Genomic DNA, 288,358 nt, shown 5'->3' with positions numbered 1-288,358 from the left:
CAGATGAGGAGCTATTAGTTCCTAAGGATGAGCTTCAGGACGTGGATCAGCCACAGGACGAGGTTCACGGAGTGGAAGAGACCACTCATGCAGCGCCAACCATCAGAGGGCGAAAGCGCTTGACAGAAGCTGAGCGACTGGCTCAAGATGCAGAGAAAGTTGTAGGACCACCTACAGCCCAACGCAGGCAGAGACAGTCACCTGATCGGTACGCTGGATACATGGCTCTTATGAGCAAGTGTGTTGTGACTGAGCCATCCTCTTTCGAGGAAGCTGTGGAGGATCCCGCATGGGTAGACGCCATGGTGGAAGAGTATGATTCTATTGTCAGAAACAGTGCATGGGAGGTTGTTCCTAGACCGGAAGGGAAATCAGTGGTGGGTTCGAGATGGATCTACAAAGTTAAGCAGGCAGCTGACGGGAGTGTGGAGAAGTACAAGGCAAGATTTGTTGCCCGAGGCTTTTCACAGATTGAGGGGATCGATTATGAGGAGACCTTTGCACCTGTCGCAAGGTATTCTTCCATACGGACGATTCTTGCTCTCTCAGCGCAGATGGGATGGCACATTCATCAGATGGATGTGAAGACTGCATTCCTCAACGGAGTCATTGAGGAGGAGGTGTACATTGAGCAACCCGAAGGCTTTGAAGTCTTCAGGAGCGAGTCGCATGTGTCCAGGCTCAAGAGAGCGCTGTATGGGTTGAAGCAAGAACCACGTGCTTGGTACACACGGATAGACAGCTATTTCACAGGACTTGGATTCTCCAAGAGCGAGGCGGATCCGAACCTATACCAGATTGTGGTGGAGGGTAAGTTGCTTATCATTGTACTGTATGTTGATGATTTGATTCTAACGGGTGATGAGCTGTTGATACTGTCATGCAAGAAGGATCTTGCTACAGAGTTTGAGATGAATGATTTGGGCCTCCTTCACTATTTCCTAGGATTGGAAATATGGCAGCGCAGTGGTGGACTGTTTGTTTCTCAGGGCAAGTATGCTCGGGAGATACTGGAGAAGTTCAACATGCATGGCTGCAAGCATGTTGATACTCCTCTTCCTGGAGGTTGGAGGAAGGAGGATGCCACTTCGGGAGAAGAAGTGGATGCCACTGTTTATCGACAGTTGGTGGGGTCGCTGATGTATTTGGTCAATACACAACCTGATATATGCTATGCAGTTAACCAGCTTTCACAAGCTATGGTTAAGCCTACCAAGCTCTTCTGGAAGGCGGGCAAGCATGTATTGCGCTACTTGAGAGGCACATCGGGATATGGTTTGTGGTACAGACAGGAGGATGAGGTGAAGCTATGTGGCTTCACGGATGCAGATTGGGCAGGGAGCCCAACGGACAGAAAGAGCACATCAGGAGGGGTCTTCAGTATCGGATCGACAGTAGTTTCTTGGTACAGCAGGAAGCAGAGATCTGTGTGGATGAGGATGATCCTGGTCGGGTTTTTCGGGTCCAAGCACATCAGGTACCATCATATCAGAGATTGTGTGCAGCGGAGGATCATGTTAATTTCGTACATTCCAACGGAGGATCAGGATGCTGATATTCTGACGAAGGCTCTCACCAGGAGCAAATTCGAGTACCACCGAGGCAGAATAGGGGTTGCTGATAATCCATATCTTGTCGAGAGGGAGTGTTGAGATTGCAACAAGATGATGGAGCTTAGTGAAAAGAGTCGCCTTCACTAAGTGGGCCCGCAGGCTATTTTTGGCGCAAGTCTATTTTTAGACTATGTCTATTTTTAGACATATGGATCATGTCTATGTTTATGGATGATTGATCAAGTTGGGAAAAATAGATGGACTTCTATTTTTGATGAAAGTGTGAGTGATCAAAGTCTATTTTTAGACTGGCTGTCAAAAATAGAAAAGTCAAATATTATTATCTCACAATAATATTTGGACTATAAACTTAATCTTATTCTCTTGGAGCACTTCAGTTTGAGCTACAGAAGTGGCACATGCAGCTGTCAGAAGGAAATACGCTTTTCTTATGAGTCAGTTGAGTTGTTGCATGCATGACTTCAGGTAGAACTCAATCAGTTGAGTTTGGTGGAGTTGATTGTGGAGTTGATGGAGTTGTGTTCAGTTTAGCTTTGTTAAACTGGTTGTATTTAGTCTAACTGGCAAATAGACTAGAGATGAGTTGAGTGAATTAGTTATTAATTAATTCACAAGTTATTAACTCATAATACAACTAATGAATACATCAGTTAACTCAGTTGCATGTCAGTGCATGTTCAGTTCAACAGGGACAGGTGGTAGAGAATCAGATTGCTATCAGTTGTGACTATAGTTGTGCATCAGATCTTGCACAATCAAGGGATTGAGTATGCCAATGAGTTTGCTCACGTATTTGGCCCACATTTTAGCCTTTGCTCACGTCCACAAAGAGTGAGTGACTATTTTGCAGGTGAAAAACGAGTTTGGGAAGCTATTCTCATCAGTTCTTGAGCAGGTATTGAGCAGTGGAGGCAGGCAAGCAGTGGAAGAGATTTGGAGATTAGATCTGAGCTGTATTGTGTGTAACAGAGGTGGAGATACTTGTGAGAAGTATTATGCTGTGTAATGTTACATGACTCAATCATTAATATACAGATAGTTGGGGTTTTTAGCAAGATGCTTTCCTCGGGATACATACTGTGTTAATGTGTGAATGCTATTGATGTTTTATTGTTATTGATGCTGCTATATTGATGATCAACGTAGAGGAGCTTATGTATTGTGTATGTTTTCCGCACTAGTACATGATCAGGATAATCTCCATTGAATATGTATTAAATTATTCAAAATTTCTACAGCTAACTTGTAGAGGTATGTGTATTGGCCCAAGATGCAAGAAGAAGTAGCTAGGTCCATAAGAGGATGCATGCTTTGTTGTACCAACAAGCCTAGCACCAAGAAACGGGGTTTTTATCATCCCTTACCTGTACCTACTCGTCCTTGGGAAATCATTTCCATGGAATTTGTGGGAGGTTTACCGACAACTAGGAAGGGACATGACTACATGTTTGTGGTAGTTGATAGGTTCAGCAAGATATGTGTTCTGATGCCATGTAAAAAGACCATCAGTGGACAAGAAGCAACAAACTTGTTCTTTGGACATGTCTGGGTACACTTTGGGATACCAAGGATGGTGGCCTAGGTGCAGATGATATAGACAACCTTCCAAATCCGGCTACAATTTCTTCTAACTCTGGCTGAATTCCTCCTTCTGCTTCAATTGGTGTATCAGTCATCTATTGTTAGACTGACTGCTTATGAATTTCCCTTTTTCTGGTTACTATCACCACTCCTTTCCTATTAATCGCCCCAACTCTTGTTATCGGGAACAATTTACAAACAGAGCCTCTTTTCCACTATCGGAACTGTAATTCCATAGGAATTACGAATTACACTATCGACAGTGCTTTTGAATGGAATTAATGCAACCATGTATGAAATACACTATCGGCAGCTTCAAATGGCTATAATGCGATTATTACATGGAAATACACCATCAGCGGAGTTTTATTCCAAAGGAAGCATTAATACACAAATACACTATCGGCGGGTTCTATTCCATAAGAATGGAATAACACTATCGGTGGTCGCTATCGGCGGTTCCAAGGAACCAGACATAATACAACGGCCCTTCCGATGTGATAGCACGTGGGGCTATCGCAAATTCGCAATTGGCGATTCCACAGTCCCTTGCCAAGCTCTTCCGTTGGAGACTTGCGATCCGACAAGCCCGCAGACCCGACAGGTTATTAAAACCTTCCTATTATGGTTTCGGATTCGAAACTCCACTTCGGACTTCAGTGCTTCTAAAGGCTAGTCTCTCCCCGCTCCAACACTGCGATGCGATATGGGTATCAGCCAAACTTGAATAGGATTTCAAGTCCGGAACTCGATTCCGACTAAGTTTTTCACAGTTTTACAGTGTAAACCCGAGTTTCCGCCTGCAGAACTCAACGATGCTTATAAGGAAAACAGGACATGCCAATACGCAGGAAAACACTCAACCAGACTTTAATCAAAGTATTAATTGGAAAACAAAGGCTGAACCACTGTTATAAGAACTTAGGAGATAACACTGCATAAAGCCAAAATTACACATAAAATACCAGATTAACAAAGAACCGTAAGTTCAGATGCACAGAGAGGGTTTCGAAGATCACAATGTCTCCAGGATCAACCAATACAGAGATGTCCTATTCTTTCCTTCAGAAAATAAGAGATAAAGCCCACTCGGTCCCAATCCCTTTACAATAGCATGCCAATTACATATCTACTGGTTCATTTTAGCAACCAGTTCCTAAAACAGAAACTTAGTTATTATGACTAACAGTTCTGTGAGACATCCTCCTCGAGAACCTCCACTACAGCTTATCCATACAACAATTATTACAACATGATCTTATTCCTAGATTCTATCCCTATGCTAAACTAGAAAAGCATGGAAATTGATGGCTAAAGGACCCCACTCCTTTGCCTATAGATTTTTTTGGATTTTTGGAATAAGTTTGAAGATTTTTCCCTCCAAGTCACATGCTCCTGCATCAGACTCCTAAGGACAAAATTCTTCATGGGCTCCTGTCCATGAGCTCATCTATAGAACTACCCAGTTTCTGTAGCATGTTTTCTGTAACCCAAGTAGCTTCAGCGGTTGGCTGATCCTTCCATTTTACCAAATACTAGAAGTACTCTTGTCCCCTTGTTTTCTTAAACACCTTCTTGTCCAAAATTCTTTCTGGCTGCAATTCCTTTGTTGTGGGTAACTGTTTTACCCAGTCAATCTCTTGGGTCTCTTGATCCTTTTTTGTATCATTTGCAGTTTCACCTTCATACTTGTACAGGTCAACAACATTGAAAATTGGTGATATTCCAACATCAGGGGGTAATTCAATCTCATAGGCATTTGCAGAAAATTTCCTCAATACTCTGCACGGTCCAATTTTCTTGAACTTCAATTTGTTATACTCCCTCTTTGGAAACCTTTCCTTTTTGAGGTGTGCTAAAACCAAATCTCCAACTTCAAAGTTCACCTCTCTTCTTCTCATGTCTGCTCTAGTTTTGTACTTGATGTTGCTATCCTACAACTGCTGTTTCACTTGTTCATGTATTGCTTGCATTTCTGAAGCAAAATCTTCTCCTTCTGCACTTCTCATCTCATCTTTTCCCAAGTTTCTTAACTCAGATACTCCTCTTGGATGCATTCCATAAACAATATGGAATGGACTCTGTCCTGTACTCCTGTTAGGTGAGTCATTATATGCATATTCAGCTTGTGCCAACACTTGATCCCATTTCTTTGGTTTTTCTACAGTAAGACTCCTTAAAAGATTGCCCAAACTCCTATTCACAACTTCAGTTTGTCCATCATTTTATGGATGATAGACAGAGCTGAAACTTAGTTTAGTTCCCAACTTCTTTCATAATGTCCTCCAGAAATGTCCAACAAATTTGGAATCCCTGTCTGAGACAATACTCTTAGGCAACCCATGCAATATTACAACCTCCTTAAAAAACAAATTAGCAATGTGAGAAGCATCACTAGTTTTATAACATGGAATAAAGTGTGCCATTTTTGAAAATCTGTCCACTACAACAAAAATTGAATCATTACCTCTTTGAGTCTTTGGTAAGCCCAAAACAAAATCCATAATTACCATATCCCAATGCCTCTCTAGAATTGGTAATGGAACATACAAACCTATGTTTTGGCTTCTTCCCTTTGCATATTGACAGACTTTGCAAGTTTTCACATACTTCTCCACTTCAGATTTCATTTTCGGCCAGAAATAAAATCTGTTTAACTGCTCATAAGTCTTCTCTACACCAAAATGTCCTGCAAGTCCTCCACTATGTTTCTCTTTGATTAAGTTCTCCCTCATAGAACAGTTTGGTATGCACAGCTGATTTCTCTTAAACAACAGTCCATCTTGTAAGAAGTAATCCAACCATTTACTCCTATCCACCAAAACATGACTTTTACAAGCTTCAAATGCCTCTTTAAAATTTGGATCTGTTTCATACAATTCTTTAAGAAAATCAAAACCCAATACTTGGATTTGACTCTCTTGAAATAATACACTTCTCCTACTTAAGGCGTCTACAACTTTGTTTGATTGGCCATTTATATGCTTCAAGACAAAATGGAAACCTTAAAGATACTCTATGCATTTGGCATGTTTTTTATTAAGCTTTGGCTGCTGCATAATATACTGTAGTGCATGGTTATTTGAATAAAGTATGAACTCCTTTGACATTAGATAATGCCTCCATTTCTTCAATGACTGCACAACTGCATAGAACTCCTTATCATAAGAAGAATACTTCTTCTTTGAATCATTCAACTTTTCACTAAAATAAGCTATAGGTCTGTCTTCCTGACTTAATACACCTCCAATAGCTTCTCCGCTGGCATCACACTTCACTTGGAAAGGTTTACTAAAATCAGGTAGAACCAAAATAGGCTTTTCAGTGATCTTCTTCTTCAATAGCTGGAAATTATTTTCTGCTTCAGCAGTCCATCTAAATGGTTGTTTATCTTTCTTTATGGTCTCAATAATAGGAGCATTGATCTTACTAAAATTCTTTATAAATTTCCTATAAAAACTATCAAGACCATGAAAACTTCTTACCTCAAAAACATTTTTATGTGAAGGACACTCCATGATTGCCTTGATCTTCTCTGGATCCATCTTCAGTCCTTCAGCAGAAATAACAAAACCCAAGTACACTAGCTCTTCTTTCATGAATGAACACTTCTTCAAATTCAGCAATAATTTCTCTTGTTGTAGCCTTTGTAAGACATAATTCAGATGTCTTATGTGCTCCTCCTTAGACTTGTTGTAAACTAATATATCGTCCAAATATACTATTACAAATTTACCAATAAACTCTTTAAGAACTTCATTCATGAGTCTCATAAACGTACTTGGTTCATTTGACAACCCAAAAGGCATTACTCTCCACTCATAAAATCCTTCATTTGTCTTAAAGGCAGTTTTCCGCTCATCCCCTTCTCTTATCCTTATCTGATGATACCCACTTTTAAGATATAGTTTTGAAAAATACTTTGCTCCACTCAAGCAATCCATTAAATCTTCAATTCTCGGTAAAGGAAATCTGTACCTGATTGTGATTTTATTGATGGTTCTTGAATTTGCACACATTCTCCAGCCTCCATCTTTCTTTGGACTCGACACTGTTGGTACTGCACAAGGACTCAAGCTTTCTCTGATCAACCCTTTGTCAAGCAATTCTTGCGCCTGCTTCCTAGCCTCTTCATTTTCTGTAGGAATCATTCTGTAAGCTGCTTTGTTAGGTAGACTTGCTCCAGGAATCAAATCTATATGATGGTTAATTCTTCTAATGGGTGGTAACTCATTAGGAAAATCATCAACAATAATATCACAATAGTTCTCCAACATTTCTTGAATTTCAATGGGTAAATCAGAAACTTTAGTAGAAGTCATTATTACCTTGGGCTTGCAAATTACAACAAAATTTACTTCATTCTCTTCAATATGCTCCAAGTATTCCTTTCCTCCTAGTAACAGTGTTTTTGGATCAGTCTTCTTTCCTGATGCATATTATTCTTTCAAAGGTGTATGATTGACACCATCCTTTCCAAACTTGTAGGTGTTTCTTTTCCCATCATGCATAGCTCCTCTGTCATATTGCCAAGGTCTTCCAAGCAATATGTGACACGCATCCATTGGCATCGCATCACATACAATTATATCTTTATGCTTGCCCAACTGAAACTCCACTTCACACTGTTCATTTACTAACAGTTGATGTCCCTTTTGTAACCATGACACCTTGTAAGGTGTTGGATGTTTCATTGTCTTCAGCTTCAATTTCTCCACCACTTCTGTAGAGAACAAATTATCAGTGCTACCACTATCAATGATCATCTGACAACATTTCCCTTGAACCTTACACACTGTTCTGAATAAAGTCTTTCTTTGTGATGGTTCAACTATCTCCTTTGCTGGCTTGAGAAAAACTTTATTAACTACCAAAGATTCTCCTCTCTCTAGTATATTTTCTTCTTTTGTCACTGTTGTTGTTGTTGCTTCTCCCTCAGCTTGAGCAACAATTGCATTCCTTTGACTTGTTTCTGCTTTCTCTGGGCACTCAAAAGCTCTGTGTCCCAGTTTGTTACATCTGTAACATCTTACTTCTCTTCCTCTTCCTCTGCCTCCTCTTCCTCTAGAAAAACTCCCTCTGCCTCTTGCATCACCTCCTGTGGGTGCATGCTGGGTTGAGCTGCTGCTAGCTCCATCTTTAGGTGTTGTAGATCTTCCTCTACCACCTTGACTTCCCCTTCCTCGGAAAGTACCTCTCCCTCTGGCAGACTGCTTCCTCATGAGTTTTTCTTCAGCTCTCAGTGCCATCTGATAAGCTTCTTCTACTGTTTTAGGAGACAATATACTTATCTCATCTTGAATGTCCATCCTAAGACCATTCACATATCTAGCCACCTTCTCATCTGTATCCTGAGTTTGTCTAGCTCTTATGCTTACCTTATAGAATTCCTTTGTGTATTCTTTCACTGTCATAGACCTCTGTCTAATATTTTGCAACTGTCTGAACAAGGTTTGTTGATAATTACTTGGTAGGAACTTACCTCTTAGCTTTGCTACCATCTTGCTTCAGTTTTTGATAGGTTGCTTGCGAAGCCTCTTTCTTTATGCCTGCACTCCATCCCACCAAAGTGCTGCATGGCCTTTTAGCTTGGTGACAACAAACTTTACTTTCTTCTCATCTTCTGTTTCTTCATAGTCAAAGAATTTCTCCATGCCATTAATCTAGTCTATCAATTATTCTGGGTTCAATCCTCCTTCATATATTGAAGCCTTAGTCCTTGGCCTAGCTGTGGATCTCAACGCTGACTCGAAGAATCTCATCTCAGGAGTAACTACTACAGCTTCCTCCTTTGTAGCTTCAACCTCAGGCTCACTAACATCTCCATCATCTATATTTCTCCCTATTATTAATGCATCCAATCTAGCTTGCATTTGTTACACAGCTTCCATCACTTCAGCATTTGCAACTGGCCGTCCTCTTCCACCACGTCCTCGTCCTCTTCTAACTCTGAAAACCATATTAACTTTCCTTCTCCTGCTTCTTAGATTCAATTCAGTGTCAACAGGTGGCTCTGATACCACTAATGGTGGCCTGGGTGCAAGCGATATAGACAACCTTCCAAATCCAACTACAATTTCTTCTAACTCTGGCTAAATTCCTCCTTTTGCTTCAATTGGTGTATCAGTCATCTATTGTTAGACTGACTGCTTATGAATTTCCCTTTTTCTGGTTACTATCAACACTCCTTTCCTATTAATCGTCCCAACTCTTATTATCGGGAACAATTTACAAAGAGATCCTCTTTTCCACTATCGGAACTGTAATTCCATAGGAATTACGAATTACACTATTGACAGTGCTTTTGAATAGAATTAATGCAACCGTGTATGGAATACACTATCGGCAGCTTCAAATGGCTATAATGCGATTATTACATGGAAATACACCATCGGTGGAGTTTTATTCCAAGGGAAGCATCAATACACAAATACACTATCGACAGGTTCTATTCCATAAGAATGGAATAACATATCAGCAGTCGCTATCGGCGGTTCCAAGGAACCGGACATAATACAATGACCCTTCCGATGTGATAGCACGTGGGGCTATCGCAAATTCGCAATCAGCGATTCCACAGTCCCTCGCCAAGCTCTTCCATTGGAGACTTGTGATCTGACAAGCCCACAGACCCGACAAGTTATTAAAACCTTCCTATTATGGTTTCGGATCCGAAACTCCACTTCGGACTTCGGCGCTTCCAAAGGCTAGTCTCTCCCCGCTCCAACACTACGATGTGATATGGTTGCAGACCTGATATGGGTATCAGCCAAACTTGAATAGGATTTCAAGTCCGGAACTCGATTCTGACTAAGTTTTCACAGTTTTACAGTGTAAACCCGAGTTTCCACCTGTGGAACTCAACAATGCTTATAAGGAAAACAGGACACGCCGATACGCAGGAAAACACTCAACCAGACTTTAATCAAAGTATTAATTGGAAAACAAAGGTCGAACCACTGTTATAAGAACTTAGGAGATAACACTGCATAAAGCCAAAATTACACATAAAATACCAGATTAACAGAGAACCGTAAGTTCAGATGCACAGAGAGGGTTTTGAAGATCACAATGTCTCCGGGATCAACCAATAGAGAGATATCCTATTCTTTCCTTCAGAAAATAAGAGATAAAGCCCACTCGGTCCCAATCCCCTCAATCCCCTTACAATAGCATGCCAATTACATATCTATTGGTTCATTTTAGCAACCAGTTCCTAAAACAGAAACTTAGTTATTATGACTAATAGCTCTGTGAGACATCCTCCTCGAGAACATCCACTACAGCTTGTCCATATAACAGTTATTACAACATGATCTTATTCCTAGATTCTATCCCTATGCTAAACTAGAAAAGCATGGAAATTGCTGGCTAAAGGACCCCACTCCTTTGCCTGTAGATTTTTTTGGATTTTTTGGAATAAGTTTGAAGATTTTTCCCTCCAAGTCACATGCTCTTGCATCAAAGGAGCATCATTTTAGACATGGATACAATATTTCTCAGTGCATTTTGGACTGCATTGTGGGAGAAGATGGACACAAAGTTGAAGATATCTACAACATTCCATCCACAGACTGATGGGCAGACATAAGTAGTCCATAGGACTTTGGTGCAGCTTCTGAGGGGTTACAACCAGAAGAATCTGAAGACCTTGGATGAAAATCTAGTATATATACAAAATTCTTATAATAGAGCAGTCCACACTTCTATAGGAAAGTCCCCATTTGAGACTTGTTTTGGATATTTTCCACCTTCACCTTTGGATATTGCATATGGACAACAAGGAGGAGTGAGGGAAGATATTACAGGATATGCTTTGATGACTGAAAAAATTATAGAGAAGATCAGACATATCCATTTACAGGTACATGAAACACTGCAAAAGTCGTAGGAGAAGTATAAGGCCAGACATGATCAGCACAGAACAGAGAAATCATTCAAGGTGGGAGACAGAGTATGGCTACAGTTGAACAAGGAAAGGCTGCAGGGGCTTGGTAAGAAAATCAAGGCTCTAAGGTATGTTCCCTTTGAGATACTGGAAAAGGTGGGTGATAATGCCTATTGACTCTGTTTATCACCATATATGCACATTTACTTAGTTGTAAATGTAGAGAATTTGAAACTCTATGAGCCTTCCACACTAGATCAGGAAGAGGAACATGTCCTACCTTCTATGGAGGATTTGGCACCAAACGCTCAGGCATAGTTGACATAAGATACAATTTTGCAGAAGAGATCCAGAACTACAAGACAAGGGAAACAAAAACTTTGGCAGATTGGGATGAAGGGACAACTTCCAGGCAAAGCTAAATGGTACACCAGAGACAAGGTGGAGGAAAATTTTCCTCGCCTCATTTAGTAAAAGATTTTGGGGATCAAAAGACTCCCAAAATTTGGAGGTGTGATCCGAATTGGATCATTATATTTTTTTTCATCCATCTCTATGCATTTGGAGTTGAAAAGGTGGAGGAATCAATTCACGGGACCATTTTTAGCGAGAGGACCTAGTTTGGCAAAACTAGGTCTGAAACCTTCCAAGAGTGTTTTGAGGCATCAAACGACGTTTTTTGTGGGTAAAAATTTGCCGCCTGTTGACCTCTACTGGTCAACTACCCATGCTGTACCCCCCCCCTTTTCTTGGCAAAAAGGGGCAGCACCTGATCAGCATGTCCGTGCCATCCTGCCATCATCAGCAACTTGATCATTTTGATTGTAAACCCAGTCTGCATGTATGAATTGTAAATAATCTTAGCAGACTAGAGTCATGTATGTAAAATTGCCTAGGTGGACCTAACTTTCGAGTGGTAATCTACGTCCCAGAAGGTTTTTCGTCTCACCGATCCACGGATCGGCAGAGTTTTCCTTCAAACCTGACCCCAAAGCCGGGATGGATTTTGTCATTAGAACTTTAGGAGAATCCTAGAGTGTTAATCTGCTAGATTATAGTTGTGTCGCAGAACTGGGTGTTTTGTGAGGGTCTGTATTAAGTGGGTTTGTCCCCTTGAGATGTAAATTGTAAAAAGTCATCATGAAATGTGTCTTGAGGGTTGAAAACGGTTTAAATCCCCTCGTGAGTCCTAAGTCCTAGGTCCTAGGTGATGTTTCCAAAGGCTTAGTTTGATGATCCATTTAAAAAATGAAATAAATAAAAAATAATAAAAAATTTAAAAAAATAATAATAAAAAATTTAAAAATTTAAAAAAAAATAAAAAAAAAAATTTATAAATTTAAAAAATAATAATAAAAAATTTAAAAATTTAAAAAAATAATAAAATAAAATAATAAATAATAAAAATTTAAAAAATTTAAAAATTTAACAAATAATAATAAAATAATAAAATAAATAAAAATTAAGAAATTTAAAAAATTTAAAAAAATAATAAAATAAAATAATAAATAATAAAAAATTTAAAAAATAATAATAAAAAATTTAAAAAATTTAAAAAATAAAATAAAATAATAAATAATAAAAAATTAAAAAATTTAAGGGAATAAATCGACGGATGAGATCAAGAGATGTCTTGATCCTCATCAACGGTCGAGATCATTTCTACATGGATCATTCGAACTAGCCGTTGGAGTCATTTCCTTTAAATAGGGTGCTAGGAGTCATTGTCGATTCATTCGATCTGTGAGTCTGATACTGAAGAAGCTCTCTTGTAGTTCATTTTTTTTGTGCAATAAAGAAGACTTTGGGGTTAAAAATCTTGCTGGTGTTACTCTTCTGAAAATGTTGTAAGATTGTTCTATTTGTTCTGCATAATTTTATTTTCAGCCATTAATGATAGCTTAATGAAGATTGATCTAGGCACAGGTATCTTGTCTGATCTTTGGGGTTTGAATGATAGTTTAGATTCTGAAATATATTGGCAGGTATCTCCATTTGATCAGGGTTTCACTATTGTTTTCTCCTTCTACGTTGATGGTTGCTTTTAAGCTGTGCAGGAAATCCTTTTTTCAGATTACCGGGCGTTAGGGGAAGTTCTCGGCTGAACCAGCCAACTCCCGGGTTGTGTTTTCTGAAAGAGCCCAGCCAGTTCTTGATCCCGGGCTTATCATTCGAATTTATTTTTTTTCTGATCTGCATGAGAAAACTCCTAAAGTTTTTCACAGTGACAATCTGAAATTTCTTTTCTTTAAAATTTCCTGTTCTTATTGTTGAGTCTGGCTGTTAAGGGGCTAAATCTGTAAATTATTAGGCTGACCTAGGGTTCCAAATTTTTGTTTTATTCAGTTTTCATTAGGGTTTTCAGTTTCTTGGTTTTAGGCATATTTTTTCTTTGGGTGATCTTTTCCTTTCATGGTTTGCAGGATTATTAAATTTTCAAGCCGAGATGTGAAGTTGATATCTGGTTAATGGTTTATGATTCGTGGTGGTTCAAAACATTTCATCTGTTAAAATTTTCAGTTGCTGGATATCGTTTTGGTCGTTTTAAGAGCATTGTGATTTAGCTGATGATAGATGATTGCTGTTCATGGTCCATATTTTTTATATCATTTAACAAGTAATCGTTTTAACCGCAATCTCTTAAGGCACTGGTCTGCTAAATTAATCAAATCCATCGAGTGCTTTTTTTATATCGTATCTCGTGTCTCCCAACCAACTGGTCGACAGTTGGTCTCATCATCTCACAGGGACTACCCCCCTTAGCTGCGGGAGACAGGCTTAAACGGAGGGATCGGGGATCAGAGTGACAGCCCCCGGTCTGAGCGTTGTCGTGTCAATCTGCGCGACAACATTTTTGGGCGCCGTTGCCGGGGAAAGAGTTTTTCTGGCCCTGGCATTTCAACGACATTCATCATCATTTCATCATTCATCGTTCATCTACCTATCATTCGTTTGAGCCGGCAACGACAACATTTTTTGGCGCCGTTGCCGGGGACATTGTTTTCTCGGCGTTTCAACGACAATCTTCCTTCTCATTTTTATCTTTTCATCTGACCCGGCAACGCCAACATCTTTTGGCGCCGTTACCGGGGACTTTGTTTTCTCGGCATTTCATCATCTTTTCATCGTTCATCGTTCATCTGTCTATCATTCGTTTGAGCCGGCAACGCCAACATTTTTTGGCGCCGTTGCCGGGGATAGAGTTTTTCTGTCCTTGGTGTTTCAAACGACAAATCATTTTTCTCTTTTCTTATCTCTTCATCTGGCCCAGCAACGCCAACATTTTTTGGCGCCGTTGCCGGGGATAGAGTTTTTCTATTCCTGGAAGTTTCATCGACCTTCATCTTCTCATCTCTCATCTCTCAGTTGAAATGGCAGATTCAATATTTTTGGCATCTTTTCATCCCATATCAGCAGCATCTCTTCGGTTTTGTCTCTTGTTTGGGTGGCGACTCCATTTTCTCATTTTTCCCAGACAAGAAGCTTTCCTCATATCTGCTTGTGGTTACTTTTTGGATCCTAGAATCAGATTCGTTGTTCAAGTGGCGACTCCACTTCTTTCATCTTTTGATTTTCTTGAGCAGAGATCTAGTTCTATCATCCATTTGATCTCCTATTATTTATCATGGATTATTCATTTAAACCATGTCGTTTTATTCACCATCTCCATGATTTTCCAGAAGAGGCCATTTCTAAATTACCTATCTTTTCAGGTGGTGATCCAATCGCTGTTAGAAGGCATCTAGGCTTGTTTGATCGCATCATGATCATATATTGCAGATCCCCTCAATTTAATCATGAAGATATCAAAATGCGTCTATTTGTCCTTTCTTTAGAAGATGATGCTTTGAATTGGTTTAACAGTTTTCCTAAGGAATCTTTCACTTCTTTAGAAGACATTATTGATGCTTTTAAAGATAAATATGGTTATCCAAACAGCTTGCCTTCTACCTCTAAAATTGTGCAACATAATGAAAATAATTTGATAAGAGGTCCAACTGATGGTGAAAGATCCCAAGACGATTCATCATGTCAGAATGTGTCATCCACCGGAAATATTGCAGATCAAGTTCATGATAGTGAAAAATCAGGGACAAATGACAATGAAAAAGAAGAGCAAAAGCAAATTATTCGAGACCTAATGATGCTGGTGAGAAATATGGAAATCAATCAAACTAATTATGTCAATGATGTGAAAACTTTATGCACCCATCTGGAAAAACGTAATAGGGAGATTGAGGTCACGCAAAGTCACCATGCTAAAGAAATTGAGGCCATAAAAACTAATTATGAAACAGAAATTAGAATCATGCAAAGCAGGTTGTCAGTCTTAGAGGAAAGTATGGTGACCATGAAAGCTGATCACGATAAGGAAATTGACTCTATGCGAAACAAGTTATTAACTATGGATGAGGAAATGACTGTCATGACGTTCAATCATAATAATCAAGTGGCTGACATGCAAGTGAATCATAAAGAAGAAATAAATTTTATGCAGCATTGCTTGATGGACATAAAGGAAAAGAATGTTAAAGTAATAAAAGACATGCAAGAACACCATGCCAGACAAATCAATGCTACAAAGGTTGAACACTCTAGTCAGATGGATGCCATTAAAATACAAGTTCAAAGGTTTCAGCAACTGGCAGAGGATAAGAGAAACCAGCAAACATCAACAGATCAGGAGTCTTCTCATTTGCTACAACAAGATTCATCTTATTATTGGGAGGTTATTGATTCGATTGAAAGATGGTTGATTGAAGGTGATCCAGACAGACTTAAGAATGATAAAGATCAGATGCTGGCTAAAGAAAGAAATATCATGCATACTTCATCTGATAGTTTTGAAACAGAAAGTTCCAGGTCATCAGTAGTTAAACCAGCCAGAAAGAAAAAGCGCAAGAGAAAGAAAATGAGAAGAAGATTTGACGCATCAGACGGCCGCGAGCAGTTTGATTTTCGGATAGGAAAGAGTCCTACCATATGCAGAATTGGACATGGCACATCCGACAAGCAGCCAACAGATTTGCCTGAAAGCAGGCAAATGCTCAGTATGCACTATATTGAACACATCTGATGTCGTAGGGCATCTTTTGTATCGTATTTCTAACCCTACTCCTTGTCATTTCAGCATTTTCTTTTCGGTTTTAGGATTAGATTTGTTTCTGCTTTAGATAGTTAATAAATGAAGAGCTTTTATCTTTATTGTGCTTAACGTATATGCTGATTTTTGGATGGACGCTACTTATTTTTTGTGTTGTATGGATGCAGATTCTGGATTCTCACATTCCTGCAAGCAGCAACGTGTCCCCAAGTGGAGCCAGATGTTGACCTCTACTGGTCAACCACCCATGTTGTACCCCCCCCCCTTTTCTTGGCAAAAAGGGGCAGCACCTGATCAGCATGTCCGTGCCATCCTGCCATCATCAGCAACTTGATCATTTTGATTGTAAACCCAGTCTGCATGTATGAATTGTAAATAATCTTAGCAAACTAGAGTCATGTATGTAAAATTGCCTAGGTGGACCTAACTTTCGAGTGGTAATCTACGTCCCGGAAGGTTTTTCGTCTCACCGATCCACGGATCGGCAGAGTTTTCCTTCAAACCTGACCCCAAAGCCGGGATGGATTTTGTCATTAGAACTTTAGGAGAATCCTAGAGTGTTAATCTGCTAGATTATAGTTGTGTCGCAGAACTGGGTGTTTTGTGAGGGTCTGTATTAAGTGGGTTTGTCCCCTTGAGATGTAAATTGTAAAAAGTCATCATGAAATGTGTCTTGAGGGTTGAAAATGGTTTAAATCCCCTCGTGAGTCCTAAGTCCTAGGTCCTAGGTGATGTTTCCAAAGGCTTAGTTTGATGATCCATTTAAAAAATGAAATAAATAAAAAATAATAAAAAATTTAAAAATTTAAAAAAAAAAATAATAATAATAAAAAATTTAAAAATTTAAAAAAAAATAAAAAAAAAATTTAAAAATTTAAAAAATAATAATAAAAAATTTAAAAAAATAATAAAATAAAATAATAAATAATAAAAATTTAAAAAATAATAATAAAAAATTTAAAAATTTAACAAATAATAATAAAATAATAAAATAAATAAAAATTAAGAAATTTAAAAAATTTAAAAAAATAATAAAATAAAATAATAAATAATAAAAAATTTAAAAAATAATAATAAAAAATTTAAAAAATTTAAAAATTTAAAAAATAAAATAAAATAATACATAATAAAAAATTAAAAAATTTAAGGGAATAAATCGACGGATGAGATCAAGAGATGTCTTGATCCTCATCAACGGTCGAGATCATTTCTACATGGATCATTCGAACTAGCCTTTGGAGTCATTTCCTTTAAATAGGGTGCTAGGAGTCATTGTCGATTCATTCGATCTGTGAGTCTGATACTGAAGAAGCTCTCTTGTAGTTCATTTTTTTTGTGCAATAAAGAAGACTTTGGGGTTAAAAATCTTGCTGGTGTTACTCTTCTGAAAATGCTGTAAGATTGTTCTATTTGTTCTGCATAATTTTATTTTCAGCCATTAATGATAGCTTAATGAAGATTGATCTAGGCACAGGTATCTTGTCTGATCTTTGGGGTTTGAATGATAGTTTAGATTCTGAAATATATTGGCAGGTATCTCCATTTGATCAGGGTTTCACTATTGTTTTCTCCTTCTACGTTGATGGTTGATTTTAAGCTGTGCAGGAAATCCTTTTTTCAGATTACCGGGCGTTAGGGGAAGTTCTCGGCTGAACCAGCCAACTCCCGGGTTGTGTTTTCTGAAAGAGCCCAGCCAGTTCTTAATCCCGGGCTTATCATTCGAATTTATTTTTTTTCTGATCTGCATGAGAAAACTCCTGAAGTTTTTCACAGTGACAATCTGAAATTTCTTTTCTTTAAAATTTCCTGTTCTTATTGTTGAGTCTGGCTGTTAAGGGGCTAAATCTGTAAATTATTAGGCTGACCTAGGGTTCCAAATTTTTGTTTTATTCAGTTTTCATTAGGGTTTTCAGTTTCTTGGTTTTAGGCATATTTTTTCTTTGGGTGATCTTTTCCTTTCATGGTTTGCAGGATTATTAAATTTTCAAGCCGAGATGCGAAGTTGATATCTGGTTAATGGTTTATGATTCGTGGTGGTTCAAAACATTTCATCTGTTAAAATTTTCAGTTGCTGGATATTGTTTTGGTCGTTTTAAGAGCATTGTGATTTAGCTGATGATAGATGATTGCTGTTCATGGTCCATATTTTTTATATCATTTAACAAGTAATCGTTTTAACCGCAATCTCTTAAGGCACTGGTCTGCTAAATTAATCAAATCCATCGAGTGCTTTTTTTATATCGTATCTCGTGTCTCCCAACCAACTGGTCGACAGTTGGTCTCATCATCTCACAGGGACTACCCCCCTTAGCCGCGGGAGACAGGCTTAAACGGAGGGATCGGGGATCAGAGTGACAGCCCCCGGTCTGAGCGTTGTCGTGTCAATCTGCGCGACAACACCGCCTAAATGAAACATTTTTTCATTCTATACTATACACATAAATCTTTCCAACGGTGCAAGAATCGCGTCAATCGAAGTTCGTATGCAAAATTTATGCCACTCAGAAGTTGACCTTCCTGTTTTCACACCTATAGTTCGGGAGGATGTCGTGTCAGCCCCCATTATTCATGGAAAAGGGGCTAGCCATGTGTTTTTGATGTAGAAGACTTTATAATATTCTATTTTGTAACTCTAGTTAAGAGTTGATGTAGTCAAACTTAACCACTAGTAGGCTATCGAGCTGTGTTATAACCGAGCCACTAGGAGGTAGAGGCATTCCATTCTTTCGAGACAATTTTGTTCCATAGTTGAGCAAAGATAGCCAAGAGAGATAGGAGGTAGAGCACACACAGAGGATCTGTGTAGTGTAGCAGCCCACAACCCACAAACATTACTTCTTTGTATTTGCAGCCATATTTCCAGCCAAAGAAAGAGAGCGAAGCGACCTCACCTTCCAGTTGGGTTTTCTCCCAAAAGGTTTTGCTAGAGAGCATATATTTTGTATTATGTGTGTGTGAGATTATTTTGTCATTCTATACTTTTATGCTTGATTTAATTTTACATGCATGCACTAATTACAGTTAATTTTACAGATCTAGAAATTAAATAAAACTGTAATAGTGTAGAATTGCAGATTTTAATATAATATTGTTAGATATGTTGTGATGAACTATCTAGTGGAATATCCATGACAGTTTATGAATCATATAGTGTGATGGGGTTCTCATGTTTTGGTTGAGCTGTATTGTTGGATGTATTCGAAGCTAAGTGAGGTGGATCTATGAAAGAAAAAACACATGGCACAGTAACCCTTGAACTAGACTGTGGGTTGTGGTAAAGCCAAATTTTGTGTTGCCTTGGTGGGCCTAGGAATCCTCAATCGGTGAATGGCAGGATATACAGTAAAGCCTAGAGGCTGGTGCTCTCCATCAAGCCTAGTAATCCCAAGATGGGATATGTGGTAAAGCCTAGAGAGTAGGAATCAGTTTAGAGCCTAGTGATTTGGTGTGGATTGTGGTAAAGCCTGGGAGACTAGGAGATAGGAAAATTCCTCACGGTGTAGGTGGAGAAATCCAGTGGCATCCATGCTTTTGTTGGCCTAGTGATCTGGTGGAGATCATGGTAAATCACGTTATTACATGTTTATTGTTTGGCCTAGTGATCTGGGATGGATTACGGTAAATCCCGGTTTCTATTGATGAGGGTGAGGTGGTTTATCCTCGGGATTCCCTGGTTGGTTCTTTTGGTTTGAGTCCCACATTCATTCTTAGAATATGGCACGTGGGTGAATGAATAAAGAGAGAATTGGCTCAACCATTCTATGGTTGGGTGGAACGTGGTAGTCCATGTTAACGCTCGAATCTGCCTCAGGCTGAGGAAGGCAAAAACTCAAGGCAACATCAAACCAAGCTCAGCCTCGTAGCTAGCCCTACGAGGACAGGAGAGGGCTCTCTCCGGGTCTATCTCGGCAAAAGGTCTTCAAAGGGGCTGAGATGACCAATAAAGAATACTGATTTTAGGCTATTAAATTGATAGGGAAAGTTTGATTTCAAATTTTTAGGGTTTTGTTGGACAACAGGGCAAGGCAATTTTGGGTGCGGGGACGAGACACAGTTTTTGCAGAGGTCTTTTTGGGGCAAGGTAGGTGATTGTTTTGATGCCTTTAAAGGAATTGAATGGAAAGGTATGACTGGTGAGGAGCTAAGGAGAGCAAGAAACTTTCAGGAGTTCTCCTTAAACAGATGAAAACATAGATATTAAGCAAACTTAAAGGCAGAGCATAGAAAACCATGAATTCTACCTTAACACTTCATTTGCTTAATTTGCAAAAGAGAATAGTAGGAAAATGATACACATAACAAACTTACAAGTACATGAGAGTAACACACCATCAACACAAATAACCACAGGAATCCCAAATAGTGCTGCAAAACCCTGGTCTTTCCTTTGCCAAAATTGCAGAGATACAAAGTGTAATACAGTCTAAGCTTATCCCTCCAGAGTCCAACCATGAAAATGACTTAGAAATTACATAATATAGGCAAGCCAACCTCTTCCCTTGCCTCTAGGGGTCGAGCTCATCATTTTAGGAGCTGTTTCAATCAATTCTAAACAAAGCACTACAATCTAGGCAGTCAAAACAACTTGCCTCTATAAGCTAGGAAACCAATTCATTCATTAATTTTTTGCCATTTTATGAATGAATCTTCTAGAATAGGTAAAAAAGTGTCATTTCAACATGAAAACACATTAATTACAGCAAAGAGGGTGAAAAATCCCATGAAAAGTCAAAACTGGTCAAATAGCTGCGTTGTCCTGTACTGTAGATGAAAAACTGGAAAATTTCCCTGATGCATAGCGCGCCAAATCTCTACGCGTAACGCGCCTTTCAGCCCACTTTTGGGGCACTTCCCGGCATCCAAATGAGGCTCAAGTGGGCTTGTTGGAAAGGTATGGATGTCTACTTTCCAACCCAAGTGGAATTTCTCAATTTGGTGCCCATTTGCCCCTCCAAAAATGAATTCTCCCAAGACTGCTTCATGTGTGTCCAAAAAGGGGCAGAAGGTCATTTTTTGCATGTTTTTTGACCTTTTGGGGACCCAAACTTTGATGAAATGCTTTGGCAGTGGCTGAGCAGGTGTATTTCATCATGACAAATCCAAAAATGCAAACCTTTCGTGATTTGAACCTCCCAATCTTCAGGGTAGCGCGCGGCGCGCTACACGTTGAGCCCAAAAACCTGTTTTTTACATAAAAATTTCAAAATTGACAAAATTTTCCCCAAATTTCTTGAAATTTGGGCTGGGGGTCCCCAATCAAGTACTATGCTCAATCAAAGAGGCTTCAGCCAAAATCCTAAGACGATCAAGCTCCTTTTGTTGTTTTTGCTTCTTGACCCTTTTCCTCAATTTTGCCTTAAGACTCCTAATTCGCGCCTTGCAAACCAGGTTCCAGACCTTGTAATGCATAACGATGTGTTTCAATAATGCATGATCTCTATTGGCCCTTTTCAGCCGTTCCTCCCCTACATTTGGTATCCCAGTGGCCTGAGCAATAGTCTCGGGTGACAAGGTGAAATTCACTCTGGCAAGGTTTACATGACCATCCTGTAAATGTAGAAAAAACAAGCGAGCTAATTCACGATGATGATGAATTTGTGAAATCCGCTCACAGTATTCAAAACATGATTGATACCGAAAACAGTCCATTGCAAGTGGACAAGCTTGCAATTGAGCCAAAGAAGTAGGCTCCTCCCTGACATGCCGACCACCTTTGCCACCTTTGTGATACCTCCTTGGCACACTTACCTCTGGTGTAGAATCACTATCATAATCCTGCTCATAATCTGACTCGGTCTCTGACATGTTCTTTAAAAACAAGGTGGCTCGAATATATATATGCTGATATACAGCTGTGTGCAAAATTGACTGTAGGCTTTTTCTTTTTCTCAAAACGCTGTGACCAAGGGGACACAAATATACAAGGGAACTATTAGGAAAGGGGAAACATTAGGGAAATGGGGACAATGGAAATAAAACAAGGAATTTAGGGAAGGGAAGGGACATGAAAATTTTCAAATTTTAGGGTTTAGGATGAGGTAGGGTAGGAAAAATATGTTTGTAGTAGAAGGGAGGGGTTTAGGATTGGAGGGAGAATAATATAGGGTTTTAGGAGGAATTATTGGGGAAAATGTTGGTGAATATGGGAGGGGTAGGAAACACAAAAGTGGGAAAACCTTGGCAGCGTGTAATTTTGAAACCCTAGCAAACTAGGCCTTTGAATCCACATAGCAAATTTAGGGTTTTTACATTTAATTTTCATGGCACATCTATCATAATTTTTTCTCATTAATCTTGCAAAACCAAGAACCAGCCATGAAAATGAAGCCTATCTGTGGTTTGCTTGAGTTAGGAGAGGAGTTGAATACTTGCTGGCGAATTTCTGGGCAGAATTCCCAACGCGTAGCGCGCCTCACCCAACGCGTAGCGCGCCCCTGGTGCGTAGCGCACGAGTAAATTTACACTGAGAAAAGTGTGCTGATGCGTAGCGCGCCCACCCTGATGCGTAGCGCGCACCCAGCTACATAGTGCATTTTGCAGGAGGCTTTTGGAGGCCTTCCCGGTGTCGAAATTGGGCGCAGGATAGCTCGTTGGAAAGGTCTTTGAGTCTACTTTCCAACACAACTGGAATTTTTCAATTTGGAGTTCATTTTCCTTGTCAAAAATTAAATCTCCCAAGACTGGTCAAAATGTGCCAAATGAGGCTGCCTCAAGGCAAAGTGCTGTTGCAGTCAACTTTTGAATGCCTTCCTCAACTCCAAATTGTGATCATGATAGCTCATTGGAAAGATATTTATGTCTAGTTATCATTTGACTCATCAAGAAATTCATTTGACCAACCAATCTAGGAGAAATTTTGATTTTTCCAAGGTCACTCCAGAGGTGCATCAATTCTCCCGCGGCGATTGTATTTTTGACATTTCTCTAAAACCATGACACCTGTGTAAAAAGTGAGGGCGATTTTTCTTCTTTGGCATGTTGTGGAAAAAAGCCTCTCTCAGTTTTCCCAAATTCATCTTTGATTGCTCAGAAACATCATTTGAGTAAAACCTACCCCGATGTGTGGAACAAGAGATTTTGTCGAAATGAAGCGAAATGAAGGGGATAAGGGGCTTCTAAATTCTTGGGGAAATTTTTGGAAGTAGGGAGGGATGTTAGGAAGCAGGGGAAAGTGGAATCTCAGAGATCGAGTGAGGGGAAGGGGTCCAAAAGGGCAAAACACAGGCCCAACCTAGAAAATTGCCAGGTTGTAGCAAGAAACTAGGGTTTGTGCAAAAATGAGGAATTTGGGGGATCTCAGTGATGGGAAGCATTTGATAAGGTACTTTAAGGATAGGGGAAGGTGTATGAACATCAGGATACAAGTTTTGCCGATGATTTGACCATCCAAGAGAAATTGCCTTCAAAACCCTAGGAGAGGGAAATGACCTTACCTAGGCGCAACTGAAGCATGAACAAGGTGTAAAATGACTCATTAGACACTGACATGATAATGAAAACCCTATGAATGATGATAGACTCAGCTGAATGATGACATGGACCGACATTTGGACAACTTTAGAAGGAGTGAAAGCAAACCCTAGACCTAATGCCTAGTGGCCAAATTTTGCTTGAAAACTTTTTGAAATGACAAAATTTGACCTGGACACTCTGAGACCACTTTGTAAGAGTATATTTGATCACTGGAGGAAAGCTGGAAAGACTGACACTAATAGTCCCATCCTAGGTTGGTTTTTGCATTCAATAGTAAGAGGTTATTTCCTTGATATCTTATGTGTAAAGGCACTGTTTTATATGTGGATTATATGGTTGATGTATCCTTGATATTTTTGTTGTTAATATGTTGGTTATAAGCATGTATTATGAAAATGATGATGTATGACTCTCCTTATGTTTTGATTTGTAAATGAATGGATAATGTATCTATGACTTAATAGATGACAATGAAACTAATGATATAAGGGAACAATGCTTCTTAGCAATTCTCAGATAAGTATGAGACCCCTATGCTCAAAGTTGTTGTTTAAACTTGTATATTACATATTTGTGATGTGTTTGATGAAATTCTTGTCATGGCTACTAGGGTTCAAGTCTAGAACTTGTCATCGTTTTTGCAAATGCATCATCGTTATTAATCAGGTGCTCAAAATTAGGCTCAAAACTCAAAATCTCTATAGAATTAGCTTCATATTGAAGAACTCGTTATTATGATTCCAACGGTGCAAACAACACTCGAATCCGAGCTCGTATGAAGAAGTTAGAGCAAGTCAAAGTTTAGGTTTGAATTGGACAAATGGCAGGAAAAGATGACATGGCAAGGCCCTTCAGCAAATGGGGAAGCGCTAAGTGGCAGGCCGCCATTGGCCCCCACAATTTTGAAAATTGCATATTGCAGGTGGGTCGTGTTAAAGAAATCGGCCCCCAACGTACCCAGGTTGCGATGCGATAATAGCAATCACAGATCGCAATCACACACCACAGAAGGTAGAGTCTCGCATTATGTTACCACCCAGTTCTTGACTGATTGCAATTAGTGAAAGGATCTCGTATGCGAGGCGACTATGGGTTACAGTTAATAGTTCTATCAGGTCAGCCATATCGCAATCGCACATCGCCTTGCCGCATTCACAGACCATAAGACCGTCGGTTTTCCGCCGATTGCAATTTGCGAAGGGACAGTCGGTGCCGACAGATTATGGACCGCGACGCGGTGATATTTTCACTCGGTTTGCGATTTTTGGAGCTAATTTGTAGGATCATGCCAGATTTGGAGCAATTTGTGGAGCGAATAGTGAGAAAACTAGGAGAGGTCATAACTTGTTCAGTTTTCCACCAAACTGGATGCAAAAGAGGTTAGATGGCCATTTTTTTGACATTTTGGACTCATTGGAGCAGGTTTCAAAAGCATTTGAGCATTGTAAACACATATTTTTATACTTTTGAGCATAATAGAGAGCCCCAAGCCATTGGAAGCTGGACCAAGGAGACATAGCCCAAGAGGGGTGAACTCCTTTATCATGTCAATGTTGTAATGTGTTTTTGATGATGTTTTGTACATGTTTATGCTATTGTTCAGTCTCTTATTTATGTTTAATTGATCATAAAATTAACATAAAAACTTATCATTTCAATTGCAAAAATTCATGAATCCTTAAGCACAATGAAATCATTTTGTTTCTAATCTAAGGAGGATATTAGCACAATAATCTAATATTCTAAATTAGATCATTTGGTATCAGAGCTCTAGGTTTTCTTTGTGAAAGAAGGATTTAACTGTTTGCAATATTATGTCATGCTTACGAGGTTAAAACTCAAAAGAGGAGAAGAGAAGCTGGTTGGAAGCCCAAAAGTTGGGTCAAGGGGAAGGAGAGGAAGGTTGCCACAATCTCCAACACCACTTTAGCCTCAAGCTGTAATTAACACTCCAGAGATCATATCTCGTGAAGGAGAACCTACAATCATGATAGAAGATGAGAAGACCTTCAGAAAGGCTTTCTTTGACATGACAGAATTGGTGAAGGTCCTCTATGAAGAGAGGAATACCAAGTTGCAAGGGGAAAGTTCCAAACCTCCCAAAGGAGAAGACTCTTCAGAAGGACATAATGGAAAATGAGGTAATGGAAATGGAGACAAACCTCCACCCTGTCCACCATCTTCTTCATCTTCTTCTTCATAATCATCTTCACCCTCTTCCACTAACACAACCCTTACTCATACTCATCATCATACTTCAAAAGGAACTGGTAAATCACCTTTTTAAAAACTTGATGTTAAATTTGAGCTACCCATGTATAATGGTGAAGTGAATGCAGAGAAGCTTGATAATTGGATTCGTCAGTTGGAGGTCTATTGTAGGATTCAAAACCTTCAAGAGGATGACATAAAGATTCAGTTAGCTTCCTTGAGAATGGAGGGTGCAACACTAGTATGGTGGGAATCAAAGACCCAAGAGGAGATTAAAAAACATGGTAAGATCTCAATTTCTTGGAATGATTTCATTGTTGCAATCAAAAGACAATTCTACCCTCTATATTATATGCAAAAAGCCATCATGAATTGGCAAAACTTTAGACAGCTTAAAGGTCAAAATGTGCAATATTACACCCAAGAATTCAGAAAAAGGTATTTGATGTTAGGTGTAGATTTGCAATCACAAGACACATTGCTGAAGTACATAGGAGGTTTACATATTTACCTTAGGCATACTATCTTAATGTTTAATCCCAATAATCTAGATGATGTGTGTGTGCAAGCCACTCATCTTGAGGCAAGAGGGAAAAACACCACAGAAGAAGGTAGTAAAAAACCATTTAAGAGTAAAGGAAAAGAAAAGGCTTTCAAAGGGAAGGCAAAGAAAAATGCGTCTATCAAAAAACAAGGAGAGAAAATTACATGCAAACATTTTTCGAGAGAGGGTCACAATGAAGCTCATTGTTGGAAGCTTCATCCTGAAATGAGACCAAAGAAAAAAAAACAAGGGGAAACAAAAGGCAACTGCAACCACTCAACAGGATTTGGGATCTGATTCAAGGGATGAAACTAAAATCACAACCATGGGGTTAAAAGGAAAAGAATCCATTTCTAGCACTAGTTCTTCAAACTCACAAAATGAAACTCCAAACGAAAAGAGGAGAATATAACTTTTTCACATAAGGGTGATATCAAAACACAACAAGATTGATATGCTTTTTTATAGTGGGTCTCAAGCCAATCTTATCTCTGAAAACATTGTCAAAAGTTTAAACTTTGAAATTGTTCCACTTCATGAACCATATCCACTTGGATGGGTGTCTGAAAATGCGCAATTGCAAGTTACTAGAAAGTGTAAACTGAGATTCGGTATTACTGCAAATTTCATAGATGAAGTGGAGCTTGACGTTGTGTCGTTAGATATCTGTGGCATAGTTTTGGGCAGCCCGTACCTTTATGACAAAAAAGCTATCTTCCATAGACATGAAAACAAATATCATTTATTCAAAGGTGGAGTAGAATATATTGTGAGAGCTCATAGCAAGAAAATAAATCTTTCGCTTGTAAATGCAGGGTAGATGAAAAGACTAGTGAATTCGAGCAAAAATTTTGTGCTTCTAATGATCAAACCCAAGGATGATGTTGATAATGAAGCTTTTAAAGTTTGTGATTCAAATTTGAAATCTGAATTGGTTGACGTAGTTAACCAATATGACGAGATGTTTCAAGAACCAAAGAGGTTACTTCCCAAGAGAGGAATCCAACATGAGATACAGTTGCAGTAAGATTGTCCTCTTCCTAACATTGGCATGTACAAGATGTCAGTGATGGAAAGCATAGAAATTAAGAAGAAAATTCAAGAGTTGTTGAACAAAGGGATCATCAGACCATCTTCCTCGCCATGTGGTTCACCTATTGTCTTGGTGCCAAAGAAGGATGGAACATGGCGCATGTGTGTGGAATTTCGTGCATTGAACAAAAATACGATAAAGAATCATTACCCACTACCCAAAATAGATTATTTACTTGATCAATTGAAAGATGCAAATTATTTTACGAAGTTAGACTTAAGAAGTGGCTACCATCAAATTAGAATAGTTGAAGGAGACATTTGGAAGACAACATTCAAAACAAAACAGGGTTTGTTTGAATGGCTAGTTATGTCGTTTGGTTTATGTAATGCTCCCGCTACATTCATGTGTGTGATGAATGATGTGTTGAGGCCATTTTTTGATGAGTTTGTCATAGTCTACTTAGATGATACTTAGTTTTTAGTAAATCTCGTGATCCAGGTGGATATTAGTGGCCACCCTCCAATTCCACTTGGACCCCCACCATTGTTTCTTTCAGTTTTTCAGATTCCTTATTTGTAGCATAATTTACTATTTTTGGCAGTTTTTTGGGCCCTGAACTTCTGGAGCCATTTTGAGGCCCTAAATGACGTTTTTTGGGAAAACTGGGAGCAACATGGGTCAATGGACTAAACATTCTCTTCCCAAAGTTGTAATTCTTGGATATATCTTTCTAACGAGGTATTGCGTGCATCAAACAGAGATCATATGCCAAAGTTACGACCCTGGGAAGTTGATGTACCAATTTACCGAAAATGGGGCCCATAGTTTGGCGCTTCATCTCCTAGGGTTAAGGTTTTGGATGTTTGGGTTTTCCATTGTTTCTCAACAATAAATATGTCTTCAAGCCTCATTGTAAGATATTTTAGAGGCACGTAGTCGCCACATCTCTCCTCAAAGATAAGCCACCATCGCCCGAGCTAGTTTATTTCCATTTCTGTTTGTAAGCATATTTTAGTATTTTACATTAATGAAATGAAGTATTATTTCTGTTGTATCTCTGTATTTATGGTTATCTCTGTAATTTGTTGCGTTCTTGTTTAAATCCGGATTAGTGGCATCAGAGTGGTCTGCTCTTTCTCTATTTTTCTTTGCATGACCCCAACGAGGTCGGGATATAAAGAGTTAGGGCTTGAATTGGTCGAACCTTTGCAAGACCAGCCTCGCAAATCCCGACGACCTCCATGGCGGATGAAAAGAAAGACGAGGGGGAAGGAGATCCTATCAAAATATTGCTCAAAGAGGCCCTCGAGCGACAAAGGAACACGATGATGGACAACTTTGCCCAGATCCTTCAGCGGCTACCCAGGGGCGACACATCTACTTCCAACAGCTACTTTGGAAGTGCCACACCCTTTAAGTTACAAGTTAACTTTGACATTCCCATATTTTAGGATCAGATAGATGCAGACGTTGTAGATAAATGGTTAAATCTGCTACAAGGGTATTTTTCTGTTCATGATTTTTTTCGGCCGGGAAAAGATTACTTTCGCTCTTCTCAAAGCCACCCCCCACGTCAAGGACTGGTGGGAAACCTATTGCAAGCAAAAGGATGAAAGTACGACCTCACATTTTTCAGCCACTCCCACTTGGAATTCATTCCAGAATGCCATCAAGGAGCAGTACTCCTCTGTCAAAATCTATGAGGATAAATACATAAAGTGGACCACGTTGCAGCAGGGAAGGGACCAAGACGTGCCAGAGTTTACCAATATTTTTCATACCCTTCGCACAAAGTTGGGTATCAAGGATTTTGAGCTACATTTGGTACTCAAATACCGCGGTTGCCTACACAGGTACATCCAGGACGAGATGGAGTTCCTGGACATCTCCTCACTCAGCACGGCGTACCGATATGCTGTCAAGATTGAGAAAAAGTTTAAACAGAAGAAGTGAGACTTTGGATATGCAAATCCGAAGCAAGGGAAAGGTGCCCCCAAACAGTTGAATAAAGGACAAAGGAAAAGGGGGATGGCCCAGAACAACCTGCCAAAGCCGCAAGCAAAGAATAACACTGTGAAGCCGAAGAAGGACATGGGAAAGTGGTGTGAGTTCCATAAGAGCTCCACTCACAACACAAGTGAGCATTGGGCCAAGCAATCACTGGTGGCTGAGCTAAAGTATTCAGAATCAGATGCATGTTCAGACTCTAAGTCAAAACACGATAAGGGGAATGACAAAGGGAAGCAGATTATCGATGCGGAGTCCAACGCCACCATTGCCACTACAAATATCCAGAAGGAGGAACCCGAAGATCTAGAGGAGGAGGAGCGCCTCTTCCACTCCCAGATGTGGGTAAAGGGCTCCCCGCTATAGTTCATTGTCGACAGTGGGAGCCAAAAGAAACTCATTGCGGCAGAGGTCGTGAAGCGGCTGGGCTTACCGACCACAGCACATCCACAACTGTATACCATCGAGTGGCTTCACCAAGGATGGGATCTTGCGTGAGCCAGCATTGTTGCCTTCCATACAACATAAAACCCTTCACGGATGAGGTATTGTGTGACATTTCTCCCCTTGATGTTTGTGATGTATTATTAGGCCAACCATACTTGTGGAAGCAACATGTTGTCTATGAGTCAAGGCCTCATGCCATTATTGTTACTTTGGGAAATAAGTTGTACAGGATATCGGAGGTAGCACCGCCTACTTCCATCTCTTTGCTTACTGCAAAACAATGCAATAATCTCATTTCCAGAACCGAGAAATTTGTTTTCCTGATGATACGCCCTCAAGGAAAGAAGAAGACGATGGCCACGACCTCCCAACAAGGCCCCTCCACATGACAACTACAAATGGACAAGGTCGTGGAGGAGTACGAGGACATCTTCACCTCCCCCCAGGGGTTCCTCTGCAATGTCAGGTCAAGCACTCCATCGATCTGACCCCAGGTGCATGACTGCCCAATGGACCAATCTATCGACGCTCCGTTCTAGAGAACGATGAAATCAAGGGGCAGATTCAGGAGCTGCTGCAGAAAGGTCACATCCGACCTAGTTCATCACCCCGTGGGAGCCTGATCGTGTTGGTACAGAAGAAGAATGGAATTTGTCGACTCTGTATTGACTATCAGGCGTTGAACAAGATCACTGTTCGGAATAGGTACCCGATCCCACGGATTGATGACCTTTTAGACCAACTGAAGGGGGAAAAATATTTCAGTAAGATCGATTTGAAGTCAGGATATCACTAGGTACCAATCGAACCCTCCGATGTGTGGAAGACTACCTTCAAAGCCAAGGAGGGCCTTTTCGAATGGTTGGTTATGCCTTTTGAGTTGACGAATTCTCCTACAACCTTCATGAGGCTAATGGATGACATCTTGTGGCCATTCAACAACTCATTTGTAGTGGTATAATTGGATGACATCATGATCTTCAGCCAAAGCTAGGAAGAGCACCTCCACCACATCTGATAGGTTCTCCAAACACTGCAGCAACACAAGTTATGTGCCAATTTGGAGAAATGCTCTTTTGGCATGACCCAAGTTCAGTATCTGGGATACATTATTGATGAACAGGGGTGCATGTGGTCCAGCCAAGATCAAAGTCATTTGGGATTGGCCATCTCCAACCACTCTGATAAAGCTTTGCAGCTTTTTGGGTCTTGCCAACTTCTACCGCAGGTTCGTGTTGTGATTTTCTCATATCACATTGCCCTTGAGTCAAGTCACCAAGGGAGGAGCGAAAGCAAAATTCCTTTGGTCTGAATCTCAATAGAAGGCATTCACAGAGTTGAAACATCGCCTCTGCTCAGCACCAGTGCTTGCATTACCAGACATGCAACAACCATTTGAGATCGAGACAGATGCCTCTGACTATGCTATTGGGGCAATCTTTACTCAACACGGGCATCTAGTGGCATATCATAGTGAGACACTTTCAGACACAGTCCGAAAGTATCCCACTTTATGACAAAGAGATGTCTTCCATTGTGCAGGCCTGCTGACAATGGAAACATTACATTTTGGGGAAGGAAACAGTCATCCACACAGACCACTGGCCCCTGCAATTCATACAGACGCAAGGGAAGTTGCAGAATGATCACCATCAAAAGTGGTCCACATACCTGCAACAGTTCCATTTCAATATCAAGTATAAGAAGGGCAACACCAATAATGTCGCAGATTGCCTCAGTTGACCACCGATCATGACGTTAACCACCGTGTTCAACTCTTGTGGGCATGAGACTTTTGATTGGACACTTCTCTGCAAAAGCAACCCAGAATTCAGCCACACATACCAGACACTCTTGGAGGGTCAGCATGTTCTAGATTTTCACCTCCAGGATGCCCTGTTATGCCACCTGGGTCACCTATGTGTTCCTTCAAGCGAGCATGCCAAGATGATTTGGAAAGCACACTATAGTTGGGTTGTTGGGCATTTCGGGGTCGAGAAAACAGTGGTAGTACTGCAGAAGTATTTATATTGGTCGAATCTTTGACAAGATGTCGAAAAGTACATCAGATCCTACACTGCCTGCGCCATTGCCAAACCAACCACAAAGAAGCAAGGCCTCTATACTTCGTTGCCTACCCCTAGTCGACCTTGGGAATTCAACTCCATGGATTACATGTTGGGCCTTCCTTCTACTAAGCATGGAAATGACTGTGTTTTTGTGGTCGTCAACAGGTTCTCAAAGATGGCCATTATGGCGGCCTGCAAGAAGAATATCATAGCAGAAGCCACTGCTAAACTATTCTTCGAATGAGTGTGGGTACACTTTGGGATCCCACAGTCTATCATCTCAGATTAGGACAACATGTTCCTCAGTACATTTTGCTCCAGTTTCTGGTCGATGCTGGACACCAAACTCACTAAGTCCACAGCCTTCCATCCCCAAACTGATGGCCAGACAGAGGTTGTCAACAGGATGATCGTACACATTCTGCGCATGTACAACTCAAAGCATCCACGCACATGGAATGAGAGCCTCCTCTATGTTCAACACAACTATAACTAGGCTCTCCACAACTCAATTGGCCACAAACCTTTTCAGGTGGGTTTGGGATTCCAACCACTATGTACCATTGATGTGACCATGCCATTTGCAGCTACTCAGGCATATTTGGCTCATGTCCCGTCCGAAATACATAAGGAAAACAACTTCATTGAGCACATCCAACATATCTGCCAGCAGGTCCATGACATTTTTGAGAAATCAAATGCCAAGTACAAGCAAAGACATGATCAACATCAGGTGCCACATAAGTTTCATGTGGGTGACAAAGTCTAGTTGCATTTGCAAATGGAACGCCTTACCGGAGCCTATCGGAAACTTAGACCACTCTAATATGGTCCTTACACCATTACCAAGGTTGTGGGAGACAATGCATTTGAACTAAACACTCCCCCATTCCTTGGCCTGCACCCAGTGTTCAATGTGGACCGCCTTCGGCCATACTTTCCACCATTACTAGACACATCCAACATTGCAGAACAGCTCACACTGACAAAGTTAAATCCAGATTGTATGGAACAAGCTACAACTGATCGGATCATGGACACGCATATCAAGCACACTCGCTAGCAGAAGATCCAACTGTATCGAGCTGTCAAAGCAGGCCAACTCCTTCACTAGGGCAAGTGGTTCACAAGGGACCAAGTTCAGTAGAAGTTTCCTCATCTCATGGTCAACGCAATGGGGACCATTGCTTCCTAAGGGGGGAGGAATGATCCAGGTGGATATTGGTGGCCACCTGCCAATTCCACTTGGAATCCCACCATTGCTTCTTTTAGTTTTTTAGTTTCCTTATTTGTAGCACAATTTACTATTTTTGGCAGTGATCTGATGATAAGATCTTAGACAATTATTAAGGTATTATAGACTCATGTGCATGGATTTGCCTATGTTACTTTGTGCAATGGATCGATAATATTGCAAAATACATAAACAATGAAGTAATTAAAGAATATAATAGACAAACACACATAAACACAGCAAGTTTAATATGGAGTTCACCCAAAACTCCTGGGCTACATCTCCTGGTCCAACTTTCAGTGGTAATCTATTATGTCTTCAGAAGTAGATTTTTTACAAAAGTGAGCTCAATTTGAGTCTCACACAACAGATACAAAACAACAAGGCTTCAGTTGGATCCCCCGAGTCTTTCTGAGTACACAGACTCTCCTCACTGACTCTCTGTCTCTGTTTGCACTCTGTCTCAGCACTGCTTTCTCTGTTTTCTATCAATCTGTGGCTTTAAAGCCAATCGGCAATGTTTGTTCATTTCTCCTTCTCAGGCTCTTTGGCTTCCCGGCCTTTGTCCTCTCAGATCCCCCTCTGAGCGTTAGCAATCATTACTAAACGCTTTCAGGGATGGTGGCCACCTTTTCTATAATGGAATGGGTCATCGAGCCTTTGAAATCCCCAACAACAACGTTCTCTGTGTTCACGGAGAAATACACTAAAAACACAGGAAATTCACCAAACTGTCGTTTATCAGATTTGAAACATTATAAATTCCGCCTTATAACTCCTATCGGGTCTGCCTGTATATCGACATCGCATCTCCACTGTTGATCTGGAAGATCTAGATCCAACGACTGTGGTTCATTTCAGGCGGCCCATGCGTACGGGAGTTAACCGCCCGAAAAGAGTGGTTTTCTCTTTCTAGGGCCTGGACACATGGCAGCCAATGTATGGGCTCGGGCAGAGCCCGGCTAAAACCTCTTACCATCTTCGATCCTCCCGAAATCCCACTTGTATCGTGATTTCCCTTTGTATTTAAAAATACATTAAAACATTGAAAATCCCACAAAAATGGCTTTAGACGGACTTGAAATATTATATATTTGCATTCACAAACCCTTTCAGGTCTGGTTTCATCGCATCGACGCTTTTTCCTTTGTATTTCGTTTATTTAACGAAAACGCGAAATACAAAGGAAAACCATGTTTTCCAGATCTCAAAATATATATAATACCATCTATATTTCCATCAGGTCCGACTATCGTGAGTTATGTTTATATTGACCCCGCTCCATTGTAATGCTCCGATGCGATGTTGTGATGCGATTGATCGCAATCGCATATCGCACATACCCCGGGCCGTTTGTAATCGCTCCTCTGTAATCGCCGATTGCGATATCGCGATTCAACTTGGGCCATCGATCTACGCGCTTGATCGACGGTCCTTGTTGACTACGTTGATCGCTATCACAATATCTATGTGGTAGCCTCCGCCGATTGTGATATGCCGATCGAATCTAGACCGTTGATCGGCCAGATTCGACGACTCTCGTGCAAAATTGTTTTAAACCTTCGATACTCTGTTTTTCCACTATTTCTTCATGTTTTTCACTCCTAATAGTGTTATCCGCCTTTTTTTTAAAGTTTTCTTTATGCATTAGTTTTGATCTTTAGAAGACTTAGAGACTTTTTAGGATCCATTTGGATCAGACAGTTTTTCGGGTCTTGAATTTCTGGAGCCATTTTGAGGCCCTAAACAACGTTTTTTGGGAAAACTGGGAGCAATATGGGTCCATGGATTGATGTTTCTCTTCCTAAAAGTTGTGGTCATTGGATAAATATTTCTAATGAGGTATTGTGTGCGTCAAACGGAGATCGTATGCCAAAATTACGACCCCGGGAAGTTGATGTACCAATTTACCCAAAACGGGGCCCATAGTTTGGCGCTTCATCTCCTAGGGTTAGGGTTTTTGATGTTTAGGGCTTTCCATTGTTTCTCAACAATAAATAGACTTTCGAGCCTCATTGTAAAATAGTTCAGAGGCATGTAGCCACCACATCTCTCCTCAGAGATGAGTTACCATCACCCGAACTAGTTTATTTCCATTTATGTTTGTAAGCATATTTCAATATTTTACATTAATGAAATGAAGTATTATTTCTGCTGTATATCTGTATTTATGGTTATAACAATGTAAACTTTGAAATGGGAACTGGGACTATTACCCGTTTCGTAGAGATAGCAAAAAAGTGACCTGATTTTGAAAAGGGGTGATGCAGAACACACATGTTTTTTTAGAGCATAGTTTTTAGCACTTTAATTTTTTTATGTACATTGTGTTTTAGAATGGTAGTGATTTTCATGCTGATTTAAAAAAGTGGTAATTCAGCATCAAACCCTTTTTTTAAAAGACCTACTTTTTTACTTTAAATTTTCTAATGTATGAAATGTAAATAATTATTTTGTAATTTAATAATTTTTTAAGTGGTCGTTTTCTTCATATTTTCTTGTTTTTATTTTAATTTTAATTTTTTTGTAGTGAGGTTTTTATTGTTTTGCATTTTTAAATTAAAAGGTCGATATTTTGAATTTTCGATATTCTACATATTTATACATCCTTAATTAATTTTTCAATCCACATGAAATAATTGTTTCTAAAAAACAATATTTTTTAACAATGGACATAAAAATAGCCATTTTTAACATAAATATAACTAAAAAACTACACGTTTTGATAAATTTTTGTTAGAATTGATATGTCAAAATCACAATTTTTATATGAAAATTTTAACTAAAAATAGTTAAATAATAGTAGTTTGTTTGTTTGTTTGTTTGTTTTTTCTTTTTTTAATGAATTTCATGTCAAAAAAATAATAATAATCACTTTTTTTATTTTTATTTTTTTTCAAAAAATAACGATTAACTTAAAAATTAATGCGAAAATCACATATTACAAATATTGAACGCATAACAGTATCAGTTCCCGTAATTGGAATTGAATAACCACCACCTCACTGCCCATGGGGGTGACTATCCGATTCTCAGAATCGGATAGCCATCGCCTGGCCACCCCCACGGGCGGCTGAGTAGTGTCCATTTGATTTTGAGAATCAGATAGCCACTGCCCGGCCACCCTCAAGGGTGGCTGGGTGGTGGCTATCCGATTCCAAGAATCGGATAACCACCCCCATGGGCAACCAGGCAATGGCTATTTGATTTCAAGAATTGGATAGCCACCCCCACGGGCATCCGGACGATGGCTATTCGATTCCGAGAATCAGATAGCCACCCTCATGGGTGGTCGAGCAATGGCTATTCGATTCTGAGAATCAGATAACCACCCCTACCGGTGGTCAGGTGGTGGCTATCCGATTCTCGGAATCGGATAACCACCCCCTGACCGCCCTTGAGGTGGATATCCGATTCTCAAAATCGGATAGCCACCACACGGGCGGCCGAGCGGTGGCTATCCGATTATGAGAATCAAATAACCACCACCCGGCCACCCCCACAAGCGGCTGAGTGGTGGCTATCCAATTCAGATAATCGGATAGCCACCGCCCAACTGCCCGTGGGGGTGTGGCGGGAAGTGGCTATTCGATTCCGAAATCGAATAGCCACCACCCGGGTGCCCATGGGGGCGGTGGCCGATAAAATTGTTTTTTTTTTTAAATAAAAAATAAATTTTGTTAAATATGTTTATTGTATTTAATATATATATATATATATTTTTAATATATATATATATATATATATATATATATATATAGGTAAAATATATATTTTTTAAATGTTATTTTAAAAAATGTCAAAAATATATTTAGCTTTTTTTATTTTTAATGTTTTTTTGAAAATGATATTTAATTTGAAAATATGTATTTTTTTTTCCTAAATTTTAATTGTTTTTCGGGTTTTTATTTTATTTTTAATTTCAACATATTTTTGGTTTTTTAGGGTTTTTTTTAAATGTTTTTAATCTTAATTTTTGTAGTTTTTTTTGTTTGTTATTTTTATATTTTTTTAATCTAGTTTGTTTTTAATTTTATTTTATTTTTTTAGTTTTTCTTAATAATTTTTTAAAATTTCCTATTTTTACTTAATTTTATAGTTTATTTTATTTTATTCCAATTTTTTTATGGTTTACCACATTAAAAAAATGTTATTTTTTTGAAAATATGTTTTTCTTATTATTTATTTCTTTAATTTTTTAATTCTTATATTTTATACGCTAATTTTATTATTATTTTTTTATGATTGATTTTTTTTTTTAATATATATATTTTTATTTACGTTTTGGTATTTTTTTGTGTTTTTTTCATTGTTTTTATTTTTAATTTTATGTTTTCATTATTTTTTTGAAATTTTAATTTTTTTGGAGTTATAATAAAATCTCTTACACCATTATTTCAAAATGTTGAAAATTTACCTAAAAAAAAGGTATTATTCGAGCATCAACACTTTTCGTTTTGAGGGTGTTTTTTGCACAATTTTTGTATATAAAAATTCGGTTTTAATAACATTTTTTTTTAAATGTTGAAAGTTAACCCTAAAAAAAAAATCCATTGTTCCATTATTAGCACTTTTCATTTTTAGGCTGATTTTTGCATAAAAAATTCGTTCTCACTGTCATTTTTAAAACATGTTCAAAATTGACCCTAAAAAAAAAAACCATCATTCTAGTATACACACTTTTCGTTTTTAGCACTGTTTTTCGGATTTTTTTGGGCAGAGTTCTTGTTTTGAGTTTATAGTTCCCGTTTCAAAGTTTACATTGTTTTATCTCTATAATTTGTTGCGTCCCTGTTTAAATCCAGATCATCTCGTGATGAACATGTCATGCATGTAAGAAAAGTACTTATGTCTTAAAAAAAGAACAATTGTATCTTAAGATGTCAAAGTGTGAGTTTGGAAAAACTTCTTTAGTTTACTTGGGTCATATTGTTGGAGGAGGTGAGTTGAAAATAGATCCCTCCAAGGTTGATGTCATTGTGAATTGGCCAAGGCCCAAGACAGTTATGGAGGTAAGAATTTTTTTGGGAGCAACCCAATATTGGAGGAAATTCATTGCTAATTTTTCTCTTATAGCAGCTCCTTTGCATGCGTTGATAAGCGTGGAAAAGGTTTTTCTGTGGGGAGGCAAACAACAAAATGCCTTTGATGCATTAAAGGAAAAGATCAGTACAACTCTAGTTTTGCACTTCCAGACTTGAGACAATCGTTTGAGATTTAGATTGATGCTAGTGACTATGCTATGGGCGCAGTCCTCATGCAACATGGTAAGCCTATCTGTTTTCATTCGGAAACTTTTAATAGTTGAATTGAGGCCAGCAATCAAGGCGCTTCCGATGGATGGGTTTTCTTCAACTATTACACTTGGTAATCAGGTATAAGAAAGTTATTTACAATAAAGTTGCTGATATGCTTTCTAGGTCTATTGCTAGTGGAGCTACTTTACTCAAGCATAATTCTGTTTTACATGAAATTTATATTGAGCAATATGCATCAGATAATGACTTTCAAGATGTTTATTGAAGCTTGAATCAAGGTAACTAAGTAGAGGAATTGGATTATCATTTGCATGATAACTTGTTGTACCATCTTGGCAAGCTTTGTATTCCACGGGGAGAAAGAGTTAACATCATAAGAGAGGCGCATACTTCTCTTATTGTTGGTCATTTTGGTGTAAGTAAGATGGTGGCACATCTATAGACGTATTGTTATTGGCCTCGTATGCTTGAAAGTGTGTCTCGTTTTATTAAGGGATGTTCATTATGTGCAATCAGTAAGCCTAGCAATAGAAAGTTAGTATTGTACACGCCACTTCTAGTTCCTACACAACCGTGGGAGGGTGTTTTTATGGATTTCGTAGGAGGTCTTCCGTTGTCAAAAAGAGGTAATGATTATTTGTATGTAGTTGTGGATAGGTTCAACAAAATGTGTGCTTTGATGCCATGTAAAAAGCAAATTACAGCGGAACAAACTACTCAATTATTCTTTCAGAATGTTTGGGTGCATTTTGGATTGCCCACATCCATTATTAGTGATCGAGATTCTCGCCTTGTTGGGAATTTTTGGTCAAGCTTGTGGGGATTCATGGACACCAAATTGAAAAAGAGTACAACTTTTCATCCACAAACAAATGGTCAAATAGAAGTGGTGAACAGAACAGTGATACATCTTCTTCATGGGTATTGCAACAAGCATCATGATCATTTTGATGTTTTTGTAAAGAATGGATATAGAAAATACCAAGGAATCAAAGCTTTCAAAAAAACGGAGAATCCTAAAAACAAACAACTAATGGATGATAGTGCATGCAAGGTTTGCCTACCCTACATTCTAGGCACCACTGATAAGATTTCACACATTTTAAAAAAGAATAATATAAAAACCACTTTCAAACCCTTGAATACAATCGACAGATGCCTGAAATCGGTAAAAGATCCCATTGATCCTAAACACCACAAAGGGGTTTATTTAGTTCCGTGTTCATGTGGCAAATCCTACATTGGTGAAACATGTCGTTCTATATTGACTAGGATTCAAGAACATGCCGCTGACATCAAACATAACCGTTTCAAAACCTCAGCTTTGGCCGAACACTCTAGTAAAACTAATCATCACATTTGCATAGAAAATTCTTGTGTTGTGGCCAAAATCAACCATTATCACCATAGAAAACTTAGAGATGCTATCGAAATAGGAAAACACCCCAATAACCTTAACCGCGATGACGATCGAAAAATAAGTGATAATTGGATTCCTACACTAACTGGAGTTTCTACTGTCTCCTAGGTTCTCCCGACCCCACTATCTCGTGGTCCTCCTCATGGTTCAACCTATCCCTAATATCATTTTATTAACATTTGAATAAATAACATTAATCAAGAACCCTACCTTGCTTTCAATCCCTAAAAGAACTTTTAGTAAGGTTAAATTCCAATAATTTTTATTTAAACCTCAGTTAGCATTAAAATTTAGGAAAATCCTGAACAATTTATCTTAAAAATTATTAATTAATAAAAATTCAATTAGTAATATTTAGAAGACCTATTTAGTTTTATTATTATATTACATGTTTTAATTATTTTGCAATATTTATAACATTAATGTTAATACATAATAAATTTAACATTAATAATCCTAATGTTAGCAAAATTAATTAATACAAAAACTTTTATTAATGGACAAATAACATTATATCATTTGAAACATTATAATACTATAATGTCACATTATATCATATTAGAATAATAACATTAGGTATTAATTAATGTTATCAAAAATAAAAATAACTAATACTAAAACTTTTAATTAATAACATGTTAATATTATAATATTACATGGTATTTGATTAAAAAAAGTAGATATTTAATTAATTAAACTAAATTTATTTCTTAACAATATCAAACCTGTCGGCTCCTTACATTACCAACCCAATTTTTCTTCTATTTATTGCCCCAACATTATCTGACTTTTTCACACATCTGATCCTAATGATGAACCATAGAGGTTGGTTCGAAACATCGATACAATAAAACATGAATGTGATGACTCCGGAAGACATCGATACACACAATGCAGATCACAGGAGCCTAAAATCTATAGTCATTACCATCATTTGTTTAATTAGGCTAGTTAATCACGTATTGATAATGTAAGTGTCAATGCCATACAATGAAGCAACATCATTAAAATGACATAATATGCAAACACATCAATTAACACTGATATACCCTAGAAAACCTAAAGGGAAAAACCAACAAACGTTTATTTTATTAAACATTTCATAAGGGTGTTCACCCCTCACTCAATGGTTGTAAGGTAGTCCATTCCTTGACTAGTGTTAAAAATATTACAAAGAAATGTCGTCTTTAATTCAACATAACTAGTTAGAAGCTATTACATTAATTATGATATCATTTACCCCATAGTTCCTCGAACATTGTGTCTTTGTGGCCTAGTCGTACCATGCAATAGATCATCCCGCGTTGATAATCCCTCAATCTACATGGACCATTAATTTATTGCTTGCCATAATGTTAAGCATAATCCAACTGTCGTATAAGTCACAATTACTGTCGTCAGCAAACTTTGACATCATGACTACAAAATATTTATCAAACCCAAACAATAAATCTTTGCTAGTTATGCTTCAAACATCTTTTCATGTGCGTAAGTAAAATATATACAAAGTATCAAGACATGCATTTTTTAATGACACTAACACATACATAATTAAAAGCACATAACTACTAAAACATGTCTATTTATCTGTACATGTGTATGGTTATGACACATGTCTGTTCATCCAAATCTCACATGCATAAGGTAAAATAGAAAAAGATTACCAAGACATGCTCACTTGTCCCTACTTCACATGTCTCATTCAAGAAAGGGAAACAATTACTTTCTACTTCTACCCACAAGAACATGGTAATATTTAAAGAATCTTCATGGTTATCACCATCTGTTTGCATAAGAAGAGGGGAATCTTTCAATGATAAACACCACATTTACTATTATTTCCTTTGCACAAGAACACATTATTTTTCAATGAAAACCACCTCAACTATCCATATTCATTGAAAAGAAAGTAGCACATTAGCTATGATCTTTATGTATGTAATTACATAAACCTTATCCCAAGGAAACTAGCCCCTCTGCTATTATCTTGTGCATGCAATTACATATTCTTTTCCAAAAGAACCTAACACAATAACTATTATTCTTACACACAAATACATAATATTTTCCAATAGAAGCTAACACAATAAATAATATTCTTGTACATGCAATATTATTATTGTGCATGCAAATGCATATTCTTTTCCAAAAAAAATCTAGTCCAACAACTATTTATCTTTGTGCATATAAGCACATGCTATTTCCTCAAGAAAAACTATCATAATAGTTGTTATTTATGGGCTGAAATGTTAGTGAAACTACATGCCCATTGTAAAGAATAATAAACTAAACATATTTACCATCAGGTTCAAAACACAATATGCTCAAAATGCAATATAAATAATGAAATATGCATATATTAAAGGCTGAGAATATTCTACCAATCTATGGACCTCAATCTAATTTCTTGAAGAAAGTGTTCATCAAAAGACATGTGTCTTTTTCCATGAACAAATTAAGTGAGAGCATCGTAATTCAATGTCCATAATTGTAATATTGCACTCGTTTTGTGCAAATTATAATTATAAAAGAATTAAAAGAAAACTACCACAACTTATTTCTCTACGCATGAGAATCCATGGGAGTCTTCCAAGAAGTTCACCACCAATAATAAAAATAACAAGCTCTAACTTAGGCCATATAGTAACAACCGCAAACATAAAGAAAAACAAGGAAGATAGAGTTTAATCCACTTAGTTGCATGCCCCATATTTAAGCATGATGATTGCAGATGAGTAAGAAACTTACTTGGTAGATCAAAGAAAACACAAATTGGTGGAACAAACCTTTGATATACAACGAGGTTCCCACTCATCAGCCGAATGCTCATCCAAATTGATTCTCATTGCAACTTTTCCCTCAACTGTCCTCGAGAGCATCTAGATGGTCCTTGCAAAGAATGGTCGAGACTTTTCACTCTCCATAATTAGTTGTCAGACAAATTCCATAATTGAGATTTGCCTTATGAAGGATGAGTACAGAGACTTGTTTCACTCGACTGCTTCTCATTATTTTAATGATTGGTGGATCCATTCATCCATTTGTCTATGGTAGATTACATCCATTGAATGAACATGATGAATAACATAAGAAGACAAACTCATTATGGATGACAACACGCACCAAAAAAATCAATATAATGAAAGTATATATAGTAACGTGAGTCAATCAACATCCCTTTTTATTAGTAGTCAACCCTCCTTTCAAAGCGTAGATTTTATGACAGATAAAGAATGAAATAAGTTTACCAAGAATTCGTTTTACTTCTAACTGAGCCTTGATGGAAACGATTAAATATATATTAAACTAATAATATTTCACTCATGTAAATACATGAGTTTTACGGGTAGGGATATTACAAGTTAAGAGGGATCAAATCTCTTTTCACTCTAAAAGATGTTTTCACTTCAAGAGATTTGATCCCTCTCTGTTTGGTAGATCCAGAATTAAGATGGATCTAAGCTAGTTTAATATATATATATATATATATATATAATTTCACAAAGTCAAAATGTTTTAATTAATAATAATAATAATAATAATTTTAATTTAATTTAATTTTAATTTTTATGTTTTACAAAATCAAAATTTGTACGTCACATAATAGGATGAGGCACATTAGGATAAAACATGATAGGACAACATCTCTTCCATAGCGCACTGACATGACAACATCTCGTCCATAGTGGGTTGGAAAGGGCCTCTCGACACAATTAATTACCTTAGTATGGATTATTTTCAAGGATTTTATTTTTGAATAGTTTTTTTACCAAGTTAAAAAAAAAATCACTGCATAGATATGAAATATGAAAACTAAAATTTAATTGTAAATTCAAAGAATTAATTATTTTAAAATAAAAGTAATTTTTTTTTTCCTTTCGTGGAAAATCAGGGTAGGTCCACCCAAAGGGACCACACCCCTCGTACTAAATTAATCCGAGCTTAACATCCCTTTTTATCAGTAGTCCGCCCTCCTCCTTTTAGAGAGCTAGGTTTTATGGCAAATAAAGAATGAAAGAAGGTTACCAAGATATCATTTTACTTCTTGATGAAAACAATTAAATATATATTAGGCTAATAATATTTTAGCTACACTTCAAGAGATTTGATCCCTCTCTTTGTTTAGCAGATCAAGAATTAAGAATTAAGATGAATGCTAGTTTGATTATTAATTATAATTATATTTTTTTTTAATTTTTATGTAATTTGACAAAGTCAAAATGTCTTAATTAATAATTATTTTATATTGTTTAATTTAATCTAATTTAAATTTAAATTTGTGTTTTACCAAATCAAATTTTTTATGTCACATAATAGGACAAGGCTTTTTTTACCAAGTTTAAAAATAAAAAATTACTACATATATGAAATATGAAAGTAAAAATTTAATTATAAATTCAAATAATTAATTATTTTAAAATAAAAGTATTTTTTTTTCTTTTTGTGGAAAATTAGGGCAGGTCCAGCAGAAGGGACCACATCCCTCGGCCAAACTAATTTGAGCTTAACCTAAGGGCATTCCTCGGCCAAATTAATTTGAGCTTAACCTAAGGGCATTCCTCGGCCAGGGACCACATCCCTCGGCCAAACTAATTTGAGCTTAACCTAAGGGCATTCCTCGGCCAAATTAATTTGAGCTTAACCTAAGGGTATTCCTCGGCCAAACTAATTTGAGCTTAACCTAAGGGCGTCAAGGAGAAATGAACTAATGACCTCCCAAACTAATTTGAACTTAACCTAAGGGCGTCGAGGAAAAATGAACCAATAACCTCCTAATGACAATGATTTTTTAAATAATAATTATTAATTAATTTATATTTTATATTTTATATTTATTTAATAATAATAATAATTATTTTTAATAATAAATAAATTAAATAACTTTTACCATTTAAAACAATAATAAAGAAAGTAATGGAAAAAAGAAAATAAAAGAAAATATCTTATAAATAGATTTTACCAACATAATCAAATGTACAAATCTATATGTTTTTTTTAAAGAGTGAGAAACCTATCATAATTCATTTGTCAAGCTAGCCTTGGGATAATTATCACTAACTATTATTCGCAAACGCAATTGGCTTATCATTGTTATTCAAGGAAAACTATGCTACATGCTAGTGGTCCATACCTCGGTCTTGGGCGATTAATCTATTGCTTTACTTTAAATTCCTAGCTAAGTAAAAGTTATCACTAGCTATTATTCGCAAACAGAGTTGGCTTATCATTGTTATTCAAGGAAAACTACGCCACATGCTAGTGGTCCATACCTCGGTCTTGGATGATTAATCTATTGCTTTACTTTAAATTCCTAGCTAAGTAAAAACACTTTTAAGATATACCCTAGGTCCAATTTCTTTTACAATATTTAATCATTACTTTAAATTATTTAATTGGTTTAGCAAAAATAAAAATGTTAGATTTTAGGTTTTTGTGATTGATAATGTAGTAAGCATGTCTTTCGAATTAAGCACATCAATATTATTTAAATCAATTAACAAAATTTAAAAATGGAGATTTCCAAAATTATGTCTTTTAGAAATACTCTGTGTAAGAGTCTTCTTTATTCCATATTTTGAGTGGACATTCTACCCATCATTAAAAATATCAATAAAAAAATGCTTATAAAGATAAATAGTAAAAAAAAATACTGACCAAACTCATAAATAATAACCAATTGGAAAATAAAATACCCATGTTAAAATAAATAACCGTCATGTAAATATTAAAATAAAGTAATTAACGGCGAAGAGATATGAGATGGATGACGATAGGAGGTGAAAATATAACCTAGCAATTGTCCCAAAAGGTACAAATAGAGGCCGATAGGATTATTAAATTGGAATTGTTGAATTTTTTTAGAAGAGATATTGGTTCAATCAGCCTGGTTTCCTACACTGCCACAACTCTTCCCGGTAAACCCTGACAACGATTATGCTTTTGTGAAAAATTGAAATTTGCACCAGTAAACGTCACACATATACCTATACAGCTGGATTGTTGATTGATATCTTTGGACGTTGAATAATTCAAGGTAAATCTATTCGCTATTACGCATTTGTGAAAAAATGAAAATTTGCACCAGTGAGCATCACAAATATATACAGTTGGATTGTTGATTCATACCTTTGGACATGCTCGATTAATGAATAATTTAGGGTATAATCTATTACGTAAACAAAGGATCAAAGGGGGAAGGGGTGGGGTTTGTGTACTGGATCAAGCCTTTGAGATTCATGGGAGAAACGAAGGAAGAATCCCCGCCCAAAACCTCCTCTGCAATCATCCACTGTACCCTCTCAGTTGGATGAAATTTGTCCCAGTAAACATATTCCTTGGGATCCTTGCAGATTGAGCACCCTGGATCCAACCCACAACCTACATGGCCATTGTATGGACCATCTCCACAGAAAACCTGTTGACCCACCCCGTACCTCCTAGTCTTCGTCATCCAAAATGAGGTCTAGTCTGCAGCACCCTAGGCCGATGGCCTAGGCTGCCCTGGTTCGAGTCCTCCTGCCGACAGAGCCCTCATCGCTCTCTTTTTCACATCCCCCCTCAAGTGAGAAAGGATTCATAATCCTATATAATCTTATTAATGAATATTATTATATATAATATTATATTAATATTAAGGTTTAATCCTATTCATATTACCAAAAATAATTTAAGAGAGTCATAAACTAAGCAATATGGGGATTAACAAAAAAAAGTAATTAATTAATCTATAAATAAATAAAAATAATTTTTTAGGAAGAAAACGCAAGAATCTAGCATCTGTTGATACTCCAGCCATCATCTCTATTTAAATTAACAAGTCTTTTTTTTTTCAATTTCTAAGGCCTCTCTAAATTTACGATAATGAAAATGGTCAATCCTCGCAATGACTTTAGCCTCTTCAATGGAGATGTGATGATTGGTTTTTTCTGCATGCTCTACCAAAGCGGAGGAGCGAGACCTTCCATGCTTGATGTCGGCAGCATGTTCACAAATCCTTTGGTTAATGGATTGACCGGTCTCACCAATATAAGGAACTCGACAAGAACAGGGAATGATATAAACACCCTTCTAATCCTTGGGGTTAATCGGGTCCTTAACAAAATGAAGAGAACTTCATATAGTGTTAAGAGGTCTAAAAGAAGAATGAATCTCATGCTTCCTCAAGATCCTAGCAATTTTATCCGTGGTCCCTTGAATAAAGGGAAGATGAACACCGGAAGACCAATCCTTGGGGTCAATCTTACTCTTAGGACCCTTTTCAGCATTTTGAAAAGCCTTAAGACCTTGAGACCTACTATAACCATTCTTATTAAAAACTTCCAGGAGGTAAGTTTTCTCATCTTCAAGGTGATTTTCGTCATAAACTTGCAACGCCCGCCGAAGTAGCTAAGGTGTTGAGAACGCCTATCTTTTGAGCAGGAAAATGATGGGAGCTAGCATGGAATTAAATTGAATTTAATTATTTTAGAGAGATGTTACAATGTTTAACATTTTGACTTAGTCAAATTAAAATAAAAATATAAAATATAAAATTTTCCAACCCATGGTTTTTCCTTATCATATTTTTAATCTATGGTTTTTTCCCATGGTATTTTTCTCTAATGTGAGTTATTTAAAGGTTAATATTTAAACTAATCTAAATTCATTTTAACTCTACATCTACCAAATGCCAAAAAAATCAAATCTCTTTTCACTCTTAAAAAATCAAAGTGTCAAAAAAAATCCCTCTTAACACATAATAAACTTACAACTAAAAATAAATCTAAACTAATTTTTAAATTTAAAATTTAAAATCTATATTTCAATTAAATTATAAAAATAAATTAATAATACATTGCATTTAAAAATTAAAAATCCTCAAAAATCTCTGCTTTTCTGAGCTTTTTTCTTTTCGATTTTTGATTTTTATGATCTTTTTCGTGCTTTCTTGATTTTTTTTGCATAGAATCTTTTTTGAGCTTTTGTGCTTTCTTGACTTTCCGTGCTTTCTTGATTTTCCATTGTTTTGTTTTCTGGTTCAAATCAACGGTTGAAAGTGTTTCATCTGATCTAACGGATCAAAGTAAAAGTGTTGACGAAAAATTGATGCATAGGAAAGGCCTATCCACTTAAAAATGCAAAAACGATCTGCAAACTTCAAAATTTTATTGGGTTAAAATGATTCAAACAATTAACAAGTTTTTAAGGCGGGTAATACCTCCCACAGAGATCAACCGAACTTACTCTATCAACTTGATCTCATTGTAAATGAAGCCACGTAGGACAACATCCGAGCATATCGTAACGTCTATGGCCAAGGTCGAGATCGATGCGCCACGTCACGGGATCGATGTGGACATCATCGTAAAAAAGCGCCACGTCATGGAGCGTGTGTTGATGGCCATGGCGGTGGCACAGTGAAGTTTATCAGTGGTGGTTGTGGCCGTAAATGGCCTGCAATGGGAATATGCTGGGGCTATTAGGTGTCCGCAAATCCACAGGTTTAGTTTCATCGCTCGTTTTCCCTTCAAGTCTTAAGGTTGGAAAAGGGTTCTGCTCATTGGTCGCTCAGGCTTTCCCGGCTAGGGTTAAATTCAGGAGAAGTTTTTGTGCTTCACTGGCCGAGGTTAAACCCGCAGTTTCCACAATGGCGTCTGCCCAGAAAAAGGTAACTGGATGGCTTTTCGGGTGCTTTTTAAGTGAAATGGTGACGTGGGACTCTAGCTTGTATTTATCACTGTATCGTATCAAAGGATTGCTATGAAAGGGAAAATCTTTAAAAAATTAGCCAAAATTTGAACAGGTAAAAATAATAAATTCCACTATATTCACCAATATTCAGATTGTTCAGACTTATCATATTCCAGGAAAATATTTAATTTCTTAAGCCCTTAATTCGTGACTAAATTTATTGTTGTCATAGTCTGCTCTGAAAATCCGTCTCCTTTCTGGTATTCGAAATTTGGTAGGAATATTTTAGTTTAGGGCGGCTTTAAAGAGAGACAGCCTCTGGGGCTTCTTTCCCGGGATTGATAAATTCGAAGGATGGAGTAAAACTTTACGATTCTCAGGGCTGCTTCGCGTTAACTGATAAACGACGTTGAGTAAAGGAAAACTGATCAGATATGATTGCAGCTTTACCCTGTATGATGCCGAAGACTTCCATTAAATGCCGCTTCATGCAGGCCGTTACAACACATAAATGGCCACTTTGAATTGAGACACGTCTCGGAAAAATTACTTTAGATGTTTTCAGTTAGATAACAATACAGGAATGGACTGTAAATCTTTGAAGTGGATCATTGGCTACTCAAGAAAAATGCTTGCCCTTCCTCTGGTCGAGCGAGCGGTTCAGTTCGGTTCCCTCGCCCTGGCCCTCCTGATGGTGTTTAGAGTGGCTCGGAATCTCGAGTGGTGAGATGGTTCTCTAGATAGAATTCCTTTACCTGTCTTCGAGAGTAATCGAGATATAATTCCTTTCCCTGTCATCGAGAGTAATCAAGATAGAATTCCTTTACCTGTCTTCGAGAGTAATCACAGCGGCTAATTGCTTGCCTAGATAAAGATAGAAGAGGTTTGTCAGGACTTTCCTCTTCCTTGCCTTGCCTTGAGCGGCTCTTTGGGTCAACTTCGTGATAATAAAATTTTAGCAATGTCCAACAAAGGACCAAGAACGACAAAAAAGAGGAGGTCAATGGGAATCGGGACTAGGAGGTCGAATCGGTGATAATGAGTTGTAAGGGTGCACTATGCTACTCCCAGTGCATAAAATAAACGAAGTATTAATGAAAATTAGGCCATAGATACAAAGAGAGTGAAAGAAAAATGTCAAGATCTCAATAGATGAAGACGAGGGAGTAGCTAGTGAGGAGGAAGTATCTGGTGCTACATCAGTCACGGAGAAAGCACCAATGCACCGTTTGACGATGTTGTGTGGAGAATGCCCAATGCTCAGAGAACCTAGCTGGGTGATCCTGTGAGAAAAACAATTGCTGCAAGAAGAGACACTCCTAGAAAATATTTCTTTTAGTTGAATTAAATGACGGATCTAGTGTGAAGTAAGAGGTAGGGTAAATCTTGTGCGGCAGAATATTTTAAATTAGAATTGCTATAGGAGACTGATATCATTATTTACCTTCATAAGCTGCACAATTCAGATCAATTTAAAGCAATTAAAAAGGCCAAAATCTCATAAAGTAGGTCGCCAAATACTTTAGGAAAAAGAGGAAGCACGGATCAACACGATCACATATGGGAACATCTTCAAAGCTGCAAATGAATCATTGAAACATACATCAATTAGACGTTAGAATATGGATCAGTTTGAAGTGGTAAGTGGCCAATTTTAGTTTGAAGCTTTAACAGAAATTTTAACAATGTCATACACAATTTGGATAGATTCTACCTTTATCCCATCCAGTAAAGTGGCCCTGGTCCCCTAAATCAAATTTAGTCTAAATTTTATTAAACTGTGTATTTCCCACATTTCCTTGATTTTGCAAGTCACATGGATATTGCTTCTAGAATCCAGACTTATTCGCAGCAGGGAGTTTTACTTAACTGCAGGGGTCATAGCAGCAATAATAAGAATTTACAGTCTTATGATCTGCAGACATTTTTTCAGTGTCTAACTACAAATCATTTTAGGGTATGCTGAATTAAAGAGGAATAGTAGAAGATGATGGACTTCTATAGATAAGATAATTTTGTTATTGGCCACGAATGACCAAGGAAATGTCAATGGGACTGTAAAGTACAATCAGCCTCCATGGACTATGGGAGTGTTAGGGACATTTATAAAAGGAGCAAAGAAAAGCTAAAGTGAAAGAGATACAAATTCTAACACCAGAAAAAAAGAGCCTGTCTAATTAGGACATAAGCTATGTCACATGGTTTGAGTTCGACAATGATTAAGTTCGATTCGAATTCGAATTTTCCGATCAGGTTCGAATGAGGTTTGGCATTAGGTTCGACTATACATATTTTTCAATATATATATATATATATATATATATATGACAAAATAATAGAAAATTCAAAATCGATCCATAAACACATGAATACAAATTCTTATTAGTAAACATACATGAATAATGTAATCATTCTAACATCTAGTTAAATGTAAACATACACAATAGCAGTTTGCAAAAAGAAATGACATAATTTTCACTCTTCAAAATTTAAATGGATGTCAAATACTAGTAATCTTTTAAAAAATTCACATAATCAAAACATTGTCAAAATTTAAACATACACATTCCAAATTCCAATACAACTATATTAAGAACTCATTGTAGGTCATCTTCAAATTTCAAAATTTTAAATATCATCAAAGTCATAATATCATCAAAGTCATCAACACATGGAATTCCATCATTTGGCTCATCTAGTGAGTCACCATCAATGCTAATATAATAAGGAAGTCATAAGGACCATTGCCAAGTAGTTATAATCATAGTTTTAAAATTCGGCCGATTCGAAATGGAAACGGCCGAGTTGATCCGTTTCATTGCCCAGAAATGTGACTCGGTGGAAGAAACGGTTCAGTAGGCCGAGTCAGCCATGACTCGGCCGAGTCATGGCTGACTCGGCCAACTCGGCCGTTTCCGTATTGACTCGGCCGAGTCATAACCAGTTGCCTGTAATCCCATCAAAATAGCAATTTGACATTTTTTTAATGAAATTTTGAAGTGTTTGCTGATTGGTTTGGACTCCAATGTGTTTTATGAATTAGTTAAATGTTATTTGGGGTCCATTTCCCCCTCCCAAACCTATTTAACACACTCAAATGCTCTCTACTATTGATATGCTATTGAAATTTCATGGTAATGTTAAATTCTTAAAGTAAAAGTGACATTTTCTTTAATCTTCATTTTCATTCTTTTACTTAAATTTTTAACATTACCATGAAATGACTCAGGATGTTTGAGAGTGGTTTCGGCCTCATTGGATTTCATATGGAGAAAGTAGAATTTTAGATTTCATTCAAAATCCAGCAGACTTATCAGTTTTTCAGGATTTCAGGATTGGAGGATTGCAATGCTTCCATCGAATTTTGTCATGTATTAGGGTATCGAACTCGTATTTAATCAAGAGCACCAATCCCTCTATGCACCTTGATGTTAGTGACATTGATTGTCGAACTCCTCTGGGATTCGCTCCCAAACCAGGAGCTTCTGAAAATGTCACTCCCGCTCCCGTTTTCGCTCTCGCTCACCACTTTCGCTCCTGCTCCCAAGTAACACTGAACCAGATGATGTTGGCAACTCTAGCAATAGCCAGGGCCCAGTAGTACTGGTCACAGACTTTTGTTGTAGAGGCCATTTATCCTTGGTTATGTGTTTTGTTTTGATCTCTATATCATCATCGTGTATGTATTGGACAATGCACTGGGTGCCATTTTGATATAATGGATATATTCATGAGCCTACTTTGATCATATGTTGTCTTCTATCTATATTCTAATGTTGTGTGTTTGGAAACATGAATGAAAATCTTTAAAATTATGTGTTTTTATAAAAAATAAATATTTAATGTATTTTTTACAACGACCGAGTCATTGAAATTGAGCCGGCCGAGTCGATACCGAGTCGGAGTCGACCCTCGGCCGAGTCGGAGTCGGAGTCGGAGTTTTAAAACATTAGTTATAATCCATAAAATTGTTCTAGGAAATTCAAAAAACATAGATAATCTATACTTAATCAGAATGTTGTGAACATATAATTAATTGTGTGCAAAGATAATCACGTGCCTAATAAAAATAGGCTTGAAACTGTAAATTTGGAGTGTAGTTGAAGGCTTTAACGAAACTTTAGGCTGACAAGGGTCTTTTAACGAAACTTTAGGCTGACAACTCCAAGATCAACCAATTTTGAGATTAATTCCTTTAGGAATCTAACATGAGTGGGACTTGAAATCAACTATATATGCACATAAACAGAATATCCTACAATCTTTTGTACATTATTCAGGTAAATTAAAATTCATGAATTACATAAAAACTTTATATGGATGATCATGGTCACAACTTCTGTACAATATGTTTTTAGCAGTGCAGTTATAAAAATTCCTCATAAGAAACACATATTTACAACAAAATTTGAACGCTCTGCATATCTTGAGCAAAAAAAAGCTTGTTTGTAGCCAGTCTGGTCAATGGATCCATTGACTGACGTGACTGTGTTTCTGTTACTTTTATATGGTTATAAATGGCACCAGCAAGTAAAACAACTGTTTTTTTTGCAAATATGGTTTACAAATGGTGGCTATAAACTGCCTACTGCTGTATAAAAGGATTAAGACTGGCAAAAGATTACTCAGTACAATTGAAAGGGAAGCCATGAAATGTTGAATACACGACGAACCCTAAATCGAACCTTAAAAAATCCGTTTAAATTCGCGTTCAGGTTCGTTGAAGTTCGTTCAGGTTCGACTTTAGGTTTGAATTTCAGGTTTGGCGAACCTGAACGAATTTCAGATTTTTTTCCAGGTTCGCTGAATTTCGAACCTGAACCTTCAGGTTTGCCGAACCCTGTGACATAGGACATAAGTACAAGTCCTAAAATGCATGAAGCCCTAACTCAACTCAACGATGAAGCAGAAGTGGAAAGAGAGGTGGAAGAGGCATCCCTTTTATCCTTTTTATGCAAAGCCTGACGATGCCCTCTTGGGAGGATTTGGGGCTGAGGGGGCTTAGCTGGGTGATCTTGGGAGGAGTTTTGTAGAGCAATTATAAAGATCATAATAGCACCAAAAACTTGGAATATTTATGAGTCATAATCAACTCGGTAAGGGAACTTGGCAAGGAAATGAACCAAACTAGAAACATGCCAAAAGCTCGCTTTGACTGAAATCAAAGTTTAAAAATTTGCAAGAACTCATGGATTTTGAAATCTCCCAAAAACTTGCCAAAATTCAGCTGCAAAATCAAATGTTCCCTAGAGGTCAAAATCAGCTCTTTTCATCATCTTATCAGTTGTTTTCCGCATTGTAGCTTGTAAAAGTCCAGCAAAACACTTCCAAGCAAGTTAGAGGCTCTCAATCAAGGCATTTTTCATGCCAAAATCAAGATCTAGCCCAAAATTTCATGCTAAAAAGTGTGATTTCTGATGGAAATTTCTGTGGGGACTAAATTTCAGCAATTTTATTTGCAGAAATTTCACTTGAGCAGCAGTAACCTTGGCAATCCTTAATCCGAGGTGTTACTTTGGAGGCTTACGGGAATGAATTTTCAAAATTCCCACCCTTATATGTATTATGCAGAAGACAAAGCTATCTATTGATCTTGATTTGATCAACCAAACATTAGATTTGGTTGTCAAGACTGAAGAGGTGGCATTTCCAATGATTTCATCTGTTTAGATGGAGACCATGGGGTTCCATTGACATCGGGAGATTTATTGGAGGCAGGATGTTTGGTTTCTGGTTCCCGTACATTATTCTAGAGTCTAGAGTTTATAGTTCGACAATGTACAATGGTCCATTTTTTTTAAGGCTCTTCCTTTGACCATTAGTGCTGTCGAATAAACACCGAAGCCAAAAAGCCAATGGCACTAAGGTTAGGAACTTTGTTCATCACCATGTACAATCCATTTGGTTAACCCTGACAATCCAGAAGCGGTTAATATGTGGAAAATTGAACCTTGGTAAGAGGAATATCACCTTCCTTTCCTTTACAAACTAGACAAGGCAAGCCTTGTTGCTAACTGTGGTCCATTTTGACATTATGTACACTGTTTAATTGCGATTTTGAATCGTATCTTTGGAAGGTTGAGACCATCTAATCAATTTTAAAATATGGACTGTGAGAATTCAATATTTGATTATAAATGCAATGTGGTGAATTGTTATACATGAATTTGATTATTGAATCATTGATGTGATGATATTGACTTAGATGTTTAAGTGATGGATTTCTAATGTATGAATTTGTGACTAATTAATTCTTTTTTCAAAATTGGAATATATGAGATATCTTTGTGTTTCCAAGTTTTGATCGAGTTATTGCCAAGTCTTGAGTAGGTCTTGACTATTCACTTTACTAAGTTATTGGAGAGTCTCAAGTAGGTCTTGATTATTCACTTTACTGAGTTATTACCGAGTCTCGACTAGGTCTTGATTATTTACATTATTGACTTATTGTTGAGTTTGAGTCAAGCTACTGTGATAGAAATTTAAATGTCTTTCTAAGACCTAAAATTTTGAAGCTATAAATGTGAAACACTAGGTCCTCATGTCCAACAAGACCTAAAATAACTAAAAGAACTTTTGTATAAGCAACTACGATAGGAATTTAAGTCTCTTTCTAAATTATTGAAGCTATAAATAATCAATGTGAAACGCTAGGTGCCCATGTCCAACAAGACCTAAAAGAACTAAAAGAACATCTGTATATAGTAGGGTATTTGGGGAAATTTTTTTGTACTTCATTGATGCATATCAAACTAGGTCCTAAGAAAATTATTCACTTGTAGTCAAATTTCCTTTGTTGGGAATTTTTTTATTTCATTGTTGGCTGCTTCATTCCAATTTTATGTTTTAGGCATTGCCAATTGGCATTTTTTTGATTTCTTCAAGTAAAGGCGACAATAGCTTTATTGCAAAGTATGTTAACATTAATGTTGGTTTGTGATTTTGTGGCAACTTGGAGTGGTTTTTATGATAATGATGTAGAACAAATCCAGTGGGCATTCTTCCACATTGTGTGGTGTTAGCCGTGTGGCAATCATGTGGTTTGCGGTCCTCCATATTAAAAGGGCCAATATGTTGGTTAGCATTCTTGTCCAAATGTGTATGTGTGATGTTTGTTGCAATTAATGTCCTAACTTGCTGCTATTGTGATAATCCAAAACAGATCCTAAGGGGACCCTGTGTGTTGTTTGTTGAGTGCAATGTCCTCATTGTTTATGGTCCTCCCTATTAAAGGGGCCAATATGTTGGTTATTGTTTTGAAAACATAATTCCATTATATGGTCTTCCCAATGCCCGTGGCTTTCCTTCGTGAGTGAAATACTTTATTTAAAGGTGGTTAGTCCAAGTGACTGAAGTTTCTTTAGGGTGCCTCAAAAAGGAAAGGAGAGCGGGTGGAGAATAGAATCTCCTCTCTCATTGGTTAAGTGTCTAAAGACCCTCATCTGGCTTTCAAATGCTCCTTTCCTTGACAATTCCATAAATAACTACTAATATTGGTGATGAAAGATGCAATAATTCGAACAATTCAAACTTCAACTTATTTGTTTAAAGGAATCATGGACAAACATTATGATTGATTATTCATATTGAGTTTTGATTTGATTGGAGAGGACTAATGGATCGAGAGTTAATGTTTTTTTTGGATGGACCATAATTTAGGACCAGGATATCGATAATTTGATCAACAATGACACATTTGAGACCTCGAGTTTGGAGGAAAGAGAGGAATGAATATGGGAAAATATAAATGATCATGTTTTCATCCATATGTGTATGAATAGTGTTGATTACAATTAATGTATTAACTTGTTGGCATTTTGTGATCATTGTTGGAATAGGATAGATGGCTCACTATGTTGTAGGGAAAACTGCTTGAAAGATTTAAAAGTAGGTTTGCACCTTAAGGGAAAGCTACTATGGGAAGATACACTTACCTAAGTTAAACCCCCCTAAGGGAGCCTTTAAGCTAAGTAGCTCAATGGTCCTTAAATATATGTTTTTCCCTCCTTCGTAACACCAATTATATATACTTTTTGATTTTTACATTCATGTCTCTTTGTAGATTTCTATTTCTAGATTTAGAAAGGTGGGCTGCCTCACATTTTTTTTTTGGTTGTCTCGTAGATCCTGTTGGAAATAATACTGAGAGAGGGGGGGGGGGTGAATCAGTGTTTGCAGATCAATAACTTTTTCATTTCCATAATCAGATTTATATACGCTACTTCAGTGAAGGGAACTTGCGTGTGCACGCAACTGTTCTTAAGGCAACCAACGTATATCTAGTGAACTTATGATTCAGTTAATTCATCATATGTTGATCTTTAATCTGTGCATCAGTACTTTATTAAACATTAAACAGTAACCATGTGCAGTTAATAACAGAATGAACCATCACACATAAGTAACACACATGAACACCAAGATTTAAGGTGGAAACCCAATGTGGGTGAAAACCACCTGCTGCTGTCGTCTTTGTCTTCTTTTAATAATAAGAAAATCTGTTTACAATCTTGTACTGGTGCAAACTCATACTAGTACGTAGGCTTCTACCTGTAGAAGTTTTCAACCTTCTCGTTTTCTAGCTTCTACTGAAAGGGAGCTACAACCCCCTAGCTCTTGTATTAGCCGATATGTTTATTAGTACCTAGGCGTCGACCTATAGAAGGCTACAACCTTCTTTCTTCCTCCAGGGACCATATTTCATAAATTTTCAGACTGGATGCTCTTGGTACACAACAATACACATGAAGGCCTCGTTTCATCCAATTTTCATACTGGACCCATCAACAACATTGAAGATTAGAATTAATCACCATTGCAGTACAACCATCAACTACATCTGCATCAACCAGTCACTGAAACTCAATCATCACTCTCTGAATCAACCAAACTCAATCAATCACTGACAACCTCTGAACCTCTGACACAACTGAATCAACCATTCATTCATACTTAATCAACTTCAACAAATCAACTAGAACAGATAGATCACTGTAACTAGTACACAGATCTGAACCCAGAACACTGCATCATCATTCAGAACCAGCTGTAACCTCAAAACCATGCATCAGAGTGTATACGCAACTTGGAAGAGCCGAACCAGTGTGTATACGCAACTTCACCAAAGCAAACCAACGTATAGATCTGCAAATACTTACTTATAACTTTGCTGCACTTCCCAACTTCAAACATACCCAGATCATCACATATAAAGGATAAAACATGTGTTAGCAATCAGATCTAGCCCATCAGATCACATAATGATAAGTCATTATGATCCTGATCCATCATTAGATCTCATCCATCATCACTGAAGCAAATCACAATCAATCAATCTGAACATTCAGAACACTGTCACCAGAATGCAGTCACCAGAACATAAAGCAAAACCCAGAACTCTGCATCAACAACCAGAACCAACTGTAACTTCAAACATCATAGTTCATAAGGTATACGCTACTTCGATGTGTCAAACTAGCGTGTATACGTGCTTTTACCAAAGCAAAACAACGTACATATCTGCAAATACTAACTTAAAACTTCACAGACATTCCAGACTTCAGTCATACCCAGATCATATCATTTACAGAATAAAACATGCATCAGTATTCAGATCTAGATTGTCCATGATCAAACCACATAATGATAATACATTTAAGGCTTTATGATCCCGATCCATCAACCATTATCAACCACATAGGTGCATCCTTAGATTAGATCAAGCAAAGCATCAGAAGCTCATAACCTGTATATATGATCTAACACTTCAGAAGATATTCAATACTTGCACACTTTGGCCTAATGATCTTCTCCTCCTTATATAGTTTTAGGCCTTTCTCAATACCTTGGACCAAAACCACTTAGGACCAATACCTTGGACCAAATACCTAGGGTCAATACCTCGGACCAAATACCTTGGATCAATACCTTGGACCAAAATACCTTGGACTAAATACCTCGGACCAAAACCTTGGTTTTCCAACATGTACGCGCCTTTCCTCCTGTGAAAGTGCGTGTATACGTATACGCTCCTTTTGTTCTGTTAATCCGCGTGTATACGCTCTTTTTCTATAGTGAACCCGCGTATACAACTTAACATACCTGAAAATGTCCTTTTTATTCAACTTCTTGATTCTGATCTGTAGTCCTTTGTTCCTTCATCCTATTCTTTTGTACCATTACTTTGTTCCCTCTGAATAGACTTGTTATAATGTGATTTGCCTTTGTACATTACTTCTGAACTGATTCCTTTGAACTACCCTGCATTTTGTCATATCTGTAAACACAACTATCATGCATTCTGTCACATCTGATATCTCTCCTGTAGATTCATCTAGATACATAGATTCATCTAGTTACCATATACAAGTGAGTTGTTCTGCTATAAGTGGGTTGCCATCAAGTACAACACATGCATCATAATGCCAACAATCTCCCCCTTTGGACTTGATGGCAACCATGTTGGTGTTGATTACTGCAAGCTGTAGAAACTGTTAGAGATAACAAGAAACACCAAAATACTCTCCCCCTTTGACATCAAGGGCAAAGGGCGGACCAAGATATTCTCCCCCTTTGATATCAAGGGCAAAGGGCTGACCAAAATGAAGACTTTCATATCTGAATAGCTGAATATAAACATTGATCATGCTCCCCCTAGGCACATGCTGAATTCTCTGATTGAACTCACCCTTTGTTTATGCTGAGATGCACTATATCATCCATGCTCCCCCTGAGCACATGCAGAGTCTGCAAATATTTTCCAAAAGAATAACATGACTCTATAACTCAACTAAGTGAGTTTGGCCTTCCTATCACCAATGACTCATACATACATCAATCTCCCAACCAAGTGGGGATATACCGAATTTGACTCATCCTCCCAACCAAGTGGGGATATACCAATTTATACATGACTGAAATATAGCAATTATTACATCATCCTTCCCATGCATAGTGGGGGTACAAATTACATCATATGACCAAAAAGGACTCATCAAAAGACTATGACAGATAGAGACAAATTATTACATCATGGGTCTTTATATGACCTTTACATCGAATGATATACATGACATTTATAACAGGGACCAAATATCTAAACAAGACCATGATAGTCATCAACAACTATCATACACCATGTATGATCTGCACCATAAGCAGCATCCAGACCAACAACCTGTATATGTTCATTATTAGTTCCCAAGATATGACAGTGTACATATCATCAACTTGTGACAAAGTATGCCACATATAGATATCAACTCATCCTCTTGATCTCATCAAGATCAACTTGCTTCGTTTCCTTAGTAAAAGGAGCCTTATCATAACCTTCCATGAATCAACTAAGCATATGTCATATCTCCAAGCAATAGCACAAAATCATTCACATCATATCATATGTATGTGAAAACACCATAGTCATCATCTATGATCATAACATCATCATCAAGAACTGCATGATCTTTCCACAAGAACCTTCAATATATCAACCATGTATCATCACTAGGGAACATCCCACATTTGATAAGCATCAACCATGATAATCAACATATGTGAGTATCAACCTATCATCATAAGGTAAGAACTCATCATCATTATGTGACTAAGTAAGCCATGTCTTCGAATATCCATGTCTTCAAATAGCTATGTCTTCATGCGACCTGCAATAACACCATTCTCTTGGCCAACCAACAATATTTATCAATATGCAACTTAAGTAATCATCCATGTATCCAACATAATGTGTATCCATCAATTATGTATCTAGAAAACCATGAGCACATGGTCATTTGTCCAGCTTTCTTGATACCATCAACAGCAACAATCCTCAACGATGTGAGAGCCAAGAACTATAGGAATCCTGAATCATAACTACACCATATGCATCTTTGAAGGCATGATGACACCAACATAAAAGAAATGAGTGGCTTATCATCAAATAATGAAGTTGTGTACTCAAGCTTTGTACTTCTCCTTGTCCTTATGAAGATCACCATGTAAGCAACATATATGTACTGTATACATCATCAAAAAGTCATCCACAATCATCCATAAATCTGATCTGAATAACAACTATGTAACCCCAAGCAATACAAGTATCATCTGAGATTTCATCATGGGCAACTCATAACCGTCACATAGCAAGATGTATCATTTAAACACATAAGCATCATCATCATTGATTAGGTACCAAAGACTTCTAAACATAATGCCAACAATGCTTTATTAGAAGCATAGCATGTTCTCCCCCTGAACCTGTTCCACCTGTTCACTGTCAGATCTGATCATTGCATATATCAGTAAGAAGTATCAAGGCATCATCATCAATTAGATATACATCAAGTTATCAACAACTTGTGAGGATCAAAAGCACTTCTAAATAACATCCACAGACTGTAGTCATCTATCATCACGACAGAAAAGATAACTGATAATTGTCTGAATCATATCAAATTAGTTTTCTGAGTCTGTCTCATTGTATTTTGTCTCAAACCACATATACGTGACTAAGCAGCTTCTAACTCGCGTATATACATGACTTGTCTTCACGAAACTTGCGTATGTGATTTAGAACATTGAAGTTTCACACTTTCAGCTCCCCCTGAGTCTGTTATGTCTGTACACTGTGCCATGCCACATTTTTCTGACTGTACTTCCTTCTTCTTCCATATCTTCGAGTGTGATGATGTTTTCTCCTTTTGGTATGGTGCCTGAAATTTTCTCCTGCATTCATTTGCTATATGTCCAAACTTGTCACATGCATAACATCTTACATGTTTCATATTCCTTCTATAGCAGTCAATGACTTTGTGACCAAACATATTGCAAGAAAAACAATATCCCTTAAAGTACCTGGAAGCTGATGATCTTTCTATGTGATGGTCTTGAACCATTCTACTTCTGCATCTTGCTGCAACATGTCCAAAATTATGACATATAAAACATTCAACATTATTCATTTGAGGAAATAACCGACTATCACTTCCATAGTTAGGAGTAAAAGATTTTCTTTGAAGAATTTCTTTCCTTGGTTGTTGATGGGGTTGACCTCTCATCTCCTTGTTGAGCATTTCAGATTTTGCATTAGAGTTCCTTGCCTCACCTTGTGAGCTAGATTCACTTTCAACAGATTCATGAAAACCAAGACCAGTTTTGATGGTAGGAGACCTTTGACTACTAAGAATATCATCCAAAATCTTAGTACTATCTTGAAATCGTAAAAGCTTATCCTTTTCTTCTAATTTACCTTTTAGGATATTTACCTCAACCTGATATTGCTCTTCCTTTTCAAGATACTGCTTCTTCATGATTTCTTCAGCTTTTCTTCCTTCTTCCACTTGTTGCCTTAATTCGAGAACTTCGTTTTCTTGTTCTTCAAGAGCTTGGAGTAGTTCTTCATTCTGCTTATTTGATTTTTCAAGATCTTATTTTAGAGAGAGGATCTTAGCTTCAAGACTTTCATAGTAATTGGATCTATCTTTAAGTTTCTTGATTGTTGTGCTCCTTTTATTTACTTCATTTCTTAATGATGTCACTTCATCCTATAGCTTTTAACATTGATCTTCCTTTTCCTTGTACTGCTTCCTTACTTTGTTTCCTTCCTCCAGTTGAGCTTTTAGTCTGGTAGCTTCTTCTTTGAAGGCACACTCCCTTTTGTCCAATAGATCTTGTTGATCTCTAATTTTGTCTGTGAGTTTTTTAAATTCTGCCTCTATTTGATATCTTTCTCTTTCACCCATAAGAGCAAATTCAGTTGTTTTGCTGTCACTTTCATCATCTTCAAATGAACAGAGAAATGTATCACCAGAGGATAACAAATTCATACCTGATAGTTCTTTTGCTTGTTCATCTTCATTCTGTGGTGATTCTGAATCTGAAGAGTTGCTTCCACATAATCCCCAATCGTCACTCCCACTGTCATAGTTCCTTTGAAATGCCTTATTCTTTTGAGGTGCTTTCTTCTTTCCCATTTTTTCTACGGATCTTTTTCAAGCGATCAAGCTTTTGCCAAAGGACCTGCTTTGATATCAATTGTTGGAAATAATACTAGGGGGGGTTGAATCAGTATTTGTAGACCAATAACCTTTTCATTTCCATAATCAGATTTATATACGCTACTTCAGTGAAGGGAACTCGCGTGTGCATGCAATTGTTTTTAAAGCAACCAACGTATATCTAGTGAACTTATGATTAAGTTAATTCACCATATGTTGATCTTTAATCTGTGCATCAGTACTTTATTAAACATTAAACAGTAACCATGTGTAGTTAATAACAGAATGAACCATCACACATAAGCAACACACATGAACACCAAGATTTAAGGTGGAAACCCAATGTGGGTTAAAACCACCTGCTGCTGTCGTTTCTGTCTTCTTTTAATAATAAGAAATTTGTTTACAATCTTGTACTGGTGCAGACTCATACCAGTACGCAGGCTTCTACCTGCAGAAGGTTTCAACCTTCTCTTGTTCTCCAGCTTCTACTGGAAGGGAGCTACAACCCCCTAGCTCTTGTACTAGCCGATATGTTTACTAGTACGTAGGCACCGGCCTACAGAAGGCTACGACCTTCTTTCTTCCTCCAGGGACCATATTTCATAAATTTTCAGACTGGATGCTCCTGGTACACAACAATACACATGAAGGCCTCGTTTCATCCAATTTTCATACTGGACCCATCAACAACATTGAAGCTTAGAATTAATCACCATTGCAATACAACCATCAACTACATCTGCATCAACCAATCACTGAAACTCAATCATCACTCTCTGAATCAACCAAACTCAATCAATCACTGACAACCTCTGAACCTCTGACACAACTGAATCAACCATTCATTCATACTTAATCAACTTCAACAAATCAACTAGAACAGATAGATCATTGTAACCAGTACACAGATCTGAACCCAGAACACTGCATCATCATTCAGAACCAGCTGTAACCTCAAAACCATGCATCAGAGTGTATACACAACTTGGAAGAGCCAAACCAGCGTGTATACGCAACTTCACCAAAGTGAACCAGCGTATAGATCTGCAAATACTTACTTATAACTTTGTTGCACTTCCCGACTTTAGACATACCCAGATCATCACATATAAAGGATAAAACATGTGTTAGCAATCAGATCTAGCCCATTAGATCACATAATGATAAGTCATTATGATCCTGATCCATCATTAGATCTCATCCATCATCACTGAAGCAAATCACAATCAATCAATCTGAACATTCAGAACACTGTCACCAGAATGCAGTCACCAGAACATAAAGCAAAACCTAGAACTCTGCATCAACAACCAGAACCAACTGTAACTTCAAACATCATAGTTCATAAGGTATACGCTACTTCGATGTGTCGAACCAGCGTGTATACGCGCTTTTACCAAAGCGAAACAACGTACATATCTGCAAATACTAACTTAAAACTTCACAGACATTCCAGACTTCAGTCATACCCAGATCATATCATTTACAGAATAAAACATGTGTCAGTATTCAGATCTAGATTGTCCATGATCAAACCACATAATGATAATACATTTAAGGCTTTATGATCTCGATCCATCAACCATTATCAACCGCATAGGTGCATTCTTAGATTAGATCAAGCAAAGCATTAGAAGCTCATAACCTGTATATATGATCTAACACTTCAGAAGATATTCAATACTTGCACGCTTTGGCCTAATGATCTTCTCCTCCTTATATAGTTTTAGGCCTTTCTCAATACCTTGGACCAAAACCACTTAGGACCAATACTTTGGACCAAATACCTAGGGTCAATACCTCGGACCAAATACCTTGGATCAATACCTTGGACCAAAATACCATGGACTAAATACCTCGGACCAAAACCTTGGTTTTCCAACATGTACGCTCCTTTTGTTTTGTTAATTCGCATGTATACGCTCTTTTTCTACGGTGAACCCTCATATACAACTTAACATACCTGAAAATGTCCTTTTTATTCAACTTCTTGATTCTAATCTGTAGTCCTTTGTTCCTTCATCCTATTCTTTTGTATCATTACTTTGTTCCTTCATCCTATTCTTTTGTATCATTACTTTGTTCCCTCTGAATAGACTTGTTATAATGTGATTTTCCTTTGTACATTACTTTTGCACTGATTCCTTTGAACTGCCTTGCATTTTGTCATATTTGTAAACACAACTATCATGCATTTTGTCACATCTGATATCTCTCTTGTAGATTCATCTAGTTACCATATACAAGTGAGTTGTTCTGCTATAAGTGGGTTGCCATCAAGTACAACACATGCATCATAATGCCAACAAATCCATGATCTCGTAGACATTTTAAGGAAATCTATCTATAGCAACACCCTCTTCTTGCATTAATTACTCGAGTTGAGACTAACAACGTACTTAGGCTTTAGTCCATTGGGCTATTTCCCTTTCTATATCTATATATAGCCCCCCACACACATGAGATACTTAAAATGAAAAGAAAACCAAAGAATCATTTTGAGCTCAATGAGGCTTATACTTAGTTGAATAATATCAAATGAAGCTATAAATGAATGAATGACATATCATATAGAATTGGAACTATTCTAAATCAATACCTGGAACTATTCTAAATCAATGCCTTTGACAATGATCTCCTTTTCATGGAAAAAGCTAGTTATTTATTTATTTTTCTCTTTTGAGGAGAGATCCATCTACAATGTCTTCATGTCAACCACTAGAGAAAACATAGTTCAACCTTTTATCTAGACTACATTGAGTAAAACAACATTTTGCTTATAAAGAGGCATTACAAAAGATCTTACACTCATATCCATACTGGTCCAAACTTCAAACCAAAATTAGGTAACATAGAATTCGTAGAAGGAGAAGTGGGAGTCACAAAGATAACCATAAATGAAGGGAGTGCTACCTGCGATGTCTTTGTTTGCCATACTATTTTGAAGTAGGTTCCTTTCAATGTGTATTAGTAGTTGGTGTCTCAAAACATCTTCCACTAGTGTTTCTAGGTTTTGAATAACTCATCCCTTGAGAGCCTAGTGCACTTATCACCACCATTTGTTGGTTAGCAAATTTCATCATCTTTTGTTGGAAATTAGATTGTCATTAAACTAGTACATCCTCCCTTGACGTTCAATATGAACACTCTTGGCTACGAAGGGATGACCTTATTGGTTGTCTAGATTATAATGGTTGCATGGCTTTAGGTTTTCACTTGACGAATTTTGGGTTTTCTATCACCAGGTTTTAGTTGAATTTGATCACAACCTTATTTTGGGCAGAGAGGTTAGCTATGTACAAGAGGTTGTGTTGGAGGTGCATCTTATTTTCAAATGTCCCATTTATTATAATATTAGAGGGAGATTCCATTGTTTGTCTTGAGATTCAAGGGTTGTCTCGACTCTCAACACCTTATTTTGATTTGGATTATAGGCACTTGGCTCTTTTCATGCATGAGGTGATTACACATGATATAAATTTGATCAAATTCATCCAGATTGGATCCCATTAGAAGGATTACCTCCTTCTTCACCTACTTTATATGCATGTGGTAGCAAGTGTTGTGCAGATGCCTCCTTGAGCATCATGGTACTAGGGTAGTGATACCATGTATTTCCTTCCATTCGTTTATAGTCAAACTTGCTTCCATGAGCCTGCAAAGAAGTAGTAAGGTTCAACATAGTTCTCAACAATTTCAACTGTTAGGAGAACTTTTATTGGTTGCCTCTGGCTTCCTCTGAGGATCACCTAGTGATGCCTTATTACCTCATATTTTGACAAAGGATAACCCTAGTGAATTTCTTCACGAGCTCTTGGATTTTTGAGATCTGGACAGTTGGGAAACCTATTGGGTTCCATGTATCTTGTTGAGGTAGGGGATTTGATGGCATATTTATTGATCAATGATGCATGGTCTCGTGTTGAGTTTGGGCATCTTCACATTTCCCAATGCAATTCACATTTGTCAAGGCAATTCATAGAGCCCAATATATTGACCAAAAATATTTTGAGCTATTCTTTATGAATTGGATCTTCTCATGTCATGCCATATTCCATATTTCCAAAAGTTCACCTTATTCACACATTTTGAGGCATGTGTCACATCATTTGATTGGACGTCCACCTTAGAGTTTGCATGAAGGGTTTGTTTGGCACGTATGGGTTTTTTTAGATCATCCCTTGTTTTGGAGAGGACATTGGAATGGTTTAGGGAGTGTGATTGAACTTTGTTGACTTCACATTTGACATATTAGGGATGATTTAGAGGAGGCTGTCCACTTTTGAGGGCCGCATTCTTCACTTTTGAAGCCTCCTTCACCTTGAAGAGCCATGCAACCACTGGGAAGGGGCTTGCGAGTTCTTACTGGCATATTTGATGAGTATTGGTACACCTTCACATGACTTATGGAGCTATTTTGGAGAACTTGCCCCCTTTGGAAAGTTTTCTTTCATGTTTTTCACCTAAAACGCTCGTGCATCCACATTTGAGGAATTGTAAGAGTCTTGTTTCATTTTTGAGTTTATGGAGTATCTAGATTCTACACACTTTGGGGGTTGTTTGAAGCTAACATTGCATTTTGGACACATATTCTTGCTTCTTTAGAGGGGGCGTCTCCCTTTGTTGGGGTTATTTTACTTGGATGATTATACATGTGGCTTGACCACCATATTTTGTTGTTGTTGTTTTAGAGCAATTAGTTCTAAGAGAATTGCATTTTACTTTTCTTATGCTAGATCTAAGGATCTCACATGAGATAATTTTATTTTATTGTAAGGGAAGATGAGCATCACTCTATAAATAGAGATGCACTTTCTCATCATCACTTATGATTGGATTTTTGGAGCTCTTACTCCTTGGAGCTTAATTGACATATCTTTCTTGGAGCATATGGTTGTGTAAAGGGTTCTTTCTTTGTGGATGATTGTTGTCAATTCTTGAAGCTTCTCTATCTTGGTTATTATTTGGTGCATAAGGATTAATGGTGAAATGCTCAAGTCTTCTACAAGCCTTCAAGATTGATCCATTTGAGGGGTAAGTCTACCACTTGGAAGGAAGATGTTCTAGGGTTTCTCCTTCCTTCTTCCTTTGTTGGTTTGGTGATTATTGGTGCCATGATTTGTTCTTCCTTTTGGTTCCCTAGCAAAACCATCAAGTAAATTATGAAGTCATAGTTGCTTTTGTTGGTGAAGGTTTTTCCATGAATGTTCCCTTCTTGTAGACCTTGATATTCATTGTTGATCTTGATTGGGTGAGGAATTACTTTTCCTCTTGCTTCTAATCTTAAAACCCCAAGCCGTGAAAGAAATAAACCAATTTCTCAAAGGATCTCTTGACTTCATAAGCCATTTGATTCACCTTGAGTCCATTGGCCTTGTTGGATTTAACATTGATCTCTACTTTTGTCCACTCAAAACTCCTTTTTACTAAGGCTACTCCCATCTTCACCTTGTGCTTCATCCCTTGGACTTAGTAATCCTACTAAAGATAACCCCTTTGAGTTGAAGTAGAGCCGACCTAAAGTGCAATGGATAGTTTGCTGAGGTGACAATGGTCAATGTTTTAGCAATTGCCCCATGAGTCGCACCTTGTGGATTAGGGCTTTTATCATTAAGTACAATTTGTGCAGTAACAGGCCCTCTTAGAATGGGTACTCCCTTGTTGACATTGTAAGGGAATGCATATGAACCTTCACAATGGTTGAGGTAGAAGTAGATGCTTATTCTTTATCCTCCACTTCCATAGTGGTTGATGTAGCAAGAAATGCTTCTTTTGCTTGGTACTTTCCCAGTGACATTAGGCACCTTCATAGCGGTTGATGTGGAACCAACTACTTTCCTCCTTTATGCCCACAATGGTTTGATGTGGCAGCGAGTACTTCTTCTTTCTCTAATTCTACATTTATTCTTAATGATGAGTAGTTTCTTATCTTTTTGCTATTTATATGTACTTTATATTTGTTGGTATCTTTATCTTTATTTTTCTAGTTTTAGGAATAGCCTTGGCACTCCTATAAGTTGTTTGTTAATAGTTGAAATTTCGAGTCCTAGTGATATAATTTTTGGTCATTCATGGACATTAATAAAATTTCCCTATTTTATCTAGATTTAGTAGGGTGCATAGGGCTTGTTCATTTGAAATTTTGTATTTGGTCCATCTGTGATATGCATCTCGATGCCTTGTTGAGCTGTGAAATCTTTTAGTATTTCAAAAATTTATGTGTTTTTCCATGTTTTGGTATGGCCCCATATTAACATGGCATATTATATTCTAGTCAAATTGTCGATTGCATGGAGGCAAGCCAATATTTATTGCCTAAAAATTTGAAAAGTATTGTATGATCATGTTAGTCCTAGTCTTCAATTTTTTCTACAAGAGCTTAGTTACTTACAATATGTTGTTTTTGGATGGGGTGATAGGGACAAGTGGCCTTATTGTGGACAAATGGAATGTGGACACTAGAGTGTGTGGACTAAAGAGGGACTGTTTATGGACTTAAGCCAACATAGCTCAATACCCCCACCTCATGTATAGTTATGATAACTTGCCAGAACATAAGAACATATAGCAGGGTGGGCTAGAGCATATGTTTGCCCATTATGGAGGGATGTGTTGACCACACTTTGTCAACAGTTCGAGAAAGTAGTGTACAAGGAAGTGGAATTTTTTTTTCCAAGATTAAAGTCATCAGTCAACATGAATTCATCGTTGTAAACCCAATTTTTGCAAGGTCTATTGTAAATGATGATAGTATGGCCATTTAATTATGTAACAACACCTAGGTAAGCTTTTGATTTTGGCAAAGGATGTCATCCTAGGGAGTTTTTTAATGTGTGTTTGTAAACACGCATAATCGCTAGACTTTTTCTTCTAGCTTAAACCCCAAAGCTAGGGTGGAATTTTTTGGCAATGTCTTAGGTGAGTCCTAGTGTTTATCGAGTCTATTGTAAAAATGTGTTTAAGAATAATTTTAGTGCATGGCCCCTCATAATTAGAACACCATGGCTAAATTACTGTGTTGCATGGGTACCCCCACCCAGGGGTGGGATTCTCGAACCCGTCCCGGGTTCCCGCACCCAAGTATCGGATTCGGGTACGGGTTCTTCCCAAACGAACCCAGAAGAACCGGGTTCTTCAAAAAAAATAATTGGGTTCTTTTCCTTTAACGGGTTCTTGGGTTCTTGGATTCTTCGGGTGCTTGGGTTCTTGGGTTCTTCGGGTTCTTCAGATTCTTCGGGTGCTTGGGTTCTTGGGTTCTTCGGGTTGGGTTCTTTGGGTTCTTCGGGTTTTTCATAAAAAAACTATATTAAAAATTTAGTTTTCAAATATTTTTTTTTTATTGAAATTTAATAAATAACTTATAACAAAGGTAAACTTAAGAAACCCTAAATCTTTAAGACTTTAACTCTTGAGTCTTTACACAAGCAAATATACTGATACCGTGATACGTGATTATTCTTGGAACAAACACCGTGATCACTGATTTGAGGCTTGACTTGTCCCCGTTTACCATTTCCGGTGGCAGTGGGCAGCTTCAGCAGCAGTGGGCAGTGGGCAGCTTCAGCGGCAGTGGACAGAGCAGCTTCAATGGTAGTAGGCCGTGGTATTTACAAGTTTTCCTTTGTAATTTTATTATTTCAATTTTCCTTAAAAGTTTAAAAGTTTAAAACCAAAAACCCAGGCATGTAGACCTGTGTTCTCTGTTCTCTGTAGACCCGTGTTCTCATTTCCAAAGATTACTGTTTCCAAAGACTGTCTTTGTTCACATGCCTTAGCATTGCTTTGTGGGCATGACGTGCTGCTCAAGGGTAATGAATCATTGTAAAAATTTATCAACAGTGATAAGTTTTTCAAAACTTACGAGCGACACAGTATTCTGAAATCATATATGATTATGATATCTCAATATTAAAAAAGGAACATTATGGGTGTACAATCCCACAAGCAGAATATCATATCATATTGCCTGTAGCTTTGTGGAAATATTTAATAAGGTGATGACCATAGTTGGAAAAAAAAGGGTAGCTGTTTGCACATTCATGAGTCCCTTCCTACCGCAGGATACTCTTACGATTAGTCTCTCCATTAGTCTTATGCTATAAAAACAATTTCAAAACTTATGCCCAAGGTTTGTTAGAGTCTCAATGTAAATTATGAATCTCCTGTATTTGTGGATCTTCAATGCCTTTAATATTATATGGCATCGAAACCAGAACTGGAAAAGAGACCTCTTACTCTGTAATTTGAGCCTATAGATTCTTGTAAATCAATTTGGAATGAATTTAATAATTTATGAAACATTCATTCCCGAGCCAAATAAGTTAATAAGTTAATAACCATCAAATTATAAACTGTAAATGCACACATACAGGTTCAGACATTTTTGGTCAAATAGAAAGTAGGATTGAGACCAGCCATAAGCTGTGATCAACTGATGCTGTTAAATGGCGAAGGGCTATTTTGGACAATGGCTAAATTAAGTATCAAAATCTGCCAATTTCTCACAGCATTTTGAAAACATCATGTTAAGATTAAAACTAGGAAAATATGCCTAAATGAATAAGCGTTTTTGTGGAAGGGTAAGGCTGCCACTGTTTTAACTTTTAACTTTTTGGGATTGCTTTACCACAGAGCACACCATGCATGGGGCAGGTGGATAATTAGACATCAAGAAAATTCTAGACCACTATCAGGTTGAGAAGAATCTCCTATGAAAAAATTGTGTTTTTATATGGGAGAGACTAAACATTCAAAGCAAAGTTACAAGCTCAAGCTCCAGCCAGAATGAGCAATTTCAATAAGGAGAGAAGCTGTCTTGAAATTAGAGCAGGAGGCAGAAATGCTAACAGCCTAACACTCCTTGGCTGTGTAGGAGGAAGGGTCTGTACGACCACAGCCTGATTCATTGATAGGCATCCTTGCAAATGAACCTAAGCTGCATAGTTATTTTTAATTTTAAAGCCTGTGTGTGACAAAATCTGTCCCAAGTTTCAACTTTCACTCAAATAGCTGAGTCTAGCATTTATCCTAGTATGTATTTTGAATTTTCAGTTTTAGTAGTAGCCTTGAGCTCTCTCACATAGTTGTCACAGTGTCATGGTTACACGGAAAAGATTCAAAAGAATGTTATGCTGTCATAAAATATAGCTTAGTCTCTCATTAATATTTATTATTAACATCTATTAAGTTTTAACATAACTTTTACTTTGAATTTTGTTAAATATAATTATTAAAATTTAATATTATTATATTACCCGACGAACCCACGCACCCTGTTTCCAAAAATGCCGTCCCCGTCCCCGCACCCACGTTTCCTGGCAACATAGCTAAATTATTTTATTATAGCACACTTGGTTTCATGTTAGGTCATATTGTGTCGCATAATTGGGTAATGTCTCGAGGGTTTGGTCTAAATGTGTATTTCCCCTTCTAAGTGTTGATATTGTAATAATTTGATGTAAACATTATTTTAGTGCATGGTCCCTTATAGTTAGACACTATGGTTAAAATATTTGAGGGTGAAAAAATAATTAAATCCCCCCTAGTCAATTAATTAAATTTTTCAGGCAAAATTAAATAAAAATCCTAAGCCAAAAAATTAATTAATTTTGAGTAAAAAATGAATTATAGAAAAATTAAATTCTCTCCAAGAAGAAAATAATCATAAATTCGTGGGTCAAAGGGGAATCAATTTTAGGAGGTCCTCCACCAAGGGAAAAATTGATATTTTAACAAAATTTGACCCCTTGGATTTTTTTTTTTTTTTTGTAAGTTGGGGTGAGATTCTCCGATTTACATGTCCATTATGTACCTTTCTACCGGGGAAGGGTAGCCCAAGATTTGAACCCAAGACTTCCGGTTCGGTGAGACTTCATTTCCACGACCCTTGCCGCTTGAGCTACCCCATGTGGACGTTGACCCCTTGGATTTTGGTGGTTAAGTCAAAGTCAATTTTTTGAGGAAATTAATCGAAAATATTAATTTTTGGATTAATAAAAAATGGTTTTCAAGAGAAATTCGATTTTTTCCTCAAAAATAAAAAATTCAACGATGGAGATTAAAAGAAGATCAAATTATTATCGACGATGGAGATTATTTTGACGAGGATCAAGCCAACTAGCCGTTATTTTCCGCTTTGAGGGGTTTTCTCTATATAAGAAAGCTATGGAGTTGCTATTTGACATCTTGGGATAATCTTTGGGTGAAATAATTTTCTACTAATGTATTGAGCTTTTGTTCCACTGGAATTATTTTTTTCATAATAGAAAGACTTTGGGGTTTCAGTTCATGTTGTTCTTTTATCTACTGATCTGTGGTATGTGCTAGTTTGTTTGTTTATGCTCTATATTGTGCCAAATATTGCAGCGGTTGTTTCATTTGTCGGGGATAAGAACATTCTATTGGTACAAGTTATCTTAGGTGATCTGATTCACTATATGATCTAACAATTATCTTTAAGATTGAATAGAGATTTAAATGTATTCTAGCCCTTGGGCTCCAAGTTCACAGGCTGTGGGGAAGGACTAACCTTGTTTGAGCTCTGAGATTTCATTGTAATTTGTGACGAATTATTTTTTAGGAGGGTTTTGGCCAATTAATTTTTTGAAATTATTCATCCATAATATTTATTTAAAAATTTTCAAAATTTCTATTTAATCTTGGGCTACAAAGATTTAATTTGCTAATGAGAGCTAATATTTGAATTTTGTAAATATTTTATATTTGTAAATAAATCTAACCCTTGTTTTAGTTTTGTAGCACTTGGGGTTTTGGGTTTTTTTGATTTTTTATTTTTTTGTATATATTGGGGTTTTGGGAATTCTTTTTATTCATTTGTGCAAGTGAATCCTCAAGCCACCAAGAGAAATCGAATTTTTGTGAAGGAACTAGCCCTAAGGCTAGGATTTGAAGGGTTTCTCTCCTCCAAGTAAGACATCTAGCGTTATTGAGGAAATTCATTGGGGTTTTAAGGAAAATCTAGGCCTGGGAAGGCAATATCTAGCCTCTAGCCCTCATCCAAGCTCAACGCTCAAGCAATAGAGGAAGATGCTTGCCCTACAAGGTAAAATTTTGGTATTTTTGTGGTGATTTTCGGTGTTTTGGGCTAATTTGTGCATGTTTGCAGGGGTCCGAGTTCTTTTTAAGGCCTAACTAGTCCTTCTAGGCCTTGTCGTGGCATCTTCTAGCTCTGCTGTCAGCCCTTAGGGGCTTTTCTCTTGTGCCGCAGCCTCTAACCCTTAAGCCGTTGCCTTATCTCCTCTTCCTGTGGCCTTAAAAGGTCTCCTATCCCTCTTGGCAGCCCTTCTGAGGCCTTATTCCCCAAGCCGCAAGCTTATTTAGGCCTTTGGGCCTTGCCGCTCCCTCCTTTACCCGTCTTAGTCCTTAGAGCCTCTTGCCTTGAGCTGCAGGTCATTTTTGGCCTTGTTTCCCTAGGCCGCATGCCTATAAGGCCTTCCTCCCTCATCCACTGCCATTCCCTTGGCCTTTCAGCCCTTGCATTGGCCTCTTAGCCCTATCATATGCCTCCTTCTAGCCCTAGCCTCTCCTTTGCCATACCTCAGTCATATCTTGAGTTAGCATTGGTTTTGTGGCTCTAACATCTTGTTTTGCAGGCATCCCAAGTGGTTTTGGAGCTAATGGTTGTGGTTGCAGGTGGGCAAGTTCTTTGAAAGAGTCTCACTAGTTACCAAAAAGGCCGTAAGGCCTAGGGGTTTGCTCTCTCTATTCCTCTTCTCTCATCACTGTTTCATATATAATTCTGAAGCATATTATGATAGTGCTATGTTCAAGGCTTAAACACATATAAATCAAGTCTAAACTCATTAATCATTCCTCTAAGGCAACAAATATTGATCTTGTGGATGTATCGGTTGCATAAGAGTGAAATTTTGAGGACTGTGGTTGAATTTCAAGGTCTAATCAATGTTGCAGGAAGCGTCCCCCCCGGTTCTAAGGCCCGAAGCGTGTCCCATGCGGATGCGTCCAAGAAGTGTCCCCGGAAGCGCTCTTCTGCCTGTTTTGGACGCTTCCTGGAAATTTCGGAAGCTTTCCTTCAAAGCGCGCTTCGTACGACGCTTCAACAGTACGAAGCGTGGCGCTTCATACGACGCTTCGACAGTACGAAGCGTGGTGCTTCGGAGGGCGAAGCGTACGCTTCTGGAAAAGCGTCTAGAAAATCGTTTTTTTTTTTCAATTTTTTTTTTAATTTTAGGTGAGTTTGCTTGTTGGGGGTGGGTCCACCTTGGGTTAGGGTGAGGAATGAAGGCAAAAAAATTATTAAAAATAAATAAATATAGCAGATGCTCCCTCATGGTAATGTTAAATGCTTAAAGTAAAAGTGACATTCTCCTTTATTTTTCATTTTTATCCTTTTACTTAAATTTTTAACATTACCATGAAATGACTCAGGATGTTTGAGAGTGGTTCCAGCCTCATTGGACTTCATATGGAGAAAATAGAATTTCATATCTTATTCAAAATTTAGCAGACTTAACAGTTTTCAAGAATTCAGGATCAATGGGATTGTGGCATTTCATTAGATTATATCAAGTATGAAGGTATGCAATTAGCATTTAATCAAGAGCACCAAGCCCTATATGTACCCTAGTGTTGGTGGTGTTAATTGTTGAACTCCTTTGTCACGCGGCACGCCCTTAGCAAAAAATTACCTTTCAATCGAGTCAAAATCATCGATCAAGCATGTTAAGCTTTTTCTACCATATTTTAAGTCTTGAATTAAGTAGTTTGATCAAAATTGGGCAATGTTAACTAATATCCCTAGACAATCGAGGTAGAGGCAAAGGCTAGACAAGAGGAGAAGAATCTAGATTCTAGATGGTTGATGCTCGAATAATTAATCATTAATGTACAATGGATGTTATATCTATCTTGATTTATGCAAAAATATGCATGTTTTCATGTCTTCTACAACTAATTTGGTATTTGGGATGTTTGTTTTGAGTACTAATGCAAAAAAATATAATATATATATATATATAGCAGACGCTTCTGCAGACGCTTCGCTTCCTAGATTTTTGGAAAATGATGCTTCCACGTCCCCGCTTCGTCCCTGCTTCGTGCAACATTGGGTCTAATATATCACCTACAGCCACTTTAAGTCACTTACAACAGTAGTATAAACACCTAACAGTGGCATAAAGGCTAGCTAGTAATCATATCATATCATTGGTAAGTCATTTGTTTGGTTGGGCTTGCGTTTGCTTTGCATATTGCTTGTGAATTTATGCACTGTTGTGATCATTTGCTTGGCTGCCATCTCTTGCATCTATTGCACTTTGCATACATAAGCATATCACTGTTTTCTAACAAGAAGATAATTGCTTTAAAGATTGATTGACATTCTTGGTTTTATTGGCAATTGTTGTAATGTCCCAAATGAAATAAATGTGGAACAAACCCTTCACATAAAATTTACCATTCACTCAACAAAAGATTGCCATGTAAAACCAAGAAACTGGAAAAACAATAAATCCATAAATTGTACAAAAATCTCATTAAAAATCACAACATGAGGAACAATGAGAAATGCAGCAACAAAATCCAGCGTTATTATATAGAAATATATATGCCACTACAATAGTTGGGAATGGCCCTCCAAGATATGCTATAATGCTGATGCCAACCTCCAAACTAAAACAGGAAATCAATCACTACACCTGTGGATTTTGAATGAATCCACCAAGGGGAGATGGGTACTCGCCCAATCTCATTGAATCACCCGAGGGTTTCCGTCCTGGGGCTACTGCTGAAGTAGATAACCTCGTTCTCAAATCTCTCCACCAAACAATACACAAATCCAAGATGTCCCAAATGACCTTCTCCTCCTCTTTTTATAGATCTGATGGATAGATCTCCAAGTCTCTAGTAGCATCTTATTTTATTATTTAATTATTTTTCTAGAAGCTCCTCCATTGACTTTATCTTAAGTGACCCTTTTATTTTATTTTATTTTACAGTCACTTTTGGCCCATCTCCTCTAATTAATTATTTTTCCTTAATTAAATGACTAATTAAAGTCATTTTTAACTAAGGAAAATGGTAAATCGCCCACCATACTCCCTTCGGCCACTGGAAGTCACTTCTCAACATTCCATCCTGTAGATCTTCTTGTTTCGGTTCCAACGAGCTATTACACTAAGGTGTTCCATCAATTAGTCTCCTCGGAATGCCACCTCGAGCATAATTAATTTTCCATCAATTAATCTCCTCGGAATGCCACCTCGAGCATAATTAATTAAGTTATGCCAATAATAACCATGTTTTACGAGAATTATCAGAAAGGCACGAAACCAAAAACAAGATGTGCGGAACTGCTCATGATGATGAATATGCCAAGCGAATGCCATCGGACCCCATGAAAACTCCTCAAAACTCCATCAAAACCCCTGATGACATAAACTTGCTCCACTGACCTGGCCATCCCTTGCCCTGGAAATCCACCCTGACTATACTTTGGAGAAAAACAAAAATGGGGACATTACAATTGTTGTATGAGATAAGCTTGCTGCCCTCATTAGTTGTTATTTTTCTCTTAACATCAAGCTGGAAGCATATCATTATTGCCAAAGTTGCAAGTACTTTTACATGTTTAAAAACTTTGATACATTGTCTTGCTTAAAGAATAGCTGGGTTTATTGTATTGGAATACTTCTATTGTGTCATTGCTATCATTGGTTGTTGGACAAGTGAATACACTGCTATTCATTGTTATTGTGGAATAAGCATTTCTTGTGAGTTTATTTTGTAATAAGAGCACTAACATTGTGTTTTGCAAGTGAGCATCACATCTAAGTTCATTTTCTTGTAATATTGTTATTCACTATTTAAAACACCTAATTGATTATCATATTGTGATAAGAGTAATTTGGGTGTCTAAAATATCTCTTGAATTGCTAATTGTGATAACTTGTTGAAATATTGGTATTATCTAATTGGCACATCTACATTGTTAAGAAGAGCATTGGACTTGTGCACTTCACATTTATTATCATTTTAGAGGAATCCTCCATTGTGATATTGTCAATCTTAAATCTAATTGGTTCATTTAGCGTTGCTTTGTGAGGCATGTCTTTGCAAATTATTAAGAAGTTTCCCTCATTGTTCTAAATTGAATATCATTATAATTTGTCTCTAATTACTTAAAATGTTCAACAATCTCACCTAAAGCTTATCACGCATCTTGCACTTGCATTCGAGGATTAGCCTTGTATTAATTAACTTACCTCCAAGCATAAGCTTGGTTGAAAGACGATAGGACCACCTCTCTCACTCAGCTTGCGAAGTCTAGACCCTCACTTGTGGTTAACACGATGACCTTCCAGTTGTTAGAGCCACAGTCTTTGCAGCGCTAGAGGCATTGGGTGGTTAAAACTCCAAGGGAGGTATCGTTAATATAGCCTTTGCTATCTTTCCCTGGGTTTCTCTCCACAACCTACACTTGAGACTAGCTTCAAAACAACTGAGAGAAATGACTCATTTAGATAGGCATCTAATTTAAAATCAACCAAGATTTTGGATTTCATATAGGAGAGTGTGCATCCTAAGCAGCAACTGTTCATTCAGTGACTTGGTAAATAATTTGCAAGTGATTTGACTCCATAAGGCATTGGTATTTCCAATAATCTGATTAAATTGTGCTAATAATTGAACTTGCGAATCATCATTAACTAGGTTGCTAGGCCATTCAATTGTGTCTCTCGTACTAGTCGATTCCCGGCAAGTCTTTCATCCACACATTTCATAGGGACTATCCCCCATAGCCTGTTGTTGGGAGACAACTAGAACCGAGAGGTTAGGGATCAGAGTGATAACCCCTACCCTGAGTCGTTGTCACAGTCACCTATACAATTTGGGCGACAACAGGATGGATTGATAATTTAGAGTTTATTCAATTGATGACTTGTAGAAGGAAATTTAATTTAGTCCTCTGGATTCAACTGTCAATATATAGGGGGGAATGTAACCTATATTGTTGGTTTGTTGGTGCTTAAGGAACACTTTATTGGAGGCTTCTAGAGAGCGGAACTGGATATGAATTTTGTTTGGTGGGAGGTATTGTTGGTTGGCTGCTTGAAGTCCACTACAAAACACAATGGGCTTGAGCTTTGATTTGGTGGGGACTACAGTTTGGTTTATCTGGCAACAACTGTTAAAATATCCTAAAACCAACTATCTAAACAAACGTATCAGATCTAGTTACCCACTGGTATTATTAACTTTTGCATGCAACAAAAAATGAGAAAAGCAATCATACATAGTGCACAAATATTTTTGCCCTTCTAGATCAGTTCATCATTCAAAATTATCTTCAGAACTTACAATAGCTCCCTTACACGGAAAAATGGCTCTAAGAAATTAATTAATCAAACGAACAAGAAACTTGAAAATTACAAATTGCACGAAAATTGAGGTATCCTGCCCTCCAATCTGTATGAATGTATGAAATATGTATGAGGAAACATAATCCATACAAATGATTGTACGACCTGCCCTGCTGGGCTGTATGGCTGCTCTTTTCCTTGCTGCTGATTGGCTGCCTGTCCTTGCTGAAGATTGGCTGCCTTCTCCTTGTTGAACTGTCGTTGAAATCCTCACCAATGGTTGAAAATCAAAACTTTGATTTTCTCCTTCACTCATGTAACTTGTGAAATGAATGCTCTATGTGTCTCTGTCCTTTATCCTCATTCTTTTATAACTTTGACATGAGCCAAAAGCCTAATCTTCAATGGTTGAGATCTAACCATGAGATTAATGGCTTTCTTTTAATTAAATTATTAAGTGACACACTTTAGTCATTTGAGTAATTAAAATCCACTTTAATAAAAAAATGTTCTCTTTATTCATAAATTAATAAAGTGAACTTTTGAAAAAACATAGGATACTTTTAATGACGATTTCCATAAGTAGACACCCTCATGGAAATACCTGTCTGAGATACAAACACTAACACTCCCTCTTAGTGAGGAAGGTATTCTCCACCACTCCAAGCTTGTCTCGAACCATCCGAACTTGCCCTTCACCAAGGGCTTGGTGAAAATGTTTGGAAACTACTCCTCTATAGAAATATATTGAAGCTTGACTGCTCCTTTTAGCACCCTGTCTTTGATGAAGTGGTATTTGATCTCAATGTGCTTTGACTTGTTGTGAAACACTAGGTTCTCTGATAGTTTGATACGTCTTTGGTGATCCAAGTGAATCACTTTCAGCTCAAGCTTCTTTTGTTTAGAAACTAGAACTACATGAACATAATTATAGTAGTGGTTTTTCTACTCTTTAGCTCGCTGTTACAGTGGTTCGCTTTAGGAGAGATAGTGAGCTAACTGTAATCTAAGATGGCTAGGGAGAGTCAGTTAACTCTTACTCGATGAGAAGGAAACATCTAATTCTTGGCTAGTTGGGTAGAGTGAGGGAGGTCTTTTAGTTTCTTCGGTTGGTTAGGTAGAGCGAGGGAGGCTTTTTAGCTTCTTCAGTTTAGTAGCTTGCGAAGCCAAATGACTTCACTAGCAAGATTGGTGCCATGTACCCTGCCTCAGCTGAACTCAATGCTACCGAGGTTTGCTTCTTGCTGACCCCAAACTAACGCAACACCCAGAGGTGCTTTTTTGATCTGTATCACTTTTCCAGACTAAATTTGAGTACCCCTGCAACCTCACACCATATCCATGAAGGTACTGCAATCCATATCTTATTATGCCTTGTAAATATTTAAGCACATACTTTGCTACATCCTAGTGAACCTCCCTTGGTTCCACCGTGAACTAGCCTAGGATATTAATAACAAAGTTAATGTCTGATCAAGTGTTGACCAGATACATCATGAGCCAATCAACTGCTTATATTGTCTAGAGGCTACCAACTTTGAAATTGAAGAATCAATCTTCTTTAGGTTGGTCACCATATGAGTGGCCATCGGTCTGTTGTCCTCCATCTTGAATCTCTTCAAGATCTCTAGAGTGTACTTCCCCTATCCAAGGAAGGTCTTGCGCCATAGCTGCTAAATCTCAAATCCCAAAAAGTAATGCATCGGTCCTGTTGTCATTCAGATTGTACAGGCATTGCGACAACGACTTAGGTAAGGGGCCGTCACTCTGATCCCTGCCCTCTCCGTTCTAGTTGTCTCCCAACAACATGCTATGGGGGGTAGTCCCCATGAAATGAGAAAATGCGAGAACCATTGGTAACCAACAAATCCGGGAGACACGATTGAATGACCTAACCACTTGGTTGATTTTAGCAAGCTTAAAGATTTGGATAGATTTATATATGAGACCAGTGCCTTATGGAGTCAACTACTTGCTTTAGATCGATTGGAGACCAAATGACTGGATGAACAGTCTTTGCTTTAAGGAATGCTTATCTATCTTATATGAAATGTAAGATCTAAAATCTAGATGATATGCAAGATCTTGGTTAATTTTAGTTATATGCCTAGCTAGATGTCTCCCTTAATCCCTAGCTGTTTTGAGGCTAGTCTCAAAAGTAGGTGGTAGAGAGAAGTCAAGGTGAAGCAAGCAAAGACTTGGTTAACGATACCTCTCCTTGAAATCTAACGTACCCAATGCCTCCGGCATTGCAGAGACTGTGGCTCTGACAACTGCAAGGTCACCATTTTAACCACTAGAGAGGGTCTAGCGTTCGCAAGCTAAGAGATGAAGGGTGTTCCTATCTTTCTATCAACCAAGCTTATGCTTGGAGGTAAGTTAATTAATGCAAATCTAGGCTTAGGATGCAAATGCAAGAAGTGAGTGACTTCTTTAAGTGAGATTGTTTTAGATTTTTAAGTCCTCTTATAACGAAATTCAAGGACAATCTCCGCTTAAAAGTAATGCTCAAAAGATTCCAATGATTACAATTAGAATATCAAGTGACAAGGAAATGTGAAATGCTCTTCAAGATACAATGGACAAATTATGAATATCAACAACTATGAAACCTCAAGTCCAATGTTCAAAAGTTAATGTGCCAATCTAGAAACAATTTCAACACTTTAACAAGATGATTAGCAATTCGATTAGCAAATTTGAGTGGTTTATTATTTGCAATGATTATAATGATGAACAATACTTATTGTAGAAGTGAAATAATCACTTATGAGAGCAAATTACCAAGTTAGCAAAGTCCTTTCCAAATATGTGAAGCAATTATTACCACAGTGATTTTGCAAGAGTAGTCTAGCTACTTATACAGGAACAAATGAAACTAATCATGTAAGAGCAACAAAGTTTATTTCAATAGCCAAACTACTTTTATGTAATGCTTCTCAAAAGATAAACAAGAGGAGAACAATGCTATTTGTTAACAGAACTTGCAAATTAGATTTGCAAGTAATAATTTAACTGTTAGAGTAACAAGTCTACCGAGATGAGATTGCTTAACAGATTTTAATGAGCATTAGAATGCAACTAGACGCAAAGGATGCCAATGCAAATGCAAAGAACGCTGATGTAAGGGAGAGAGCAAGGCATCAATGACTTCAGCAGTGACAATTTCGAGACGGCTACCAAATGAACTCTCTAGAACAAATTCTTACCACCATTATCTTGTATTCAGAGATCTGTGATATTCACTTCAGCAGTGACAATTTCGAGACGACTACCAAATGAACTCTCTAGAACAAATTCTTACCCCCATTATCTTGTATTCAGAGATCTGTGATATTCATTTCAGACTTTAGTATGGCCAGCTCTCCAAAAGGGAAGAAGGATGTTGAAGATGGATGAACCAATTAAATGCCAATAAATTTTTTAATGTCTGTCACACATTCTTATCCCACTGCTGTGTATATTTTCAGACTTTTCAATGTTTATACCAGACCTTTAATTAGCTTAGCAGTCCTCAAAATTTGATGAAATACCAAACAACGTACTAATCCCAACAATGCAAAAAGCTTTCCAATTTGACAAGATGACCACTGATTAGTTTTTAAGCCACTGTTAGATGTATTGTTAAGCTGCTAATGAAATAGTGACAGAGGAAGAAGGATAAAGAAGCAAACCACTAGGCCTTATGGCCGTATTGATGCCCAATTGGGCTAATGAGAATCCTACAATAGTCATGCCCACCTGCAATCATAAAATTTATCTCCAGGACCACATGAGACCTCTGCAAATCGAATTATTAATGCCTAGAAATTGCTGTCAACTCAAGACAGGCCTGAAATGATGGCTAGAAAGAGATAAATGAAGGCTGAGGGCTAGAAGAGGGGCAGCAAAGAGGGTCTCAAAGCCTAGTAAGGTCACGGTGTAGCAGAGAGAGGTCTTTTAGGGTCTGCGATGACAAGGGAAGGCACAACAAGGGCTGCTGTCAAGTTTGAGGGGCTTATATAGGCTTGCGGCAGGGGATGAGAGCCCTTTAGGGCTGACAGCAAGGACTAAAGGCTCAAGGCAGGGGCTAAAGGCTCACGGCAGGGGTGTGAGAGAGGTATTTTGGGCTGCGGCTTCAGCAAAGAAGGCAATCAAGACTGCGGCAAGGGTTAGAGGAGGCTCAACTAGGCCTTAGAGACCTCAGAAAATTCAGACCCCTGTAAAACACCAAGAGGGTTAGCAAGAAACACCAGAATTGACCTTAAAACCTCAAAAAACTTACCTCTTAGGGCCAGCGACTCCTCTCCTTGGTCTAGCATTGGAGTTCTTGGACCTTTAGAGGCTAGATTTAGGCCTCTAGTGCTTGATTCAGCCCTTCCCACTCGAACGATTTTGCCCAATAGGCTAGACGTCTTGGTGGAAGGGGAAAACCCTTGAAACCCTTGCACAAAATTTGAATCTTCCTTGATGGCTTGTGGATTCACTTGCATAAATGAAATAAAATAGACCCAAAACCCCAAGATATATACAAAATTTAAAATAAAACCCCAATCCCCAATTTCTGCAAAACAAGGGTTAGAAAAAGTGATTTTACAAAATATTTACCCTTATCTACAAATATACTTTAAAATGATTTTTTTTGGAGAAATAGTTTTTTGAATAATGACACTGGATCAATGTGTTTCGAAAGTTATAGTATTAGCCACAACCTTTAGCGAAGTACAAAAATCACATAAAAATTCCCGGAGCCCAAACAAAGTCGGCTCCTCTCCAAAGTCTGTGAATTTGGAGCCCAAGGGTCAGTGTACCTGAAAATCTCTATATATTTCTTCAAGCAAATTTGTTAGACATATAATGAATCAACTCACTTAAGATAGACCAAAAATCTACCAATAGAATGTTTTTATCATCGACAAATGAATTAACAAGCTCATATAAAAAATTAGCACAATATAGGAAAACACATAACCAACACGTGCCACAGATCAATGGACAAAGAACACCACGAACTGAACTCCAAAGTCTTATTATTTTGCTCTCAATCATTCCCAACAGATTAATGGATCAATACGAGCGTTACAAAATTACATAGCCCAGAGCCAAAATTTTCATCATGACTTGAGAAGCAAATGACTTCTAATTTATAGAGAAATCCTCCAAGTGAAAATTAACGGCTAGTTGGCTTGATCCCTGTCAAAATAATCTCGACTATTAATAAAAATTTGATGATTTTCTAATCCCCATTGTCGAAAATGTTTATTTTTGAGAAACTTTCGAATTTATTTTAAAAACCATTTTTTATTAATTCAGAAATAAATATTTTGGATTAATTTCTTCAAAAAAATGACTTTGACTTAACCACCAAGGTCAAAGGGCTCAATTTTTCTTAAAATATCCATTTTTGTTTGAGTGGGAGACCTTCAATTTTTTTTTTTTACCCACGAATTTTTGCACTTGGAGAAATTAATTTATCTATAATTATTTTTTGACTCTAAATTAATTAGTTTTTAGGCTTACAATTTAAGTTTATTTTGCTAGAAAAATTAATTAATTGACACCAGAGGGGATTAATTATTTTTCCACCCTCAAATATTTAGCCATAGTGTCTAAGTATGAGGGACCATGTGCTAAAATATTTTTTACATCAGATAATACAAATTCAACCCTCAAAGGGAGAATACCTTTTTACAAATAGATCCTCAAAATAATTACCCAATTCCACGACACAATATGATCTAGTAGACCAAGTGATTTGTAATAAAATAATTTAGCCAAATAACTTAAATTATTCCCAAACCACTTTTACAAAGACTCGATATAACACTAGGACTCACTTAAGACTTTGTCAATGAATTCCACCCTAGCTTTGGGGTTTAAGCTAGAGGAAAAACTTTGCTGATTATCCGTGTTTAGAAACACACATAATGCGGTGAGGTTAAAAAACCTCCTAAGATGAAATTCGTTGCCAAAATCATAGGCTTACCTAGGTTGTTACATAATTAAACGGTCGTACTAACATCATTTACATTACAATTTGCAGAAATTGGGTTTACAATGATATGACAGGTAGCTCGCTGATGATTATCCTTCATCCCAAATTCTGATTCTAGATCTGACTTGCAACCTGTAATCAATCTCTCTGCACCTGTCAGAATGAGATCACCCACATACAACACCAAAATGAGGGGCTCAAATCCAACCAACCAAGAAGTATAGGTTGGGATTTGCCTCACTCTAGGTGATGCCTATACCGTGTAGATAACTATTAATTCTGGCATACCAAACCTTGGGTGCCTGTTTGAGTCCATATATAGATTTCTTAAGCTTGCATACGGGGGTCTCTTTGTCATGGACCTCAAATCCCAGTGGATGCTTGATGTAGACTTCTTCCTCAATGATGCCTTTGACTAAGGTGGTCTTCACATCCATCTGATGAATGTTCCATCCCATCTCAAAAGCTATTGAAAGAATTGCTTGAATAGAGGAGTATCTAGCTACAGGAGCAAAAATTCTCCTCATAGTCTACCCCTGCTTTTTGGGAGAATCTGTGAGCAAAAAGTCTGGCCTTGTATTTCTCCACGTTGCCATTTGCTACATGTTTTACCTTGTAAAGCCACTTGGAACTCATAATTGACTTACCCTTTCGTCTCGACACAATCTCCTAGACATCATTCTTCATGATGGAGTTGTGCTCCTCCACCATGGCATCTTTCCACACCTGTTGGTTGGCCGCTTCCTCAAACTGGAAGGCTTTGAGTCTATGATGCTAGTCATTAAAGCCATGTACGTTGGAAGCTTCCACAGAGGTCTGCCTTCCCTAAGAGTGGTCCTGAGAGGCTCGACATGCTCTTGAGCATCCCACAAGGTCTGCTTTGCTTACCTAAGCCTCCTGATTGATGTTGAAGGAACTGATTTCTCCTCTTGCACTGAAGGCTGGTTATCTCTGCTACTAGAAGTCTTTGCTCTCGGCTCCTCCTTTGGTTCCTCCTCCTGAGGCCCCTCTGCAACTGTTGGTAGGTCTTGAGATTTTCTAGATGCCAAGTTCTCCTTGAACTTGACATCTTGGCTCAACCCTGTCTTCCACTAATCTATAAGGAAGACTCTATAAGCCTTTGAATCCTCCTTGTCTCCCACTGAGATGCCCCTCTCACCCGAGGGCCGCAACTTTGTCCTCTTTTCCTCAGGTATGTTGATGTAGACTGGACAACAAAATATCATGAGATGTCTTATCTTAGCTTCTTGCCTATAAGAAAGTTTCCTCTGGTGTCTTATCCTCTGAAATATGGTGTGGGCTCTTGTTCTACAAATACACAATTGTGTTGCATCCCTTGGTCCAAAGAAACATCAACAAACTTTGATCATGGATCATGACCTTCATCATACTTATGGTAGACAAGTCCTTCCTCTTTGCAACCCCATTTTATTGCGGGTTGTAGGCCACTGTCTTCCCCCCTTAATCCCTGCCTCCTTGTAGAAATCTATGAATTCATTAGAGGTGTATTCACCCTTGTTGTCTATCCTTAACACCTTGACCGTCCTTCTTGTCATGTTCTCCTCTTAAGCTTTGAAAGCTTTGAAATGATTAAAGACCTCACCCTTGGTATTCATGAAGTAGATCTAGGTCTTTTTGGAGAAGTCATCAATGAAGGTCACATAGTAAGATGCGCCCTTTATTGAAGATATTGACATAGGCAGTGCTAAATCAGAATGGATCGAGTCTCGTTGCTAAGGAAGGACTCCTCACTCAAATTGTCAAAGTTCCAAGGAAGCAGAAGTGCCAACTTTTTCAACAAGGATCGGATCACATATCAACAGTCTGTGTGTCATAGTCATCCCATTCTGCAAGTTATATATTGTAAATGATCTTAGTAAAACCATGAGTCTATGTAACAACCTAGGTAAGCCTATAATTTGATGACGAATTCCATCCTAGGAGATTTTTTAACCTCACTGATTATCTGTGTTTTTCGACATGGCTAATCAAAAGAGTTTTTTCCCTCCAACTTAAACCCCCAAAGTTAGGGTGAAATTTATTGTCGAATTATTAGGTGAGTCCTAGTGTTTTAGTCGAGTCTGATGTAAAAGTGGTTTGGGAATAATTTAAGCTAATTGGCTAAATTATTTTATTACAAATCACTTGGTTTACTAGATCATATTGAGTCGCAGATGGGTTGTGTCTTGAGGGTCTAGGACGAATGTGTATTCCCTCATTGAGTCTTTAAATGAAAAAATCATATGTATTAGAGGGATAGAAAAATATTCAATCCCCTCATGTGTAAATTAATTAATGTTTTTGGCAAAATAAAATCAAATCTTAAGTCAAAAAATTAATCAATTAGAGTCAAGTTAAATTGTCTTAGGAAAATAAATTCTCCAAATGGAAAAATTCGTGGATCTTAAAAAAATCAAATTTTAAAGGTCCTCCACCAAGGGAATATTGTCTTTTTCAAGAAAATTTGGACCTTTGGACCTTGGTGGTTAAATCAAAGTCAAAGTTTTCAGGAAATTAGTTCTAAATAAATAATTTCGAGCTTAATTAAAATGGAATTTATGATAAATTCGAAAATTCCTCGAAAATAAGAAATCAATGGCCAAGATTAAAAGATTTTGAAGTATTTATCAACGGCTAAGATTATTTTGACAAAGATCAAAGAAACTAGCTGTTATTTTTCCATTTGGAGGATTTATCTATAAATTAGAGAGTCATTTGAGTCTCTAGTCATCTTGATCTCTGGCTAGAAATTTTTTGTGGAAGCAGCTTTGTAACTACTGTTCCGTTGGAAACTATTTTTTCAATCATAATAAAAACTTTGGGGTGCAATTCAAGGTGTTCTTGCTTATTGATTTGTGGTATGTGCTGACTACTAGCATCTCTAGGTTGTGCTGAATATTGGTAAGATTTGTTTTTTTCATTAGATGGAGATAAACCATACTATTGATAGTTTTTGGTTAACCTTAGATGGTTTGATTCTCCATGTGATCTAACAAATTATTTTGAGATAAATTCAAAGTGCTTGCTGGCCTCCAAGTTGGCAAGTTCACAAACTTGGGCAAGAATCACTGTTGCTTGGATTCCAAATATTTATATGGTGGATTAAATCTTCGCTAAGGTTATAGTATACATCGGGGTTTCTAAAGTATTTTCAGCCATTCTTCAAAAGAAAAAACTCCATAAAAATATTTTTCTCAAAAATTTAAATTTTTTTAAAAACCTTGTATATTTGTAGATCTAACTTGTAAATTATTTTTTCTAACTTCGGTTTTGGGGATTTTTAGCAATTTTGTATATATTTGGGGTTTCAAATTTTTGTACAATTTTTTATATTGGTTATTTGGGTTTCTATTCTAAATTTGTATCAGGATTGAGGAAAGAAATTGACATTGGAGACCTCAACAATCCTAGACGTCTAGGGTTTTCAGGCTATTTTTGCAGGTTGCTTATTTTCAAATCGGGGAAAAAACCCATTTTCTAAAGGCCCTAGCCTTTGCCCAACCTAAAAGGCTAGTGTTTGGGATTTATTTTGCAAGCATTATGAAGACCATAAGCCTTACAAGGGCTAGATCTCATTGCAAACAAGGGTTTCTTCAAAGGATTGACATTTTATCTCTAACAATTTGTTTTGTAGCAATTTTGGTTCAAATCTTGTGTTTTCAGGTGCCAAGTACATTGGAGAAATTTTGGCAAATTTGGGCAAGTAATCATCAAAACCGTGGGCTTAGGGTTTGACCTCTAAGCCCTAGTTTTATCTTTGATTTATTACAACAGTCAAATCAATAACAATTAAGCCATAAAATCACATTCTACATGGTCAAAATTGTTTAAAATTGCAAAATTTTCATTTTCATAAATTTTGGCTACTTGGACATCCTAGATCTAGCCTAGATCTAACTTTTATGCTTGTTGGAATTTACTGCATAACTGAAATTTTCAGATCTGAAATTTCTGAAGCATAAACTTAATAAGAGTCTAAAACTTGAAATTTTTATTTTCTGTAAATGTTTCTATTTCTAGGCAATTTTGACATTGATTGTAACTAAATTAGCTTTCTGATCTGTCAATTATTCAGTGTTGTAGTAAATAAATCAGATCTGAAAGTTTCTGAATCTCTCTCTAAAAACCCCCAAAATTGATTTTTTTCAAGTTGGGTGAATTTTACTATTTTTGGGTATATTGGGCATTGTTTCTAACATCTCTAGCTTGCTGATCTGTGGGTCAATTTACTGCTGTAATAACTTATTACAAGTCTGAAATATTATTAAATACATCTTCATAAAGTAAGCTAGACACATAAATTTACTTCTGCTGGTCATTGGAAAATTTTGTACTTCATATGTTGGGCAAATTTTATAATTTAGAGTGATTTTTCTACTGCTGTCATAACATTAATAAGCGCTGAAATTTTCAGAAGTTATTGTTGATTTAACTGTTGAGATCTAACACTTGTGTGGTTTACTCTAAGTTTGTAAAATTTCCGGAATTTGGCACCTAAAGCACTTCTACATTTAAGCTCCAGATTTGATCTTGTGATAATTGGAATCTAATTGGCATTTTTGTCTTTTATAATCACTCTAAATCTTGACATCTAAGTTTTCATTTGGCTATCTTGAATGGTGATTAGTTTATTTTAAAGTGGTATCGAACATTGTTGAAAAATTGACATTTTACATCTTGTGAGAATTTGTTGAAGTTTTGCACTGATGTCTCTAAAGCAATTTATTTTGTTCAAGATTGTCATTTCATCATTGTTAAGTACTCTTGCTATAAGATAATTCACACTAAGTACCTAAGTAACATAAACAATCTTAATTCAAGATAATTTCACTCATCATCTTGCATAAGCATTCTAGGATCTAGCTTGCATTAAAACTTACCTCCTAGCATAAGCTAGGTTGATAAAGATATACGACAACCCTTCTCACCTAGCTTGAGGGGCTTGGCAACTCTTCAGTGGTTAACACAGTGACTTTGCAGTCGTCAGAGCCATAGTCTCTACAGCGCCAGAGGCATCGGGTGATAGGAGCACAATAGAAGGTATTGTTAATCAAGCCCTAGCTTGCTTCCTGTTGGTCTCCTTCCCACAACCTACCTTGGAGCCCAGCTTCAAAATAGTTAAGGGAAGGTTACATTTAGACTAGGCATATAATCTAAAACTAACCAAGATCCTTGCACTTCACGTAGATTTTAGGACTTGCATTTCATATAGGTTAGTCAAGCATTTAAGCAACGGGTGTCCATCCGGCCACTTGGTTTCAATTTATAATAAGCAAGAATTGTGACTCCATTAAGGCATTGGTCGCATTACTTGAAAATCTAATCTAATCAATAAATCTTGCTCTAATTTAACCAAGTGTCTAGGCCACTCATCTATGTCTCTCAGGCAAGTTGGTCCCCAACTTGTCTTCCTTCACTTCATCTCATAGTGATTACCCCCCATAGCCTGCTAGTTGGGAGACAACTAGAACAAAGTGGGCAGGAATCAGAGTGGCAGCCCCCACCCTGAGCGGTTGTCGTAGGTGCTTGTACAATCCGAGCGACAACACCTCAAGCCATAGAAACATCAACAAACTTTGACCATGGGTCATGACCTTCATCGCACTTATGGTAGACAGGTCCTTCCTCTTTGCAACCCCATTTTGTTGCGGGTTGTAGGCCACTGTCTTCTCCCTCTTAATCCCTGCCTCCTTGCAGAAATCTATGAATTCATTAGAGGTGTATTCACCCTCGTTGTCTACCCTCAGCACCTTGATCGTCCTTCTTGTCATGTTCTCCTCTTGAGTTTTGAAAGCTCTGAAATGATTAAAGACCTTACCCTTGGTCTTCATGAAGTAGATACAAGTCTTTTTGGAGAAGTCATCAATGAAGGTCACATAATAAGATGCGCCCTTTATTGAAGATATTGACATAGGTCCTGCTAAATCAGAATGGATCAAGTCTCGTTGCTAAGGAAGGACGCCTTGACATTCTTGCCAAGTGCATACCCTTTGCACACCCATTGCTAGTCCAAACTGAAGTTTGGAAGCCTAGTGATCATTCTTAGTAATGGTAGAGCTTTGTGATGGAGATGTCCCATTTTGTTGTACCAAAGCTCACACATGCTCTCATGGTGTGCACTAGTGCCCGAGTAGGTTGAGCTTGATGTCTCTATAGGTTCCCCTCTTGGACGCCAATCCTAACTTTAGTCTCTGGACTGTCTCCCTTTGGGTAGATGAACACTTGCCCCCTTCAGAATTAACCTCATAATCTTTGTCCTCCATGAATGAGATGGACCAAAGGTTCTTCTTTAGGCCAGGTACATAGTTACCTCTTGTGCATTAAAGGACCTTCTTGACTCAACCTGGAACTAAGCTGTCCCCTGTCCCCTCTCTACATACTTGGCATTATCTGCAAGCTCAATATGGATTCGTGAGTTTTCCTTTGCAAAACTATTGAATAACTCTCTAGCCTCTTTCATGTGGCGGGAGGCACCACTGTCCAAGTACTAGGCGCTTCTAGCAGTGGTGCAGGTAGAAAGGAAAGACACGAGTGAAAAGTCAATCTAGAACTTGGAAGCAAGCTCGCTCATCTGTCTTTTCTATTGTTGCGATTGTCTGCGACTTCCCCTTGTCCTTCTTCCTCTGTGGACACTAAGAAGCAAAGTGGCCATTCTTATGGCAGGTATAGAATTTGATCTTGTTTATATCTCGCTTCTTCCTAGACTGTTGCCCCTCTCCCTTGTTGGTACACTTCCTGATGGAAACTTTTCCTTTAGTCTTCTTTGTCTTGCTGACCAGAGCTAAGTTTTCATTTGTTGTTGCTCTGCCTTGCTTACCGGTCCTAGTCTCTTTATAATTATAGGTCTCCCCTTGGAAGCAGTCATCCCAGAGTCTCTTCTAGTTGGGAAGATGCCTCTGGGCACAGATGCCCATGATGAATGGCTCCCAAGCCTTGGTGAACCCATTGAGAGCAACATTCACTAGCTTTGCATCCAATACAACTTCTCCAATAGCTGCAAGTTGGTCACAGATCTGTTTGATCCTAATAAGGTAGCTAGTTACATTGTCGGAGGAGTTCATTCTGCACTCTTTGAGCTTAGTTTTGAGAATCATTTTTCGACTCATGTTATCATTTTGAAAAAGCGATACTGAGACATCAAACATCTCTTGAGATTTGGGTTTTTTTTTGCAACATGCAAAATCAAATGATTCTTAATAGCTTCAATGATCTGTTGATTTGAGGTAGCATCAAATGTGCTCCCGGCCTCAAATTTGCAGGGAGGCGTGGGCACATGAATTCCAAAGAACTTAGAAACCGTTTTGGGAAATTTTACCCAAAGATGATTATATTAAAATAATTAATATTTTTAATGGAGTTCCTAAGTCTAAACTTAGGAAAATTAAAATATTAATGGGTATTAATCTAATTGTTGGTGAATCTTCTAGATAAAGACGAAGATCAAGTCAAAACGATCTGAGCCTTTGATTAGGAGTTAATCTAGGATGTTGGTTGTCCAACAGGAAGATATAAGAAGGGACTTGAGGGTCATTTGGAAAATACACACAGAGAGATCAAGGAAATTGATTTTCTGAAGTGAGAAGTTTTCAGGAGGAAAAATTGATTGAGAAGATTTCTTGCAGCAGAGGGGCAGTGAGAATTCGGAAGAAGGAATTTCCGGAGAGTACGAGGTAGAGGGAGAACAAAAAGACATCTAGAGGAAGGCTAATGTTGGCCCACACAGTGCTGATGCAGAGGCAGCGCAATCCTTGAGGGGAAGTCGAGTTTCCTGCTAAGGGAAGTCGAGTTTCAGTTGCTGGAAGCCGGGGTGTGAGTCCAGGAGGCAGAAGTTTGATTTTCTCAGCCAGCAGAGGATCTGGAAGAGGGGCAGTGTAATACCTAGGAGGGGTGACGCAGAAACTGCCGGGAGTGACGCAGTTTTGCACAGAGACCACACAGAGGGTGACGTAGAAACTACCGGGAGTGACGCAGTTTTGCGTAGAGACCACACAGAGGGTGACAGAGCCTCCAGTTTAGTAGGATTGGTCACTGATTCTCCAGTGACAGGGTGAGATCATTTCACCAGTCTTTTGTTCAGTATTCTTTTTGTATCGGATTTCTAGTTGAGCATCCTAGAATTGTACTCAAATTTTCTCATGCATAATAATAAAACCCTTAGAGTTGCTGCACTATTTTTCCCGCATTGGGTTTTTTCGGGGACTATTGTCCAAAAATAATTTTGTCCTGTGTTTCTATTTTCTTTGCTCAGTTTCTATGTTTCAGAATCATATTTAAGTTGGTGTAGATTGCTTCAGTAATTTACTTCAATGTTTCAAGAAGAAATCTGAAATAAGCTTGTAATGTAATTTACAATCTAGGTGAAGTATATTCAGTTGGTTGCAATAGGATTCTTGAGATTGTTAGATCTAGGAATTTTCCCGTGGTATCAGGGCGTTTGATGTGAAACAGGAAGAGCAGATCTAACACTGAAGCAAGGGTCAACTTGCTACAACAAGCAACAGTTCGAATCCCTTGAGGGATTGTGCAGTTCTAGCTAGGAGGGCTATATTTTTGTGGGTGTCTCTCTCTGAGTGAGTCAACAGAGAGGTAAGATTGTCGGATCGAGAATTTTCCAAGGCAAAGGGAACCATGCAGAGCATCAACGCAGAGCTAGAGGGATGCAGTTTTTTGCAAGTTGAGTGCTGGGTAGAAAAGTTGTCAAAAGGAGGAAGCAGATCACATAGTGAGGGAATACTTCCTCAGTGATTTCTTGCCGAGGAAATCAATATTTCTCATTTGCTGAGCAACAAAGGAGCAACAGACTTACCAACTCCATCAGGGAGTGTGTAAGCCAGCCTAGAAGCTACGCAGTAGGGAGAAAGAGGGAGTTGTTCGACAGTTTTCGGAGGAGATGGCAACCAGTGGCTTGAGGGATCAGGACAGGTTGGACGGGGCTTCCAACTACGTCATCTGGAAGGCTAGAATGTCTTTCCTTCTAGATGAGCATGCCCTCAAGATGTATGTTGATAGTGTGGTAGCTGAACCTGCAGATGTAGATCCTTTGAAGAAGTATAGAGCTGAGATGGCGAAGGCGAAGAGGATGATCTTGGATGGAGTCAAGGATCATGTTGTATGTCACGTTGCTAGCAGAGGGACTGCTAAGGAGATGTGGGATGCCTTAGCCACATTGTATCAGGGATCTTTCGAGCAGTGGAAGATGTACTTAGAACAAAAGTTGAGATCTGCACAGATGCAAAAGGGAGAACGTGTGGATCCATTCCTCACGAAACTGAAGGAGACCTGTGATGAGCTGTCGGTTGCGGGACATACACCTTAGGATTCAGAGTTAGTGAGACTGGCTCTAAATTCCATCTCAGATGAATGGCAAGTCTTTGTTTAGAGTATTCTGAGCAGCGCAACGTGCCAAATTTGGACGAGATGTGGGCAGTTTTGAAACAAGAAGAGTTGAGGAGAGACCTGGTCAAGGTCAAACTTGACGGAAACAACAAAACAGTGGCTCGAAGCCCAAAGTAGAAGAGGAGGATAACACAACCCTTGCATCGAAGGGACAACAGGGGCAACAGAGACGAAAGAAGGACGTCTCCAAGGTGAAATGTTTCATATGTGGCGAGATGGGCCACTATGCATCCCAGTGTCCCTTGAAGAAAAAGGACAAGGATGAGAAGCATGATCCCAAGGTTGCAACCGCAAAGATTGAATAGGAGGAGTTCGCCATGACAACCAAGATACCTCTAGGAGGGAGGTGGGCTAATATAAAACTGTAGTTCAATAGAGCTACAGATGGGCAGGATCCTTGCAGAGCTCGCCTCTTGGATCATCACCTTGCTACGGGAGCCCATGATCAGTAGTAGCGGGATGGAGGAGTTTTTAGTTGGTGCCATGGAGTGTTGATTCGACAGATGCAGTAGTTAGTAGCGCCAGAATGTGAGCAGCACAGAGCAGAGAGGCAGCAGTGCGTGGAGGCACAGTGCAGAGCTTCAGCAGCGCAGTGGCTTCAGAAGATAGCGTGGGACTAGCAGCAGTTAGGATTTCAGCACTGAGGTGTATCCACTAGATACTTGTCCAGTTTTGGGTGTTTTCAGTTGCTTCTCTCAGCAACTGAGTTGCAGTACGGATGCAGTGTTAGCAGTGGTAGTGCTAGCAGCATAGCAAATGCAACATTTGAGAGGGAGCTGTAGTACAGATGTAGCATTGATAGTGGCAGTGTCAAAGGCAACAATACAATAGTAGCAGCAACCCAGTAGTTGGTGGACAGCATATTAGACATCAACAGTGCAGAGGACGATGCTTCAAAGTCAGTCTTCAGAGCATTATATTGCTAGAGCACATTCCTCACTAATAGGGAGTGTTGATTTGAGGTAGCATTGGATGTGCTCTAGGCCTCAAATTTTGTAGGAAGGCTTGGGCACATGCATTCCAAAGAACCTAGAAATCGTTTTGGGAAATTCCACCCAGAGACGATTATATTAAAATAGTTAATATTTTTAATAGAGTTCCTAAGTCTAAACTTATAAAAATTAAAATATTAATGGGCATTAATCTAATTGTGGGTGAATCTTCTAGATAAAGACAAAGATCAAGTCAAAACGATCTGGGCCTTTGATTAGGAGTTAATCTAGGCCGTTGGTTGTCCAATAGGAAGATATAAGAATGGACTTGAGGGTCATTTGGAAAATACACACAGAGAGATCAAGGAAATTGATTTTCTGAAGTGAGAAGTTCTCAGGAGGAAAAATCGATTGAGAAGATTTCTTACAGCAGAGGGGTAGTGAGAATCCAGAAGAAGGAATTTCCGGAGAATACGAGGCAGAGGGAGAACAAAAAGACGTCCAGAGGAAGTCTGACGTTGGACCACGCAGAGGCAACGCAGTCCTTGAGGGGAAGTCGAGTTTCAGTTGCCGAAAGTTGGGGTGTGAGTCCAGGAGGCAGAAGTTCGATTTTCTCAGCCAACAGAGGATTCAAAGAGGGGCAACATAATACTCGCAGGGTGACGCAGAAACTGTTGGGAGTGACGTAGTTCTGCGCAAAGACCACGTAGAGGGTGATGCAGAGCCTCCTGTTTAGCAGGATCAATCATTGATTCTCTAGTGACAGGGTGAGATCATTTCACCAGTCTTTTGTGCAGTATTCTCATCGTATCGGATTGCTAGCTGAGCATCCTAGAATTGTACTCAGATTTTCTCCTGCATAAAAATAAAATCCTCAGGGCTGCTGCACTGGTTTTCCCGCATTGGGTTTTTCCAGGGACTATTTTCCAAAAATAACTGTGTCCTATGTGTTTCTATTTTCCTTGTTCAGTTTCTTTGTTTAAAAATCATATTTAATTTGGTGTAGGCTGCTTTAGTAATTTACTTCAATGTTTCAAGAAGAAATTTGAAATAAGCTTGTAATGTAATTTACAATCTAGGTGAAGTAGATTTAGTTGGTTGCAGTAGGATTCCTGAGGTTGTTAGATCTAGGAATTTTCACATGATCACCCTCTATGCCTTTATGTGCTTAGTCCATGCTGCTTGCACTGCAGGGTCTACTACTGCTGGTGTCTATGTGCTCCCTGTTGTCGCGCGGATTGACACGACAACCCTTAGACCGGGGGCTGTCACTCTGATCCCCGATCCCTCCGTTTAAGCCTGTCTCCCGCGGCTAAGGGGGGTAGACCCTGTGAGATGATGAAGACCAACTGCCAAACAGTTGGTTGGGAGACACGAGACACGATATGAAAAGCACTAGATGGATTTGATTAATTTAGCAGACCAGTGCCTTAAGAGATTGTTATTTAAACAATTACTTGTTAGACGATATAGAAACATAAACCATGAACAACAATCATATGTCATCACAAGATATCAGCTAAATCACAATGCTCTTAGAATGACCAAAACGATATCCAGCAACTGAAAATTTTGAAGAGATAAATGCCTTAAAACACCACGAGTCATAAACCATTAACCAGATATCATATTCGTATCTCGGCTTGAAACTTCAGCATGAAAGATATAACACGATAAACAACTGAAACTGGATCCGAAAAAAAGAAAATTTTCCAATTTTTTTTTTTTTTTAATTCAATTATATCTAACAAAATGAAACGATAGCCTAACTTACGTCTGACACTAAACTAGACAAAAAAAAGGTAAATTGAAATCTACGCTAATAATTATATGTATGTACATCAAAAAATACGATTTAAGATTTGAATAAAAATAAAAACGAAACTATAATGAAATTGCCGTCGTGAAGTCTTTGATTTAATGCTTATCCTCTGCGCTTTAAACTGGAAAAGAAATTTACGCATAAACCCCATACCTTTGATAAATCACGCTTAAACCTTCAGCTATGGAATCAAGACCTACGACTACGCCTCAAAAAATTACGCAAATGAATAACAGTCGGCCATGCGAATTTTCGAATAACGTAATGGAGCACGATAAAAATCGTAACTTCTACGATGACAGACGACAATCAAATTTATGAGAGAAACTTACCTGGGCCGAGGATGAATACTAGCAAATAAGCTGAACGTTTTCCACGTTTACCTGAGCCGCAGATCAAATCGAAACCAGCTGCCGGCGTGAGTAGGGTTTGATGCCCACGCAAGTGCTTTCAAAAAATACGATGCCTGTAGTGATGGCAGAAGTCTGCAAACGATGGAAAATGTTCACGACGGCGGAAGATCAATAATGGGTCAGAGACTGCGCGTAGGAAGGAATACTCGCTGGAGAACGCTTGACCACAGAGGGTTAGACGTGCTGCGACCCACGGCTTTGTTACGAACTGATGAAAACCTGCGTCTCTGGCTCATACAAAAGAAAATCTCACGCAGGCACGGGAAGAAAACGATGATACGCTTTAAATTCAAACACCAGATTGCAGAAAAATGTGATCACAACAGTAAAAGTCATTTTAGCTGTCACCGTGCGTAAATACTGGAAAAAGCGGACTGAGAAAATCTCAATGAGTATATCATTTCGCTCAGAGATACTCCTTTCTCACAATGCTTACGGAAACTTTGACTGGTACAATATCCGCTTTGCGTTCTCACCACCGGATGACTCTGAGGATGGCGGAAAGGCGAACAATACACAGGTTTATGTCATTGTTTTTTATGGCAACCTGAAAAAAGAAAAGATCGCTGAAAAACCCTAATTAAACCCATATAAGCAAAACTCCAAAACAGCTAGTTCAGTTTAAATAATTTACAGATTTGGTCCCTTAACAGCCAGATTCGGCAATGAGCACAGGAATGTTTTAAAGAAATAAAAATTTCAGATTTTCACTGTGAAGAACTTCAGAAAATCTCTCATGCAAATAAACAAAGTAAACTGAATGATAGACCCAGGATCAAATCCAACTGGGCTCAGCAAAAAATGCTTGTGGGAGTTGGCTGGTTCAGCCGAGAACTTCCCCGAATGCCCACAAATTTCCCTCAGAAAATGTTTTCTGCACAGCTCAAAACAACCATCAGTAAAGAGGGCAAAAATGCTGCTAGATCTCAGGAAGTAATGGAGATACCTACCATTACTTCAGAAACCCTAACAGCACCCAAACCCTAGCAAGTGAACAAGATACCTGTGCTCACAATACTCTACAAAAAGCTATTATTAACGGCTGAAAATAACATATGCAGAAAATTAAACAATCTCACAGCATTTCAAGAGAGTAACACCAGCAAGATATGGACCCCAAAGTCTTCTTTTATTAACCAGAAAAAGATTTACAAGAGAGCTTCTTCAGTCTTAGACTCACAGATCTTCCTCATATCTGAAAATGACCCCTAGCACCCTACTTAAAGAAAATGACTCCAACGGCTAGTTCGAGTGATCCATGCTGAAATGATCTCGACCGTTGATGAGGATCAAGACATCTCTTGATCTCATCCGTCGATTAAAAAAATAATATTTTGCATGCATTCACTTAAAATATTATTATTTTATTATTTAGGATTTTTGTTCTATTTTTTAATTTTTTATTATTTTTTCTTTATTTTAATTTTTAAAATTTTTTAATTATTTTAATTCATTTTAAAATGGATCATCGAACTAAGCCTTCGGAGACATCACCTAGGACCTAGGACTTAGGACTCATGAGGGGATTTAAAACATTTTTCAACCCTCAAGACACATTACATCATGACTTTTACAATTTATATCTCAAGGGGACAAACCCACTTAACATAGACCCTCACAAAACACCCAGTTCTGCGACACAACTATAATCTAGCAGATTAACACACTAGGATTCTCCTAAAGTTCTAATGACAAAATCCATCCCGGCTTTGGGGTCAGGTTTGAAGGAAAACTCTGCCGATCATGGATCGGTGAGACGAAAAACCTTCCGGGACGTAGATTACCATCAGAAAGTTAGGTCCACCTAGGCAATTTACATACATGACTCATGTCTGCTAAGATTATTTACAATTCATACATGCAGACTGGGTTTTACAATCAAAATGATCAAGTTGCTGATGATGGTAGGATGGCACGGATATGCTGATCAGGTGCTGCCCGCTTTTGCCAAGAAAAGGGGGGGGTACTGCATGGGTAGTTGACCAGTAGAGGTCAACACTCCCTAAGGTTTGCGTTGGTGTTGGAGGAGGCTTGGACACAACTGCCAACAAGTTTTGCTTCCTCAAGATCACTGAGATTCTTGCCTTCCATAGCAAGAAATTCGAAACCCCATCAAGAGTCAATCGTCAACTTCGACACTGGTTACCAATATGGCTGTCCCGAGTGTTATCTCTCAAATTCGCTGAAGTAACCTGGAAATTATAGATCTTGTTTTCTCTCATTGTTAGAGCTCTGATACCATGTTAAAATATCCTAAAACCAACTATCTAAGCAAACAGATAAGATCTAGTTACTTGCTGATAATATTAACTTTTGCATGCAGCAGAAAATGAGAAAAGCAATCACACACAATGCACAAATATTTCTGCCCTTCTAGATCAGTTCATCATTCAAATTATCTTCAGAACTTACAAGAGCTCCCTTACAAGGAAAAATGGCTCTGAGAATTAATCAAACGAACAACAAACCTGAAAATTACAGTTTGCACGAAAATCATGGTAACCTGCCCTCCAATTTGTATGAATGGCTGTACAGCCTATTCTGCTGGGCTGTATGGTTTCTCCTTTCCTTGCTGCTCAGTGGCTGCTTGTCCTTACTGAAGACTGGCCACCTTCTCCTTGCTAAACTACTGCTGAAATCCTCACCAATGGCTGAAAATCAGATCTCTGATTTTCTCCTTCACTCATGTGACTTGTGAAATGAATGCTCTGTGTGTCTTTGTTCTTTGTCCTCTCTTTCTTTTATAACTTTGACATGAGCCAAAAACCTAATCTTCAACAGTTGAGATCTAACAGTGAGATCACTGACTCTCTTTTAATTAAATTATTATGTGACCCGCTTTAGTCGTTTTATTAATTAAAAATCACTTTAATAAAAAAATGTTCACTTTATTAATTAATTAATAAACTGAACTCTGAAAAAGCAAGGGATACATTTAATGACGATTTCCACGAGTAGACACCCTCATGGAAATACCTGTCTGAGCTACAAACACTAACAGTAACTGTGAGTCAAGAGTACAGATGAAGAAAGAAGAAGTTGTAGTGGGGACTTTGGTGGCTGGTAAGAGGGTTCTGTGGGGACAACCACATGATGCAAATATTCTCTACGTCTTGGTGTTGGGTCATCTCATGCCAAGTAAAAGGAGCCTTAAACGAAGGCTCTTGTTGTAGCCTATCTTTATATGTTTTCTGAGAAGGTCGAGCAGGAGGGGGAGGGCATGGAAAACAGTGAGTCTGAACAGTGTCAGACTGGATGAAGAATCATTCCTTGGCTTCTTGACACTAGGATTTCAAGGAGCAGAGATACAAAAATTCTAAAACAGTGGACTTTTATTAGCATATCAAAAAGTTTGTGGCTGGTGCTATGGAATAGAAAGAAAACCAAAACAATTAGATTTTCAATAGGCTGGATCAACAGGACAGAAAATTTGAGAGTCCCGTCAATGCTATTCGGGGCTTGGAGGCTAACAGTCAAGAGGAAGCTGTTGAAGGTGTGGGCAAAAGACTACTCCTATGCTCATTGATGTGGATTCTGATTCCCAAGTCTTTATTTTTATAGTTTTTTTTTGTCAATGTAAATCAATGTTATAATTCTGTTTTAGACCTTGGGGAATTTTTTTAGAAATTAGAATCACGGGGTTTCTGTTGGTGCTTGGTTTCAAATCCATAAGGATATAAGGATGCTGTTAGCATCTTTGTTTTGTTTTCTAGTTGTAAGGTCAAGAAAAATTCCCCAACAGGGAGAGACATGGCTCAAGAAAGACAATCATATTTAGGGTCTTTGTTTTGTTTTCTAGTTATATGTTCAAAAACGATTCCCCAATGGGGAGAGACATGGCTCAAGAAAGAATCATATTAAGGGCCTTTTTCTTGTTTTCTAGTTATAAGTTCAAAAACAATTCCCCAACGGGGAGAGACATGGCTCAAGAAAGACAATCATATTTGTGACAATCCTTTGGCTGCCCCTCATGATTGGCTACAGCTTATGGGTTTGTAACTTTGTAAACTTCTCTATATATTATTAATAGATAAATTTAGCTTAAATGATAAAAAAACATCCAATATGTTATGTTATGTAAGATATAACCTTGACGGGAAAGAAATTACTGCATTTACTTGAACCAAAATTTGAAAAGACAAACTAGTCATAGAATACTCCCAAATGCCAAAGAATTGCATATTTCTCCATATGTTTGGATGCCTGCATATTAATGTGGCAGACTAATATTTAATATCAAAGCTCGACTGGAAGGAAATAAGGTAAAACTTGAAACGTAAAACTTTTCATTTTATCGAAGGTAATTATGATCATATTAATCCCTAACCTTGATTTTGTTTCCTATGTTTTATTTCCTTATGAGGTTTATATGATATGGATACAGAAGTTGACAAGGCTATGGCAGTTTCTTAGGAACTTTTGGATATGGTTGGATAGGGCATATACAAAAATACAAAATAAATTGTGACTATAGAAATACTCCTATATACATTTGTTTGTCTGTTGTGTGGGGAAAATAAATGTTTTAAAGCACAATAGTCATTCTAAAACATATTCCACAGAGAAGTAGAGTTGTCAAAAGAATCTTCAATAACCTGGAAAAATGGTTTTCCATCCACATTCTTTTATGTAGTCTAATGTGGTTTTGAATGTTGTCATTTGTGATGCTGTAAAAATTAAAATGACTGACAAAATACTGTCAAGTAGATAAACAATAGATTTCGCTTAATTTTTCACTATTGCCAAATCAAATGTTTTTATTGTGGCAAGAATGAAATACAATTTAAATATTTCTTCAAACATGGTGCTATTAATTGAGATGCTTGTACACAACACAAACTAATATGCATGCTTTTTAAATGTGTTATGTGACATAAATTGAAACTTAAATTACCTGTCCAAGCGCTGGAGAACAAAGGTATTTAGATAAGAAGTAAGCCAAAATGAATCCAATCTCATTTTTATCTCTTTGACAGAATTCGGAAGAAATGGTAATAATTGTGTAAACCAGTGACTACTATTCTATTAATGTATCTGTGAGTGGCAAATCACACTTAATAAACTATACAAGAGAATCTTCTATGAGTTAGTGTTTTGAAATGTAGTTGTCTCAAGTTTGATCCGCAAAAGCCACATAAACTCTTTAGTCAATATTGCTGTTGACAATTTTGCATTATATTTTGTAAGTGACTAGTAAGTGACCTGCTAGTCACATGTCAATTGTTGAAGTATTTAAAAAACTTTTGTGAATCCTATGAATATGTACTGCATCATTATTTTGCATATGATAAAGTATTTTGAAGAGCAAAATTTCAACTTATTATTAGGATTCTTGTAGTGCATATTGCTTAGTGGACAACTGAAATATATGCAGATCTTATATAGTGTGAGTTGTTTTTAAGTCGAGAGTCTAAGTTGTTGCTGATTTTAATTTTGATTGCATCCCCTAGTTGTCACCAAAAGTTTACTGGAATGTTAAGATAATTTGTGACTTGTTATTCCACTTAATTTAAACTAGCACCAATTCTTTTTCCTTGACATGCTTCCTGCAGACAATATTCTGAACTTGAAATTTTCTTTACATGCATAGCATAATGGGAAATTGGAAGCTTGTGACGACTTGTCTTTTGAGCTGCCGCTATTTGTGGGAAAAGTTTTTTGGTAGTTTGATTCTCAAAGTTCCAAGTTTGATGGTTTATTAATGCTGCTGGTGACTGCCTAATCAAAGTTGGCCTTTTGCAGGTTTTAGTTCCAATTGGTTTTGGCACAGAGGAAATGGAGGCTGTCATTTTAATTGATGTTCTAAGAAGAGCAGGGTCTGATGTGACAGTGGCATCTGTTGAAACAGACCTTCAGATTGAGGCTTCAAGGAGAGTAAAGCTTGTTGCGGACATGCTTATCTCCAACTGCACTGAAGAGACATTTGACCTTGTTGTCCTACCGGTATGATTATTCATTTCTTTTCTTTCACTCCATTTTAAACAGAGGTGAACTTGCATTGTGACTATAGAGCTAGCTTGTTGACTTTTTGTAACTGTCCTACTTTCGTTTTGACCCATGTTTTACTTTTGACCTGAGCCTTAAAACATTGTGTTCGAGAAAAATAAGTTAGTTGAATGATTTTTTAAAAAGAAATGGGTAGCAATTTTATATCAAAAGCTGGAAACGGGCTAGGTCCCTTACATTCATAAGAAGAGCAGTCTCAGAGATTTGCAGATAGATTTTCAGTGAGACATTACTGCTAACTTCCTTATTTCTATTGCCTAATATTACATTACATATACTATATATTCTCCAAAAAACTGGCAGAGTTTAATTGTTCGACATAACATAAAATTTAAAAGGCAGGCTACCCGTGACCATCATGCTCCTTGGTATCCTGAGTAGCTTCCATTGTCTGGTTCAGCTTCGCAATTTCCTCAGCATCAGGCTCCTGATTGTTGTTTGTGGCATCCTTAGCTGCCGCCGCCATTGGTCCAGGTGCATCGTGCAGGCCGAACACCTCCTTCAACAGTCCCACCGTTGCCGTTTTGACCTTCACTTCTATATTTTCCACTTTGAACTTCAGATTAAGCATGCCTATCTTCAGTGTTTCCATTGCCTTCTGCAGAAGTTCCATATCTTTTCCAAACCCAGCCAAATGAGCCAGCACCACCGTAATCTAGTCATGAATCTCTTTCACTACCTTCTTGGTTGACTTATCAATCAACTGCATTACATTCCCACTGCTCCCTGAATTCTCAGCTTTATTTCTGCTGCCTGAATTTGCAGATGCCATTTTCCTTGCAATTCTTGCCTTCACCAAGACAATTCTGTTCCCAATTTGCATTACCCAGCTCTTATTTATAACCAAGAGATCCTTTTGCGAAGAGACTCCCATTGTTTCAAGATTAAATGAGCTCCTGACCTGCAAATCTGTCATGACACACTCCTCCAGTTGAAGCACCATCACACTGCATTCAAATTGATATGCAAATGTACTGAGGATAATCTCACCTAAAACACCATTTAATAACTGGCTTGGATATTTCCACTTGTCCCGTTTCATGGCTGCTAACCACTGCTGCGCCCACCTGTTATATATTACACTGCGTCCCGTAACAGCAACCAACAGTCCCATAATCATTCCCGAGGTGTTAATTAAGGTATTATACCTATGACCCGTGCTTAACCCGATGGACCACCTGTACTCCATATAGATTTTATTTAATCCGCTCATTATGGGATGTGACAAGTTGAAACATCGAGATCAATATGTAATTCCCCTTGGGCTAATGTCGCTCCAATGTTTGCTTGGAGGTCCGCCATTTGATTATTCCCTCTTTTAACATGATAAAATTTGAAATCATCAAGCTTATTTAGTAAAAAGATAATCCTTGTTATCAATGGAGAAGGGTCGGCATCAAAAGGTTGCTCGTTTCTAGATAGCCTTATGCAATTTTGAATCACCACCAATGAGTCGCCAACAATAATCAATTTTTTTGTGCCTTTGGAGATGCTTATTTTCAACCTTGCCAAAGAAGGAGCGCTTCAGCTTGGTTATTTGAGGCTTTCCCAAGTCTGCATGCGTACTTTGTTTCATATTTTTCTTCAAGGTTAAATATCACCCCTCCCGCTGCTGCCTCCCTGGATAAGTTAGTTGAATGATTAACAAGCTGGCTATGGAACATTTTCTTTAGTGGTTTTCGATTATTCAGATACTTCGTATGAGATATGCTATTAAGAATTTTAGTTGATTGTTGAGAACAAATTATTGAACTAACTTTGTGCCCTGATTTTTAGGGAGGGATGCCAGGGTCTACAAGACTTAGAGACAGTGAAATTTTACAAAGCATAACTAAAAAACAGGCAGCAGATGGTCGTCTTTATGGTGCTGTGTGTGCTGCACCAGCTGTTGCCCTCGAAACATGGGGCTTGTTGAAGGGTTTGCGGGTATGAGTCTCCAAGTTTATGAGTATGGTCTAAAAATGTCTTTTTAAAGTGCAGTTGTAAAAGTGAGTCAAACTCATTCATGCTTATTAGGATTTTTGATGACTGCTATGTTTCCAATAATGCACTTGTTTGTATCATATGTTCTTACTGATGCCATGTTTGTTGGTTTCTTTTGCTCCCCAAGAAACATTCTTTGTAATATGTAACCTTTAAGCAAGTCAACTATATATATATCTATTGCTTTGAATGGGTTGATCAAATAATGACATTTTTACTGCATTCTCTTTTCTTTGTTTCAAGGCAACTTGTCATCCATCATTCATCAATCAGTTATCATCATCGCTTACTGTTGGATCAAGGGTTCAGAAGGATGGAATAGTAACCACAAGCCGTGGTCCAGGCACAACAATGGAGTTTGCTCTCTCTTTTGTGGAACAATTGTATGGGAAGGAAAAAGCCGACGAGGTTGCAAAGCCTATGGTAAGTCACTCACATTTCCTTATTCTCCTTTCAAGCTGTAATATTTATTTGGTCCATTCTATGGATTAGGACCTTGGTCCTCAGCATGTGAGATTTCCATGATACTTGCAAGGGCTACTTTGATCTTCTTAAGAAAACAAAACTACTTAATTTTTTATGTTGGAAAGTACCATCAAGATACTATAATCAACAATGTAAAAAGATTTCTATATGTATTGTAAGCTGAGATCATAAGGAGGAGTAATGGAACTATAGTGTTTAATAAGGATTAATAGAGGTTGGAATCAACTTGGAAAACCTTTAATGGTTTTGAAAACAACTGTAAAGAAGTAGATTTTTGGTTCCAAAAAAATAAGAAAGTGCTCTTTGGTACATCCACTAATCTTACATGCTCGTGAAGTCTGGGGTTGCAATGTCTCTAAGAAACGGGGAGGAAAATTGAGAAAATCCATAACTGTTTTATAATAAACATTTGTTAAATTGGCAACTAGGGCCAAACTCCATGTGGGTCAGCTTATTTATGACAGCTGATATTTTTATTGGATCCCTCTCGTCGAGAGGTGTAGGATTGATCCAAAGATCATCCAATTCCGATAAGTATTTATGGAGATATGAATTTATTTTATTTATGTAATTATAGTCAAGCCGACCAGCTCTTATGTAGGCTCTAGAAGCCCAACCGACGTGTCTATTCGTCATCTTCGTTTTGGTATAAATAGATGAGGATTTTATGTCATTTTAGACACCTCTTCATGTGTAGTCTCCTCCTCTCCACGTCTGGGTTTTTGGTGAAGGAGAGAGACTCCATGTGTGATACGTTGGTCTTCAAGAAATGCCCTAGTTGCTGTACATTGCCCTAGCCGCAGAGATCTGGCCGCAGTAAACCCTAGCCGCAGAGATCTGGCCGCAGTAAACCCTAGCCGCAGAGATCTGGCCGCAGTAAATCCTAGCCGCAGAAATCTGGCCGCTATAAAAGAGGTCACATATGCAGCCAAAGGAAACGTTCTATTCACATTGCCATTGTGGAAGAGCCGCAGTCATAAGGATATATATACGCAGGGCAGACAATACAACGCAGCAACATTTGTATATGCAATGATACAGTCACGTAGGCAATTGCGTATGTATATATATTTAGTCATCAACGAACAGCTTTCACACTCAGGAAATGCAATATATATTCACTGTTAAGACAACCTAAATCTGCAGTGATATAGAGACCTGAAACCGCAGTAAAATGAAGGGTTAGCTACAGCAAGAGGAAGCTGTTGCTGCAGCAAGGAGAGGCCTAATCAGCAAGGTCATTTGAGGACTGTTTCAAGGGTCCGAGTTGCTGATTGTAAGGCCGAGGCCCTGATCTTGGAGGCCAAGGTTAGGAGGACTTGCTGTAGCGTGGACAGTCCTTACGTTGGGCTTGAATCTGCTCTAAAGGAGCAGCATGTAGGGCAGCATCTTATTGGAGGACATCCGCAGCAAGGGAAAGCAATTCTGGGCCAGTTTGATGGGCTGTTAGGGACTGTGATTGGTGCCCTAACCAGTCCCAGAATTGCAGCAGTGCAACAAGAAGTCTACAGCACTTTTAAGAGATGCTTTAAGCATTTGATTGATGATGTTTTGAAGGAACGTAGTTGCAGTCCAACTGTCCACTGCTGGGCTAGGCCGCAGGCCATAGCCAGCAGTTGGAGACCTTTTTAGGAGCTGTGTTCATAAGGTAAGCAGTCCTATAATGCAGCAAATCATTGGAGGATTGTATGAAGGCTAGCCGCAGTAAACAGGTGAACTGTGGAGTATGTTTAAGGTGTTGTGGCTCTCAGAGTTTGTGCCCTAACCAATGTCCAGGTCTGCCATGAAATGCACCAGTCCTTGTTGCATATGAAAGGTACCAGATTAGCAGCCTTGACATGATCAGTGAAGCAGCAAAGGAAGGAGAGTCTCATGGAAGGAAAGCTTCAGTAATCTGGATAATTGACAGAGCTGTTCATCTGCTGCATATCTTCAGTCCTTGGTATCAGATCTGCAACCTCATTGTGTCATCTTCACGGTGAAGATCTCTGATGTCTGATCTCCTATTTGGCAAGTCAAGTATTGACTTAAAATCATTGTACTCTTTCTCTCTCTCTCTGCTGAACTATTGAAGAACATAAAAGAAGATTTGATCAAAGGGTTTCCCCACACATTGTGGGGTTTGTCCCTGGCTCGCGCCATATCTTGTGTCCTCTTGCCTTGGCTTGTCTTCTGCGTTTTATATTTATGTTCTATCTGCAGTTTAACATAATGCTGATGTGATTGCTAATTGTGAAAATTAAAATAAATTGCTCTAGCATAGAACATACCAAAAATTAACAACATTCTTAAAATTAAAAGCAATACACCTATCCAATCCTCTTCTTAGAAACTGTGCTTTTACCCCTTCAGAGTAAGCCTGTGATTAGTACTTAATGTACAAGCACTATGATTAGGTACTTAAAGTGCGAGCACAATCTAGTACTATCACAATCAAATTTAAAAAGGAATTGTGGTGCAATGAAAAAATTACGACTAAGAGAAAGTTAATGTCTTATAAAGACATCATCAACTCTAAGTCAGAAGATCAAAATTATCTTTCTTCTATGGTTGGGTTAAAGAAAAATAATATTGCTAAAATAGGAACAAACTCTCATGAGCTTTATAATGAGATTGGGCACTGGACTAGACCTATAACACTGTGGGAGGAAAGAATATGTCATTCTGTTGTGATGGACTCCTGATGATACTAAACAAAGTGGGGAAACTTTTCTAATCTAGGTGATTGCTGTTCTAATGTTCTCTCATTAAATAACTCAAAACAGACTTTATGTAATAGCGAAATATTAAATTTCTGAACATTGTTTCAATCACACAACCATTGAAAAATGAACAATGAACGAAATAAAACACATACATACACAGGGATTTATTCTTATAATCATCTTTTCATTCCTTTGATCAAAGCTCACAAGGTGAACTTTACAACTTGCTTGAATCAATGGCTTTACAGTCAATGAAATCTCCTCAAACAGAAGTGTTTGACCTGTGTAAAGGAGGGTACAGCTACAACAGTATGGCCCTTCTCTTTTTTTGCCTTTCCTAGACAGCAATTCATTTTTTTATCCCCTCTCAACTGTGAAACACACTCCAACAATCCACAGAAGACAATGAATGGCTAGTTCTGATGTGGTACAGCTTGTGTGTGCAGCAACAATATTGGCCTTCTTTGTTTTTGCCTTTCCTAGACAGCAATTCTTTTTTTTCTCCCCTCTCAACAGTGAAACACACTCCAACAATCCACATAAGACAATGAATGGCTAGTTCTGAAGGTGTACAACTTGTGTGTACAGCAGTGGTATGGCCTGTGCATAAAGAAAAGACAACTACAGCAGCGATAGTATGACTTGTGGTATCTCGCTGATCTCTTTAGCAGATCTGCTCCTTTTCTTGCTGATGCACTCTTCCATTTTTCATCTCTCTTGCTCTCTTCTCATACAAGGTTGATCTCTCCTCTGTTGTCCTCCTTATGTTTTGAGGAAAAACCTAATATCTTCAATCTTAGTCACCACCTATCTCAATCGTGAGATGTACAGCTAAAGATTAAATCTCAATTGGAGGCACTAGTGTTCTAGAAATTCTAGAACAGTTCATTTATATCCCTAAGACCTGTTGAATGGTGTTGTCATTGATGTCAACATCGGTTTTTGAATGCTTTTAATATTTGTCTATGGATTGTATTGATTGGAAGCTCTATTGGTCAAGAAGTCTTGTAATGATGAGAAGTTCCTGTGGTGTGGTCTTGATGCCCAGCCTTTGGTGAAGAATTTGGATGGGAATATCAATGTTTTTTCTCTCAAGACCACTTTCATTTGATTCTCCCTGTCGTGCTGATTCCAACGGCAGGTGGCACGCCACATAACTCCTTGCGGTTGAGGAGATATGGCTGTTCAAAGTTGAATCCCCGAAGTTTGGTCAAAGGAGCCTTGTTGACCACTACGTGTCAACGACCCATAGCAGTGCACCCCCTTTTTTCGCAGAAGGGATAGCCTCTGATCGATGTGTATTGATTTGGGGTAGCATCGGATGTTCTCTAGCCACGAAAATTGGTGGAGAGGCTAAAGTACATGAGATCTCCAATACCTAGAAATGGTTTGGGTAAATTCTAAATAGTTTGGGAGATATTAAAATAATTAATATTTTTAATGGAGTCCTTAAGTCTAAACTTAGGGAAAATAAAATATTAATGTGAATTAATATAAAACTGTGTTAAAAGGGTCCAAAAGTCATGGATCAAGCCAGAGTTAATCTTATCCGTTGATTAGGGACTTAATTTTGACCGTTGATTTGTCGAGAAAAGTATAAGAGGAGGCTTGAGGGTCACTTGGAGAACACACTGAGGGAGCCCAGTCAGTTCAATTTCTGGAGCGGGGTTAGTTGAGAAATTCGAACTAGTGGTCTGGTGAGCAGTCAGGAGGTAGCAAGTACGGAACAGAGAGACGGGATTAGGCACTGAAGACCAGTGCTGAGGCAGGAGAGGCAGAAGCATGGCATTTTAGGTTTCGCAGTCACTAGAGGGCCTGCGTGGGTGATGCAGAGAGGCCCAGGGTTGACGCAATGAAGCAGGAGCTGACGCAGAGTGTCTGGGAGCCACGCAGAGGTTAGCCAAGTTGACGCTGGGACTGGGAGAATTTTTTCTCTTTGTGGGTAAGCCAGTTTGGCACCCTGTTGTACTGAAGAATTGCTGAATAATAAAATCCTCCCTTGCTGCACCGGTTTTCCCACATTGGATTTTTCCGGGGACTATTGTCCAAAATATCTGTGTCAATGTGTTGATTCTTGTACATGTGTTTGTTTCTGTATTACGGTGTGATATCTGTAGCAAAATTTATTTTAATGTTTATTGAAGGAATTTCATAAATAACTTATTGAAGAATAAGTAGGAAAAATAAATCAGATGTTGCAGTGATAGAATTTTCACATGGTATCAGAGGGAGTAATTAGAGATAGGAAGGGAAAATCAGTTATGGGTCGAGACCATGATGCAGAGGCATCCACGTCAGGGGACTCACATAGATTTTCAGAAGATTGCATAAGAGAAAGAGACTTCGATTTCTCTATGTTGGCTTCCAGGTTGGAAGAAGAAGTGGCTTGTATGACTAGTTCTGCATCATGAGAAGTGTGGTATATAAACAATGGAGCTTCGTGGCATATGACAGGAATCAAGGAATGTTTCTCAGAATATCGAGAAGAGAAGATGAACTTTCAGATCACCATGGGGAACAAGGCAAAGTGTATTCGAGTAGGAAAGGGTACCAGAGTTTTTCAAACAGAATCGGGATAACGGTTCCGTGCTACAAATGCGCTGCATGTACTAGGATTGGGGATGAACTTATTTTCCGTGTAACAACTTCAAGGCAAGGGCTATGATGTCTACTTCATCAAGGAGAAGGTATACGTCAAACACCCAAGTTGGAAAAAGAAAGTGCAGATCGGGATCAAAAGTAATAGGTTGTATAGATTACAACTAGAATCACCAATGGTACTAATAGGCAGTCATGGAGACAAAGACTTGAATGAACTATGGCACAGAAGAATGGGTCATTTGCACCATGGAACTCTGAGAATTCTCAGGAGCACTGTAACAAGAGTTCCGGATCTGAGTACAGAACGAGATGATGTATGCAGCATTGTGGAAAAAGTCTGGAAAAAATCCCGATTTAATCCTAAAAACGCGATTTTTTGAACTAAACGATTTAATCCCCCGACTTTTTGGCGACTTTTTCACAAAGGAAAAAATCCCGATTTTTTCCTTATACTCCCGATTTAATCGGGAGTCGACCCAAAAAGTCTGCCTCCCTTCCCAGGCCGCAGATAAAGAGGCCGCAAAGGTGAAAAAACTGTAAATTGAAGCTTCCATCCATGCATTTTCAAGTTATTGCATTGTATTGTTTGTCATACTTCTTGCGAGCATAGCAGTCTCATTTGTAATCTGTTAGTTTTGAGGTTAAGATATGTTTTTGTTTTCCAAGGAAAAGCAAATCTTTATACTTCATATTTCTAGTTAGAAAGCAAAGTATACATTGGCTAAGCCTCCAGGCTTTCAGTGATCCAGACTCTAACAACCACTGCCCCTTCAAAAGATTACAAAAGTACCAAAAGGACATGCATACAACAGTCTTCCGTAGAAAGAACCCCACACCATCAAGAACATTGTCACAGTTGTTGAATGCTTCCAGAAGAAATAACAAAGAGAAGGTCATGAAGATCATAGCAACAACCTGTCCAAAAAAAACAAAACCAGTGCCTCAAAAAAGAACCCATTTTTTAGACAGGGACAAAGTACAAATCTTGTGACAACAAAGATCCTTCCTGCAATGAGAGCACGTTTTGAAAGGGAATCTTCTTTAGTGGTGAACTCCCTGTAAATGTGGGCAAAGGTTATGTATCAGAAGTGGATTTTACCTCCAAGAGTTTTTGAATAATAGATGCCAAGGCTAAGTTAGTAATCTGACATCTACTGTTTTCTCAGAAAATAAGCAGCTTGGAGTCACCAAGCATTAATTTTCACATCTATTGTGATACTCACTGTTAATTTTCATTGGACCTACCACCTGACACCTTATTACCCAAGCAGATTACAATCTACTGAATAAATGCATGACTTATTTCTTAATACAATTAGCGGAAACAAAAATTAAAAGGGGAAGAGGATCTCAGTGACTGATTACTTGATGACTTTTAGATGACTCATGATATACATTTATTATATTTTTTGTTGATATTTTGACTCTTGAGAGTTGAGACTCAGACAGGACCCAAAACTCAGGAGTTGATTCACTATTTTGATATGTGATGTAGCATTAGACTTCATATACATATTATATATTAGCTTTCTTTACATGTTTATGTGGAAATGCATTTATTTGATGTTGTGGATACTCTAGATGTTAAAAAAAATAAAATAAAAATGAATAATTTTGTGTTTTTTTTAATTTTGCCGACTTTTTCAAAAAACTCCCGACTTTGACGAGTTTTTCAACTTTTGGACCCTTGCCGAATTAATCCCAACTTCGACTTTTCCACATTGGTATGCAGAGGAGGCGCTTTAGGAAAGTATGCCAAGGCAACATTTCCTAGGAGCAAACACAAGGCCAAGAGTGTACTAGGATTGATACACTCAGATATTTGTGGACGTATGTCCGTCAAAGCTCCCAGTGGTGCCAAGTATTTCCTTACCTTCATTGATGACCACTCAAGGAAAACTTGGATTTATTTTCTGAAAACCAAGGATGAGGTTTTCTGTCGATTCAAAGAGTTCAAGGCCCTGGTGGAGAATCTGACTGGGAAGAAAATAAAAGTTTTGCGTTCAGATAATGGTCGAGAGTATGTCGATAAGGACGACACTGATTTTTGCGCTAAGGAGGGCATTAGAAGAGAGTGGACAACTCCCTACAATCCGAAGCAGAATGGAGTAGCAGAAAGAAAGAACAGGACTATTGTAGAAGCAGCTAGGGCCATGATGTATGATCAGGATATGCCGAAATTCCTGTGGGCGGAAGCATGCAACACAACAGTCTATGTTCAGAACATGACTCCTCATCGGGCATTGGGCAAGATTACTCCAGAGAAAGTTTTCACAGGGAAGACACCTGAAGTCAGTCATTTCAGGATATTTGGGAGTTTAGCATATTGCCGCATACCAGAGGAAAAGAGGAAGAAGCTGGATCAAATTGCAGAAAAGGGATATCTGATGGGATATAGCGAGAACACTAAGGCATACAGAATCTACCTTCCAGGGAAGGTAGTAGTTCGACGAGATGTAAAGTTCATGGAGGACAGGGCTTTCAGAAAATCTCGTGAGATGCCTTCCGAGGAGCAGTCAAAAGAGGAGCTGCTGGTTAAGCCTCTTCAACCAACGGAAGTAAAAAATTCTTCCTCGGGTCAGGAAGATTCTCAGGATGAGGAGGAGCTAATAGAAGCACTTGCTGGTAGAGGAAGAACTAGCAGGGAACTTCATTAGATTTTGCGAGATGCAGAGGACTTCATCGGTGTGCTAAGAAACAATAAGAGGGAGCGAAAACAGCTAGATAGATATCAGGCATTAGTAGCTTAGGATGGGGAGCCTGCCAGTTTCAAGGAGGCAACTCAACATCAGGTTTGGCTAGACGCGATGGTAGAGGAGTACAACTCCATAATGGTGAACGATGTCTGGGAGGTAGTGCCAAGGCCTCAAGGCAGATCAGTGGTAGGTTTGAGATGGATCTACAAGATCAAATACGCTGTAGACGAAAGAGTTGAGAAATACAAGGCCAGGTTTGTGGCTAAGGGGTATGTTCAAAAGAAAGGAATTGACTACGAGGAGACCTTCGACCCGGTAGCTAGGTATACATCTATTAGGACCGTGATATCTCTTGCAGCTCAGATGGAATGGGAAATTCATCAGATGGATGTCAAAACGACTTTTCTGAACGGGGTAATAGAAGAAGAGGTATACAATGAACAACCAGAGGGCTTTGAGACACATGAGAAGAAGTCTCATGTATACAGATTGATGAAAGCCTTGTATGGGCTGAAACAGACACTTAGAGCATGGTATGGTCGAATAGATGGCTACTTGCAGAAGATGGGATTTGTTAAGAGTGACATGGATCCGAACGAGCCACTAAACTTAGTATTGTATGTGGATGATCTCTTTCTGACAAGATCATCCAGGCTCATTGGGGCTGCAAGAAGAATCTAGCCACAGAATTCGATATGAAGGATTTGGGATGAATGCATTACTTCCTAGGGTTGTAAGTTTGGTAGCAGAATGGAAAAACCTTCCTTGGGCAAGGGAGGTATGCTACAGAAATCCTAAAAAGATTCCGGATAGAGGACTGTAGACCCATGGCTACTCCAATGGTCACCAATTGGAACAAGATTGATGCATCAGAAGACAAGGATGTTGATCTCACCCTATATAGGTAGCTAATAGGGTCCCTAATGTATCTGGTCAACACAAGGCCAGACATTTGCTACGCTGCCAACACCCATAGTCAGTTCATGGTGGAATTGAAGAGGGTACACTGGGCAGCAACCAAACACGTTCTTAGGTATTTACAGGGAACAATCAATTATGGACTCTTGTACACCAAAGGTAAGGTTATCAGTTTGAGTGGATTTACTGATGCAGATTGGGCAGGAAGTTTAGTGGATCGGAAAAGTACCTCTGGGTACTGTTTCAACATTGGATCAGGAATGACCTCTTGGTGTAGTAGGAAACAAAAGTCCGTGGCTCTGAGCTCATCTGAGGTAGAATTTTCCCCTCTAGTCTTACCCTAAAGCTGGAATGGATTTTGTCGCTAGGATCTTAGGCGAGTCCTAGTGTTTTAGATTGAGTCTATGTAGAAGTGATTTGGGAATAATTTTAACTATTTGGTTAGGTTATTTTATTACAAATTGCTTGGTCTGCTGGATTATATTTATATTGCAGAAATGGGGTAGTCTACGAGGGTATTTTATAGATGGGTTTTGCCCCTTATGATGTAAAAAAAATATGAAAATCATGATGTAAAGTGTCTTGAGGTTTAGAAAAATAATTTATTCCATCATAGGTTAATTAACTAAATTTTTCTGGCCAAAAATTAATTAAAATCCTAAGCCAGAAATTTAATTAATTCTAGGTCCTAGGTAAATTTAAATTCTCCAAAGGCAAAATTCGTCAGTCCTAAAAAAATAAATTTTAAAACGTCCTGAGACCAAGCTAAATTAATTATTTTGTTAAATTTTAAACCTCTAATCCTAGGGGGTTAAGTCAAAGTCAAATTTTTGGAGAAATTAACTCAAAATTTTTATTTTTTGAGTTAATTAAAATGCATTTAATTAAAAATTTCAAATTTTCCCAAATATTTAAATATTTCGATAGATGAGATTAAAATAAATTTTAGTTTTCATCAATGGTTGAGATTGCTTTGGCGGGGATCACTCGAACTAGTCGTTGGAGGATTTATCTTTAAATAGGAAGTCATTTGTCAGTGGATCGACTTCGATTTCTGAGTCGTGTGCTTAGCAAGAAGCTCTAGTGTAATATTTTTCTGGGTAATAAATAAAGACTTTTGGGGCAAATTCTGTTGGTGTTACTCTTCATGAGAATATTGTAAGATGTTTTATTTTCATGCATGATTTTTTCTAAAGCCATTGATGATAGCTTATGAAGAGTGATTTGAGTACAGGTATCTTGCTCAGTGGCTGGGGTTTGAATAATAATTTAAATTTTGAACATAATAGCAGGTATCTCTATTTGTTTGAATTTTATTATTGTTTTCTCGCTCTATTTTTGATGGTTGGATTAGTGTTGCGAAAATCGCGATTTTTTGATTTAGACGAAATTATCGCCCGATTTTTACAAAGTAGTTTTTTTTTTTGGTTTGTTTGTTTTAATTTTGTTGTGTGTTCGAAAAAATCGAGGTTCGAACAGAAAAAATCGCAACTCTCCGGGACATCATGTTTTATAAGCAAATTGATGAGTTTTATTTCTCATTTTTAGCAAAGGGCGGACTTGTTTGAGAGTTGAGGAGGAGAGGAAGGCGTCTATTAGGGCAGAGGAGGAGAAAAACGGGAGATTTCAACATCCCAAGCAAGAAAACTTCGTGTTTGGACCAAATTTCTTCGGCAAACCATGGTTTCCAGGTATGGACACCAAATTTGGCCATTTTGTTTTGGTTTCTTTCTTGTTTTTGTTTGGGTTTCTATAACCCATTGATTATCAATGATTTTTGAATGGATCTGATGGTGTTTTTTTTGTTCATTTTTGTTGCATAGAGTGGAGAGAGTTCATTTTGGTCAAAAATGCAAAAACTTGATCGTTAGATTATTAGTTTAATTTTTTCTTGTGCTCTATTTTTTTGCATTATTTTTTATTGGGTTTGAATGTGCATTTTTTCTATTATTGTTGGATTGAGTTGAGGTTTTTTTTTGTTTGTCAAAAATTCAATGTGTTGTGTCATGTATGTAATTTTTTTTTTTTAGTTTTTTTTTTTTTAACTTACAATTCTTATTGTGCCATAAGTTCAACTTCAAACTTCATCTTACATTGAAACTCAAGAGTTCAACCAAGTTATAAACATGCTAAGGGAATTGGACCCTCTGTGGGAATTTGGTGAACTTGATGGAGGGTTTGATAGAATAAACTTGTCTTGCAAGTTGTGTGGGCAGCATATGTCAGGGGGGGTTTATAGATTGAAGTATCACCTTGCACAAATCCTTGGACGTGATGTAGGGCCTTGCACCAATACAAATGCGGAAATCATTCGAAGAGCCATGAGATCATTGGAAGAATTAGAGCAAGACAAAGTGACCAAAGCAGATCTGAAGAAGCAACTAGCAGGGAGTGTGTTAGGATGTGAATATGGAAGTGGCACTAGTTCTACTTCAACATCAATGTCTACAACCAACCTTGTAGCTACCTCATCATTTTTTGTTCCTAGAACCATGGCTGGTTCACAACCATCTATCACTTCAATGCTTAAAAAAAAAGAGAAAGAACAAGCTGACAAGTTGTTGGGCAAGTTTCTCCTTTGGAGTGATATTCCTTTCAGCGTTGCAAAGAATAATCCATTTTTTCAGCCTGCTGTTGATGCTATTGCAATTGTTGGCCCAGGGTACAAAATTATTTCTTATGATGACTTTAGAGGCCACATTCTTCAAGATGAAAATGTTGACTGCACCAAAAGATTGGAGGAGTTTAGGGCATCATGGGCACAAACAGGATGCACTGTGATGTCAGATGGTTGGACCGACCAAAAGGGGAGAACCTTTATAAACTTTTTGGTTAATTTCCAAATGGAACAATGTTTATGAAATCTATTGATGCATCTTTACATATCAAAGATGCAAAATTATTATGTGATTTGCTGGATGTGTTTATTTTGGAGGTGGGTGCAGAACATGTTGTCCAAGTCATAACGAATAATGCTGCAAATTATGTTGCTGCTGGCAAGATGCTTATGGAGAGGCATCCTACTTTATTTTGGATATCTTGTGTTGCACATTGTATTGATTTGATGTTGGAGGACATAGGAAAAATTTCCTTTGTCACAGATATTGTTGACTCATAAAAAAACATTACAAAATGTATATATAATCATGCATCTGTTCTTACTTGATGAGAAAATTCACCAACAACAAGGAGTTGGTGCGCCCCGCCATTACATGGTTTGTCACCAGTTTCATCTCTTCAATCCTTCTTGAATTCTATGTAGGATGTGAAGAGAATGTTTCTTTCAGATGAGTGGCGTGTTTTGACGTTTAGCTGCAAACTAGAGGGAGAGGCCATATGCATATTAGTTTCATACTAGGAAAACTTCTGGGCAGGAGTGCAGAGGTGTCCAGTGTTACTGAACCTTTGGTAAAGGTTCTTCGATTAGTTGATGGTGAGAAGCCCGCAATGGGCCTATTTGTATGAGGCCATGGATAGGGCCAAAGAATCCATTCAGGTTTACTATGATGATAAGGGAGAAGAGGGGTTTCAGAAACAACTCCTCCTATGGGAAGTGATTGATGAACGATGGAACAACACACTCTATCGTCCCATTCTTGCTGCAGGGATCTACCTTAACCCCGCATTTTCTTACCCATGTGGGTTCTTATTTGACACTGAGATTATGGATGGATTCTTAACCTGTGTTCAAAGGATGGTGCGATCTCCAGCAGAACGTGCAGAAATCTCCAAAGGAATGGAGATATACAGGATGGCAGGTGGCACATTTAGCTTTGAGATGGCTGTGGTTGATAGGAAGACTAAAATGCCAGGTATTTTTTAGTTTGTTTCAAATTTCATTGTCTCTTCAAGTTCATAACTTCATACTTTGCTTCAACTTTCAATTTTTTTTTTTGTATGTTTATCTTATTTGTAATTTTGTTGTAAATGCATGGTGGACTCACTATGGTGCCAGAGTACCCCATCTGCGAAAGCTTGCCATTCGAATACTCAGTCAAACCTGTAGCTCATCAGGATCGAGCACAACTGGAGTGTATTTGAAAAAATACACAACAAGAAGTGTAACAGGTTAAACTTAAAACTTAAAATATTCCAAATTTCCAATTAATTTTTTGAATTCATTAAATAATATTTTTTTTGTAATTATTATTTTATGATCTTTGTACAGGTTGGAGTCTCAGCGACTTAATGGCATGGTCTAAGTCTACGACAATCTATGATTGTGGGTGAGGCAACTTGAGAGGATATCTGATATGGAGGCCATCTCATTGGATGGGATTGACACTATTGCTACATGGAGGGTTGAGGCCGAGAGGCATATCATGGAGTCTGTCGATGATTGGTTAGAGAAGGAGGTAGTGGAAGGCATAGAGGGGGAGGACGAGGAGGTGACACCACCTACCCAGGCTACCCCTGCCACCAGTAGAGGACATGGTCTACCTCCTGTAGCTCCTAGTTCTTCAGCTTCTAGAGCATAGCAGAGTCCACTGCCAACTCCATCGGCATCTACATCTAGAGGGAAAGGGAGAGCTATTGCAATTTCTCCTAAGAGGGGCAAAGGAAATCATTAGTATTAGTTATTTGGTTCATTTCATTGTATATGACATTATGACTCATGATATGAGATACATTATTATATTTTTTGTTGATATTTTGCGGCTGAGTTGGGACTTAGGAGTTAGGACTTACTATTCAGAACATGATTCATTGTCATGTGTGATGTAGCACTAGAAATGATATTACACATCTTATATATTAGTTCTTTTATCATATTTATGTGTCAATGTATTTATTTTATGTTGTAGATGCTTTAGATATTAAAAAATTGAAAAAAATTGAATATTTTTGTATTTTACGAATTTTCTCTGATTTTTACCGATTTTTCCCCCTCGCCGATTTAATCCCGATTGCGATTTTCGCAACATTGGGTTGGATTGAGTTTTGCATGGAAATCTTGATTTTAGATCCTCGGTCGTTGGGGAGAGTTTTCGATTGGACCAACCAACTCCCAATCTGTGTTTCCTTAAGAGCCCAGCTAAATTAGCTTCGGGCTTATCTTAAGAATTTTTGTTGGTGATGCACGAAAGGTTTCGAGTTAGCACATCCAAAAAAATAAAAAAAAAAAAATCTTTTAATTTATGTGCAACATAGTGATAGATCTAGCTACTTAGAGCCTTCAACTTGTAATTCTTGTAATTTAATTGGTTTTTTTGATTTTTTTTTTTAAATTTCATCATTGTATATATTGTTTATGGGTGTTATTGTCATTTGCAGTTGCAGATCTGAAGGAAGATTTTTGTTTGAAGCCAGATCTAGGCCCTGGAGGGTAAGATTTGGACTTAATATCACTTTGCAGGGATATTAGTCAAATTTTTGCAATCCAAGGGTTTCAAAATTTTTAGATCTGGAAATTTTTAAAAGGGTTTCAGGGATCAATCTAAAGCAAAGGGATACATTATTTTAAATCATTTTTTTCTGGATTTTTTGAGTTTTTGGGCTACCATTTATCTGCTGACTGGGTTTTTCGATTCTTTGCAAATTTTAATTTTTTTTTATAGAAAACCCTTATCCCTCCATTACTCCAACCTTCATCTTCCTCTGCTGCCTGAGGTTTTCCAGTTGTTTGCTGTAAATTTCGAATTTCTTTACTGCCTGCATAAACATGTGTTATCCCTTCCCTGCAAACCTGCTGCCGTTCACTCCTCGTGATGTCTGCAAACCTAACTAGCTGCTGCCATCGCTCTCTCCTTATGTTATGTTTTTCCATTTGCTGCTCGTTCTTGCAAGTAAAGTCTCCCGTCCAGTTTCGCTGCAGCTTCTCCCTTGTCACTGCTCGACCTACAACTCTTCCCTTGTTGCGATCCCTGTGTCCAAGCTGTTCCAAAACCCACGGCCATCACCTGCGTGCATCTCTACCCTCCGCGTAGACTCCTCTTCCTGGCTCGCTTGAGTCCCTCTTGCCATCCGCTCGAGCTGCTTCTCACTTCCCTCAGCTCCAGTCCGCAGTGATTTCCGCTGCCTCCTCTCACTTGCTTGCGTATTGCCTCCTCTGCCGAAACTCTTGCTGCTGCCAGACCTGCAAAGCACCCAAACTTTCAACTTTTTTTTTTTGGGTTTCATTCCTTTTATATTTTATGCATTAGGGTTATTTTGTTTGTTTTGATTTTTCTTTTTTTCTTATATCTTTTTACTTTGATTTTTTTTTTACTTAAGCCCTTTCGAAATTCGATTTTATTTTTTTATTTTTTTGTTGGGCTTTTCACTTTTATTTTATTATTATTATTTTTTTCATTTTATGACTTTAATTTTGTTTATGTTTTGATTCTTTTTTATTTTTTATGTTTCACAAACAAAATTCTAAAAACGTTCAAAAACATTAGAAAATCTAAAAAATTGAAAAATTGTTTGGTGACTTTAGAATTTTTAAGGAATTAAACCAAGAGGGGAATTTGTGCCCTCACATTTTTTTGTGGCCTATGGCCCATAAAAATTTAAATTTAATAAGTACTTTTGATTTGATTTTTGGTCACATTAAAAAATTCATTTGTTACATTAAACATTGATTCATAAGCTTAGCACATTAAAAAATTTACCTAAGGGATTAATAAATTATAAATCTAAAGTTCCTTGGTGTCCTATTTGTGTTAAGTGTAAAATTCTAAATTTTGTGTTAGTGATTTTTCTATTGTCAAGTGCGTTTAATGTTTTAGAGTCATATCTAAAGATTGACTATATGAGAAAGAAAATTCTAGATTTGGGATCATTGCTTAGCAGTTAAATTCTTCACGATATTTAATTGGTAGAAAATCTTGCATGATAAAGGTTTGGGCGTTTACATTTAATCGTTCATGATCGTCACTTTTGCCACATTTATAAATTGCTCTGAATAACTTGTTTTTTTATTTAGTCTATGGTTAATTGAATATAAAGACACTGGTCTATAATCATTTTTATCTTGTGGTTGTGTTTTATTCATATTAGTCGTTTGATCTATTCATCCCAGTTAACCATGACTTGTTTACATCCATCAAGTTGTTAATCTTTAAGTCTCCTAGAGCTTGTATTCCGCAGGCTATCCTCATTCATCCACCCCAGGGACTACTCCCCTTGACTTGTCTAGGAGAGAGTTTAAACGGAGTGAGTAAGGATTAGAGTGACAACTCTTACTCTGAGCGTTGTCATAGTGCTTAGACACTTTGTGCGACAACAAGCCCCAAATTGTGATGTTAATGGCAGCTTGATGATTGGTCATTTTTGGGCCTGTTGATAAACTTAAGATGGTATCAATATTAAAAATATTTTTGATAATTTTTATGGGGCTTAAATTTCTCTAATTGCCCCTCCTTTAAACAATGTAAATCCACATTAGGTTGGCGCCAAAAAATTTAAATTTGAAAATTTTATAGGTCGGCTCCATGATTTGTTGTGCATGTCGGTCCTCCCTAGAAGTCCCCATTGTCTAGTATATATACGTGGGCTTGGTTTCATCCAAGATCAATAAATTCATCAATGTGATATCTATCTTTTGTAATCTTTTCCGAGGCCAAGGGCATACATGTCTATTTGAAGCAGGAGGCCGAAGATTTTGTTGAAGTTGGACAAAAGATTGCATGGATCAAATCTAATCTAGTTCTGAGGCAAGGTCATGCTCATTTTTTGAGGTATCCCGAGGTAAATCCGAGCCCTCCTGAGGCACTGCTCTAATCGCATTATTTGACATGGTGTAGAAAGTTTAGGTTCTGCTGTAGCCCCTCCAATTTCAATTTGTTTTGCATATGATGGTTTAATGCCCCACCCCATAGTTCATTGCATTTTAAACATGTATACAAATTAAAAGGAAACACTGCTAGAATACTCTACTTCACTTTATTTCTTTTCAGCTGATAAAATAAACTTTGCAAGCGCACACACAATTTAAGACACTTATATTTTTGTCAACTCAGAGGTTGGAAAAACCCACAAGGGGAAAACCAGTTATAAGGAGGATTTTATTTTCTAATCTCAGAGAAATTTATACACAACAAAAATACACTTCAAGTACTTATCTCTCCCTTGAAATTTGTGCTCAAACTTCCAAAAAAATGTGCCATTGTCCTTGAAACCCGTGCCTCTGTCTGACCTCAGCACTCTGCCTCTGTCAGACCTGTGTGTTGGAATTTGCACTCAAACAATTAATGAAAATTGAGTCCTTCTCTCTTGAAACTCATGTCGATACATAGCAATAAATGCCCCTAAATTTACGTTGTCAGACAAACTTAATTTCCTCAGTCTGCGTTGTTGAATTTTGTAGCTATGGTCGGTCTTCATAATTAATATTTTTTCCCTTTATGTATTTGTGATGTTAATATAAAGCATGTTCTCCATGCTATTGTCCAAAAGAAAAATATATGACATGTTCTTCATGTCATCCTAAAAAGAAAAAGGAATTTTGAATTTATAATATTAAATTTGGCTCCAAAAGTAAAGTCGACCCTCCAAGAAGTTAGGTTGGCTTACCTCTATGGTCACACCTATTTGGCCTCCTACACAAGTATAAATAAAGGCTTTGATCTCCTCCAAAATGCAACTCACTCATCCTTCAAATTACAGAGAATTTGGATCAACTGAGGCAAAGGAAAAAAGGCATAAATGAGGCAGAATAAAGGAGTCTCCTGTGGCAGTTAGAATACATATTCTGAGATAGGCCGAGATTATTCTGAGCTGATGTAGACCAAGTGAAGGCAAATAAAAACCTTAATTTTTGTGATTGAATGAGCCATTGTTAATCTTCTGGGTAGATCTAATGCTGGGCAAATCAGAGTGAATCTAAGGGGCAGTTTGACCAGGTGTGGCTAGAAGCATGCTACTAGTCAGTTTGATGTTGTGATTGACTTGAAAAATTAGATGTATCACTGTTGAATTATTTCTCGAAGGAAAAGGTTGCTAGGTTTTCTCCCATGTGGGTTTTCCCAGGGTAAAATACTTGTGTTCTTGTGTGGCTGTCTCTTTATGGTACTATTGACATTTTGGTTTTACTATTGAATTCCTTTGTGTAATTGCTTTATGATAAAAAAATATCACTAGAAGGTTAACCTAATGAAAATCATAAGAAGTAATTATCAGTTAGAAGATAGTCCTAGGGTGAAAGAGCAGCGTTGACAAGTCAACCTGTTTTGAAAGAATTCTCAAATTTCTATGATAAAGAAGCATGCCAAGAAGCCCTAATTAGGCCAAAAGTTTGTTATGAAGGAGTCTTAGTTCAAATTGCAAAAGGAACATGTTTGTGCTTGTGCTTCAAATTATAAAAGAAGGTGGAAGCCCTAAAACTCAATCCATACATTAAAGGACCAAAGAGCTCAGTTTGTTCTACTTGTGACAGAAGGCCGAAAATATCAGACCCGAAGAACCTTAGACCAAGAGTGTTATATACCTAGGGGGGATAATATGGGGTACAAAAGGAGGCACCCAAGGTAATAATGTAATAATGGGATGGGCCATAGTAATAAATAAGGTAGTTAACCCATATCATGTAAGGGACCACAAGTAGTTAGTAATAATGTAATGGGCCCATGGTATTAGTTCGATGGTATGAGGGAACCATGGTATCGTATGTATGAAGCCTATATAGAGGCTAGAGACTCCACATGGAGAGGGTGTCAAAGAATATTGTATGAACAGGCATATGGCTTGTGGAGTGTTCTTCTTCCTTAAGGAGTGAATGTATGGTGTTGCCCTACCTTAAGGGTTTGATTAATAAATAAGCGTTTCTATCTATTTAGATATTATTATTCTTGAGTTTATTTATATTATCATATATTTCTGGGTTAGATCTATAACAAGTGGTATCAGAGCACTTTCTTGGGCAAAAAAGTGGAGATTTTTTTTTTTTTTTTGCAGGATTTCGGGGGCGGCGAGTTTGCAGATCAGATCTGTACGTTTTGGTGCAAGATCTACAAAATCTAATTGCAGATCTGGATTCTTTGTGAAAAAATAGCCGATTTCAAAAAAAAATCGGTTGAATCGGAGTCCGGATGAAGGAGATATCGCTAATCTAAAAATTAGTGGGGTTGCAGACAATTTTTCAGGGCAGCGAGTTTGCGGCGCAGATCTGGACGTCCTGGTGCAAGATCTGCAAAATCTAATTGTAGATCTGGAATCTTTGTGAAAAAATACCTAATTTCAAAAAAAAAATCAGTCGAATCGGAGTCCGGATGAGGAAGATATCGCTGATTTAAAATCAGCTCTTTTTTCAGAATTTTTGGGTGACGACGGGAGAGTTGCAGCGCAGATTTGAAATTCTAGTGCCTGGATCAGGATTTCTATCACATGGGTAGATGCAGAATGATTGTTCCATTTCCAAAAATAGGTCATAATAGGGATTCTGAGCAATATTGACTAAACTGTGACAATTTCAAATTTTCTCCAAGTAAGTGAATTTTTTCAGAACCCTCTTCATGGCGGTATGTTTTACAGGAAAAGATAATGGTCCTACTATTGAAGAATACATAAAAAAACACAAGTCATTATGGGCACATAATTGGAGAACTTTTGTAGTGTTTAATTTTGAAGATGAGGCAGCCACATGGTGGGGATTACTTAACCAAAAGAAGTGTTCCAACCTACCCGATGAAGAATTTGAAAAATTACTTTTAGACAGATAGTCTCATGCCAGAAAACAAGATAAGGAGAAACATGTGGGGCTATTTCCTACTGGTATATCCTTATTGCAGGTTCATGGATTGATTCAGAAGGAGAAAATCATTGTGTCTATAAATCTGAGTTGCAAGCAAAATCTTATAAATGTCAACTTGGCAAAAAAATTGCAAATTCCAGCAAAATACATTGAAAACACACAAGTGGATGATGAGAATGTTCAAGTGTACGAGGATTTGAAAATTTCTATGGATAAGTATGGGTTGCATGGTGATTTTTATACTTCAGATATGGATAACATGGATGTTGTTTTGGGATACCCGTGGATGGAATCGGTGGGTACTATAAATATTAACGTGCAGAAGAAATTCCTGAAGCTCTGGTATAAAAAGAAGAAAATTACATTACATGATATTTCCATTAATAAACAGGTAGAGTCCAAGGAGGCTGAAGCAGAAGATTTTCTAGGGACTGACATATCAGATGATGAGCCAGTGATGATCGACAATCAAACACAAACAGAGGCTGAAGCAGAAAAGGTTACAGGTGTTGATACATCAGATGAGGGCTCAGTGGTTGAAGTAATATTGGAAGATAAGACACCACAGCAAGCACCACAACATGCACCAGATAATAGTCAGGCTCCAGTAAAGGGTGAATTAAAGAAAAAGACACCGTGGGTTAAAACTTCAACATATCATCACCCACATCACCCCGCAAGACAACAACCAACAAGATGGCAACCAATTAGCCACAAGGACAACAACCCCCGCAGGACAGATAGAGAGGAGCGAAGATCCACCTACTACACATCAACACAGAAGAGCTGCCACGGTCAACTTCCATCTCAAGCGAGCGAGGCACCAGTGAGATCGAGGGTTCACCTTTCTCTTGGATGGCTAGATGCACGTGCATGGTACCAGTGGACTACTCTTTTGAGTAGATCTTATTATTTGTGTTCTTCCCATGTTTCGGGGACGAAACATGCTAAGGGAGGTGGAATGTTATATACCTAGGGGGGATAATATGGGGTACAAAGGGAGGTACCCAAGGTAATAATGTAATAATGGGATGGGCCATAGTAATAAATAAGGTAGTTAACTCATGTCATGTAAGGGACCACAAGTAGTTAGTAATAATGTAATGGGCCCATGGTATTAGTTCGATGGTATGAGGGAACTATGGTAATGATCCATGGTATTGTATGTATGAAGCCTATATAGAGGCTAGAGACTCCACATGGAGAGGGTGTCAAGGAATATAGTATGAACATGCATATGGCTTGTGGAGTGTTCTCCTTTCTTAAGGAGTGAATATATGGTGTTGCCCTACCTTAAGGGTTTGATTAATAAAGAAGCGTTTCTATCTATTTAGATATTATTATTCTTGGGTTTATTTATATTATCATATATTTCTGGGTTAGATCTATAACAAAGAGTTGTCTCAACTATGATGGAAAGGTCAACCTATAATTATTTTTATCTTGTCTTGGATTATTGAAGAATATCTTGTTCAATAAAAGGGAAACCATGAAGCTTGTCCATCCTTTACAAGATCGAAAAGTCTCTGGACTGGTTGTCAAAATCTCAAGAGCATCGAAGCACCTCAAATTAGGCCAAAAGAAGTAATTAACTAAGAAATGTGAAAATTCTCTAAAAACTTGTACGGATTGACTTGGAGATGATCTCAACCATCGATTAAGTTTTAATCTTGGCTGTTGTAGTCCCAACTGGAGATTATAAGAAGAGGTCGATTGGTAGATGGAGGACACACCAGTGTAGATACTCAATTGCCGAGGCAGTTCAAATTCCCAGTAGCAAGAGTGATTCCGCTGTAGACATTGAGCCAATGAGTGAGTAACAGGTGGCAGAGGGGCAACAAAGCAGTATTCCGAAGGAGTTTTCAATTCCAGAGAGTCAAAAAGAGGAGGTTGAAATTTTCTCGAGGAAGCAATGCAAGAACTATGCAATTGCTTCAGTAGAGCAGTTCGATTTGGTTGAAGGGAAGGTCGTTTTTAGTTCTGTCGTTGTCCGGATTGTACAGGCACCGCAACAACGCTCAGGACAGGGGTTGCCACTCTGATCCCCATCCACTCTGTTCTAGCTGTCTCCCAACAACAAACTATGGGAGGTAGTCTCTATGGAATGAGATGAAGAAAAACAAGTTGGAAACCAACTTGTTTGGGAGACACGGATGAGTGGCCTAGCCACTTGGTTGAAATTAAGCAAGATTATTGATTAGATTAGATTTTCTATTATGAAACCAATGCCTTAATGGAGTCACAAATTCTTGCTTCTTATCAATTGGAACAAAATGACCGGATGGACACCTACTGCTTGAATGGTTGACTAACCTATATGAGATGCAAATCCTAGAACCTACATGAGATGCAATGATCTTGGTAAATTTTAGTTAAATGCCTAGTCTAGATGTAACCTTCCCTTAACTATTTTGAAGCTAGGTTCCAAGGTAGGTTGTGGGAAGGAGGCTAACAGGAAGCAGACGAGGGCTTGATTAACGATATTTTCTGTTAGGCTCCTATCTCCCGATGCCTCCCACGTTGTAGACCCTGTGGCTCTGACGACTGCGAGGTCACAATGTTAACCACCGAAAAGTTGCCGAGTGCCCTCAAGCTAGATAAGAAGGGTTGGCCTATGTCTCTATCAACCTAGCTTATGCTAGGACGTAATTTTTTAGTGCAAATCTAGATCTAATATGTTTGTGCAAGATATTATGAGTGAAATTTATCTTGAGGTAAGATTTTTTAAAGTAATTTAAGTACTTAATTAGAATTTTTTCAAGAGTACTTAACAATAGTGAATTGCAATCTTAAACAAGATAAAATGCTTCAACAATATTCCACAGGATACCAAGTAACCCAAGATGCCAAATGCTTAAAATAGTCAATCAAGATGCGGATCACAAATTTATGATGGTTTATACCAGCGACACTACTTTAGAAAGTTGAGATCTTGTCAATGTTGTAACAATAGTGCATAAACCAATTCAAATGATGAAACTTGCCCAACACATAAAAAACCGAAATTCTAGTGACCATCAAAGGTAATTCAACTTGCTTATATCACTTTAAGATGATGTATTCAGTTAACTTTCAGATTTGATTTCTTGATTTGCAGCAGTAAATAAACACATATCAAAAAAGATAAAATTGCCAAAAATAGGTGGCCAATATGCCAAAAAATAGCAAAATGCACTAGAATTTGAAAATTTCAATTTTAGGGCTTTTAGAGAGTTTGATTCAGCGATTTTCAGAACTGATATGTTTATTACAACAATGGGTTAACCACAGATCAACAAACTAAAGAAGCGTAATATGATGCCTAATATTTCCAAAAATTGAAAATTTCAATTTTTGGCTCTTATTAAGTATTTGATTTAGAAGTTTTTGGCCCTTATTAAGTATTTCATTCAAAATGTGGTCCTTGACACCCTCAAGAATAATTCCTCTGGCTTTTGCATTGTTCTTGTTGTTCACAAACTCCCAAATGGCTTGTTTCTCTAGTGCTACAACAATCCTTTCCCTCCAAAAATAAAAATTTGAGGCTCCATCCAGGGGGTCCTTAAATCTCAACCCCAAGTATGCCATGCTCTTGTTCGAACTGCTCATAAAAACCCTAGCGCTGATCTTGACTGGTAAATTGCTCCTTCGCTGCCTTTAACTTGCTCTTGAGGAAGTAAACACTTGTGTTTTGGACTTCAATAAGAGGTTGTGCTCTAATATCATGTTAGATTTTAAATACCCAACAACTAATTTAGTGAATTTGCAGCTATGTTACGGGATCCGTCATACCCAGACCCAGTTGCTGGATGCGATCCCCGGATCGGAGACAGATACGGATTCGGATCCGCCCAGATCTGTCTAGCATTCGTCTGTTGGTAAAACCATCCACGTCAACGCAATAATCCTAATCCGACGTGAGCACAAAATTCTGAAATAATTTTTTTATGGAGGAGTCGCCACAACACAAAAAAGTCAATGGATGGAAGGTAAGAATGGATTAATTAGCCAACGTCCACGAAAATGTTAAAATCAGCGGAGCTAGTAATAAATTAAAGAGTTAGCCGGCCATAGTTTATTATCTTTATATTAGTTCACCATATTATAAACCTTAATGCGGGACACATTATAAACGTTAATGCATATGAAGTAAAGGTTACACGGGACGCACATTTATTTAAATATTCTTATTAATTTTAAAGTTTATTTCCGAGTGTTAAAAGTAACTTCATAAAATAAGTTTACTTTAATGCATATATTTAAATATTCAAATTAATTATAAAGTTTATTTTCAAGTGTATAAAGTAAATTTTATGAAATGAGTTTAATGCTCTCTTAATATAAATATTATAACTAATAATCAATGTTTAAATATTTATAAATGGTGCATTAATTCTAATATTATTAAATTAATAATTATTTTTAAAGCATTATATAGAAGTTATATATTTAAAAATTTTCGTATGTTTTTATTTTTATTTTTATACAAATTTAATTTAATTAATGTTTAATCAATATTTATAAATGATATAATGAATTTGATATTATTTATCTAATAATTAATTATTATAAGTAAAAATTTATATATATATATATATATAGATATATATATATTTTTTTAATATCTATAATTTTTTTTTTTTTTTTAAATTATAAAACATTTTATATTTGTTTGTACTTGTTGTTTCTTTGCCTTTTCCGGATCTTGGCTTTTCAAAAAAATGGCGGATCTGTATCCGAATCTGTATTCGGATCTGAATACAGATTCGGATCTGAACCCTGGTAACTTAGATTTGCAGCATTGAAAGAAACTGAAGTTGAAACCTTCAAATACACCAAACATATTGAGTAGTCTAACTTGGCGTGCACAATGGAAAATAGAACCTGAAGCCAATAACACCATAAAAACACAATGACATCAGAGATACCCAAGAAACCCCAACTGGGGAAACCTGCAATGTGTGTGTTTTTTATTTCTTCTTCAGCAATTGTTCTATTCAGAAACTACAATGACGAGGGAGAAACTTTCCTTTCACTCAGCAACCTCGGAAAATCCTTCTATGCCCAAACTGTGCCGCACCTTGCCCTCTTGGCCTTCTCCCTGTGCTTTGTACGGAATCTGTATGGCCCTCTACATGGCCCTTCTGCATAGACAAACTCAGCCTGGCTGAAGGAATGCTTGGCTGCAAAATCTGAGGGCCATGGCTTCTTTTCATCTGCCCTTCTGTGCTGGAAATGATGCCCTAGAACTGATCATCTTGGCTGCAAATGCTGAGAACACACAATTTTGATGCCCAATTCGATCTGTCCACCAGCTGCCTTATCTCTTATTTCTAACTTGACTTGGGCCCCACCTAGGACTACCAAAGGCTGAGATCAAATTGTAATTTGACTTTGGAAAAATAAATTTTCCTAAGTCAATACATAGGAAATAAATAAATTTGTAAAAGTGGAAATCTTTGGGTCTCTCTGCTAGTCTAGGAATCATAAACCAAGCAGAACACTTGCTCTCTAACTCCATTCAACAGAATCTGTACAACAACAACATCATACAATTGTATAACAGTATCTATTGGCTTCTTTCCTTAGCAGAGCCATAATTCTATTTCAGCATGTTATACTTCTTTGTTTCGTAGTGTTTCTGTTTAATTGCTAAGTTAGAACAGACTGTGGAGGTACTTTGTAAGGTTTGATCATTGGAATGATAAGCTGATTTGAAGGGGAAAATTACTATGCATGTATGTTACTCTTTTACTATTTCCGGTCATTTTTCAGCCATATGTGTGATTGTTGCATGTTTAGAAATATTCGTTTTTGTGATTAAATAAGTTCAGATCTGATTTATTTAAGAGAAACATAGGACAGCATTCATCTAGGGCTTAAGAATTTACATGGTATTTGAGTTGATCTTTGATTGAGATCCTTGAGAGTTTACAACAGTAGATCAACTGCTGGAATCAAGGACCAGCAGTTGAAGGGTTTTATTATTGTTGTTTGAAGGACTAAGCACTTTCACAGGGCATTTTTTTGGTTTTATTTTCATAGCTGGGAAATTTGTGCATTTGATCTCATAGATGGCAGCAACTGACCATAGATTCGAGGACAGATTGGATGGTGCCTCAGCTTTTTTCCCTGGAAAGTCAGGGTGACATTTCCATAAGAAGAGAATGGACGGATGTTGTGCCTCCACCTTTAGGTCCCCAACAGTTGGCAGCACGTCAGAAAAATGTTATGTTACCAGGATTCGGATATGGATATTTTGAAAATCCAGGATCCAGATACGGCAAGAATACGTCATGTACAAAAAAAATAAAATATAATAATATTTTTTAAATTTTAAAAAGCATTTTAGAGTTCAAAAATCAAATACTCCATGAAACTATCAAACACTTTTAGAATTGAAACCATTAGATATATTATAAATATCAAGACTGAAACACTGAAATGATGCATCCTCCCTCATACAAAGTAACAAAAAGGATCATAATATCATAAATGATAATAGTAAATACATTTACATATCCTCAAATGGATCTATATCTTTTGCATATTGCAACTCTACATCATGAATAGATGATGGGGGTCCTAGAATGTAGGTAGTTGCATCAGTAGGTTGCACTGGCGGTGGAACAATATCCTCAAGTAGGTTGAGGTGAGTCATGGTAATATCAAGATTGAAACACTGAAATGATGCATCCTCCCTCATACAAAGTAACAAAAAGGATCATAATATCATAAATGATAATAGTAAATACATTTACATATCCTCAAATGGATCTATATCTTTTGCATATTGCAACTCTACATCATGAATAGATGATGGGGGTCCTAGAATGTAGGTAGTTGCATTAGTAGGCTGCACTGGCGGTGGAACAATATCCTCAAGTAGGTTGAGGTGAGTCATGGCATTTAGTGTCAGGTTCAAGTCAGAGATCTCAGGCTCCACATCTTACATCCTGCTTGGACTTTTTTATACTCTGGTTCAACATGTGATAGAAGACGGAGGTTGGAATCAACATACACAAGATCTTCAGCCTTTGCCGTTCCCAGCCTCTTTTGCGTCACTGAATGGATGAAGCCATATGTACTCCAATTCCTCCCAGCTGATGAGGAACTAACAACCTGTGATAACAACCCGATGGCTAGAGTAGAGAGATGAATGCTATCCCCACCATGGAAGCCCCACCAAGTAATAGGATCAAGGTGCCCTTGATCGTACATAGCTATTGGATCTGAAAAGTTGCCAGTAGACTGTACAAGCTCTCCAAATTCTTGGCAGACTTCCATTGCAACTCCCATATCTCTATAAATTTTCCTCAAAGCTGTCTTGTATCGTTGTACCACTTCAGAGTCCTTGTTTGGCGCTGTTCGACCAGGGAAAGACAAAATTTTGGAATGATAGTATTTAGGGTGCAATGCATATGCCAAAAGGTGTAATGGCGTGGTCATGGCATTTAGTGTCAGGTTCAAGTTAGAGATCTCAGGCTCCACATCCCACATTCTGCTTGGACCTTTTTTATACTCTGGTTCAACATGAGATAGAAGACAGAGGTTGGAATGAACATACACAAGATCCTCAGCCTTTGCCACTCCCAACCTGTTTCGCTTCACTGAATGGATGAAGCCATATGTATTCCAATTCTTCTCAGCTGATGAGGAACTAGCAACCTGTGATAACAACCCGGTGGCTAGAGTAGAGAGATGAATGCTATCCCCACCATGGAAGCCCCACAAAGTAATAGGATCAATATGCCCTCAATCGGCCATAGCTACTAGATCTGAAAATCTACCAATAGACTGTACAAACCCTCCAAATTCTTAGCGGAATTCTATTGCAACTCCCATATCTCTATAAATTTTCCTCAAAGCTGTCTTGTATCCTTGTACCACTTGAGAATCATTGTTTGGTGCTGTTCTACTAGGTAAAGACAAAATTTTGGAATGATAGTATTTAGGGTGCAATGCATATGCCAAAAGGTTTAATGGTGTGGTCATTTTGTTCCACCTTTTTGTAACTATGTCCTTCACTAAATAATAAATGTTTCATAAGGGTCATTTTCACTTGCCCTGATAATTTCCCTTATCCTCTCCAACATACTATCAATGTTTTCATAAAATTCCCCCAAGCAAGCTGTATTTGTATCAAATGCCCTGTTCAAGGTCAAGATTGGTTCAATGAACCATAGAAGGTATTGGACCTTGTCCCACCATGCATCATCAAGAATGATGGACTTGATTTTTTGCCCTCTATCAGAAGTGGAAGTCCTCCATGATTTCCAAAGAGGGTAAATAACCATTGCTTGTAATGCTTGTCTCACCTCCATAAGCCTCTTTATGACAAGAGTGTGGGAGGCAAAACAAGTTTCAACAACCTACAAGTTTCAAAGTGACAAAAATTCAAATCTCAAATGAGAAATCATTTGTAGTTAAAATTAAGAATTTCCAATACAAATTTGAAATAATATTGATTAAAAAAATAGTACCTTCAATAGCTCCAACTTTGCAAAACCTTGATATATGGCCTGAGACATTGGATGATTGGTTATGAACATTTGGATTTCTTTTGCTGCTGCATATATTTCATTAATCCATTCAATCTCACCAATTTTGGCAAGCATAAGGTTCAATGAATGCATTGCACATGGAGTCCAAAAAATGTCATCATATCGACCCTCCACAATCAGACCTACAGTTTTACAAACCTGTGCATTGTCCATAATGACTTGGCTAACATTATGTGGCCCCACACTTTCTATTGCATCAATACGAATTGTGGATATGAAAGATGCATCTTTCTCTATTCCACTGCAATCAACAGTCTTCAAAAACATTGCCCCTTGTTGATTTGGGGTAGCATCGGATGTGCTCTAGCCACGAAAATTAATGGAGAGGCTAAAGCACATGAGATTTCCAATACCCAGAAATGGTTAGGGCAAAATCTAACCAGTTTGGGAGATATTAAAATAATTAATATTTTTAATGAAGTCCCTAAGTCTAAACTTAGGGAAAATAAAATATTAATGTGAATTAATATAAAACTGAATTAGAATGGTCCAAAAGTCATGGATCAAGCCAGATCTAATCTTAGTCGTTGATTAGGGACTTAATCTTGGCCGTTGGATTGTCAATGAGAAAATATAAGAGGAGGCTCGAGGGTCACTTGGAGAACACACCGAGTTGATCAAGAATTTGATTTCTGGGGCAGGGCTTGCTGAGGAAATTGGAGTGATCAAAGTTGTAGCTGAGGGGCAGTGAATGCAGTAGCAGAGAGGCAAAGACAGTACGGGGAGCATCAGCGCAGAAGCTGGGAGAGGGTTGACGCAGAGCCAGCTAGAGGCCACGCAGAAGCAGCGAGAGGCCACGCAGAAGCAGCCAGAGGCAACCAGGAGCTACGCAGAGCCTAAGGAAGGCCAGCATGGGAGACACAGAGGCTCCAGAGTTAGACGCAGAGCCCAGAGAGGCTGATGCTAGGCCAGAGAGGCTAACGGCGTGATGCTGGGCTAGAGAGGCTGACGCAGACCCTAGAGGTTGACGCTAGGAGATTTCGTGGGGCTGATTGGGGCTGATATCTGTCTCCGACTGAGAGGTACTACTGTTGAGGGCATTCTCTGTTGGGTGAGCCATTTCTGGCACCCAGATTGTATTCTGAAACTGCTTAATAATAAAACCCTCAGATAGCTGCACCGGTTTTCCCGCATTAGGTTTTTCCGGGGACATTAGTCCAAAAATAACGGTGCCACTTGTGTGCTTGTTTTTCCTTCAGTTGATGATCTATATGTGTTGAGACTGTACTTGTATTTATTTTTAGCGTTTACATGGTAAATAACTTGTTAATTAACAGAACAAGTGGGAAGAAATAAATCAAAAAGTACAGGAAAGATTTCTAACAGTTAGACTTAGAAATTCCAACATGGTATCAGATTGTGGTTGCAGATCACAGGATAACTGAGGGCATCAACCAAGTAGAGCAGTAGCAACAGAAACAGTTGTCCCGAGTGACAAAAGTTGTTCCTAGTGGAAAAGCATCAAGGAAGGGGTGATGCAGTGCCTGCGTCATTAGTTCGAGCTGGGAAGAGGATCAACGGAGTGGCAGAGACGAGCAGCCTTGACCTACGTAGTGCCCGGTCATCTTTCTAAGTCAAAAAGGATTGACACCCGTGGCCAAGAGGTGCGGATTTTGCTGGTGTCGAGATTGCGCAGAGCCTAGAGGCTCTTACCTTCTGTTCGCAGGGACATAGGAGGCTGTGGGTAAGTTGCGGAGTGAAGCTGGTGGGGTTCTGTGGTCAGAACAATACCTAACAGGGCAAGACCAAGGAGGAAGGAGTTGCTTCCGAGTATTTCTAGCCAAGAAATCCGAATCAGTGGTGCAACTGCACTAATGATCAGAGTGGGGCCATCTCGACATTGGCAGAGGGGTTTCCAGGAGGGAAATCGAGGCTCAGAGGGAGTCGCACTGAGAACTTCTAGGAGGGAAGTAGAGAGACTCGGAAGAGGCGCAACAAAATGGTAGTGAATGGGGTAAGAGATCAGGATAGACTGGACGGAGCCTCAAACTTCGTAGTCTGGAAGGCCAGGATCTTGTCTGTTCTAGATAGGAATCGTCTCAAACACTTCACCTTGAACACGATAGCAATCCCAGTTGACCCGACTGAGAATGAAAAGTACGAGGAGGCAATGGCGAGGGTGAAGAGCATCATCCTTGACGGGGTCAAGGACCATGTAGTACCACATATTGCCGAAAAGGACACGACAAATGCGATGTGGGAGGCCCTGATGAAATTGTATCAGCATACTTCCGTGTAGAAGAATATGCTACTAGAAAATCAGTTGCGGTCATACCAGATGCAGAAGGGAGAACAGATAGACACCTTCCTCGGTTTGATTGAAGGAGATCCAGGATCAGCTGACTTCCATAGGGGCCACGTCGGATGAAGAGATGTTGGTGAGGACCGCATTGAACGCAGTCTTAGAGGATTGGGAGGTATTTGTCCAGAGCATATTGGGTAGGTCGACCCTTCTAGATTGGGAGGAACTGTGGGCGACTCTTCATCAAGAAGAGATTAGAAGGCTAACCAAGGTGGGAAGCAACAACAAGGGTGTTAGAATCAAGAAGGAGGAAGAGGAGGATGCTGCCCAAGAATCTAAGGGAAAGCAGGAGAAACGAAAGAAGAAGGACCTCTCCGAGGTCAAATGCTTCCACTGTGGGGAACTAAGTCACTATGCGAGGCAGTGTTTGAGGAAGAAGAGCAAGGGAGAGGCTTCTGAGACCAAGGCTGCTCCAGCAAAGGCAGAGAAAGAAGTGGAGACAGATGATGACTGTGCCATGAGTGCTCATGCGCCACTTGAGAGGAAGTGGGGAGACATCGAGCTGTAGTCAGACGGACTACAGGCGATGAGGGGTAGGATCCTTGAGGTACCCAACCTCTTGGATTATACCTTGCTACGAGAGCCCCGAAGAATAGCAGGATTGGCGGATGTCGGTAGAGACGGATGCGGATGGAGCGACAGAGGGAGCTACAGTGCAGGATTCCCAGGACAATGTGAGGCAGTAGTGCGAGATGCACAGAGTTGTTGCAGCAGTGCAGAGGTCAGAGAGGGAGCACTTGTTAGTGATAGAGGGAGCTTCAACATCGAGAGTGTTTCTAGCCCGACGGAGATGTCAGAGTTCGGAGATCAGTTACTTACTTCTCAGTAACTGAGTTGAAGTGCAGCAATTAGTAGTGGCAGTGCTATGGGCAACACGATGCAACATGATGAGAGGGGTGGTAGTGCAGATGCAGTAGTGGTAGTGGCAGGGCCATGGATGCAGTAATGGTAGTGGCAAGGCCATGGGCAACAACACGGATGCAAAGGGAGCTGCCGTACAGATGCAACAGTGGCAGTGGCAGGGGCATGGGTAGCAGTACATGATGCAGGAGTGCAGAGGATGTTGGGCAACAATCCTAGCATAAGCACAGGGACCAATACCGGATGATCAGGGTGATGCTCAGTGAGGAGTATTACTAGAGCATAATCCTCGCTAAGAGGGAGTGTTGATTTGGGGTAGCATCGGATGTGCTCTAGCCACAAGAATTGGTGGAGAGGCTAAAGCACATGAGATCTCCAATACTCAGAAATGGTTTGGGCAAAATCTAACCAGTTTGGGAGATATTAAGATAATTAATATTTTTAATTAAGTCCCTAAGTCTAAACTTAGGGAAAATAAAATATTAATGTGAATTAATATAAACTGAGTTAGAGTGGTCCAAAAGTCATGGATCAAGCCAAATTTAATCTTAGCCGTTGATTAGGGACTTAATCTCGGCTGTTGAATTGTCAACGAGAAAAGTATAAGAGGAGGCTTGAGGGTCACTTGGAAAACACACCGAGTTGATCACGAATTCGATTTTCTGGGGCAGGGCTTGCTGAGGAAATCGAAGGAGTGATCAGAGTTGTAGCTGAGGGGCAGTGAATGCAGTAGCAGAGAGGCAGAGATAGTACTGGGAGCATCATTGCAGAAGCCTGGAGAGGGTTGACACAGAGCTAGCTAGAGGACATGCAGAGGCAGCCAGGAGCTGCACAGAGCCTAAGGAGGGCCAGCGTGGGAGACACAGAGGCTCCAGAGGTTGACACAGAGCCCAGAGAGGCTAACGCTGGGTTAGAGAGGCTGACGCTGGGGCAGAGAGGCTGACGCTGGGGCAGAGAGGCTGACGCAGATCTTAGAGGTTGATGCTGGGAAATTTCATGGGGCAAATTGGAGTTGATATCTGTCTCTGACTGAGAGGTACTACTGCCGAGGGCATTCTCTGTTGGGTGAGCCATTTCTGGCACCCAGATTGTATTCTGAAACTGCTTAATAATAAAACCCTCAGATAGCTGCACTGGTTTTCCCGCATTGGGTTTTTTCGGGGACATTAGTCCAAAAATAACGGTGTCACTTGTGTGCTTGTTTTTCCTTTAGTTGATGATCTGTATGTGTTGAGACTGTACTTATATTTATTTTCAGCGTTTACATGGTAAATAACTTGTCAATTAACAGAACAAGTAGAAAGAAATAAATCAGAAAGTATAGGAAGGATTTCTAATAGTTAGACTTAGAAATTCCAACACCCTTAGGGGCACACTGCGACAATATTAATTAATGGGCGGTTTCTTTGGTCTTTCCATCCATGAGAAATGATAGACATCCCTGTTTCTGCCCATGTATCCTGGATTGCCTATAGCTGTCTATCCACAGATTGTCTCTCTGATGCCAACAAAGTAGTGCAGACTTTTTTATATCCAGGGCTTTTGTACCCTTTTGGTGCTTCATTAATTGCCTTAATCATTTGTTTCCAATAAGGGGAACACACCAAATTGAATGCTAGCACATTTGCATAGATGCAACGAGTTACATGTTCATCGGCTATGTCTCTACCTTGATTATTGAAACACGTTTCAAGAGGGCTTAGAGTGGGCCTTTTATTAGTTGTGGAAACAGGCCTAGATGGCAATGGAGGCCTAGTTGTAGAGCTTTGCCCAGGGTGTTTTCCCTTAGCAAGCTTCTTATCAGCAACTTCTTGTAAAGATGCATAGAATTTCATTTTTGCAGGACTCAAACCTTGGCCAGGTTTGCCATTTGCATCTTTTGGCCCGATGCATACTTGCACCCTTGTGTTAGTTTGACCAATGAGATGGGCCTTCACTCTAGTATATGAACCATTTTTTATATCTTGGCATTCATTGCACTTCCATTTAAATGAACCACCTTCAAGATTTTTTCCATTAATCTCCACATATTGCCATAGAGAAGATTTTGGGTCTGTTTTGATGATTTCCCCTTCACTATGCTCGTGCTGTGATGGTTCCATAATGATAATGGTCTATAGGTTACTGCATATAAAATTCAAATTATAATATATTATCAATAAACAATTAAAAATTAAAAACACAATTAATTTATTAAATGCATAAAAATTAAAATACATTAACATTTAAAAAGAATTTTTATTGAAGAAAAAGATAAGAAATTGGAAAGGGGAATTAAAAAATGTGCTAAATAATAGACATTTTGATTTTACTTATGTTATTATTATATTATATAACATATACATGCTAGAGATGACAAATATAATTTTATAAAGATATATAATATATATTATGGAGAGAACAATAAAATTATAAATGCCTAAAGGCTAATGGAGAGAACATATAGAAACAAAACATGATAATTAATTAAAACAATAAAATTATAAATGCGACAATGCATAATGGAGAGAAATATAACTTTATAAAGATATATTATTATAATATATATTATGGAGAGATTCAAGAACAATAAAATTATAAATGCCTAAATGCTAATGGAGAGAATATATAAAAACAAAACACGATAAATAATTAGAACAATAAAATTATACATGTGGCAATGCCTAATGGAGAGTATATAATATTTATTGTTAATATATATTGGATCAAGCTCAACATATAATTTAATATTTTATGGTTTATTAAATTATTTGTAAAAATAACACTATGGAGAGAATGAGACTATTGACTATTGACTATCGGGCTAGCAACGAAAAACAAGACAAACTATCGACTATCAGGCCGACAACCAAAAAAAACAAAAAATCGACTATCGGGCCCTGCAAACAAAAACAAAAAAACAATTAGTTTTTAACATTTGCGGTTTACCTGTTAGCTGAGCGGCACCGAAGCTTCTGCTGAGCATTCCTAGCGGCAGCTGAGGGTTCCTGGCGGCGGCTGAGCGTTCCTCTCACAACGCAGGCTGGTAGTCGGACTGAGTGACGACTTCCTCAACTGCTTTGTCCCAATGCAGGCTGACAGTCAGACTAAGTGACGGCTTCCTCGACGGCTTTGTCTCGATCGACGACAACTTCCTCAACTCCTCAACGGCTTTGTCGTTGTTCCAACTTCTTGTCGCTGTGTTCATGAGTTCCAACTTCCAAACATTGCGTTGCTGTGTGAAGCAGGGGCCTAGTTCAATATTTAACAGTTGCTGGGTGAAGAAGGGGGATATTTAGTGTGAGTGCTGACAAAGGTGAGGGACCACAAATTTATAAAGTTAAAAGTTAAAACCTAAAACCAAAAAAACCTAAAGCGATAGTCAACCCATTCATTTCGGCAGTTTCGACAACTTGCTAAATTGCCTCGGGATCCGTTTCATCCAGTGTATATAATATCACTGAAATATCGGTTATTTTCAGAAATATCGCAATATTTTCGAGGAGACGAAATATCGCCGAGAAAATATCGCGATATTTTGTCTCCTCGAAAATCGATATTTCGGGAAAATATCGTGCGACGATGCAAAAAATCGCCTGGAGATAGCGAAAAATTGCCGCGCGGCTATAGAAGTTCGATTTTGTTTTTTTTTTCAATCATTTTCATTTCTGATTGCTGGAGAAGGAAGGGGAGAGCTATGTGCTTGCTGCGAAGGAGGGTTTGAGAGCTATTATCGCCACCAACAACGAAGATTTTGTTGATCTAAGCTTGAAGAACAGTGAGACAATTTCATTTCTTCCATTAACAGGTATGTTCAAATAAACCCCTATGTTAATGAGTTTTTTGTTAGTTTTAGGATTATTCTTGCTTGCCTATTTGCCTACAATCATTTTGCTTGTTTTTTTTTTTCCATTTGCTATGATTTTCATGCCCATGAGCAAATGCAAGGGTTTTATCTTTTCTCCATATTTGGTTTTTCATTGAATTCACATTGCAAATAATGTAGCAAAAAAACTATTTCTTAAAATGATGTGGTTATTACTTATTAAGTTATTAATTCCAAATTTTTTTTTGGTGCCCTAGGTTTGAGTTAGCCCACTACAAAATTCAAATATGCCAAAAGCCTTGGACCCATTGTGGGAGTATGGGAACCCTGATGGTGGGACAAATCGGGCATATTTTACATGCAAATTGTGTGGGACCAGGATGACAGGAGGGGTTACACGATTGAAATACCATCTGGCTAGATTCACTGGACATGATGTTGGGATTTGTACAATTTCTAGTCCGGAGCTTATACAAAAAGCTCTTGAGGCAATTGATGAAAAAGACATAAAGAAGGAAGAAGCATAAAGAAACAAGGCTGAACGTGCAGGTAGATCTTTCGGGATATCTTCTCCTGATTTTGATGTTGAGGGTAGTGGGAGGGGCTCCACAGCTGGCACATCATCACCTGCTACTGCTAGTGCGAGGTCATCATTTTTTGTTCCACGAACAGGACATGGATCACAACCTGGCATAAAATCGCTTGTTAAAAAAAAGGAGAAGCAAGAAGCAGATAGAGTCATGGGGAGGTGTATTTTCTGGAGCGACTTACCTCTCAGCATCACCAAAACCAATCCATTTTGGTAGCCAATGTGTGATGTTATTGCTGTTGTGGGCCCAGGGTACAAAAGTGCTACATATGAGGAGTTGCGGGGGCCAATTCTTCAAGCAGAAAAGCAAGACATCAACTCTAGATTGGCGGAGTTGAAAAAAACATGGGAAGTTACTGGATGCACAATGATGTCTGATGGTTGGACAGATAGGAAGGGTAGGACCCTTCTAAATTTCTTGGTACATTGTCCTAAAGGTACCATGTTTATTAAATCATTGGATGCATCAGAACATATCAAAGATGCAGCAACGATATGTGAGTTGTTAGATGGGTTCATTCGGGAGATTGGTGTGTAGAATGTGGTGCAAGTCATAATAGACAATGCAACTAATTATGTGTCTGCCGGCAAGATGCTTATGGAGAGGCATCACATTTTTTTGGACTCCGTGTGCAACACATTGTCTCGATTTGTTGCTTGAGGATATGGGGAAACTCTCCTTCATCAAGGAGGCGGTTGATATGGCTAGGAGCGTCCCCAAGTTTATTTATAACCATGCTTTTGTTCTTAGCCTCATAAGGAGATTCACTAGAAACAAGGAGTTGCAGCGTCCTGCGATCACACGTTTTGCCACAAACTTTATTACTCTTCAATCTTTGCTTCGATGTCAGTTCGAGTTGAAGCAAATGTTTGTGTCTGATGACTGGTGTAATTGTAGATACAATAGGAGACAGGACGGGAAAACCATTGCAAAAATGGTGTACTCTGAGACGTTTTGGCGTGGAGTAGAAGAAGCATGCTCAATTAGTGAACCTATAGTAAAGGTTCTCAGATTGGTAGATGGGGAGAAGCCTGCAATGGCTTATTTTTATGAGGGCATGGATAGGGCCAAGGAGGCCATTCGTTCTTATTATGCGGACAAGGGTTCTGTTGGCCTTGATAGGCAGATGATGTTATGGGATGTGATTGATAGTCAGTGGACAGGGATGCTTCATCGACCCATTCATGCAGCAACACTCTTCCTCAACCCGCATTTTCATACAAATGCGGCTTTGATTTTGATGGCGAGGTGATGGAAGGGCTCCATTCCTGTATTCATAGGATGGTACCTGATCTTGAGCTTCGTAGCAAAATCAATCGCGAGATACAATATTATCGGGATTGTGTTGGCCTATTTGGCTTTGATGATGCTATTAGGGAAAGGACCCTCTTCATGCCACGTAAGTGACAAGTCATCACTCATTAGAAATTAGAATTTCCTTACTTATAATTCTATTTTTTTAAAATTCAATTATGTAACTTTTATTTGAAAGTTTAATTATGTTTTAAGTTTTTGAATTTTTTATTTCTTTATTTTGTTGTAGATATTTGGTGGCGAAGCTATGGTGCAAGGGCACCAAATTTGCAGAAATTGGCCATACGAATCTTGAGTCAAACATGTAGCTCTTCAGGGTGTGAGCGCAATTGGAGTGTATTTGAGAAAATACACGCAAAAAAGCGCAACAGGTATAACTTTGAGCTCCAGCCTTTAGTTGAGCAATTACACTTATTGTAATTTTTAATTTTTAATTTATGACCTTCAAGTGTCAAGAGTCAAGAGTCAAGACTCATTAGTTTTTTTGACACTCTTACAGGGTGGAGTTCACACACCTCGATGATTTAGTGTATGTGCATTACAACATCCGACTTCGAGTGAGGCAAATAGAAGCACCAATGGATCCAGATGCCATTTCCTTAGACAATATTGATGTATTGTCTTAGTGGAGGGTGAAGTCTGAGGAGCCCATCTTGGAGGAGTCACCTTCATGGTTAGAGCCAGATGATCCATTAGAACAGGGGCAAGAAGAGGAGGAGTACGAGGAGGAGGAGGAGGAGGAGGAGGAGGACATTGTGGGAGCATCAACATCAACACCATGTGCTATAGATATAGGAGAGCACAGCCCCATACCTAGCACTAATTATTTGACATTAGGTGCAGAGGCAGGGTCAGGGCCTTCTACTATTAGGGGCAGGCCTGGCAAACAACCCATCATGTTTTCTCGTAAAAGGGGGAGAGGGCAGTGATTTCAGATAGATAGCTTCTATTTTTATTTGTTATGCTACATATAACTCATGATGATGAAATACTTTTATATATGTGATGTTATTTTGTATTGGTTATCCACATTTCAGTCCTTGAATGGACAATTATCAGGGATCAGCAGGATTTGGTATCGCCTTTCATGTATCGTTTCTATTTGACATCATATATCAGTGCTTTTTTCATATTTATATGCCAATGTGTTTATTTCATGTTGTTATTGCTTTATATGTTTAAAAATCTGAAAAAAATGAATATATTATGCATTTTTTTATGCTTGCCGATATTTGCCGATATTTTCGCCGATATTTCCGATAAGATATTTTCTGGACCCTCACCGATATTTTTCCGATACCGATATTTTCAACACTGGTTCCATCCGAGAACGAGATGTTTCCTAAAACATCAAATCTGCAGCCATCCATATGTGAGCCGTATTTTGGCGCATCCGGATCAAATCCGCCAAAACGCCAATATTCGCCCTTCCTGTGCCGGATCCGGCAACATAGGAAAATTGAAGTGAAGGTTGGGCGGATGATGTTGAATGCTGTGAAGGATCACTTAATTCCTCACATATTTGAGAAGACAACAATGAAGGAGATGTTCGATGCCCAAATTAGACTCTACCAAAGTGAAAACATTAATAGAAAGATGATATTGTGGAACAAATTCAGATCCATAGAGATGACTAGATCAGACACCAATCGCTGGTGACCTGACAAAAATCATGCAGATCTGTGATCAACTTGCAGGTGTTGGGTGGAAGGTTGTAGACATAGAGTTGGTGAACATGGCACTGAATGGATCTCTAACTTCATGGGAACCATTTGTTAAAGTTATTTGTGCTCTAGACAACATAGGGTAGCTTGGATTTCTGGATGGAGGCTTGGAGTTGTCTTAGGAATGCGTGGGCTGTGATAGTGTTTATACAAGTGGAGTGGACCTAATGGAATACATGGCTTAGGAGGAGTGATGGAGTATTTTCTTTTGTAACAGGTGGCAAAATTGAACTATGGGGTTCTGTAGTAACCATGTAAAAAATCAAGCGGATGAAAATAGCAAGGACTGTTTCTTTTTCCTGTTAATATATCTTGGATAGAACTGTTAAAAATCAAGCGGATGAAAATAGCAAGGACTGTTTCTTTTTCCAGTTAATATATCTTGGATAGAACCCTTGGGCACTTCCCCTCATTCTGAGGATGGCACTCAGGGTAAACCCTTGATTCTTCAAGGCAAAAGGCTAGGTCAATAGTAGGGCTTAAAGCTGTTGCAACAATATATTCATTATGAGCTCAACATGTACCTTATGCGAATGAAACCTAAGGGTGGAGGATAACGCTCTGTCCTACAACCACCTGGGCTAAATCCAATGGATAACAAGGACTAGTTTAAAGAAAGAAATAACCAATTAAATTGTAAACGTGAAACCTAGAATCATGAATACAGAGAAAGAGGATAGAGAAGAATGAAACTGAAAAGCTAAAAAACTGAAGTTCAGTGTGATTGTATGGTAATTGGAAATAGTGAAAATAGTTATGTAATGAAGGGGCAGTTTTGATTAACTTTACTGGCAAAGATTATTTTGTGAGCTCTCTTAGTTTGCTAATTGATTTGCGTCTTTTCCATTCTCTTTTGGAGATAATGCATGGCAGCTCTTTTTGTTTCTGTATCTGTAGTCATTTAAAACATGATGACGTGTTTTGTTTAATAACTTGGTATTTTTGTGTTTATACATGCAGGTGATGCGTACTAAAGGCAACAGTGAACTTGTCAAGCAAGAGTTTAACAGAGTGGAGTGGTCATTCAGTAAAACTCCTCGTGTAAGGCCAATTATCGAATATGATATGTTTTGTGTTATGCAGTTTGAATCATATTTTTTAATCTCCAGTTTAGCTTACAAAAGTCTTGTTACCTCTAAAATTTGCACTTCAAAATATTCAACTCGAACAAAGATGCAAACTTAGGGTATCACAAAAGCACCACCACTGTCACCTCGGTGGTTGCTTCCCTCTCATTAGGCTTTCTCTTTTCCAGCATAAAATGGGATTCCCTGAAAAGATTACCAATCTGTTCTTTATGCCCTGTAACAATTTTTAGATTGGTAAGATAGAATTATTGTGAGATTTTCATTCTATTTAGTGTTGGATTTCAGTAGAGTAGTGCCTACTCCAAGGGTTCTGGAGTCAAGAATGATAATGAAGGCTTAGATCCTGATCAAGGAGTGAAAGATGACTCAGTCAAATCACTAACAGCAATCATTACCAGCCCTTAACAGCTATGTTGCATGAAACTTCTAAGAACCCGGTGTTTCGGGCTGTACCTGTACCTGAAACTCCGAAAGTTGGTCGAAACTTGACCGAAACTCGACCATCATGTAATCATGTATGAGAGTTAATATAGACTTGGTTTTCCTTCTAAATTGTCGTCTATGGACCTTATTCCCTTTTCTCTTGCAAGATAATGTGTTATTCACTTATTTATAACTTTTTTTTATATATATCTAGACATATATGACATTTCAGTTTATGTTTCGGCTGATGTTTCCCTTTTTGGGAGGTGACGTTTCTAAATATACCCGTTTCAGAAACTCTGAACTGTTTTGGCGTTTCGTGCAACTTAGCTTAACAGTTTTTTGAAATATGAGTAACAGACAAGTACAAATGTCCAAAAGATATGCCAGCACTTCCAGAAAATACTTGTATTAAGACATGACATCAAATATGAGAGAATGGAGTAAATGGAACAGCTTTCTATTGAATAGAAGCCATGAAAACACAATACATAACAGATCTGTTTTCATAACATCTATAAGAGGATGAACAGGTCTCTCTTAACAGCCCTCTTATGCTAGTGATACTCCACAAGTAGACAGCAAACACTATCCTCCAGCCAAGGAAGTGAATACAAGCATGAAAGGGCAGCTTTACAGAGATATTTCTTAGAAACCTGTAGATTAAGCTTTAAATCTGACCCAATACCTGTAACAACCAAACTGTAGTTAAGGTATTTTCTCCAATCTGAAATCACACCCTGTGCACACGAGGTGATGCCTCCTTTTATAGGCTCTCCTCTCAACTATTGAATGAAAAATTTAATCATAGGATGTGCTAGAAACCTCAGAGAATCGGGTGCTGTGCTTCTAGGGTTACATTTGATTGGACACCCAACTTTGAATATGTCAAACATGCTACATTTTCATTCCAGTCCAAGCACATCTTCTAGGTGACCTTAATCCCAATAAAACATGGAAAGGGAGCATCTAAAGGTCTTTTTATGAAGGCTGGAACAATTAAAACTTGTTCACTGAATTTGGCAATCGAAGGCACATAGATGCACACACACACACACACACACACATATATATATTATTCAATAATGGATGATTTACAAGACCTTGGGCGGTTCTCCTTTATAGGAGTTGACTGGCCACAAGGTTAAGACACGACTTTTGACATAAGTGCCCTTTCATAATTAATTGGGCAACTTAATTTAATTTAATTTATTAATTAATTATTAATTAATGTCTATTTATTATTATTTTATTATTTATTTTAATATATTATATAGTTATGAATATTTTATTCATAACATTGCCTCTCCCTTAAAAATGCTTTGTTCTCAAAGCATAGGCAATGTTGGGTGCAATGTTACCAGACTCGGAATCGGCAATAAATCGGCGAGGCAAAAGAGCGAAGAGTTTTAATCGGATCGGGAAAAAATCGGGAAAAAATCGGCAAATTCATTAAATAAAAATATACACATATTTTGAATTAAAAAAACCATTTTTCATTAATATTGGGTAAAGGTATGTCCAAACAATGCATAATATCAAATTATCAATAGATGTCCAAAATATCATGAATAAATAAGTATCTCATATATGTTATGAGTCCACACATGATCCAAAGCACTGAGTCTTGAGTCCTTAGAAGCATATGCTTCTAAAAGTTTACAAAAAAGTAAAAAACTGCATACTAATCAGAAAAAAATCAGCAACTAAGAGTCTAAGACTCTTAAGAGTGAGAACTAGAAGCAATTCCTCCCGCTCCTTCGCTTGCTTGACTCTCAAAGTTCTCCAAGTCATGAAGGCTGAAAAGAGGAGGCTCATCTAATTGAACCCATTCTGCCGCATTTGTAGATTGCAAATCTAACTCTTCAAGGTCAATTGGTGAATGATCAATACCTGTCATTATCATGAGACATTGAAATGTGAATTAAAATTTCACTTTGAAGTTTGAACTTTAAACTTTTAAAGTACGAACTAGATTATGAAACCTTCAAATTCAAGCTCTCGAATCTCACCTTGTATTTGTTTGTTGCGAAGTCGTAGATTGTAATGGACAAATACAAGGTCATTCAAGCGCTTTTGTGTCAATCGGTTGCGCTTCTTAGAATGTATTTTCTCAAACATGCTCCAGTTGCGTTCACAACCTGAAGCACTGCATGCTTGGTTTAAGATTCGAATGGCAAATCTCTTCAAATCTGGCGTATCACTACCAAAGTTTTGCCACCAAAGACCTAGCAAGTGGTAAGGGTTTGTGAGTAGAAGACTAGAAGTACCAAATTAGTAAATAGTAAAAACTTAAAAAGAAAATAAAATTTAATAAAACATTTAACATACAAAATAAAGTTTAAACAAATTTAATGAATTGATGAAGCCTTCAAGCTGGGTACCTGGCAACATCTTTGACCTTTGTCTTATAGCACTGGTATAGGCAAACAATTTAGATGGTGTCCTATAATCTTGTAGTTGGGAAAAGACACGACTTTGTTGTTCTGGATCAGGGAAGCACCTTTCCAAGCATGTCATAAGTCCTCTGCCAACCTCCCCATCCTCATTAAATTTGCTCTTATCATAAAAATATTGTGGGTTTAAGAAGTACCCAACAGCATGTAAGGGGGAATGCAATTGCCTATCCCAACGTGCATCTATAATGTCCCAAAGAGGCATATACTTTGTCTCATCATCCCCATATCTTCTTTTGATGGCCTCCTTTGCGAGATCCATCGCCTCATAAATGTAACCCATAGCGGGTTTGTCACCATCAACCATCCTGAAAGTTCAAGCATTCAAATTTAAAGAAATATGAAACATTGTAAATAAAAAGAAGCTTGAAATGAAATTTAAAAAATGAAAAAGTTAAAAGACTAAAAGTACCTGAGAACTCTAACAAGGGACTCCGTCACAACAATAATCTCTTCAGCATCTTTCCAGAAGCCATCATTAAACACAAGTGCAGCAATTTCGATGCCTTCAGGGGTCTTGGAATGTTTAGATCCCATCCACTCAGGTCCCAAGAACATCCTCTTCAGATTTATCTTTTGCTCAACCACAGATTGCAAAGATATGAAATTTGTTGCAAATCTAGTCACTGCAGGTCGAACAATTTCTTTACCTTCAGTGTATATTCTCATAGTGTTTAGGACAATAGTGTGGTTGTATAGGTATTTGGTTATGGATTTTGCCTTCTCCACAACCTCATGTATCCAATGAAGCTTACCAATGTCCTCAAGCATTAAATCTATGCAATGGGCAGCACAAGAGGTCCAAAAAATAGTGGGGTGCCTCATCTCAAAAAGTCTACCAGCAGCCATATAATTCGCTGCATTATCGGTGACAATTTGTACAACATTTTCTTCTCCCACTTCTTGAACAACTTCCTCCATCATTTCACAGATAAGTTGGGCACTCTTAACCTTATCTGAAGCATCCACTGACTTGAGAAACATTGTGCCTGCGGGACAAGATACAAGGAAATTTATTAAAGTTCTATTCCTCTGATCTGTCCATCCATCACTCATGATGGTGCACCCTGTTTCTACCCATGATGAACGAAACTCAGCTAGCAGAAGCATGACATCTTCAACACTCTCTAACAACATATCTGTCCTAAGGCTCTCTGATGTAGGGGCTTTGAACCCTGGACCTGCATTAGCAATTGCATCAATCATAGCTTGCCAATAAGGACTTCTGGCACAGTGGAAAGGTATGTCAGAATAGAACCAAAAGTTAGCAATGGCCTTCCTTGCCTGAATATGGATATTTTTTTTCCAACCAGTGCCATCCAAGGTAGGTTGGGAACCGGGTTTTGTGCGGGGAGCAAAAAAGGCGTTTATGTTTCCACCTCCAGTGTTCAAGGAAGGAGTTGAAGGGCTGGCATGGCTTTGAGGCATGTGTGGAAAACTTGGGAACGGCATTGAGGATTCAACAGATTGAGGTGACATGGGGCTAGTGACAGAAAAAGTATCAACTCCAACATTTCCTATTTCAGCAGTTTGCTTTGCTTTCTTGGCATTACGCTGCTCTAACATTTCAAGGGCCAAGGCTGCTTGGTGTTGGACATTCTCGTCAACCTTGGTGCAAATACCTATATCATGGCCAGGTATTTTTGCAAGGTGGAACTTGAATCTATAAATGCCTCCACTGCATTTTGTTTTGCAAAATTTACAAAGGAGCCTGGGGTCTCCGGGAATCCTGTCACAATAAGCCCAAGCAAAGTCCTTCTCTCTCGGCATTGTTGTTGCTTTGAACTTGTGTTTAATTTGTGGCTTCTGTTAAGATTTGGACTCTGGAGTCTGGCTTCTATTTTATTTGTGGCTCCTGTGAAAGACAACAAAAAAACAAATTTAAAAATTATCCAAAAATTTAAAATATGCTAGAAATTTAAAAAATTAAATGAAGACAGAACCCCTCTTTTTCCTTTCTGCTGGACAGAAGGCTTAAGCAGATCAAGACATCAAGATTCAAGACATCAATGCTGTCAAGACTCAAGAGTCAAGACATCAACACTGAACAGCAACAAACTGAACAAAGTCTGTCAAGAATCAAGATTGTGGAAATAACTTAATAAGCAAATCTATAAGAACTTAGAAGCACTTTGAGTGCTGTTACAAATAAACAGATATATCTATTATCTGCAAATTTATATATAAATTTTAAAATGAGTGAACAACAACTTTTAACTTCTGAGATCTATCACAGTGTCTCGGTGCTGCTACAGTAGTCATATCTCGTTGACATTACATTGACAAAGTTTCGGTGCAAAATCTAGTAGATCTACAGTTTGTTGAGGTGAACATCTCAGTGTCAAGAATGTCGAAGAGGAAGAGGGGTCCAGAAGAAGAAAAGAGCAGAAGATAGTCTGGAGTCTGGACTCTTTAACTACCCCTTTGACTGAACAACTCCAATTGCAAAGACCTGCAATTTATAAAAACTCCATCTCAAAGATGTTTCGGGAGTTTGAGGCTTTAGCCATTTCAAAGAAGTGGATTTTGCTTTTAGACATGACTTCATGAATTGATAAGATTGGGTGTTCATCAGTTTCAAAACTGAGCAAGGCATGATAAAGTTCAATTTCACAATTTAATCAAGTGGTTAGAAATCGTAACCACATTGGTTATGCCATGCAAGCTTAAGTCTGGACTCTGGAGTTCCATGTATCAGACTAAATCTGCCGTGCTGCACCAGAAATTGCATAATTCGTGTTCTAAATCAAATGTGATTTGATGCTTTGAAATGACAGGGGGAACATTTGAGACAATCTCTCGTAGAGAAGAGGCAGAGGTATTTGAGGTCCCTTCTGAATGTCATAGAAGAAACTCTTTCTAGGAGTCTTAGAGATAAGGACTTGGAGATGGAAAAGGTGAATCGTAGAAAGATGGAATTGGAGGAGAGAGTGAAACAGCTGAAACTAGAAGCCCATTTATGGCAGAGCAAAGCTAGGAATCATGAAGCGATGGTGGCAACCTTAAAAAGTAATCTTCAGCAGGCTGTTTCAATTTTGCTGTTGCCATGCAGACACCTCTGCCTCTGCCGGGACTGTGAAATGATGTTCGATACATGTCCTGTTTGTCATGCTACAAAGAATGCAAGTGTGGAAGTCTACATGTCATGAGATTTTCTTTAGTTTCTGTGTTCTTTTGTCACTTCTAAAGGTACAAAAACTATACTGTTGGGTTTCTTATTGGTGTTGGACAACACTGAAGGACGGGTTAGGCCTAGAGAAGCAGTATTCATATTCATTATCTATTCACGTTGGTTATTCTGTTGTCGAAATCAGATACAACAGCAGTTCCACAGGTGCACAGTAATGCTGAGTCAAAAGGGTGAAAAATATCAAGTGTGCAGCGTGCTAAGAGGAGAGTGTGGAGTTCTTGTAGTGCTAAAATGTTTTCTCTTTCTTTATTGCCCATTTTCACAGACCAGATACAATTCTCTGATCGTGAGACGCTCTGTATATACTATCAGTTTTTAAAGCATACGATGATCTTGACTCTTGAGCAGCAAAATATGACTGTGTCACTGTGATACCATATATAAGTGCTCTATTTACCTTTTTGCGGCTTCCAAGTTTGAATGCTGCAGCAGTGCAGCCTGCTCTGTGGTGCCCGTGCTGCGGTGGACGCTGCTCTGTGGTGCCCGACGCCCGTGCTGCGGTCGAATGCTGTGCTTATTGTGCAGCGTCACAGCGTGCTCACTCTGCGGCTTCCAAACGCGCTATCAACCAAGGTCCAATGTATCACCATTCACCAACGCGCTATCAACCAACCAAATCACGGTCACCGTTAAACAATCGACGGATTTTATAAACGCGAAACCGGAACCGAGGAGCGAAAACCGTATTCTAAATTGGCGGGACTCGCCAACAAATCGCAGAGTCGGGAAAATCGGATCAATCGCGAGTCAAACTCGCGTTGACCACGAGTGAAACTCGGTCAACGCGAGTTGACGCGTAAAGTTTCGAATCGAGTCTTTCTGCAGCCGATCCGATCAAAAATCGCGATTAATCGTAGGAATCGGCGATTCCTGTTACATTGGTTGGGTGTTGTTGGTGAAAACGTTCTATCTCCCATGACTTCTGGTAGTCTTTTCCATTTGATAAGATATTCTTTAATAGTCTTGGATCGTAGTACCTTCTCTTTGGTGGCAAGTATGCCTTCAGGTTCTAATATGATCCTTCCTTCTTCGTCAGTCTCAGGTATCTTTGTTTGCACTGTTTGATTTTGACCAAGTACCTTTTTGAGGCTTGATACATGAAATGTGTTGTGAATCCGACAATGGTCTGGTAACTTTAATCCATAAGCCACACTACTTATTTTTTTGATTATTTGGTATGGTCCATAATACTTAGGAGATAACTTATTTTTCCCTTGTTGTTTTAATGATAACTACTTATAGGGTTGAAGTCTGACGAAAACCCAATCTCCTTCTTCGAACTCTCTTTTGGTGCGGTGTTGGTTAGCTTGTTGCTTCATTCTATTCTGTGCCACTATTAGATTTTCTTTTAACAAGTTAATAATTCTTTGGCTTTCTTCTAAGTGGTTCTTTACTGCTTGAACTTTAGAATTGTGCAGCGCAAAATCCTTCCACCTGGGTGGTTCATAGCCATATAGGGCTTGGAAGGGAGTCATTTTAGTTGAAGTATGATAGGTGGTATTGTACCACCATTTTGCCAGGTGTAGCCATTGAGACCATTTGTTTTGTTTGTCGGTGACGAAACAACGGACATATGTTTCCAAACATTTACTTTCAACTTTAGTCTGACCATCTGTTTGGGGGTGATATGCTGAACTCATGTTGAGAGATATTCCTTCTTGGTGGTAGAAATCTTTCCAAAAATTGCCTTTAAATTTTGTGTCTCTATCACTGACAATAACCTTGGGGAAACCATGTAGTTTGTAAATGTTTTTACAAAACACTTCCGCAATTTGCTTGGTTGTGTCAGTTTTTCTGATTGCCATGAAGTGGGCATATTTGGTGACTCTATACACTACGACAAATATCTTGTCCTTACCATCGGACATAGGAAGTCCTTCAATGAAATCCCTTGAGATTTCCTCCCATTTTTGATTTGGAATGTGTAACGGGTGTAGTAAACTAGGAGTTGGAATATTTTCACCCTTATTTCTCTGACAAACATTGCATTTAGCAACATACTTTTGGAAAACGATTGCCAAATGTTGTAGTAAGTTTTGAAAAAGCCGACATGTCCAATTGCAGGAGAACTGTGAGATTCCTTTATTTTCAGTCTAAATTTGGATGATGGAATTAGGTAAATTCTACCTTTGTACCATAATATGTCATTTTTCCATTCAAAATTGGCATATTGACTGATATTTTCAATCTTAGACCCACAGTCCAAATCTTTGGCATACTCAACTTGTATTTCGTCTAACTAGTCAGGAACAACTACTGAGGCGACGCATGTTGTGTTGTCATCATCCTTCCATGAGAGTGCATCAGCTATGACATTTTCCTTTCCCTTTTTGTGCAGTATTTCTAGGTTGAATGCTGAAACTTTCTCCATCCACTTTTGTTGTTCTATTGATAATGTTTTTGTTGAAGTAGGAATTGAAGACTATTGTGATCGATTCGGATTGAGATCTTATTTACGAGTAGATACTGTCACCATTTAGTTAAAGCGTGTATAATGGCAAGCATCTCCTTTTGGTAAATTGATTTCAGGCTTTCCCGTTCGTTAAGCTTCCTTCTTTCGAAGGCTATAGGGTGGTTGTCTTGCATTAATACTGCTCCATTTCCAAACCCTGAAGCATCACATTCGACTATGAATGGTTTGGAGAAGTCTGGAGATGCCAGTACCGGTGTGGTTGACGTCACTTCTTTTAGAATATCGAAGCATTCATTTGCTTGGTTATGCCATTGAAAAGTGTTCCTTTTTAACAAGTTTGTCAGGGGCACCGCCAAATGTGCATAGATTTTTATGAACCCTCTATAACACCCAGTTAAACCTAGAAATCCTCTCAGTTTTGATATGTTCTTGGGTTTGGGCCATTTAATTGCTTTATTTTGTTGGGGTCCACCTTGACTCCTTCCTTGGATATGACGTGTCCCAGGTATTCAACTTCCCTTTGCCCAAAGGTACATTTTGATAACTTGGCATAAAATTGATTCTTCTCTAATACATAAAGTACTTCCTCTAGATGCTTGAGGTGCTCCTTCCACATTTTACTGTAAACGAGGATATCGTCAAAGAAGACTAATACAAATTTTCGCAAGTATAGATGGAAGAGTTCGTTCATGGTTGCCTAGAAGGTGGCTGGTGCATTTGTTAAACCAAATGGCATTACCTTAAACTCATAGTGCCCTTCATGAGTTCTAAATGTAGTCTTTTCGACGTCTTCTAATCTCACTTGAATTTGATAGTAGCCTGATCTCAAATCTAATTTTTAGAAATATTCTGCGCCATGGAGTTCGTCTAGCATTTCATCAATGAATGGAATAGGAAATTTGTGTTTAATCCTCTGTAATTTGTACACAATCGGAAAGATCCATCTTTCTTCTTGACTAATACTACTGGTGCAACGTATGGACTTCTAATTTTCGTAATGATTCCATGCTTTAACATATCTTGTATCAGTTGTTCTATTTCTGTTTTATGATGAGAGGGGTAGTGCTATGGATTTACATTTACTGGTGTTGAATCTGGTTTGACTTCAATGATATGTTCAATTTTCCTTTCAAGGGGTAATTTCATCGGTAAATCTTGAAAAGCCTTGTCATATTTCTGGATTAGGGATGAAACTTTAGGCTGTTGGTGAACCCCTTCCATCGATAATAACTTTAACGGTTGACATTGTGCGACAAATACCGAGGCTCCCTTGTGAATAAGCTTCTTCATTTGCTGAGAAGAAATGACTTGGGTAGGTGGGGCTTGGAATCCGAACAACTTATACTTCCTTCCATTCATTTTGAACTTAATGAATTGTTTTTGGTTTTTTGCCGAATACGTCCTTAGTGTTTGCAACCATTGTACTCCCAAGATGGCATCTACTCCTCATAAAGGGACCATATAAAAATTGGACTCCATTTCGTATTCGTTCAGTTGCATTTTAACTTTATGGCACTTCCCTACTCCATCTATTCGTTTTCCATCTGCCACAATAAATTTTAAATTTGCTACGGGATAGGCAAAAATGTTTAGTCTTTTTGCGACATTGACATCTATAAAGTTGAGTATACTTCCTGAATCTATTAACACAATAACGTTCAACTTCTTAATATGTCCCTTAAGCTTTAATGTTTGTGGTTGAGCTATCCCTGTGATAGTTTCCAGAGAAATTCTTGGCATTTCTTCTTCTGGATCTGGATTACGAGACTTGTTTTCTACTTGTTTTCTTCGTCGGAGCTATTCTTTGAAGATTCTTCGTCTTGTTCTGCTTCGCAGTTGTAAAGTTTTTGCGTAGTGCACCTGTGCCCTGGGGAATATTTATCTTCGCATGTCCAACATTTGCTATCCCTTTTTCTTTCGAAATTTGACTGTTGTTTTCCTCCATCGCGCATTGGTGGTGGAATGCACTTACTAGTGTTTTCTGAATATGACTTACTTGACTTCCCTTTTGAGTAGTTGTTTGATTTTTCACTACTGGTATATGGAATTTTATGTAGCTTATATTTTCGCTCAATAATTATTGTTGCATGTCTAGCTTCTTCAATGGTTTTGGGTTTATATAGTTTTAATTCTTCCTGAATATATTCTTTAAGGCCACATCGATACATTTTTAACAGTTCTTCGTCTGAGAATCCCCTTTGCCTTATAGCTAATACTTCCCACTCGTGGGTGTATTTGCTAACCGATCCTTTTTGTTTGAGGTGAACAATTTTTTCGTAAACATCATCTTCTTCTTTGTCAAGGAACCTTTTGAGCAGCGCGTTTTTAAAGTTTTCCCAATTGAACGAACGAACTACACATCTGTTGGACCACCATAGAAACCAATCATATGCTTTAGCTTCCAGGTTGTTGGATGCGGTCATGACATTCTCTTGTTCACTTATTGGCGGGTTTGCTCCGAAAATGGCGTCCATTTTATTTACCCATACAATGGTGCCCTTATGGTCCTTACCATCATACTTAGGTAATTCTCTTTTAATTTTAAGGTAGTCTTTTTCGGGAAACTTTGTATAGTACTGACTTCCTTCGAACTGTATATGCAGTATTCGTGGCTTTTCGTGCATCGACGGAAATTCATGACTTGGAAAAATTTCGCCTTCCAGAGTCTTGGGACTTTGTGTGGCTGAGGGATTAAAAGGTGGATTGGCTCCTCCCATAAACTGGCTCATCATGCTCTTCAATTCTTTGATATTCTTTGCCATTTGGTCTTGAGTACTAATTATCTTCTCTTGGCCCTTTTCGAATTCATCTTGCTTTCTTTCGACATTTTGAAGGCGCTTGTGCATTCTATTGAGTTCTTCTTGAAATTTCTTCGAATTGTCGTCATTATTACTTCCCATTTTGTTCTTCTTTTTCCTAGCAGACCCAATTTTTTTATTAATTAATTATTTAAATAATATATATATATATATATATTTTAAATTAATTAAATTATATAAAGCAATTAATTAAATCGTAACTTGTAATATATCGAACTTTATATAAACTGTGACTCCAAACTGTATATAATATATCGAACTTTGTAATTAAATCGTGGCTCAGGTTACTCAATCAGCACACCTCATGACTTAACAACGTGTTGTTGCTCGACGTGATTGGTGGTCACGCTGTTTGACTGATTTGGGGATAAAGCGTGGAGGGTGGCCTAGCGGACAAGAGCAGTGGCAGACGGAAGGGTGATTGAACAACATCGGTGGGGGTCAACTGTGTATCGGGCAGTGGTCTCGGCAATGACAGGGATCTTGTTGGGAGGATCTTTATAGTATAAGCCACGGTGTCACGAGGGATCTGGGCCGAACAACTACTGTTGACTGTTAACCGACAACGTTTGGAAGTACGCCTGTTGCGGGCAGACCAGGGAGCGATGCAGCGGATAGGGTTTGGAGCGATGCAACGGATAGGGTCTGGAGTGATGCGCAAGGAACGACGGAGAAGGGGTATGGTGCAGGGAACAACAACGTACAGTGAACGATGGAGAATGAAGCAGAAGGTGATGAACTGATGGGTGATGACACAGTGAATTGTGCAACCACTTATCGAGGAAGGAAATGCTCTGATACCACTGGAACAATTAGACTTGTTCACTGAATTTGCCAATCGAAGACACATAGATGCACATAATATATATATATATATATATTTTTTTTTTTTTTTTTTCAATAATGGATGATTTACAAGACCTTGAGTGGTTCTCCTATGATTGTCCAAAACTAATTGAGAAACGGGAGGCACATTATGGGAGGCAGTGCGGTGCTAACATGGTGAAGTTTGTTTTTTGGTTTCGTTTCCCTCTGGGGGACGCGCACCCTAGAATGTGGAGATGAACTGACCCATCGGTTGACCAAGGCCCTTTCAGAGCGAATGGTTCTGATGCTCATTCATTAGTTAGGTAGGTGCAGGTCAATTTATTTATAGGAGTTGACTGGCCACAAGGTTAAGACATGACTTTTGACATAAGTGCCCTTTCATAATTTTTTTTTGGGTCAAGTAAGAATGGATTTTTCTATTAACCGAAACAAGTGCATTACATAATTTACAAGGTAAACCAAACATCCTTGCGTTTACCAAAAAATGCTCCCCATGACCTAACTGAAGCGGAATTGGCATAACACCTTTAAGAACTTGGAACCATCCCCTCATAACGGGATATAAGGTTAACACAGTTAAACCAAAAAACCCCGACCCACAACCCAAACGGTTGGAGCTCAAAATTATTACATTCGCTACCATAAAAAACGGCGGGTCTGCAATCCGGTACATCGCCCTCCCACTGCGCTCACCGAAGCTCGATCATCGATCGGCCAGAGTTCCTCCGTCCAACTTATTCAATGATCAACGTTTAACGTTGAATTGAATAATCTCATCATTGAATCACTGTGTCGCCATTGATCCATACAGTGATCAATGAACGGACAAACCTGCAGCACTTCTAGAATCGGTCCTCACGCCACTTTATCCTTGGTCTTCCTCCGTTGCTCTCAACCTTTCCCATTGCTCCATATCTTTGCCAGCCTGATAGAGATAGTCCTCAAATAGTTTGCCTGGGGATAACAACTCCCAGATGTGCCAGGTGTTCCTTTCCTTATTAATCACTCCTTCGTTTGCTAAATGGTTTGCTACCATGTTAGCTTTTCTTTTCACATGGACAAAGCTTACAGTTTTTAAGGTTTGCAGGTGGGAGTAGATACGGTGAAAGACTTGCGAGAGCCTCTAGTGTTTCGACACTTTATCCGGTGATGTACCATTGCATATTTTCTTGGCCGCTCTAATAATCAATTCCGAATCTGCTTCAATGATGATATTATGTGAATCTGAATCCACCAATATTTCTAAGCATTGCTCTAGGGCCATGAGTTCCGCCATGTTATTAGTGGCCTTCCCCAAGTGGCCATGAAAGATCTTCTTTATTTGCCCTTGTTCATCTCTTATAACACCTCCAAAACCAGTTAACCCTGGGTTGCCCTTAGATGCTACATCTATATTGACCTTTAAGAATCCATTTGGAGGAGGCTTCCAAATGTTTATATCTGAATTTATTTGGCTCACTCCCTTGATAATGCCTTGTGGGCTTATGGATTGAAGACCCAAATGTAGTAGAATACTCACATCTTGGGGCAGAGGAGGGTCCTTAGGAAGAGTCCTCAACAAGCTACTGACTGTATCTTTGAGCTGCCTTAAAATTTGGTCAATTATGTGCTGGGGCTTGCTTGCTTTGTTCTTGAAGATCCGACTATTGCGCTCTTTCCAGACATTCCAGATGACAAAGCCTGGAACCAGGGTCCAGGCTCTATTAATAATTTCATTCCCTGAGAAGTTTTTCCTCCAATTCTTCAATGTGTTAGAGACGCTGAGTCTGTCCCTATCAGTATGCCTAAAGATTGAGGCCACCCAATCCCACACGATGGAGGTGAAAGGGCAGAGGTTAAGAAGATGATCCATGGTTTCCTCTTGAGAGTTGCAAAGGTAGCATTTGGACGGTCCAGTGAAGCCTTTTTTCAGGAGATTCTCCCAAGTTAAGATTTTCCTTTGATGAACTAGCCAAATAAATAATTTTATTTTCATCCAGTGGGGGCTTTGCCAAAGATTCTTCCAAACTTTACTACCTGTTTAGCTTCTTTGAGGTTAAAGTTTCCTTCAGTGTTCTTTCCCCATCTTAGTTGGTCAGGCAAGGAGGATACCATAATCCTTCTATGCTCTAGATCCTGGGTAAGAGAGTCTGCCTGGGCCCTTAGAGGACTCTCTTCATTGTGGCCTAGATCCTTCCAAGTTCTCCATTTTTCATTGTTCCTTTGCTGGTTCCAGAAGTCTTTTACCATAAGTAGACCTTTGTTGTCTGTGTCATTCTTGAGAGCTGCTAATTCATCCTTATACAAGTTGGGTTCCTGCTGCCAGTTGTCCTCCCAAAATCGTGCTAGGTTCCTAGCTCGAATTTCCCAGAAGCTATGTTGCTGTACAATACTTTTATTTTCCCAGTCAAGGTTCCAAATGTGGGAGCCCTTAATGTTCCCTGACATTCTAATGTGATCTTTCTCCTGCCAATTCTTGGCATATTTTTGTTTCCAAAGCTTAGCCCATGGAGTTGCTGATTCCTTTATCCATCTCCACCAGAGTTTAGCTCCCGAAACCTTGCTAATGGTTTCAGGATCATGAAGCCCCAAGCCACCGTGGCTCTTGGGTTTGCAGATTTTATCCCAGGCTACTAAGGCCCATTTCTTTTTCACTTCTCCTTTGCCCCATAGAAAGTCCCTTTGTATGCTCTTGATCTGCTATGTGACTCCTTTAGAAGTAGGAAGAGTAGAGAACATGTATATAGGAATGGCCTGCAGTACAACCTGTGTGAGCACAAGGCGCCCCGCCAAGTTTAAAGACCTGCAAGTCCATTTTCGGATCTTGTCCTGCATTTTATTTATAGTTGGCTCCCACACTTCCTTGCTGAGAGGTTTATCTGTTAGAGGTATGCCCAGATACTTGGAAGGAAGCTGGTCCCTTTGAAACCCCAGAATTTTGGTGATATTTCTTTGAATAGCAATGTTAGTGTTAAAGAAAAAAAACTTTTGATTTGCTGAGGCTTACCTCTGTGCCAACAACCATAGCAAAATCATTCAAAATTTGTTTGATCGTTCTGGCTTCCCTGACTGTGGGTAAGCCCTGCAACATTGTGTCATCCACAAATTGTTGATGTGTGTTTGCCTCTCCATCCAAGGTGAGTTTGATGCCCTAGATTCTTCCTTCAGCATTAGCTATTTTAATCGCTCTACCAAGCCCTTCCATCATGAGAACAAAGAGAAAGGGTGAGAGTGGATCCCCTTCTCCGAGACCTCTGGAGGGTGTGAAGAGTCTTGAAGGAGCGCCATTAAGCAGGATGGAGAAACTAGTCGTGGTAACTAGTGCCATAACCCATCTTATCCAGTTTTGGTCGAAGCCATATGCTTTTAGAACTGCCCTTATATAAGACCAGCTTAGCTTGTCATAAGCTTTTGCTAGATCTAATTGAATGATCATACCGCTTGTTTGTTGCTTTTGAGAGAGCGTACCACCTCATGCGCTTGGATAATATTATTGAGGATTTGTCTTCCTTCCACATAGCCTATTTGCTCCTTTGAGATGAGAGCTGGTAAGAGTGGCTTGAGTCTATTGGCTATCACCTTGGAAATAATTTTATACACCACATTACATAGGGCTATGGGTCTGAAGCCATCCGGAGTCATGGCATTTCCTTTTTTGGGATCAAAGCTATGAAGGAAGCATTAAATGCTTTCAAAACCTTTTTGGATCTTCTTGAGTCTTCCACCACCTCAAGGATATTCTGTTTGACTGTTTTCCAACATGCTTTGAAGAAGTCTACATTAAACCCATTCGGGCTTGGAGCTTTTCCATTTTGCATTTCATTGATCACCTCACTGACCTCCTCTTCTGACACTGGCCTGTTAAGATTGTGATTATCTTCTCTGGTGACCAGCTGAGGGATGTACTGAGTGAAATGGTTGATGAACATAGATTTGTCCTCTTGAGGCTCCTCTGCAATACTGAGGAAATGTTGTACAAGGAGAGATTCCATGTCTTTGTGAGAGAAAATTTCTCTCCCTTGAGAGTCTTCGAGCTTTGTAATTTTGTTGTGTGCCTTGTGGTCCATGGTGGATTTGTGAAAGAACTTCGTGTTCCTTTCTCCCTCTCTAATCCACTGTATCCTTGACTTCTGTCTCCAGAAAATCTTCTTTTGCAAGCATCGATCTTCCCATTATTCCTACAAAGAATCAGCTTGCTGTTTCCGCTTCTCAGTAAAGCCCTCTGCGATATTGATCTGATTGATTTCCTGGAGTTTCTGCTCAGCTTCTCTTTTGGCTTTGAATATATTGCCAAATTCCTTTTTGTTCCATTTTTTAAGCTTGAATTTGATATGTTTAAGTTTCTGTTGTAGCATGAACATTCTAGTGCCTTGAATGTTTAGATCCTCTTTCCACCATTTATCAATATTACTATTGAATTCAGGGTGAGAGAGCCAGGCATTCTCAAACCTGAAAGGTTTGTTTCTTGGTGTGCCCATGAAGGTGGCTTCCAGTTGTACAGGCCAATGATCCGAACCTCCAAATGGAAGAATCGAAGCTGTCATGGCAAGGCCTGAGAGAAAGAGTTCCTCTGAGATAATAAATCTGTCTAATTTAGAGGCGACTTGTGAAGCTCCTCCCCTTTTGTTGTTCCAGGTGAAGGTCCCATTTATTGTTTCCGTGTCCACTAACCCCATGTTCATTATGAAGTTCTGGAAAGCCATGGAGTCTCTGCCTAGCTGCCTGATGCCCCCTTTTTTCTCTGTAAGAGATCTTATCATATTGAAATCTCCTGCAATGATCCAGGGCATATTAGGGTATCTTGCTCTTAGTTCCTCAAGGGAGGTAAGAAGCTTGAATTTGTCTTCTTGCTTTTGAGGGCCATAGACATTTGTGATCATGTATATCTCCTTATCCCCTAAAGGTTGACATACCAAAGAAAGATAGTTCCTAGATGCCTCAGCATCTAGGATTCCAAATTTTTGTGGATCCCACAGCGTGAGAATCCCCCCCGCTGAGTTTTTTGCTTTAACCTCTAGATACTCATACTTGATTAGCCATTTATTATGTATTTCTCTAATCTTATCCATCAAACATTTTGTCTCCTGAATAAACACCACATCTAATTAATAATTAATAAATTAATTAAATTAAATTAAGTTGCCCAATTAAGTGCCCTTTCATAATTAATTGGGCAACTTAATTTAATTTATTAATTATTAATTAATGTCTATTTATTATTATTTTATTATTTATTATAATATATTATATAGTTATGAATATTTTATTCATAACGAAGGCATCCTCTACCACTTAACTTCTTGAGATATACAAAATGGTCCACGATGCCAAGTGTCAAGCTATCGCTTCAAGAGCTCCTCTAATTGATGATTATTTTTTGATATTATGACAAAGTAGGTTGTTGTAGATGCATCCATGGGGGCACTTTTCAAAATAATATTTATTTTTCGTTGTCACATGTGAAAAATGGTCTACAAATGCCTTGTAGCATGTCCTCGATCAAACTATTTTTCTTAGAATGAACCTTTGACCTTGAAAGAGGGGTTCTAAATGTTGTGCGTCTTCATCTCATGAAGGTGTTCTCCTAGAAACCTTCTCAATGTTTTCTAAATCATGTCAAAAGCCTAGTAGATAATGAGTCATGCCTCCAAATTGCTTGGGGAGTGTGACAGGTGTACCTAGTGGAGAAATATGCATAAAGATATGTGGAAAGCTCCTCCAAGGTAAGATTAACGACCAAAATATGTGATATCATACAGTGCTAGCTAAGTGTTCATCATAAGGAGGAGTTTATTCTTCTTTATGTGGTAACGACTGGCTCCATTGGGGGGACTACAACACTCTCATGATGTTTCTGCATAAAGAATGATATGGATGGAATAGGGGACCTGATAGACTCAAACATTCACATCTCTGTCACCACAACATATAATCCAAGATCATATTGTTCATTTAATCTACTAAAGTCTTCAAAAAACAATTCTACAAAAAAAGGCATGAGCCAAACTGACAAAGGAAAAAAATAACATCTCTTTTTCTAATGCTCATAGAGCTTATTTATCTTATTCTACACCATCATTGAAATTGCTTCAACAATTGTGGTGTTTGAGATATTGCCCACTCATGGGCAAATCTAATTTTCTCCATGTAGATGGTGTTGAGAAATAGCACCAAGGAAGTGTTCCCTAGTGCTTTGTGCCTAGCCTAGGAAAAATGGTAATCCCTTGTGAGAAAGTGAATTCATTTTTAAAGTGATGTTATAAAGTTAGAAAGTTGCTTTTTCTATTTAATTAATAAAAGTGACTTTATAAAATTTGAGTGACATAAGTGTTAAATTTGGCAACTAGGGCCAAACTCCACCTTGGACAACGCATATGATGCAACTGCTATTTTTATTGGGTTCCTCTTTCCGAGAGGTGTAGGATTGATCTAAAGATCATCTCATTTTGACATATACAAATGGAATTATTTATGGACAAATTGTCAAGGTTGGCCAACAAACTAATGTAGGCTCAGAAGCCCAAAAGACATGTCTTTTCATCCTCAACGTTGCATATACATAGAAGGTGCATCTATCTCATTTGAACATCATTCATCTCACACATATTTCTCTCCCCTCATTTGATTAGGTTGTACAAACTTTAGGCTGCCTTATTCTTCTCCACACGTGCGAAGTTTGACTGCGATTTTCTGTTTCTAGCATTGACCAAGTTGCAAGAAATTTGACCAACATTGACCAGGCAAGTTGACCTTGTTTGACTGCGATTTTTGTGGGATTATTTCTGTTTGGCTACGCTGTATTCTTTGGCACAAAAACTGTGATTTTCTGTGCTGTTTGACTAGCATTGATTGCAACAAGTTTAACTGTAGGTTTGACTTTGTGTTGACTGAGTTTGACTGATATTTTTGGGACTATTTTGGGCTGATTTGGACTATCCTTGGAGGTCGAGTTGATTGGGTTTGACCGAGCTAATTTGGAGGAAGATTTCTGCTAAGTTGATCAACGTTGACTTTCTAGTTAGGGCATCTTGTTGATTGGACAGATTTGACTGTGATTGGGCAAGTGAATTTTGTATATTGTACTCTTTCTCTCTGCTGAACTTTTGAAGAATAATAAGAAGACTTGATCAAAGGGTTTCCCCACATTGGGGTTTTTCCTTGGCATCCTCCAAATATTGTGTCCTCTTGTCTTGGCTTGTCTTCTGCTTTTTATTTATGTTCTATTTGCATTTACTGTGATGTTGATGTGATTGCTAATCTGGAAATTGATATTGGGCTAATAAGAAAAATTAAGTAAATTGCTCTTAAGCATAGAACATACCATTGTTATCTAAAATTAACATGGTATTAGAGCAGAGGTGAAGACAAAGCCCAAGCAAGAGTGAATGAGAAATCACTTAGAAGAGTCATCACTGAGATTTGTTAGACAAGGACAAGATTCAATGGCCTCCGCATCTTACTTCAAGCTTGATGACAAGCTCAATGATAAGTTTCATTATCATGCATGGAAGATGTCTCTTGATTTGACTTTAGAAGAGCATGATGTTATGGACTATGTGTAGGGAAAGAATACTAAACCTCCTTCAAATGCACCGACTGCCGCTAAGACAAAGTACAAGAAAGGTGAAGTCAAAGCAAAGAAGATCATCAACGATTCTATTAGCATTTGGTTGCATACATCTTTGGTTTGAACACATCCAAGGAGATGTATGACAGGTTGGTTGGCATGTTCAAAGTTAGCAATGCAAACCAAGTTCTCTTTCTCAGAAACAAGTTGAAGGACATAAAGAAGGATTACCGAGATAAAAAATGATCTTCTTTCATTGGAGAAGTTATTGCTGATAGGGAGCTCACTCTTATTAACCTTGGAGGACTCCCTTGTGAATGTCATGTGTTCAACACTACTATTCTTAACAATGACAGGATTCCAGGTTTTGATGAATTGTTGACTAGTTGCACTCAAGAAGAAACAAGGATGATGGAGAGAGACATGCCTTCAAATAGGAATGAACCTACTGCATTCTTCGCTCATGCTAAAAAGAAGAACAATGCAGGTTCAGAGAAACAATGTCAAGAAAGATCGGGTTTCAAATATGGAAGGAAGGGAAGATACTTCATTTGTAACAGGTTTGGATACTATGATAGGGAGTGTCCTAATAGAAGGGATACACTTCATTGTGATGACAACCACAACCACAACAACAACAATTTCAGGGGAAACACCAATCAAAGGAAAGGTAGATTCAACAGCAAAGGAAAAAGGAATGCTCCCGCTACTCAACATGGAAATGGTTGACCTCCCAAAAGATCAAGAAACTCCAAGTATGATGAATCTAATGTTGTAGATAACAAGCAAAAATAATTTTATTTTATATCTGCCCTCTCTACTGCCTCTCCTCTGGATACCTTGGGAAATTGGTTGATTGATAGTGGTGCCTCAAGGCACTTCACTGGGTATAAGGAAGCTCTTTCAAATCCGATAGAAAAGGATACAAATTTGGAGATCATTCTTGGGGACAATGCCACCTATCCCGTGAAGAGCGTTGGGAATGTTACTCTTCATTTGGATCAAGGCAACACCATTCATCTACAAGAAGTACTATATGTACTTGATCTAAAGAAGAACCTGGTATCTATCTCGACGATGGCAGACAAAGGATTCAAGGTGGCATTCATTGATGGAAAGGTACGCTTTTGGAATAGAAACTTCAAAGCAACATTTACTCTTGGATTCAGGGTTGATACCCTATATCAAGCTGGAGGAAGCCCATTGGGAGCTATGTCTTACGACACATTACTTCAATCCGATTTATGGCACCGGAGGTTTGCTCATCTACATTATAAGGCTCTACCTGATTTGAGGAAGATGGCTACAGGTATGACCGAATTTAAAGTAGAACATGAAGGTGTTTGTCAGGGATGTGCTGAAGGAAAACATACAAGGGGACCATTCCCCTCAAGTGATAGCAAGACTACTGACATTTTGCAATTGGTTCATTCTGATCTATCTGGTATGATGCCCGTGACATCTTTGGGAGGATATTTATATTATGCTATCTTTGTGGATGATTTCTCTCGCAAAACTTGGATATATTTCTTGAAGAAGAAGGACGAAGTATTCTCATGGTTTCGTTCTTTCAAAGCCTTGGTCGAAAATCAAACCAGGAAGAAGATCAAAATATTGAGGACCGATAATGGAACCGAATATGAATCAAATGAGTTCAATGACTATTGTAGAGAAGCTGGCATTAAGAGGGAGACTACTACCGCATATACTCCTGAGCAAAATGGTGTTGCTGAAAGGAAGAACCATTCTATTATAGAAGCCACTCGTGCCATGCTTCATGATCAAAGCCTTCCGAAGTTCTTATGGGCGGAAGTTGCCAACACTGCTATGTACGTTCAAAATAGATGCCCTCATCAAGCGTTGGACTCCAAAACTCCCAAAGAAGTTTTCACTGGTAAGAAACTTGATGTTTCTCACTTTAGAATTTTTGGTAGCCCCATATATTTTCATGTGCCGAAAGAAAAGAGAAGCAAATTGGATGCATCTGGGAAGAAAGGAACATTTGTGGGCTACAGTGAAACTTCTAAGGCATATAGAATCTATGTGCCTGGTCAAAGAGAAGTGGAGATAAGTCATGATGTCACCTTTGACGAAGATGTTGCCCTTGGGAAGATTAGTAACCTTCCTATTCCAAGGAAGGACAAAGAAGCAGATTCAGGAAAGCAGGGAGAACCGCAGGATGAGCCGATGCCCGATGTTGAAGGACCAATGGATCCCATTGATCCACCTCCTCATGAGCCCTCCTCCTCAAAAAGGAGACCCTCATGGCTTAGGGAAACTCTCGAAGATGCCGAGAAACATGTTGCACCAAGGGGGACATTTCGTGAAAGTAAGAAGCCAAATAGGTACTAAGGGTACTTATTCAATCTGAACCTTGCACATTTGAAGAATCTGTGAAGCACCAAGTTTGGAAGGATGCTATGAACGAAGAGTATGAGTCGATTATGAAGAATGATGTCTGGGATGTGGTCCCTAGACCCAAGGACAAATCCGTTGTCACCTCAAAATGGCTCTACAAGATCAAGCATGGAGTTGAAGGAAGTGCTGAAAAGCTCAATGCCAGGTTTGTTGCTCGAGGCTTCTCTCAAAAGGAAGGTGTGGACTACAATGAGGAAGTCTATGTAGAACAACCTGACGGGTTCAAAGTTTAAGATCGTCAAACACATGTATGCAGGTTGAAGAAAGCCCCTTATGGGTTGAAGCAAACACCCTGGGCTTGGTATGAGAGGATTGATAGCTATCTAATGAAGTTGGGATTTACGAGTGATGAAGTTGATCCAAACCTTTATTTTAAGGTTGAGAATGATAGACCTCTCATCTTGGTACTCTATGTGGACAATCTCTTTCTAACAGGTGCAGACTCTCTTATTCATCAATGTAAGAGGGAGTTGGCTCTGAGTTTGAAATGAAGGACCTAGGACTTATGCATTATTTTCTAAGGTTGGAGGTTTGGCAAAAGCCAGGTGAGATTTTCCTTTCTCAAGGAAAATACATTGTGAAGCTACTTGAAAGATTTGGGATGGTGGACTGCAAGTCCATGACTACTCCGTTGGAACTTAACTTCAAGAAGTTATGCGGAAGTGCTCCTGGGCCCGATTTGGGAAATCCTTCTGAGTATCGTCAACTCGTGGGGGCCTTGATGTTCTTAGTGAACTTCTGTCCGAACATATGTTTTGCAATGAATACATTGAGTATTTTATGGTCGAGCCTCATCACATACATTGGATTGCTGCCATGAATCTCTTGAGATATCTCCGGGGCATAATCACCTATGGACTGAGATACATTGCCGGGAATGTGAGGCTCCATGGTTATTCTAATGTTGACTGGGCTAACAATGTGGTGGATCGTAAAAGCACATTGGGATGTTGCTTCTCTAGGTTTTGCTTCGATATCCTGGATGAGCAGGAAGCAGAAGTCGGTTGCTTTGAGCGTCGTTGAGGTTGAATATATTGCTGCTAGTATGGCCTCCTGTGAAGCTGTTTGGTCGAGGAAGCTCTTTAGTGAGCTGTTTGGACATGTGTTGGATACCATCGTGATCTTTTGCGACAACCAAAGTGGGATTCCTTTTTTTGAGAATCCCGTGTTTCATGACCGCTCTAAGCATATTGATATAAGCTACCACTTTATCCGGGATATGATACAATAGGGAGCAATAAAGCTCCATCACATTGGGATTGATGATCAGGTCGCAAATATTCTTACGAAGTCCCTGGGGAAGGTCAAATTCTTAACCTTTTGTGAATGACTTGGAGTCGTGGAGAGACCCTCATATGAGGGTCCCGTTTGATTTGGATATTGAGCTCTGGGAGCTCCGGGGGGCTTGGGGTATTTCTTGGAGCAATGGGCGACCATAGGGTGAGTGGTTCACCTTCCCCTAGTGGTGTGCGATATACAGGGTGAGTGGTTCACTTTCCCCTGTGATACCCCACGGTGAGTGGTTCACTTTCCCCTGTGATACCCCATGATGGTTGAGATATGCATAGGATGAGTGGTTCACCTTCTCCTATGGCATATGAGCAGGATGAGTGGTTCACCTTCTCCTGCCGATACATCATGCCCATGCAGTTGGGGACTCATTTTTAAAGTGATGTTATAAAGTTAGAAAGTGGTTTTTTCTATTTAATTAATAAAAGTGACTTTAGAAAATTTGAGTGACGTAAGTGTTAAATTTGGCAACTAGGGCCAAACTCCACCTTGGACAACTCATATGATGTAGCTGATATTTTTATTGAATTCCTCTTTCCGAGAGGTGTAGGATTGATCTAAAGATCATGTCATTTTGACATGTACATGCATAGGATGAGTGGTTCACCTTCTCCTATGGCATATGAGCAAAATGAGTGGTTCACCTTCTCCTGCTGATACATCCTACGCATGTAGTCTGGGGCTCTTGGGGAGTACCTCTCATTTGACCAATGAGTAGGGGAATGAGGATAGGGACCATAGTACTGCCGATGGACGCATCGTGTGCTACTGTACTTCCTATGCTAGGATGTTTGATATTGATATGGGATCAATGGAGACTGACTTCGAGTCAGTGGAGAGTGGTATGATACACTCTCGATTATTGGAGACTGACTTCACGTCAGTGGAGAATGGTATGACACATTCTCGATCATTTCTTCTTCATTATTTCTTCATGGTTTAGCAGAGCAAAGTGGAGTATAACAGGGGTGTCAGAGATGGTACAAATTGACAAATGATTTGGCAAGTGGAGTTCTTCTTAGTTGAGAGGGAGTGTTAAATTTGGCAACTAGGGCCAAACTCCACCTTGGACAGGTCATATGATGTAGTTGATATTTTTATTGAATTCCTCTTTCCGAGAGGTGTAGGATTGATTTAAAGATCATCTCATTCTGAGATGTACAAATGGAATTATGAATTTATTTCGTTTATGGACAAATTGTCAAGGTCGGTCAGCGAACTAATGTAGGCTTGGAAGCCCAAAAGACACGTCTTTTCATCTTCAACGTTGCATATAAATAGAAATTGCATCTACTTCATTTGAACATCATTCATCTCACACATATTTTCTCCCCTCATCTGATTGGGTCATACAAACTTCAGGCTGCCTTCTTCTCCTCCACATGTGCGAAGTTTGACTGTGATTTTCTGTTTCCAGTGTTGACCAAGTTGCAGGAAGTTTGACCAGCGTTGACCGGGCAATGTTGACCTTGTTTGACTGTGATTTTTGTGGGATTATTTCTGTTTGGGCAGGCTGCATTCTTTGGCACGGAAATCGAGATTTTCTGTGCTTTTTGACTAGCATTGACGCAACAAGTTTGACCGCAGGTTTAATTCTGCGTTGACCGAGTTTGACTGATATTTTGGGACTGTTTTGGGCTGGTTCGGACTATGTTTGGAGGCTGAGTTGACTGGGTTTGACCGAGCTAATTTGGAGGAAGATTTCTGCTAAGTTGACCAGCATTGACTTTCTAGTTAGGGCATCCTGTTGACTGCAGTTTGACTGGACAGATTTGACTGTGATTGGGCAAGTGAATTTTGTATATTGTACTCTCTCTCTCGGCTGAAATTTTGAATAATAATAAGAAGACTTGATCAAAGGGTTTACCCACATTGGGGTTTTTCCCTGGCATCCGCCATATATTGTGTCCTCATCTTGGCTTGTCTTCTGCTTTTTATTTATGTTCTATCTGCATTCACTATCATGTTAATGTGATTGCTAATCTGGAAATTGATATTGGGTAATAAGAAAAATTGAATTAAATTGCTCTTAAGCATAGAACATATCATTGTTATCTAAAATTAAGTGATTTTAGAAAGTGGTTTTTTTGAAAGTGACTTAAGTCATTTTGATGAGAGATTAAGTCACAACCATTGATCTTGAGATGGCAAGATTTAATCTTGGCCATTGAGATCAAAGGTTAGTAGTTTTAGTAATTAATGAGTTTATAAAAGGAGAAGGGGGAGCGAAGAGGCATTTTTTTTATTCTTCATGAGATCTGGAGAAGAGGAGGAGAGCCAAAGGAGAAGTTTAGCAGAGAAGGGCAAAGTACGGCAGTAAAGAAAACAGCTAGGATGCATGATTTCCAAGGCAGATAATAAGCATAGAATTTGAGGCAAGGGCATGGTTTTTGAGGCAGCTGGGCTGCATTTATAGCAGAGAGGAGGCAAAAAATATGAGGCTGTTTGAGGGTGGCTGAGCACTATTTTTTAAGGTTTGTTAAATCTCAAATTTTGAGGCAGTTTGAGGCTTGAAATTCAAGGCAGCCTATGGGCATGAATTTCTAGGAGCAAGCTGTGAATATGATTTTCTGAGTGTGAAGGTTACGAAAATCAAGGCAGCCAGTTCAGAGATTCAAAGAACAACTACAACACTTTCTCCAAGGAAATTTTGGGCACAAATTTTAATAAGTGGATTTAAATGCTGTTATTTAATGCTGTAAAATTGTCTGACAAGAAATTAAAGTATCTCTTCCTCACTGGGTTTCCATTAAGGGTTTTTCTAGAGTTGGTTTGACCAAAAATATTGTGTCTAAATTTTATGCATGCATGTGTGATTTCTCAAAAATGTGAAAGGAGTAGATACGTGTGTTTCATTTTGAGATTTTAAATTCAAGTTCAGATCAACATTAAACTTGATGTGAAAAACAAACTTCAAACCAGGGAGGGATTTATAGGTGCAATTTTTCTACATGGTATCAAAGCAACAATGAACCTATTAGATGGGAAGTGTTGAACAATATGCATTAACAGCCTACATACCCAAAGATTTGGTGGTTGAGAGGGAGGCTGCTTATCCATTTTCAATGTCGGATAGTTGTGTTGGTTGACAGGGTCAAATAGCTATTGGTTTGAGCGTGGCGGATAGGATGAGTGGGGCTGAAAATTTTGGCCCTTGGAAGGAGAGTATAGTTTTGCTGCTCGAGGAGTTTGAGTTGTGGGATATTGTCGAGAAGGAAGTACAACCACCTACTGATCCTTTTCAGTTGTCAGCTAATTCCCCTGACATGGGGACATGGGACATGATGGACATGGGGATTCGAGTGTCGGATACAGACACGTAGACCCCTCAGAACAGGACACATTCAGATACGTTATATATATATATTAAAAATTAGATATTTCTTACACAAATTCTCATTCATGATACAAATAACATTATGCATACAAATACAATTGTGACATAAATGATGAATCATAATACATATTCAATTCATCAATGATCCAATAGGAGAAAGACAACATAGTAAGATAAAGATACTGTAGTTTTCTCATTAAGTCATCGAAATCAAAATGTGTTACATAGGTAGTGCAAGGCCAACAACAAATACAAAACAACTACAAGTATACAAGCCTCAAGGCAGTAGGTAGCTCATGAGTCATCAATCCTCACCATCAAAATCAGCGTCACTGTACTCATCATCATGGTCACCACTGCTCTCCTTTGATGCATCCTCCTCCCTTTTATCCAAAGTCATCTCTGCATTTGCTGGTGTGGAGGATGACCCCTCTACAATATCACCATCATCAAATGTGATAGGCTCCAACACTGGATCATTGAGATCCAAGTTGGCCAATGTCAACTCAACACTGTTGTCCAGACTCATATCATCAGGAAAGACATCCCACATCTTTGTCTTTCCCTTCAACCACTCATCCCTCTGCCTGTAAATAAGATAAAGGTTGGTGTGCACATACACCATTGTCTCTGCCCTGCACTGCTCAAGCCTGCTCTTCTTGACACTATACAAATTCCCATATGTGCTCCAATTCCTCTCATAACAAGAGGATGAAGTCACCTGAGAGAGGAGCCTCATGGCTAACTACTGTAGAGGAGGGCTTGTTGCCCCATGATTTGCCCACCAAGAATAGGGCTTCTTAGCCCCCTTGTCTCTAATTAGATCATATCCTGCAAATCGACCAGTGCCAGTGGAAAACTCTGCAAAGGCATCCTCCACCTCATCAAGGGATGCTCTATCCTAAAAAACTTGCCTGAATGCATCTTTCCTCCCCTGTGAGATTTCACCATCCATGTGAGGAGGGAATCTATAGGAAGGTCCACCATTCAGCCACTCATGGCTGTAGTATTTTGGGTTCAATGAGTGAGCCAAACAATGTAAAGGTGTGCAATTCTTGTCCCATCTGCTGACAAGAATATCTTGTATGGTGGTGAAGAAGGCCTCTGATGATGTCTCATACTCGGGGCACTCACTCTGTAAAATAATGCTCCTCATAGACTCAATCATGGAATCCCATCCCTCATAAACCTCTCCTAGGATGGGTTGGTCTATATCTGCAAATCGAAGCAAAGAAATGATAGGGTCCATAATCTGAATAAGTAGATCTACCCTCTCCCACCAAGCATCATCTAATACTGTGTCCTTCACTCTTCTAGAGGCTACTTGATCTGTCTTTCTCCAGAAATACCAAAACTCTGAAATAACCATGGCCCCAAGAGCGGTCTTGACCTCCCTCATCCTCTTCAACGTGATGAATGAAGAGGCAAGTCGTGTATCCGCAATCTTCAACAATGATAGATTGGTGTACTCCTTGTAGATAGTGAGGGCATTTGTATGATTTTGTACAAAGTTGCAGATATGCTGCATCCTCAATAATGCTTTCAATCCAAAGCACATCAGAAGCAATAGATTTAAGTGCGAAGTTCAATGAATGTACAATGCAAGGTGTCCAAAACACTTGGGGGTATTTAGCTTCCACAATTATGCCAACAACCTTGCAAACAAGTGCATTATCTGTAATGATTTGCACACAAGAATCAACACCTACATCTTCAATAATTTTAATAAACAACTCACCCATATATTATGCATCCTTGTATTGTCCAACTGCATCTACTGATTTCAAGAAAACTGGACCATTTAAGGAAGACACCATGAAGTTGATGAGTGGGTGACGTGCTAGATCTGTCCATCCATCAAAAACAATTCTAACCCCAGATGTTGGCCATGCTGATTTAATAGGCTCAACCATTTTTTCCACCTCTTTTTTTTCCTTCGTCAACAATGTGGTTCTAAGCTTCTATGACCCAGGAGGCACATACCTTGATGGAGCCCCTTGAGTTAGAGCTTGACACATCTCAATAAATAGAGGTGAGCGTGCAACATTAAAGGATATGAAGTTTTGATAGAAAAGAAAAGAAAAGGCAATGGTGAGATCAAGCTCTTCCCGTTTCTCTTTTTGAAAAGTTTTATCCATTGGACCAAGTGAAATTGCCTTTCTTTTTGCTACTTGTCTCCCACCAGAACTCTCAAATGGTAATTTGTTGTTGCTTTTCCTGAAGAATGGAAGGGGGTCATACCAACATTGGACTCTCTTTCCATTTCTTTCCTCTTTGGTAAAGGCACCTTTGTACAAGCTGCAATTCCACAACTTGGTAAAGCCAACAAATGAACTTTCACACAGAAATATGTGCTTGTGAAAGTAGTGTTGCAATAGATGCATTTCCAACTCACGTTGCCTCTTCCCTTCACCTTGCTTCTTCCCTTCACCTTGCTTCTTGGCCCTTGCTCTCTTGTGACATATTTCCACAAGGGATATTTGTTATCTTGAGGAGGATGTCTTCCCTCAACATTGGAAGCTATTGTTGCAAACCCACTTGCAATAGAGGGAACACTTGCAGCGAACCTTGATGAAATTGGGAGAGGAGGGGCATCTCCTGTTCAAGAATATAGGGCAAATAAGTGGAGTGTGATTCTTCATTACTTGATAACAATTTGTGGAGTCTTTTTACTTTTTCTTGTTAGCTTAATCTTCTTCTTCTTCTTATTAATGCATGTGTGTGTACTTCATCAAACTGTTACCGAAACATAAGAATGAAAACTCAAGATGTTGGCTCTCTGCCAAGGCCAAAACCTCTCTCCTCTTGAGAGGAAAACCCTTGGGTAAGTTTCTCTTATTGAAGCATCTTATTGATCAATGCCAAACCCTAGACCCTTGACAAAAATATCCTCCAAGCACAAGTCAAGTCCTTTCTCCTTTCTGCACTTTGTACCCCGGCACTTAGTCTTCCTTCTTCCGGCACTTCGTTCCCCAACACTTCGTCTTCCTTTTTCCTGCAATTCGTTCTTCTCTCAATTGTTAGTAGACCTTGTTGCACTAGCTCTAGAAGAGATACTTATTCTTGGTCTATGATGAGACTCCTTCCTTGTGATGGTCCCTTCCTTCCTTTTTACCAAATGAGCTCCTTCTTCAAGTTGTAGGTGCAGACTTGATGTGACAGTCCTGCAGCCCTAAATTCTCGTACGTGTGGTGGTTTACTTGTTGTTGTGGCCTCTTTCCTTCTTCGCTTGAGTGCCCTTCCTCTTCGCTTGATTGGGAGGCCTTATAGGCCTTGTTTACTAGCCCAAAATAGAGAGATATGTCACTATGGGTTTCTGCTGTTATGACCGCAGGCAGACCCTTCCTTTCTCGCACGTGTGGCTATGTTAACCCTAGAAAAACAATCCCTTCCACCTCGGCTTCTTTCTCTCTTCCTTCGCTGCCTTAGAAGACCTCTTCTTCATCCTTTTCTACTCTTCTCGGATTTCAGAGCTCTTGATTGGCATTGTAATGGAGTGGACAACCTCTATTTATAGAGGACTGTCCCTCCTTTTAGGCTGACTAGAAGGCCGACATGTTAACTGTTTGTAGGCCGACTTGTTATGCAAACTTCAGATGGTTTCTTTGGTGGTGTAACATGCTTGAAGGAGCTTCTTTGATGGTGCCTTTGCATAGGAGACTTGACTTTGCTTGGAGGTATTCACTTGACCCTAATACATAATCATACATGTTGTAACATGCCCTTAAGGCCTTCAACATTTCCTTTTGACTATTTGACTCACCTATAGCACTTAACATGTGCTAGACCTATTTCAATGAGCAAGAAACTCATTGATATATATTATAAAAATAATATTTCTTTTCTTGAATAAGTACAAATATCAAAAGTACATTTATGAAGACCGAACCTAGTTACATTTCCTTCAACACTCCCTCTTAAATAAGGAGGTATTCATACAATATTACAAGGTGTTTGTCTATTATCAATTTCTGAAGAATTCAGAAACCGGATTTGCAATCCATCTGTTATAGCATCATATCAATCAACATTGTCATAGTGCAAGGACTTGACTAACAAATCCATCTCTTGATAAGATCATGAGCTACAATGTTGGCTAGACTAATGATTTATAGACACCTTCATCATTGTTTCTCAAGGTACATACCCACCCGGGTGTTCTCTGAGTATGACCTTCTAGGACTATTCTTGTCTTGGGTTCTCAACCCTCAAAGATTATCGGTCCTCTTGCCTACTCTTGTCTTGGATGCCCTACACATCCTCAAAGAGTATCGGATGCCAGATGATTACCCAATCCTCCCATTCATTCTTCCAAAGTGAAGACAAGAATGTTGTGTCTATCTTATGTCTACATTTCCATTCATGGCCTTCATCTAGACTTACCGCTGTTATTCCTGGTCTAGTGCATGACCCATGAAATGGAAAAACACAATTGTCACTCCTTTGTAATCAGGGTTGATCCAAAACTCCCTCTTGATCAGGCACTTGTCAGAGCTCCCTCTTAACTAGGGACTCTTTCATTCACCAGCAACTTCTTCTTCATGGGTCCTTCAGCCGCTTGATCTCCTTCCTTTCTTTGATGTCATGATGTCTTTGTTCGAACTTCTTCTAGGTAGGGCACCACTAATCGATCACTTTCCTTCCTAGTTTGTCATGTCATTGCTTCCTTCGTGGAAAGTGGATTTCTTGTCATACATCAGGTTTTCTTGTCATCTGGCTACTCCTTTGTCATCTGTCCATGCTTCGGAATACACTTCTCATGGATACAATGTTGTACTTGCTTGTTTACATGCTTCGACCTAGTAGCCCATCATGACTTCATCTTGATATTGCTTCAACATTAAATGGTGCTTTTGCTGGATGGCCTTTTCATCATGACATTTTTGTAGAGTAGAATCAGTATTTGCATCTTTCATATCTCCAGAGTCCAAGGCCTTCATAGGTGTCAAGGGTCCTTCCTTCCTTCGTCAGAGCTGGCTTGCCTTCTTTCGGGAGATATCTTCAATGGTTCTTTGTCAGATAGTGATTCTTTGTGATCATGGTGTTCTTCACATGCTTGATTTCTTTCTTCATTTGCTTCTTCTTAGATAGATTGGTCAACCACCTTATGCTCCTTGTGAGAGCAATTCTTCATTGCTTGTTTCCTGGACTAGTCAACATTTCTTCTTGCTTCTTAGTCAGCAATCTTATACTCCTTATGTGAGCATATCCTTTTGTTGACCTTCATTGTATTGTAGTACATGCCTTCGAGCATGTCCTTGGCGAAAGAGATTATTTCATGCTTGATCATGTTATAGAACTATTCCTATGACTTAATAATATACATATGATAACATGACTAAACTTTGATGCATACGTACCTTGTCTTGATTCTCCTTTGATCATCTTAGCTTCATTTGGTTGTCCTTGGTGTGGCCCTTCTTGCTTCATCTTAGCTTGCCTGCATATCATCTTTTTCTTGAATCCCATGAATGGGATTCCCAATGAGACACCTGCTTTGGTTCATGAACCTTCTTTTGAAGATTCCATCATGGGATTTTAAAGACCCTTGTCTTGCAAATGTTTCTTTCTTTTGATGATGGAGGTCTTCTGAGATTCTTAATCATGATCAATGTTCTTTCATTGTGGATGAGGTCCTATATTAGGTATGCTCCTTCTACATGGATATCTTGAGCTATATTTACCATGCTCCTATATTCTAGAAGATATTTCTAACCATGCATTTTGTTCTCATTATAAATGCTACTTCTTCATGAGTATCTAGAACTCTATGTACTTCATGCTTCTAGATTCTAGAAGATGTTTCTAGTTATGCAATTTTATTTTTATTCCTACATGCTCCTATCCTACTCAAAACCTTGAAAGAAGACTTGAAGTAAGGAGTTTGACTTAGCCATAGTAGAGATCTGAAGGATCTTCCTTCTTTTGCTTCTTTTCTTCTTCTTTCACCTCTTGAGTCGTGAGCTTTTTCCCTCTTTCTTTTGTTGTTGTTGTCCTTTTTAAGCTTAGGACAATTCCTTTTGTAGTGTCCATATTCTTGACATCCATATCATTGGATTTTGGACATATCTTTGTTGTTTGTTCTTCGTGGACCAAATTTGCCAAATTTTCCTTTTCTCTTGGCCATGGTAGCAAATACTTGCTTCTTTGATCCCACATCTTCCTTTGCTAGTCTGGTTTCCTCTGTCTTGCATAGAGACCACATTTCACTGAGTGTGGTAGCTTCCTTCCTGGCATATATGCTTGATGTGAAGTTGCCCCAATCCTCAGGTAGAGCATTGAGTACTACAATTGTCATCTCTCTGTTAGACATGACTTCCCCAAGCTCTTGAAGTTGATCCCTCATTTCAGAGATTTTCATGATGTAGGGAGCTATTCCTTCCTTTGTTATCTTCGTCTTTGTACAATTCATTCCTTAGAGATATTACTTCTCTGACTGTGGATACCGAGAATAGCTCTACTAGCTTATCATAAATTTCTTTTGATGTTTCAAATTTTGAGACATAAGGAATGAGTCTTTGATTGATTCTATTAGAATCATTTGAGGTCTTGTCTCATCCTTATTGTACTTAGCTAAGACTTGGATTTGTTCCTTAGTAGGGATAGTGATATTTCCTTTGACATGTTCTAGGATTTCATTTTCCTTGAGAAGTAAATTAGTCCTCTTCTTCCATGCAAGAAAGTTATTGGTACCTACCAATTTGTTGCTTTCCTTGCAAAAAGACATTGATGTATATTTAGAAGGGGACATATACTTACTTGATAGATTTTGAGATGTAGTGGATTTGCTTTATCCTTGAAGACTTGATGGCTCGCCTTCTTAGGATCTTGATGTTCTTCATGTTGCCTTCTCCAACTGGACTTGACTTGATGAAGTGATTGATGGCAGACCTTCTTTTCCTTGAGTAGATTTGGCTTGATGCTTCGACCTTGTAGATGCCTTCCCTTGATGTGTCACCTTAGGTCTGATACCATTGTTGAAGAATCTAGGGCAAATAAGTGGAGTGTGATTCTTCGTTACTTGATAACAATTTGTGGAGTCTTTTTATTTTTTCTTGTAAGCTTAATCTTCTTCTTCTTCTTATTAATGCATGTGTGTGTACTTCATCAAATTGCTACCAAAACATAAAAACAAGAACACAAGATCTTGGCTCTTTGCTAGGGCCAAAACCTCTCTTCTCTTGAGAGGAAAACCCTTTAGTAAGTTTCTCTTATTGAAGCTTCTTATTGATCAATGCCAAACCCTAGACCCTTGACAAGAATATCCTCCAAGCACAAGTTAAGTCCTTTCTCCTTTATGCACTTTGTTCCCCAGCACTTAGTCTTCCTTCTTCTGGCACTTCGTTCGTCGACACTTCATCTTCCTTCTTCCTTCCCTTCGTTCTTCTCTCAACTGTTAGTAGACCTTGTTGCACTAGCTCTAGAAGAGACACTTATTCTTGGTCTATGATGAGACTCCTTCCTTGTGATGGTCGCTTCCGTCCTCTTGACCAAATGAGTTTCTTCTTCAAGGTGTAGGTGTAGAATTGATGTGACTGTCCTGCAGCCCTAAATTCTCGTACGTGTGGTGGTTTACTTCTTGTTGTGGCCTCTTTCCTTCTTCGCTTGAGTGCACTTCTGCTTCGCTTGATTGGGAGGCCTTATGGACCTTGTTTACTAGCCCAAAATAGAGAGATATGTCATTGTGGGTTTTTGCTGTTATGACCGTAGGCAGACCCTACCTTTCTTGCATGTGTGGCTGTGTTAACCCTAGAAAATTAGTCCCTTCCACCTCGGCTTCTTTCTCTCTTCCTTCGCTGCCTTAGAAGACCTCTTCTTCATCCTTTTCTTAGCCTATACTCTTCTTGGATTTCAGAGCTCTTGATTGCCGTTGTAATGGAGTGGACAACCTCTATTTATAGAGGACTGTCCCTCCTTTTAGGCCGACTAGAAGGCCGACATGTTAACTGTTTGTAGGCCGACTTGCTATGCAAACTTCGTATGGTTTCTTTGGTGATGTAACATGCTTGAAGGAGCTTCTTTGATGGTGCCTTTGCATAGGAGGAGAATTGACTTTGCTCGGAGGTATTCACTTGGCCCTAATAGGCTAATACATAATCGTACATGGTGTAACATGCCCTTAAGGCCTTCAAAATTTTCTTTTGACTATTTGACTCACCTATAGCACTTAACATGTGCTAGACCTATTTCAATGAGCATGAAACTCATTGATATATATTATAAAAATAATATATCTTTTCTTGAATAAGTACAAATATCAAAAGTACATTTATGAATTCAGACACCCAACATATTGGACCCAAAATTTATATCAATGTCTCAAATTAAGGGAATTACATACATGACTTGACTTGATCCCAATAGCTCATATATGACTGAATTTTACCATGATTTACAACATGGGTCTTTTGATGACCTTTACATCATGAGACAAATATGACATTTATAACCAAAAACATAATCTCAACAATGAGGTAGCAAGACTACAATAGTCATCCTCAACCACCATGCAACATATAGGAATCTGTAGCATAACCATCTGATAGCAGCAACATAGATTTTAACAAGATAACATCAATCCCTTCTCATCAAGTGCATCAAGGAGTATCATCAGTCAATATATAACTTCATCATTGACCAAATATGCAATGTTTCCAAGCATCACCAACCAACTGTAACATAAGATTGTGCAATCAAACTCTGTCAGCAACTCATCTCCTTGACCTTATGTCATCAAGATATGCACACTGTATCCATACATAAGAAGAGCCACAATCCTTAATAAAAAATATCACTCTCTTGAAACACAACACCATGCATGCATCAATAACATATGTGAAGACCAATAGTATCTCCAGCATCATAAATCACTAAGTAGAATAGAAGTGATCAACAACATCATCAATCATCTTTAGTGATCATAACATATCTTCAAGTTTTAACAGCTGCATGAACATCCTCATCATCAAGAAGTAAAATGAAGATATGGCAGTGTAGCATCAATTTCTCCAATATCATCAACAAGGGAATCTTCAACATCACAAGTCATCAATCAACATCAACAATGACCATAACATGCACATCCTTCTCATCAAATGTATCAATTAGTATTAACACACCATTAACAACTTCACCAAGTGTATCTTCAAGCAGGATATAGGCATCATCCATAACTATATCACATGTAATCCAAGCATCCATGTCATAGCATCATATATAGTTTCAGCAGTGAGTAATGAAATAGGACTGCTGACAACAGTGACAACCATGTACTGATCTTAAATATCATCATGCAACAAGGAGTGCTCAAGAAACCATAACGACAACAATGGACCATTAGAAGCATAACAAATGCTCCCCCTGAACCTGTGCCAAATTTTCATTGTTAAAATTGGTAACTAGGGCCAAACTCCATGTGGGTCATCTCATTTATGGCAGCTGATATTTTTCCTAGATTCCTCTTGTCGAGAGGTGTAGGATTGATCTAAAGATCATCCGATTCCGACAAGTATTTATGGAGATATGAATTTATTTGTATTTACTTGACAAATTGTCAAGGTCGGCTAGCAGTGAAATGTGTGGCACACATGCCCAGTGAATCATATAAATACAAGTGAGGTTGATTCATTTTATCATCATCTCATCTCACTCATTTCTTCTCTCTCTCTCTCCTTAGCTTTGGGTTCCACAAGGAGCAGCTCACACGTGGGAAGGAGGACGGAGTAGGGCAAGGAGGATGCAGAAAGGGGGACGCAGAACCTGCCGAAGGTCTCTTTGACTAGCGTTGACCAAGCGTTGACCTTAGAAGAGTGCGGTTTTGGTGTGGCTGCTTCTCCTAGGCAGGCCGCATTTTTTGGCATGAAAATCGAGGCTAACCTCAGGTTTGACCAACGTTGACTGTCGTAGTTTGGGGCAGCAGGTTGACTTCAGTCAATTGCAGTTTGACTGTGTATTTGGGGCTGTTTAAGGGCTGATTCTTTAGACTGTTTGAAGACTAGTTGACCGGGAAATTGACCAAGCATATGGGAGGTCAATTTCATCTCGTTTGACTAAGTTTGACTTTGCTGATTTAGGGTTTGCTGCTACTGATATAAAATTACAGAATTTTGATTTTGTACTATTTCTCTCTGCTGAACTATTGAAGATAAAAGAAGATTTGATCAAATGGTTTCCCTGCATTGGGGTTTGTCTCTGGCTAGCTACCACATCTTGTGTCTCTTGTCTTGGCTTGTTTTCTATCAATCGTTTAATGTTCTATCTGCACTTTACTTAATGTATATGTGATTGCTAATAAGCGGTTAATAAGAAGAAAAGAAGTAAACTACTCTAAGCATAGAACATTCCATAATTTAACATGGTATCAGATCTGAGGTGAAGACAAAACCCAAGCAAGAGCAATCACCGAAGGTTGGCAAGGCTGTCCTAAAAACTACATGGGGTCCTCAACACCCTTCCCCGCCGAAGACGCTTCGTGAGAAGTTTGACTATCACGGATGGAAGATGCCTCTCGATCTGACTTTAGAAGATCAGGAAGTGTTGGACCATGTGAGAGGCAATATTGTTGTGCCTCCATCAAATGCATCTGTTGCTGCTAGAAGCAAGTGGACCAAGGGAGAAGTCAAAGAAAAGAAGATCATCCGGGACTCTATCGACAAGCGCCTGGTGGCCTATGTTTCCGAGCTGACCACCTCCAAGGAAATCTACGATAGACTGGTGAGTTTATTTAAAGTTAATGATGCAAATCAAGTTTTGTTTCTTAGAAATAAGCTGAAAGAAATTAAGAAGGGCAAAGATGAGAGTATGCAAGCATATTTATTAAGGATCACTGAGATCAAGAATGATCTCCTATCTATCGGGGAAGTAGTTCATGACAGGGAAATGACTATCACAACTCTTGGTGGACTGCCACCTAAATGGTATATATTCATGACTACTCTTCTCAACAATAATGTCATCCCAGGATTTGAGGAATTGATGGCTGATGTATTCAAGAAGAAACAAGGATGGAAGAGCAAGAAATGCCCGCACTTAAAGGAAATCCCTCTGCCTTTTCTTCTCATGCTAAAATAAGAAACAATTCTAGGGCTAAATCCAAAGGAAAGGCTCGACCAAAGGGTGGAAGAAAAGGACAATGTTACAATTGCAACAAAATGGGCCACTATGCGAGGGAGTGCCTTGATAAGAGGGACTCACACCATGACGATGATCAAAATCACTCTCAAGGCAATCAAAGGAATGGTAGGTCCAATGGTAGAGGTAAAAGAAATGTCAGAAATCAAGGAAGAGGACAACCCTTCAAGAAGGCAAGAAACTCTAGGTATGAATCTAACGTTGTTAACAATAAGCAAGATGAATATTGTCTACCAGCGACCCTCTCTACTACTGCTCCCCCGGACTTGCTGGGAAATTGGCTTATTGATAGTGGTGCCTCAAGGCACTTCACTGGTTACAAAGAAGCTCTCTCTAATCTGATAGAGAAGGAGACCAACCTGGAAATTGTTCTTGGGGACAACGCAAAATATCTCGTGAAAGGTGTAGGGAATGTCACTCTTCAATTGAATCAGGGTAATACAATTCATTTGCAAGAAGTCCTATATGTACCTGATCTAAAAAAGAACCTGGTGTTCGTTTCGGCAATGGAAGACAAAGGTTAGAAGGTGACCTTCATCGATGGCAAGGTACGTGTATGGAAAAAGAATTTTAAAGAAGCTTTCACTCTATATCACTTCAGTCCGAACTATGGCATCGGAGGTTTGCTCACCTTCATTATAAAGCTCTATCCAATGCAAGACAAACGTTGACAGGATGCCCGAGTTCCGAGTAGAACAAGAAGGTGTATGTGCTGGATGTGTTGAAAGGAAGCTCAAAAGGGGACCATTCCCCTCAAGCCAAAGCAAGACCTCTGATATATTGCAGTTGGTTCACTCAGACATATTTGGTATGATGCTTGTGAATTCCTTGGGAGGATATTTATATTACCTCACTTTTATAGATGACTATTCTCGCAAGACTTGGATATACTTCTTGAAAAAGAAGGATGAAGTGTTCACTTGGTTTCGTCACTTCAAAGCCTTGATCAAGAATCAAACCAAAAAGAAAATCAAGATCTTAAGGACTGATAATGGGATTGAGTATGAATCCAATGAGTTCCATGACTTTTGCAAAGAGGCTGGTATTAAGAGGGAGACTACAACACCATATACTCCTGAGCAGAATGGTGTGGTGGAAAGGAAAAATCGTACGATTATGGAAGCTGTCCGTGCTATGCTCCATGATCAAAGACTTTCGAAGTTTCTATGGGCCGAAGCCGCGAATACCGCCGTATATGTACAAAACCGTTGCCCTCACCAAGCATTGGGTTCCAAGACTCCCGAAGAGATGTTCACTGGTAAGAAACTTGACGTATCTCATTTTAGAATTTTTGGAAGTCCTGTATATTTTCATGTGCTGAAGGATAAAAGGAATAAATTGGGTGCATTTGGAAAGAAAGAAATCTTTGTGGGCTATAACGAAAATACTAAGGGATATAGAATTTATGTGGTTGGTCAAAGGGAAATCAAGATTAGCCATGATGTCACCTTTGACGAAGATATGGCTCTTAGCAAAGTTGACAATTTTTCTACTCAAAGGGGATCTAAAGAAGCTGACACCAGGGAACCGAAGGAAAAAGAAGATGAGACGATGCTCAATGTGGAAGGATCCTATTGATCCCCCTCCGCAAGAGCCTTCCTCTTCTAGGAAGAGGCCTTCATGGCTTAGGGGGACACTTGATGATGCTAAAGGACACATTGCACCCAGAGGGACTTTTCGGGAAAGTAAGAAGCCGACCAGGTATCAGGGATACTTGACCATCATGAGCACGATCATCCAAAATGAGCCTTCATCATTTGCAGAAGCTGTTAAGCATCAAGTATGGAAGGATGCTATGACTGAGGAATATGAGTCCATCATGAAAAACGATGTCTGGGATGTGGTCCCCAGACCCCAGGACAAAGCAGTTGTCACTTCGAAATGGCTTTATAAGATAAAGCATGCAGTTGATGGAAGCGCTGAAAAGTATAAGGCTCGTTTTGTCGCTCGTGGCTTATCTAAGAAGGAAGGTATATGAGACGAAGGAAAAGGGGGTATATGAGACGAAGGAAAAGGAAGATGAGACGATGTCTGATGTGAAAGAACCTATGGATCCTATTGATCCCCTCCGCAAGAGCCTTCCTCTTCTAGGAAGAGGCCTTCATGGCTTAGGGGGACACTTGATGATGCTGAAGGACACATTGCACCTAGAGGGACTTTCCGGGAAAGTAAGAAGTCGACCAGGTATCAGGGATACTTGACCATCATGAGCACGATCATCCAAAATGAGCCTTCATCATTTGCAGAAGCTGTCAAGCATCAAGTATGGAAGGATGCTATGACTGAGGAATATGAGTCCATCATGAAAAATGATGTCTGGGATGTGGTCCCCAGACCCCAGGACAAAGCAATTGTCACTTCAAAATGGCTTTACAAGATAAAGCATGCAGTTGATGGAAGTGTTGAAAAGTATAAGGCTCGTTTTGTCGCTCGTGGCTTCTCTCAGAAGGAAGGTATAGACTATGACGAGATATTTGCACCTGTTGCTCGATATACCACCATTCGCTCGATCATAGCCCTTGCTGCTTCGCAAGGATGGAACCTACATCAGATGGATGTCAAGACCACGTTCTTGCATGGTTCGATCAAAGAGGAAGTCTATGTGGAACAACCCAAAGGATTTGAGATTCATGATTGGGAATCTCACGTGTGCAGATTGAAGAAAGCACTCTATGGGCTGAAGCAGGCACCCCAAGTGTGGTATGAGAGGATCGATAGCTACTTGATGAAGCTGGGATTCACTAGGAGTGAAGCAGACACTAACCTTTACTTTAAGGTTGAAGATGACAAACCTCTCATATTGGTGCTATACGTTGACAACCTCTTTCTAACAGGTGCAGACCCTCTCATTCACAAATGTAAGAGGAGTTGGCCTCTGAGTTCGAAATGAAAGACCTAGGACTAATGCACTATTTCCTAGGATTGGAAGTCTAGCAGAAACCAGAGGAGATTTTCCTATCTCAAGGAAAATATGTGGTGAAAATATTGGAGAGATTCGGTATGGTGGACTGCAAGCCCATGACTACCCTGATGGAGCTTGACTTCAAGAAGTTAAGCGGTAGTGTTGCCGGACTTGTTTTATGAAATGCTACTGAGTATTGTTAACTCGTCGGAGCATTGATGTTCTTGGTGAACTCCCTATGGATATATGCTTTGCAGTCAACACGTTGAGTCAACATATGGTTGAGCCTCACCACACACATTGGATTGGTGCCAAGAATCTGTTGAGATATCTTCGTGGCACAATCACTCATGGGTTGAGATACACTGCCGGAGATGTGAGACTACTTGGATATATCGATGCTGATTGGGCAGGCAGTGTGGTGGACTGAAAGAGCACTTCCGGGTGCTGTTTCTCTTTGGGATTTGCCTCGATATCCTGGATGAGCAGGAAGCAAAAGTCGGTGGCTTTGAGCACCGCCGAGGCAAAGTACATTGCTGCTAGTATGGCCTCTTGTGAGGCAGTCTGGTTGCGGAAGCTCTTCAATGAGCTGTTTGGATTCACATTGGATACTACCATGATCCTGTGTGACAACCAGAGTGGGATTCGTTTATCAGAGAATCCCGTATTTCATGATCACTCCAAGCACATCAATATCAGGTAGCACTATATTCGGGATATGGTACAACGGGGAGCAATAAGGCTCCAACATATCAGTACAGATGAACAGGTTGCCGACATTTTGACGAAGCCCCTGGGAAAGGTCAAATTCCTGACTTTCCGAGAACGACTTGGTGTCGTTGAGAGACCCTCTTATGAGGGTCGTGTATGATGCATATATTGAGCTCTGGGAGCTCCAGGGGGCACGGGGTACTTCTTGGAGCGACATGCGACCACAGGGCGACTCACCATCCCCTGATGGTGCACTATGTATAGGGTGAAAGGTTCAACCTTCCCCTGTGACACCCCGCGGCCACTGTGGGACAGGATGATTAGTTCTCCTATGGAGACTGTGGACAGGATGATTAGTTCTCCTGTGACAACTATTGGACAGGATGATTCGTTCTCCTATGGATAGGATGATTAGTTCTCCTGTCGAGGCATTCTACCCATGCAGTCTGGGACTCATGGGAAGTACCTCTCATCTGATCAATGAGTAGGGAAATGGGGTTAGGGACGATTAGTAGTACTATCGATGGACGCATCGTTGTATCTACTGTACTCCCTATGCTAGGATGACCTCCATTGATCTGGATCAATGATACTGATCTGAGATCAGTGAGAGTGGTATGACACACTCTGAGATTGACTTCGGGTCAGTGGAGGATGGTATGATATATCCTCGATCATTTCTTCTTCTTCATAGTTTAGCAGAGCAGAGTAGAGCCAGCAGCGCAAGGCAATGCATTTGATGGCTGGGACAGTACCTACAGTCAGAGGGATTAGCAAATGGAGTTCAACCTAGTTGAGAGGGAGTGTTAAAATTGGCAACTAGGGCCAAACTCCATGTGGGTCATCTCATTTATGGCAGCTTATATTTTTCCTAGATTCCTCTTGTCAAGAGGTGTAGGATTGATCTAAAGATCATCCGATTCCGACAAGTATTTATGGAGATATGAATTTATTTGTATTTACTTGACAAATTGTCAAGGTCGGCCAGCAGTTAAATGTGTGGCACACATGCCCAGTGAATCATATAAATACAAGTGAGGTTGATTCATTTTATCATCATCTCATCTCACTCATTTCTTCTCTCTCTCTCCTTAGCTTTGGGTTACACAAGGAGCAACTCACACGTGGGAAGAAGGAGGACGTAGTAGGGCAAGGAGGATGCAGAAAGGAGGACGCAGAAGCTGCTGAAGGTCTCTTTGACCAACGTTGACCAAGCGTTGACCTTAGAAGAGTGCGGTTTTGGTGTGGCTGCCTCTCCTAGGCAGGCCGCATTTTTTGGCACGAAAATCGAGGCAATTTGACCTCAGGTTTGACCAGCGTTGACTGCCCTAGTTTGGGGCAGCAGGTTGACTTTAGTCAATTGCAGTTTGACTGTGTATTTGGGGCTGTTTAAGGGCTGATTCTTCAGGCTGTTCGAAGACTAGTTGACCGGGAAATTGACTAAGCATGTTGGAGGTCAATTTCATCTCGTTTGACTAAGTTTGACTTTGCTGATTAAGGGTTTGCTGCTGCTGATATAAAATTACAGAATTCTGATTTTGTACTATTTCTCTTTGCTGAATTATTGAAGATAGAAGAAGATTTGATCAAAGGGTTTCCCCACATTGGGGTTTGTCCCTGGCTAGCTGCCACATCTTGTGTCTTTTGTCATGGCTTGTTTTCTGTCGATCGTTTTATGTTCTTTCTGCACTTTACACTTTACTTAATGTATATGTGATTGCTAATCAGTGGTTAATAAGAAAAGAAGTAAACTGCTCTAAGCATAGAACATACCATAATTTAACATTCACCATCAACTCTAATCATTTCCATCTCATAAGCAACAAATATACCAAAGAACCACTTCATCAACAACAATATAAGATCAGTGCATAACCTTATCTTGAATCAATCATTATTTATAAGCAGCATAAAGGCATCATTATCAGAACCAAAAAGCCTATAATAAATTGATGAGAAGCTCCCCTTGAGTCTGTGCCACTTCTTTTTCAACTTAGAGAAACATACGCAACTGTCTAAGTCAGAAACTGTGTATATATGCGATTGTCCTTCAAGAAAAACACATACAAAATGAAAAATGCTGATTTTTCATAACCACAGCTCCCCCTAAACATGTCATGTGTTGAGAAATCTAGGGCAGTGAGATTAGATGATTTCTTTTGCGATGATAATTACTTATGAATACTTTTTACTTTTCTTGATTAGGTTCTTCTTTAGTTTGATTATTATAGTGTTCTTCATCAAACAACTACCAAAACATAATGAACAATCAGACAAAGGACACAAGATATATTCGATCAATGAGGGCCAAAACCTCTCAAAGCTTGAGAGGAAATCCCACCGAATTCTTCTTCTTATAGAATCTTCAACTGACGAATTCCAACACCTAGACCCTTGATCTACAACCCTTCCAAGATAAGGTCAATCTTTGCTTCAAGTCAAAGTCAATTTCTTCTTTGACTCTGCTTTGTCCTTAACCCTTGACCCTGCAATTCAAATCTAAACCTTTCGGCCTTCCTTTTGCAATTCTTCGCTCCTGCAATTTATTGTCGTTTTCGCACATGTGACTAGATTAGGGCTCTTTTAACCCTCTTTCTCTTTCACTATGTTAGTGTCCTATGTTATAGTAGTCAAAAGCCAAGCTTAGTCTTTTATTATTTTTGGTAAAATTGTAAAATGTTGCTATGATCTCTTCGAGATCAAGTTATTAGTCTTTTTTGAGAAAAGTGTGAAATCATATGGCTGGTTTGAGTCTAAGTAGGGTTAGGTTTAAAGTATTTCAAATAATGATGGAATTAGTCATTGATTTCCTAAGGTCTAAGTTTAGAAAGTTTAGGGGAATGTGTTAGTCAAGTCATGAGTGAAAATTATAACAGATTTGAGTTTTCATCATTGAGTCGAGTTTAGTAGTGCCTTTTCAAGTTGGTTGCAAGCTCTAGTCATCATATCATCATCATTACAAGTTGGTGTTGCGCTCATCATTTGTGCTGCGCTTTCATATTTGAATTTGCAACTAATCATTGTAAACAAAGGAGGCTTGGAAAGCGTGGAAGGTGACAAATGCATGTGTTTGGCTCTCAAAAAGCCATCGAACCAGTTTCTTCTCCTCCTCAAATGTTCTGAACAACCAAAGGAAGCTCGTTGCATTTTGGCTGCAGGGGATTCGTTGCCTTTTTGACTGTTTTAGCAGTTAACTTCAAAATTGGTTTTTGACCAAATGGAGATGAATTTTGAAAAAGTAAAAGAGGTTTTTGTAAAAAACGAGTTGAATAACAAAAACCTCCTTTAGTTTTGTAATAGGTGTCATAGATTGGAAGATTCGAATGAATCTTTACAACCTATTTTTTAGATTTCGTTATTTCCTGTTTTAGTCATGATCTTTGGGCGTGGATTCCGAGGATCTGGAGAAGAATTTTCGAAAATTGAGAGAGGTTTCTCTCAAGCACAAGCTCATCTACAAAAACCTCCTTCGGTTTTGTAACAACTGTCATGATTCGAGAGATATGATCTAATCTTTGACCCCTATTTTCCAGAAATTCGGTCCCTATTTCCTAGCAGATAGTTTCTAAATCTAATGTAACTGACTCTATCTTTGGGGAAATGGTTGAGCTCGACCCCCTAAGTCCAAGGATGAGCTAATTGTATATATTTCATGAATTTTAGTGTGCAAAAGGTTGGTTGGTCAGGGTTAGAGAAAGAAGACACTATGCATTGTATATCTTCATTAAAGTTTCAGTGAATGATGAAGGCTTAAGTCGACTTTTACAGGGATTCATGTGTCAATTGCTTATGGTGATGTTTTCTCCTGTGTATGTGAATTTCTCTCTTGTTATAATCATGCTTGATTTGTTATGTCTTCATGTTTAGTTAAGCAAGGATTTATTTCAGAATTCACTATTAAGTGCTCTGTTATAGCTTACTGAACATTTAATGTTTTTCTTCCATTGTGACATCTAGAATTCATCCTCAGTTAGATGCTTTAGATGTTATTATTTACACTATTCCTCTGCTCACCATCTCTACAACGAAATTTGACAAAAAACACCATAAGGATTGCCTATCTTGCCCTTGTCTAAGGTTTCCTAAATTTCCCCATCATATCACTAAAAATCATTAGCTCCATATGATCATATGCCCAATGGATTTTCCCTTTTCCCTGCCTTCAAACCGTTAAACTTATTCCTCTTTGATCTAAATACCTAGCCTAAGACCTAAGATTGAAGATTCACATAGAGAGAGCCCTCTCTGAAACTGGAAGGGTTAGATTCCAGTTTTAAAGTGGTTTGTGATTACCTTTGGGTTCCTCAGCCTGGAGGAATTACAGAGTGCTAACACGCTAGACTTGGGCTAGTGTCTTAGTGAATTCGGCTTGCCATATAGATCATTTCCTTGCCTTAATTTGATCTTCTTGAGGTGACTAGATTTTTGATTTGTAGCAACAGAATGTGCCCTAGTTTCCACGTACGCGTGGAGAGAAAATACCCAAAAACAACTCATAAATTCGTTCTTCACTTATCTTCCTTCATCCTTTCCTTCTTTGCTCCTTTTCTCCTTCTTGTGATCGAGTGACAAGTGTGAGAAGTGTGTCCTTGAGAGAGGTCGAGTGCTTCCTTATATAGGCGTCTTGTCCCTTGAAATAAGGCCGACTTGTCACTGTTTAAGGCCGACTTGTTTGATAGCCCTTGACTTGATCTTGGAGGGTTATTTTGACTCTTTCTTTGACTCAAATAATTTTATTACAATATGTAATATGCTCAAGAAGGGTCCTCCATACATGACAATGACTCCCTAGACTTGTAGACTCAATGACAAGTCCTAGAAGCTCTCAATGGGAGCTTAACCTCAAAATAAATTCTCTTGAGCATGAAACCCATGCTTTCAAGATCAACAATAATAAATTTATTTTTTTCATTACATCAAATACATAAAACCATGATTACATATGTCGTTATGAAGACCGAACTTAGTTACATATTTCAACACCCCCTCCTAACTAGGGAGGTATTCATAATCCATATAAGGTACTTGGACATTCTCAATCTGAAGAATTCTCATAAGAAGAGTTGGATTGGTAACCCAGATGTTTAATATCATATCATCCAACATTGTCACATAGCAAGGCCTTGACTAACAACTCTATCTCTCCACAAGATCAGAGCACAACGCTAGTGAGACCAATGATTTATAGACAACTTCATCATTGTCTCTCCAAGAGCATACCCCATTCGGGTGTTCACAGGGTATGTCTTTCCAGGACTATTCTTTTCTTGGATTCCAATTCCTCAAAGAATATCGGTCCTCTACGACTACTCGTATCTTGGATGCTCGACCACATCCTCAAAGAGTATCAGATTCCCTATGCTTACCCAATCCTCCATTCTTTTCTTCCCAAGTGAAGACAAGAATGATATGTCTATCTCTCCCTCTCAAATAGGGAGGATATATACATTCCAATGATGGAATGTACTCATTCCTATAAAAGGAAGGTACCCAAGCTCCCTCTTAGCTAGGGACTTGCTTCCAAGTTTCTTCTTAATTAGAAACTTGCTTCCAGGCTCCCTCTTAATTAGGGACCTGTTTCCAGCAACAACTCTTTTATTCATTGGTGGAGATCATGGGTCCTTCAACTGCTTGTAGTGCTCCTCCATTTGATGTTGTGAATTTCATCTTTAATATCATGGAGCCTTCATCTTTGTAGGGAATCGACCATCCATCACTTTCCCTCATGAGCCACAATGGTCATGTCATCCCTCTTTTTGTTGGAAAGTGATATTCTAGTCCCCATTTGGCTTTTTCTTTATACAACTACTTCTTCCATGTCATGTTCTCTCCAGGATCTTTCATCCAATCACATGAGTGCTTAGTTGTAGGTAACATTTACAACTCTCATTCTGTAGCCCTGTATCAACCCAACTAGATGTTTAAAAATAAATAAATATATGGACATTAAATCAAGATTACCTTTTATGATGGCCTTTCATCATGACATCTATTTGCTTGCAATATTAACTTCCCACGCATATATTTGACACATCTCCAAGATGTACCATGTCATGGGTCTCTTTCTTTTCCAAACATCATCAGGGTCTCCATATCTTTCCATGGAGATATCATAGTCAAATCTTTTAGTCATTGGATGTTGATTGCCTTCTCCATAGTTGCATCTTTCATGATTTCTTCCTTTCTTTATTCACACATTGCTTCCTAGGAATTTCCAATCATAGTTCCTTCATTTTTGTCAACCACCTCATATTCCATGTGGGGACATATTATGTTGATTTCAACTAGTTAATATGTGAACCAAGCCTTCATACATCCTTTTAACGAAAGAGATCCTTTTCCCTTGATCATGCTCATGAGATAGAGCATGCATCCTTACTATCTGCAACTATATAATGATATGAATTAACTCATTAAACATATACATACATACCTCTTTTCTTCTTTGGTCATCTAGACTTCCTTCAACAACTTCCTGTCCTTGATTGAGAGTGCTTCAATCAACTTGACATGCTGCATTCCTTTGTCATCATACCATCATTTTTCAAACAATGAATCCCATCCAAAGTGGAATTCTTAGCGAGACATCTTTCAAGAGATGAACTTTCTAATGAAGATTCCAGCAAAGGATCCTGATTATCCTTATCTTGCAAATGCTCCTTTCCAATGATGTATGATGAGCTTTATACTAGATGACTTCCTTCTACCCATAAGTGCTATTTATGCTTCTAATGAGGTTACCAAGAGCAACTTCTTTCGAATAATCACTGCCATAGACTTTAGCTATCTTTCAAGCTTCCCATAATGATGTCATAAGCTCTTGCTTTTAACCATATGCTATTATGATGCCATCCCCTAAAATGATGCATCCTATCATGCTTTTAATGCTTCTTTACCATGATAGCTATATTTTACAAAATCTAAAAAGAACTAGGTGGAGAAGTCTTATCTCAATCAAAGCAGAGATCTTTTACTTCTTCCTTGGATTTCTTCTTTTCAGCGTCTTCCACTTCTTCAGTGATATGGGCTTTTTCCCTTCCTCTTTTCTTGTTGTCCTTCTTGAGCTCAGGACAATCTCTCTTTTAGTGCCCATATTCTTGACACCCATAACATTGAACTTTTGCCATATTCTTCTTCCTTTTCCGAGGACCAAATTTCTCAAACTTTCCTTTCCTTTTTGCCATGGCAACATATGCTTTAGTTTGCTCATTTGATCCTACATCACTTTTTGCCTTCAATCTGGTTTCTTCTATCTTGCATAGTGACCATAGTTCATTGAATGGAGTAGCTTTCTTCTTCCCATAGATGCTTGATGTGAAGTTGCCCCAATCCTCCGGTAGTGCATTGAGCACTATTGTAGTCATTTCCTTGTCAGACATTATTTCTCCCAAATCTTGTAGCTGATCCCTTATTTCAGACACCCTCATGAAGTATGAGGCTATTCCTCCTTCTTTCGATATCTTCATCCTGTAGAGTTCTTGCCTTAACAATATCACTTCTCCTGCAGTGCTCATGGAGAATAATTCTACAAGTTTGTCATATATGTCTTTTGATACATAGGGAATGAGGGGATCCTTAATGGATTCTATGAGAATCTTTTGAGCCCTTACTTCCCCTTTCATGAATTTTGTAAGAGCTTGAGCTTCTTCCTTTGGAGGTTTAATGATTGAGCCCTTAACATGTTCCATGACCTCATTTTTCTATGAGGTTTAGATCTGTTCTTTTCTTCCATGCAAGAAGGTTTGAATCCCCAACCAACTTGTTGCTTTCCTTGCAAAAATACATTTTTGTAGATTCAGATGTAGACATAAATGTACTTACTTGTGAAGACACTCCTTGATAACAATATCTTCAACATGTTGCCTTCTTGATTTTGATGATAATATTGGAAATAAATGACTTCTTCTTGATGAAGATGTCTTCTTTCAAAAATGATTCTTGACCCAAGGAGAGGGAGATCACCTTGAAGTTTTGATTATGATGACAACACCTTTGATCTTGCATCCTTGGATGAGTAGACTTCAAGATGCTTCGATTTGTATTTCTTTCCTCGAGTAGAAATAGGGTCTTTGAGGTCTTCTTCATTGATGTGATGATAGAGTGAGGATCCCAAGAATGCTTCAAGTGTAGACTTCTTCTTTGAACGATCTAGGGTTTTGACTTCAAGATGATGATGTGATCCTTGTCCTTGTAGTGCTCTTGAGGTGAGTGGTCCTTCTTGATGATTGATGCCTTTGATGATCTTCTAGAACTTCGGTCCTTAAGTGTCCTTTATTGAGTCGCCATTCCTTGTGTTAGTTTTTGTAGCATCGAATGTGTTCTAGCCACAAAATTTGGTGGAGAGGCAAGAATACATGTATTCTCCAAAACCCATAAATCGTTTTTGAAAATTCCACCTAGAGACGACTTAATTAAAATAATTAATCTTTTTTAATGGTTCGTAAGTCTAGACTTAGGAAAACTAATTAATTAAAGGGTATTAATTAAGTCACGGTGAGAATCTTCTAGAAGAAGACATGGATCGAGTTCTTGTTAATCTTAGCCATCAATTATGTTTTAATCTTGGCCGCTGATGTCTCAACGAGAGACTATAAGAAGAAATTCGATGGGGGTTGGAGAACACACTTGAGACACCAGAAATTCGATTTTTTTGGGAAATTGATTCCCAGAGTAGCAGCTGCGTGCTGCTGGAAGTAATTCAATAAGATCGAAGCAGTGAGAGAGGAGCAGGGATAGTAAGGCTGGAGGGAGATTTCTAGTCCTGTGAGTGCATAACAAAGAGGCAGTGAGCGCCATAGAGAGGCAGCGCAAAGTAGAGAGGCAGTGCAGTGCTTCAGAGGGGAATCCGTATTTTGTTGGGGAGAAGCAGTGATTCAATGCCAGAAGCCAGAGTGGGAGCCCGAAGGCCAGGAGAATCGATCTTCCAGACAACAACTAATTAGTTAGCGAGAGAGACGCTAGTCTGAGTTGTGGGACACAACACTGCGTAGGCTGGCGCAGGGACTACGTAGAGGCAACTCATCTTGAGCCAAGGTCAGTGTCGGATCACCGGTGGGAGTCAAATTTTTCTCACTAAACTTTTAGTCAGCCATTTCTTTGTATGGATTGCTAGATTTGAGCATACATAGTATTGTACTCAGATTTACTACTGCATAATAATAAAACCCTTAGTTGTTGCACTGGTTTTCCCAAGTTGAGTTTTTCTGGGGACATTGGTCCAAAAATAACTGTGTATGTGTGCATCTATTCTTCCAACATTATTTTTCTTCCGCAGTATTATATTTGTGAAGGTTGCAGTGTATTAGTGTCGATATTTACAAGCAAGTATTAAGGAAAAGGAAATTAATATTTAATAAGCTGCCACTTTGCATTTTCCAACAATTCCTTGATGGATAGGTCCTCATGTATCCCAAGGGATCCAACATCACTTCGGCGAAATTGATTGGAGTCTGCTTTGGGAAGTTGTACAAACTTATGTTTCAGTCTATGGGAGCATTGGTATCCACTACCAACAATAGCGATTTATGTGAGCTATGGCACATGAGGAATGCACACTTGCATCCTGGGGCTCTTTGCATTTTTGAGGGAGATAGTTAGAGGTGTACTAGTGTTTGGCAGTGATAGATGGCAACTCCCTAATGGCACTCAACAAGTTATTCCAAATATCTTCAAGCTATTCACATTTTGCAGCTTGCCTCATAATTGTTGAGAAATCTTGGGCATCATGTATTTAACTTGATTTCTCTTCTTTTATGACATTATCTTATGATGTTTCACTTGTTATATCTTTTTTCAATTTGTTATGTTCTTATCATTAAGACTAATGCCAATCCATGAAGATCACAAACAAAAAAGGAACACAAAATGTAGGCACACAACTAGGGCAAAACCCCTAAGGAGGGGAAAACTCAGTCAAGAACTCTTCCTTCAGTAGATTCATATCATAGTGAGACAATCAAGACTGTTGACACCTAGACCAAGAAACAACCTTTCATCCATAAATTCAGCCTAGCTTACATCCGTTGGTCCATTTCTTCATATGTAGTTTATCTTGACTTTCCTATACTTTGGTCTTGTAGCTGCATGAAGTCTTTGACCTTGGTCTTTGCTCTATATAAAACTTTGGTCCTTTGTCATATATAATTTGGTCCTCTGTCATATATACTTTAGTGCTTTGTATTACATATAAACTTTAGTTCCCTGTCATATATACTTTGGTCCTCTGTTATATATGATTCGATCCTCTATCATATATACTTTAGTGCTCTATATTACATATAAGCTTCAGTTCCTTGTCATATATACTTCGGTCCTTTGTTATATATGATTTGATCCTCTATACAAACTTCTGTTCTCTACATACTTCGGTCCTTTTGTGATATACAAACTTTGATCCTCTGTCACGTTTCGGTCTTGAGATAGGTTGGTGTTTCAACCCTGAGATAGGTTGATGTTTCGGCCCAATCATTTATCCAATACTTCGACCTATGAACTAACATTCCTTCACTGTCTATAATTCGAGTTGCTCTGAAGTATCCATCCGAACTGTTCTATGATATCCATGTGAACTTTTCTGCACTTGTAATTTGGGTCGAGTTCATGTTTGTATATATAGTTGTCCCTGTCTGTAATTTGGAGTCAAATTAAGTAATTTGATGAGACGACTTGCAGAGAATTTATTTGTTGAGGCTGACTTGCAAGGAGACCAAGGCTTGACTTGATGGAAGAGGTAGGACTTTAATTTGACACTTAAATAATTTTCTATCATGTTCCCAAGAAGGATTTCTTGCATCAAATTTTGACTTTGACTCAACAGAAAAATCCTGGAAGCCTACAATGGAGGCTTGACCTTATGACCATTGACCCAAGCATGAAATCCATGCTTTAATAAGTCAATTAAAAATTTCTTTTGACAAATATATTACATCTTGACTCAAGTACAATTTTGAAGACTAACACTAGTTACATTTTTCAACACTCCCTCTTAACTAGGGAGGTATTCATAATTATATATATATATAAAGGTACATGGAAGATCTCGAAATGAACTATGAAGAGTTCTAGCACACTTAGCGTTGCAGACTAGATACCTGACTAGGGTAATCTATCCGAGTGGGACTAAGATGGACTCAAGCTTTAAGCCAGTCTAGGTACCATCATGGTTACTTACTGACCATCAACCTAGGGATCTAGGTGCATATCCAAGGTCAGAGCTCCAAGACCAACGCCACCCTCCCTCTTCGAGATCTAGACATCAACACATAGGTCGACCAGATGTCCTCCCAACCATCCACCATTAGATGCTTCAAATCTGCCTAACAAACTAGATATATCCATTTGTCCAAGCATGCTTCCAGAGTGTTCAACCTTTTTATGGAGAGATTTACTTGTACAAACACAACCCCAATCAATAATAAACTTTCAAATATAAGTAAACACAAACCTTCAGGGTCCTCTGATGCCAAGTTATCCAAATACAATTTGTTGGAAGTTTTCTTCTTTCATTTCTTCAGTAGCAACTTCATGAACGTTTCTCAATAGTACTTTTATTTATTTGACTTCATCCTTACTTCAAGGAATTTACTGACATAATATGCTTTCTCTCTTAATTGGGGAGATATACACTTTCTTCTGTCCAGGCTCCCTCTCAACTGAGGGAGATCAACAACTTCGTAACATCAAAGAAACTTCATCGTATCAAGGCTTTATTTATGGCATCAAGGTTATCTTGATATATAGCTTTATCATGCTTATACGAACATCTTCATTATCTTGAAGATCATGTACCTGTAAAACTTTAATAGCAAGTACAACCAAAAGCAACTGTGACATCAAGTTATTAGATACCTAAACCTAGTTAGCAAAGGTTACATCTTTTTATACTTTAGACTTTAACAATTTGCTAGGGTTTCATCATAAACTCTAGACTTCAATATACTCTCAAGATAGACTTTGTTTTTGATAATCAAGCTATCCTCTTGGCATATGTATATCTAGGGTTTCATTATTGAGACTTATATCAATACTTAGGTAAACCCTAGAAACATATATTATTACATCAAAGTTAGATACACAACAATCTTAACCAAGTTAGGGTTTCGATTGAGCGGAAGCATACATTCCTAGGGTTTCATTCCTAGAATCTCCTTTTATAAGGGTTTTGCTTATAAACCCTAATTTACCAAACCCTAAAAATTTAGGGTTTCGACTTGCAAACCCTAACTTATCAAAATTTTAACAATCTAAGGTCTTGGTTTATAACAATGATAACAACAACAAATCCTAAAAGACTAGGACTTTGCCATAACACTACCAAAACTCTAAACATTATAATAATAGACTTTTCTATATTGGTTCTAAGAAGACTAGGGTTACAACATTATGGTTAACATATCTTTAAGCAAGGATTTCTGACCCTAAGTAGATTAGGGTTTCATTGACATACCCTTAGGTTAGGGTTTTACAGTGAACCCTAAAGTTTAGGGTTTCATAAACAAAGTGAATAATATTATGAGGGTAGATTTAATATAGATTAATCACCCTAACAAGAATCCTTATGATTCGAAAACCTAGCCATGAGAGAGTTAGTAATACCAAGCAAAAATAAAAAATAAAAAGGATTAGCTGCAACTTGCAAGTTTGTGGTTTTTGAACTTACTTGAAGTTGTTCCTTTTTACAAACCTTGTATGGTTATTATTATTGAGGGGGGTTCCCTGATAGGGTTTCCATGATTCATTTCCTTATGAGTCTACTTGTGCCCAAGGATCCCACTCGATTTATCAAGTTACAATTGCTTCAATATTGATTTACAAGCACAACCAAATTATACAAGTATAATAGCATAGAGACCATCTAGGGGTTTTTATTATTTTGAATGAACTTCATCATTCAAATCTATTTTCATAAATTTTCATACCGTAGATAACCTGAGTTAGAAACAATAGTATTGGGGTAAGTGTTTCTACATATATTCAATCTTTATCTCAAAGAGAAAGACCTTATAAACTTCTCATAATGAACATATAGGACATACCTTAGACCTTTTCAATTGAAGATTGGTGTTCCATAAGACTTGATGTTTCACTTGGAGACAGAAAACATATTAGTAGATGGCTAAAACACAAAATGACAATACTTACTTGATCTTCAAGTCTTCCACACGCTGTAGCAATTTATCAATTACTTCACCATTCAATAGTTGAGTTGCCTTTCTTCAAATATAGTGACTGCAACATAACCTGGTTTGGTCCTCGAAGTCTGTGCTGATTGTAACTTTATAGCAGGCTTGCAATGTCCTTTGGTTTAGTTCCTTTGATACAAATTTGATTGATGACAGGACTTAATTTTGATTGGCCTTGAGTTCATTATGTGCTTAGATCTTTGGCTTACAGTTAGCCTCACCAATGTATACTTATGCTTCAGAATTTTGAGGGAGGTTTGGCTCCTTTCCAGGATGATAGAGGTTGCAGGCTCCTTTCCAAATTTGCACTGATATTTTCCTTTTATGAAATGCTCATAAATTTGATCCCTCCATAAGTGTATTCACTCTTAGACTTTGACATCATGAATTCAGATTTTTAATAGTGAATCCAGACCTTCACTTTAAGATACTTTGCTTCTGTTGTTTATGCTCAGATCTGTGGTATAGTTACTGTGGAGAGAGCTAGAATATGTGTCCAGATTTTAGTCCTCCTTGCCTTTAGTAATTTTGTCCTAGGTAGATATCCTTCTTTTCTTGATCTTAAGCCAATGTGACCTTCTTTCAGCCCTTATTTCCAATGAACCAAGCTCTGATACCATGTTGAGAAATCTAGGGCATCATGTATTTAACTTGATTTCTCTTCTTTTATGACATTATCTTATGATGTTTCACTTGTTATATCTTCTTTTAATTTGTGGTCTTCTTATAACTAAGATTAATGCCAATCCATTAAGATCACAGACAAAAAAGGAACACAAAATGTAGGCACACAGCCAGGGAAAAACCCCCAAGTAGGGGAAAACTTAGACAATAACTCTTCCTTTAGTAGATTCATATCACATTGAGACAACCAAGATTCTTGACACCTAGACCAAGAAACAACCTTCCATCCATCAAGTCAGCTTAGCTCACATCTGTTGGTCCATTTCTTCATATGTAGTTTATCTTGACTTTCTTATACTTTGGTATTGTAGCTGCATGAAGTCTTTGACCTTGGTCTTTGCTCTATATAAAACTTCGGTCCTCTGTCATATATAATTCAGTTCTGTCATATATACTTTAGTGCTCTATATTACATATAAACTTTAGTTCTCTGTCATATATACTTCGGTCCTCTGTTATATATGATTCGATCCTCTGTCATATATACTTTAGTGCTCTGTATTACATATAAGCTTTAGTTCCTTGTCATATGTACTTCAGTCCTCTGTTATATATGATTTGATCCTCTATATAAACTTCAGTTCTCTACATACTTCGGTCCTTCTGTCATATACAAACTTTGATCCTCTGTCATGTTTTGGTCCTGAGATAGGTTGGTGTTTTGGCCCAATCATTTATCCAATACTTCAACCTATGAACTAACATTCCTTCGCTGTTGGTAATCCAAGTTGCTCTGAAGTATCCATCCGAACTGTTCTGTGATATCTATCCAAACTTTTTTGCACTTGTAATTTGGGTCAAGTTCATGTTTGTATATATAGTTGTTCCTGTCTGTAATTTGGAGCCAACTTAAGTAATTTGATGAGCCGACTTGCAGAGAATTTATTTGTTGATGCTAACTTGCAAGGAGACCAAGGCTTGGCTTGATGGAAGAGGTAGGACTTTAATTTGACACTTAAATATTTTTCTATCATGCTCCCAAGAAGGATTTCTTGCATCAAATTTTGACTTTGACTCAACAGAAAAATCCTAGAAGCCTACAATGGAGGCTTGACCTATGACCATTGACCCAAGCATGAAATCCATGCTTTAATAAGTCAATTAAAAATTTCTTTTGACAAATATATTACATCTTGACTAAGTACAATTATGAAGACCAACACTAGTTACATTTTTCAACAATAATAAGAATCCATTTCAAAGGGACTTGTAGGATTGTCTAGTGTGCTTTGAATTCTCCTTAAAAACATGTTTGAAAACATCTTCATACAATAGCACCATGTTCCAGACTTGAGACAATTATGAGATTTGCTCATCATCATTTGTAAATACAGTATGCTAAGGGCCAGGATTACACATCATAAATGATTAGTACAATGATACTAAGAAAAGGTATCTCCATGCTACAAGCCAATTCACTGTGATGAAAATAACATTGTAATCCCTGTACAAAATGGTGGATAATAGGCCATTCAAATTGGCAGTGGAAGATACTTGGTCTATAGCATAATCTAATCGACAGTTTTCCATGGGGACACATCCCCCAGGGTGGGGTGCACACAACCCACGCTTCCCATGCACCTGAGACAGGGGGACACATAGGGAAACGTTTCCCCACGTCCCCCTTTTGGGGAGACACATGGGGGAATGATTCCCCAGTGTGGGGGATGCATTTCCCAAAAGGGGTTCTTGTGGATGTCACCGCCAGAAAGGGATAGGTGTCCTCCCTTAATTTTTCTTGAAAACAGTGATTTATGAGTGGGAAAACTTAATATTCAACCCTAGGGCCTTGCTAATGCTATTTAATTAATGGTAATGTTAAATTCTTAAAGTAAGAGTATCCTTTTACTTAAATTTTTAACATTACCATTAATTGACTTAGGATGTTTGAAAGTGGTTACGACCTCATTGGATTTCATTTGGAGAAGTAGAATTTTAGATTCCACTCAAAATCCATCAGACTTGAGATTTTCAAGATTTCAGGATTGCAATGTTTCCATTGGATTCTATCGTGTATGAGGGCCTAGAACTAGCATTTAATGAAGAGCACCAAACTCAAAAGAACCCCTTTTGAGGGGGACATCCCCCTCAATTTTGTCTAATAACCATTGAAATTTAAAACAACAAAAAAATTATAAAAAGACAAAAATTTCAATAAATAAAATTAAATCTAAGAAGAAAAATACATAACAAATATAAGAACCTAAACTAATTGGTAATCCCTAAATCACTCATTCAACTTACCAAGCTTACCTCTACTCGGCTTACCGCGCGATGCTATCTAACTTACTAGTTAACTATTGCCTCTCCTCCCCTACAACCCTTTAATGCTCATTGTCCATTTTTATTTTTTGGTTTTAACTTTTGAGTCTTGACTATAGAGATCAGTGACCTTAAACTGATTCTTTGACCCGTCACTCTTTACTATTTTTGAGTTTGAGTTATATCAATTACTATTCCAGTCTTCGGACTTCAGTTTCTACTATAGTCTATTTTGCTTAGTGTTGAGAAATCAATAGGGCATCAATTAGGGTGATTTCTCTTTACTTGATAATTGCTTGTGAAATTATGTTGGCTTCTTATTACTTTTATTATGTTTTGTTCATCAAACAATTATCAAAATCATAAAGCATGAATATCACAAAAAATACAATGAACACAAGATGTAGGCTCCAAGCCAGGGAAGAACCACTCCAAGGGGAAAACCTAGTAAATTCTTCTCTTCTAATAGGGTCAGATCAAAGTGAGAATACCAAGACCCAAACACTAAGACCAAGACCTCTCATAAGACCCAAGTCAACCCTCCTTTCAAGCTCCTTTAATAAGTCAAAGTCAACTCAATTCAATGCCTTCCAAAACTGGTCAAACTATAGATTTTCAGCCCTTGCAATAGAATTTCGGCCCCTACAACTTCGCATGGGTTACAGAAACTAGGGCATATTTTTCGCACGTGTGGCCGATTTTCTCTCTTTTGACTCTTGCTCTCTCTCCTTTGACTTTTATTCTTCTTCTTGACTCCTCTAGATTTCTCTCTCTTCTTGGCACAAAAATCGAACTTGCTTGAGATGCTCCAAATGAGGACGAGTTGCACTATATCTATATAGATCTAGGAGGTCGAATGGGTCACTTTCAAGGCTGACTTGGTGTTGTGGGGACAGAATTGACATTTTTGACTCAAATAAAATTCTTTTTCCACTTTCTTTCCAAAGTCCAAATGGGACTTGACTCTAGTATAATAATTTGACTTATGACAAATATTCTTTTGACTCAGAAAACCCTAGAAGCATGAAGAACATGCTTGACCTAATTAACAAATTGACTTGAGCATGAAACCCATGCTTGAAAATAATATTTCTTTTTCTTCTTTTACTTTTTATATGAAATATATAATGGTATATAAGTACAATGATAATTATGAAAACCAAACCTAGTTACATTTTTCAACATTCCCTCTTAACTAGGGAGGTATTCATAATTACACAACAAGGTACACAGATACTCTCAAATTTAAATATTCTCATACGAATAATTGGATTGATAAGCCATCTTAAGCATCAACATTATGACTAACATTGTGAACATAGCAATATAGCAAGGCCTTGACTAACAAGCTCTATCTCTCCACTAGATTAGAGCACAATGCTGGGAGGCATACAAATGGACACCACCATAGCCTCTTAAGGCACATACCCCATTTGGATGTTCACCAGGTATGTCCTTTTAGGACTATTCTTATCTTGGATTTTCAATCCTCAAAGAATATCGGTCCTCTTCAACCACTCTTATCTTGGATACCCTGTCTAATCCTCAAAGAGTGTTAGTCCATGAGACTTCCTATCTTGGATTCCTAATCCTCAAGGAGTATTGGTCCCAGATGCTTATCCAATCCTCCATTCTCCCTACCAGTGCCTACTGTTAGTCCTGGTCTAGTGCATGACACATGGAGAATATGGTGTCCCACATCACTCTTTATCAGTCATAGAGGTAATCCTCATTCCCTCTCAAACAGGGAGTAGATACTTGCTCCCTCTTAACTAGGGAGACTCAACCAAAAGCTTCATTTTGTCTTGTCTCGTTCATCGACTTCATGTTCTTTCGTGGAGATCTTTAAGTAGTAGCTATAGGGCTCCTTCTTCTCGCATCATTATATCGTTCCTAAGCTTTGACCTTCCTAGATATTATGGAGCCAAACTTCTTCCTCAATCTATATTTGTGATAGGGTTCTCGCCATCAACCTTATTTATCACTTTCCATCAACGATCATTTGTTGTATCTTCGTCATCAAAAGAATCTTGTCAAACCAATCAATGTAGCTCTTTCTATCCAATTGGGAAAGTGAACTTCATCTAGATCAATGTTGAATCCATCATGACCAACTAGCTATCTCGTGATTGCTACCTTTTATGCCTTTTATAGTATAGATATTTCTGCCATATAATCTGCTAAGCCATTACTAGCGCTGTCCATCTAAACTGTGTGTTCTTTGAATTGAGTTAGATCAAACAATTGTATATTCAAATTCTATCTCTCTAGTCCATACTTCTGTAATTTGTTCTTCCAGGCAGCCTAGTCATATTTCAAACAAAAATATCAATATCAAAGTTACCAAATCATGATGGCCTTTCTTGTCAATATGTCAAATTTTGCTGCTTGCTCCTTCTGATGTCGATATCCCATTGCATGGTTTGTCTTTATATATAGTACTAGGGTTCTTCTTCATGCTTCTTATTAGTCAATGTTTCAATATTGTGTATCCAACTGAGTCTTTACAACTCATTGAAATTGTCATTCCTATCTTACGTTCTTTAAGAGACCATATCATGCCTATATATTATGCTTCTTGTATATCAAGTAACCATATGGAAGAGTTCTTATCCCATCCAATTCTTAACCAAGACATACCATGCTCATGCTTCTAAGTATATTTCTGCATCTAACTCTTCCTACACAACTTTTTGTTTTTTGAAGATATGAATCCACCATCTAATGAAGAGATTTTGTTCTAAAGATATGCATAACTCTTCCTTTCATATACCCATCTAGATGACTTCCTTTTGAACGAATTGCTTCTTTCCTTGAAGATAATGTTTATGATGAGACTCCTTTCTTAAGATGAGAGGTGCCTCAATTATACCTTCATGCTGTAACTCGACTATCTTCTAGCTTCTTCGATGCTTGCTTTCTTCTAGTGGAATGTACTTTTGCCATGTCACAATAGTTCTTCATATGATGAAGAACCTTCTTCTAACAATTATTGTCATGGATCCTGGTGATCTCTTTTGGCTAAATGACTGCTTATATAACATGATGCCAAGTAGTAGCTGCATGAACTGTGAAGTGCTAAATGGTCCAAATCCTTCTATCCTTCTTGTGGTAGATGATTGCTTCCAATAGGATTCCTTCCAATGCTATATGCTTCTTTCCATGATGCCATAAATTGCAAAATCCAAGCTTCTTCTACAAAAGTAACTGTACAAGCTACTCTAACTGCCATCTTTTAATAAAAAGGAAAACAAACTTCTAATAAACCTGGTAGAGTGGAGATCTTCAATAGTAGAGATATTTATGATCTTCATTCTTCGACTTCTTTTTTGGTTCTTCATTTTCTTTAGTAATGTGAGCTTCACTCCTTTCCTTCCTCTTGTTGTTCTTCTTATTTTGAGATTCCTTAGGACAATCTCTTTTAAATTGTACATATTCATTGCATCCAAAACATTGTACTTTGGACATATATTGTCTTCCACGTGGTTGATTGTTGTTGTTTCAACTTTCTATTATGCCTTTGACGAGGTCCAAACCTTCCATTCTTCTTCTCTGATCTAGCAATAAAAGTTTGAGACCTTTCATTGGGTTTGGTGTCATCTTTGGCCTTCAATCTTGTTTCTTCTATAACACATAAAGACCACAACTCATTGAAGCTTGGAGTGTCCTTTCTAGAATATATACTTGACACAAAACTACTCTATTCTGAAGGTAAGACATTAACTATACAAGTAGTCAATTCAGAATCTGAAACAATTTCTCTAAGCCCTTGTAGTTGATCCTTCAATTGTGAAACCTTCATAAGATATGAGACCAATGTGAAAATTTCTGAATCTAACACATCAGAAACCCCTACTGCAATATCTGGTTTACTATCTCCTACTTGTTCTTTACATTAACAAGTTATTTAATAACATAAACATCAAAGTAAACACAATTGCAACCTTCACTGATATACAAATCAACCATTGAAATAAATTGAGACAACACAAGGGACATCTTTATTTTTGGACAATCATCCCCGTAAAAACCTAATTCGGGAAAACCGGTGCAACATATATGAGGGTTTTATTATTAAGCAGATTTCTGAATACAACTAGGGTGCCAGAAATGGCTCACCCTTCAGAGAATATCGTTGGCAGTATTACCTCCATTTGGAGACAGATATTCCAGCAAATTAGCAACCGGATGATCAACCCCACAGTGACTTTGACTGTTCCTTGTGCTGGATAGTGAAAGCTATTCCAAGCACTCCTCTGGAACCGCGTCACCCCCTCCCGACTGATCTGCTCTGAGTCTGCCCAACAAAACTTCCTCAGCGCAACCTCTTTAGCCCAGCGTTAGCCTCTATAGCCCTCTGCGCTGTCTGTGTCAGACTTTGCGGCTTTCTACGTCAGCGTCTGCGTCTGCGACTTCTGCCTCTTCTGCGCTGGCCTCCTTAGCCTCTCCGTCAGCCCTCTTAGGTTCTGCGCTGCCTCTTTCGGCACTTTGCTACCTTTCTGATATGTATTCTTTAGCCTTGGATCGAAATCCCTTGCTGAACTGCCCCTCACTGCAATTGATCTCTAACTCGATTTCCTCAGCAAACCTAGCCCCAAAAAATCTAATTCTTGATCTCACTTGGTGTGTCTCCAACTAACCCTCAAGCCTCCTCCTATACTTTTCTTGCAACGATTCAACGACCGAGATTAAGTTCCTAATCAGCGGCTAAGATTAGATCTGACTTGATCCTTGTCTCTTAGAACTTTCTCACCCATTTTATATTAATACACATTAATATTTTAATTTTCCTAAGTTTCGACTTAGGGACCCATTAAAAATATTAATAATTTTAATATCTCTTCATCCGGGTGGAATTTCTCCAAACAATTGCTGGGTCTTAGAGATATCATGTGCCTTAGCCTCTCCACCGTTTTTCATGGCTAGAACACATCCGATGCTACCAAAAATCAACACTCCCTCTTAACAAGGAATGTGCTCTAGTAATGCTTCACCATAGAAACATCACACTGATCCTCTGCATCGGTACTTGTGCTGATGCTTGGCTTGTTGCCTCACATCCCCTGCACTGCTGCTTCCTGTACTGCTACCCATGACATTGACACTGCCACTGCCACTGCCACTGCTACATCTGTACTGCAGCTCCCTCTCAAAATGCTGCATCATGCTGCCCATAGTACTGCTAGTGCTAACCGCTGCACTGCAACTCAGTTACCGAGAAGTAAGTAACTGACTTCCCCCGAGTACTGACACCCTAGTTAGTCTGGAAACCTCGTGATGCTGAAGCTACTTCTGCTGCTAACCTGTACTCCCTCTACGGCCACTGCGCTGCTGCAACCTCTTCTGTGCCTCTTGCACTATTGCAACCTCCGCTCACTGCTACAGACTTTTGCACTCTAGCACTGCCTTGTCGCTCCATCACACCTTGCTCCACCCAACACCTGTCATCATGCTACTGTTGTAAAGGGTTCCTGTAGCCGAATGTGATCCAAGAGTTTGGGCACCTGAAGGATCCTTCCCGTGTTCTGTAGTCCTCTTGACTACACGCTGTGTCTCCCCATCTCTTCTCTAGAGGCGCACGAGCACTCATGGCACAATCGTCATCAGTCTTGACACCCTTCTCCGCCTTTGTTGGAGCTGCCTTTGATTCAGAAGCTTCTCCCTTTCCTTTCTTCCTGGGGCACTGAGATGCATAATGTCCCAACTCCCCACAATTGAAGCACTTGACCTTGGAGATATCTTTCTTCTTCCTCTTCTGAACCCCTTGCTATCCCATAGATGCTAGAGCCGCATCCTCCTCCTCCTCTTTCTTGACTCGAACTCCCTTACTGCTACTTCCCTCCTTGGTCAACCCCCTGATCTCTTCGTGTCGAAGAGCTGCCCACATCTCCTCCCAACTGGGGAGAGTCGCTCTGCCCAAAATGCTTTTGAAAAACGTCTCCCAGTCCTTGGAGACTGCATTCAGAGCTGTCCTGACCATAAACTCTGGATCCGGTGTAGCCCCTACGGAAGTAAGCTGGTCACGAATTCCTTGTAACTTGAGAAGGAACTGATCTATCTCCTCTCCTTTCTGCATCTGATATGACCTTAGCTGATTCTCTAATAACATCTTCTGCTGCACGGAAGAGCCCTAGTACAAGGTGGTCCGTGTCTCCTACATCTCCCTTGTTGTTGTCTTCTCAGCAATATGTGGTATTACATGATCCTCGACCCCTTCTAGGATCATGCATTTCGCCTTCGCCATGGCCTCCTCATACTTCTCATTTGCATCAGGGTCAATTGGGACAGCTACTGTTTTCAAGGCATAGTCCTTGATGCGATGTTTATTCAGGATTGCCAAGATCTTGGCCTTCCAAATGACAAATTGGAAGCCCCGTCCAATCTGTCCTGATCCCTCAATCCATTTACTGCCATCTCTGCTCCTCTTCTAGACTCTCTCTGAGTCTCGACTTCCCTCCTGGAAATTCTTCTGCCAACTGCCGAAACACTCCTCTCCAATCCCCCTTTGCTGCTGCAACTCAGATCTGGATTTCTTGGCTAGAAAGCCGTCGAGGTAGTGTTTCCCTCTACCTTGGTTCCGTCTCCTTACACTGTTCTGTACTGACAGAACCAGTGTCCCCCAACTCCTCAAATCACAGTTTGCACAACTCCCTTAACCCCCACAAGTAAAGAATCTGAGCCCTTCAGGGTCTGCGCAATCATGGTATAGGCTGAATCTGCTCCCCCCGGCCAATTGCATCGATCCTTCCTAGCTGAGAAGGATGACATGGCTTTGCATGAGCCTGTTTTGCCCCTCTGTTAAATTGGCAACTAGGGCCAAACTCCATGTGGGTCAGCTTATTTATGGCAGCTGGTATTTTTATTGGATCCCTCTCATCGAGAGGTGTAGGATTGATCTAAAGATCATCCGATTCCGATAAGTTTTAATGGAAATATGAATTTATTTTGATTATGGATTTATTATCAAGCCAACCAGCATCTTATGTAGGCTCAGAAGCCCAACCGACGTGTCTATTCAACCTCTATGTTTTTAGTATAAATAAGAGAGGATTTGGAGTCATTAGAGGACACACTCTTTAGGTGATCTCCTCTCCACATCTTGGGTTTTTGGAGAAGGAGAGATACTAAAGAGTATGATGCCCTAGCTACAAGTACGATGCCCTAATCCAGCGATTATACGCACAGTTAAGTGATGCCCTAGATACAGTTATACACTGTCAATAAAAAGGAACCGCAGTCAAAGCATATGGAACAATACGCAGTTCATAATGGAAGTGATACGATGTTTATACGTTGGACATATTACGCTGTTCATGGTTCATGATATATACGGAGACATTTATACTTGTGATATATACACACAACTTGGAGCACTTATTCACTGTCCAACATAAATGTAGCCGCTGTAAAATAAAAGAGCCGCAGTCATAACATGGGGAAACCATAAACGCAATAGCCATATATATATGCAGGACAACAATATATATATATATATATATATATATATATATATATATATATATATATATATACGCAGGCCATAATCCAACGCAGTCATGAATCCGCTGAGATGTATTCATCTACGAATTGAACCCTAACACGCTGATACACTGATATGCTGATATATTTATGGTATGTTGATGTTGTAAACCCTAATATGCGTAATAAACACAGTAAAATGGAGCACCGCTGTCCCTAAACGCAGTAATGAACACAGTCAAAGGCAGCACATATGAACGTTGTCAAGTAATGAAGGTTGTACATATGAACACAGTCATGTATTGAAGACTGTACATGTGAACGCAGTCAAGGTAATGAAGGCTGTACATATGAACGCAGTCATGTATTTAAGATTGTACATATGAATGCAGTCAAGGTAATGAAGGCTGTACATATGAACGCAGTCAAGGCACTCAGTAATGAAGACTGTACATATGAACGTAGTCAAGGCTCACAAGTAATGAAGGCAGTATACATGGAACACAGTCACATGATGGAATGTTGTCAAGGCAGGAACACGCTGTAATGTAAGGAATATGTTGTAGTCATATGTATACGTTGTGTAAGGAATACAGTCATATAGACAGTCATATCCCTGAGCAAATCCTATACGGAAATAATGGGACTGCATGGAGTATTGTGTGGAACTATAGCCTAGCTGCTTTGCTAGGCTGCAAGCCATAGCAAGCAGCTAAGGCTGATATGTATATGAACTCCATAATGTAGCAACAGAAAGATAACATGATGGGCAGCATTATGAGCAGCATGATGTATGATATAATGTGCATGGGCAACACAATGATACATGGAGCATGGGCAGCAGTGTGATGTATGAGATCATGAGCAGCATGATGATGCATGATGCAGCATGATGGTGCTACAGGGTAAGGTGCAACAAATGGACGAGATGCAACATGATGATAGGTGAAGGAGTCACCTTGGAGAATCAGTTGAAGCAGAATGTCTTCAACTGATCTCATCGTTATACAAAATGATCTATGCTAGATCTTAATAAGTCAAAGTGTTGACTTCTGTTGTAAATGTACTATCTCTCTCTCTCTCTCTCTTTCTCTGCTGAACTTTGAAGAACATAAAAGAAGAATTGATCAAGGGTTTCCCCACACATTGTGGGGTTTGTCCCTGGTTAGTGCCACATCTTGTGTCCTCTTGTCTTGGCTTGTCTTCTGCGATTTATATTTATGTTCTATCTACAGTTTATCTTAATGCTGATGTGATTGCTAATTGTGAAAATTTAAATAAATTGCTCTAGCATAGAACATACCTAAAAATAACACCCTCTCTGCCTCTGCGCGAGCCTGTTTTACCCCTCTCTGCCTCTGCGCTAGCCCTTCTCCTGGCTCAGAATGCTGACGTAGGCTCTACATGAGCCTCTGCGCTGGCCCTTCTCCTAACTTAGAATGCTGACATAGGTTCTGCATGAGCCTCTGCATCACCCTCTTTGCACTGCGTCACTCCTCTTGCCTCTTCAGCTTTGGAACACCGCTGTCTCTCGGGGCAACTTCTTCTCTGCTGCAAATTCTCTGATTTCTTTGGCTGTTGTCTTCAGTCCTCTTTGATCTGCAATCACTCTGAGACAATGTGAAAATTTATGAATCTAACACATCAGAAACCCGTACTGCAATATCTGGTTTACTATCTCCTACTTGTTCTTTACATTAACAAGTTATTTAATAACATAAACATTGAAGTAAACACAATTGCAGTGTTCACTGATATACAGATCAACAACTGAAATAAACTGAGACAACACAAGGGACACTGTTATTTTTGGACAATCGTCTCTAGAAAAACCCAATTTGGGAAAACCGGTGCAGCATATCTGAGGGTTTTATTATTAAGTAGATATCTGAATACAACTAGGGTGCCAGAAATGGCTCACCCTTCAAAGAATATCCTCGGTAGTAGTACCTCTATCTGGAGACAGATATTTCGACAAATCGGCAACTGGATGACCAACCCCACGGTGACTCTGAATGTTCCTTGTGCTGGACAACGAAAGTTGTTCCAAGCACTCCTCTGGAACTGCGTTACCCTCTCGGGAACTGCGTCACCCCGTCGTGGTTGACCTGCTCTTAGTTTGCCCCATAGAACTTCCTCAGCGCAACCTCTTTAGCCCAGCGTCAGCCTCTACAGCCCTCTACGCTATCTGCGGCAGCATCAGCATCTATGACTTTCTGCTTCAGCCTCTGCGGCTTTTTACGTCTGCCTCTGCGGCTCCTGCGTCCTCTGCGTTGACCTCCATAGCCTTTGCATTAGCCCTCCTAGGCTCTGCACTGCCTCTTTCGGTACTTTGCTACCTTTCTAATATGTATTCTTCAGCCTTGGATCAAAATTCCTTGTTGAATTGCTCCTTACTGCAACTGATCTCTAACTCAATTTCCTCAGCAAGCCCAGCCCAAAAAATCGAATTCTTGATCTCTCTTGGCATGTCTCTAACTGACCTTCAAGCCTCCTCTTATACTTTTCCAGTTGACGATTCAACGACCGAGATTAAGTCCCTAATCAATGGTTAAGATTAGATCCTGCTTGATTCTCGTCTCTTAGAACTTTCTCACCCTTTTTATATTAATACACATTAATATTTTAATTTTCCTAAGTTTAGACTTAGGGACCCATTAAAAATATTAACTATTTAATATCTCTTCATCTGGGTGGAATTTCTCCAAACGATTTCTGGGTCTTGGAGATCTCATGTGCCTTAGCCTCTCCACCAATTTTCATGGCTAGAACACCTTTTATGCTACCAAAAATCAACAACCAAGTCTTCATCTTTTGATAACCTTGTCTTGTATAGTTGATTTCTTAAAGATATTTTATGACCTGATGTACTGACTGAATATAGTTTTACCATATTGTCATAGATTGCTTTAGATGTACCCAAATATGCAATAAATGGAATAAGATGATCTTTGATGGATTCAATGAGAGTCCATTGAGCCCTAACTTCTCCTTTAGTGTACTTGGCCCATTCTTGAGTCTTATCCTTCTCTGGTTTTGTAACTTTGCTAAGAACGTGGTCCATGACTTCATTTTCTATAAGTACCAAATCTATTCTTTTCTTTCATGCTTGAAAGTTTGATGACCCATCGAGCTTGTTGCCTTCTTTACAGAATGAAGTCATTTGATTTGAAGATTGAGACAAAAAATATATATATTTCTTACTTGTCAAATGAGTGTGATGATGATGTCTTCAAATATCTTGATGCTCCCAAGACTTCTTCATGATGATGTCTTCAAATACCTTGATTCTCCCAAGACTTTCCGAGAGACTTTAAAGATGTCCTAAAATGATGACTTCTAGGATGGTTGGTACAATAGTAGCTTCAAGGATGAGTAATGATGCTTCCAAGAGTGTAGATGACGTTCCCAAGAATCTTGATGCTACTTTAAGTGATATCTTCTAGTAGAGATGCCTTCCAAAAATGAGTGATGATGAAAGAGCTTTCAAGAGAGATATAGGATGATGATCCTCTTCAAATGATAATGAGTAACCAAGAGCCTTCAATGATATAGAAAGAGATTAATAGCTGATGTAGTAGTCTTCCTTCAAGATGAATTATAAGTCTTTCTCCGTCCTTATGTCCTCCAAAGTAGTTTTGATGAAAATCTTCTAATTGTGCCTACAAGAGTGATTTTCAAGCTGCCTTCTCCTCACCTTAACTCTGATACCATGTTGAGAAATCATTAGGGCAACAAATAGGGTGATTTATCTTTACTTGATAATTGCTTGTGAAATTATGTTGGCTTCTTATTACTTTTATTATGTTTTGTTCATCAAACAATTATCAAAACCATAAACCATGAAGATCACAAAAAGACAATGAACAGAAGATGTATGCTCTAAGCTAGGGCAAAATTCCTCTAATCAATGAATGAATTGAATTGATTTACAATGAGCAATGAAGCTCAAATAAATAATACAAATGTTTTTACAGAAACAACAAGTTTCTACCAGGAAATAGAAACAACAAGTTCCTACTAGGAAATAGAAACAACAAGTTTCTATTAAGAAACTGCTATTAAGATCACAGACGATCTTATCCGAATAAAATACACAAATAAGCATTAAATTTTAAAATAACATTATTCTGATACCCTCCCTTAATGCTCAATCTATTTACAACACCGATAGACCCCTTGAATTTTACAAACTTATCAGGACCAAGGGGCTTGGTGAAGATCTCTGCTGGCTGTTTTGTTGTGGGAACATACAACATTTGAATGGATCCGTCTTCAACAAGCTGTCGAATGTAGTGACAATGGGTTTCCACATGCTTTGTTCGTTCATGGAAGATTGGATTCTTGGCGAGTTTGAGCACTCCCTGATTATCACAGAACAAGGGAGTAGGACCTGCCTGGGAAACATGCATATCCGCAAGCATACGTCGAAGCCAAACTGCCTCACAAGATGCCTTAACTGCACCTCGATACTCTACTTCCGTTGAGGTGAGAGCCATTGCATGCTGCTTCTTACTAGTCCATGTGACAACACTAGATCCTAGACTAAACACATACCCAACTGTAGATTTATGGTCATCAACTGATCTTGCGCAGTCAGAATCTGTGTAACCACTGAGTGTAGGATCTGAACTCCGAGTGTACAGAGTCCATAATCAAGAGTGCCACTCACATAACGTAGCACACGCTTCTCTGCGATCCAATGATCAGCCTTAGGAGTTGTCATGAAGCGTGAAATGTAGCTCACTGCAACACTGATATCAGGTCTAGTGGCAGTAAGGTAGATGAGGCTGCCCACTAATTGCCTGAATAAGGATTCATCCACAAGTGGTGAGGATGACTGAGCTGAAAGTTTGAGCCTTGGTTCCATAGGAGTTGTGGCAGGTTTGCAATCTTGCATTCTAAACCCGTCCACAAGATTTCTGGCATACTTGGACTGAGAGAGAAAGATGTTGTTCTCAGTCTGCCAGACTTCAACCCCCCAACAATAATGAAGAAGTCCCAAATTTGTCATATCAAAACTGCTGCACAAATCCTGTTTGATCCCATGGATCAAATGTGCTGAACTGCCAGTAATGATAAGGTCATCCACATAGACAACCACAAACATAATATCATCACCAGTATGCTTGATATACAGGTTTGCATTAGATGGACTCCGTTGAAAGCCATGATCTGTTAGGTACTTATCAATTTTCATGTACCCAGCCCGAGGGGCTTGTTTCAGACCATAGAGTGCTTTGACTAATCTACAAACTTTCTGTTCTTGACTAGCAACCTTGAATCCTGGAGGCTGCATCATGTAGACTTCTTCCTGTAAGTCACCATTCAGAAAAGCACTCTTTACATTCATCTAATGGACTTTCCAATTGAACTGAGCTGCTAAGGCAAGGACAAGCCGTATGGTACTCATCTTGGCTATAGGAGCAAAGGTATCCCATAGTCTATGCCTTCCTTCTGTGAGAACCCTCGAGCAATAAGGCAAGCTTTATACTTGTCTAGGGTTCCGTCAGCTTTGTATTTCACTTTATACACCCATTTGCAGCTAATGGGCTTCTTCCCTGCAAGAAGATCAGAAAGGGTCCAAGTGTGATTCTTCTGAAGACTCTGGAATTCAGCGTCCATATCCTATTCCCACTCAGGTATACCCTTAGCCTCTGAATAGGTTTGAGGCTCAGAAACATTGTGTAGGTTAGCCGTAAGAGCAAAATTTACTGTTGGCTGCTGTTTGCTCTTATTTCTAGAAGTTCTACCTTCAAGGAGCTCATTATCCCGGAGATCACCAATAGTTTTAGCCCACCATTTAGGCCGGAGAGTAGAAGAACCAATATCTGGAGTAGGTGGAGGAGGCTCAGGAACAACAAGAACAGTGAGAGGAGGATTATTTTCCAGAGGGAACTCAGGTAGTGCATCATCAAACACTGATGCTGCATTATCCCTCCCATCAGGTGGACCTAACAGAAGAAGAACACTGTGAGGCTGATCCTCAGAACACTGCTCAGAAGAAGGGGCTGAAAGAACCCTGTGTCTTCATAAAATACTATGTCCCGACTGAAGATAAGACAATCAGTGTCTATATCTATCAGCCTATAGGCCTTGTGGTGATCACTGTACCCTGTCATCATGAGTTTCTGGCTTTTGGAATCCAACTTACAGCGCTTAGCAGCTGGAATCCAAACATATGCAACCGAGCCAAACACTTTAAGGTGACTGATCTTAGGCTTACGGCCGGACCAAACCTCTTCTGGAGGCTTCCCCTTAATAGCCTGAGTAGGTGATCGGTTAAGAAGATAGACAATAGTAAACACTGCTTCAGCCCAAAATTTGTTCGGAACACTCTTATGTTGTAACATGGAACGAGCCATTTCAACAACCGTACGGTTGCGACGTTCGACAACACTGTTCTGTTGAGGAGTGTAGGGTGTAGTTAACTGGTGTTTGATGCCATGGGTATCACAGAAGTTGGAGAAAGCAGAAGAACAAAATTCCCCCCCCGTTATCTATCCTAAGAGTTATGATATTACAGCCAGACTCTTTTTCAACTAAGGACTTAAACTTCTAAAAGATACTAAATACATCAGATTTATGTTTTAGAAAGTACACCCACATCTTTCTACTGAAATCATCTACAATAAGCAAAAAATATTTGCAACCAGTAATTGAAGATGTATTCATAGGACCACAAATATCAGCATGAATTAACTGGAGTACCTTAGATGCGCGCCAAGATTCTCCATCCTTGAATGAAGACTGATGTTGCTTGCCAGCTTGATAGGTGCCGCACACTCCCAAATGCTGAGTCTGAATATCAGGTAACCCTGACACAAGTCCCTCCCGAGATAGCTGAGAGAGATACTGAATGTTTAGATGCCCATATCTCTGATGCCATAGAGTGCTGATGGGAGAAACACGAGCTGCTAGAGCCACTTCTGGAGAATCACCAGTGTCAAGAAGCCTGTATAGGCCATGATCCTCTAGGCCAACAGCAACCGTAAGACGAGTTTCCTTGTCAATAATGGAGCACTTGTGCGCACTGAACACTACATCGAGCTGAGGAGAGTTCCTCATAATTTGGCTGACAGACAACAGATTAATTTCCATACCAGGAACATAGTACACATTTAGGAAGATGAGTGTGCGCCCATCAGACTAGATCTGAACTGTACCTTTGCCAACCACTATGTACTCCTCACCTCCGCCGAATACCACGGAATCACTGAAAGATGAGAATTCAGTAAACCAGTCATGCTTGTGAGAGAAATGATGTGATGCACTAGAGTCAATGTACCAGGCTGAAGACGGGGCATGCTCTGAGGACCTCTTAGCGATAAAGGCGTAAAAGGCAGATTCCTTCTGCTCGGAATATTCTGCAACATTCGCTTTCTGATGAGACCCTCCTTGCTTCTTTTGTTCAGAAGCAATCCTCTGTCGGCAATTTTTCTTCATGTGGCCGAACTTGTGATAGTAATTACACTGCACATTTTTCTTCTTATCGGGATCAGAAGGCTGAGAAGAACCTTTCTGCTGAAAGCACTGAGAGGACTGATATTTGGCAGCAAAAGCATTTTTTGAGGAGGCTGATGAAGCACCACTACCAAACTGCTGTTTCCAACGATCCTGCTGCAGGAGTTTGGTGCATAACTCCGGAAACTTCAGATCAACATTAGTGGAGGTAATGTTGAGTGTTTCTATGAAGTGCTCATAAGGTTTTGGTAGACTTTTCAGAGTGATGACTACCATATCTTCTTCCTCCATGGTCTGACCAATGGCTTCGAGTTGATCTCGAATGTCTTTAATCTTGTTAAGATGTTCCTGTAAAGACATACGTTCGTCCATCATGATGGAGAACAACTGATTCTTTAGAAAGAAAGCTCTGCTCTTGTCAGATGTCTCGTGCAATTCCTTCAAATGTTGCCAGATTTCGGCAGCTGTCTTGCCGGAAGGAATCTGTGGTAATTGATCATCAGTCACAGAGAGTTTGAGAAGCATAACAACCTCTCGATTTCGATCATCAAACTTATCTTGATCTGTACCAGGTGTACCAGGACTGAGCTCTTTTCCCAAAACAAGCTGGTCAAGACACCTATATTAAAAAATGGTCAACATTCTCTGTTTCCAGATGTTATAATTGGTGCCATTAAAGCGCTCACTGCCTTCCAGCATCAGGTTGGTTAGTGAGGCCATCTGCACGTTTCCCAAGACACAGAAAACAACAAAGGAGTCTGACACAAATATTGGAAGGCAAAAAACAGACATCAACTACCAGCAAAACGAATTCCTGTCAATCAGTGATCAATTTTTGATGAAATCAACTCCCGACCCTTGTCTCATACCCAATTCACGTCTAATGACGGAGTTAACAGGCACGCCTTTAACTGCCCCAACTAGTTGGCCCAGTACTAGAACCAAAAAACCTCCGTCAATTGACAGGGATACTGACTGGATACGCCTTTCTCGGTCAAAAAACGGCATCCATGATTCACCGACCAGACCCTTTCTTTCACGAAACCCCAACTGACGTTAAGCAACGAGAATGCCAATACGTGGACAGAATGCAGAGATCTATAGCACATTCTATGAAAACCTGTAACATAAATCCCTTGAATTAACGACAGCAGAGAAATGGCATATCACAGGATCAACTGTTGCTCATCGAAATCGTTTGTGATCACAACTCCCCGACCCTGGGATCCTCTACTAATAGATGCTGTGTCAATTAATCTCCCCGCACGTCTTCTGGTGGAAAATTTCTGATGCAATGTCTCTCCGAATCACGCATTCGACCAAGCACGCGTGTCTTCGGCTTCACGGAAACAGCCACAGTGGCCAGAGCGGAAACTGAGAATAGAGCGTTCTCGGCTTCACGAAAACGGCAACAACGGTTGGAGCAGAAATGGCCACGTTGTATTTCGAAGTAGAAGCTCTCTTACACTGTCACGTTTGTCTCCAAGAATGTGACGACTTTGCGCCCTCAACCAAAATCTGCGTTTCCAACACCAAAGTCTGCTAGAACTGTCAGATAAGCTGTAATCGTGAAGTTGTTACAAACATTTAAGGACGACGTGGAAGGGATTTAAGGGTTTCCACATGATCTGGGAATTAAGAATTCGCAAAAATCTCAGATCAAAAAGGATAAAACCAAAAAACTGCAAGTCAGAAATTGTGACGCCTAGTAAAAAAAAAAAATTTCAGACTCCTAAGAGCAATTTTGAAATGAAGCACGAAATTTTTCAAACAATGAAAAGTTATTTCGAAAAAATACCAAAGCTCTGATACCATAATGAATGAATGAATTGAATTGATTTACAATGAGCAATGAAGCTCAAATAAATAATACAAATGTATTTACAGAAGCAACAAGTTTCTACTAGGAAATAGAAACAACAAGTTCCTACTAAGAAATAGAAACAAGAAGTTTCTACTAAGAAATTGCTAATAAGATCACATACGATCTTATCCGAATAAAATACATAAATGAGCATTAAACTTTAAAATAGCATTATTCTAATATCCTCCAAGGGGAAAACCCAGTAAATTCTTCTCTTCTAATAGAATAAGATCAAAGTGAGAATTCCAAGACCCAAACACCAAGACCAGGACCAACCACAAGACCCAAGTCAACCCTTCTTTCAAGCTCCTTTAATAAGTCAAATTCAACTCAAGTCAACGCCTTCCAAAACAGGGCACACCATAGATTTTCGGCCCTTGCAACTAGGTCTGCAATTTCTGGCACTTATAACCCTTGCAGCTTCGCACGTGTGACAAAAACTAGGGCAGATTTTTCGTGTTGCAAATTTTCTCTCTCTTTTGACTCTCGCTCTCTATCCTTTGACTTTTATTCTTCTTCTTGACTCCTTTGCTGGATTTCTCTCTCTTCTTGGCACAAAAATCGAACTTGCTTGAAATGCTCCAAATGAGGATGAGTTGCACTATATTAATACACATCCAATAGGTCGAATGGGTCACTTCCACGATGACTTGCCCAGGCAGGGCTGCCTTGGTTCTGTGGGGACAAAATTGACATTTTGGACTCAATTAAAAATGTTTTTCAACTTTCTTTTCAAAGTCCAAATGGGACTTGACTCTAATATAATAATTTGACTTATGACAAATAATTTTTTGACCCAGAAAACCCTAGAAGCATGAAGAACATGCTTGACCTAATTAACAAATTGACTTGAGCATGAAACCCATGCTTGAAAAATAATATTTCTTTTCCTTCTTTTGTTTTTTATATGAAATACATAATGATATAAGTATAATGTCAATTATGAAGACCGAACCTAGTTACATTTTTCAAGACTTACTACTGTTGAGATTCTAGAATGATGAATAATAAATTTGAATCAATTTAGAATCTAGAATGATGAATGATGAATTTAATTTTTAAGTCAATGTAGATTCTAGAATATAGAATGATGAATATGGAGCAATGTCATTGAATCTCATGGTGTATGGATGAATGATGTATGTATTAGTATGAATGATGAGTATGGATAAATGTATTTACGCTTTCATTATTGTGTATATATATTTAGGATTTTGTATGTATATATATATATATACCCTGATGTCCCCCCGCCCCCCTAAATTTCCCTGAAATTTGAGGGTACTCCCACACAGCCCCTATGCGCCTTCCCGCACTCGTGTCTCCCTGACTTAGAGTCTTGGTGGAACATAGTGTTGAGAAATTGATAGGGCTACTATTAAGATGATTTCTCTTATACTTGATAACTGATTGTGATGTATTTTTACTTTTTCTTGATTATTAGCTTATTCACTCATTATTATGTTGTTCTTATTATCAAAAAGCTACCAAAAATATGAAGATCAATAGTACAAAAGAACACAACATGTAGGGTGCAAGCTAGGGCCAAAACGTCTCCTCTTGAGAGGAAAACCCACAAATATTTTCTCTTCTTATAGATTCTTCAAATGACGAATTCCAAGACCTCTGGACCAAGACCAATACTCTTCCAAGACCAAGCCAGACCTTCTTGATGATGTGCTGCTTCTATCCAATTCAACCCAGTCAAATCTCTTCTAGCTGCATAATTTCGACCCTAGCTACAAAATTTCGGCCTCCACTACAGGTTTGAAATTTTCGGCCCCTGCATCAGTTGCTGTTTCTACATGTGTGAGTGAATTTAGGGCTTCCAAGGTTTCTTTGCTCTTTCACTTGGGTTGCTTCTCTTTCTAGGGCTAGTAAGTGACCTAAAAGTACTTTCTTCGACCTTCTTTCTGCATCTTGACAACTTCGATCTAGTAGCTGCAAAACCCTAGCCTTATCTTCGAACGTGAGAGAGAGAGAGAGGAGAGAGAGAGAATTAACCCACAAACTTTGTCCTTCGTCCTTCTATCCTTCTTTGCTTGCCTTTCTTTTGCCTCTTCTTCGCTTTGATCACGAGGAAAGAGTGAGTGTCCATAGGAGGTCAAGTTATCTCCTATATATAGGCTTCCAAGGAGGATGACATGCCCTATTGAGGACGACTTCTTAGTTGCCCGACCGACTTGGTCTTGGAGGGGTATTTTGACACTTTAAATACAAAAATAATTCTTTTGACATGTTACAATATGCCTAATGGGGACTTCTTCATATGACAATGACTCTATTGACTTCTTGACTCTATGTCAAACCCTAGAAGCACTCAATTGGTTATTGACCTCTAAATAAAATGACCATGAGCATGAAACCCATGCTACAAAAATAACAATAATAAACCCATGCTACAAAAATAACAATAATAATTTTTCTTTCTTTTTACAATATACAAGAATCAAGAGTACATTTCATACTTATGAAGACCAAACCTAGTTAAATATTTCAACACTCCCTCTTAACTAGGGAGGTATTCATAATGGTAAATGGACATTATCAAACTGAAGAGATCTCATAAGAAGAGTCAGATTGGTAAGCCATCTTATAAGCTATTATTTCAGCTTATCTCATTGCATCTCATCATACCAACCAGCATTGTCACATAGCAAGGCCTTGACTAACAACTCTATCTCTCCACAAGATCAGAGCATAACGCTGGCAAAACAATGACTGATAGACACCATCATCATTGTCTCTCAAGGCACATACCCCACCCGGGTGTTCACAAGGTATGTCCTTTTAGGACAATTCTTGTCTTGGAATAACACATCCTCAAGGAATTTCCTCTTCGACTACTCTTACCTATTGGATGCCCTACCTCATCCTCAAAGAGTATTGGAAACCAAATGCTTACCCAATCCTCCATTCTTTCTTCACAAAGTGAAGACAAGAACGATGTGTCTATCTCTCCCTCTCAACTAGGGAGGAGATATCAACCAATCCAAGCTTGTCTCTCAAATACACAAGCTTCTTATTAGGAAGAGATTTTGTCAAAATGTCAGCTACCTGCTCATCGGTGGAGATATACTGTAGCTGCAACACTCCATCTTGCACTAGCTTTCATATGTAATGATACTTGTTATTTATGTGCTTTGTCTTTCCATTGAATATTGGGTCTTCAAACAACCTGGTGTTATCACAATGTATAACCGTAGGGTCCATTGGTCCTTCAAACCTGTCTGACAACAACTTCCTCAACTCTTCTCTACTAACTTCACATGCTGCAATGTATTCAACTGAAACACTACTCAAAGCAATTGACTCTTGCTTTCTACTCATCCATGATATCATAGAGGATCCCAAGCTAAAACATCCTCCAATAGTGCTTCTTCCCTCTATATCACTGCCTCCCCAATCAAAATCTGTACATGCAATCAATTGGACATCATTCTTTCTATCATACTTAAGGTAGTAGTGGAATGTTCCTTGTAGATATCTCAGTATATGCTTGGTTGCTATCAAATGGTCATATTTAGGCTATATCTGAAACTGAGTGAGAATATTCACTGCAAAACAAATGTCTGGTTGAGTGTTCACAAGATACACGAGAGAGCCAACCAATTGTCTATACTTTCTAGGATCCACGGGGCTTGAATCAAAACTTCTTAGCCTCTTCAAATTTGTGATGGGGCTTGTCATAGGTTTGTAGTCCATCATGCCAAACCTCGGCAACATCTTAATCAAATATTTTCCTTGACCTAGATGTATCTCACTAGGTCCTTACCAAACTTCCAACCCCAAGTAATAGCACATTAGCCCTAGATCCTTCATATCGAATTTTGTTGCCAATTGCTTCTTGCACCCTTGAATACGACATTCCACACCTGTTATGAGAAGATCATCCACATACAAAAGAATGATTACGAGTTGATCCTTCACTACCTTGATATAGAGATTTGGATCAGCAAAGCTCTTTGAGAAGCCCAATCTCTGCATATATGTGTCCATCCTTGCATTCCAGGCCCTGGAGCTTGCTTAAGGCCATAAAGTGCCTTCTTCAGCCTGCAGACGCGAGTCTCTCTATCATTCACTTCAAATCCGAAGACTTGTTCTATATAGACTTCTTCATCAATAGTACCATTCAGGGATGTTGTCTTGAGTCTTGACATCCATTTGATGGATGTTCCATCCCATTGATGCTGCCAAAGAGATCAACGATCATATAATTGTGTATCTAGCTGTAGGTGCAAATGTCTCTTCATAATCAATGCCTTCTTGTTGGGAGAAACCCCTAGCCACAAATCTTGCTTTATATTTATCAATACTTCCATCTGCTGCATGTTTAATCTTGTAGAGCCACTTGGAAGTCACCACAAATTTGTCTTTCTGCCTAGGAACAATTTCCCAAACTCCATTCTTCATTATTGATTGATATTCTTCATTCATAGCATCTTTTCATTCTTGATGATTGATAACATCTTCAAAGGTGAATGGTTTTGCGTAAATCAACTTTGTGATATCCTGAATATCTTTTAGGCTTCTTACTTTCCCTGAATGTACCCTTGGTTGCTCCATGTCCTTCCGCATCTTGAAGAGTAGACTTTAACCAATTAGGTCTCTTTCTATTTTCAGGAATGATGACTTGCTGCACAGGTTCACTGGGACCTTCTTCTTCATGATTGGAATCCTCTTCCTCCCTAGAACATTCTTCAAATATCGGTAGTTCTTCATCATTAGAGTCAATTAAGAGATCTTTAGATTTCTTATCTGCAACACTTTCATTAGAGATCACATCTCGACTTACTTCAATTCAGTGCCTTTCCTTTTATGTAGATCCTATATGCCTTTGAAGTGTTACTATAGCCAACAAATATACCTTTCATGCTTGTAGGATCCAACTTCTTTCTTTTATCTTTTGGAATGTGAATGTAGACAAGACAACCAAATATTCAGAGATGGTCTATACAAGGTTTCTTCCCAATGAATGCTTCTTTAGGGGTCATATTATCTAGTAATCTGAGAGCACTTCGATTTTAAATGTAGACAACGATTTTGGATGCTTCACCCTGTTGACCACTACCGGTCAACCGCCCATAGCAGTACACCCCCTTTTTTCTTTGCAAAAAGGGTAGCGCTTGATCGACATGTCCGTGCCATCCTTCAGTCATCGACAACTTGATCAATTTATGTTGTAAACCCAGTCTGCATGTATAAATTGTAAATAATCTTAGCAGATATGAGTCATGTCTGTAAATTGCCTAGGTGGACCTAATTTTCTAAGTGATAATCTACGTCCCGGAAGGTTTTTCGTCTCACCGATCCATGATCGGCAGAGTTTTCCTTCAGCCTAACCCCAAAGCCGGGATGGATTTTGTCACTAGAATCTTAGGAGAATCCTAGTGTGTTAATCTGCTAGATTATAGTTGTGTCGCAGAACTGGGTGGTTTATGAGGGTCTATGTCAAATGGGTTTTCCCCCCTTGGGATGTAAAGTTGTAAAAGTCATGATGTAAAGTGTCTTGAGAGATAAGAAATGTTTTAATCCCCTCATAAGTTCTAAGTCCTAGGTCCTAGGTAATTTTCCCAAAAGCTAAGTTTAAGGATCCATTTAAAAATAAATTAAAAAAATAATAAATAAAAAAAAAAATAATAAAAAATATAATGAAGTAAAAAAACCTAAAAATAATAAAATAATAATATTTTGAGTAAATAAATGCAGAATTTCAATTTTTTAATACATTAAAAATTCGACGGATGAGATCAAGAGATATCTTGATCCTCATTGACGGTCGAGATCATTTTGACATGGATCACTTGAACTAGTTGTTGGGATTTTTTCCTTTAAATAGGGTGCTAGGGGTAATTTGAGATCATTGGATCTGGGAGTCTTGTGTTGAAGAAGCTCTCTTGTAAACTTTTCTGGTGCTAATAAAGAAAGACTTTGGGGTTCAAATCTTGCTGGTGTTACTCTCTGGAAGTGCTGTGAGCTATTTTATTTTCTGCATATTTTGATTTACAGCCATTAGTAACAGCTTATTATAGAGTATTGTTGAGCACAAGTATCTTGTTCACATGCTAGGGTTTGAATGGTATTAGGTTTTCTGAAGTAATGGCAGGTATCTCCATTGCTGTTGAGATCTAGTATTGTTTTTTCTCTCTTTATTGACGGTTGAAATGAGCTGTGCAGGAAACCCTTATTAAAGAAGACCAGTGGGCGTTTGGGGAAGTTCTCGGCTGAACCAGCCAACTCCCGCAAGCATTTCTTGCAGAGCCCAGCTAGTTTGGATCCTGGGTTAATCATTTAGTTTATTTTCTGATTTGCATGAGAGATTTTCTGAAATTTCTTTTATAGTAGATTTGGAATTTTGATCATATTATCGCTGTTATTGATAAATCTGGCTGTTCAAGAGTCTAAAGTCGTAAATTTTAGGGCTGATTTAGAGTTTCAGTTTTTGGCACGTCTTACTTCTTGGTGTTGTCTGTTTGCATTTCAGGTTACAGATTTGACGGAGCAAGGATTTCCAGCTTTCACAGCTAGGGTTTGAGGTTCACATTGATCATAATTTTTGAAGGCAGCAAAGTGCTGTACCGTGGCTCTATCCTTGATCCTCAACACTACCATTTGCTGCTGCCCATGTTTTATTGTTTCCACATTAAGATCTACAGTCACTACAACAATCGATTTTCACCCCTCTCTCTCAAACAGCTAGTGTCCGACGCTGCCCAGCCATCTGTGTGCAGTGTATCTCCCCATCTGCAAGCATTTTTCTACGCTTTCATTTTCTCCTGCGTTCAACGTTTTCTGCTCAGCTTGCAGCCTCAGCATCCCTGCGCCCTCGCCGAACCAGCGTTAAAGTTCTCTGCTCGTCCAACAACTCACGTGCTGCGTGGACTGAGGTTCATACTCCCCCTAACGCCGTTGGCAAATCTTCAAGTCGAAATTCTCCCACTGCTTTTCTACCGCTGACCTGTGCAAGCTCGTCGAAGCTCTCCTCATCCATCAAGGTTTGGACATTCCACGCATGCTTCACGTGTTAGGCTGAGTAAATTTCTGTGGATGTGTGTTAAAGTCATTCCGCGCGGGCATCAGGTGAGACGTTCTCAGCTCCAAATACGATTTTCTGAAACGCTGGTAAGTTTTTCGTTAAGATATCATTTCTCCTTTACGTTTTCGATTTAGTTTGATTATTTTCGTTTTAGTTTGATTTTATTTGAAATATAAAAAAAATAAAAATAAAATATAAAATAGATTTAGGTTTAGGTTTTGTTTAAATGTTAGATTTAATTTAATAAAAAAAATAAAAAGATTTAATAAAGTCTTTGTTAGATCTCTTTTTAGTTTAGATTTAGTTTTAGTTTTATTTTTATTTATATATATCTCAGAAATAACTTTTTTTTTTTATTATTTAAGTTAGATTTTATTTGATAAATGTTTCATTTTAGATTTAAGATTTTATAATCATAAAAAAAAAAATTTAAATATAAAAAGGTTCCCCTTTTATTTTAGATTAGATTAGAGTTTTAGATTTATTTTTTTTAGTTTAGTCAAGTTTGTTTAAAGTTAGATTTTAATGACAAAAAAAAATAAAATAAAAAAAATAAAAAAATAAAAAAAAATCCTAAGAGCATAAAAAATAATCTTTAAATTTTTTCCTTTTTTTAGATTTCTTAGTTCTAAGTTTCATTTATTTAGCCTTTAGCTTTTGCTTAGACTAGTTCTCTTTTATTTGAAAAACATAAAAATATTTTTTGGAAATATTTTGCCAGATTCAGTCTTGGCTCGGGGATTTTATCACATTTTATCTTTTCTGCTAAGGCTAAAATTTTTGATGTGGAATGAATGTTTATCATTTTATGCGAGTCTGCACATGAATGATCATTTTGAAGATTAGCTGCATGAATATGATATCTGGTTAATGTTCATAATTGCGTGGTTGTTTAAAGCATTCATCTTTCGAAATTTTTAATCGCTGGATATCGTTATTGAGCTTTAATCATTATAAGAACATTGTGGTTTTACTGGATATCTTGCATCGTTCAAGTTGTTTGATGGTAAATGATTGCTGTACATGGTTTACATCTCTGCAACATCTAGTAAATAACTGTTTAAACATCAAACCCACAAGGCACTGGTCTTTTAACTTAACAAAATCAATTTAGTGCTTGTTCCTTTGTGTCTCCCAACCCGTTGGTCGAAAGTTGGTCTTCATCACCTCATAGGGTCTACCCCCCTTAGCCGCGGGAGACAGGCTTAAACGGAGAGATCGGGGATCAGAGTGACAGCCCCCGGTCTGAGCGTTGTCGTGTCAATCTGTGCGACAACATTTTTTGGCACCGTTGCCGGGGATAGAGTTTTTTCTGTCCTTGGTTCTTTCATCTCAAGCTTTTTCGTGTTTTACTTCTTGTTCAGGTGGCGACTCCACTTCATATATTATCTTCAAGAGTGTACACTAGAAGACATCCAAGCAGTCTATGCAATCCTACTCCTGATCCTGAAAAGGTCCTCAGGGTACAATTACACAAACTCGCTTCTCGTACACTTCTTGTAAACCTTGGACAAGAAGCCCTCTCTGATATTCATTTGCTTTTTAAAGGTCAAGTTAGACATAGCATCATGGATATGTATGCCCCTTGTGATTTTTCTAACATTCCAGGATATCCCAACGATATTCCATCTATTGGGATCGATAAATTGCCTAATTTTCAAGGAAATAATGCGATTAGTGCTAACTCTCATTTGCGAGATTTTAGCATATGGATGGCTAAGTACGCAAGATCTGCTGATTTTGATCATGAGGATGTCAGAATGACTCTTTTCATCTTAACTCTAGGAGGCGATGCTTATGATTGGTTTGCAGAAAAACCTCAGAATTCATTTAACTCCTTACAGTCGATCATTAATGCATTTAAAGAAAAATATGGAGATAAGAGAGAAGGAAAATATGGAGATAAGAGAGAAGGAAGACACCTCGTAAAAGCTCTTAGCCTAATAAAAAAGAGAGAGGATGAAAATGTTGAAGAATTTAATAAAAGGTTTAATGGTATTGTTAGAGAATTACCTCAAGACTATAAACCTACAGATAAAACTCTCCAAGATTTTTACATTGATGCCTTTAGTCCTGAGCCATCTTATGAATTAAGGCGTGCTAAACTTAATGATTATAGAGATTGCCAAGCCTTAGCTATAGAGCTTGAAAAGGACAAGGCCGCATCTGGGAAGTCTGAGATCCCAGGTTTCGATAGGGCTGCTACAAAACTAAAGGAACCTAAAGGGAAAGCAGTTCAAGAACCTGAAAGTGAGCTTGTTCTCAAATTGCTTCAAAAAATTGAAACTATGGAAATTAATCATAATAAGGAGATAACCACTTTGCAGAATAGGTTGATCCAAATGGAAAGATCGCAAACGCAGAATTTTCAACCTCGAAATAATAATAATAGAAATAACAATTGGCAAAGGAAAGGTCAATCTAGTGAGCAGAGACCTCCTAATCCGTTAACTAATTTGATTGATAATGCTCCTCCTTACTGTCGGGTTTGTGATGCTCTTCATGAAGAGGCCACTTGTCCCATCGTTAGAAGAATTTTAGATAATGGAATGTTTGGAACAGGTGATCAAATAAATGTAGTAGGCAGCAAGTTTCCTTTGTCTATGGATGATTGGATAGAGGTCAAGGAAAAAAGTCGTGATGTTGAGAATCCTTCATCAGCTTTTAGTATAAATAACCTTGAAAATGAAGATGATATTTTGGCTAGGTTATATGGTGAAAAGCCCTCTCCCGAGCAAATCTTGGAAATTGCTAGAGATAAGGGTTTGACCTATCAGAGAAGGGATAAAGATCAAAGTGGGAATCAAATTCCCCTTCGAACTTTTAACCCTGGTGTAAACTCTGGAATAGATGTCGATTTGGGAAGTTGGTATAACAATGCTAAAATCTGGGTTCCTGTCTCCGAGATTGCTAAAATCCCTTCCCAAAGAGACAAGTTACTAAAAGCGATTCAAGGTCCTCAAGTCAATACTTCTCAAAAGAAGACTCGGGAAGTTGACTATCATGATGCTCCTATATATCTGCAAAGCTTAGATGCTGATAACAAAGATCATCAGCCTTTCTTTATCACCTTATTAGTTAATGGGTATAAATTGAATAATTGCATGTTGGATTCTGGTGCATCAGCTTGTGTAATGACTAAAAGGGTCATGGAACAGCTTAACTTAAGAGTTTCTAGACCCTATTATAATATATGCGCCATGGATTCTAAGAAAATCGAAGTGCATGGTTTAATCAAAGATTTACAAGTTCATCTTTCAGTTTACCCAGACATCATGGTTGTCATGGATATTGTTGTTGTGGATGTGCCTGATGCCTGGGGTATGCTGTTATCTAGAAAGTGGGCCTCTGATCTAGGAGGAAGTATTCAAATGAATTGGTCATATGCCATGATTCCTTCTCCTAGGGGTGATGGTTTTGTAAGACTAAATAGAGAGCCCGAAAGAAAATTTCATGTTGAAGATCCTAAGAGACCTCACAACGAAATAATCAAAGAGCAATCTGACATTGGGAACTATGCCATCATGTCTAATTTTATAATTCCTCCCGATGATAAGATTAGGGGTCTCAAGGATAAAGTTTGGTATATGTACTTCGATGGTGCATCATTTAGGGTTGGTAAAGGTGCTGGGATAGTGCATAAATCTCCCCTTGGTCACATTTTCAAGTTTGCCTATCGATTAGAATGTTAAGCAACCAGCAATGTCGCTGAATATGAGGCTATATTGTTGGGGCTTGAGTTGGCCAAGTCCTTGAAGGTTAAATTGCTTAGCATTAAAGGGGATTCTGATTTAGTTATCATGCAGCTTAAAAATAAATTCACATGCAGAAATCAAAGATTAAGAAACTATAGAAATGCTGTGTGGGATACTATGGAGCATTTTGATGCCCTTGACCTCGAAGCAATTCCAAGAGAGCAGAATAATTTGGCAGATGAACTTGCCGTAGCTGCTACTACTTTCCAGTGATCTGATGAGCTAATTAACGACAAGATCAAAATGGAAGTAATATTCAGACCATCTGTTCCAGATAACTCAGAGCATTGGCATGTCTTCAATGATGAAAAGCAAGTCATTCGTTTTCTTAATAGTTTGGATGAGTTTGAGGATTTCCGGATAGTTTTTGGGGAGGATGGATCTTTAAATCATGAGCATATCATAAATCCTACTCCTAGGAACGTGGTTGCCTTAGAGCAACATTTTGATTGGCATGATGCCACGAAGCTGAGAGAAGAAAATAAGATGGACCCAGGCGAATATCTCGAAATAAACATTGGTACTTCTGAAAACCGAAAGATCGTTAAAATTGGTAGAGGTACTAGTGTGGAGGAAAGAAAAAGGTTAATTGATTTACTTTGCGAATATCGAGATATTTTAGCCTTTTCTTATGACGAATTAAAGGGCTATAGGGAAGATGTCATGGAACATACTATCCCCTTAAAGGATGAAAATGCTAAACCCTTTCATCAGAAACTTAGGCAAATTAATCCTAAATTAGCCCCCTTGGTTCAGAAAGAACTTGCGAAAATGCTTGCAGCAGGGATTATCGCTCAGACAAGGCATTCGACATGGTGTTCGAATCTGGTGATTGTTAGGAAAAAGAATGGTACGATAAGGCTGTGTGTCGATTTTCGAAACCTCAATCTAGCATGCAAGAAGGACAATTACCCTTTGCCAAACATGGAGACTTTATTGCAAAGAGTAACCGGTTCTGGAATGATGTCGCTGCTAGATGGTTTTTCTGGGTACAATCAGGTATGGGTTAAGAAGGAAGATCGTCATAAAACCACGTTCACCACACCATGGGGTACCTTTGAATACATCAGAATGCCTTTTGGATTAACAAACGCTGGGGCTACATTCCAAAGGGCTATGGATTATGCCTTCAAAGGGTTAATCAGGAAATTTATTGAAATTTACCAAGATGATCTTACTGTTTTCTCTAAAGATGGTACCAATCATGTAAATCATCTTAGGCAGGTTTTCGATAGATGTAGAGAATATGGGATTTCTTTGAATCCAGCTAAGTCTGTTTTTGGAGTAACGGAAGGGAAATTACTCGGCCATATCATTTCTAAGGAAGGAATCAAAATTGATCCTGAAAGGATTGAAGCAATCCAAAAGATTCCTCTCCCTCATAATCTTAAATCCCTTCAGTCTTTCCTTGGAAAGATAAATTTTATTAGAAGGTTTATTCCAAATTACGCAGAAATAGCTAAGCCTATTCAAAATCTTCTAAAGAAAGATGCAAAATTTGTTTGGCAAGAAGATGGCAAAAAGGCTTTCCAAGAAATCAAATGTGCTATCGCAAGAGCTCCTGTCTTAGTTAGTCCCGATTATTCCAAGGATTTCATGATTTTTTCTTTCGCTTCCGAAGATACCATTGCTGGTGTCCTGCTTCAAAAGAATAAAGATGGTCACGAGCAACCTATTGCTTTCATGAGTAGAGCACTTCAAAATTCCGAATTGAAGTACAATACCATGGAAAAGCAGGCTTATGCCCTGGTCAAGTCTCTTAAGCACTTTAAAACTTATGTGGGTTATTCTAAAATCATTGCTTTCGTCCCACATTCTGCTGTCAAGGATATATTAACTCAAACTGATTGCTTAGGGACTCGTGCTAGGTGGGTTACTAAAATACAGGAATATGATTTAGAGATCAGACCCACCAAGCTGGTCAAAGGCCAAGGTTTAGCTCAGATGTTAACTGAAGGTAATGAAAAGACTCTTGGTTTGTTCTGTCTTAGCGATCTATCTTCGTCGGAGTTGCAAAGATTAGGAGAGCATGAGTGGTACAAGGACATAGTTTATTACTTGATGAATCTTGCATGTCCTAACCATTTAGTCGCTCATAAGAGAAGGGCTCTTAGACTAAAAGCCACTAAGTATTGCCTTATGAAGGATGGCCTTGGATGGAGAAATCCTGAGGGCATAGTGCTTAGGTGTGTTGACGACGTTGAGTCCAAGAAATTAATCTCTGAGTTTCATTCAGGATTTTGTGGTGGTCATTATGCTGCTAGAACTACCGCCCACAAAATCCTCAGAGCTGGCTATATTGGCCTTCAATCTTTTTTGATGTGCACAAGTTTGTTAGAGCCTGTCAAGCCTGTCAACTATTCACTGGGAAACAGAAGCTTGCTGCCCTGCCTCTACAACCTGTCATTGTAGAGGCACCTTTTCAGCATTGGGGTCTGGACTTCATAGGGAAGTTCCATGAAAATTCTAGCAATGGCTACTCATGGATTTTGACTGCTACGGATTATTTTACTAAATGGGTTGAAGCCATTCCTGCTAAGAATACCACTGAAAAGGTTATTATGGATTTCATTGAAAATAACATCATTACTATATTTGGTGTCCCCGCTAAGATCACTACTGACAATGCCAAAGCTTTTAGTTCTTTAGAGTTTTCATCTTTTTGTTTTAAGTATGGCATTGTCTTATCTCATTCGTCAAATTACTATCCTCAGGGTAATGGTCTGGCTGAATCAAGTAACAAGAATCTCATAACCATTATCAAGAAGATAGTAGGAGATAATAAGAGATCATGGGACAACAAAATCAAGTATGCTTTATGGGCAGATAGAATCACTAAGAAGAAAGCTACTGGTAAATCTCCCTTTGAATTAGTTTATGGCTTGGATGTAACTTTACCTGTGCACCTCAAATTGCCAGCTTATCAGCTCCTCCAAAATTTTTCTACTAATAAAGATGTTGTTCAGAATAGAATAGATCAGATTGTGGAGTTAGATGAAGCTTGTAGGACAACTTTTGATGCCATATGTAAAAATCAATCTAACATTAAGAAAAGCTTTGATAAATTTTCTCGATCTAGATCTTTGCAGGTGGGAGATATGGTATTGCTATGGGACCGCAAGAATGAGAAACCAGGAAAACATAAGAAGTTTGACAGTTTGTGGCTAGGACCGTACATCATTCGAGATATAGCTGGACCAAACTCATTCCACTTGAGCAGACTGGATGGCGAACCACTTGATCTACCAGCGAATGGCCAAATGCTCAAGCTGTTCTTCAAAGATGATATCTGATGCCATAGGGCATCCTTTGTATTGTATTTCTATCCCTACTCCTTGTCATTTCAGCATTTCATTTCTGTTTTAGATTAGATTTACTTTTCATAGTTAAAGAGCTTCTATCTTTTATGTGCTTAAATGTTATATGATGATTTTTGAATGGACGCTACTTATTTTTTTTGTGTGTTGCGTGGATGCAGATTCTGGATTCTCACATTCCTACAGTGCAGCAACGTGTCCCCAAGTAGAGCCAGATGTTGACCACTACCAGTCAACCGCCCATAGCAGTACACCCCCTTTTTTCTTTTGCAAAAAGGGTAGCGCTTGATCGACATGTCCGTGCCATCCTTCAGTCATCGACAACTTGATCAATTTATGTTGTAAACCCAGTCTGCATGTATAAATTGTAAATAATCTTAGCAGATATGAGTCATGTCTGTAAATTGCCTAGGTGGACCTAATTTTCTAAGTGATAATCTACGTCCCGGAAGGTTTTTCATCTCACCGATCCATGATCGGCAGAGTTTTCCTTCAGCCTAACCCCAAAGCCGGGATGGATTTTGTCACTAGAATCTTAGGAGAATCCTAGTGTGTTAATCTGCTAGATTATAGTTGTGTCGCAGAACTGGGTGGTTTATGAGGGTCTATGTCAAATGGGTTTTCCCCCCTTGGGATGTAAAGTTGTAAAAGTCATGATGTAAAGTGTCTTGAGGGATAAGAAATGTTTTAATCCCCTCATAAGTCCTAAGTCCTAGGTCCTAGGTAATTTTCCCAAAAGCTAAGTTCAAGGATCCATTTAAAAATAAATTAAAAAAATAAAATAATAAATAATAAAAAATATAATAAAGTAAAAAACCTAAAAATAATAAAATAATAATATTTTGAGTAAATAAATGCAGAATTTCAATTTTTTAATACATTAAAAATTCGACGGATGAGATCAAGAGATATCTTGATCCTCATCGACGGTCGAGATCATTTTGACATGGATCACTTGAACTAGCTGTTGGGATCTTTTCCTTTAAATAGGGTGCTAGGGGTCATTTGAGATCATTGGATCTTGGAGTCTTGTGCTGAAGAAGCTCTCTTGTAAACTTTTCTGGTGCTAATAAAGAAAGACTTTGGGGTTCAAATCTTGCTGGTGTTACTCTCTGGAAGTGCTGTGAGCTATTTTATTTTCTGCATATTTTGATTTTCAGCCATTAGTAACAGCTTATTATAGAGTATTGTTGAGCACAGGTATCTTGTTCACATGCTAGGGTTTGAATGGTATTAGGTTTTCTGAAGTAATGGCAGGTATCTCCATTGCTGTTGAGATCTAGTATTGTTTTTTCTCTCTTTATTGACGGTTGAAATGAGCTGTGCAGGAAAACCTTATTAAAGAAGACCAGTGGGCGTTTGGGGAAGTTCTCGGTTGAACCAACCAACTCCCACAAGCATCTCTTGCAGAGCCCAGCTAGTTTGGATCCTGGGTTAATCATTTAGTTTATTTTCTGATTTGCATGAGAGATTTTCTGAAATTTCTTTTATAGTAGATTTGGAATTTTGATCATATTATTGCTGTTATTGATAAATCTGGCTGTTCAAGAGTCTAAAGTCGTAAATTTTAGGGCTGATTTAGAGTTTCAGTTTTTGGCATGTCTTACTTCTTGGTGTTGTCTGTTTGCATTTCAGGTTACAAATTTGACGGAGCAAGGATTTCCAGCTTTCACAGCTAGGGTTTGAGGTTCACATTGATCCTAATTTCTGAAGGCAGCAAAGCGCTGTACCGTGGCTCCATCCTTGATCCTCAACACTACCATTTGCTGCTGCCCACGTTTTATTGTTTCCACATTAAGATCTACAGTCACTACAGCAATCGATTTTCACCCCTCTCTCTCAAACAGCTAGTGTCCAACGCTGCCCAGCGATCTGTGTGCAGTGTATCTCCCCATCTGCAAGCATTTTTCTACGCTTTCATTTTCTCCTGCGTTCAACGTTTTCTGCTCAGCTTGCAGCCTCAGCATCCCTGCGCCCTCGCCGAACCAGCGTTAAAGTTCTCTGCCCGTCCAACAACTCACGTGCTGCGTGCACTGAGGTTCATACTCCCCCTAATGCCGTTGGCAAATCTTCAAGTCGAAATTCTCCCACTGCTTTTCTACCGCCGACCTGCGCAAGCCCGTCGAAGCTCTCCTCATCCGTCAAGGTTTGGACATTCCACGCATGCTTCACGTGTTAGGCTGAGTAAATTTCTGTGGATGTGTGTTAAAGTCATTCCACGCGGGCATCAGGTGAGATGTTCTCAGCTCCAAATACGATTTTCTGAAACGCTGGTAAGTTTTTTGTTAAGATATCATTTCTCCTTTACGTTTTCGATTTAGTTTGATTATTTTCGTTTTAGTTTGATTTTATTTGAAATATAAAAAAAATAAAAATAAAATATAAAATAGATTTAGGTTTAGGTTTTGTTTAAATGTTAGATTTAATTTAATAAAAAAAATAAAAAGATTTAATAAAGTCTTTGTTAGATCTCTTTTTAGTTTAGATTTAGTTTTAGTTTTATTTTTATTTATATATATATCAGAAATAACTCTTTTTATTTTTATTTTTTTTATTTAAGTTAGATTTTATTTGATAAATGTTTCATTTTAGATTTAAGATTTTAAAATCATAAAAAAAAATTTTTAAATATAAAAAGGTTCCCCTTTTATTTTAGATTAGATTAGAGTTTTAGATTTATTTTTTTTAGTTTAGTCAAGTTTGTTTAAAGTTAGATTTTAATCCAAAAAAAAGAAATAAAAAAAAAATCATAAGAGCATAAAAAATAATCTTAATTTTTTTTCCCTTTTTTTTAGATTTCTTAGTTCTAAGTTTCATTTATTTAGCCTTTAGCTTTTGCTTAGACTAGTTCTCTTTTATTTGAAAAACATAAAAATATTTTTTGGAAATATTTTGCCAGTTTCAGTCTTGGCTCGGGGATCTTATCACATTTTATCTTTTTTGCTAAGGCTAAATTTTTTGATGTGGAATGAATGTTTTATGCGAGTCTGCACGAGAATGATCATTTTGAAGATTAGCTGCATGAATATGATATCTAGTTCATGTTCATAATTGCGTGGTTGTTTAAAGCATTCATCTTTCGAAATTTTTAATCGCTGGATATCGTTATTGAGCTTTAATCATTATAAGAACATTGTGGTTTTATTGGATATCTTGCATCATTCAAGTTGTTTGATGGTAAATGATTGCTGTACATGGTTTACATCTCTGCAACATCTAGTAAATAACTGTTTAAACATCAAACCCACAAAGGCACTGGTCTTTTAACTTAACAAAATCAATTTAGTGCTTGTTCCTTCGTGTCTCCCAACCCAACTGGTCGACAGTTGGTCTTCATCACTTCATAGGGTCTACCCCCCTTAGCCGCGGGAAACAGGCTTAAACGGAGAGATCGGGGATCAGAGTGACAACCCCCGGTCTGAGCGTTGTCGTGTCAATCTGTGCGACAACACACCCCACATAAATTGAGGCAAGTCTTGATCATGTAACATAGCTTTAATATTTTCTTCAATCAGGGGATTCTTTTGTTCTGCTACTTCATTTTTCTCTAGATTATATGGAACTATCAACTCCCTCTTAATTCCAACCTCCTTATAGAAAGCTATGAGTGCCTTCAATGTGCATTCTCCTCCATTGTCAGATCTTAGTACTTTTATCCTTCTTTTTATAAGATTTTCTACTTTCGCTTTGAATTCTTGAAATTTTTCGGATACTTCATCCTTGGACTTCAACAAATAGATCCAAGTTTTCCTAGAGTGGACATCAATGAAAGTTACATAGTATAGATGACCTCCAAGAGACTTTGTAGAAATAGGACCACAGACATCAGAGTGAATGAGGCCCAAGATTTTTTTTTTGATCTTGAAGCACTGCTTTCAAATGGTTTCTTAACATTTTTACCTGATGCACATTCCTTGCAAACCCTTTCATTATCCTCCTTAAGTTCAGGGATGCCATGTACCATTGTGTTTAGAGTTGGCAAGGTTTTGTAGTGAAGGTGTCCTAACATTCTATGTCAAAGCTCACATGAGCTGACTTCAATGTGAACCAAGGATTGAGAAGAGAGAAGTGTAAGTAACTAGTATAGTCTTCCTTCACGAATCCCAATGATTTTTGCATTGTTGATGCTAGAGCCTTTATCCCATACCATAACTTTTCCATCTATAAAAGTGACTCTATCTCCCTTATCTTCTAGACATGAAATAGAAAGTAAATTCTTTTGCAAACCTGGTACGAATAAAATGTTGTTGAGATGTATGTTTCCTTCATTTTCTAGCTCCAGTGAAGTTGATCCAATTCCTCTTACAAAATAGCTCTTCTTGTCTTCAAGTTCAACAAAGTAGGAAGATTTTCCTCTTGATACGGTCTTTAGTTATTTGTGTTCACCTGTCATATGTCTAGATGCTCCATATATTTTCATCTTCAAACGTACCTGTAAGTGTTGAGACTAACCCTTTGTTCTATGTAGTAGAAGTCTTGGCCATATGATTCTTGATAGATAATAGAAGATTTAAAAATGCTTTGATGCCTTGCTTGAGATGACTTGCCATCATAGAAAACTGCTTGAAACACTGCTTCAAAGATGTAGTGATTTTCATCATGCCCTTTGTCAACCTAGCTCTGATACCATGTTGAGAAATCGATAGGGCTACTATTAGGATGATTTCTTGTATACTTGATAACCGCTTGTGTGTATTTTTACTTTTTCTTGATTATTAACTTATTCATTTATTATTACGTTGTTCTTATCATCAAACAAAGACCAAAAACATGAAGATCAATAGTACACAAGTACATAGGATGTAGGCTGCAAGCCAGGGCCAAAACCTGTCCTCTTGAGAGGAAAACCCACAAATCTCTTCTCTTCTTATAGATTCTCCAAATGATGAAATTTGAGACCTTTAGACCAAGACTAATACCCTTCCAAGACCAATCCAGAGTTTCTTTATGATGTGTTTCTTCTATCCAAGTCAAACCCAATAAAATTTCTTCCAGTTGCACAATTGCAACCCCTAACTATAGAATTTCAGCCTCCACTGCAGGTCTGAAATTTTCAGCCCTTGCAACAATTGTTGCTTCCACACGTGTGAGCAAATTTAGGGCTTCCAAGGCTTCCTTGCTCTTTTGCTTGGGTTGCTTCTCTTTCTTGGGCTAGAAGGTGACCTAAAAGTCCTTTCTTTGACCTTTTTCTGCAACTTGACAACTTCGAGCTTGCATCTGCAAAACCCTAGCCTTATCTACGCATGCACGAGAGAGAGAGAGAGAGAGAATTAACCCACAAACTTCGTCCTTCGCCCTTCTGTCCTTCTTTGCTTGCCTTTCTTTTGCCTCTTCTTCACTTCGATCATGAGGAATGAGTGAGTGTCCATAGGAGGTCGAGTTCTCTCCTATATATAGTCTTCCAAGGAGGACAACATGCCCTATTGAGGCCGACTTCTTAGTTGCCTGGCCGACTTGGTCTTGGAGGGGTATTTTGACACTTTAAATACAAAAATAATTCTTTTGACATGTGACAATATGCCCAATGGGGTCTTCTTCATATGACAATGACTCTATTGACTTCACAAAAATAACAATAATAATTTTCTTTCTTTTTACAATATACAAGAATCAAGAGTACATTTCATATTTAAGAAGACCAAACCTAGTTACATATTTCAACACAGCTAATCAACAACCAAGTAGGGGAAGATTCAGGTTAACACATTCTATGATGCATTTTTTCTTTTAGCCTATTTTCCAAATATCTTATGCCTTGCACTCGTGAATTATAGAGGGAATGTCTCGAGGAGGAGACTTTTTGAGTTTGAGTGTCATTGTTAGCTTTGTTTACTAGTTCAACAAACATGGGAGTTCTTTACCAATTTTAACACAATCATTAATTTATTGTTGTTCACAAACATTCTAGAGTTTGATAAGACAATTTTAATTTGTTCCCTTTTTGCAAGCTGTAATGGCAAAACCATCTTGTATGAAGAAACTATTTATGAAATGGAAGTAAACAAAATTATTTCTCCATTGATTGTTGTTCCTTCCAATAATAGGCATGAGGCTACATTTGTGATGATGTTTTACGATTTTCAATGTCTTCCCTTGGATTGGAAATTATTAATAATGCACCACTAGGAGCCCTTGAAATTCTCCAGTTTTATAAATCTCTCTCTCTCTCTCCCTCTCTCTTTGCTCAGAGTGATATTGATGATGAGGATCCCTAATATAGCCAATGATTTTGATGATATGTAGGTATTTGTTGTAGCATGATTTTTTTTTTATGATAGAGGCCATTTAGACCTTTGTTGTTGATGTATTTTTGGTTCAGAGATGGATTGCACTCGGTGCTATTTTGGTTATATGTACCTGTTACCGCTCAAACTAGCAGGGGTCCTAAAAGGTGATCCTAGAGGGGCAACTGCTAGGTCAAGGGCAACAATGGAGCAATAGCCCACTGTCACCTCAACTAAAGCTCCCTACTCTTTACGGACTTTCACCGATGGGAGGAGTCCCGGTATGAAGGGAATCACCTAGATGAATTGGTCAATAAAGGGAAAAGAGTGATTCCAAAAGAGGCCTATTCACAAGAGAGGTTCAATATATGGCTTACTTGCCCAAGAGGCAAGATGAAAGGCTCTCTAAGAAGGGCCAAGTGGATCTTAGAAGCTAGGTTTAGGGAATGAGACTTCTTGAGGAGGGACCTAGTCCTAAAAACCCTTATGAAGATTTGGTTTCCAAATGGTCTTTGAAGAATTACCTTCCAAAAGTTATGGGACCACACGGGACCAAGTGGACCCCAAGTTAGGTCAAGGGGATAGGATTGAGCAACCAATGATGTGCTTGACCTAATTAGGGAGGAGAAGGGGATCAAAGAAATAATTTTAAATGAAAGGTAATGCAATGATCCCAATGAGGTCACTAACCAAGGGAAACCTAAGGCATGAAACGCTCCTTGAGCTAGGGCTCGCAATATATGGAGATCTCACCGTTGGATTTGGTTCAAATTTGGAGGGGCTTTAGAGAAAAGTCTAGCGCAGTTGTGGACCAAAAATAGAAGTGTTTGGATGGCTAGATTGTGAGATAATTGATGCCCTAGGTGACCTATGTAGGCTGGACCTAGAAAGAAAGAGAGAAAGATGCAGAAAATATGCTTTAGGGTGATCACCTATGGAGGACCAGTGCCTAATCCTTTGGGAGAAATGGAGTCAAGATGATTTCAAATGTTTGGGTTGTTTTCACTTCATCAAGGAGGCTTTTAGAACCATTTCGCATTGCAATCAGCGCATGGGACAATTGCTTCAAGGTCTTTATACTTCGATGGACAATATGCGATGACTTATCAAGATAAAATTTCAACAAAATATCTCTAGGAACATTCACATATTCAAACATGGCCCATGCCATGAAGCAACGCTAATAAAAAGCAAATTTCCACTCTTTCACATAAGAAAAGTAGCAAATTTGGCCTCGTATAGCGAAATTCCCCAGCAACATGCATGTGACATAGAAAATGACAAAGTAGCATTAAAAGAGCACTTACATATGAGAACAAGTATATCCAATCATCATCATATGCCAATATAGAAGCTCCAAGACAAAAATGAAGAGATCCAAACATCAAAATTTATCCATCCATCCAATTTCGTCCTCCAAAAAAATAGTCAAAATTTCTCTCGAGAGAATGATCAATCCAAATGATGATGAGAAAATGAATCAACTCATCATCTATTTATACAATGTTTAATGAATTCAATTTAGCTTATTTTGGCCTAATTTAGCCCCTAGAATAAAATAATGCGCATAATAAAACTAACTTTTGGTGACAAACCCGCCAAATAGCTCAATAATACATGAATAAGCCTCTTAAGAGGGTCGAATGATCAACTGAGTGAGTCGTTGGGCTTTTGAGGAGGCCTAATGAAGTCCAAAGAGTGCCATGATGAAGAAATGGACTTCCAACGCAGTGGACAAGGGGTTGGCCCCTTGTTTTCCAAGCAAAAACCTGTGGTGCTCCCTGTTGAAGAATCTAGGGCAATTAGGTGTAGAGTGATTCTTCAGGACTAGATAACAATTTGTGAAGTCTTTTTCCAATTTGTCCTTGTTAGCTTAATCTTCTTTGCTTATTAATGCATGTGTGTGTGCTTCATCAAACTGCTATCAAAACATAAAACAAGAACACAAGATGTTGGCTCTCTACTAGGGCCAAAACCTCTCTTCTCTTGAGAGGAAAACCCTTCGGTAAGTTTTCTCCTATTGAAGCTTCTTTCTTGATCATTGCCAAACCCTAGACCCTTGACTAGAAGATCCTCCAAGCACAAGTCAAGTCCTTCGTTTTCTCTGCACTATGTTTCCTCGAGACTTTGTCCACTTCCTTCTGGCACTTTGTTCTTCCTTCCACAGTTAGTAGACCTTCTATAAGAGATACCTTATCTTTTGTAGTCAGTGATATCCTTCACCTAAGGATACTCCTTCCTTCTCTTGATCATCTGAGTTCCTTCTTGATGTATAGTGGTAGGCTTAGTGTGACAGCTCTACAACCCTAACTCTTGCATGTGTGAGAGTTACCCTAGAGAATTAGGGTCCTTTTCCTTCTCTAGAGGGATAGGCTTCTTCGCTTGACTTGGGAGGCCTTGTAGGCCTAGTTTCAAACCCAAACAACACTAATTTATGGACTGTTTGTCCCTGCTGTCATACCCACAGACTTGGCCACCCTTTCTTCACACGTGTGACTGTTTCTAGCCCTAGAAACAATCCTCTTCACTTCGGCTTTTCTTCTCCTTCCTTCGCTGCACTAGGAGACCTCTTCTTCATTCTTCGTTACCCTTTCTCTAGCCTTTTTTCTTCACAGAGGACTGTCCCTCCTTTTAGGCCGACTTAAAGATTGTTTGTTGGTCGACTTGTTATGCTTACTTCGGATGGCTTCTTTGGTGGTGTCACATACTTGGAGGAGACTCTTTGATGGTGCCTTTGCTTTGGAGGGTACTTGAATTTGCTTGGAAGAGTACTCTTTGGCTTCTATACAAACATATACATGATGCAACATGCCCTTTAGGTCTTCAACAATTTATTTTGACTATTTGACTCAACTGTAGCACTTTAACTTGTGCTAGACCTATTTCAATAAGCAAGAAACTCATTGACATATATTATAAAAATAATATTTCTTTTCTTGAATAAATACAAATATCAAAAGTACATTTATGAAGACCGAACCTAGTTACATTTCCTTCAACACTCCCAAGTGGGAGTGGGGGCACAAGGTCATCCTCATGGGTCTCCAAATGGACCAAAAGTGCTTGTAGACCATCTGTAAGGGCGAGAATGATGATATAAGCTCTGCCTCTGCAGCGGGGAACAATCCTCTAGACCTTGGAACATCTACCACATGTATGGTGCATCTGTGGAGCTTGCTGGGCATGGTGAACCAGGTGCATCATCTTTGTCCAAAAGGTGGAATAGGAGCAATCAACGAACACTATTGGGGATCCATGAAGTAATCTCGGCTATGGTGGAGGCCCATGGCTGTCAATGCTCACCCTACAAGTGCCAATGTGGCCCTCTGGAGGGCTAGGACTGTTGTAAAATGTAACTAGGTTCGGTCTTCATAGTGACATGTAATTGTGACTTTTGTAAATGATGTAATGAAGAAAATAAAATTATTATTGTAAGCCTTGCCTCATGGGTTTCATGAGCAAGTGATTTTATTTTAGATGGCTCCCATTGAGAGCCTTAGGATTTGTCATTTAAGTCAAAGAGTCAATGTCATGTATGAAGAGCCCTTCTTGGGCATGTGTCAAATGTATTTGAGTCATTAGCATTGTCAAATAGCCCTCCAACGACAAGCACTAATACTCCTCTTCAAGTCGGCCTTAAATCAGAGAAAATAACTCATGTCGGCTCACTCAAGGAGACACATCCATTCGATGCTCAAGTCGGCTCATAATTATATGGACGAATTACTATATAAAGGAGGCTAGGCTCTTCGCATTAGCACAGTTCAGACTTCGCATATCTCTGAGATTTCGCAGAGAAGAAGTTCGGATTTCTGAGATTCTTGGAGACAACAATAAGTTTGTATACACCACAGAAAGGAGGTAAGTTCGGACAGAGGTTGAAGAGACATCTAAGGGAAAGCGAGGATCTATCTAGGGACAACAAGGACATATCTCTCTGAAGTTCTTGGATGGGCTAAACAGAAGTTCGAATCTCTAGTATTGAAATGAATTCGGATAATGAAGGCATCACGTATATGTTTTAAGGGTAATCACAGATTTGGATCACAGAAAGAAGGTACTGAAAGGGCAGTGAAGGTCTCTCATGATAAAGGGAATGTAAGGACTTTTCAAGAGACAACAAGGAGTCAAGGAGCTTGGATATAATCACAATCAAGGATTTCGATAGCATGAAGTTCAGACTTCTGGAAGCAACATATCAGTGTTCTAATGAAGCCACATAAATTCGGTATGGTGTTATGATAGTGATGACTTTCCATGTCACTACAGTTCGATAGGAGATGATCTCAGTTCATGGTGATAAGCGAAGAAAGCCGAAGTGGAAGAGGAGGATTCAAGCAGAAGGCTGACTATCAAGAGAGCTGGTGTCTTGGTCTTGGAGTGGCTAATAGGTCAAGAGTCTTGGTCTTGGTATTCGTCAATTGGAATCTTTATAAGAAGAATTTATGCTGGTTTTCCTCTAAAAGAGTGAGAGGTTTTGGCCCTGGCTCATAGCCTACATGTTGTGTCTCTTGTATATTTATGTTCATGCATTGGTTACTGTTTGATGAAGAAGAACACTAATAATCTAACAAGAAGAAGATCCTAATCTAAAGAAGAAAAATGCATTCACAAATAGTCACTAATCAAAGAGAAATCACCTAATGCTAATGCCCTAGATTTCTCAACATGGTATCAGAGCTAAGGTGCTAAAGTCAAAGGAAGGGCATCTAATCAAAGAGACACTCAAGGATCGAGTTTCAAGAAAGGCATCTAAGCAAGTCGAAGGCTATCAAAGCAAAAGATCAAGATCTACATTGAAGAATAAAACCCTAGATCGAAGAAGCAGTCTACAACAACAAAAGTTTTGGATCCTCTAGTCATCATCAAAAGACCACAAAGACCCTCATCAAGTTATCTACAAAGCAAGGTAGCTCGAAGAACTTTAAAGACAAAGATCACATCATCTTGAAAGTCGAAACCCTAGAAGCAATTCTGATTTGCACTCATTCACTACTGAAGAAGTCGAAGTATCTTGAAGGCTAGAAGGCATTGTCATCATCTTCAAGGTTATAAAGCAAGCAAGGATCCTCTCCTTGTCCTTGAAGAAGATCATCCGAGGAAGCAACAAATCATCCTCATCAAAAGGAGCAATTTTCTTTATTGAAGAAAGGCTTTTTTATTTGGAAGAAGATCATCTGATAGGGAGAACTAATACATCTTCTTCAACCATCATCAAAGTGATCAAGTAGAATATTTCATCTTCACTTGTCAAGTAAGTATCTTTCATTCTTTAATTAAATTTGGTAAAATGACTTCGTGTTTGCAAGGAGATCTATAAGCTGGTTGGGTCATCGAAATTCCTTGTATGAAAAAGGAAGATAGACATAGTCCTTGAAGAAGTGAAGTCATTGAACACATCAATGAAAAAGGTTTTCTTTGAATTCATGGAAAGGGATTCTTATGAAAGGTCCCCTTATATATCAATATTGGAGACATCAAAGAGATGTAGATAATATCGTAAGAATATTCTCTGAAGATGCGATAAAGGTCACATGACTTAGATTTGATCTACACAAAATTGAAGGTATCAAAGAATGAAGGGATATCTTCATAAGATCTCAACCGCGAGAGCTGGGAGAGATGATAAGAAGATAATTATCATTGTTCTAAATGCACTAACTAATGAACAATGTAACAAATGTCCACGGGGATAAGAAAGTTACCTCATTCAACAACCTCTGGTTTCTATGCAAGATAGAAGAAGACAAGTTGAGGGCAAAAGTGTTGAAGGTTAAAGGACTCAAACATTTGCAGGAAAGAAAGGAAGTTTGGAAAATTTAGGTCAAAAAAGAAAGAAGAGCATAACGGAGATTCAATGCTATGGATGTAAAATTATGGACATTACAGGAAAGATTGTCTTAAAGGGACAATATCAAAAGAAGAGAAGAAGCACATATCATTGAAGAAGTGGAGGAAGTTGAAGAGAAGAAGTCCAAGAAAAGAGGAAGTAAGAGATCTCTACTATGACTGAGATAGTCTCCCTCACAAAAGGTCTCGACATAGCTTCTAAATCTTATGTTATAGGATATGGCTATAATAAATAATAAGATGCATCGCAACATCATGGAAGCATTAGAAACAAGAGTTCGTGACATCACCATAGGAAACATGAAGGATGTCTAAAACAAAATCCATGGCAGTCAAATATGAAGGATATAGCTCTTGGGAACCTCATTGCAAACTTAAGGAAAGGAAGAAGTCATCCAGGACAAGTCTCATTATACATCAAGTGAAAAAGGAAACATTTGTCGGATAGGGATATGTAAGATCCTTAAGATTCTTTGATGGAATTCTTATCGGAGGGTTCACCAATCTAAAGAGGAAGCAAATGTTTCATTAGGAACTCCAACTTGTGGAGTTCATGGGATGATGGTATGATGACATGAGAGATGAAGCAAATCAAGGGGTTGAAGATCTTTTCAATGAAGGACGCTACTGAAAGAAGCCTAGATGACCTAAAGATAAATGAGGTATATATGCTTGTATTTAATATTATATTGCCATGTCGTATGGTTGCAAGCAACATGGATCACTACTTCTATCTTGAGAAGCATGATCAAGGGAAAATGATCTCCTCCTTTGAAAGGATGCAGGAAGGCATAAGTCACACTAGATGAAATCAACATAATATGTCCTCATATGAAGTATGAGGTGGTTGACTACAATTAAGGAACTCTGATTGGAAGCTCCTAGGAATGGAATGTGTGAAGAAAGGAAGGAAGAGATTGTGAGATATGCAACCGTGATAAAGGCAATCAACATCCAAAAGACTAAGAATATTTGACTAGGAAATCTCCCGAAAAGATATGAAGACTCTGATGGAAGTCTGAAAAAGATGGAGACCCTTGACAATGGATATCTTTGGGAGATGTGTCAACATGTATGTAGGATGCTGATATCTATAGGAAGATGTCATGATGAAAGATCATCACAAAGGTAATTTTGATTTAAGTGTTCATTTCTTATTTTTGAACAAATATCTGGATGGGCTTATGCAGCACTGCCAAAGGGAAGCACTGTGGATGACTTGCAAGAGGACCATATAGAAGGATGTAAGATCCTTCTGGAAAATATGGCATGAAGAAAGCAACATGAAATGAAGCAAAGCCAGATGGAAAAACTAATGAATCACTTTCTCATGAATGGAATGATGTTAAAATTGGCAACTAGGGCCAAACTCCATGTGGGTCATCTTATTTATGGCAGCTGATATTTTTCTTGGATCCCTCTCATTGAGAGGTGTAGGATTTATCTAAAGATCATCCAATTCCGATAAATATTCATGGAGCTATGAATTTATTTGCATTATAAGACAATTCGTCAAGGTCAGCCAACAACCAAATAAACCCCACATGTGCTCAATGTTTTAGTATAAATAGAAGTGGCCTTCAAGTCATTTCAACACACTTGGGATCTCTTCTTCTCTCTACTTGTCTTTGGATTCTAGTAGAAGGAGAGTTTCTAAGGAATAACGTTGCCCTGATCCGGAGGGCAGAAAGCCGAAACTGTCGGAATTGCCGGAAAAGTCGGAACTGCCGGAAAAGCCGGAAAAGCTGAAAATTCCGGAAGGCCAGAAAAGTCGAAATTGCTAGAAAAGCCGGAAAAGTAAAAAAAGCCGGAACTGCCGGAAAAGACAAAAAAGCTGGAAATGCCGGAAAAGCCGGAAATGCCAAAAATGCCGGAAAAATCGAAACTGCCGGAAAAGCTAGAAAAGCTGGAAATGCTAGAACTACCAGAACTACTGGAAAAGCTGGAATTGTCGGAAAAGCCGGAACTGTCGGGACTGCTGGGAACAACCGAAACTGACAGAACTACCGGGAATAGCCAGAACTGCTAGAATTGCCGGGAATTGCTGAAACAACCGGAGCATCTATCTCCGAAGGAGAGCAGCATGCAAGGGACAACTAACTAACATTGGGACAATTGTATGGTACTTAGCAGCAAATACACCAAGCATGCAATGTTATAGCTAGCATGCAAGGGACAACTAGCATGCAACAACAAGCATGCTAAGGACAACAAGCATGCTAGGGACAACAAGCAAGCAAGGGACAACAAGCAAGCAAGGTGCAGCCAACACATAGGTTAGGATGGCAACATGGTGCAGCAATGGCACATAATGCAGTACAGTGATGGGTACAGTCATGATTAATGAAGCGTGATGAGATGCAGCATAGTGATGATGGGTGCAGCGCGGTGAGGTGCAACATGATGACGAAATGTAGCACAATGATAGGTGAAGGAGTCACCTTGGAGAATTAGTTGAAGCAGCGTGTCTTCAACTGATCTCATGTATCATCTTCTTAGAGATGATCTATGCTGTTATCTAGATAAGTCAAAGTGTTGACTTATGTTGTAAACGTACTATCTCTCTCTCTCTCTTTTCTGAACTATTGAAGAACATATAAGAAGAATTGATCAAGGGTTCCCCACATAGGGGTTTGTCCCTGGCTAGTGCCAAATCTTGTGTCCTCTTGTCCTGGCTTGTCTTCTGCGATTTATGTTTATGTTCTATCTGCAGTTTACTTTAATGCTAATGTGATTGCTAATGTGGAAAAGATATGGAGCTAACTGTGAAAATTGAAATAAATTGCTCTAAGCATAGAACATACCTAAAATTAACATGGGATCAGCGCTGAGGTGAAGACAATGCCCAAGCAAGAGTGAAAGAGCAATCACCGAAGACAGTTGGGAAAGGACAAAAGGATCAATGGATTCCTCATCCCTCTTAAAATTCACCAAAGGTGAAGTCGAAGCAGAGAATATTATCAGAATGGCGCAACAGAAGTTTCTGATAGCATACTTAAAGATCACTTCAATGCGTAGTCTGGATCTAAGGTTGGAAGGAAAGGCATATGCCTTGGTTGTAATAAGTTCGACCATTATGCGAAGGAGTGTCTAAGGTAGGGACACATCACTTGATGATGATAACAATCATTCCAGGGACATCTTCAATGATCAGAGGAATGATAGGTAATGCAGGTCATCAAGGAAACGGCCGACTCTTCAGAGAAAGCAAGGAACCCCAGGTATGAAGAATCAAATGTTGTTTTTGATAAGATAAAGAAGCGTTATCTTGTATTGGCCCTCTCCTTCAGATTCTTTGGGAATCTGGCTTATTGATTGTAGTGCTTCAAGGCACTTCATCGGATAGAAGGGTGCACTCTCTAATTTGGTAGAGATGGAAACAACCGTGGGATTATACTTGGAGTTGATGCCACCTATCTTGGAAAGGGTGTAGGGAATTTTACCACTCAATTGAATGAGAGTAACTCTATTCATTTACAAGAATCTCTTTTATGTACCTAATCACAAGAACAACTTGGTGTCCATCTCGGAAATGGAGGTCAAAGGTTTCAGGGTGGCATTCATCGATGGAAAGGTACGTGTTAAAAAATAGAATTTTCAAAGATGATTTTTCTCATGGGTTCAGGGTTGGCAATTTGTATCAAGTTGAAGGATGGTCCATTGGGGATCATGTCAATTGACATATCGCATCTATAACACCGGAGGTCTACCTATGGGGCCCTACTTGATGTGAATCAGATGGTGATAGGGATGCCTGAATTTAAGAAGAGCATAAAGGTACATGTCTGAGATGTACCGAAGAAAAATCTTATAAGGGGACCATTCCCCTCATGCAGTAGGTCCACAGGTTTGGAACAACCCGAGGAGTTTGAGATTCATGATCGAGAATCTCATGTATATAGGTGGAAGAAAACCCTCTATGGCTTGAAGCAAAAGACCCCGGGCGTAGTATGAGAGGATTGATAGTTGTCTGATGAAGCTGAGATTCACTAGGAGTGAAACTGATCCAAACCATTACCCAAAGGTTGTGGATGATAGACCTCTCATACCGACACCTTATGAGGATGACCTATTTCTGACAGCAGACCCTCTCATTTGCAGAAGTAAGAGGGAGTTGGATTCTGGATGTGGAATGATAAACTGCAAGCCTATGACTACCTCGAGGATCTTAACTTTCAGAAGTTATATGGTAGTGATGTCTGACCAGATTTGGGAAATGCCTTTGAGTTTCATAAACTCATCCACGTTAATGTTCTTGGTGAACTTTTGTCTGGACATATGTTTTGCAGTAAGCATGGCAAGCTCATATTTGGTTGAGCCCACTGGATTGATGCCAAGAATCTTCTGAGATATCTTCGGGGCACAATCTCTCATGGATTGAGATACACTGCGGGAAATATGAAACTGCATGAATATTCGAATGCTGATTGGGCAGGCAGTGTGGAGGATCACTAGAGCACTTCTCAGTGTTGGTTCTCTTTGGATTCTGCTTCGATATCATGGATGAGTAGGAAGTAGAAGTCGGTTGCTATAAGCACCGCTGAGACCGAATACATAGCTACGGGTATGATCTCGTGTGAAGCTGCATGGTTGCAAAAGCTCTTATGTGAGCTGTTTGTACACGTGATGAATACCACTGTGATTCTCTGTGACAACCAGAGGGGGGATTCGATTATTGAGGAATCCCGTATTCGATGATTGCTCCAGCAGATAGACATTAGATACTGCCTTATCTGTGATATGGTAAGTCGATAAGCGAGGAGGTTCCATTGCATTGAGACTGATGTACAGGTCGCAGACATTTTGTCAAAGCCCCGGGGAAAGGTCAAATCCGTGACTTTCTCGAATGACTTGGAGTCGTTGAGAGACCTTCTTATAAGGGTCCTGCATGTTGCATGCATTGAGCTTTGGGAGCTTTGGGGGGCTTGGGGTACTTACTGGAGCAACATACGATCACAGGGCGACTCACCCTCCCCTGGTGGTGTGCTATGAACAAGATGATTAGTTCTTCTGTGGTCGGGATGATTAGTTTTCCTGTGGCAACTGTGGAACAGGATGATTAGTTCTCTTGTGGGTCAGGTTGATTTGTTCTCCGTGACGACTATGGAACAGGATGATTAGTTCTCTTGTGGGCCAGGATGATTTGTTTTTCGTGGTGACTGTGGAACAGGATGATTAGTTATCCTATGGGCCAAGATGATTAGTTCTCCATGGCATCCACTGACAGGATGATTCGTTCTCCTGCGGACAAGATGATTAGTTCTCCTGTCGAGGTATCCTATCCATGCAGTTTGGGACTCATGGGAAGTACCTCTCATCTGATTAATGAGGAGGGAAATGAGGATAGGGACCATAGTAGTACTATCGATGGACGCATCGTTGTATCTACCATACTCCCTATGCTAGGATGACCTCCATTGATCTGAGATCAATAAAACTGATTTGGGATCAGTATGAGTGGTTTGAGACACTCTCTTGTGACATTGATCTGGGATCAGTATGAGTGGTTTGAGACACTCTCTTGTGACATTGATCTGGGATCAATGAAACTGATCTGGGATCAGTATGAGTGTTTTGAGACACTCTCTTGTGATATTGATTTGGGATCAATAAAACTGACTTCGGGTGAGTAGAGAATGGTATGAGACATTCTCGATCAATTCTTCTTCTTCATGGTTTAGCAGAGCAAAGCAAAGTAGAGCAAAGCAGAGCTCAACAGATCAAAGCAGAGCAGAGCAGAGCTCAGCAGATCAAAGCAGAGCAGAGCACAGCTTAGCAGAGCAGAGCTCAGCTTAGCAGATCAGAGTAGAGCAGAGCAGTGCAAGGCACTGATGACAGAGATAGTACAATCAGACATATGGATCAACGGATGGAGTTCTCCCTAGTTGAGAGGGAGTGTTAAAATTGGCAACTAGAGCCAAACTCCATGTGGGTCATCTTATTTATGGAAGCTGATATTTTTCTTGGATCCTTCTCATCGAGAGGTGTAGGATTGATCTAAAGATCATTCGATATCGATAAGTATTCATGGAGTTATGAATGTATTTGCGTTATAAGACAATTCGTCAAGGTCGGCCAGCAACCAAATAAACCCCACATTTGCTTAATGTTTTAGTATAAATAGAAGTGGCCTTCAAGTCATTTCAACACACTTGGGATCTCTTCCTCTCTCTACTTGTCTTTGGGTTTTAGTAGGAGGAGAGTTCCTAAGGAATAACGTTGCCTTGATTCGGAGGGCAGAAAGCTGAAATTGTCGGAACTGCCGGAAAAGCCGGAACTGCCGGAAAAGCTGGAAATGCCGAAAAGGTCGGGAAAGCCGGAACTGCCGGAAAAGCTGGAAAAGCTGGAACTACCGGAAAAGCCGGAATTGCCGGAAAAGTTTGAAATGCCAGAAATGCTAGAAAAACCGAAACTGCCGGAAAAGCTGGAAATGCCGGAACTACCGGAACTGCTGGAAAAGCCGGAACTGCTGGGAACTGCCGGAACTGCCGGGAACAGCTGGAACTGCCGGGAACTGCTGAAACAGCCGGAGCATCTATCTTCGAAGGAGAGCAGCATGCAAGGGACAACTAACTAACATTGGGACAATTGTATGGTACTTAGCAACAAATACATCAAGCATGCAATGTTACAGCTAGCATGCAAGGGACAACTAGCATGCAACAACAAGCATGCTAAGGACAACAAGCAAGCAAGGGACAACAAGCAAGCAAGGTGCAACCAACACATAGGTCAGGATGACAACATGGTGCAGCAATGGCACATAATGCAATACAGTGATGGGTACAGTCATGATTAATGAAGCGTGATGAGATGCAGCATAGTGATGATGGGTGCAGCATGGTGCAGCGCGGTGAGGTGCAGCATGATGACGAAATGTAGCACAACGATAGGTGAAGGAGTCACCTTGGAGAATTAGTTGAAGCAACATATCTTCAATTGATCTCATGTATCATCTTCTTAGAGATGATCTATGCTCTTATCTAGATAAGTCAAAGTGTTGACTTCTGTTGTAAACGTACTATCTCTCTCTCTCTCTCTGTTGAACTATTGAAGAACATATAAGAAGAATTGATCAAGGGTTTCCCCACATTGGGGTTTGTCCCTGGTTAGTGCCAAATCTCGTGTCCTCTTGTCTTGGCTTGTCTTCTGCGATTTATGTTTATGTTCTATCTGCAGTTTACTTTAATGCTGATGTGATTGCTAATATGGAAAAGATATGGAGCTAACTGTGAAAATTGAAATAAATTGCTCTAAGCATAGAACATACCTAAAATTAACATGGGATCAGAGCTGAGGTGAAAACAATGCCCAAGCAAAAGTGAAAGAGCAATCACCGAAGACAGTTGGGAAAGGACAAAAGGATCAATGGATTCCTCATCCCTCTTGAAATTCACCAAGGGTGAAGTCGAAGCAGAGAATATTATCAGAATGGCGCAGCAAAAGTTTTTGATGGCCTACCTAAAGATCACTTCAATGCGAAGTCCGGATCTAAGGGTGGAAGGAAAGGCAGATGCCTTGGTTGTAATAAGTTCGACCATTATGCGAAGGAGTGTCTAAGGTAGGGACACATCACTTGATGATGATAACAATCATTCCAGGGACATCTTCAATGATCAGAGGAATGACAGGTAATGCAGGTCATCAAGGAAACGACCGACTCTTCAGAGAAAGCAAGGAACCCAGGTATGAAGAATCAAATGTTGTCTTTGATAAGATAAAGAAGCGTTATCTTGTATTGGCCCTCTCCTTCAGATTCTTTGGGAATCTGGCTTATTGATTGTAGTGCTTCAAGGCACTTCATCGGATAGAAGGGTGCACTCTCTAATTTGGTAGAGATGGAAACAACTGTGGGATTGTACTTGGAGTCGATGCCACCTATCTTGGAAAGGGTGTAGGGAAATGGAAATGGAGGTCAAAGGTTTCAGGGTGGCATTCATCGATGGAAAGGTACGTGTTAAAAAATAGAATTTTCAAAGATGCTTTTTCTCATGGGTTCAGGGTTGGCAATTTGTATCAAGTTGTAGGATGGTCCATTAGGGATCATGTCAATTGACATATCGCATCTATAACACCGGAGGTCTACCTATGGGGCCCTACCCGATGTGAGTCAGATGGTGATAGGGATGCCTGAATTCAAGAAGAGCATGAAGGTACATGTCTGAGATGTATCGAAGGAAAATCTTATAAGGGGACCATTCCCCTCATGCAGTAGGTCCACAGGTTTGGAACAACCCGAGGAGTTTGAGATTCATGATTGGGAATCTCATGTATATAGGTGGAAGAAAACCCTCTATGGCTTGAAGCAAAACACCCCGGGCGTAGTATGAGAGGATTGATAGCTGTCTGATGAAGTTGAGATTCACTAGGAGTGAAATCGATCCAAACCATTACCCGAAGGTTGTGGATGATAGACCTCTCATACCGGCACCTTATGAGGATGACCTATTTTTGACAGGTGCAGACCCTCTCATTTGCAGAAGTAAGAGGGAGTTGGATTCCGGATGTGGAATGATAAACTGCAAGCTTGTGACTACCTCGAGGATCTTAACTTTCAGAAGTTATATGGTAGTGATGTCGGACCAGATTTGGGAAATGCCTTTGAGTTTCATAAACTCATTCACGTTAATGTTCTTGGTGAACTTCTGTCTGGACATATGTTTTGCAGTTAGCATGGTTGGCTCATATTTGGTTGAGCCTCACTGGATTGGTGCCAAGAATCTTCTGAGATATCTTCGGGGCACAATCTCTTATGGATTGAGATACACTGCGGGAAATATGAAACTGCATGATTATTCGAATGCTGATTGGGCAGGCAGTGTGGAGGATCACTAAAGCACTTATCAGTGCTGGTTCTCTTTGGATTCTGCTTCGATATCATGGATGAGTAGGAAGCAGAAGTCGGTTGCTATAAGCACCGCTGAGACCAAATACATAGCTACGAGTATGATCTCGTGTGAAGCTGCATGGTTGCAAAAGCTCTTAAGTGAGGTGTTTGTACACATGATGAATACCACTCTGATTCTCTGTGACAACCAGAGGAGGGATTCGATTGTTGAGGAATCCTGTATTCGATGATTGCTCCAGTAGTAGACATTAGATACTGCCTTATTTGCGATATGGAAAGTCGATAAGCGAGGAGGCTCCATCGCATTGAGACTGATGTACAGGTTGCAGAGATTTTGTCAGAGCCCCGGGGAAAGGTCAAATCTGTGACTTTCACAAACGACTTGGAGTCGTTGAGAGACCTTCTTATAAGGGTCCTGCATGTTGCATGCATTGAGCTTTGGGAGCTCTGGGGGGCTTAGGGTACTTACTGGAGCAGCATACGACCACATGATGACTCACCCTCCTCTGGTGGTGCGCTATGAACAGGATGATTAGTTCTTTTGGGGGCCGGGATGATTAGTTCTCCCGTGGCAACTGTGGAACAGGATGATTAGTTCTCTTGTGGGTCAGGATGATTTGTTCTCCGTGACGACTATGGAACAGGACGATTAGTTCTCCTGTGGGCTAGGATGATTTGTTCTTCGTGGCGACCGTGGAGCAGGATGATTATTTCTCCTGTGGGCCAAGATGATTAGTTCTCCATGGCATCCACTAACAGGATGATTTGTTCTCCTGTGGAGAAGATGATTAGTTCTCCTGTCGAGGCATCCTATCCATGCAGTCTGGGACTCATGGGAAGTACCTCTCATCTGATTAATGAGTAGGGAAATGAGGATAAGGACCATAGTAGTACTATCGATGGACGCATCGCTGTATCTATCGTATTCCCTATGCTAGGATGACCTCCATTGATTTGAGATCAATGAAACTGATTTGGGATCAGTATGAGTGGTTTGAGACACTCTCTTGTGACATTGATCTGGGATCAGCATGAGTGGTTTGAGACACTCTCTTGTGACATTGATCTGGGATCAATAAAACTGATCTGGGATCAGTATGAGTGGTTTGAGACACTCTCTTGTGACAATGATTTGGGATCAATGAAACTGATCTGGGATCACTATGAGTGTTTTGAGACACTCTCTTGTGATATTGATCTGGGATCCAATAAAATTGACTTCGGGTCAATAAGAGTGATGTGATACACTCTCTTCAAATGAAATTGACTTCGGGTCAGTAGAGAATGGTATGAGACATTCTCGATCAATTCTTCTTCTTCATGGTTTAGCAGAGCAAAGCAGAGCTCAACAGAACAAAGCAGAGCAGAGAAGCAGAGCTCAGTTGAGCATAATTCAGCAAATCAAAGCAGAGCAGTGCAAGGCACTGATGGCAGAGATAGTATAGTCGGACATATGGATCAACGGATGGAGTTTCCCTAGTTGAGAGGGAGTGCTAAAATTGGAAACTAGAGCCAAACTCCATGTGAGTCATCTTATTTATGGCAGCTGATATTTTTCTTGGATCCCTCTCATCAAGAGGTGTAGGATTGATCTAAAGATCATCCGATTCCGATAAGTATTCATGGAGTTATGAATTTATTTGCGTTATAAGACAATTCGTCAAGGTCGGCCAACAACCAAATAAACCTCTTCCTCTCTCTACCTGTCTTTGGGTTTTAGTAGGAGGAGAGATTCTAAGGAATAACGTTGCCCTGATCCAGAGGGTAGAAAGTCGGAATTGCCGAAAAAGCCAGAACTGCCGAAAAGGCAGAAAAGTCGGAACTGTCGGAAAAGCTGGAAAAGCCGGAAATGCCGAAAAGGCCCGAAAAGCCGGAAAAGCCGGAAAAGCCAAAACTGTCTGAAAAGTCGGAATTGCCGGAAAAGCTGGAAAGGCCGGAACTGCTGGAAAAGTCGGACCTGCCGGAAAAGTCGGAACTTCCAGAAAATCCGGAAAAGCCGGAAAAGCCGGAAATGCTGGAAAAGCTAGAATTGCCAGAAATGCTGGAAAAGCTAGAATTGCCAGAAATGCTGGAAATGCCGAAAAATATGGAACTGTCGGAAAAGCCAGAACCATCGGGACTTTCGGGAACAGTCGGAACTGCCGGGAACAGTCGGAACTGCCAGAGCCAGGAACTGCTGAAATAGCCAGAGCATCCGTCTCCGAAGGAGAGCAGCATGCAAGGGACAGTTAACTAACATTGGGACAGTTGTATGGTACTTAGCAGCAAATACACCAAGCATGCAATGTTACAGCTAGCATGCAAGGGACAACTAGCATGCAACAACAAGCATGCTAAAGACAACAAGCATGCTAGGGACAATAAGCAAGCAAGGTGCAACCAACACAGGTCAGGATGGCAACATGGTGCAGCGATGGCACATAATGCAGTACAATGATGGGTACAGTCATGATTAATGAAACGTGATGAGATGCAGCGTAGTGATGATGGGTGCAGCATGGTGCAACGCGGTGAGGTGTAGCATGATGACGAAATGCAACACAACAATAGGTGAATGAGTCACCTTGGAGAATTAGTTGAAGCAGCATGTCTTCAACTGATCTCTCTCTCTCTCTACTGAACTATTGAAGAACATATAAGAAGAATTGATCAAGGGTTTCCCCACATTGGGCGTTGTCCGTAGCTAGCGCCACATCTTGTGTCCTCTTGTCTTGGCTTGTTTTTTGCGATTTATGTTTATGTTCTATCTGCAGTTTACTTTAATGCTGATGTGATTGCTAATCTGGAAAAGATATGGAGCTAATTGTGAAAATTGAAATAAATTGCTCTAAGCATAGAACATACCTAAAATTAACAAATGAGGACATGACTGCCTCATGAACGAAAGTGATGGATGGTCTGTGCCCTATGAAGTCCCAAAAGATGAAGAATCCATGACGAAGAATAAATTCATGACATCAAAGGAAGGAGCTCTTCAAGTAGCTGGTTGTTCCATGATCTCCACATGAGGAGCTGCTGTAGGTCCCTAGTTAAGAGGGAGCTTGAAAAGAAGTTTCTTACTTGGAAGAAACTTGAAAATTCCTAAGCCAAGAGGGAGCTTAGGTACATTCCTTTTGTAGGAATGAGTACATTCCTTTATTGGAATATGTCCTCCCTATCTGAGAGGGAGAGATAGACACATCATTCTGGTCTTCACCTGGGAAGATAAAATGGAGGATTGGGTAATTATTTGGCATCTGATACTCTTTGAGGATGAGATAGGGCATCCAATAGAAGAATATTCGTGGAGGACCAATATTCTTTGAGGACTGGGGAGTCCAAGATAAGAATAGTCCTCATGGAACACACCTTGAGTACTTGGGTAGGGGATGTTCCAAGAGAGACAATGATGAGAGTGTCTATAAATCATTGGTCTCGCTAGCATTGAGCTCAGATTTTGTGGAGAGATGGAGCTGTTAGTCAAGGCCTTGCTATGTGACAATGCTGGTTGATATGATGCTAAACAAATGGGTTACCAATCCGATTCTTCTTATGATAAATTCTTCAGATTGAGAATGACCAAGTACCATTATGAATACCTCCCTAATTAAGATGGAGTGTTGTAAAATGTAACTAGGTTCGGTCTTCATAATGACATGTAATTGTGACTTTTGTAAATGATGTAATGAAGAAAATAAGATTATTATTGTAAGCCTTGCTTCATGGGTTTCATGAGTAAGTGATTTTATTTTAGATGGATCCCATTGAGAGCCTTAGGATTTGCCATTTAAGTCAAAGAGCCAATGCCATGTATGAAGAGCCCTTATTGGGCATGTGTCAAATGTATTTGAGTCATTAGCATTGTCAAATAGCCCTTCAACGACAAGCACTAATACTCCTCTTCAAGTCGGCCTTAAATAAGAGAAAATAACTCATGTCGGCTAACGCAAGGAGACACATCCATTCGATGCTCAAGTCGGCGCGGATTTATGAGATTTCGCAGAGAAGCTCGGATTTATGAGATTCTTGGAGACAACAATAAGTTCGTATACACCACAGAAAGGAGGTAAGTTCAGACAAAGGTTGAAGAGACATCTATGGGAAAGTGAGGATTTGTCTAGGGACAACAAGGACATATCTCTCTGAAGTTCTCGGATGGGCTAAATAGAAGTTCAGATCTCCAGTACTGAAATGAATTCGGATAATGAAGGCAACAAGGATATTTTTTAAGGGTAATCACAAATTCGGATCACAAAAAGAAGGTACCGAAAGGGCAACGAAGGTCTCTCATGTTAAAGGGAATGTAAGGACTTTTCAAGGGACAACAAGGAGTCAAGGAGCTCGGATATAATCACAGTCAAGGAGTTCGATAGCATGAAGTTCGGACTTCTGGAAGCCACATATCAATGTTGTAATGAAGCCACAGAAATTTGGTATGGTGTTATGGTAGTGATGAGTTTCCATGTCACTAAAGTTCGATAGGAGATGATCTCAGTTCATGGTTAAGCAAAGAAAGCCGAATTGAAAGAGGAGTCAAGTAGAAGGCTGACTATCAAGAGAGCTAGTGTCTTGGTCTTGGTATTTGTCAATTGGAATCTCTATAAGAAGATTTTGTTCGGGTTTTCCTTTCAAAGAGTGAGAGGTTTTGGCCTCGGCTCATAGCCTACATGCTGTGTCTCTTGTATATTTATGTTCATGCATTGGTTATTGTTTGATGAAGAAGAACACTAATAATCTAACAAGAAGAATATCCTAATCTAAAGAAGAAAATGCATTCACAAACAGTCACTAATCAAAATGAAATCACCTAATGCTAATGCCTTGGAATTCTCAACAAGGACCCCGTATAGGGAGACCAAGCCCCAAATGGCAATCCACCTGCAATCCTGTATAAGATCCAATGTGTCCCCTTGCTTTCCAATACAACAAATCATTAGAATAGTCAAGTAAAAGAGCTTACAAGTCATGGGGGATGGAGAGCATGATGTGTGAGATGTAGCAGTGAATACCCCCTTAAGGTGGGGCGGTTCATTGCCCACTAGGGGTTGGGACAATCATGGGTTCCTCACGGATAGAGGGGGCTCGTCTAGGGCCTATAATAATCAGGGTGATGGCCATGGGTAAGGGCTAGAGCTCATGTTTGGCTTTTGCCCACGTGCTAAATTTGTATGTCTTGACCATCTTTTGCATTTTGTGGTACATTTCCTGTTGAGAGTGGCCAAATTATGCTTTTTCTTTTCTTTTTAGCTACATCAATCTCTGGGGCATTGTTCCAAGCCTGACCCAAAATGTGGACAAGGGAAAGGGGAGGCTAACCCTATGTGGAACTAGTGGACACATGTGGACCCGGATGAGAAAATAGATGAATGGGAGTAAAATGAGTAGAAGGGGAGTGTTGTAGGTGGCATGGGAAGCGGGACCACGCAACCAAATCCGGGATTTCTCATGCAGTGCCAACCCAAAAACCCAAAGAGGTCAGTAAAGGAGATCCCACGGGACTAGGATACAAGGGTAACCACGAAATTGGGAAATGGAGACAAGAATGCAAGCCTAACCCACTCTTTCCGCAGAATCCCCCCACCAATCTATGCCCAAAAGTGCCCATGACAAGGAAGGAAAATTAGTCAACTATAACAATGAAAAGCCATACCTTTGGGGTTGGAAGGCCCACCTAAAAACATATAGTCATGACAAGTGGTTGAGGGACCACATGGCTGGCTCAGGTGGCGGAGAAAATGGCACATTGAGCTATCTGGTCGCTGCAAGGGGCTGCTGGCTGCCAACTGAGGACCATCTAGGAGAAAAATTTCTCCTATATACATTGCCCACAGGTTGTAGGTAACAATATCCTTGCTATATATATGGGAAACTTTGCATATATGTGTATAATAGTTTAGATGCTATGTAATTAATGGTAAATGTTAAATTCTTAAAGTAAAAGGATGAAAATGATTTCATCCTTCTACTTAAATTTTAACATTATCATTAATTGTTTCGGAATGTTTGAGTGGTTCGAACTTCCAACTTCATTGGATTTCACATGGAGAAAGTAGATATTTAGATCCCATTCAAAATCTAACAGACTCGGGGGATTGCAATGTTTCCATTGGATTCTCTCGTGTATGAGGTTATGGAAATAACTTTCAATCAAGAGCACCAAGCCCTCTATCTACCTTGATGTTAGTGGCATTGATTGTTGAACAACTCTATCACAACCCTAGTAAAAATGTATCAATCACTCAAACAAAATCTCAATTTGACACGTCAAGCTTTTTCTATCTTATTTTAATGCTTAGAGGGTGATATTGATGATGAGGATCCCAATATAGCCAGTGATTTTGATGATATGTAGGTATTTGTTGTAGCATGATGTTTTTTTGACACTCGAGTGTATCTAGAGGTTTGTTGTTGATGTATCTTTTTTTCAGAGATAGATTGCACTCGGTGCTATTTTTGTTATATGTACCTTTGCTATATATATGAAATACTTTGCATATTTGTGTATAATGGTTTGGACTCATATGGATGCACCTGAGTATATATGTTTTCTTTTTCTGGGGTCAAAATTTGAATATTTATGTATTTTTTGGTCAACCTGTCTTTTGGTCTGGTTATTTTCCCTTTTTTTTCCAGTTTTAGTACAGTTCCCGGTTTTTGGAACCAGTTCGGTTTTGATAACATTGCTTGTAACAGACCTTTTCAGATCATCATATCTTATATAAGCTTTTAACACAAATCTTTATGTGCAATGTCAATGTATGTGGCTCCAAATCAACCATGGCATAACGGTTTAGGGACAAAGAATACCAAAATTGTCGGTGAGAAACATGTATTTTTGGAACAAGCTACTTACAATTTGAGCGTGCTATTATTTTTCTTCAGATTCTAGTGCCGATTGCTAATGGCTCAGAGGAGATGGAAGCTGTAATAATCATTGATGTTTTGAGGAGAGCTAATGCAGATGTAGTTGTTGCTTCAGTAGAAGAGACATTAGAAATAGTTGCCTCCAGAAAGGTGAAAATTGTTGCAGATAAGCTTATTGAAGATGCTTCATCATCAGCATATGACTTGATTGTACTGCCGGTGAGTTCTGAACTAAGGCCATTTTCTTTGATTATGTCTGCCTTCATCTTTTGACTTTTGTTGCATGTGCAGTTTTTTCTATGTATGGATGTGTCACGTGCCAGTTGATCGACTGTTATTTTATTATTTCAAAATTGTTATTGTTAGTTCCCAAATCAGGATATCTGACATGTTGCAGAGGTCCCGTATTCTTTTTAATTGGACATGGTTGTGCAACGTAGACGATATATGCAAAAATTTTTCAGCAGGCCAATAAAATATATACACATCGCTGCTTGTATAATTTCAACTTTCACAAATCATATGTTATTTATGATCTAAAAAATTGTCATCTTTTTGCTATAATCTAAAAGCTTAAATTTTTCTTCGTAGAATACCTTCATTGAACAAATGCGATATTCTATAATGATGGGGATTGTTTTTTTATGGGTAAATAAGTGGGCGATTTGGATATTAGAGGCTAAAAATTATACAAATAGTCAGCTGACAAGATTCGTACAGAGTGACATTGTCCTGGAGTTTCGGATTTGACTTGTTCAGCTTTAGTCTTAGAATTCGTTCACAACAGAACTGTCACAGTCTTAACCTGAACAACATACCTTCTTAACAGTATTGCTAACAGACTAAATATGTTTAAGCCAAAAACAGCATTCCTACCATTCTGGCCGTGGCCTCTAGACCCAAAAATTAAAACTAGCCTTAGACATAAACATAATGATAAAACATATCTGTAGATTTTGGTGGACCTCGAAGTCTTGGCAGCCTAGTCCTCCATATCATCCTGAGAAATTGGGTGGTAAGGTTCTGTGCTCTTCTTTTGTCACTTACTTCGAACCTTGAATGGCTTGGAAGAGGAAATGGTACTTTTCACCGAGCTACCTTAGTTCAGCACAGACGTCATGCTGAACATTGTTCTTGAACTCCTCTCTGTCATCCATGAGCCTGGCCACAATTTCTTTGAAATTCCAGTATATGTTGAGGGTGAGGGAGAGCTGAGTGTTGTGGCTTCTTGCAAAGCCTGTGTCTGGCACAATGTCAACTAGATCTGCATCTATCTTGGAGTTGCTGGTGTTCTACCTCTTCGATTGAGCCCCTTCCTGCATTTGCTGCAGGTGCTGGACTATTTCAGGCTTGCTCTCTCTGCAAACCATGGGTTATCTTCTGTGCTTCTGTCAGCTTCCTGCCTTTCTTGGGTTGGCCCTGGAAGGACTTCTGCTGCTGCTTGTGGTGATGTGGACAAACCTCTCTGTGGAGGCTGCTCCTCGGCATTCTTCTCTGCTGCTCTGTTCCCTGGATCTTGGGGTGCTTTGCAAACCGGAACTGGTCCTTTGAGATCCATTTCCCTTGAAGTTTCGTCCTTGATTTCTGTTTTCCCTCTCCCTTTTCTGCATCACAGTGTGATGGCTATTGCTAAGGCCATCTTATAGCAGATGCGAACTATCATTTGATGTCCTCATGCCGATGAGTGGGTAAGTTTGTTGCCATCTCCTCTGTCCTGCCTTCCTCATCAATACTGGGTACGTGAACATCAACCAGTTGACTGATGATTGCAGAAACGATGTCTTCTGTAGCCCAAACATTTAGTGCCTCTTGTATGCCATCTCCCTTCCTCATCAATACTGGGTGCGTGAACATCAACCAGTTGACTGATGATTGCAGAAACGATGTCTTCTGTAGCCCAAACATTTAGTGCCTCTTGTATGCCATCTCCCTCTGCCAGATGCTGGGCATCATGAGCAGGGGGTGGATGTACCTGGGGCCTTGTGTACGTTCCTAACACCCCACTCAGAGGGATGGAGATTGAATTGTTCTTATCAAAATGAATTTGGTTATTTTTTCACAGAGAAGAATGATATAGTTGTCCATGATTTAGCTGTTCACAATTCTTTGGATCTTGTAAAAGTGATTAGCCTTGTGTGAATGCTATCTCCTACCTTGGAACAAGAATCAAACAAAGGCATTTTCCATATGCGATAAATGAGTTTGTAATATCCATTGACTTGTATTTATTACCGCATAGGCTAATAGCGCTAATGCTACTCTACTGAATTTTTCTATGATTCATAGGGTGGAATGCCAGGAGCTGAAAGGTTGAGCAAGACAGAGTCTCTGATAAAGTTACTTAAGGAACAGGCAGACTCAAAGAAGGTATACGGAGCAATATGTGCATCCCCAGCTGTAGTGCTAGAGACGCATGGCTTGCTGAAGGTATGTATCTATGATATCTCACTTCACAATAACACAGAAGTAAGATTAATTCATCATATGCTTGCAAGTCTACTTGGTTGTCTTTGTTACATTGTTTGTGTGTATTTTTGAACAGGAAAAGAAGGCTACTGCACATCCATCCTTCTCTGAAAAAATTGCCGATCAAAATGCAGTGGGAACACGAGTTGTAATTGATGGAAACTTGATTACAAGCAGAGGTCCGGGAACAGCCATGGAGTTTGCATTAGCTATTGTGGAAAAAATATTTGGACAGGAAAAAGCTACTGTCATTGCTGAAGCAATGGTCTTCCCCTATCCTTAAGGTTGTTAGAGTATACTTAAAATCATAGTGCTTGGAGCATAATGTTCACCTGTTGTTCTAAAAGCGATGATCAAAAGATGTATGTAACTACAATTTTCTACCTCTACTTACCCTTGGGAGTGAGAATCTTGTCAAATGGTTGTAAAGGTCCAGCGCTACACAACGAAGTTGGAATATACTATGTCAATCGCTTTATATTTGTGTTCGAATTCACTGACAACGGAATTCTGAAAAAAAGCTAGTATAAAATGGTAAAATTAGCTCATTAAGTTCAAGAAACATACATAATTCAAAATTTTCAAGAAACATGCATGATAAATTCCATGTTATTTGCATTCAATGAGGATCATATCACGAATATAATATATATATATATATATATATAGTGTTTTTCGTGCTGAAAAATTCGAATTTCATCGAATTTACTTGGTGAATAAACTCAAACTTGCTTCGGATCAAATAAATATACTTAACATAATTGAATTTGTTCGTTGGGTCATGCTAGTTACCATTGTTAGATATAACATGTTGGTTTGTTGTTCAGGACCTAATCTGCTTCATATGCTACGATTTTCCCGATATCATTATTCTGTACGAAACGGAAAGCCTAAGGGATTGCTCCTGTTGTCTTGTGACATGGCAAGACGCGATTTTCCACATTACAGTCGGGTGTGACATTTGCTACGAAACAGAACATGGTATCTTACCTCTGAAGAAGTGTTAGATGCTCAGTATTAGTAAAGAAAGGAGCATATTTGAAATTTCCATTCCATGGGGAATATATTCTGCTTATTGATAACATTCGGGTTATCTCAAGGTAAAATTTTCGCTGCGTGATGTAACATTTTGATAAACGAGAGTTTATACACACGCTAAGAAGGGGTCTAGATTTGGGCGAGTCTCAATAATGGAAGAATGAACTGCCCGACTATAAGGAAGAATGATTTGCCCAACTATATATCATGAGAAAGTTATTATTATCCCTCAGAGCTGGGTTTCACTCTCGACTTTTTCCAAGAGATTCCATGAGATATGAGATTTAAACCTGAGATGCTGTAACAATGAAACCTCACACAAATCAACTGATTTATACTTATGAATAGGGTCTTACTCCACAGCTGGGTTTCACTCTCATTTCACTCTCACTCTCAACCTTTTCCATGAGATTTAAACCTGAGACGCGGTAGCAATGAAACCTCACACAAATCAACTAATTTAGACTTAAGAAAGAAATAAAGAAAGAAATTATTTTTAATGTCCACGAGGCTAAAGATAGCCTATGGGACAGATTGCTTCTTCATCTGCTTGCTTGATGTATTCGGCCCTTTTTCTGTGAAGCTTCAAAATAAATGTTCCCAGCTTCTCGACAAACCCCTCGCTAAATAGATTATCCGAAGAGCTAGCCGCCAGCGTATCTGCATAACTTTTCCTGTTATCTTTGAAGGCCTCACATTCTAAAATGAAATGTTTTTCTATTTCGACTTTTCCGGAAGAACAAAAAATGCATACTCTTTCCTCCCACACCTCCTTTGGCTTTTTCCAGCGCCCTGTTTCACAACAGAGTTGATGAGAATTAGTCCTTGACTGAGCAATAAGAATTTTGGCTCTCCAAGAGATATTGGCCGCTATGTATACTTTTGGTTGATGACTATGAGTGGGATTAAACACTTCAGTATAGTAATTTTTCTTTCTTCCTAGCTCCTTATCCCAAGTACGCTTGTGGAACTTTTCCATAAAAAAAGCTTTTATCTCTTTGCTGTTTATGCTGTTTATGGGACAATACCCCATTTACTAAACCATTTGTTGTTTTGTTGCATCCAAGTTTTTTTTGCTCTTGCACAATCTATCATTAAAGACAACCTTAGGCCATCTACCCCATTTGCTCAATTTTTTTTAAATACCTTATGATTCACACCATAGCAATTGCTTCAATAGGAGCAATCCTTGTTTCACTTAACAAGTTATCATAAGGAACTGCATTTTTAATCTTAAATTTGCTTGTAATCAAACACTTCTGAATTTTCTCAATTTGTCTCCACTGCATGTCGGATGTATTGTTGGCCCATAGTTTACAACCATAGAGAATCATCGGAATCACTAGAAGTCCAAAAAGAGTTGGAGTGGTTTTCTAGTCCCATAACTCTGCCTCACTACACCTATTTTGAAAAGCATAAAATGCTTTCCAACTCCCCAAAGTTCTTTTATTTCTACAACCATTCCAACTTAGATTTTTGTTTAAGTCAATTCCAAGGTATTTGTAATCCGCATCTTCTTCCAGAATGTTGCCTTCAAAGTAGGACTTACGCTGGTTATGTTTTCTTTTCTTAGAGAAGACCACTATTTTCGTTTTGCTGATATTGACTTGCATTCCCACTTCTACAAAAATGCTCAAGGGATAGTAAGTGCTCTTGCAAACCAAGAGCCGATTTAGCAATCAAAATAAGGTCATCTACATACAAAAGAAGCCTTATAACAAACTTGCCCAAATAGATACCATCACCCCCTTGCGAATTTAACCACTCCTCAAGCTTGTTGATATATAAACCAAAAAGGGTAGGAGACAGTGGGCAACCTTGCTTGACCTCGATATCACTTTTAAAACTTTCAGAAATGCCTGTTGAAGTTCTAATTTTGACTTTCACCTCTTCATACAACCTATGCACAACTGCTCTCAAATGTTTAGGAACCCCAAGTTCCTCCATTCTGTGCTAAAGCTTATCCCTAGGAACTGAGTCAAACGCTTTTATGAAATCAACAAAGCAACAAAAGACTTCTTCCTTTTTCTCCCAAACTTTTTCAATGATGTGCCTTAAAGTTACACAATGATCAACTGTGGAATGTTTAGGTCTAAACCCTGCTTGCCTTTTAGCACGCTTATCTCTTTCTTCTGCCCACTTGCTAATTTTGTTTTCTAGCATGCTTCCAAATAACTTTGCAAATAAAGGGTTTATCATGATGGTCCTATAATTGGAGGGATTATTGACGTCACCACTCTTGAAAAGAGGTATTGCCAGCCTAGTTGTCCAATCCGTGGGGAGCCCTTGTTGTATGATGTTGTTGAAAATTTTTGTAATGTAAGGTGCAAGAATCTTTGAGCCCACTTAGATATTTTGCTTGGAGTTCAGCTAAGTTTTTTGCTTTTCCAACACCCAACTTCTTGATGCCCATCTCTACCTCTTGTACGGTGAAGAGTTTAGTGTCAGTGTTGACCAAGGGGGGAGGGTCAACCTTGGGAACCTGCTCATAGAGTTGTCTTGCATAGTCAAACTATTTAGAAGTTGTAATATTATTTCCAATTTGTATCTTTTTCGGTTCGAGCTCCTTCCAAAATAATTTGGGATTATTTTTCCCAAGGAAGATTAGTTCTTCCCTCCTTGCAACCATGAAATCAACCTTTTTCTTGCTTAATAATTGCTTGTAAGCTTTGAGCTTTATGTTATCCTTGTTTGACTCTTTCCACATTGTCCTTGCCTTTTTGCATTCCTCATCAAACCAAGCATTAACCGGAAAGCAATTTGTTTCAGACTTATTAGTTTTTGCTCTTTTTCACTTTGCAACTGCGCATTGAATTAAATGTGTTAATTCATGACTATGAACGCTGTGAATTGTAATTTTCTCCTTCTCGAAGAGCCTCTCTAGCATCATTTTGAAGGTATTACAAATTTTTGGCGTCAAAAGAATTCTGCTTTGTGGGAGATTACGTTGGACATGTTGAATTTTTGACTCTAATTATTTCTTTCCAATCCAAGAGAAACATAAATAAATTGGCTTGTGACCTGATTGCAAGTCCCACAGCTAATCTCCAACCAAAACTTCCTCCCTGTCCTCACACAAACCATGCGAGCAAATTACATAATCTACCGCACTTGCTCCATTGTAAGTATTGCAAGTGAAATTACCAGACTTTGCCCATCTAGTCAAGCTATTACAAATGACTAAATCAAAGGCCCCACATAGAGTAAACAACTGTTCACCAAAGAGATTGCAGCACTTGTCCTCTGAAATTCTTTCCCACTAATGATTACTTTCTTCTGTAAGCCAAATAGGGTCACAATCATCTTTACAACAAAGAACGCTAGCTTGCTCACTTGCAGTGCTAGCATTGAAATCACCCACTATAAGGACTTCACCTAGCTGTGAATATGTTGCAATATCCACTTTTAAGGTTGCAAATGGATCTTTGTGGTCAAGGCCTCTACCTTTGTAGATTTTTGAAACCAGTGGCGCACAATAGCATGCTGCAATTCTGATGTGGTTTCCATTTTCTGATATTTTAAACCAAATGAATTGCTTATTTGAGTATTCTTTTTCTAACTGAATGAGACGACCTTCTTTCTCCCTTACGAAAACCATGATACCCCCGTGCCCTTTGCCATTCCCTGCTGCCTTGTTCCACACTGCCATCTTCCAGTATCCTTCAAACCCTTCAAACCAAGGTGTTTTGCACCCTTCATGCTCATGTGTTTCTATGAGGAAAATTATGTCTCTATCTTCCACAATAGGCCCGAACTCATGTCCTCGTCTCCATGGGTAACCTCTGCAGTTCCAACAAACTAATCTTAAAGAAACTTGGGTATGACTTGATTGCTATTTATTTTGACATGCAATACTCACATTTGAGTCTTTGTCCCTGCTTTCCCATACTGACCTTGCTTTCTGATTTCCTGTTGAAGAGTTTGTTTCCCCTTTATTACCATCTTGCTGCTCTGTTTTGGAAGGAGGTCCAAATCGTGCTATCACAACTTTGCCTTTATAAATCCATGCTCTCTTGCCTTCATCTCTTGCTGCCCTAACCTTTAAAATTTCCTCCCTTCTTTCCTCTTGTTTTATAGTTAAATCTTTTCCTAGGAAAAAATGAGAACCCCTCAAGAGATGTTTCTTGCTTAGAATGATATATTTATCACACAAGCTAGGCATAATGATTTTTATGGCCCTGACTCTCTCCCCTTTAAACTTACCCACCCTTCATGCTTGGCATATTTGTCCTTGCCATAGCAACTTGTCTTTCAAGAAGTCTCTTGCAAGGTCAAGAGTACATTCATTTTTCCCATAGTCTTTCACCACTTTAATAATTATATTTGCTGCGCTATTTTGTCTTTCCTTGCCTTCACTATCTTGCATGTTGTCAACCTGAATATTTGTTTCTCCTTCCTTATTGGCAGAATTGCTAATAACTTGAGCCCAAGTTTTGGAAACTTTGGTGGAATCTCCTTTCGTTTATTCTCTTGCGTTTTCTTCATGATTGTTTATTTGGGCCATCATTTTCCCTTTATCTTGAGATGATTTCACATTCACCACCTTTGTACTTTCCACTACAGGTTTCTTTATCTTTTGCACATCCGCCTTCATGCGTTGCCATTCTGTCTTCCCTATTAGGAGAGTTTCTTGTAGCAATGCCACTTGTTCTTTTAAAACTTTATTGCTTTCTGCTAAAGCCTTGTTCTCAACTGTTATTATGTGAATTTTATGATCTCTTTCTTGCGCTTTAGCTTCTAAAACCTCCAACCTTTGTTTTGCATTTAACAGTTCTTTCACATAAAAATCAGATGACCAAGTGAGAAGTGTGGATGTGGGACTATATAAGGCAGAATCATCAATGACTTTTCCTCTGGACTTCTTGTTGCCACGTGCTTGTAGAGGAGACTTGTTTGAGTGTTTTTTGCGAAGGGCTCGAGTACTTTTCTTTTTACATTGTTTCTTTCTTGTTTGCTCCCATTTTAGACGAGCTATTCTTCGTTTTAAAATGCCCGATATTGTCTGTCATTGATAAAAACTTATATGTTAGAGTTGCCCTGGGTGGTGGTATCTTGCCACCACACCACTGTTATGGTAATGGGGTGAAATTAATAATAAAATGAAATATATAGTGGTAAGAAATCAGGAATATATATATTTTAAAAGGAAGTAGCAAAGACTCATAATAAAAAAGGGAGTCATTTTAAAAAGTGACTTTATGATGATGCCAAGTTCACAAGTGACTTTATGACGACGTGCTAAGTTCACATGCACAGTAATACACACACTTGGTCTGCCATTATCATTATCGTTGCTAGTGCCTAGAGATGTTTGAAGTGACTTTATGATGAGGTGAAGTCCACAAGTGACTTTATGACAACTTGTTAAGTTGGACACGAGGTAAGTAGATCAATTCATAAGATAACCAACTGGTCAGGTTCATTGGATAGATCTTCGGGCATAGGAATTGCAAATGAGACTTCAACTTAGATAGTTGGCATAATTGGTATGGAGGATCTGGACTAAACCTCAATTAAACCTAAAAATTGAGGAGATTAGTTATGGATTATGTTGAAAATGGTTGTTAATGATGTTAAAGGTTGTTCAAATGAAAATTAAAGTTATATAATCAAATAGCATATTTCAAGACCTTTCCAATGATATATGGCACACCTTTTGGAAATATTGTTTTTCGATTTTTGATGTTCCATTTAGATACCCTATCTTTGAATGTATTTTTGCTCCAATTACCTAGCTCAAATGAGAGCATAATATATATGGTTGGAAAGTTATGCCAAGACCTTTCCAACAATGTATGACACTACCTCTAACTCTTCACGGTTGTGGAGAAATGATTGTTTGAATATTCATTATATAGTTTGCAAGTCATCCCAACTAGTGCACAGTCGACCCTACTTTTGGGGGTTAAACACATTATATATAGGTGTTAAGTGGATGGACTTAGAACTCACTCGCTTAAACCATTTCAGGTCTGTCTAAGCAAGCAAAGGAGTAGTTATGAGGTTCATACCTCATGAACCAAGTGAAGTGAAATCGAGTTGGAGAGGTTTTCTGTGGGAAAGGTTTTCTTTGACACATTTTTGGAAGGATTTTTGTCATTCTTTCAGAAGGGTTTTTGTTGTGGTTAGTTTTAGTTTTTGTAGAATCAGAGGTGTTTTAGTCTCGAAACTTTGTGGAGAGGCTAAAACACATGTTCTTCATAACCCAGAAATCATTTCTGGAATTTCCATCTAGAAATGTCTCAATTATATTATTAACCAATTTTTAAATATTTCCTAGGTCTAATCTTAGGAAAAATGGTTAATTAATCAATATTAATGGAGAAATGTAAGAATTCTCTAGAACTCACACATGTTGACTAGGAAATAATCTTAGCGATTGATTAAGATTTAATCTTCACTGTTGGAATTCCAATTGGAGATTATAAAAAGAGGTCGATGGGTAGATGGGGAACACACACTTGAGATCGATTTCTAGAGAGCAACAACAGTTGTCGGAAGAGTTTGACCCAGAGAAGGGAAGCAGAGACAAAGGGGTAGGGACAGTGAGTCCGGAGGAAGAGATTCCAGTTCCAAAGAGTAGCTTGTAGAGATGCAGAAAAGCCATAGTGAGGCTAATGCAGGGGTTGTGCAGAAGCCTTTAGAGGTAATTTGATTTTGCTGCAGAGAAGTTGAGTTTCAGTTCCAAAGGCCGATAAAGTGTTCGAAAGGGCCGGAGAGAGTTTCTCAATGATCAGCGGATCAAATTTTTGTTCAAAAATGAAAGTGCCCAGAAAGTCTTGAAACTGGTGTCAAGTCGAAGTGCTCTTCATTTTGAATCCAACGACGTTCGTTTCACCTCACCTCACGTTCTAATTGTTTTCCCAAACATGTAAAATTTGAGTAGGTTGTTGACTAGGTTCACTGTATCGTTGAGTCAACAGGGTAACTGTGCAAGGTACGAGTCAATGAGACGCTGCCAAGTATCATCTTCCGGTTTGCTAGTTTCAAGCGCATTTGATTGGTTTGTACTGTGTTGTGGTGGACTAATGAAGTAGTGCCATGTGGAACCCCAACAAAGGCCAAAACTTTTGTATGGGTCAAACAGGCCTCCGGGGGTTCGAACACAGAACCTCATGCCCACAACTCCAACACTCTACTGTTGGACTATACGTTGGTGCTTATTAACCTATGGGTAGCACCCATATATAAAGTTTAATACAATGCCTATCGGAGGATGGGGCTAGGTTGCCAGCCCTAACCCCCGATCATGTTATTGTCATATGCCCTGGCGCAGAGGTTTGGAGCTTGCAGAAGAGGGGCTCGGGAATGGCCCTTGGCCCCCAGTCACCGCTCCATCTATATGACTCGACGCCAATGGAAAAGGGGCTGACTGGAAGGGAGCTTGGTAATAGCCCTGGCTCGTGGGCACATGCTCCGCCAAGTGACCATCGGTTCCAGAGTTAGGCGCCAAGTGAAGGCATTGAAGAATGAGGACCAGCCCTAAGTCCTATAGAACCCAGAATGACCACACACCATTGTTAATGGGGCCCGAGGGGAAGGGCGGGCAGTTAAGCCTAGCCCTTGGACCCGTGGCACCCATAAGACCACGACCCCGACATTTAAGGGCTAGACTGACGGGGGCGGGCATTAAGGCCCAACCCTTGGCCCCATGTGGCCTATATGACCACAATTTTCGGAGTTAAGGGGTCATTGGGCAATTTAATGATCTTACAAAATGCACCAGCGAAGGGCGAATTTGTTGTCCAGTTTGCGGAATTCGGGGCAGAATTGTAGGACCATTAGGCAGATGGTCCGATTTGTAGGATGATTAATTGTAAAAACTCATATGGGAGCTTGGGAGCAATATCTTTTGGAGTTTTTGGCCAAATTGAGCTCAGAAAGAGTGCACTTAAGGGTTTTGGATGTTCTGAATCCATTAGTGACCTCTAATTTCTTATTTGAGCACATATAAGGAGTCCTTTTACAGGTTTGAGACAAAATGTGTATGGATCAATCAGGGTTTGGAAGCAATTCTGAAAGGTGTTTGGGCATGGAGAAGGCCTTGTAGGGGTATTCTCACCTTCAGAAGTCTACTGCAGCAACTGTAACTTGCAGGGTTCAGCTCAGGTTCACTTTTCTCATTATGTTATGTTGAGGGAAGTTTTGTTTATGTGCTTCAATGTGGAATTGAAGTGCTTACATGCTCAATTTAGCTCATTTCAGTTGGAGTATGACATCTTTGTAGGAGATGCTTTGTGTTGTTGCTGTTTGTGAGAGTTTTTTGTAGGAGAAACATTACTTTATAGGGTAATAGCCAAATGTTTACCACCAACTAACTGTTTATGTACAACATTTTTTTTACTGAATATATGAGTGATCTAGCTACGCTGGTAGGCCCAAAGATGTAGCCTAGGATGGGTGAACTCCGTCAACAAATATTTTGTTATCTCTTCATTATGCGTGCATGAGTTATGTGTTGTTATTGTGCTTATGTTAAGTTACATGTGAAGACTAATTCATGACTTAAAGAGACATTGGAAAAATGTGTTTGTTTCAAGACCCATTTTATCTTGCAAAGTGTCAACATAGTCTTATTTTTGTTTTTATTTGATTTTGGGAGAGGAAGAAAGCACCTACTCATTAGGGGAATTTTGAGGTCTAAAATGGGTCTCCTAATGAAATTATAAAGTAATAGTCGAAATAATAAAATAAGGTTAGATTACATCATCAAATTTTAGAGGAAAAAAAGAAAAAGAAAACTATTTTTTTAGCTCGTATTTTCAACTTATCTCCCTATGGGGTTACTCAAATTTCGAATGGGAACACTCGTTGGATGCAGAATTTGATTCCTCATCCAAGGAGTACCCATGTTGCATACTATCGATGGACCCTGCTACATGAAAAATGAGAAGCACAGGAAAAAACATGATTGCAATCACGTTTTTTCATGTGCTTCTCATTTTTTGTGTAACAGGGTCCATCGAAAGTATGCGACATGGGTACTCCTTGGATGAGGAATTGAATTTTGCATCTAACGAGTACTCCTGCTCGAAATTTGAGTAAAACCTTAGGGAGATAAGTTGATAATACAAGTTGAAAGAAATAGTTTTATTATTTTATTATTTTTTAATCTTTTTACTTTTTACCCCAAAAATGGTGAATCATCTCCCATGGTTGACATCATCATCTTGAATCCTATTGGTTCTTATAAAGTTTATTTTGGTTGTATATTTTTCTTAGAAGGCCCATTTTAGACGTCAAAAGTTCTCTAATGTCCAATTTTAGATCACTCAGTCAGTGGCACACATGAGGACTTGAGGAGCAACTGTTTCATAGAGTGCGTGGAAGGGATTGTGCTAGGGTGATGCAAGCCTGCGCAAAGGTTGTTTGGATGACTCACTTAGAGCTGGAAATTAGAGCCCAGATTGCTTGTGGGGTGAGGAAAATTCCTCACTAGATTTTTGCCGGTGTTCTTCTTTGTAGGATTGCTAGATTTCGACATCCAATTGTACTCCAAATTTTTCACTGCTGCTTCATAATTAAAACCCTCAGTTGCTTCACCGCTTTTACCAAGTTGGTTTTTTCCGGGGACATTTGTCCAAAATAACTTTTTCAAATTTTTGTGTGCGCCAATATTTTTTTAGTTTCCAACACTTTTATTTTCCGCAGTATTTTTGTGAAGATTGCAATGTGGTTATTTCGTTGTTGATGTAGCAATAAACAGTTAAATTAATTTACAATTAGAAGAAATAATTCTAGTTGTTGCAATATGATTTCATTAGTGAAGTTTTCACATGGAATCAAAGTTATTTTGTTCAGATGGGGAAGCTCAAAGCGAAAGCAGTAATTCGTTGTTTAGAGGGAGCAGTAGGATAAATTTTTGGTGGTTGCGCAGAGCCTAAGCCAGATAGTGTGAGTTGCTTGAGCAAGTTCGATTTTTCAGTGTAGGTTGGCAAAAAATTTCTGCTTTCCAGTTCGAGTGTTTTTAGTAGGCATAAGGGTAGTTGTAGCTCATGTTTTCGCTGAGCAAATTCCTTGTTTAGGCATAGAAGGGTTTTGCAGCAGTTTGTAGTCGCAGAATCAATGTCAGGTGGAAGAGAAAGGTACACACAGAGAGAATTTCTCTTAGAGGGTTTCTACTTTAGAAATTCGATTTTCCAGTTGCAATTGGCAGTAGCTATAGGCAAAGTTCCTCACTCCAGAAGGGAGTGTGAGTAGCAGATTCAACAACTGAGCATGTGAAAGAGGGAGATTTTTGATCAGATTCGGAGATGGTCACAACTGGGCTTAGAGATTAGGATAGGTTGGTGGGAGCCTCCAACTTTTTCATTTAGAAGGTTAGAATGTCCTTCCCTATGGATGAATATGGCCTGAAATCTTATGTAGATATTGTAGTGGTAGTTCCCTAGGATGCAGATCAGCTGAAGGAGTACAAGAAAGAGATGGTGAAGATGAAGCGGTTGATCCTGAATGGAGTCTAGGACCATATAGTTTCACATATATCTAGCAAAGGCACTGCCAAGGAGATGTGGGATGCTCTCGATCATCTATATCAGAATACTTCCGAGCAACGAAAGATGTTCCTGTAGGAGAAGATGAGAAGCATAAGGATGCAGAAGGGTGAAGGCATAAATCCCTTCCTCACCAGGATTCAGGAGATTCATGATCAACTTGCAGCCATTGGGGAGACACCTCAAATGACAAAGCTTGTACGGTTGGCACTGAACAATGTCTCAGAGGAGTGACAAGTCTTTGTCTAAAGTATCTTGGGCTGAGACACGTTGCCTAGATGGGACAGGATGTGGTCAGAGCTACAATAGGAGGAGCTAAGGCAATCTCTATTAAAGAGAACCACCAATGGTAATAGCAACAAGGGCATGAAGGGTGAGAAGGAAGAGGAGAATGTGGCCCTTGCATCAAAGGATCTCAGTTAGGAATAGGGGGAGAATAAGAATAAGGACCTATCTAAGGTCAAGTGCTTCAGGTGTGGCGAGTTTGGCCACTACAGTACTCACTGTGCTTTCATGAAGAAGGACAAGTAAGACCAGGTGGCAATGTCCATAGAGGTAGACAAGTTGTCCTCCAGCCTGGAGGAAGATGTTTCCATGTTTGCAATCTATACCTCTAGGAGAGAGGTGGGGCGATATGGAGCTATAGTCCCAGAGCTGTGCAAAGGTTTGGGCATGATCCTTGAGGTCTCTTCCTCATGCATCAATGCTAGTGGATGCAGTCAAATTCCAGAGTGACAGTTGTAGACTAGTTGCAGTCAGGTGTTGAGGAGCACAAATTTAGAGTTGACAACAAAGCAAGAGGCTCAACAACAATGCAGATTCTTTAGTGGACAGTGCAGAGACTAGTAGCTGTTAGGACTCAAGAGATAGTTGGGGCATGGGACACAATTGATTCAATATTTAGGATGCTTCTCAATCACAGTAGTTGCAGTTGCATCAACAACAGATGAGAGGGAGTTGCAGTTGCATCAACAACAGATGAGAGGGAGTTGCAGTGTAGATGCAGAGTTGGCAACAATATAGATTGTACAACAATGTTAGTGACAACACAAATGCAACATCAAAGTTGCATAATGGTTGGTGGGAAGTGGTAGTCAGTCACAGTGGAGAGACATCATCATCGTATGGAGGGTGATACGAAGACATGGTGTTGTAGTAGTAGTGCAACACTAAAACACCTTCCTTGCTGAGAGGGAGTGTTAGTTTTGTTGAAGAAAGTGTAACTAGGTTCAATTTTCATAATGACATGATCTTTGTAAACGATGTAATAAAATGAAATAAATTATTTTTGTATGCCTTGCTACATGGGTTTCATGAGCAAGAAGTGTCACTAGGTGAAAGACTTCTTCTTGATGTCTTTAGGATTTATTATTATGTCAAAGAGTCATATCATGTGTAAAAGCTCTTTAAGAGCCTATGTAAATGTATACAAATCTTAAATTGAATGTAACAACCCTACAAGGCCAAGAACGATCCTCCCTCCTAATGAAAGCACACCGAAGTCTGCAAGTAGAATAATGAAGAGATCTTCATGTTGACTCGAAAATGAATTAAATTAAATAAATGGAAGTAACGTTGACTTTGTTGATTTGGGATAGCATCAGATGTGCTGTATCCTTGAAAATTGGTGGAGAGGCTAAAGCACATGAGATATCCAAGACCCAGAAATGGTTTGGGCAGAATCTAACCAGTTTAGGAGATATTAAAATAATTAATATTTTTAATGGAGTCCCTAAGTCTAAACTTAGGGAAAATAAAATATTAATGTGAATTAATATAAAGCTAAGTTAGAATGGTCCAAAAGTCATGAATCAAGCAAGATCTAATCTTAGCCGTTGATTAGGGACTTAATCTCGACCGTTGAATTGTCAACGAGAAAAGTATAAGAAGAGGTTTGAGGGTCAGTTGGATAACACATTGAGTTGATAAAAAATTCGATTTTTTGCGGCAGGGCTTGTTGAGGAAATCGAAGGAGTGATTAGAGTTGCAGCTGAGGGGCAGTGAATACAGTAGCAGAGAGGCAAAGATAATACCAAGAGCATCAACGCAAACGCTGGGAGAGGGTTGATGCAGAGCCAACTAGAGGTCACGCAGAGCTAGCTAGAGGCTACGCAGAGCCAGCCAGAGGCCACGCAGAGGCAACTAGGAGCTACGTAGAGCCTGAGGAGGGCCAGCGTGGGAGACGCAGAGGCTCCAGACGCTGACACAGAGCCCTGAGAGGTTGACGTTGGGCCAAATAGGCTAACACAGACCCCAGACGCTGATGCTGGAAGATTTCGTGGGGCAGATTGGGGTTGATATCTATCTCCGACTGAGAGGTACTACTGTCAAGGGAATTCTCTGTTGGGTGAGCCATTTCTAGCACCCAAATTGTATTCTGACACTGCTTAATAAAAGAACCCTTTGATAGCTGCACTAGTTTTGCCGCATTGGTTTTTCTGGTGACATTAGTCCAAAAACAACTGTGTCACTTGTGTTCTTGTTTCTTTCGGTTGATGATCTGTATGTGTTGATACTGTACTTGTATTTATTTTTCAGTGTTTACATGGTAAACAACTTGTTAAGTAAATGAACAAGTAGGAAGAAATAAATCAGATAGTATAGGAAGTTTTTCTGATGGATAGAATTAGAAATTCCAATAGGCTCAATATAATAGTCATGACTTTTCATGAGTTCATGTCGACTTGCATATATGGACATAACCACTATAAATACCCATCTAGGGTCAGCAAAAACACATGAAGAAAAATTTCATTTGCCTATGAAATTTCGCATATAGGAGCAGAGCCGCAGTAGGGTTTGACTACACCTTGTTTGGGTTTTAGGTGCAGTTATGATATTGACTATATGGAGCAGTAATGACTTCGATGAGGACGCATCAGTGAGGCAAGTTCTGGGCTAAATACATTCTCAAATTGTAGATGCAAATCTCAGATAGATGGAGCAGAGAAGATCTCGGATGAGGATGCAGTTTTGGCATGAACTCTGGGCTAATCATATTCTCGGCCTAATAGAGATCATAGAGATCCTGAAGATACTATCTCAGTCTCAACATATAATTTCGCTGAAGAGAATTTCAGTGATGATTGTGTCTACTGCAATCTAAGCAGTGACAATCAAATCAAGAGCTGCCATCTTGGTATACTCAAAGGGAGTAGCGATGGATTTACTCTCTCTGATCAATGAAGGTCATGTTGAATGTTATCTCTGTTTCATATATATCACTGTCTCGACATAACCAAATAAATGAAGTATGTTTCGGTGATGACAGTGATTCTCGACATCCCTGAAAAAGGAGATATACCATCTAAATAGTCTCCACTATATTCGGATCTAGTGATCTCGACATGAATATGATCTCAGAGGCAGTCACAATGACAAGGATCACAAGAAGTACTAACATGATTATTACAGTCTAAGTATAATGAAGGAAGCAATATAGTGAAGTGTTGTCGTGGTCTTTATGGCATAGAGATTCTAAAGGCAACCATGGTGTAGCAATGATACACTTAATGATATTGCTACAACAATGAAGTTCTTGGTGATGCAATGATGTTAGAGGAGCAAGAAGATGATGATCTCAACAGTGCTCTAGAAAGAGGATTGATATCTTGGTCTTGGAGAGGCAGATTGTGTCAAGGGTCATGGTCTTGGTATTCATCAATGAAATCTCTATAAGAAGAATTTTGAGTGGGTTTTCATCTCCAAGAGGGAGAGGTTTTGGCCCTTGCATAAAGCCAAATATTTGTGTTCTTGTCTCTTTTGTTTTAGGTAGCAGTTTGATGACGTAAACACACATACTAATAATGAATGAAACATCAATATAAGATAAATTGTATAAATACTTCACAAATTGTTATCATGTTAAAGAAGAATCACCTTAATTATGTGTGCCCTAAATTATTCAACAAGTTTTTGTAGCATCAGAGGTGTTTTAGTCTTGAAACTTTGCGGAGAGGCTAAAACACAATAGTTATCCATAATCCATAAATCGTTTTTGGAAATTCCACCTAGAAATGTCTCAATTAGATTATTAGCCAATTTTTAAATATCTCCCAAGTCTAAACTTAGGAAAACTGGTTAATTAATCAATAATAATTGATAAAGGTGAGAATTATGTAGAAACTCACATGGATTGACTATGAAATAATCTTACCAATTAATTAAGATTTTATCCTGGTCGTTGGAATCCCCATTGGAGATTATAAGAAGAGGTCGATGGGTAGATGGAGAACACACACTTGAGACCGATTTCCTTGGGCAGTTCGATTTCTAGAGAACAACAACAATTGTCGGAAAAGTTTGAGTCAAAGAAGGGAAACAAAGATAGAGAGGGGCAGGGACAATGAGTCCGGAGGAAGAGATTCCAGTTTCGGAGAGTAGATCACAGAGAGGCAGAAAAGCCACAATGACGCTGATGCAGGGGTTGTGCATAAGCCTCTAGAGGCAATTCGATTTTGCTAGAGAGAAGTTGAGTTTCAGTTCTAGAGCCCGGGAAAGTGTTCCAAAGGGCCAAATAGAGAGTTTCTCAGTGAATCGCAGACATGATGACTCAAGGAGTAGGTGTTTTAGGCAGTGCGTGGAATGCACTGCGCTAGGTTGACGCAGGCCTGCGCATAGGCTGTTTGGATGACTTACTTGGAGATGGCAGTAAGAGCCCAGATTGCTTGTTGGGTGAGGAAAATTCTTAACTAGATTTTTACCAATATTTTTCTCTGTAGGATTGCCAGATTTCGACATCCAGTTGTACTCAAAATTTCTCATTGCTACTTAATAATTAGAACCCTTAGCTGCTGCACTGATTTTCCCAAGTTGGTTTTTTTCGGGGACATTTGTCCAAAATTAAATGTGTCAAATTTTTGCATGTGCCAATATTTTCTCAGTTGCCAACGCTTTTATTTTCTACAATATTTTTGTGAAGATTGCAGTGTGATTATTTCATTGTTTCCGTAACAATGAACTCTTAAATTAATTTATAGTTAGAAGAAATATTTCCAGTTGCTGCAATAGGATTCAGTAGTGAAATTTTCATAGTTAGAAGGCGAGTTGCATAATTGCTCTGGAGGTTGAGTTTCAATCCTGTTGAAGGTGAGTTTTATCCCTGTTGAACGCTGAGCTTTAGTCCTTTTGAGGCTAAGCTTCAGGTCTATTCCGAGGGTCAAATTATGGTGTTTGAAGGTCGAGTTCATGCCTAGTTTGAAAGTTGAGTCTTGGAGTTTTTAAGGTTGAATTCGGGTCTCGTTTGAGGGCCAAGTTCGAGTGCATTGAAGGCAGAGTTCAAGTATAGTTTGAAGGTTGGTTTTTGGTATTTTGAAGGTGGAGGTCAGTTTGGTTTGTGCCCGAATTTGCAACCTTGTTATAGACCAAGTTTTGGTAGGATTTTTGAGGTGTCTGAGTTGTATAGGACACCGTTGCATGGATATTTAGAGGTTGAGCTTGGTTGGCTAAGGAAATGTTAAGGGAGATGTTAGCTGAAGTAGTCGTGATATTAAGGTGATGATAGGGTTGAGACCTATTATAGATAGAGGTGTAGTAAGAACAAGGCTATCGTGGACAATTTTTGTGATAGGACCATGGGATGCATAACATGAGTGTTTAGTGCAAATGTTGATGGGCTGCAGGAAGCAAACCTTCAAGGTTGTAAAGACATGTTTGGTTCCAAGTGTGTTGAAAAGCCTTATCTAGTAGAAATAAATCTACAATGTTGAGTACAAGTTGCCAGGTGGACAGACCTTCTCTTTGAATATATAATAAACCTAAACAACTCCAATTTAGCAATGAACAACAAGAGTTGAGGAAGTTGAAGTGTTAGATGGGTAGGTTTCTTTTTGATCAAATACAAAGAACTGACATGTACAAGATCAACTCTAAAGAGCCAAGTCATGAAGCCTAGTTGAAGAGCAAAAAGTTGTGATCAAGCTTGAAGGTGAAAACCTAGGAGTTGTATGGTTAGATGAAAAATCTCTGAATAATTTGTTGAGGACCATAAGTTATTGATGACAGGTCTAAGGAACAACTTGAAGACATTGGTGGGTGCCTATATTTCGCTGTGTTGGTGCTCAACTGGGGGAGATTGTTGTCTCCTGTAGGTTGGTGCCTATGAAGGTTGTAAGTTGGTGCTTCCTTTATACAAGGAAGTTTACAAAATATTTACAAAGAAAAACTATATGTGTTTGGTATGTAAAGATATGTGTCATGATTTATGTGCATCAAATGTTTTAAAAGACAAAATTAGTTTAAAATAATGAAATATTGATTCACCCCCCCGCCTCCCCTTCTTAGTATTTGCAATAGTTGGTATCAAAGTTGATACCTTCAAACACAACCTAACAACTCGAAGGTAGACCTCAGAAACATAGATGGAAAATTCAAGAAGGCATGACTCCAAACCTCCAAAAGAAGTCTCCTTCACAACGATGAATATTTTAAAAATGACGAAGACGATAAGAAGATCCAGTCAAATCTAGAAAAAGTTTAGACCATTGATTTTGAAGTAGGATTTATGGCTTCTCAAGAACAAATAGTAGAGAAGAGTCATAACATTGATGAAACAAAATTTTCTCTAGAAATGTCAAGCAAAGGAAGCAAAAAAGAGAGAATAAATGTTGTCAAGTTAGCTAAAGGAAAATGTTGAATATTATGAGAAGCTAGAAGCAGAAGTTGATAAAAAAATGAAAGAGAGAGTGAAAATTTGAAGAAGTCATCTCCTTGAAAATTCAAGAAGCTAAGAGAACAAAGGAAGTTATGAAAATCTAGTAGAAGGAAAAAGAAGAAATTATGAGAAGCTTGACACAGAAATTGTGTAATTAATAAATGAAGTAGGCAAACTCAACAAGAACTTAAAAAGTTCTCAAATGTTAAATGATATTCTTAGCAATCAAATATCACCATATGACAAAACAGGTCTTGGTTATGACAATGAGATTTTATACAAAGAAGATGCAAGCCTTAGGTCACTAGAAAATAAGATTGAGGAAAAGCCTAAAAGTCATGCTTAATATTTTTTAAAGCCCCAACCATAGCAGAAGCAAGGAAAATAATCAAGATGAGTTTGGAAGAGCTACTACACCTAAAATCTAGACAAGTAGTAGTGAAATAAGAGACAAGGATCAACAAAGAATTGAATATTCTCAGAAGTATAACAACTTCAAAATAGTTGTTTCATCAAGACAATCCTTCTCAGCGAGGTATCAAACTGTATTTATTATTGGTTGGTGCTTCAAATGAGGTCAAATAGATGCCAATATATAACGAATCTCCGAGGTTGAATTCCCTTGATGAGGCCAACTTGTCCTCCTTTGAGTCCGACTTGGTGGAGGAGGCCTAAATGACATTTAGCACACACACAATTTCTTTCTTGACTCAAGAAGACCAAGAAGGGTTTATTACATGTTGACATGGACAAAGACTCTTGACATAAACCCCATAAGCCTACAATAGAGGATTTGACCTATTAATCATTGACCCAAGCATGCAACCCATGCTTTAATAAGTCAATTTCTTTTACAATACAATTTCTTTTTCTTTCTTTTGGAAAATACATTACATTATGACTCAAATATAATTATGAAGACCGACATTAGTTAAATTCTTTAACACTCCCTCTTAACTATGGAGGTACTGATAATACACATATACAACGATACACTGAAGATCTCAAAATGATGTGCTCAATGAAGAGTCACAACACACGTAGTGCTATAAGTTAGATACTCGACCAGGGTATCTAATCAAGTGGGACTAAGGTGTGTTCCAACTTTCAACCTCTATATGTACCATTAGGCTTCTTCTCTAACACCAACCCAAGAATCTAGGTGCATATCCAAGGTCATAGCTCTAAGACCAACGCCACCCTCCCTACTTCAGGTTCTAGACATCATCATAGGTCGTCTAAATGTACTCCCAAGTGTCTTGTTGCCCCAAGATGCCTCATTTCTCTTTATCAACTAAACCAGATATATCCATCAATTCAAGCATGCTTCAAACATTCAACCTTCTTATGGAGAGATCTACACAAACACAACCCAATTAGTAATAAACTTTTACTATGCATATTTAACACAAACCTTCGGGGTTCTTGATTATTCTGATGCTGTTTAGATCATCATTATATAAAACACATCTACTTGGAAGCTTTACTTCTTCAACTTTTCAACAACACCAAACTCAGCCTTAACACTTTCTTCCAAAAATATCCAAGTTTTGTTCACAACTTTATCAATCACGAATAACCATTAGTATTGCTTCAACTATTCTCCAATTTCAAACATCCTCATGGCCTTTTCATCAGGTCGTTCACTTCTTTTCAAGCTCCCTCTCAACTAGGGAGACATACACTTTCCTTTATCCAAGTAATTAGAGGACAAGTTCATCAACTATCTTATTCTTCCAGTCACACTAACTCTTCCTTTTTGCATCAACAATTCATCAGAGAATTTAGACCTTCCAAAACTTCATCATTCCTTCACATGGTAACATGGTCATGTCATTGAAGTTCTCACAACTCCCTCTTACCATCATGCTCCACATCATTATCAAATTATTATCAAATATGAGGTAAGCATCTTCATTGTTTTGAAGACAATGTACCTATAAACCTTTTACAAAAAGTACAACAAAAAACAAATATATATATATATATATATATGTACAAGAGCATGAAGTCAAGTATGTCATAATAAATCAAATTTTAGATATTCAAGACCTAAACCTAGTTAGGTTTTATAATCAATCAAGAGTTTCATCCATTAGACTTCTTGCAACAATATTTACTAGGGTTTTGTCATAAACCCTAGATTTCATCATTAAAATAGAATCATATCAATATTCAAAAACATTATACTTCTAGGGTTTCATTATCATGCCCTAAAATATCAATCTCTACTAGGGTTTTTTTACAAACCCTAGATTTCAAAAACTAAATCATGAATATCAACAATCAAGTTAGCATACCAACATTTCATCTTTAGGGTTCCATTATTTTTTCTTAGAGACTTATATCATTCTCATATTAGGGTTTTATCGTAAACCTTAGATACAAACATCAAACTTCAAAATTAGATATAAAACAATTTTGACCAGGTTAGGGTTTCAATTATGCGGAAGCACATATACCCAAAGATCCATTTCTAGGATTTTATATTGATTATTACAAGGGTTTAGTCATAATCCCTAATATACCAAACCCTACGAAAACTAGGGTTTCTAGACATTAACAACAAAGCCTAAACAACTAGGGTTTTACCATAACATTCCTAAACATTAAGAGAGTATGATTTTGACAAGAGATTTAAACTTTATCAATAAACCTTAAGAAGACTAGGGTTTCATCATTAGCATACCCTAATCATCAAAAGGCTAGGGTTTTATAGTGAACCCTAAAGGTTAGGGTTTCACCAAAATGAGCAAGCAACAAGAGAGAGTGATAAGGGTAGATTCAATCTAAAGATTAATCACCCAAACAAGAATCCTTACAATTCAAAACCCTAGACATAAATATGAGTATGTAATATAAGTATATCTAGGTGTGTGGAGGAAATCAAACATGAAAAAGGAAACAAAGAATAATATACTTATCTTTTGGTAAAATGGTGAAGGCTTCCTCTGAATCCAATCTTTCTGAGTGATACTTACAACTTATGAAAGAAATTCAATAACTTCTAACAAGACATATTAGATTCTATAGATATAAACATAAAAGAAAACATTACAAAACCTAAAGTAGAAGGATATGTAAGGGATTGTAGTGTCCCTTCTTAGTTAGTTAGTTTTGGTGAGACCTAGAGAGGGTGATTTTTATGGAGTGTATAAGATTATATATGTGAAACTTATGTATATTCTTATAGACTTGGTTTGGGTCACATGCTTATGATAATATCTATGGTTGTGTATAAGATTGATTTTTGTTAAGTACATATTGATATTTCTTTTTTGGCATCTTTATTTTGACTTTGGTGCATGACATGAATGATGGTCTATGATTATGACATGAGAATTGTTATTTTTAGGTATGTTCTATGCTAGAGCAATTTATTTAAATTTTCAAAGTTAGCAATCACATCAGCATTAAAGTAAACTGCAGATAGAACATAAATATAAATCGCAGAAGACAAGCCAAGACAAGAGGACACAAGATGTGGTGCCAGCCAGGGACAAACCCCACAATGTGGGGAAACCCTTGATCAATTCTTCTTTTATGTTCTTCAAAGTTTAGCAGAGAGAGAGAGAGAGAGAGAGAGAGATAATACATTTACAACAGAAGTCAACACTTTGACTTATCTAGATCTAGCATAGATCATTTCGTATAATGATGAGATCAGTTGAAGACATTCTGCTTCAACTGATTCTCCAAGGTGACGGCTTCACCTATCGTAGTGCTGCATCTGGTCCACTTGCTGCACCACTGCATACTGCACCATGCTACACTAATCATGATTATCATCATGCTGTCCATGACCATGATCCGGTTCATCATCATGTTGCCCTTTATGTCCATGATCTCATGCTGCCCTTTATGTCCATGATCTCATTCATCATCAAGCTGCCCATGCTTATGATTACATTCATCATGATGTTCTCCATGACCATGATCTGGTTCATCATCATGCTGCCCTTGATCATTATGCTTCATGCTGCCCATGCACATGATCTCATTCATCATGCTGTAGGATACTGAGATCTTCTTTTCAACATTTCATAGCACATCAAGGCTAATCTTAGATGTGCCCAGATTACATATCAAGTACAACATGTCTAGTTTTTGTGTATGAAGTCCTTTATGATCTGCATATGTTTCATCATGTTCAACATCCATAAGTCTCCATGATCTGCTTATAAATGTCATCAATGATCTATGTATATGTCATCATGACCTGCGACTTCCTTCATATACAACGACTACAACGTATAGGTACCTGCGTTTAGGGCTGCATATGTCTGTAGTTCATTATGATGATTTAGAGCTTCACGTGGCTGGGAGCATCTTCCTTCATCTACATCTTGGAGACCAGTGTATCACCATGCTATGCGAATATATGGCTGCGTATGAAGTATTTCATTGAACAGTGGAATAGGTGTCTACATACACCTGCGTATATGTCTCCAATCTACATATACCTGCGGATATGTTTCCATTTACAGTGGAATATCTTCATAATGAACAACGTGTATATATATATATATATATATATATATATATATATATATATATATATATAACATTGGCCATCGTTGATATATGTCATATGAAACAACGTGTATATATAACATTGGACAGCGTTGATATATGTCATATGAAACATCGTGTATATGTATAACATTGGACAACGTTGATATATGTCATATGAAACAACGTGTATATATATAAACTGCGTGTTAATTATTCCCAACGTATAAATGTCATGATCAACATTCCATGACAGTGCATAGGGTCCAACTTACAAGGTTTCTGTTTGCATCCTCATAAGGCTATGGCTTACTGTGGCTAGGGCTCCATGAACAACGTTTGACTATGGTATACCTGCTCCTTAATTCGTAGATGAATACATCTCCATAGCCTGAAAATTCATGACTGCATTCTCAATTAGGGCATCATCATACTAGGCCAGCGTAATCTATAGTGTATGTCCTTCTTTAAAAACCCAAGACGTGGAGAGGAGATCACTTGAAGAGAGTTGCCAAAAGACTTCAAATCCTCTTCTATTTATACTAAAATGAAGATGATGAATAGACACGTCTATAGGGCTTATGAGCCTACTCAAATTGCTGGTTGGCTTGATAATAATTCCATAATCAAAATAAATTCATATCTCCATAAATACTTATCGGAATCGGATAATCTTTAGATCAATCCTACACCTCTCGACGAGAGGGATCCAATAAAAATATCATCTACCACTAATACGCTGACCCACATGGAGTTTGGCCATAGTTTCCAATTTTAACACTCCCTCTCAACTAGGGAGAACTCCATCCGTTGATCCATATGTCCGACGATACTATCTCTGCCATCAGTGCCCTGCACTGCTCTTCTCAGCTCTGCCCAGCTCTGCTCAGCTTTGCTAGCTCTACTAGCTCCGCTCTGCTCTACTCAACTTAGCTCTACTGAACCATGAAGAAGAAGAATTGATCGAGAATGTCTCATAACATTCTCCACTGATCCGAAGTTAGTCTCAAAGTGCGTACCACTGGTCCCAGACCAGTCTCCACCGACCCAAAGTCAGCATCATAGTGGGTACCACTCCTACCACTAGTCCCAGACCACTATCATGAGTCTTAGAGAGTGTACCATTGGTCCCAAACTAGTCTCAACCGACTCGAAGTCAGTGTCATAGTATGTACCACTCTCACTGGTCCCAGACCAATCCTGCACTGACCCGAGGTCAGTCTCAGAGTATGTACCACTGGTC

At 38.7% G+C, this 288,358-nt stretch overlaps 2 protein-coding genes across 3 annotated transcripts; one reads left to right on the top strand and one right to left on the bottom strand.

The window, feature by feature from the left end:
• Positions 1-48,224: 48,224 nt before the first annotated feature.
• On the top strand, positions 48,225-265,022 carry LOC149162425 (protein DJ-1 homolog A-like). 2 transcript variants are annotated; one of them, XM_089437266.1, is made up of 8 exons: positions 48,225-48,493; positions 103,133-103,333; positions 105,173-105,322; positions 105,623-105,802; positions 145,557-145,637; positions 261,973-262,173; positions 264,241-264,381; positions 264,497-265,022. In XM_089437266.1, exons 1-8 carry the CDS (start codon positions 48,275-48,277, stop codon positions 264,701-264,703), a joined length of 1,380 nt encoding a protein of 459 aa, XP_089293392.1. In that variant the 5' UTR covers positions 48,225-48,274; the 3' UTR covers positions 264,704-265,022. The 2 variants fall into 2 exon arrangements, with proteins under 2 accessions (XP_089293392.1, XP_089293393.1); XM_089437267.1 differs by lacking the exon at positions 145,557-145,637.
• LOC149162426 (uncharacterized) lies at positions 147,704-150,333 on the bottom strand. Its single transcript, XM_089437615.1, has 2 exons — positions 148,492-150,333; positions 147,704-148,335 (listed from the first exon to the last, which is right to left on the bottom strand). Exon 1 carries the CDS (start codon positions 150,331-150,333, stop codon positions 148,966-148,968), a length of 1,368 nt encoding a protein of 455 aa, XP_089293741.1. The 3' UTR covers positions 147,704-148,335; positions 148,492-148,965.
• Positions 265,023-288,358: the final 23,336 nt, after the last annotated feature.

Source organism: Pinus tabuliformis, chromosome 5_2 (genome assembly GCF_031772625.1).
Source record: "Pinus tabuliformis cultivar Carrire ecotype Pingquan chromosome 5_2, CPIR1, whole genome shotgun sequence".
NCBI lineage: Eukaryota > Viridiplantae > Streptophyta > Pinopsida > Pinales > Pinaceae > Pinus > Pinus tabuliformis.
Note: the sequence above shows the minus strand (reverse complement) of the source record. Positions and strands in the feature narration are given on the sequence as shown.

Excerpts from the sequence above, each read along its gene's own strand:
- LOC149162425 (XM_089437266.1), top strand. The coding sequence starts at position 48,275 with ATGGCCTGCAATGGGAATATGCTGGGGCTATTAGGTGTCCGCAAATCC. Across the intron at positions 103,334-105,172 it reads TTGACCTTGTTGTCCTACCG|GGAGGGATGCCAGGGTCTAC; the intron begins GTATGATTATTC and ends CCTGATTTTTAG. Across the intron at positions 145,638-261,972 it reads CATTCAGTAAAACTCCTCGT|ATTCTAGTGCCGATTGCTAA; the intron begins GTAAGGCCAATT and ends ATTTTTCTTCAG.
- LOC149162426 (XM_089437615.1), bottom strand. The coding sequence starts at position 150,333 with ATGCCGAGAGAGAAGGACTTTGCTTGGGCTTATTGTGACAGGATTCCC.